The sequence below is a fragment of the Equus caballus genome, unplaced genomic scaffold (genome assembly GCF_041296265.1).
Source record: "Equus caballus isolate H_3958 breed thoroughbred unplaced genomic scaffold, TB-T2T haplotype2-0001077, whole genome shotgun sequence".
NCBI classification, from domain to species: Eukaryota; Metazoa; Chordata; class Mammalia; order Perissodactyla; family Equidae; genus Equus; species Equus caballus.
Genome location: NW_027222073.1, coordinates 1 through 204,420, shown reverse-complemented (window position 1 = coordinate 204,420; position 204,420 = coordinate 1). Strand labels below are relative to the sequence as shown.

Sequence of the window (204,420 nt, the reverse complement as noted above, 5' to 3'; positions counted from 1 at the left end):
AGCTATTTGTATGGTTGAACTTGGGATGGCACACCCTAACTATGGAGAAAGTCTAGTGGCTGCCCAGATCAAACAGTAATGTAATGCTTGTAGTGAAAGCTGCTGTTGGAGCAGAGTGACAATGGAGAGCAGCAGAGTTCCAGGAGGAATGTCAACTGTTCATCCAGCAGGTGTTTCATTTTCATTTACAAAGCAATAACCAAAAATAATTTTTGTCAACCTAATATAATGGTTCATGTCAATGTCTGCTTCTGAGAACGACCAGAAATAATATTTCAAGAATTCCTAAACATTTCATTTCAAAGTTTTATGTTTAGAGTAATTCCTTGGAACAATTTTTAGGTATTATCATTTTTTTTTTGATGAGGAAGATTGGCCCTGAGATAAATCTGTTGTCAATCTTCCTCTTTCTGCTTGAGGAATATGTCTTTGAACCAACCTCTGTGCCAGTTTTCTTCTTTTTTTTGTATGTGGGATGCTTCCACAGCATGGCTTGATGAGCAGTGTGTAGGTCATGCCTGGGATCTGAACCCATGAACCCTGGGCCGCTGAAATGCAGTGTGCAAACTTAACCATTATGTGACCAAGCTGGTCCCTATAAAATATTTTTCAAAGATAGTTGTGTTTACCTATGCTCAAAAGAGGGAAAATATCATTAAAATGAGTAGGCCTGCATAAATATGTAGAGGTAGGTAATCTTTGTAGATGCTTTTACTGTGTAACCTAGATCCTAAAATCTAAGGAAGAGATGTAGAGAAAATAAAAAGTGCAAGGGAGATATATGAGTAATGAATTGTCTTAACTTTTATTTGATTATTTTCATTTACAGTTCTGGCACTGACACTTTTTTTAAAAAAAGATTTTCATTTTATGTAAAGATTGAACTTCAATAAAATAACTTAAAAAACATTTACATATACATCACTAAATCTCCATAAAATATACAATACTTTTGATACAGCTATAGGCTAGAATGACTTTGAAGGAAATGATAAATATTCATTATTTTTAAGAGATATCCCATATGTCACGTGTAGGAATAAATATTTATATTGAATTTGCCAAGACATGTGAAGTGTTAAACACTATGTAACATGCACCTAGAAATTAAAATATATATTTTGAAAACATTTTAAAAGCATAAAACTGTGTTTTGATTTAATGTAGATGTACATTAGCACTTCTAAATAGAAATTTGAACATTTATTACAAATAAGAGATACTATAACATCAAGTGAGATATAGTCCAAAAGCCGCTAGGAACCAGTTTGGACATGTAGAATGTAAATTTCTACTTTGGCTAGAGTTAAATCTCATCTTTTTTAACCTTCAAATAAGATGGAATGATGTTAAATTTGCTAACATTTTAAAACTTTACAAAATACTGGTTTTTATTTTTGAGTACTTGTAAGCTGTATTTCTTTTTCTCATTTATACTGATGTGACAAAATCAAACACATGAACTTAACTGTCTAAAAAAAAAATCTGAATATTACTGCTAAATAAAAGTAAGTATTTAACATTCCAAAGACCAAATCACTCAAGTGCAACAGACTGTTTTATACATACAAAGTAAAGTTTTATAGGAATTAAATTGTTTTACACTCACAAGCAAATTATGAGGATAAAATTCATGTACTTCTGAACGTCATTAATACTCTTAGGAACCATCTTTCTGATGTATATAGGCAGACAAAAATTTCCTTCTCTAGGAGACAATATATAAGAGAGTTGGTAGCAGTTAGCTGTTTGGCATTTTAAAATGATTACCCTTTCTAGAAAATAGTAGCAATACTGCTCACCCAGAAGAACAGAATGTACTGATAATTGATACGCTGCTACAACCTAAATCACTTCATCAAATTAGCTTAACATTACTGTACATGAGGCTAAGACAACTGATAGAAAAGGACAGAAAATAGGATATTAGTGTTAATCCAGAGAACACCTCTGAGTCTTTTATAGGCAGCAGCTACACATGAGCTGTAAATTTTATCCACAATTTAATATGTTTTGCTATAAAGCACAAATTATGAATTCTCTGCTTCTGACCTGTTATGTCATTCTTTTATTCATAGTTAGTGCAAAGGTCTGAAATTGGTAATTTAAAACTTGTCCCAATAACTGTATAAATCTGAGTTGTTATGTGCTTAGTATAATTTAAGATTTTATAACTAGGAGAATGGTAAAAAAAAAAAAATCTGATTATAACAAAACATCTCATTAATTTTATTGTTCTTAATTACTATGCCAATGAAATAAAATCAAAAGAATCCTCCCACTCCCCTCACTGTATTACAGTATTTAATGACACTGATAAAGTTTATAAATTGAGACTCTCTTAGATAACATATGGATAGTATTTTCTAGACTGTCCTCCCCCAGGATCTGAGGATTATTAGAATACATTTCAATTTTACTTTCTGTGTAAAAGCAAAAGGGTAAGTTGTCAACTTACATTTTTCCTCTTCATTCTTCCTCTGGATAACTGATTTTGAAATTATAGTAAACAATTTATAAATTCTTTGCTTTAATGGATTTACCATTTTAGAGTGAATAACTTAAAAAATAATGTTTAGACATATACTAAAATCTGGTTCAGTGGTAAAATAAAATTATGAAAAAGCACTTGATAGCATTACTCTCATAGCATTTTCCATCAGGGAACTAACTACCGCATATGACTGGGAACAAAATTCAAATGGAAATACTACATTTTAAGTCTAATTTTAATTTAGATCTTTAGATACATATTAAAAATCATGTCTTGGATAATTATTGACTAAGGTGCAACAATCAAAATTATTAGGAATGTTTATATTGAAGAAAAATATTAATACCAAATGTGTAAAACCTATCTGACATCACATTCAGCCTTATGTGTTCAGATGCAGATGAAATGTTATATTCTCTTAAGTCTAGTGCAGATCTCATCAGCCATCCAGGCTAAGCCTCAATAGGGGTGATGACCTCCTGCACTAAATTTCCCTAAAACATAATATACCTCTGTTGAATCTGCAGCATGTTTAGAAGGAAACCTATAATTTCACTTAAAAGCATGATGCTTAATGTGCTTTAATATGGTAAGTCAAATATAACACATATAAACAAATCGTCCTATAAAATATGTATTTCATGATGTTTCGGAATGAAAACGGAATGTTTTCAAGTTGATAGTGGTAGCCAAAGACTCTGAGAACTTAAAAGGTGCGTAATATAAAAAAGCCTGCAAAATTCAAACATTCAATTTTTACTATACTATAAATGTTCACTGAATCTAAAAATAATACCCTAATTTTATAAGGTTCCTTTTCAAGTAGTTATTTGTTTTTAAAAAATTATAAATAATTCTTATAACTATGCCTCTCTGTCTTGTACTTCAAAGATATGGAATATTATCTATCTTTATCATTATATAAATAACAAATAGTCCTTTAAAGAAGTTGAGGAGAATAGGGGAGGAGAACTGGGGCTGATTTTCCCTGTTATGTGCATTTATGGATGGAAAGTTGCAAACACCATTTGCTTATGTCGGGGAGAACAGGCCATGTTCTGCTTTAGGAAATAATAAGAGTCGAGTTGCTCCTTTAATAAAGTTACTGTGCATCCAGCCCAGCTGAGTATATAAGCATATAGTTAAGGCTATATATACAATAAAGAGAAGAATTGAGGCAATTACTTGGATAAATCAGAAACATAAATTTTTAAAGAGGGCACTTTATTGGTCTAAATATTTTTTCTCCCCATCATATTCTGATTTTACCACACAGTAGCTTGTTTTCCACTTCACTTGATCTGTGAGAAATATTACACAGATAAGAAATTTCTTACGGGGTAAGAAATATCAATAGAATAATAATTTTCTCCATTAAATCTCATCTGCTTTTCTGGGAAAAATTAATATTACTATCCCCTTATAAATCAATTGTCAAAGCACCTAATTGAAGGAAAAAAATAATATTTTTTATTACATGACATGACCAAAGGGAGAAAACTTTTTTGGCTGAAGGATTTTTAGGCCAGTAAAGTGACTGTTTAAACACGTATCATACCCCTGGATGCTGAGAGAATGAACCTTCTTGGCTACATTCTCAGCTTTGATAACTGTGATAGGAACAAGCCAGACTTTAAGAGAAGAACAAAACATCTTGGAGACTGGCAGAAACACATTGAATTTAGAGACAGCCACCTTTTCATTCCAAAAAGTACCTTATTTAATGTTTAGAGCCATGTTAACATGCACCAAACTTATGTGTTCCTAACTGGCCACAGGTGAGTCGTTCATATTTTCACTGGAACTAATAAGTAATTTATGAATAATTTTGTACATACTATATAATTATTAATATAAGAGCAAAAATTAGAGTTCCTTGATGAATGAGCATAAAAACCAACGAACACTTTGAAAAGACATTGTAGGCATGTGGTAAGTCAACATTTCTTAAAGTTATGTGCTGTATGAGAACCAGCAATCTGTTCCAATAGATAATCCCAATTTTTAGACAAGAAGGAAAACATCCAAGCCAACCATGAGAAAAAAGGAAACACTCTCAGACAAATCTATGTATCTTTTTTTCTTTTTGGTAAATTGTCAGGGAAAATAAGACAGGGTGTGCAAAAATAAAAACTAGTTTATGTTCTTAGAGTAAAAAAAGACAAAGTACTATTAGGTAATAAAATGTGACAATTCCATTAGGAAGAGTTAATGTTAAGAAAAAAATAAGTCCCACTCTTTAATTGAACAAACATCAATAACAGCAGGATTATTTCTGTCACTGATTTTCTTCCTTTTTTGTTTGAGAAATTTGATTAAAAGAGGGGGGAAAAATAGTCTGCTAGCAGCTATTTAACACAAATGAAGGCACAAATAGGACTCCAGAGTTGACGATTGCAGGTGTGGTGCATATCAGGTGATTCTGGCATGAACAAAAACTGACCCTGAAATACAGTTGAAGATGTAGCTCTATTTTGTGTTTCAGTTGCATACCTAAGTGACTAACTCGATCAGGGGTCCAGAAAAATCTTCTCTTTCTTACTTTCTAGTAATAAAATATACTTATCAAAACTTGTTAGCTTATCTGTGCAAATGTATACTTATCACTGCTGCAAAAAAATATGTATGAAAATAAACCCTAAAAGACCTGCTTTTCATAATGTTCAAAATAGCCTGTACATAGTCAGTTTCTGAAGAACTCTCAAGAGCTGAATTGGAGAGAGAAACCAAATATGGAATCCAAAGGAGATAAGGACAGCTGTGCCCTTGTAGGAGGCACTTTCGAATCTGTTGATGAAAGCTTAAAGGGAATTTACTTTCTAATAGCTGATCACAGATAAGCTACTTGTCCTTAGGAAAATTTAGGGCCAATAGGCCATGTTTTGACAGAAAACACCCTTGGATCATATCCCAGAATCCTTCTTTATAAGTATATCATACATATTATGATTTGGCTAAATCAGCACTGACTCAACTGCCACTAATAATTATATATGGTCTTAGGAAAAAAGGATACCACTGAAGTCACTGGATACAGTATTCATTTTAGACTACCTCAGGAAGGAATTGCACATATTTGCTCAATAATTATTAGTTTAAAATCTCCGTAAATATTTTTTTACATTTCTGCTTGTGAAAAAAACAATGTCATCATGGTTGTATCTTCCTCCTAATCAAATATTCTAGAATATGAAGTCATTCCAAACTAGACTGTGGAAAGAACCAGATTAGAAGCAGGGGAGTGAGGTCATCCATTGTTGCTCTTCTCCCCCAAGTTTGTTTAAATGACTAAATATATCAGCAGCTGAAATTTATTCCACATCAGAAGCATCGTTGTCAGAAAGATGATAGTTACTTCCCTTCACCCGAATACATTCAATATATCTCCCTTCATCAGAATCTGAAGCGCCACACGTACATAGCCTGTTGTCAAAGAGTGATTCAATTTCCTCTAATTTTTTCCCTTTGGTCTCAGGAAGACAGCCATAGATGAAAAGGAGTCCCACGGCAGCGAATCCAGCATAAAGGAAGAAGGCTCCTGCAATGGAAAATAATATGTGTGTATAAATACACATAGATATACTTGGTCTATATAAATATGGTCTATATATAGAGAGAGAGGGGCCTAGGTTAGAAACAGTCCTTGATTTTGACTTGACTTTCTGGTCAGTCATGCATAACTGTGGTATGAAATGGAACCAAAAATTACTGCCAGCCTGGTTTACTCTAATTGTTCTAATCCTGTGAATATAATGTAATTTGCCTTTCTAAACTTGTAAGGCCCAACTCAAGAAGAATGATAGACCAGGTTCAGATGTAACTTCTGCTTTGCAGTCTTTTCTCATGTGGCTGGATAGAGATAACTTTTCTCTATGTGCTTTCACAGCACTTTGCTGAGGCCTCCTATCATAACAACCAAGAAATATTATAATTATGTGCATGTATTATTTGTCTTGTCTACTAGACTGGAGGCACTTTGAGGGAGAAATTTCTTTCTCATTTGTCTAGTATTTCCAGAACCCACATACAATGATGACACTGCTGAACTCATGACTCACTGGAGTACATGGCAACTCTATCCTTCTGGTCTCTCATTCCAAAAGTCTGATAGTCAACCTTGACTTTTCTCTCACTCTCCTGCACAGTATCCAATCTGCTGGTTAGTCCTGTTGGATCTGCCTTCAAATATAATCTGAAGATGACCACTTCTCCTCATTCCGCTGATGTCTGTGATCTGACAGCCATCCTCCCTCATCTGCACTGCTGCAGGAGTCTCCTAACTAGTCTCCTTGTTCCTTTTCTTAGATCCTTATAGACGTCCGCTTTTTCTTATGGTGCAGAGCACTTATCACCATCTGACATACTATAAAGCTTACTAATTTGTTTTATTTTCCTCCTCTAGAATGTAAGCTCCATGAGGTCAGAGAATTTTGTTTTGCTGTAAGACTATGCATGTCAATGCAGCACAACCACAAAGACATAATTACTACCTGGTTGTGTTTTCCAAGTGTCAATTCAGCAAGCCAAGATGGATGAGATATATGAGTATGTGACTTGAGCATGTTCTTACATATTTCCAAGATGGCCTTTCCTTTTATAGTCCAATTCCCAATTTAAATATAAGAACCTATGCTTTCACTTTCGATGGTTGGAAACAACTAACTATAATGGAGTCCTTGCCTAATTTTAGGCCTTTGGTCCAGACCATCCTGTATATGAGATGGGGGAAGGAAGATGACAAACTAATGGGACAAAGGCTGGAGAAAGGATATCAGATTGGGAGTTGGAAAATCTGGATTTCAGTCTTGCTATGTGACTTCTAAATAGTCATTTAACCTCTTCTCTGGCCCTCAGTTTCCAGATTCAGCAAAATAAGATGGTTTCTCAGCTATGATTTAAGTTTATAATTCTATAAATTTTACAACCCAAATCAGGACCAGGTTTTGGAGAGATGGTTAGGAGATGCTTGAGAGAGAGACATCCTCTTCTGTTTCAGTAGCAAAAGTGGTCTTAAGGGCAGAGTCTATGGCTTGTTTGTCTGTGGGCTCCCTAGTACAGAGCCTGACACACTGGAGCGTCTAGAGAATGAATGTGCTCTTGTTGACTGCCAGATGGAATATATTGAGTAACAGATCTGAAATAAAGGGCTAAACTAGACAACATAAAGCTTGACTTTCAAATATGTCTTTAAGATGAATAGCATAGCAATTAAAGAACTGAATTAACATTTCTCAGTTCTGCTGAATCATTACAGAATAGGAAAGACATTATTAAGACTACATTCTTAAAGACATACGTATAAATAACCATTTCAGGAATATACACAGAAACATTTCTTGGGAAGGCTCAAGGAAAACTACAGAGGAAAAATGCTGCTCAATTGGCCACCCAAAAGAATCTGCTCTCTGGAATGAGGAGCCGTGAGAAAACAGAAGGGAAATAGAGGTAAATTATGAGAAATTAGAAAAAATATTAAAGAGTTGGCTAAATCAAGACATAGTTTGTTAGATTAAGTCATCAGAAGCCATACAATCTTAAGGAGCTGGACTTGTATAAATCAAATTCTCTTTAATAAAAACACAACTCTATTTACAAATATAGGGCTCATTTATTTCATTTGTTTGGTTCACATTGAATACTTACTACAAACATACATTTTTTTATGTCTTATACTTGGTAAATAACCAAAAAATAATGCTAGGTAATCTGGGATGCGTGGCTGAGTGTTACAGTGAAAGGAAGGCACCATGGCTCTGTAGAGTCTGACAATCACAAAGCAACCCAGGCTGAATCCTTGGGCAGTTTCTTAAATTCTCTTGACCTTAGTTTCCTGATTTAATGGAGAAAATAATTCCTGCCTTGCCAAACTGCAAGAATAAAATAATGTATGTTACATGCCTATTAGAATTTGGATGTTAGCTGCTCAAAAAAGTGACAGAATAATCAAATTCTACTAAATGAGTAGGGAACACAACAGATGCTTTCAGAGATAGAGTGGAACAAGGTTGGTATGACCAATAAATTGGGAATGTTTTCATCAAAAAGGTGATACTGACAAGCTAGCTTTTGGAGAATGTGGGAGTTTTGAGAAAAAAATGAAAGGAGATGAAGTCCTGTGATCTGTTTACAGATAAGCAAAGTTGTGGAGGTAAGAACAGAATTGGAATCTTTAGCAGACAGGAACAAAGAAAGGATCATAATCATGATGATGAGAAACAGAAGAAAAAAAAAGTGCAACTGTTATAACATTTTAGACTAAACCTGGCTGCTAAACTCCAAAATCTCTAACAGAGCAAACCTAGTTTGGCTTTATAAAATGTCGTATTGAGGAAATATTCATAACAATTCACAATTTAGGAAGAGAGGCATGATCAGAAGTAACAAATCAAATCTGTTAGTGCTAAACTCATACAGTTAAAACCAACTAGATGGGTTAGGAAGATTCTTGAATGCCGTGCAGCTTCTTGCTTGTGACCCAGATTCCCAAGCCAAATAACATCAGGGAAATTCTATTAAAATACAAGACCCTTTTATTAAATCTGAGGAATCTAAAGCAAGCAAACGCCAAAGCTAAGTGGGCTTCTCTGGTAAGACCTGTGGTTAAGCCACAGAGGTGTGGGCAGGCCCGGAGGCTGTGACCTGCTGCATGTAAAGGGCAGGTCAATTATGTAACTCACTTTCTTAATTATTCCCCCCTCGGAATGAAAATGAAAAAAATGTCTGTCAGGATTGTTAAACAGTGCAGATACTCCTCAGCTTTATTCGGAAGGAAATAAATCTTATTAGAGTCCTACATTAAGTTTCAGATTAAGACAGGTATTTAATTGAATTATGCAAAATGAGGAATCAAAGACCATGTTTGATTGAATTTCAGTACCTCAACCCAGGAACTTTGATCTAATGCTCTCCAAGGGATCACTTCAGTCACACATGCTATACATAAAATGGTATACTGGTGACAGTTTAATGATAATTTTTAGTAATATTACAAAACATTACTGGATGGGGTCCAAGGCAGACCTGTCTAAGCAGTATAGTTTACGAAGGAATCAAAATCTGAGGTCTTACAAAACAAAGAAAGAAGGAAATAGAAAGACATGGATATTTCCAGAGGAAATACATCATTATGGTGTATATTCATAAATTAGGAATAGAAACATATACCTTACATAAATCAGTAACATGTAGATTGAAATGTACATCAAAAAAAACAGGGAAAAAATGAACCTGAACTGAAATATTGTTCCAGTACTACAAAGCAGTAGACCTAATGGACTGACCGGTGCACTGACATGATAGAAGCTTGGCTTAGTAACAAAGCAAAAAGCTGCTTCTAATGGGATATTTTTGAAAGAAGTCTGGCTAGGCCCTCTTTAAATTTTACTTCTGTTGCCTCATGTTTTTCTGGCAGTATAAATTCAAGAAAGAGGAGCTTTGCTATCAGAAGTCTTACCAGGTAGACTATTATTTGGTCTATGAATTTCTATAAAAAATGCTTCCTCAGGATGTTAGTCTATATTTAGGTCTTAAATGTGTTCTCAGGAATCAGCAAATATGGGTAAATATTTATTGTGCTCATACTCATGGTGTCAGGAAGATAACTTTATGAATTTATGTAAAAATTTTAATTGCCAAGTGGGATAAAGCTGAACATACTGAATATATATCCAGTTTAAAATGCCAGTGCATTTCCTTTCCAAGAAAATAAGTATTTCTAAATGTTCTAAATGGTGGTTGGGAGAGAGAAGAGTTTATAAAGATAATACTCAGTAGATAAATAGTATTAAATAAAAGTAAATACCAATTCAGCATGTTCAGAAGAGAGGAGGAATAAATTTTTATAATGTTTCCTTTATTCATCACTCATCTACAAAATTCATCTGCATGTGTATTCATTTGACAAACACTTCTGAGTGCCTATCAAGTGAATGGCACACCCTGGAAGGCACTGGGAATTTAATGGTGAACAAGGTGTAGTACTTGCCTGAGCTCATGGGACTTATGGTCCAGCAGTAAGGGGAGAGGGGCTGACAAACGAACCTGTTATTGCAAAAAGGAATAATGAATGCTTAGATCATGGGGTGGGGTGAGATGAAGGGAGGTGAGTGATAGGGGAGGGGATCAGAGGATGGCCTAAGCAGCAGGCATTCCATATACAGCATAGAGGCTTAGGGGGTTAGAGTGAAAACCTCATATTTCATCAATTTAGAATCCAATCACAATCTATAAACTTATACAGACAATGAAGAAATCATCTTGCTAAAAAAAGAAAGACATTTCATTTTGGTAAAAATGGACTTGAAGTACCTTCCCAAAGTTTTTTCCTAACTCAGCCACTTCCCAATATTGTTTTCTTTGAGTTATGGCCTCCACACCTTTTCACTTGAACCCTTCTGTTATGTTTACAGTTTTGGCAGTGGTAAGTGCCATTCTCAGTGGACACTGAAATGCACATGCCGTGGCCTGAATGGCGTAGATGATACAGTGGAAGGCATAACTCCCAGCACGACATTTGGGGGAGCTACTTTCAGCCCTACCCTGATTCTGCTCTTGGACACGACTCCATCCCTGTCGTGGGACATCTTCAAGCATTAGCCCTAGACTTCCTGCCTACCTCTTTCTACCATTCTCTGTTGTTTGTGTTTCTTCATTAAACTAACAGCTCTGCTGTGAAGATTTCCAACTGGGGAGATAGCTGGGAATGTTTGGGTTGGGAGAGTGGGTGGGTGGGTGAAGGCTATGAAGCACTGAGGGACAAGAAGCAATGCTGCTCAGGAAGGGAGAATTCCTCTTCTTTTTTTCCAGGTCCATTTCCAAGGACTTTGGGGAACAAGAAAGCCACACAGAGATATTTATAACAGCAAAAATATAACCATCTAGTCTTTTCAATCACAAATGATAGCATATCTAAAAACAGTAGGAAAAATAAAAATGAAACTATAGCTGGAAAAAATATTCTCTTACCGTAGTATGTGAGATACTCTGCTGTGTGTAAAAATGTCAATGAAACCAGAACGTTGAAAATCCAGTTTATTCCAGATGAACATGCGTTTCCTGTACTTCTTGCCCAAAGGGGATATATTTCAGAATTCACAGTCCAAGGCATTGGTCACATTCCTGAGAAATACAAAATTAAAAATTTCAGTAAAGTAGTATGTAAGGAATTTTAAAAAGAGTAGCTTGTCTCCTCTAAAAAGAGACAATTTAATTAACACAACAATAGCCTTTGGTTTACCAGGTGTGAAGAAAACAAGATATAAAATAAGGCCCAGAAGTGCAGTCCAGGAGTACGGAGTAGGGCAGAAATTGTAAGCCCAGAATACTTCTTCTGTTTTGAATTTGGTTTCATTTTCACACCTGAAAAATAATGCAATATAAATATTAACTTAGTGTTTTAGGGTATAGTTGCAGAAATTCAATGTGATCATTTAGGATGTATTTGGAAGTTCCTTAATATCATTAAGGAAAAGGGTCCAAGATGTTTTTCTTGAAAAAGAAAGTTAAGATTTAAATATACAGTATTAAATATGCAAGCTCACACAGAACTTTTTAGAGCTGAATATAATTCAAGAGCAACACAAAGAAATACATTGTACATACAACTCAATAGAAAAAAACCTGATTAAAAAATGGGCAGAGGCTCTGAATAGATTTTTTTTTTTTAAAGATTGGCACCTGAGTTAACATTTGTTGCCAATCTTCTTTTTTTTCTTCTTCTTCTTCTCCCCGAAGCCCTCCCAGTACATAGCTCTATATTCTAGTTGTTGAATGGACATTTTTCAAAAGAAGACACACAGATTGCCAATAGGCACATGAAAAAGTGCTCCACATCACTAATCATCAGGGAAATGCAAATCAAAACCACAATGAGAAATCACTTCACATATGTTAGACTGGCTAGCATCAAAAAGAGAAGAGATAAGTGTTGAGAAGGATGTGGAGAAAAGGGAACCCTTGTGCACTGTTGGTGGAAATGAAAATTGGTTCAGCCTCTGTGGAAAACAGAATGGAGGTTCCTCAAAAAATTAACAATAGAACTACCATCTGATCCAGCAATTTTGCTTATATTTACCCAAAGAAAACAAGAACACTAACTTAAAAAGATATCTACTCTCATGTTCATTGTGGCATTATTTACAATAGTGAAGACAGGGAATCAACCTAACTGTCCATCAGTGGATGAATGGATAAAGAAAAATGTATATATACACAATGGAATATTATTCAGCCTTAAAAAAGGAAATCTTGCCATTTGAGACAACAGAGACAGACCTTGAGGGTGTTATGCTAAGCGAAATAAGTCTGGCCAAGAAAGATAAATAAGGTATGATCTCACTTGAATGTGTGATTTTGTTTAAAATAACAAAACAAGCTTACAGATACAGAGAACAGGTTGTTCATTATGGGAAGGGGGTTGGGGGGGGTGGTGGGGTGAAATGGGTCAAAAGGCCCAAACTTCCAGTTATAGAAGAAATAAGTCCTGAGGATTTAATATACAGCATGGTGACTATAGTTAATAATATTGTATTGCATATTTGAAAGTTGCTAAGAGAGTAAATCTTAAAAGTTCCCATCGTAAGAAAAAAAAATCTGTATATATGGTGACAGATGTTAGCTAGACTTATTGTGGTGATCATTTCACAATATATCCAAATATTAAATCATGTTGTACACCTGAAACTAATATCATGTTATACGCCAATTCTACCTCAAAAAAAAATATATTGTGTTTCATAGCATTTTTCATACAAGTCCGACACGATTTCCAGTTAGTCCTTGAAAGCTGCAGTAACACTTTTAGACCACTGAGAGTCAGTATGTTGTAGAAAGACTAGATTTTGCAGTCAGGACAAGACTCAAATTTCAGAACCAGCTTTTTCTTATCTGTAAAATAGGGATAATGCCTTACAAGTAATGTTAAGGATTAGAAGGGTCCTGTAAAGAGGTGATAGGGTAGATGAGGGCAGAGAACAATGCTTATATCTTATTCTAGCCAACCCTTTCCTTTTCTGCTGTGCATCCCTGCTTACTTCTCTATCAGTCACTCCTTGCTGTTTGCCTCCTAGTTCAACGGTGGAACAAAGTCTTCTATGGTCTTAGATGGATTGTCAGGTTGAACTTCCAATTCTTTACCTTAATTGAAATCTGAATTGCACCTCAAGATACACTCAGCCTCAAAAACATTCTTATCCCTTCTTGTTATTTTAGACTGTTGTTCTGCCTCCATCAAACTCTGTTTTTGAACCTTGACATCCAAGCCCTATCCTTATTGCTGTGTCTATGACCTCCATCACAACACCCTACCTGTCTTGATGATTTGGGTGCCTGGTCAGTCATCTTCTCCACCCGCTCTCATCCTTTGCCACATTCATTGATTTTTACTTCTAGCCCATCTAATACCGTGGCTTGATACTTCCTCATTTAACCTCTGAAAATGCAGACAGGGCACTTCATAATTTGCTTGATCTGAAACTATTTTACTTTAAGTTCTCAAACACAGAGTATTCCTTTTCTGATTACAAGCACTTTATTTCCTCATTTCTGATAACTTGCTCCACACCCAAATCACAGTGTTTAGATTCTAAACTCCTCTCAGTATTCATTCACCTCATCGCTCAGCTTAGTCCATGCCAATACTGTCTTCTCTCGCCTCTAGAATCCATCTTTCTTTCCTCCATCCTTGTCTGCCATTCTCACCATTTCAGTTCCTAACCCTGTGCAGCACCATTAACTTCCTTCAATAACCACTTTTCAGAAGCTGGGTAAAACTGTGAAACCATGCTGCTGGGTTCTATGAAAAGTTCATGCTATTTCTTCTCAGTTGGGTCCCTAATTATGCTTCTTTATTTTTATCCCTTATGGTCTTCTCTACTGAATTCTTGGCTTATAGCAGAGTAGGCATTCAATAAATTTTGTCAACTATTGCCTCAATTAATTAAAATATTTCTTACTGTCCTCTAGCCTTGAATCTTTCCCTCTGCTTTCTAGGTACTAAGACCTTGGCTCCTTTCAATTTGAATGACCTCACTTTTTCTCTACTGAACCTTTACTTTTCTATATTTTCTTTCAGCTTTTCTCCTACCTCCAATGGTAACATGTCTCTTGCCCTTTCTAAGGACTGCCATTCCTGCATCTCATTCTCCTGCATCTCATTCTCCTGCTGTCTCCTCTGGGGTCATGTTCTATCAGTAGTCTGTTCTCTTTCTGCCATCTTTAGTTCCTTCCTACTAGACCCTTCTTTTTACAACACAAAAGATCACTTCTACTCGAATGTTCAACCCCTCTCATATTACTACTACTAGCTTGTTTGAAATTGCAGACAAATTTATCCTAGTGAGCTCTACATCCTTACTACCCACTCTTTCCTTCACAGCCCTGCTCCCCTATCCACCCAGATGCCAGCTGACTCTTACTCAGGCTGTTTTCCGAATCTGCTCACCCAAAAGTCCTCAATGACCTCCTGATCCCCAAATTCATTTATCTTGCCTTAATTTTGAGGCTCTGATGACTCTGTGGTGGTTGATCTTGCTGACAACCCTCCTTCTCCTTCCCCTTTACTTTTAGATCTATAGCTTCACCTTATCTCACTGACATATATGTCTTCATTGCCTTTTTAAAACGCCTCTTCCTCCCCTCAACTCTAAATATAGCTGTTCTCTAAGGCTCTATTCCGGGGTTTATACCCTCTCTCTTAATCATCTCATCTAATTTTAGAGCTTTTCAATCTCCACGTGGATGCTGAAAGGTTATTCTAGCCTCGACCTTTTTCTCAAGCTCCATTGCTGGAACTTAGGTATCTGCTGTGCATCCACAGCTAGATATCCTGCTGTGGCCTGAGCACAGTATGGCTGCAAGGGAATGCCATGTCTTCTCCAGGAGGTGGGAGTTGGGCTGTTCTGGGTTCAAATCATGACTCTATCCCTTATTAGCTGTGCTCATTCATTCAAAGATTTAGATAATGAGTGCTTTTTATGTGTCAGACATTAGTGATATAGCTCTGAACAAAATAACCACCGTCTGCATTTGTGCAAACTAGAGTTTAGGGGCACAGGTGCAGTCCTGTTTCCTGATCTGTAACATAGGGCAAAAGACCATTATCACAGGCTGTTGGGAAATTAAATGTGAAAATGCATACTGAGTGCTTAGCACACTGCCTGGCATGTAGTGAGTATATGCACAGTAAGTATTACTTTACTAGTGCCTCTCATGACATTTCTGTTTGAGTTAACACCTCCATTCCTTGACTTGAAATTGATTAAAATCTTGGAGTTATCTTCAATCTTTTCTTATCCATCTCTTTTTTTAAAGTTTATTTTCTTTATTGAGCTAAGATTGGTTTATAACATTATGTACATTTCAGGTGTACATCATTATATTTTAAATTCTGTTTAGACTACATCATGTTCACCACCCAAAGTCTAATTACCATCCATCACTGTACACATGTGCCCTTTTACTCCTTTGCCCTTCCCCCTCCCCTCTTTGCCCTCTAGTAACTACCAATCTAATCTCTGTATCTATGTCTATGTTTCTTCTTGTTGTTTTTACCTTCCACTTATGAGTGAAATCATATGGTATTTGTATTTCTCCCTCTGACTTATTTCGCTTAGCATAATACCCTCAAGGTCCATCCATGTTGTCACAAATGCCAAGGTTTCATCATTTTTTATGGCTGAGTAGTATTCCATTGTGTGTATATATCCCCCTCATCTTCTTTATCCATTTATCCATTGATGGAAACTTGCGTTGTTTCCATGTCTTGGCTATTGTGAATAATGCTGCAATCTTTTTGACTTAGTGTTTTCATGTTCTTTGGATAAATACCCAGAAGTGGGATAGTTGGATCATATGGTAGTTATATTATTAATTTTTTGAGGAATCTCTATACTGTTTTCCATAGTGGCTGCACAAGTTTACACTCCCACCAGCAGTGTCTGAGGGTTCTCTTTTCTCCACATCCTCTCCAACACTTATTTCCTGTCTTAATGATTATAGCCATTCTGAATGGCGTCAGGTGACAATAGCTCATTGTAGTTTTGATTTGCATTTTCATGTGCCTGTTGGCCATGTGTATATCTTTGGAAAAATGTTCAGATCCTTTGTCCATTTTCTAATTGGGTTATTTTTGTTGTTATTGTTGAGTTGTATGAGTTCTTTATGTATTTCGGATATTAACCCCTTAACAGATATATGATTTCCAAGTATCTTCTCCCAATTGTTAGGTTGTTTTTTCTTTTTCTTTCTTTCTTTTTTTTTTTTTGAGGAAGATTAGCCCTGAGCTAACTTCTGCTGTTAATCCTCCTCTTTTTGCTGAGGAAGACTGGCCCTAGGCTAACATCCATGCCCATCTTCCTCTACCTAGCATGGCTTGCTAAGTGGTGCCTTGTCTGCACGCAGGATCCAAACCGGCGAACCCCTGGCTGCTGAAGTGGAACGTGTGAACTTAACCACTGCACCAGTGGGCCAGCCCCTGGTTTTTCATTTTGTTGGTGGTTTCCTTTGCTGTGGTGAAGCTTTTTAGTTTGGTGTAGTCCTACTTGTTTATTTTTACATTCATTTCCCTTGCCTCGGGGGAGTCATTGTATTCAAAAAGATACTGCTAAGACCAATGTTGAAGAGTTTATTGCCTATGTTTTCTTCTAGGAGTTTTATGGTTTCAGAATTTACATTCAAGTCTTTAATCTATTTTGAGTTAATTTTTGTGTACAGTGTAAGATAATGATTTTTTCTTTTGCATGTGACTGTCTAGTTTTCCCAACACCATTTATTGAACAGACTTTACCTTCTCCATTGTAAGTTCTTGGCTCCTTTGTTGAAAATTAGCTGTCCATAGATGTGTGGGTTTATTTCTGGGCTCTTGATTCTATTCCATTGAGCTGTGTGTCTGTTTTTGTGCCAGTGCCATGCTGTTTTGATTACAATAGCTTTGTAGTATATTTTGAAATCAGGGAGTGTAATACTTCCAGCTTTGTTCTTTTTTCTCAGGATTGCTTTGGCTATTCAGGGTCTTTTGTTGTTCTATATCATATAATTTGGGGATTCCTTGTTCTATTTCTGTGAAAAATGTCATTGGGAAATTTTGATAGGGATTGAACTGAATCTGTAGATTGCTTTAGGTACATTTTAACTATGTTAATTCTTCCCATCCATGAACATGGAATATCTTTCCATTTATTTGTGTGTCTTCTTTGAACAATGTTTTATAGTTTTCAGTGTATAGGTCTTTCACCTTTTGGGTTAAGTTTATTCCTAGGTATTTTATATTTTTGCCATTGTAAATGGGATTGTATTCTTAATTTCTCCTTCTCCTATTTCATTGTGTTACAGAAAGGCAAGTGATTCTTGTATGTAGATTTTGTATCCTGCATCTTTACTGTATTCGTTTATTATTTATAATAGTTTTTTTGTTGGATTCTTTAGAGTTTTCCATACATAAAATCCATCTGCAAATAGTGACAGTTTTACTTCTTCCTTTTCAATTTGAATCTCTTTATTTCTTTTTCTTTCCTGACTCCTCTGGCAAGGACTTTCAATACTGTGTTAAATAAGAGTGGTGAAAATGGGCATCCTTGTCTTGTTCCTGTTCTTAGAGGGAAAGATTTCAGTTTTTCACCATTGAGTATGATGTTAGCTGTGGGTTTGCTATATATGGCGTTTATTATATTGAGATACTTTCCTTCTATGCCCATTTTATTCAGTTTTTAAAAATTATAAATGGATGCTCTGTCTTGTTGAATGCTTTCTCTGAATCTGAGATGATCATGTGATTTTTATTCTTCATTTTGTTAATGTGGTGTATCACACTGATTGATTTGCAGATGTTGCACCATCCATGCACCCCTGGAATAAATCCCAATTGATCATGGTGTATGATCCTTTTAATGTATTGTTGTATTTGATTTGCTAGTATTTTGTTGAGGATTTTTGCATCTATGTTCATCAGTGATATTGGCTTATAATTTTCTTTTTTTGTGTGTTGTCCCTGTCTGGTTTTGGTGTCAGTGTAATGTTGGCCTCATAGAATGAGTTAGGAAGCGTCCCCTCCTCTTCAATTTTCTGGAAGAGTTTGAGAAGGATAGGTATTGAGTCTTCTTTAAATGTTTGGTAGAATTCACTGGGGAAGCCATCTGGTCCTGGGCTTTTGTTTTTTAGGCGATTTTTCATTACTGTTTTGATCTCCTTACTAGTGATTGGTCTATTCAGATTATCTATTTCTTCTTGATTCAGTTTTGGAAGGTTGTATGATTCTAGGAATTTATCTATTTCTTCTAGATTATCCAATTTGTTGGTGTATAGCCTTTCTTAGTATTCTCTTATAGTCCTTTGTATTTCTGTGGTGTCCATTGTAATCTGTCCTCTTTCATTTCTGATTTTATTTATTTGAGCCTTCTCTCTTTTTTTCTTGGTGAGTCTAGCTACAGGTTTGTCAATTTTGTTTATCTTTTCAGAGAACCAGCTCTTAGTTTAATTGATTTTTTCCACTATTTTTTTAGTCTCTATTGTATTTATTTCTGCTTTAATTTTTATTATTTCCTTCCTCCTGCTGATTTTTGGCTTCATTTGTTCTCCTTTTTCTAGTTCCTTGAAGCACACTGATAGATTGTTTGAGAAAAATCTTGTTTTTTGAGGTAGGCCTGTATTGCTGTAAACTTCCTTCTTAGTACTGCTTTTACCATATCCCATAAATTTTGGTATGTCATATTTTCATTTTCATTTGTCTCCAGGTATTTTTTGATTTCTCCTTTAATTTCTTCATTGATCAATAGTTGTTCATTAGCATTGTGTTTAATCTCCACATATCTCTGGCTTTTCCAGTTTTCTTCTTGTAGTTGTTTTCTAGTTTCATACCATTATGGTCAGAAAAGTTGTTTGGTATTATTTGAATCTTCTTAAATTTTTTGAGACTTGTTTTGTGGCCTAAGATGTGATCTACTCTGGAGAATGTCCCATGTGCATCTGAAAGGAATGTGTATTCTGGAGGCTGGCCCAGTGGCATAGTGGTTAAGTTCGTGTGCTCTGCTTCAGTGGCCCAGGGTTTGCCAGTTCAGATGCTCAGTGCAGACCTACACACTGCCCATCAAGTCATGCTGTGGCGGTATTCCACATAGAAGCACTAGAAGGACTTACAACTAGGATATACAACTACGTACTGGGACTTTGGGGAGAAAAAAAAGAAGAGGAAGATTGGCAACAGATGTTAGCTCAGCGCCAATCTTCCTCACCAAAAAAAAGAATGTGTATTCTGCAGTTCTTGGATGGAATGTTCTGTATATATCTACTAAGTCCCTCTGGTCTAATGTGTCACTTAAGGCCAATGTTTCCTTATTTATCTTCTGTTTGGATGATCTATTCATTGATGTAAGTGGAATGTTAAACTTCCCTATTATTATTTTGTTGCTGTCATTTTCTCCTTTTATGTCTGTTAAAGATTGCTTTATGTATATAGGTGCTCCCATGTTGGGTAAATAGATATTTACAAGTTTTATGTCCTCTTGTTGGAATTGCTTCCTTTATCATTATGTTATGCCCTTTGTCTCTTGTTCTCGTTTTAAAATCTATTATGTCTGATATAAGTATTGCCACTCCAGCTTTCTTTTTGTTTCCATTTGCTTGGAGTATCATTTTCCCTCCCTTTACTTTCAGTTTGTGAGTGTCTTTAGATCCAAAGTGTGTGTCTTGCATGCAGCATGTATAGGGGTCTTCTTTTTTTTTATCGATTTAGCCACCCTTAGTCTTGTTATTGGAGCACTTAGTCCACTGACATTTAAAGTAGCTATTGATAAGTATGTACTTATTGCCCTTTTGTTACTTTTTTCTGGATGTTTTTGTAGTTCTTCTCTGTTCCTTTCTTCTTCTCTTGTTCTCTCATGGTTTGATGGCCTTCTTTAGTGTTATGTTTGGGTTCCTTTCTCTTTATTTTTGTACGTATTATTATAGGTTTTTGGTTTGTGATTGTCACAAGGTTCGTATATAATAATCTATGTAAATAATAATCTATATTGTTTATGGTCTCTTAGTTTGACTTCTTACTAAAAGCCCTACACTTTTATCCTCCCCTGACATTTCATGTTTTTTATATCCTATTTTACTTATTTTATTTTTGTGGATCCCCTATCTTCTTATCATGGAATTAGATAATTTTAGTACTTCTGTCTTTTGACCTTCATACTAGCTTTATAGGTGGTTGATCCACTACCTTTACTGTATATTTGCCTTTACCAGTGATTTTTTTTCTTTGATAACTTTCTTATTCCTATTTGTGGTCTTTTCTATTCCATTTAAATAAGTCCCTTTGACATTTCTTGTAAGGCCAGTTTAGTGGTGATAAACTCTTGTAGTTTTTTCTTGTCTGGAAAACTCTTTCTTTCTCCTTCCATGATATGAATGATAGCCTTGACAGGTAAAGTATTCTTGGCTGTAGGTTTTTTCCTTTCAGCACTTTGACTATATCATGCCACTCCCTTCTAGCCTGTAAGGTTTCTGCTGAGAAGTCAGCTGATAGCCTTATGGGGTTTCCTTTGTATGTAACTCGTTGCCTTTCTCTTACAGCTTTTAGGATTCTCTCTTTAATTCCTGACATTTTAATTATAATGCGTCTTGGCGTGGACGTCTTTGGCTTCACCTTGTGTGGTGCTCTTTGCACTTCCTGTACCTGGATGTCTATTTCCTTCCTTATGTTAGGGAAGTTTTCAACTATTATTTCTTCAACTGGGTTCTCTGCCCCTTGTGTCTCTCTTCTCCTTCTGTGAAACCTATAATATGGATGTTAGTATGCTTGATGTTGTCCCAGAGGTCCCTTAGACTGTCCTCATTCTTTTAAATTCTTTTGTCTGTTCAGCTTGGGTGATTTTCTCTACTCTTTCATCCAGATCGCGGATCCTTCTTCTGTGTCATCTACTCTGCTATTGATTCTCTCTACTGAATTTCTCATTTCCATTATTGTATTCTTCTGTTCTCAATGGTTCTTTTTTATATTTTCCAATTCTTTGTCAAAGTTCTGTGTTCATCTCTTCTTTTCCCAAGATCAGGGAGTATCCTTATGACTACTAGATTGTACTCTTTGTGAGGTAGATTGTTTCTGTTTTCTTTAATTCTTTTTCTGAGGGTTTGTCCTATTCCCTTATTTGGAACATATTTCTTTGTCTCCTCATTTTGCCTACTTCTCTGTAGTTATATCTATGTATTAAGTAGCTCAGCTGCATCTCCTGATCTTGGAAATGTGGCCTTATGTAAGAGATGCTTTATGGGGCCTGGCAATGTGCTCCTCTCTCATCACCTGTGCCAGATGTTTCCTTGTGTGGGCTATGTGTGCCCTTCTGTTGTGGTGGAGTTGCTACTGCTACAGGCGCATGGGTAGGTTAGGCTGGCCCCCAAGCTGGCTGGTTGTAAGGCTCAGCTGGGTGTGGCTCCTGCAGTGACTTTATAGCATGGGGCAAGCCCTGGCATGGCTGGCTGTAAAGTCTAATAGCATACAACCACTGCTATTTTGCTGTTAAGTGAGTCAGGCCCCCACTGTGGCTGGTTGCTAGGCTCAGGGGTTCACAATTGCTATAGGCTTTCAGTGTGGCTCCCTGTAGTGCGCGGCCATTGTCAGCTCTCTCAGGAGTGTAGATGGGTACAGCTGGCTCCAGGTGTGGCAGTGTACAATCATTTCAGGTGTTGGAATGTGGGGCAGATCCTCTATGTGGCTGTTTGCAATGGCCAGCAGCACAAGTCTGCCGTGGGCCCATGTGCCCCACCAACACAGGCCTGCACACACACCTTGTCAATGTGGACCCACAAGTTTGCTGCGGGCTTGCTGTGGGCAGGGCCAGTCCCTGGGGCAGGCTGCCTGCTGCCTGGCTGTGCTTGATTGCCACGGGTGCTCTATTGGGTAGGACAGATTCCTGCACTAACAGGCTAAAGGAGGAAATCCAACGGCAGCTGCCAATGTCTGTGTCAACACAACTGAACTAGGTCACAGTAAGGGTTGCTACCAGTGTCTCAGTCACGGGGGTGGGGTGGGGGGTGGGCTCAGCTGCCTCCTGCCTCTCTGAGATGTGCTCCAACCTTAGTGAGTGAGTCAGTTTTACTAATGAACTATGCACTTTTCTTTCTGGTGTTTTTGTGTTGGTTTCCAGATCGGGTGAATCTGTGTGTGGGCCCTTTAAGATCAGGTTTTCCTTTCTCTGAAATTCTGTGGTTTTTCCGGGCGTATTCCCTATTGGTTTTCAAAGCCAGCAAAGCCAGGTATTATGGGATCTCATCTTGGTTGTGCTGAATCCAAGGCCTGGGATGCCTATTGTGGCATAAAATCCCTGGCTCCTCTGGGAAAAGCTCTGTACCTTTGAGATTGCTCCTGGCCATGAAGCGCCATGGCTAGGATGTGGTTTTTTCCTCAGCAGAGTTGTATTTCTGCCTCTTCCACCTGTCAGTGTTGTCCCTTGTGGGGGTTATTTTTATCCAGTTTCCAGATCTCTCTCAGAGGAAACTGTTCCACAAGTAGTTGTAGATTTGTTGTGTCCATGGGAAGAAATGAGTTCAGAGTCCTCCTACACTGCCATCTTCCAAACTCTCTACCTCTCTTTCAATGCTCCATACCTTTAAGTCTAAGTAAAGAAGACTGACTAAGACTATAAGCTCTGGAACTGACATCCCATGTTCAAATCTAGGCTGGGACACCCAGGTTTGAAGCTAGTCACTTAACTTTTCAAAACCTGTGTGAAATAAGGATTTTTTTTTATTGAGGTCATAATAGTTTATAACACTGTGAAATTTCAGTTGTACATTATTATTTGTCAGTCACCATATAAATGTGCCCCTTCACCCCTTGTACCCATTTCCCAACCCCCTTCCCCTGTGATAACCACTAAACTGTTGTCTTTGTCCGTGAGTTTCTCCAACATATGAGTGAAATCATACGGTATTTGTCTTTCTCTGTCTAGCTTATTTTGCTTAACATAATACCCTCCAGGTCTATCCATGTTGTTGTGAATGGGACGATTTTGTCTTTTTTCTGGCTGAGTAGTACTCCATTGTATATATATACCACACCTTCTTTATCCAGTCATCGGTCGATGGGCACGTGGGTTGCTTCCACTTCTTGGCTATTGTGAATAATGCTGCAATGTAATTCCCTTTGAATTGCTGATCTCAAATTCTTTGGATAAATAACCAGTAGTGGGATAGCTGGGTCATATGGTAGTTCTATTTTTAATATTTAGAGAAATCTCTATACTGTTTTCCATAGTGGCCGCACCAGTTTGCATTCCCACCAGCAGTGGATGATGGTTCCCTTTTCTCCACATCCTCTCCAACATTTGTTATTTTTTTGTCTTGGTGTTTATAGCTATTCTAATGGGTGTAAGGTGATATCTCAGTGTAGTTTTAATTTACATTTCCCTTTCCCTGATGATTAGTGATGCTGAACATCTTTTCATGTGTCTACTGGCCATCTGTATATTTTCTTTGGAAAAATGTCCGTTTAGCTCCTCTGCTCATTTATTGATCAGGTTGATTGATTTTTTGTTGTTGAGTTGTGTGAGTTCTTTATATATTTTGGAGATTAACCCCTTGTGGGATATATGATTTGTAAATATTTTCTCCCAGTTGGTGGATGGTCTTTTCACTTTGTTCCTTGTTTCCTTTGCCTTGCAGAAGCTCTTTAGTCTGATGAAGTCCCACTTGTTTATGCAAAAAGGATTTTTGTGCCATCTGTCTCAAAGAGCTATTTTGAGGTTTACATGAGATAATGTATGCAAAGAACTTCACAAGGTATGGGTAAGAAATCATATTTCCTGGAGATATTTTCTTGAACCTGACTCTTCTTAGTTGCATTAATAGCATCCTAATTCAGACTCTTTGAGTGTTTGTGTCATCAACTGCATCTGTCTCTGTGGCAGACTCGATAGTGTCACCCCTCTATAATCTGTGTTTCCTGATGTTCCTGCTCTTGTTTAACCCTCTCCCTTTGAGTGTGGAGGTGACCTGTGACTTGCTTCTAACCAACAAAATGTGGCAAAAGTGACAGGACATGTGATTAAGTAAGATTACAGTGCTCTCCAGCTGAAGTCTCTCACTCCCTTGCTGGCTTTGAAAAAGCAAACTGCCCTGTTGTGTGATGCCAATGGAGGGATGCTCATTGAAGGAAGTGAGAGAAGTCTTTAGGAGCTGAGGGTAGCCTTTGGTTGACAGCTAGCAAGAAACTGAAGTCCTTGGTGCAAAAGTTACGCAGCAATAGAAAATGAGTAATAATTATTTTTCCTTCTTTCAGCATTCCTTTCTTCAAACTACTACCCCACCAAGTTGAGCTCTAGAGCATTGCTTTTGCCACCTCACGGCTGAAAAACCTTCATCCCACTTGTCCCAACTATGAAATGGGGCTTGCAAACTTTGGGTGCAGCCTACCTTATCCTATACTCCTATACAAAATCCTTTTCTCCAAATAGACTAGACTACTTCTTTTCTGAACCTGCTTTCCAGACCCAGCATCTTCTATTCATGCCATTTCCTACAAGTGAAGGCAAACTCTCAGTCCTCATCTCCACCATCAAAATCTACCTCAGCCCTTAAGGCTAGTACAGATGCCACCCACTCGCCTTTCTGCAGTATTCTCACTCTCCTCTCAATGCTTTTCATTGTCCTCATTTATATCATCATCACATAGTGCTCTGTGTTATCCTATTTGAATATACTCCCTCTTCTACTGCTCTGGGCACTCATCCCAGGCAGCAGAGCACAAGGGTTAAGGGCATAGAGTCTAGAGTAGACTGCAGGATTTTGTATGTTGGTTCTGCTACTAACCAGCTGCATAACTTTGGGCAAGTTACTTAACCTCTTTGTACCTTGGTGTTTTTTTTTTTTGAGGAAGATTAGCCCTGAGCTAACATCTGTTGCCAATCCTCCTCTTTTTGCTGAGGAAGACTGGCCCTGAGCTAACATCCATGCCCATCTTCCTCCACTTTATATGTGGGACGTCTACCACAGCGTGGGCTTGCCAAGCGGTGCCATGTCCGCACCTGGGATCTGAACCAGTGAACCCTGGGCCACTGAAGCAGAACGTGCGCACTTAACTGCTGTGCCACCAGGCCGGCCCCTGTACCTTGGTTTTCTAATCTGTAAAATAAGAGTCCCTAATAGACTTCCTACAAAGATTAAATACAGTGATAATTGCTTGGCAGAAAGAAAGCAATTTATTGTGTTTGCCAAAAGAAACAGTCATTTTTGTATCCTCCCCCTTTTTAAAATCTCAACCTCTAGCCCATAATAGTACTCTCTATAGAGACAAATAGTCATTAAATGATGAATGAAGGCTTGACATTTGCATTTGTTTAACTGTGAGTAGGAAACAGCATTAGAAATCTCCTGATCAATAACTTTCCACCTTCATTTCCCACCAATCAAATAGCCTTTTGAGTCATGAAGATCTTAAAATGGGAAAATAAGAAAGGGGGTAGGGAGAGGGAGGGGGAGGAAAGGAAACAAACCTGGAGAGGGGAATGTTTACAAATACATCACTAAAATTCACTGAAAAATTCTATTTACTATTTTCATTTATTATTATCAAAGTTCCTTGCATGATCTCTTGCTGAAACCATGGAAAGTAGCATATTTTCCGGTAGGCTCTGTGCTTGCTCTGATGTACCTTTTCAGCATCTGGCCAGGCACATTTATATACGTAAAAGCCCAAGTAACTTCTTGTCATCCTCGTGCTGATTTTAAGGACAGCACTGCAGGCACTGACTTGGCAGAGTTACTCACTCAGCAATACGTAGACAGCTTAAGGACTAAGAAAGTGACATCACACCTGACCTTCAAAATATAAACACCAGAAATCCCAACTAAAAAAATAAAAACGTATATTCCAAATGTTATTGCAAAATACCCTCCTGTTTTCCTGGCTTAGTGACTGCTGGTAGAAGAACACAATGCTCGGGAGAAAGAACGAAAATACTTTGACATCAGTGTGTGGGTTGGGATTAGAAAAAGTCATGCTCTCTGATGGGACACCTTCTCCCCACATCCTAGAGCAAAAACAGAAAATGACTACAATAATGGGAGCTGCACGGAGGATGCTGCAGTGGACAAAGCAACAGAATCGTACCCAGGCAGGCAAAATATGTTTCATTTTGGCAGAGTGAGAGATCTAATCTTTACCAGCAGCATGACTAGACTGACAACCTGATGGTAAAGCAAATAAACGATCAGTTCCCTGTTCCAGCCACAGAACCCACAGTGCTTCCTTTAATAACATATCTAGAAATGCACAGCTCTCTTTGAAGGTGAAACAATTCTCCCTTGCCTACTCAACACCCACCTAAAACCAGTTTATATGTAGAGCTATTTCTGCCTGTTTTTTGTGTTACTTCTCCATCAGATAGCTAAAGAGTTTTAAACCAAGAAATAACCACAGGAACTAAGTGATGCAACTGCTCTTGCCACAATTAACCACAAGGAATTTATTCCTTGCTTCCTACACAGCACATGCTTTTTGTATTGCTCCTTTATTCACCTTGAGGCAATTATTTAACTGCTTCATGTTCACAGATGGGAGATGGGAGAAAATACAACCAAGAAAATACACAAAACTTCAAATTTTATCTATTCAATCCTAATCAATGACAAACCTATAGAATTTGCCCTCTTCCCAAAAGAGTTGATAAAAGATCTAGGATTTTGGACAAGGGAAGGGAGGTTTACTACGGTTTGTGTGACACATCTGCTGATCTTCTACCGGGTTTACTGCCTGTGCTTTCCTTGCCAGTTCATGACTGAGAAGTGTGAGTGAAGCGGCACTTCATCTCAGTTCCTGATGTGGGACTGTCATTTCTTTGAACAAGATCATTAAGCTATCACCTCAAAACAAAATGGATACCCCTAAGGGTTAACTTGAATCATTCTCTATCTATAGAAATTTATGATCTGCTTACACAGTTATAGTCTGAGGGTGGTGGTGGAGAGGTACCTAGAGAAGGATAGAGTGTCCCTCCAGGCAAGGACACCTTCATTCTTCTCTGAGGAGAAATGAACACAATGCCAACCAGTCAGAACTAGGATGATGTAAATGTACAAGCAACTCAAGCCATGAGAAATTCCAACTTTTGGGCATCCCATCCAAAGCAACCAGGAAAAGTTACTGTTACAAACTTGACCCCTTACTACTCACACACGTTAAGTTCTGTTCACTAGCATAATTCCTATATGAACTAACATGAACTAAATTTATGTCAAGGGTGGCAACATAGCATTTAAACTCTAACATGTCTGTTGTTAAATAATTTTGGCAAAGTATGGCTCCCTAGCTTGCAGTGTGCAGACCATGCTGAAGATCTTGGCCTTGGATGATTTTCTATTGTCTAGCCTTTTTTCCCCTGTTTTTATGTTTTACAGTTTTCCTGCAGAGGACTGTCACATGAAGACAAGGTGGAAAAAAGTCATCTGTTACCTTTTGTTAATTACCATTATTTTCTGGTAAAAAGAAAACCTTTAGAATTATTGAGACAATTAAATCATAGATATGGGTAAATTTCAAAAGCATTAGAAATTTGGAGCTAAAGGCTATTTTTTTTAAATGAATTAATAAAGTTTTATTTATATATAAATCGCTGTACCTAAACCACTTACCAATATGTTGGCTAGCTTGTTATATACCCTAAGTGTGGGAAATAGATGGACAGAATATGAGTGGGCAAGCAAATGAAAATAATAATATTTAAAGCCGTAGGAGATACAGTAATATTGGCATAGTCTTTAATTCTGGTAAGAATTTAAATTGGTATAATTTCCTCTTGGAATGAAATCTGACAATTTTTACATAAGAATATTCATACCCAAACATTCATGACCCAAAGTCTTGTTTCTAAAATTTATCCTTAAGAAATAATTTAAATGGGAAATACTTCCACTCTAGTTTTATTTATCACAAGCTTAACATAGATAAATAATTAGAAACAATAAAGATATACTACAATGCAGGGTAGTTAAGTCAATTAAGGTACAACAAATGAATAGAATAAAGCAGCCACTAAAATAATATTTATAAAGTAAGCTGGGCCAAACCACAAAGGTTGGTCTGGGTTTGAAGACTGGTCAAAATGTCTTAGACTCAACTTAGGTTACTTTCATTTTGGTACCAAACTGGCAAATAGTACAACAGATGTATGCACAATCAACAACACGTAAGTGGACTTGGTCCTCGGTTCCCTCTCCGGTTCCTCCCACACTTGTGGTCAATGCAGAGTGAAGAATATGCCAGGTCAGCGGAGCCCTGAACTCTGCCTTGGCGAGAGTCCACATTAGCAGTGGAGCTTCCACCCCATTTCCGAATAAGAAAAATTTTCCACTGTATTACTTTATAAGAAAACACCTCATCATTCTTTCTCCTACTATGTCATCACACCTACAGCAAGCTTGGTCATGGTCTACTTCGTGAAGATTACCTGGAAACATGGAAAAGGCCTGGAAGTTGGCAGTGCAGGAGATACCAAACTGTAAAACATTCTCTAGGATATAAGGTTGTACGGATAAGAGAAAAATGGAAACATGGAAAATAGGAGGGAAAAGGAAATCTATTGAGATGATTATTTTTACTTTTGAATTTACAGTTGTGATAACATCACTTTGACAAGATGGGAGAAACTTTAGTGGCTCACAAACAACTAATCTTGGGCCTCTTCTTCCATTTCTTTTTGTTTCGCCCTAAAATTTTTCCCCTTGTAAAGGTAGGCATTAAATTTATTAGCCATTCCCATGCTTCCACTGGCACTGAAAGGAAGGGAAATCTTGCCTTTGAAGTACATTACCTTCTCCATCATGCTGTTTCTTAATATTGCCCCAAAGTCCTCAAAGCACTGGTTTCCATATTTATACTCCATAGTCACTATACTGCTTCCCGTCCTACAGGGCCTGCCTTTGCCCACAGCTCCAGGGTTCCCCACGAGCAAGTGGCAATGCTTTGCCCCACAAACTGCCTGCCTGGCTGCAACTATGTTTCACACCAAGGCCGTCAACACCCGTGGTATAGAGAGAGTGGATGCTTTATAGCAGAGAATGACTTGACAGTTTATATTCTCTCTCTCAGAAGTCAGAATAGGAAATATCTGAAGAGGATAGAGCCATACAGAAGTGGAAAGACTGAGAGAGAGTAAGTAGAGGTCGTAAGAAGGGTCAGGTAATTGACAGTGACAGAGGAAGTGCAGAAGAGGGAGGCCAAGAGCAGCCTGCTGCCAGTCCGATGGACAGTATTCCCGACCTCCATGAGGCAGCGCTGAGCGGAAGCTGAGACTTTGCTTTCTTTCCTATTTTTTCCCCTTACTTTTCTATGTAACTTTACCATGAAACTTCTGTTAACAGAGAAAATCAAGGGTGTCTCTGTTCCTGTCAATGTGAAAAGTTCTAACAAAATAATAGCTAAGTTCTTAGAGCACCGATCCTGATTCTGAAACTATAAAATCCCACAGGTTCTCAAAAAAGTGTATCACAATCACCATAGAGCTCCATTCCTGCACCAAGATTTTTTCAAACACTGAAAATACAGTATAAAAAATTAAAGTAACTTTCCCCATGTAGTCACTGTGGGAGGGGCTACCCTGATTCCAACTATGCTGTACTACAGTGGTCATATCTTCTGGAATTCCTTTTTGAATCATATTCAGAATCGCTGCTTTGTCACTCAAGAAAACCAACCATATTTTTTCACTTTCTACTTCGGGCTCTCTTCCTCTCCTTCCCTTTTCCTTTTGTTTCTTGCCATCATGAGCCAATCATACGAGGAGCTGTGTTAAGTACTGGGTGAAATGAGTGACTGAACCAAATGGAGTAGAGGTGGGGAAACAGTATAACTGAAATAATAGCAGCAAACACAGGATAATAAGTTCATTTGTGTGTTATGGCTCTAGCGCCATAAGAAATAAGATGGATGTTGCTGAAGGGGGTTGTGTTGCAGCCACACTGCTCCATCATTGGTATTTCAGTTGATAGCCACTTGCTGTGATATCCTAAATGATGCCCCATATCTGGCACAATGTATACATTTGTGAAATCACTGAGTAAATAAATGAATGAAGGAAAGGCTTAATGGCTTCAATAGAGTCTATTTTGCTGGTTACTACTAATTTACTAATTTAATAACTTTAATAATTAAAAACAACTTTTTCAAATAAAAATAACACTACAGTAAATGAAATTAATAATATAATTTATAATGGGACCAAAGTTATTTCTTTGGAACAGGGTTATGATTGGCCCTCATGTGACTGTGCTGTGACAAGGATCTCGTGATGGTAAGTTATACCATCCCTCTCAAGTTCCAAATCAGATACCTAAGCCTTTTCCACACTTACGGGTTCACTCTGCTGCCTGACTTCTTTTATTCCCTTGCAATACTTGGGGACCTTTCTCCAGTGAGGACACAACACCTCTATCTTCCCTCTTCCCTCCCCAGGCTTCAGAGGCCAGTTCTTAACACATCTTACAGATAACCAATGCTCAATAAATGTTTTTAAAATAAAACAATAAAAATACTTGTACAATTCCCATTAAGATCTGACACAAATTTCTCCACTATATATTGTAAGCATTAGAGAAGATGTGTATTTGTTGTCAAAAGTTTTTAAATTCTAAGAAATTTATCTCTACTTAATTTAAAAACTTACTGCCTGTGGCAGTATGGGAAAGACACATTTCCTTACCATACGCATTGTGAAATCCATCTGTATCATCTCAAGCTTTAAGAATTTCAAGCCACACCAGAACTCTGATTTAATTTTCTTTCCACCGCAAGAGTGCCTGCACAGTATCCGTCACTCATGTTTATTTGCAGGTGCATGGGAATGAATGTGGCTGATTTATTGCTGTAGGCTATCTTGATGCAAACAATGGTATAATTTGTTTCTTGGATTCTTTTCAATCCATTCTACAGCTGCCTTCCCTCAAGTGTGAGTTCTATAGCTTCTTTATGAAAGCTGTGCTCCCAACAGAAATGTCCTTGAGTAGCTGTAAATCTTCACGTGATGAAATTGACTAATATTTGTATAAAGTTTTACCATACACAAAACACCTTAATATACATTGACACATTTAATTCTCATAATAATCCAAAGCAATAGCATCGTTATTCCCATTCTGCATATGAGACAAGTCTTTTTAAATTACAGCGACTTTCCTAAGATTATGTAGCAGTGGTAACATTGAAACCCAGACTTCTCTGTTTCCTTCTCCTTCAACATAATCATCCTAGCAGTTCATATGTATATGAAAACTTCCTTTTCTTGAGGTTTCTTACTTTTTATGGAATTTAAATGGAAAAAGCACTGAGATGAAAACTCTGCTTGAAATCTCCCCTAAGTCAGTGTTGTTCTTTAAAGTCAGTAGTAAAGTCAGTCAGTAAAATTCTAACCAAAATGAGTAGAATAAAACGCTTCCCAAAGAGCATTAGGAATTAAAACAAGCAGCATCTTGGCCTCTGTGTCTTTATATTCTCTTTTGACTCAGTATCCATTTTGCCCCAAAGCACAAAACAATAATTGGAAAAGAAAGGATACTTATATGAGCTGGAAGTTAAAATATCATGTGACAATCTCGATAAGTAGCTAATTCATTTGAACGCAGTGGTGCCAAAAGTATGAATGGATGACAAAGAGAACAGTCATTCTGATGCAATAAGATGGCAGTGTTAAGCAGTCTTTAAATAATACATATTCTAAAACACAGAGCTACATCATGAGTTTGATACAGTCACCTCAGTAAGGAATTAAACATGAAAAAATGTTTCCTCTGAAGTTGCTTAGAAGATGAAAATACATATGGAATGTCTTACTGATTACTTAAAAAAGAAATTGTGCCATTAGTTATTGATGTTAGAATTTTATAAATGATGAGGAGATAGAAAGTCATTATCATAAAAGTATAAACTGCAAGGCAGTTTCACATTATCTCAAATTTCTGCTAAAGTGAAAATGCACTAGCTTCACAAATTAAGCATTTTCACTACAAACTGCCTTTTTTCTCACCTCCTGATTTATACAGAAACTTCTGAAACACCTTACTCGTTATCAGCAATGAAACAAAACTATGAAACAGACAAGATGTGTGTCAGTCCTTCCAAATCAAAGATGGTTTCTCTTTGGGTGAATGTGTAGCTTTACAGGTCCATTAAAATCTACTCGAACCTTCCTTCTACTCTATTCCTGGTACTGAGCAAAGCAAATTATGTCACACCTACCATGGCACTCCTCTTCCTAGAAACAGCCCTGGCTTCACATGGGTGGGGGGCTGGGGAGGAGAGGCCCCTGCATGGTCTGCCTCCTCCTCCAGCCTTACCTAGTACCTCCTCCACCTCACTCACTACCATCACCCTGCGTCTCAGAGGCCAGCGCAGTGGCAGGCACACAGCTGGGGCCCAATAAATATTTGTTAAATGAATCATTTTTACCATTTGACAATGTAACAATAAAACATTGCCTCACAATTTTGAAATTTGTTTATTTCCAAAACAATTTTATGTAAGGAGAGAATGAATTAGTAATGTAATGAGTCCTTTATTCTTTGTATGAATTTTTATGTATTTTGAAAGTTTACAGTAGGTAAACTTACATATATTTTAACTCCAAGTAATTACTGCTTTGATTGATTAATTATTTCAACAAATAAACGTCTTGTATTCTAGGCACAAGAATAAGCATTAGAGAAGATGAATTTAAATATTCATTTATCCTATCATTCAACAATCATTTACTACAAGCTAAGTGTCACTTAAAATTGTTAGATACACAGCCAAAATCTATTGGCAGGTGAGATGGGAGTTTTTATATTTCCCAACACACACACACACACACACACACACACAAGCACTATAGGAGATATTAGTGGAAATCTGTGGTTTTTTTCTTTAGAAAGAGAGAAAAGGGTCTTGTAGCAATGGACAAAAGTGGATGGGTGGCTTGTGCAGGACCCTGACATAGCCTGAAGGAGGGGACTTGACACATTTGCCTGTCTAGGAGAGCAGCTCTAAAGCCTGGTAATGAGGAATATTCTGAGCAAGTGAATAAGCAATGGGCAATCTTAGATTATGGATGTCTCGTGAATATATGAACTGGGAACTACTCAAGGTCTGGGCTCTCTCTTGGATCCTAAATGGACTTGTACACTGTGGGTTTATGGTAACCACCGTCATGAAACTATGCCTAGAAATAAGGCCAACATATTAGGAGATAGAGAGTCTTAGAGGAAAAGCACATATTCTACAACTTAAGAAAGGCTTGCTATACTTTTATTATGAAGTAAAGGGCAGTCTCCTATTGAGAATATTTTGTGTTTATCTTGGGTAGAAGTTTTCCCAAAAGGGTCCCTGGGGCTGATAGTATGTCTCAAAGTTCTATCCCATAAGGAAAAGGGGGGTCCCCAAGCGTCTGAAATGCACATTCTAAGCAGACACTAGCATATACAGAACACAAAATTCAGAGATGGGTCTTCAGGGACTCTTAGATCAGTCTGGCTGCCCTAACCACAAGAGAGAAAACTCAGAGTCAGAAAATTTTAGGAGTTGGGGAAATTTCAGACACAGAATATTAAATCTGGGCTCAACCTTGGTGAGTAAATAATTCTTTGTGTTTCTGTACCCTGTGTGGAGCGTGGGAGATAGCTCAAGGGGTTAAATACTTTATCTAAATCCTCTCTCCTGTAACAGGTACAAAGACTATTTTCCCTGGAAGAAAGGGCTGATCAAATTTAAGATTTCAGCAAATGGCCTACTTTGAGCTCTTTTTTTGTCCCATTTGCCTTTGTTCTTGGTGTAGTGCCTATAAGAGCTTCAACATTTTTATATGAATCAAATCATAGTCACAATTAAGTTTTCTGTAAATGTTTTTTTCCTTAAAAAAATTAAAATTGGAGCCCTGTAATGTAGTAAAACAATGTAATCAACCTAGATGTTAAGGTAAGCCTCTGATCCACGTATCAGAAGTAACTCAACTGGTTGAAAGCGACAGAGGAAGTGGAGATGGAGTTGGGTATATGGCCAGTTTGTACAGAGGTTAACGCCACAAGCTTTGTAGTGGAACAGACTTTGGTTTGAATTCTGGCTTAACTGCTTACTAGCTTCCACTAATGACCTTAAGCTAGTTATTTAACCTACCTGAGGTTCACTATCTTCATTTAAAAATGCTTAGCATGGGGGCCGGCCCAGTGGTGCAGCAGTTAAGTGTGCACGTTCCACTTTGGCGGCCTGGGGTTCACCGGTTTGAATTCTGGGTGTGGACATGGCACCAGTTGGCAAGCCATGCTGTGGCAGGCGTCCCACATATAAAATAGAGGAAGATGGGCATGGATGTTAGCTCAGGGCCAGTCTTCCTCAGCAAAAAGAGGAGGATTGACAGATGTTAGCTCAGGGCTAGTCTTGCTGAAAAATTAAAAACAAATGCTTAGCATGAAATTATTATTACAAAAACAACAGCAGTTATTGTTGCTATTAATAAAAATGCATGTATTCTGAGGGCCTGGGCCCCAAAGACAAAAAGGAATATTTTTTCTTCTATAAAGTTCTATACATTACAACATTCCCTTGTAGATATGATCTGTTTCCTAAAGGAGAAGGAAATAACATCATCTGGGTTCCTAGGACATTATTTTTTCCTTCAGCTCATTTTATTTATTTATCCCAGTCACAATCTTTTTGTTAATCTTTTTGTAACATTTTGGTATACTTCCTTGGCTTTCTCTTTATGCAATCATGAGTAAACTTATTCTTATTTCTATTCAGTAATGTAAACACTGTCTTTTAAAACATTATGATAGGGGCTGGCCCCATGGCCGAGTGGTTAAGGTCATGTGCTCTGCTTCAGCAGCCCAGGGTTTCGCTGGTTTGGATCCTGGGCGCGGACATGGCACCACTCATCAAGCCATGCTGAGGGGGCATCCCACATGCCACAACTAGAAGGACCCACAACTAAAAATATACAACTATGTACTAGGAGGCTTTGGGGAGAAAAAGGAAAAATAAAATCTTTAAAAAAAAACCCAAAACATGATACATTTTAGGATGAAAATGAATAAATAGCAAGAGACAAGAGAAGGTGGCCTGTGAATAAATAAATAAATGATGATGCAAAGTTAATGGAAACACTCAGGAGCCTCAGCTTATGATTCCTCATAATCTAAAAATCCAAAGGGCAAATACACCACGTTTATTGATGATAAACTGCTATTTGTTAGACATGAACCCTTCCAGGGAGGAGGGGTATTATCATTTACTAAATGCACAGTTCAAGTTTTACTGGTGCTAAGATAATACATGTGATGCCGTTAATTCCATCATAGAAATGTGACCCAAGTATGAGAATGTATCCTAAGAGCAATTACATAGTAATAATACTCTGTTTTTTTTGGTAAAGATTGGCACCTGAGCTAACAAGTGTTGCCGATCTTCATTTTATTTTCCTGCTTTTTTCTCTCCAAATCCCCCCAGCACATAGTTGTGTATTTCTAGTTGTAGGTCCTTCTAGGTGTGGCATGTGGGATGCCGCCTCAACGTGGCCTGACGAGTGGTGCCATGTCCGCGCCCAGAATCTGAACCAGTGAAACCCTGGGCCGCGGGAAGTGGAGCACGCGAACTTAACCACTTGGCCACGGGGCTGACCCCAAATAATACTCTATTAAACATACTTGCTGCTGTATATATACAAAAAGTATTCCACTTCTAGGAGATTTATGCACATTGAAATGACTAATCATGACTCTCTACATGTGCAGAAGAATTAGGAACCATCTAAAACTTCCCTAAAAATACTCGAACTTGCCTGTTTAGGTCTCTAGTGATATAATCCTGCTTATATCTTTGATAAGCATAATTAACAGAATGCTGACTCTATTAGAAAGTAGCTCAACGCTCAAAGCTGCCCTGCACCCTCAATTTCCAAACTCCAACCACTTATCCACATGGATCCCATCATCATGAAATAAAGATTTTGGTGTACTTAGAGTTATTTTCCCATACATATTTAACAATCTAGTTTTTGTGTGTGTGTGCAAATAAAATTAGGTTCATATTATAGTTGTCTTACAGCCTGTGTTAATTTGTTAAAATTTATCATACAAAGAGTTTTAGAAAATATTTATGTACACTTTAAAGAACAATAAGATAATCACCGATTTACTCACCAACCAGGTTAAGAATGACATCATTATCAGACTTTAGAAGCTGTCTGTGGGCCACTTCCTGATTGTATCCCCTCCCTTGGCCCCACAGATAATCACCATCGTTAATTTTGTGTTAATTATGCCCTTGTCTTTCTCTATTATGATACTATTTATACACGTACTCCTAAAAAATCAGTAGCTTGATTGTGCCTGATTTTGAATTTAATATAATGGAATATTGTACGCTTTCTTTTCTGACTTGCTTCATTCTTTAATGTGCTTTTGGGATTCATTCACAGTGATGCCTTAGCTGTAGTTCATTTTCAGCTGAAAAAGGTATATACTTTGTATATACTTGTATGAATATACCAGTTTAGCCATTCGTTTCCAGTTTCTAAAAATTACATATAATGCTGCTATGAACAAATTTTTAACATGTCTCCTGGTGCATGTATAGAAGAGTTCCTCTATTAAATATAGGGAAGTAGAAGTGTTGGATGGTAGGTATGTGCAGTCAGCTTTACAGACAACACAAACTGTGTCCTAAGTAGCGGTACCAATTTAGATTCTCAGCACCAGTGGGTGGGAGAGGACTGTGCACTGCAGCCTAGCCAGTTTTTTTTTTTTTTAATATCTGCTAATCTGGTAGATAAAGATGGTACTCTATTATAGTTTAAATTGGCACTTTCTTGATTAAGAGTGTGAGCCCCTTTTTCATATATTTATCAGCCATTTGAGTATCTGCTTTTATGTGAGACATATATAATTAAAAATTTTCTAGCAGCCACATTAAAAAAGTGAAAGGAAACAAATGAAATCAATTTTAGTCATGTATTTCAATTTAACTGAAAATATTTTGATTTCAACATGTTTTCAATATAAAAATTCTTAAGAAGATATTGTACGTTCTTTTTTTTTTGGTACTAAGTCTTTGAAATATGGTGTGTATTTTACATTTACAGTACATCTCAATTGAGACAAGCCACATTTCAAGTGCTCAAAGCCACAGTGGCTTGTGGCTATCCTACTGGGCAGCGCAATTTAGATACTAAGCCTTTGCCAGGTAGATTTACTGTAAATATCTTCTATCAGTGTGGGGCTTCTTTTTTAACTTCTTTATCTTTTCATGAATCAAAATTATGAAATTTAACTTGTCAAATATATTTATAATTTCCTTTATGGTCTGCATTTTCTTTAACTGGTTTAAAAAAACCCTTCACTTTCCTTGGGTCATAAAGATATACAACTATATTGTCTATTAAAAGTTTTGCAGTTGGCAAATAACATGGTTATGTATGTAGAAAATCCAAAGGAATCAACAACAAAAAAAGTTACTAAAATAAATGAATTTAGCAAGGTTGCCTTTTTTGAGATCAGTATATGAAAATATATTGCATTTCTACATACTAAAACAAACCACCGGAAATTAAGAAAAATTCCATTAACAAATAGCAACAAAAATATAAAATATTTAGGAATAAATTTGACAGAAGATGTGCAAGATCTGTACACTAAAAACTACAAAACAGTGCAGAGAAATATTAGACTAAATAATGCAGAGATATACCGTGTTTATGGGTTTATTGCTAAAGATATCAATTTTTCCCAAATTGATCTGTAGAGTCAACACAAACCCAATTAAAATCCCAGTAGACTTTTTTGTAATTGACGAGCTAATTCTAAAATTCATAGGGAATTGTAAGGACCTAAATAGCCAAGACAACTTTGCCTCCGTCTTAGCATCCCACTGGGGGTTCGTGTACAGTCCTTAGAGATGACTGCTGCATGTACATCCCCTCAGAACCTTTCTGATGTGAAGCCAACCAAACTATCTTCTGCGTGGACTAGCTGGTCCTGACTTCTGGGATGGACTCTGCCGTGGGTGGAGGGGGCTGGGGCTGCTGCTTCTGGATATTCCTGACAGAAACCCAGTCTTGGCTCTGAACAATCCTCCAAAGGTTGTTCATTCATCTGCTCTGCCTCTTGGTAGGAATCCCTCTCATTAAATGTATCCCCCTTAGCCACAGGTGATCCCTTCCAAGACCCCCAGTGGATGCCTGAAACCGTGGATAGTACCGAACCCTGTATATACTGTTTCTTCCTGTAAATGCATACCTATGATAAAGTTTAATTTATAAATTAGGCACAGAAAGAGGTTAACAACAATAACTAATAATAAAATAGAACAATTATAACAATATACTGGTAATAGAAGTTACTGTAGATCTTAGCAACCTCAGCATATGATTCTTTTTCTTTCCTTATTAAGTTGAGAACTTTCACCTTTTCACTTAGAGGAAGCACTTTATGGCTTCTCTTTGGCATATCCGAATTGCCGGCATCACCACTCTTGCATTTTGGGACCATTATGAAGTAAAATAAGGGTTACTTGAACACAAGCACTGTGATACCACGACAGTCGTTCTGATAACCAAGACAACTACTAAGTGGCTATCAGGCAGGCAGTGTACACAGAATGGATAGGCTAGACAAAGGGATGATTCATGTCCTGGACAGGATGGAGCAGGGTGGTGTGAGATTTTATCACGTTACTCAGAACAGCACACGCTTTAAAACTTATGAATTGTTTATTTCTAGAATTTTCCATGTAATATTTTTGGATCACAGTTGATTGCAGGTAACTGAAACCATGGAAACTGAAACCATTTTGGACCACAGTTGATCACAGGTAACTGAAACCATGGATGAGGGGGGGACTACTGTAATTTCTTAGGGTCATTCAGCTAAGCAGCAACATACTTTCAAAACAAATGATCTCAGAACATTATCTCAGAACAGAAGCAAAGAGAAACTTTAACCCTAAAATCGACCCCCATTCTAATAACTTTCCTTTTATCTCAATGGGCCCATTCAGGTTGGCAGGTATGGGACTCTTGTGTGCTTTGTTCAAGAGGAGGGACTGTGGAGAACCGTAAACACTTTCTGCTCTGAACTTACACCTACTCCCTTGTTCTCTGGTACTGAGAAACTAACCCACTCCCTCTAAATTCCTCCTTTGAGCCAACAACTCCTAGAAAAGGAGGTAATGGCCTGCAACAGCCAAACTGCAAGGAAAAAACTCATTTCTGCAAGATTGCAACACCTGTCTGACCAACACCCACCAACCCTGCAGCTGGCGCTTGGCCACTTTTGTCTCTTTTCCTCTGTAAAATCCTCTCTTCATTTTCAGAGAGAGACTTCCTTTGAGTATGCTCTCTGTTGCAACTACTTGAACAAAGTAGCTTTTCTGTTGCATTGTGAGATTCAGAGAAGTTTTGAGCAACTGACAGAATTTTACTCTCATTCTTGAAAGATATTTTCTCTGGGTATAGAATTATAAATTGATGTGTATTTTCTCTCAGCATATTGAGGATATAATTCAATTCTCTTCTGGATTCTGTTGAGAAATAAGCTGTAGGTCTAATTGCTCTTGCCTTGAAGATGATTTCTTCTTCCACCCTTTTAAACTGCTTCTATGATTTTCTCCCTCTCTTTGTTGTTACGCAATTTCACACCAATGTGTTTAGGGTGGATATCGTCTTACTTATACTGCTTGGGACGCTTAGGGCTTCTTAAAGCTGTGGATTCAAATATTCTAGAATATTTTCAATTATCAGATCTTCAAATACTGCCTCTTCCCCATTCCCTCTATTTTCTCCTTATAGAGCTCTGATTTGAAGTATATAAAACTTCTTATCCTAACCTCTCTTATATCCTGATCTCTCATATTCTTTGTCTTTGTGTTTCTTTAGACTTTGTTCAGGATAACATGCTCATATCTGTCCTCCAGTACATTAACTGTAAGTCAAATCTGCTGATAAATCTATAGAACTAAATTTTAAACTTAATTTATCATATATTTCTTTTCTAGAATTTGATAATTATTTAAAAAATCTGCTACTCCTTGCTTGTATTTTCAAAATCCTCTTTTATTTTTAAAATGTATCAACCACGGTTATTCTATATTTGTCTAACAAACCCCACACCTGAAATCTCTGCAGGGCCATTACTGCTATCTTGTGTTTTATTGACTTGATTTTTGTTCATGGTGCCCTAGTACCTTTGTATTTTTTGTGATTTGGACAGTGAACTGCTCGTTTTCCTGGAATTTTAGACACCTGGGGGCTGCTGTAGAACTGGAACCACTTTAGAAAAAGTCTTCAGCTGGAGATTTTTACAGACACAGGTGGCATGAATTCAGGCTGAAGCCCATGTAAGGGCTGACTTCTGGTTTTAAATTCCTGGGGTAGGGCACTTCCCCTCTGTCCATGCAAGGGTTGTGAAAGGAAAGTTTCCTTGTTGTCCTTTTTTGCACTGGAACATTTTTTTCTTTAATAACAGCTTTACTGAAATATAATTCTCATGCCATAAAATTCATCATTTTAAAGTATATAATTCAGTGATTTTTAGTACATTCACAGAGTTGTGCAACCACTACCACTATCTAATTTTAGAACATTTTCATCACTCCAAAAAGAAACTCCATCCCCGTTAGCAGTCACTTCCCAGTCCTTCCTTCCCCTAGCCCCTGGCAACCACTAATCCACTTTCTGTGTCTATGGATTTGCTTATTATGGACACTTTATAGAAATGGAATCATATTGTATGTAGCCTTTTAAAAGTGGCTTCTTTCACTTAAGATAATATTTAAAGGTTATATATGGCCACTTTCATATTTCATTAACTCTCACAATTCAGGGTATAGCCCTTGATGTCCTAACTTTACCTGAGTGTGACCTTGTGATTAAGTTTTGGCCATTAGAATGTGAGCAGAAATAAGGTATTTCACTTCTAGGTCATTTTCTTAAACGAAAGCTGCTTGCCTTCTTTTTCCTTTTTCCCCATTTCCATAGTCTGGCACAAGGTCTTGGTGATGGTGAGTTGGCTGAAACTACGTAAAGAGTATAGTCTTCAAATTAACAGAGAAAGAGAGTGGAGACCTAGCTCCCTGATCATCTTCTGGTGCACAGCCACAGGGTTAGTACCTCTGAAATACTGAAATTTATTGAAATAAACTCTGTTGAGGTTGGTCTTTCAGTTATATCAGTTTAGCCTGTGTGCTAACGTAATGAGAACACAGTGTCATTTATTTTGTCATTTGCCTACTGATTATTATTCCAATATTTTTAATAATACTACTGCTGCCATGAACATATATATCTTCGACTTCCTCTCCAATTATCTCCTTATAACACAATTCTAGAAGTAGGGTTGCTCGTTACCTATAATGTGTGGACATTATTAAGCCTCTTGACACATGTCTACAAATTTCCATTTAGAAAGATATCTTGTTTTACTCTCAACATCAGTGCAGAAGAGTGCTTTGTTTGCTCACTTAAAAAAACTTAAAAGATAATAACCTAAAAAGTGCTATTTGGTAACCTGCCTAGGGTAAATAATAGTAAGTAATGAATAGTGAAAACTATTCATTTTATTATTTGTATAAGTTCTGATGCTAACAAAACAACAACACGCATCTCTTCTAGTGACTTAAAGTAAGCATCCCTAAGCCTTTCAACTGGGAAACAATGGTAAAAATTGTATTATGTTTGCAATATAATTATCTTTAAATACACTGAAAATGCTAACATTTTCAGCATACGCTGAACTTATTTTGGATTTCTGACTTGCATTTCCTGAGCTATATTTATAATGCTATTTTCCCATTTCAGCTCAATATTTTCTCATTTATATTGTGGTTCTGTAGCAGAAAATGGTTTTCTCTTTTCATAAGCAACAGCAATTGTGAAAAATATTGTAAGTGGTGATTCGACACAAAACGAGGAGCTAATCCAATAACCCATCTCTTCTAAAGTAGCTAAATATTTCAGTGGGTTTCACAAAGATGATGAAGACAACAGCAACCCTAATTTTTGTTGTCTCATGTTGGTAGCTTTTATTCTGTAAGAATGATAAATACCATCAGATAATCTAATCATAGTCCAAGATACAAGTGTGCTTTAAAATAGAAGTTAATGAATACATGTTATAGGCCAGTTACAGTAAACACAGATATACACAAACACTGAAAACCGGTCATGAGTCAACCTACACATCCCATCCGTATGAATATAAAAGCTATCGTTTTCATTAAAATCTACCTCAAACATGATTTTTATTCAGGGCTGTGGGAGGCAGCCTGCAGGATGTCCCTCAATGATCCAACCTCATGGTACTCATGCCCTTGTGTAGCTCCCACTGAATAACCTATGTAACTATTATTGTGGAATGATGGAGTAGGACTTCTGAAGCTAGTTAATAAAAGATATTATGACTTCTGCCTGCCTCTCCCACATCACTCGCTCTGGAAACCAGCTGCCATGTCATGAGGACACTCAAGCAGCTTAATAGGGAGCTCCACAGGAAGAGAAAATACAGCCTGACTGACAACCAGCATTGACTGGCCAGCTGCAGTCAAGCCTTCAAATGACAGCAATCTCTGAGTGACACTGAACCAGAACGTCTCAGCTAAGTTGTTTCTGGGTTCCTGATCCATAGAAACTGTATGGCACAATAAGTGTTTATTGTTTGAAGCTGTAAAGGTTTAGGGTTATTTGTTACATAACCTGAAGAAGAAACTGAAAACAAAAGGTGACACCTTGATACTAAATTAAAATCTATATTCCCAAGCAACTTTTGATTCATCAAAAATTTATAACATCCCTATCATATATAAGAAGAGTCCTTTAACTTCTAACTGTAAAGCTGGTGCTTCTCTCCTGCGTAGACCCTCCAGCCTTCTGTGTTCAGCCTCCTTGCAAGGCACATACATACACCTCCCAGGACCCCCCACCCCAGGCTAGCGCGAAGGCAGAGGAGAGACTCACGAGATACATCAGCTCCATTCTGGGCTTTCCTGAGCTCTCAGTACATTTCCCATAACACCTCTGTATAACCATAAAAACCTCTCATACTCCTTTAGCACTAAATGAAGCTTAAAATACTTTATAAATGGTCCCCAAAATAAATCAGGGTAATGAAACAAAGGTAGTGCCTGTCTTCAAATTATATGCAATCGCACCATCCCTACTCCCTATTCCCACCTCAGGAAAGGCACAACCACCTGGAGAATTGCAATGATGTTTTTAAATTTCACAATTAACTTTAATTTCAAAATTCAAGAAAATTAACCTTCTTTAATTTTGAACATTAGCACCCCCACGGTACACTTTTATAGGGACTGATCCAGAGTCATCTCTAAAATTACAGTAAAAATAAGCTTCACTTCCACTGCCGCTGGCAAAGTAAACCAAAGAAAGGAAACAAGTATGACAGCTCAAAAAAAATCTGAAGTTTAGCTAGCAGCTGGGTCAAAAAGATTGGAAAAATCAAGGCTACAAATTGGTCTGTACAACTAATAGCAATTCAAAAGGTGGAAAATGCATCTCAGTGAAATGCAGCAACTGAGTGATTTTAAAGTAAGGCCTATTATACAAAAACATGCTCAGAGACCAAGACAGATACTATCTTCACAGCACTCAAGTCTGACAACTGAGGCGGGTTGGTTGAATCATGTGTTCACATGACTCAGAATGAAACTTGGTAGAACTTTCAGCTCATTGGTCCAGAGAGAATCAAATTTATAACAGCATAATTTGTAAACTGTCAGAATCCTTAGAGTATGAATTTGTTCCCAATCTGCAGTGGAGCAGCTGATACATACAAAATACATAATGAAGATTGATGCCCAGCTTTTTCTGTGGTTCCATGAAAAACAGATCCTTGCTGAGAAAACTTATATACAGTATTTATTGTAATATTTAGTTGGACCTATTCCAATCTTCTTAGGACATGGCAAAAATCAGGGCAACTCTAAAACTGCCATTGAGCTTCCCTACCCAGGCATCCATCTTCAAATCCTTGGCATTTTTGCAGAAAGGTAGTTGGTACTGACATGCTTTGAATGAAATCTGTAAACAGAAGAAATATTCGTGGCTAAAATCTCTTCTGGGAATGGTATAAATTGGAATGCAAAGTATGCTGAGTAAGATTTCGCAGGGCTATTTCCAAGGGGGGCAGGCTTGGAAGAACTGGGGCTGCCGTGGGTAGCAGAGTCAGAAACAAACAGAGAAGCGCCCCCAGAGATGATGACAATCTACTTGAGAGGGCCAACTTGGTGGCCTAGCCTAATTTCCCCTGGCACAAAGATAAGACTCAAAATTGGTAATAGTCCATTTTAAGATTATTTAAAAGGCAGCTGAATAAAAAGATTACTAGAGCAGAAAAATTCACCAAAGGTACCAGTGCTGGGAGCAAGAGGATTTAATTGGGAGTCAGCTGACTTATTTTCTTGTCCCAGCTCAGCCATTAATTAATTGGTCTTGTAAGCTTTAGCAAATCATTTAAAATGTCTGGGATTTGGTTTCCTCATCTGTATAATGAGAGGACAGGACAAGAATCTAGGACTTACTAGTTTGTACAAAATCAATATTGTGTTGAGGAAGATTCTCAGGCTGCTTGGAAACCCATTAGGAAAGGAGACGGTAATCAATTAGTAATGTCTGCCAGGACAAGGTGTGGTGGAAGAATGGCTGGAGAAGTGCACAGCCATTAGACTCAATCATCTTTAAGGGCACTTACAACTAGAACATTCTATCATTTATTCATTGAACACAACTAGCCAGAAGACCCATTGATAGGTTATTTCAACAAAACTACACCTTTAGGAAATATAAAGAGCTGAGTAACAAACAGAAAGAAAATTCTTTATTGTTAAAGCCTGTTAATTCAAAGAGGTAACAATGACTGTATCAAAGCAATGGATGTTCAATTAAAAAAAAATAAACAATTTAAAAAAATGGTAAGTACTAGGTTACACAGATACACAGATAAAACTCCAAGATCATGATCAGAAGATGGCTTTGCATTTCACAGGCCTGAGGCAATATTAACTGTCACAGGTATAAGAGCTGTCATAGGTATAATAGCAAGTACTTCATTAAAGCCCCTATACTTGGCCTGTTACATCATTGTAAAATTCTAAACAGCTAGAGCAGCATTTTAAAACTGATGTAAGCTTTACATCGTAAATTTGAAAAGAAAATGCAATAAGAAATAGAGCGGGCAATGGACTGCCACATTTTTAATCAGTAGCATTGCCGCTGTTATTAATCTATTTCTCAAGTGCTATCAGTTAACAAAAGCTTAGTTAAAAATGTAGATTAATCAAACAACAAATCAGAAATGATTTAAAGTAATTTTAGGCCAGACAATTTACACATTCATAAAAAATACTTTAAAGTACTTTTTGATGAAGTTGTAAAAAAATAGAAGTATAGGGAAACCACACTGAAATGAATTCAAATGCATTTCTTTATGAGACTTAGCACTAAGTTATCTGACCATAGTGGATGGCCTGTCCTTGGATCAAGGGTATGTGAAACCCAGTGGCAAGAGAATATGTTAATCATAAATATCAATATCACTGACTTTTTCAAGGTAATAAAACCTGCTTAAGTCCATATGATAGTTTGAGCTTTACTTGAACACTGAGAATAAAATAAAATTGGTATTCAAAAAAATAAGCAAAATCTGTCTTCATAAATTCTTGGAAACCTAGATTACGCTAATATATTTTTTCTAATAAACATCACCAAATATCATTTTGTAATAGAATGAACAAAACTATAAACATTTAAGGTCTTTTTTTTTCTTTTGGTCCCAGAATCCATCTTTAAGCATCTGAATGGGAAGAATATTTTTCTTAGTTCCAAGCTAATCTTTTAAAACTCCGATTTTGGGTTTACTTTTAAATCTATTAAATACATATGTTGTTTGAGATTTTCTGGCTCTAGGGATAGTGTTAAGTTATTCTGACATATCTTTGGCCTTAAAATAGGTTGCTATTTGTAACACTGGAAACAATGGACTAAATTATTTACCCATTGAAACAAAATATTTTTTGAGCCAGGTACCATTCTAGGTGCTAGAGCAGTGAACAATACAGAAGTTTCTGTCTGCACGGTTTATATTCTAGCAGTTGAAGATAGCTAGTAAATAAGGAAGCAAATAAATAATTTCAGGTAGTGGTAGTTGACATGAAGAAAAAAATACCAGAGTGATAAGACAGAGAAAAATTAAGTGGAATCAGGCATTTGACTAGCTAGTCAGGGAAAGGAGAGCCAGCTTCATAAGGATGTGACACGTATGACTGCACAGAACCCCACACTTAGAAGAGCTGACACATGGTTTAATGCTCTGCTGTCACTTCCTGAAACTTTTAATAAGAGGCCTTGCACGTTCCTTTTACACTGAGCCCTATGTAGCCAGGTCTTGCAGAGTACGATTGTGTTTTTTTTAAAACATTTTATTCAAGCACCCAGTAAACATCAAACCTCCAGTGCTCCCCCACCCTCTGTGAATTCTTCTCATGTAGGCATGGGTCTACCGGAAGGAAGTTGTGTCTGCTGACGGCTCCGATGGTGAAGAATGACGACACAGTGGCCTCAAAGGTACAGAGAGTTTTGTATCTGACATCCTTAAAACCAAGACACGGGGTATTTTACTTCCAAAGTGAAGAGTGCGTGTTCCGGCCTAGCTGTCAATCCAGAAAGTATGCACTACGGAAGGATCCATGTGGACTCGGCACAGTTGTTCTCATACACGATCTCCCTTGAGTGAGGGGGGAGTCTAACTACAAAACGTGCCATTTTCAAAGCACTCATTTAAAGCATTATTATTATTATTTCAAAGCATTATTTAAAGTGTGTAAGGATGAAAAGTAGAACTCTGCCACTTATCTTAAAAGAAAGCGCAAGTTCCAGGAGTTTTTGTTGTCTGACTAACAGAACATGCAAATTCAGGCAGTGAGGTCCTCAAGGAATGACATGCATCTTTCCCTGTTGTCTGCCCTGTGGTCCTGTATCTCCTAAGCACTTATTATATTTCCTTTAAAGATATAAGACACTTACTTTGCTTACAAAGGCAATCCAAGTGTGAATAAATAAATGTATTATCTCTTAACACCCCCCTTCCATGTTCCTTTAAATAGAAAAATGTGCTAAATGTCCCTTCATATCCTGTTGGGCAACAGCTGTCCCACCTATGGTTTTAAAAACAGACTGTAACTCGATCTTCTGAAATCCTTTCTTGAACTGGATTCTGTTGAAGAAGTCCTGGGAAAAAAGTCCTATTGATATTGTTGGTAGTCTCCAAAAGGTGAGGATGGTAATTGGGCTGAAGGCAACTGGGAGGGGTTTTCAGCAAACTGAGGACCACTGGGAAATTGTGCAGAGGCAAATCTTGTCAACAAGATACCAGCTCCTTCAGTTAAAGCTAGGAGAATGCCACCCATCGCGGCTGACCCGACCATGGCCACTGGTCCATTTCTCCTGGCCAGGATGGCTCCTGTTAAGGCACCACTTGTGATGGAGTTCCAGGGGGTCTTCCTTCCCTCTGACCTGAACCATACTGGAGTCAATCATGGAAAGCTCCCCAAACTGCAAAGCTCCCTCCCAGCTGCGGAGCCCTGGTTTTAGCAGCTGTCAAATTCGTGTGCAGTCTGTGGTTTACTCCCACTGGAGAATTGCGAAAGCCTTTGATTGCTTGAAAGATACCACCACCTATAGTACCTATCGTAAAGCCCCCCCCCCACAGTCATCCACAATTTGCCAGGGGCATGGCTCCCATGCATACTCCTCCATCTTGGCTCCGGCAGCCGAGAAGTAAGGTCTGAATGACAAAAAGGGGCTAGATCTATGCGACAACAGTGGAAGGACATTCTTTGAGAGGGAACAGCGATATTCTGTTGCTGCAAAACAGCAGGGTTTCTCAATCTTGACATATTTGAGAAACAGAAAGAAGACTAAGTCGATTGATGCATGGAAGTAAGAGAAATGCAGTGGTAGCAGATGAGGCCAGAGAAGTACTTAAGGGCCAGTTCATATAGTCTTGTAGGAGACTGGATTTTTATGTACGCACAAGGATAGTGTACCTGATGATAAGGTGTATGAAAAGAAAAATCAACCCACTGGCAGAGAGACACGAGAAAACGTGTCTGTTTTGGTGTAAACTGAGGTTGAAACACTATATATTATGTGCTTGTGTGTGTGTATGTCTTGTGAATATATATACACACATATCTATATACTATATATATTTAACTATCTTGAGCATTTATATCCATAGGCCAAATATCATATCCGATTGAGGTTTCTTAGCGTACGATGAATAATCTAGGAATGTCCAATTAGAGGCGTTAACACAAAAATATGTCCTAGGACAGTTAACCCAGTAGAAGGGCAACTCAACCAGTGTGGAGTTAACCAAGATCATTACATATGAAAAGAGGCCTCACTGTCGTTATCTTCCATGGGCCCCCTGGGATACTAGGAAGACAGAAATTTCTAAATTTATTTGTAATAACGTTTGGAAAAGAGGAGGAATGTACCGCCACCCCACGGGCCCCCACCTAAAGTACAGGGCACAGGGCAACCACTCTAGGTGCCCTTTTACGGGACCAGCCTGCAGGCTGGTGACAGTCCTGCAGTATCTAACAGAAGCAAATGCAAAAACATCTCTGGAACGACAAGCTCTTAACTCAGGCTATACAGGGCTGCCACAGATAAAACTGTGCTGAAAATGAACTTACGTTACAATTACACAGAACACATAAGGAAACAGTCTACTGGGATCAATTGCCAGTAGATGATAACAGCAGACAACAACAAATAGAATCAGAGTTGCAAAAACTTTAGACTGTCAAACTATCACCTAGAAGCAAAAAATTAAGCATGATTCAATGATTTAAATGAGATATCTAAAATATGCAAAAATAAAACACTATAAAAATATTCAGATTTGAAAAAGAATCAAATATAACATCAAAAAAATATATATAGTCATAGAAAAAAACCCTTCATAGATGTGCTAATCAGCAGATTAGACCTCGTGAAGAAACTTAGAGAACTGGAGGAAGGATCTGATAAAATTCCCCAGAACATGACACTAAGAAAGATGACGTAAGAGACAGAGAGGGCAGAGGTCACCAGGCACGTCACTGGAATGCCAGCAAGACAGAAGCCGGAGAGCTTGAGGAGGGACAATATTAGAAGACACAGTGTCTGGGAGTTTTTCATAACTGATGAAAAACAACACTCTCCATATTTAGAAAGAACATTTATTCCTTAGCAGGATAAATAAAATTAAATTTGCATCAAGGGATGTCACTGTGAAACTACAGAATCCTAAAGAAAAGGACCAGAGCTTAAAGCATCCAAAGATGGCAAAGACCACTTCAAAAGGAAAGAACCCCCCTGGTGGCAGACCATTCAGAAGACCCTGGAATAATACTATGAAAGTGCGGGGACAAAAGAAGCGTCAGTCTAGATTTTTATGTCTAGGTTACCATGATTTAAGAGTGACAGAAAAATAAAGTAAATTTTCAGATAAAGCTTGGGAGACTCTACTACGAATACTCTTGCAGAAAAGCTTCTAAGGATACAGAATATGTATATTGCTTCTTACATATTCGTATATCTATGAACATGAGCTCAGAAAATAGAAAAAGATGAAACAAGAAATTATGAACAAAAAACTAGTGTGAATGTGCATAAATGTAAACAAGCTGTGACTTGAAGAGACAGCTGGTTAGAATGGTGGGAAAAAACACCATATATGCTCTTGAGAAGACACATAAACATATGGATGCAGACAGTTGCAATATTTATGAAGAAAAAAGATATAACAAACAAATATTAACAAAAAGAAAACTGGTGAAACGACACAATAATAGACATAATGGATTTTAAGGCAAAGATAGTTATTAAGGATTAAGGGTACTTAATAATAAAGGGTTCATTTCATCACAAAAATATAATAGTTCTAATCTTGTAAATGCCTGATTGAATATACTTCAAGCTATGGAAGGCAACACTGCAGGATGTCAAAGAAAAACTGACAACTTCATAATCATAATGATAGAGTTTAACATTCATTCTCAGAAACTGTTAGATTAATAATAATAATAATCTGTCAAAACCAATTTATTTCCAAACTAATGTAACGCTTATTAAATAGCTTTAGTATTCCCTGATTCCTCTGCTCTTAGCTTATTCTGCCACTTGTGGTAATGCAAGATAAAATAAAGGTGATACAGATTGGGTAATTAACTAATTTACCCAAGAAATATTTACTACAGGACCTCGAGGCTCCAGGCACTGTTCTAGTCTATGGTGTCACAGCACTAACAGAAAAGGTCACTGCTCTCCTGGAGCTTACATTCTAGATGGGCACACAGAAAACTAACAGATAACCATATAAAACGTTAAATGTGTATATTTAGACATTAAATGTCAACATAGTAATATAAATACTAAAAAGAAAATTAAAGCAGAGTGAGTAGTGCAGGAGTTGGGTGCATAGTTTGTTACCTTACAGGGCTCTCAACTAAGCACCCGATGCTCAGGTGATGAGGGAGCAGAGAAGCAAGAGGGTGCTCCCTGCAGGTCTCTGAAGGGACAGCTGTCCAGGCAGGTAGGAAACCAAAGATGGAAGCCTGCTCTGCCTCTGCAAGAACAGCCAGAACTGAGGCTGCAGTGGAGGGAGCGAGAGAGACAGCGTTGGGAGGGCAGCTCAGAGAGGTGTGTGTCAGGGTGCTCAGAGGGTGCAGCACTTTCTAGGGTGCGGTTTTTATTCTCAGTGACGTGGGAAGCCATTGCAGAGTGAATGGAAGAGCAGTGTGATCTGGCTTCCAGTTTTAAAGGGTCACTGTGGCTGTTTTGTGGAGAACACGGTGGTGGGGAGGGTGCGGGGGCCAGGGCTGAAGCAGGGAGCCGGGCAGGAGGCTTCTGTAGTAATCCAGAGGCAAGACAACAGTGGCCGAGACCAGGGCGCAAGCAGGAGAAGGGACAGGAGGAGAGGGATTCTGGGTCTATCGTGAAGATGGATAAAGGATGAGTCTTTCCAGGCAGCAGCAGCCACCCATGTTATACTCTCTCAGGTTCTTAATGCCTCGGATTTGTTTTTCTTTTCAGTGTCTCCACTCCCATAGGCTATTGGGTCTGAAACAACTGTATTTAAAAACTGATCAACTGCAACATGCTTTTAAAAAAAAAGCTTTGAAGAAGTTGTAAATACCGCTGAGAGCTCTCTTTGAAAATCCATTCCGCATAAATAACCTGCTCATTAAAAGGCAAAGGGAGTGAAGGGCGTTGGGGGGTGGCACCGCCTCAGTAACTCAGGCACCGAGGAAACTGGATCTGAGCGGGCAAGTCAGAGGCAAGGTCTTAGACAAATGGCAGAGAAAGAGGAGTTTCCTGGCCCTTTCTCCACTGTTTGCTGAACGGAAAAAGGAAAGATAGCTGAATGGTTGTTTTGGAGACACAGGCAGACAGCAGAAAGCTGTGCACAGAATCTGCCTAGTTCCACAGGTAACTGGACAAACCAGCAAGAGACAACTGAAGTCTAGTGTATTCATTAAACACTTGCCTCAGTAATAGCAGCTTTCCTGCAATTTTTACAGCCTTCTTTCTGATGCTGACTGCTGTATGAGAAAGCTTACAGTGACAAAATCTTAGCTGCGGCAGAAGAGAGGATTTAAAAATCACAAAACCAATCAGTAGATGAATGTATAATACAGTTTCACAAGGGCTCCTGAGAATGAGATTTCACGAACTAAAAATTAAGAAAAAGACTGCTGACAAATTTACATTTCAGAATTGACTCGTCTGATCTTGCCTGGAACCTCTGAAGCTGAAAAATTAGACCAAAAGCTCTCAGTCTGCTTGCAAAGGGAATGAAGAACCAAACTTTTGCCCAACAAATTGTAAGGCGCTCTTAAGGTGAATATCTAACTGATGGGTGGTGCCCGAGGAATCGCCCTTTTCCAGGATAAAATGGTGTTCTGTCCCTTTCTCCTAAATGCTACTGGATGCATTTTCCCCTGGACTCTAATTAGAAGCTACACAGGATGCTGATTGCATTTATCATTACCTGCAAACTATAAAATGTCCATCAAAAGTCAGGTTCTCAGTTGTGAGCAAATCTAACCCAAGATAGACCTCAGTGCTACATAAGTGAAACTCCACTGTACTTGAAAAGATAGAACTTCCTCAAGCAAACGTCCTTATGGTTAAACAGACTAAGGAAAAAGATCTGAAAGTACTTCAGACAGTATACAAAGAGGTAATATTGCAAAATTTGAGAATTCTCTAAAGTGCTTAAATTTTGGGGGGAAACGTAATTTAGTTGTTAGAAGTTTTGTCATGTAATGATGAAATCAAGCTATTTGAAAATAACTTTCTAGAAGTTAAAACTGCAAACAACCCAGATGGCCTTCAATGGGTGAACAGTTAAACAAACAATGGTACATCCAGTACCACGCAATACTAGTCAGCAGTAAAAAGGAACAAACTATTGTTACGTCACCATGAATCTCCAGGGAATTATGCTGAGAAAAAAGCCAATCCCCAAAGGTTACACACTGTACAATCCATTTATTAAACATTCTTGAAATGATGAAATTATTGAAATGGAAAAGATATTAGTGGCTGTCAGCGGTTGAGGACAGGGGTGGAGAGGTTTGTGGGGAGGGGAGCAGGAGGAAAGTGGGTGTGGTTATAACAGAGCAATACCAGGGATCCTTGTGGTGATGGCATTGTATCTTGACTGTGCTGGTGGATACAAACCTACACATGTGACAGCACACACACGTGTGATAGAACACAAACTGGGGAAGTCGCTAAATAAGATCGGTGGACTGCAACAATGTCAGTATCCAGGTTGTGCTACTGTGGTATAGTCACATGCAAGATGTTATCATTGAGGGAAACTGGGCAAAGAGTACATGGGATCTCTTTCTATTATTTCTTAAAACTATATGTAAATCTAGAATTATTTAAAAGTAAAAAGTTTAATTTGAAAAAAGTAAAGAGTGGCTGGAAGACTTGATAAACATATCAGTTTGACTACTGATTCACTGTCAAAGGTAAACTGATAAAGTTTTTCAGAATTTGGCTTTTAATAACAATATCAGGAGAATCTTGCAGTGGCTAATGGTGTCACCAAATGCTGCTTACTAAATGTAGAATTATTCTGCCCTTTGAAAATAGCTAGAAAAATACAGTTTTGTATGTTAGGGCAACTCTTAGAAGCCAAGTAATCCAGGAATTCAATCGCCTATTGATGTATAACATACATAACATAAACTCATTTTAAGTGTGTAAATCAATGAGTTTTGAGAATGTATAGACCGGTGTAACCACCATCACCACAAAGAAGATACTGAGCATTTCCATAGCTCCACAAAGTTCCCTCATGTCCAGTCCTAGTGAATAACTTATCTGCCTTTGGTCACTAGAGACTAGTTTTGCTTTTCGAGAATTTCATAGAAAGACAACTATATAGTACATATTGTTTTGTGTCTAGATTCTTCTGTCTAGCATAATGTTTTGAAATTCTACCAGGTTACTGGACATAGCAGTCATTCATTTTGATTATATCTGGGTGGTATTTAACTGTACAGATGTACCATAATCTGTTTATCCATTCACTTATTGAAGTAACATTTGGGGTAGTTTTCAGTTTTGTCAATTATGAATAAGGCTGATATGAACAAGAGCATATAAACCTTTGTTGGGCATGTTTTATTTCACTTGAGTGAATATGTAGTAGCTAAATTACTGGATTGCACAGAAAATTACGATAAACTTTATAAGAAACTTCCAAAATGATTTCCAAAGTGTTTGTACCAGTTTACACTCCCACCAGCAGCATGCTTCACAACCTCACCAACACTTAGTATTGTCCATCTTTTCCTTTTAGCTATTCTGGTGGGTGTGCTGTGTTATCAGACTGTTTTAATTTTGATGAACTCCAACATATCATCTTTTTCTTTTTTCTTGTTTGTGCTTTTTGAATCCTATCTAAAAATTATCTGCCTCCTCTGAAGTCACAAAGATTTCCTCCTATGTCTTCTTATACAAGATTTATGATTTTAGCTTTTAAATTTAGGTCTATGATCCATTTTAAATTATTTATTGTTTATGGTGTGAGGTAAGGATTGAGGTCCATTTCCCCCTGATACTGACAGACAACTGTTCTAGCACTATTTGTTGAAAAGACTATCCTTTCCTCACTGAACCAACTTTCTATCTTTGTGGAAAATCGATTGGCCATACATGTATGGATCTATTTCTGGACTCTATTCTGTTTCATTCATGTATACATCTGTTCTACCAATTCTATGTTGTCTTGATTACTGTAACTTTATAGTAAGTTTTGAAATCGTTTAAGCCAAATCCTCTTGTTGTCCTTTTTCAAAAATGCTTTGGCCACTCCAGTTCTTTTGCATTTCCAAATAAATCTTAGAATGAACTTGCCATTTTTTACAGAATAGCCTGTTAGGATTTTAATTGGGATTATTTGAATGTATAAATCAATTTGGAGAAGACTGATAACTCAACAACATTGAGTCTTCTAATTCAAGAGCCTGGTATATTTCTCTAGTTAGTTCTTCTTCAATTTCATTCAGCAATATTTTGTAATGTTCAGTGTAGTGATCTTGATATTTCTTGTTAAATTTATCTTTAAGAATTTATATGTTTTGATGCTAGTATAATTAGCCTTGCTTTAAAACCATTTCATTTGCCAGTTGTTAATAAATAAAATCTATTTTTGTACATTGACATTTTTCTGAGATCTTGATAACTTCACTTATTTGTTCTAGTAGTTTTTTTTTTTTTTTGCTGGGGAGGATTCCCCATGAGCTAACATTTGTTGCCAATCTTCCTCCTTTTGCTTGAGGAAGATTTGCCCTGAGCTAACATCCACGCCAATCTTCCTCTATTCTGTGTGTGGGTCACTGCCACAGCATGGCTGCCAACGAGCAGTGTAGGTCTGCGCCCAGGAACTGGACCTGGGCTACTGAAGCAGGGTGTGCCAAACTTAACCACTAGGCCCTGGGGCTGGCCCCTGTTCTGGTAGCTTTTATGTAAAAATAACGTCAACTGAAAATAGAGTACATCTTCCTTTCCAACCTGTATGCCTTGTCTCGCCTTATTACACTGGCCAGGACCTCCAGTAAAATGTTGCACAGAAGTGGTAAACTGGACATGTTTACATTGTTACTAATCTTAGAGGGAAATATTCAGTTTTTCACCATTAAGTATGAAGCTGGTAGTAGGTTTTTCACAAATGTCCTTTAAAAGGTTGAGGACATTTCCCTCCAATCCTAGCCTTCTGAGAGGTTTTATCATAAATGGATGTTGAACTTCATCAAATTCTTTTTTCTGCATTTATTGAGATGGTATCCTTTATTCTTTACATACGATGAATTATATCAATTGGTTTCAAATGTTAAATCACCCTTGCATTCCTTTATATTGCTAGATTCAATTTGAGAATTTCTATGTGTATACATATAAGGAATATTGGGATGTTGGTCTGTAATTTTTCCCTTCTTGTAGTTTTTGTATGGTTTTGGTACCAAGATGATATCAGCCTTATGAGTTGGGAAGTTGTTCCTCCCACCTCCCCCAGCTATTTTCTAAAAGAGTTTATGTAGGATTAATATTATTTCTTCCTTAAATATCTGTTATTCACCAATAAAGCCATCTGGGTCTGGGGTTCTCTTTTTGGGAAGGTTATTAATTATAAACTTGATTTTAAAAATAGATATAAGAAGACTTAGGTTTTCTATTTTTTATGTGTCAGTTTTGGAAATTTGTGTCTTCAAAAATTTTGCTGGGGGCTAGCCTGGTGGCGCAGTCATTAGGTCCACACGTCTGCTTCAGTGGCCCAGGGTTCTCTGGTTCGGATCCCAGGTGTGGACCTATACACCGCTTGTCAGGCCATGCTGTGGCAGGCGTCCCCACATATAAAGTAGAGGAAGATGGGCCCGGATGTTAGCTCAGGGTTAGTCTTCCTCAGCAAAAAGAGGATTGGCAGCAGATGTTAGCTCAGGGCTAATCTTCCTCAAAAAAAAAATTTTGTTCATTTCATCTAAGTCCTCTCTCTTAATTCTAATAGTGGTGAGTTATGACGTCTTCTGTCTCTTTTTCCCCCCTTGATGAGTCTAGGCATAACTTAGTCAACTTTACTGACCTCTTAAAAAATAGCTTTCGATTTCACTTACTTTATTTACTGAGTTCCCATTTTCTATTTTATTGATTTCTGCTCTGTATTATTTCTTTTCTTCTACTTTGGGTTTTATTAGTTATTCATTTTCTAGCTTCATAATTGGAAGTTTAGATCATTGATGATTTTAGACTTTTCTTATTTTCTAATATAATTATTTTAAACTATACATTTGTCCTGAGCATTGCTTTATGCTGCAACACAACATTTTTTATATATTTTCACTGGGTTCAAAATATTTCCTAATTTATCTTTTGATTTCTTCTTTATACCATGGATTACTTGGAAGTGTGCTTGTTTAATTTCCAAATATTTGGGAATTTTTGCAAAAGCTTTTTTTTTTTTTTTTTTACTGATTTCTAAGTTAATTTTATTGTGGTCAGAGAATGTACTTTGCATGAATTCAATTACAGGATATTTTTCAGACTTGTCTTATAGCCCAGAATACTGTAGATCTTAGTAATGTTCCATATTCATTTGAAAAAACTATGGATTCTGCTGTTGTTGGGTGGAATGTCCTGTAAATGTCCAGCTGGTTGACAGTATTGTTCAAGCCTTCTGTGTCTTTACTATTTTTATCTATTTGTTCTATCAATTACTGAGAGAGAGTAGTGAAAAACTCTCCAATTAATTGTGGATTCAGTTTTTGCTTTATGCATTTTTTGAAGCCCTACTATTACAGAAATATACATTTAAGATTCTTATGTCTTCTTGATGAACTGGCCCCTTTGCAGCCTTCTTTGTCTAATATTAACAAAACCACTCCAGTTTTCATATGAGTAGTGTTTGCATGGTATGTCTGTTTCTATCCCTTTACTTCTAACCCATATATGTCTTTATATTTAAATTACTGTCCCCTCCCCCAGACAGCAAATAGTTAAGTCTTGCTTTTTTAAATCCACTTGGGCAATTTCTGCTTTTTATTTGGAGTTTCTAGACCATTTACATTGAACGTAATTTATCAATATAGTTGGTTTAAATCTACTATCTGTTTCTTTTATATTTATCCCATCTGTCCTTTGTTACTCTTTCTCTTCTTTAAGATTTCTGTTGCCTTAATTGCATAAATTTTCACAATCCATTTTATGTTATTTCTCCTGTTTGCTTCTTAACTACCATTTTTTGTTTTAATTTTTAGTCATTGATCTAGGCCAGCATTTATTTTGATATAACCTGTTCCTTTATTATAGATTCAAATATATTCAAAAGACTACCAGTATAATTCATATACACATTTGATACTGATATATCCATAATGAACTTTCAACAACTGTAAATACATTGCCAGTTCTTTTCATCTAAACCCGCACTAACTCTCACCTCTTCTAGATTATTCTGAGGCAAATGACAGATAACATATTATTTCATCTGTAACTATTTCTGTATGTATCTCTGCAAGGACTTTTTAAAAATATGAAAACAATAGAATTTTTCCATTGAAAAAATTAACAATAATTTCTTGATAGCATTAAGGAGCCTGTCACTGTTCAGATTTCCCTGATTGTCTTTTAAAAAGATTTTTTTCACAATTTGTTTGAATCAAGATTTAAATAAGGTCATTCCTTGCAAATGTTTTTTTTTAACTGGGGGGGGGGTGAAAAAGATTCAGTAAGATTTAAAAACACTGCTGCTGCCACTACCATCCCTGAATCCAAGTAGGCCTGCTGTTTGAGTTAAAATTTTAAATAATAATTAAAAAGATTTAATTTGCAATATTAATTAAACAGAGCTCCTATACTACACACATTTTAAATTGGAGTTTCCATTTTACATTGAAGAATATCATTCTTGGGAATTCTCTGAAGCCTACAATGCCATATCTTAGGTAACACTCCATCTTTTGAAAGCTTCAATTTTGGACCATTTCCAATATGAGTGATTTCCTATTACTTCATCAATATTATATTGCCAAATTCTGTAAGGCCATAATAACATCTTCCAAGAGGAGGAAAACTGATCAGGAATACTCTCTTAAATTTTGCCTGCACTGTTTTATTTATGACAATTAAGAGTTAAAGTGACTTAAAAATGTGAAGACTAGGGACTTCAAAAAATTAATCAACCATTCTGACGTAGATTCTATTTCTGGAGTTTTAATGACATTGCTTTACCTCCCAAGGAAATGAGCTACAGATGTAGAGACAGCAATTGATAGGTTATGAGGACTAAGCTAATCAAAGACATTTAATAAATTATTCATAATTTCCTCATTGGACCTTTTTTTATTAGCCTAAACTTTTTAAAAATCAAAGGTAAATTGGAAAACTCTATTACTTTAGGAAAAACACAAGAGGGCTTGAGAGCTGATTTTATTATGTCAAATAACATACTGACTCTCTAAAGAAATTTAATTAAGATTCTGATAATATTAAGCATTGTCATAATTGTATAAGATTTAATGAAAATGAGTTGAACATTTTTACAAACTTAAGAATGAATGCGTTTGTACTTAAGTGCATGAGGATTATTAGCTTTGAAAAGTATCTCAGTATATGCTAGCCACAATGAAAGTCACTTCTTACATTTCCAGTCTGGGAAAAATAGTTAACTGTTATTTTAGTTAAATTATATCACGTCCACCATTCTATAAAAGAGAGCCAAATGTCAAATAAATATAGCCAAAAAAGCTGCAGAAGTAGAATAACCTGTTCATGTTCATGTTTCAGAGTCCATTAGTGATATTATGGAGCCATAGATTTCTGAAATACTTTCCCTTCTGTTCTGAGCATTTTTTTCTAATTCCAGAAATTCAATTAGATATTCAAGTCTTATTTAATTATCTATACTGTAGACTCTACAGTGTTCGAAAAATCCTAACTGTAACATGAGGCCTACAATGCGTCTTAGACTGATACTGAACTGGTGTGAAACAGTTTCACAAGAATTTGCCTAGTTCTTTTTAATTTGTGTGAACTATGGGTTTGTTTCTTGGTTGGGTCCATGCTTTATTGTCATGCTTCTCAAATTACATATGTTCTGATGTGCCACAGGATAAAATAGCACATTTTCTAGGAATGAAAGTTTTCCTTTTCTCACTGAAGAAAAATCGATGCATAAGTAATAAAAATTGTAATCTTAAACTGAATATGGCTATATTTTAGAATATAAAAGAAAATTCATATGCATTAAAAAAATAAAATACTGGATTAAAAGACAAACCTACCCTTTCATGGGTCTCTTTGGGCTCTGCTGCCAGAATCTCTATCCATTTGCCTTTATTTTACTTAGAGAAGTTGGCGAAAAGTAATGCTCTACTGAATTCACAAGAATTCTGAACATTACTATTTTTAAGAGTTTGAAAGAGTTTAATAAAAAGTGCTTAGAGGATCAGATGCTTTAAATTTGTTTTATATCTAATACACTAGGCATGCTTGATTGTTTATTTTATCTTGGGCTAGTATATTATTATTCCATTGTGGTTTGGCCCATTTCCAATTTCAGAATGCCTTGAGCCACAAATGTAGGTAGTGAGTGACTTTATCCTTCTCTTCTGAAAACGGCAGCACACACAGAAACATCTCATTCCATCTTTGACCTGGAAGATGAAAGAGGAATGAAGGGTATTGGGAGAACATTAAGTTCTCTGAACATCTCACTAAGGAGTGCTCAGCACAAACTCACCAGGGCTACAAAGTCTCTTTTTAAAGAATCAGACTAAATCACAACAAGACGGTTGTGTGTTGCTCATTTTGGGGGTGGTGTATGTGTGTGCTGGGGTGGGGTGCAGGAGGTCACCAGTCAAAGTTACACTGCTGCCACAAGTCACAGGTAGATCCACAGGATGATCAACTCCACTCCCGTGTCAATTAGGACAGGCTCTGTCAGCTTCTACTTGGGGATGATCTGCCACAGATTTAGGCTTCGGATCATTTATATTCTCTCAGCCACTCACATGATGCAGAAAACAGCGCCTTGTCTGAAATGAAACTGCTGCACTACAGGACATGAGACATTTATAGAAGCCAGTCGAGAAAAGCAACTGATGGCTGCTGAGGGGTTTAATGAAACAAAGATAGAGTGCCCTTCATCCGCATTCATAAAATAGTTATTTGTACACAGTAGATCATAAAATTTAAGGCTACACATACTATTCTGTCCTCATCATTTAATATATTTGAAATACATGTTTTAAAAATATCAAAATCCACTGTATACAGATATTTAAAAATATATCCACTGTATTTCAATACTAAATCTCTAAGACAAACTCAAAGCAGTGAGTCTTCTCAGCACTCTGTCAATAATATATCTGGGGGAGTTCTGCTTACTTCAAAGGCAGCTCCTTGCCCAGCCAAGAAAGATCTACAAATGAGAAAGCTCCTCCAGACAAGGCTGACTATGTTCTCAGAGTGCTTCCTGAGCCAGCTCCAAGATATACATTCCTTGAACTTGTATAGGCTTGCCTTGCTTTATCTTCATTCTATTTCTCCAGTTTCTTCTCTTCCTTGTCCTTCCAATTTGGATAGCTTTATGATAGCATTTTCCAGCTCTTTGTCCTCTACCCATGCTTCCTAATCTATTTCGTGCATTCCTACGCCAAATTCCTCTTTTGAGCTTCCTTGGGTCACTCCTCTGACCCAAGTGACGTCCCTAGGTGTGTGATCCCCCTTCCTAGTTTTGCCAAATGAAGGGAACCAGAAGACATTATGCCAAAATAAGCCTTTTTGACATTTTGAGCTGAAGGCAATTAAGCAGTAGCAAATGCAGGAAAAGCTCTCTGCCCTCTCCCTATTTGCCTAAAAGCAGGATATAAATTTACAAAGGTGTCCCTTCTTCCCTCTCTAACAGGAAGGACAAAAGTTAATCACAGAGCAACTTTAGACCCTACCAGCCTGTAGATGGCACAGAGGAATCTACATAACGAACTTTACTAAACAGCCTTTATCTCCCACTCCTTTCCCATATATTTGCCTTCCTACAATATGCCACCTCTAGAGACTCAAGGTCCTTTTCCTTTGTCTTGTCATTTCTCTAAAAATGTATTGTTCTTTGTTTAAGATGCTATATAAGCCTGAATTCTAAGCCACCTCTTTGGGTTACTCCTCTCTGAGTTTCTCTCCCGTATATATGAGATATACATGCTAATAAACTTCTGTTTGTTTTTTCTTGTTAATTTTTCTTTTGTTACAGAGCACAGTCCAGAACCTAAGATGGGTAGGGGAAAAATTTCCTCCCCTACACTAACGTGGTTTCCCAGAACTTGCCTCCCTCCTGGCTTAGGGCAGACAGAAATAATGCCATAAAAATCCTCAGACTTAGCTGGGCAGCAGTACTAAACACGTTTCCTGGTTTAATTGTAAAAGACATGAAATATTTCTGTGTACCTTCTTAATTTCTATTTAAAGGAGAAAAGTTGTTATAATAGATCAAAAATTATTTGCTAAAATGTTCACTGCTCCCAAGACATCAGGTATCTTATGAATCCATGAAGAACTTACAATGATAGCTCCGTTAACAGGGAAGAGGATGTTCTGGCCAAACATCCTTTGTTTACCTCTGATGTTCCTAAAAGTAGCTTCTGTGGCAGCGCCCAGGGCAAGGACATTTCTCCGCTTTATGATACCTTGGAAATTCTCTTTCAAGTGTGTCTCACTGTCCTAGTTGATCTCCCCCAAATTTTTACCAATACCAAGCTCTGCAATTCTATTTTGGGTTATAAGCAAAGTTATTAGTCACAGTTTGTTGAATAATTAAATAGGCATAATAAACGCAGATAAGACGTTTCATACACACTTTCCTCCAGATGAAAACTAGAGTTTGAATGCACAGATGTAGAAAAGCTTCAGACATTACTGAAATAGAAAACGTTGACTCAACACTGCTCTGCCCCTTTCCTTCGTCCCTTGATTCTCCTGAGCAGAATTCTGAATGCCTGTTTCCTCAGCCAAATAATTAAAAAGTAACAATAGGTCTATACAATCAAGTACTTCCTAAAAGCTCAATGTTAAAACAAATGAGATGATTTCCCATTGTCAATCGGTTTTCAGTCAACTAGCCTGCACTCACAGAAAACAAAACAGTATAGTTATATGAACAATAGTTTCCCATCCCCGAAGCTTCAGAAGTTTGATGGCTCGAATGCCTTAATAAATGCGTTTCCACGTATTACACATCAATCTCATTTTTAAGCTTTCAATGAAATTTTCATTAAGAATAAAAAACGTTACTGCAGCATTATTCACAAGAGCCAAGATATGGAAACAACCTGTGCCCATCCACAGACGAATGGATAAAGAAAACGTGGTATACATATGCAATGGAATATTATTCAACCATAAAAAGGAAATCTTCCCATTCGAGAGGACATGGATGAACCAGGAGAGCATAATGCTAAGTGAAATAAGTCAGATGCAGAAACACAAATGCTGTATGATCTCACTTATATGTGGAACCTAAAAAAGGCAAGCTCATAGAATGAGAAAGTGGGACGGCAGTTGCCAGTGGCAATATTGGTCAAAGGGCCAGACTTTCACTTAGAAGATGGATAAGATCTAGGGATTTAATGTCCAGCATGGTGAGTAGAGTTAATAGGATTGTATTACGTACTTGAAATCTGCCGAGAGTACATCTTAAAAGCTCTCAACACAAACACACACACAAAAGGTAACTGTGTGAGGTGCTGGACGTGTTAACTTGATTGTGGTAAGCATTTCACAATGTATACACACTGTACTAAATTACCATGTTGTACACCTTAAAAAATCATGTGGTACAACCTAAATATATACAATTTTTGTCAATCATACCTCAATGAAGCTGGAAAAGAGAATAAAGAATAATATACGATATATTTTCATGAACCTTAAAAGCTGAGAAGAAATTAATGATTTATAAATGGTTTTATAGTTTGGAAATTTTTTACCTCAGTTATGTCATAAAAAGTTCACGTAAGGCATTGTGATGGGGGAATTCCCTTATTTAAAAGTATTTTTTAGGGTTGGAACACCCAATTTTGTAAACATTTACAATCCATGTTTTGTATCTGAAATACTCTGTCCCATAGTTTGCCGTAAACTTTTATTCCTCAAGCCTTCCATTATTTGAAATTCCTAAAAGCCGAGTTGACTTATAAAACTCATTCCATATTTTCACATTCTACGACATATTTTCACACGTTCTCTTGCAATGTCCTTGACCCTAAGCAGTGTACATGGTAAATACTTTTCTTTCTTTATGTATTTGTAAAAGGAACATTCATTTCTTTACAATAATTTTTAAGTAGGCTTGTATAAAGGTTGCTATCTATCTGTCCTAGATTATCAATCTTGAGGTAATGTCTGTGTCTTTTTAATACATTTTTAATAGCATGTAGCACAATATCAAATTCCAATGTTACAAAATGACTTTAGAAAAAACTCTTCATACTTCCAGCTACAAATACCTTACCAATGTGAATAAGATTTAAATTCTGTTATAAAATCCAACTATCAATAATTAAACATAAGAATATTAACATTTATGGGTTTGTCCATACAGAATAGGTCTATATCCAATCTTTTCCCTGTAACTCATATATCAAATAAACAACAACAATAAGGAAAAATAAATTTTTATCTATTTTATTTTTTAGAGGGTTCCAGGGCACATGTGTCTCTGGAATCAAAATGAAGTTGGCAAATACTTGGAAATATTTATTTTAAAAATAAAATTCTTAGACGGAAAAAACAGCACTTGTCACAATAAAAGACCAGTCATGATACAGTGAAGGGCATTATAATGAGCTCTTCCTAGAAATCATGGGGACAAAGTAATGTGTTCTGATAGTTTCCACTTGCCATTCGTGCATCATTTTGAAGCCATAGGGGTTCTGACTGATACCAGTTCATGAATGTCTATGCAAATTCCAAGTGATAAAACACGCAGTCATTGCTGTACAAACAGTAAGAACCTGTAAACCAAGATCATACATAATGGAAAAACTATTTTGTTTATTTTTTTAAAGCTGGCACTGAAACCATGAGAGTAGGAAGGACTTGAATACTAAATGATGTGTATTGAGGCAGCAGCTCTTTAATCTGAAAAACTGGGTTTAGTTCACACATGCAGTCTAGCGAGAAACTTTTTTTTTTTTTGGAGGAAGATTAGCCCTGAGCTAACATCTGCTGCCAATCCTCCTCTTTTTGCTGAGGAAGACTAGCCCTGAGCTAACATCCATGCCCATATTCCTCTACTTTATATGTGGGACGCATGCCACAGCATGGCTTTTGCCAAGCGGTGCCATGTCGGCACCCAGGATCCAAACCGGCGAACCCTGGGCAGCAGAAGCAGCACGTGCAAACTTAACCCCTGTGCCACCGGGCTGACCCCTAGCAAGAAACTTTCTGAGAGTATTTGGATTTCCAACGCTGTTCTTCTTTCTGTATCATAGCAAGATGATCTTCCTTTTATGTGTCTGTATTAAAAAATATATATTTTATAATTTTAATTATAATATAATAATGTATTTATATAAAATAGTTTATCATTTTTAAAATATTAATTTTTAAAAATAAATTTAAATACATACAAATATATTTTAAAATGCAGATGGTACCCCTCCACATCCCTTATATTAATAAATTTCAAATGCCCTGCCTTACCATCTACCTGTTCTTTTAAAAATTCTTCCTTTTTCTATCAGAATTTTAACTTCTAAACCCAAAGCCATTCACGTTAGCCCCGACTTAAAAGCCTTAACAGCTCCCTACCACCTAGAGCAGTGTTCCCCAAACTTAAGGCACTTGGTAACTCCTTTTGTGATTATTTACCATATTTTTCTTCTCCTTGTACTATTATTTGTTTAATAGTTTGAAAAAAATGAGCTTCCTTTTATAACTTCAATTAAAAATTTTTCTGCCATTTCCACAGTGGAATACAGTTCATCTTGCTTTACCAGTCAGAAGAGAATAGGTTATGCAGAGGTAACAACAGAGCCCCAAATCCCAGTCCACAAACTGAGTTAGTTTCTTGCTCACATTACAGGTCCATCTGAGGTCACTGGTGGGTCTGCTCCACATTTCTGTACTCTGTGACCATAGCTAAAGGAACATCTATTCTGGGACATTGCCAACTTTACTCCAAAGGGAAAAGAGGACACGGCAAATCCTTGCTCTTAAAGTTTCAGCTCGGAAGTGATACAGCTTGGTTCCACACTCATTTCCTTGGCCAGAGCAAGTCATGTGAACAGGACTGAATGGGCGAGGGAAATCTAATCTTTCCCCAGCGAGTGCAGCAGATAATTTGAACAATAATACAACCAAACACAGTTGCCAAGAACAGAAGATAGTTATAATAAAAATGGAATGAAAACACATTATCAATTTCTAGTTAGATAATGTTTCCTGCCAACTGTTAAAATCCTGATAGTGCCAACCAATTTTCTCCTTAATATATTTAGTATATCTGGAAGAGAACTATATCTCACTATGTCATATCCACATCTGGGTATCACATAAAGTCATTCACCTAAAATCTTTGCCAGTATGATTTCCACACCTATGAAAATGTACCTATAAAAATCAAATTAAATTCGGGGGCTGGCCCCGTGGCTGAGTGGTTAAGTTCGCGCGCTCTGCTGCAGGCGGCCCAGTGTTTCGTTGGTTCGAATCCTGGGAGCAGACATGGCACTGCTCATCAAACCACACTGAGGCAGCGTCCCACATGCCACAACTAGAAGGACCCACAACGAAGAATATACAACTATGTACTGGGGGGCTTTGGGGAGAAAAAGGAAAGAAATAAAATCTTAAAAAAAAAAAATCAAATGAAATTCCTAAATAAGGCTCTCTGACACTGATCCAAACTCACATTTCCAGGATCAACTCCAGTCTTGCATTTTCCTTCCTCTTGTCCCTATTGCTCCCTATGTCCCCTCTTTGACAAATCCCAAGCTCCCCAGACTTCAGCTCTGCAGTACCAGATCCTCGTTGCTAAGTTGCAGCAATATTTGATGAACCAAGACTCGCCATTGTTATTTGATATTCATCAAACACATGCAATTCTAGTCTCAGCCTTTATCATTATACTAAAAGTCTTACAGTGTTCTTTAGTGAGAAATAACTCACAGACTACTTTTCAGATGAAGTATGAACTGAAGAATAGTTTAAAAAATGTAAAAGGGACTAACTAAAAATGTAAGGTTTTGGCCTAAAATGAAGGGTAGTCAAATATATTATGAGTGTTACTACTTGGATAAAACTATTAAAATGTGTTTATTATTATAATTAAATGTCAGCTAAGAAACTGGACAATGAACATGGAGGAGGCAGATAAATTATTCATAAATATTTTGCTTTTCTTATTTGTATACTTTGCATCATAAATAGCATCAGATTTCACAAGAGACAATCTCTAAATCCAAGAAAGTCTAAGTTTCTGCACGTGAAAAAAGAAGACCCCAGCGGGATGTGGTCTCTGAAATTATTTATGTATAGATGAAACTTACAAATGCAAAGCACACAGCTACAGATCTTAAAGGGGGTAATCTAGCATAATGACTTCTATTCCGGCAAAAACACAAAGGAAAGTTTAGTTCAAAAAGCAAAATGGATTAAAATATTTTATATTAGATTCTCTCTCTACTTCTCTCTCTCTATAAAATGTATGCTGGCAAAATTAATTTTAAACTATACTTTATTTTAAGTCCCCAATATAAATAACTGATAACAACAGCAATCCTGTATATGAATACATTAAGACACTGATATAGTTTGTTAATGATAAATTTCTTTTTCTAAACACCAACTGATGCATATCTTTAAAAATTAAATTAAAAAAAGAGAGGTGATGAAGGAAAATTCCTGTTTTTGCTATTTGGCCTAATTTCATAATACACCTCACACTGTCACTACAGATATATTGCTTCCCTGATATACCAGTGAATGTTTTGAGGAAATGTGCTGAATATTCCTTTCAATAATTTTTAAAAAGTATTTGTCATGTAGTATGACTACAAGCAATATGTAGTATGCATTCCTAAGTAGATGGTTAAGTTTTATTTTTTAAACTTTTTCAGTGTTTTAATCAGTACCAAGTAAACATTTAACATTGTTAATTAAAATCGTTATCACTCTCATTTTTCTTTTAGAGGTTTCCTTTCCTGGAAATAAGTATGAATGCAGGAGATAAAACTAAAATGAAATGATAGGAACACCACATCCTCTCATTTGGAACTGTGGTACTTTCAAACTCCTATATATAAATTTTCCACTGATGGCAGCCTTTTCCATTTCTCATTAAACAATTATTGATTGAATGCTTGATATGTACAAGGCATCAAGGGATTAAAAATAGTGCAGGATACAGACACCGGTATCTATAATCCAGAAGAGAAGATACATCCAAACCCAAATTACTAGCATGTAAGACAGTATAATTATCATATAAATTATATAAGGAAGTGCTAGAGGACAGTAGGGGATATAATCAGCATTGTGTTCTGGGGCCAACCAGAGACTGTAAGGAAAAAGTGACACCTGATCTGGGCAAAAAATAATGGTTAAAAGTCAGGCAGAGATCACAAAGAGGGAGAAGGAGGGTAAATTCTAGGCAGAAAGGACAGCCTGTGGAAAGGCATCCAGGCAGGAAATCATAATGGATATGGGATATTTCTCATAAGGGGTTTAGATTGACTAGAATTCCGTGTGGGAGAGGGGTGGGATGCGGGGAAAAAAGGCTGGTTGTTGTATCAGAGTGCAGCTTTCAGAAAAACTTCTCTGCTGAATGAACACAATAAACCAGGCATTCAGTGCGAGCTAGAACAATGAATTGCCAAATAGGGAATTTATCTAGCTATTTTAGTGTGTATAATTACAGGGCGAAAATGATGTATTATAGGAAGCAAATACTGAATCAGCACATTAAGAAAGTATCCATCATTAGCAATACTTTTCAAGAGTCAGGGTGTTTAAATTTCCAGAATAGATTATTCATGGTTTTGTATGTAGAGAGAGTCAGGAGATATGGAGGTGGATGCACAGACACAGATAAATAAATAGAAAGTATCCTAATGCACTTATCTGTTAGGAAGTGCTTATTCTAATCTAGAAAATGTGTTACTGACAAATCTAAGAAAAAAATAAAAATTAGTAAACGATATTACTACTTACATTTGCACAGGGCATTCTAATTTGACAAGTGTCTTCAGATAGACCCTTATTTAATCTTCATAAAAACCAGACTGTTAAACAGCAATTATATGACTCCCATTTTACTCAGAGAGGCCCAGCCTGTCCAAGGGCCACTTATGAGGTAAATGATAAAAGCTCAAATTTGAAACTGTCTGACTCTAAAATGTGCATCTTTCCACTACCCAAATGTTGTTCCCCTAAAAATGGTGGACTTACTGGCTTTTTAACTTCGAGAAAGTCATTCAGACCCTCTAAGCATCACTGTTCTTCTGTCTAATGGGAATAAAAATCTCACTTCACAGAGGTGTCCAATTGGTTTTGGAAAATTATATTTTTTCTAGAAAACTGTTTTACCTGTTTTCAAATGCATTGGACAATTTTATTCGTAGTGTTCTCTTATGAGGTTTAAAATCTTTACTATCTATTATGTGCCCTTTTGTCATTCTAAATACTGTTTATCTGTGCCTTCTTTCTCTTCTTAACCAGTATTACCAGAGGTTTCTTCATTACATTGATCTCTAAGAAACAACTTACTTTTGTTTTTTGATCCTTTAGTATTTCTTTGCTTTGCCTTATTTTTTTTCTCTTATCTTTTAATTTCAATCATCTGCTCACTCTACAGGCTAACTCTGTTCTAGTTCTAACTTCCTGTGGATCTTTTCAGTTGCTAATTTTAATGTCCTATTTTTCAGTAAGATTTCTTCTTCCCCCTTTAATTAATTTGAAGTATTTTTTTAACCTCCCAAACTAAAGTAGAAGTGGTGATAAATATCTTTCTATTGCTTGCAGTGTTATTGCATTTTGGTTAGAAAATATGTTTTGCGTAATATTGGTTATCTAGATTTACTTAAAATTTACTGAAATATATATACATTTATAAAAATTTATTGAATTTGGGGCTGGCCCCGTGGCCGAGTGGTTAAGTTCGTGCGCTCCGCTGCAGGCGGCCCAGTGTTTTGTTGGTTTGAATCCTGGGCGCGGACATGGCACTGCTCATCAAACCACGCTGAGGCAGCGTCCCACATGCCACAACTAGAAGGACCCAGAACAAACAATATACAACTATGTACCAGGGGGCTTTGGGGAGAAAAAAGGAAAAAAATAAAATCTTAAAAAAAAAATTTCTTGAATTTATTGTTCTTGAATATGGTAAATTGTCATAAGTGCTCTATGTCTGCCTGAAAAGAATGAAATTCTCTATGTGTTAGGTTGATTATTTAACTCTTACACCAAGCTTGTTATTAAGTTTTCCCAATTCTCTAATCTGTTATTTTTTTTGTCTTCTTGATTTAGCACTTATCTAATTTTTTTCACTCCTTTATTTCCAACCTTTCTATGATTGTCTCTCGTAAATAGCATACAACTGCATTAAAAAAAATCCAGTTTGAGGATCTTTATTAGGTATGTTTAATTGGTTTATCTTTACTATAATAACAAGCATATATTTATACTTAATTTTGCTGGGCTTTTTGGTGATTCCTCCTAACCATGTTTCTTTTCCCCTGTAAATTCCCTCTTTTCCTGTTTTATTCGTTTGATTGATTCTCTTGGTTTTTTCCCCGTCTATTAGTACATATTTTTAAGAAATGACACTCATATTTTTAACATGTATATTTAGCAAGTTTCAAAACTAATTATAGTCTCCATTTGTTTCTGAAAAAAAACAAAGGAATATAGAGGGCTTTTTTCTAGAAGTTCCCATACCACCTTCTATGTTATTTATCTTTTATTTTATGTTATTTTAGTTTTCCAAGGTTTTTTTTTAATTTACTTAAGTATATACTTAGGTATATACATGTACGGATACTTACATACACATATACACATACAATGCACAACTCATGAGTGTACAGCTTTCAATATAATTGAAACAATTATACTACCTTCTTTATTTCTTTTACACATATTATTTAAAAATCTCTTTCAAAATTTTATTTGTAATACAAGGTTCTTTAGGTATTCATTTTTCCATTTGTCACACTTGGTGGCTTTCTTTCCTTCATTAATTGATGTAGTCTGTAATTTTTGACTGTCATCTCATATTTACTGAGTTGCTTTCCAAGCAAGTCTCATGTGTCCTGGGTTCTGACAACGGCATGTTTATGTTTGAAGTGGCTCTGTGGATATCTCCAGTTTGGGACCCACTTTTTCTCAGTGTTCATGTTTTTCAACACGTTCATGCTTCACAAAGGCAGTGTGAAATTAGAACCCGTGCTTCCCCATAGTGAAGGCTCCTGGTTCTGCTTTCTCATGTGTGACACTGCTTCTATTCAGGGCCCCAAGTGGGCAGCAGAACTTAGCAGCTTGCCCAGTCCAGCCCAGCCCAGTTTTTCTTGCCCCTATTTCAGAGCCTAAATAGCACTTCACAGTTCCAGAGGCAAGGCTGGGAGCTTTATCTCTCAGCAACTAAAACACTAACTTCTCACCCTGAAGCCCTGCTTCGCTTCTGATATTCCCATGGGCTGTTGGGTCTCTATATGGGCTTGCTGCTCTCCCTCTCATTTGTGGCAGCTGGGGATTTCTCTCCAGTTCAGCTGTGCATTAAACCAGTGTTCGCACGTGTGTGGGATGCGTGTGGGAGGGGCAGGGGGTGATGGGCAAGAGGAGGTTTTCCCTCAGCTTGGTGCACTGTATTTTCTAGAAGTATGCTAAATGATTTTTAAATGGGCTTTCCTTTTTTATTTTTAATTGTGGTAAACTACACATAACATAAAATTTACCATCTTAACCACTTTAAATGTTAACCATTTTTAATTGTACAGTTCAGGAGTGTTAAATATATTCACACTGTTGTGCAAACAATTTTCAAAACTAGTTTCATTTTGCAAAACTGAAACTCCATATCTGTTAAACAACAACTCCCTTTTCCCCCTTTCCCCCGACCCGTGGCAACCAACACTCTTCTTTCTGTCTCTATAATATGACTGCTCTAGGTATCTCATATTAGTGGAGTCATACGACATTTGTCTTTTTGTGACTGGCTCATTTCACTTAACATTACGTCTTCAAGGTTTATCCATGCTGTAGTATGTACCAGAATTTCTTTCCTTTAAGTCTGAATAATCCATCATTGTATATATATACACCATATTTTGTTTATCCACCCATTTGTCAATTGATACTTGGCTCGCTTCCATCTTTTGGCTATTGTGAATAATGTTGCTACAAACATGGGTTTCAAATACCTCTTCAAGATGTTGTTTTCAATTCTTTTGGATATACCAAAAATGTAATTGTTAGATGATATGTATTCTTTTTTAAAATTCTGTGAAACCACTGTACTGTTTTCCATAGTGGCTGCATCACTTTACATTCCTATCAACAGTGCACATTGTTTCCACTTTCTCCACCTCCTCCACAACAATTGTTTTTTTGATAGTAGCCATCCTAATGGATATGAAGTGGCATCTCATTGTAGTTTTGATTTGCATTTCCCTAGTGATTAGTAACATAGAGCAGTTTTTCATGTGTTTACTGGCCATTTGCAGATAGATCTTCTTTGGAGAACTAAATGATTTTTTAAAAATATTTTTTATTGAAATTTACCAACATATAGAAAGGCATGCTGATTGACTCAAAGTTTTGTTTCAGTAAATTATGGTTGATTATACAAACGGTTTTCCTTAGTTGAGACAATTCAGAGTTCATCAAAATCATCATATGAAGTCCATCATCAATGGTATTACCATTCCATCCCGTGTCCCTTCGGGAAATAGCTACAGTTAGAGATCAGGATATATGGCCATGAACTGCCTCAGTACTGGCCCCTGAAATATCTATAAATAGTATATCTCAGATGTGAATCCAAGTAATGGTAGATTTTGCCCTGAGAATTCCATTCGAGGTAATCGTATAAAACCTATCAATCAACCAACAAACAAAAATACAGTGAATGCTATTTTACCTACAAATAGAAAATCTGTTGTAGGACTTTTTCATGGTGAACATATCCTGTCTTTTTTGCATTCTTTCTATCACAGATTGAGGCACCCAACCGCAGTGGCCAAGCTGAGGTGAGAGCTGCTGCTCTGCACAGAGAACAGTGACACTCGCCTCTCACCAGCCCCGAGGCCCACGCCCCCAGGTACCTCTCCCAGATGGAATCATCTTCGCAGGCGCCCCGGTCGTCCGTGTCCGGCGAGCAGGAAGAGCGGGAGCTGAAGGACGGCCTCCTCAGGCTAGCGGCCGTGGCTGTGGAGGGCCCGGGCTGCTGTGCCCAGCGGGGACACGGAGCGGCGTCCACGGACGCCGGGGGAACGGACGAGCCCGGCCCGGGAGAGAGCAGCACAGCGCGGCCGGACTCCGCCGGGCTCGGCTCTGGGCAGGCAGGCGCGGCTCGCCCACGCCTCCCACGCCTCCCAGGACGGCGGCCCAGCAGCCGCGCGCTCCTCTCCTCGCGCGCACGCATGCGCCGCCGCCCAGACGCTGCCCGGCCGTTGCCCCGCCCCCACTCTGGCGGTGGACTGCGGACAGCGACGGGGACACCCTCCTGGCAGAACTCCTGCGGCCCCGCCCACACGCTGCTTAGGACCTCCGCGGAGCGGCAAGGTGCGCTGACAGGGACGCAGGGTCCCCGCTACGCTCTCTCTCGGGGAACTGCAGCCTCCTCGGGTTTGACTTGAATGTCACACCCGAAACCACGCAACGCCTACAAGAAAACATAGGCAGTATGCTCTTTGACATCAGTCTTAGCAGCCTATTTTCAAGTACCACGTCTGACTGGGCAATGCAAACAAAACACAAAAGGAACAAATGGGACGGCATCAAAGTAAAAGAAATCTTCTGCACGGCAAAGGAAACCATCCACAAAACCAAAACACAACCTAACAACCGGGAGAACATACTTGCAAACCATAAATCGGATAAGGGGTTTATATCCAAAATACAGACAGAACTCACACAGCTCAACAACAACAAAAAGCAACAACCCACATAAGAAGACGGGCTAAAGATCTGAGCAGTGATCTCTCCAAAGAAGACATACGGATGGCCAACCGGCCTATGGAAAGGGGCTCCACGTCTTTAGCCATCAGAGAAAGGCAAATCAAAACTACAAGGAGAGGTCACCTTACTCTGCTCAGAATGGCTCTAATTAACGAGACAAGACACAGTGTGGGAGAGGATGTGGAGAGAAGGGAACTCTCCTACACTGCTGGTGGGAGTGCAGACTGGTGCAGCCACTATGGAAAGCAGTATGGAGTAGCCTCGGAAAACTAAGAATACATCTACCATATATATGATCCAACGAGCCCACTGCTGGGTATTCATCCAAAGAACTTGAAAACACCAATGCAGAAAGACACATGCACCCCTAGGTTCACTGCAGCATTATTCACAACAGCCAAAACTTGGAAGCAACCTAGGTGCCCATCAAGGGAAGAACGGATAAAGAAGACGTGGTATGTATACACAATGGAATGCTACTCGGCCCTAAGAACTGATGAGATCCGGCCATTTGTGACAACGTGGATGGACCTTGAGGGGCAGCCACCCCTTGGACCCTGTTTGTTAGTACCATTGGAAATTTCTCCTGAGTCCCTACTCAAAAAGGAAGTGGGTGGGGGGTAGAATAAGAAGGCCATATATTTGAAGGAAATAGGAGAAAATATTTCATTGTGAAAGTAATAAATGTTCCTTTTCAGAAGTCATGTGTATGTTGACAGTCTATGTCTTAAGGTACCATAATGAAACAACGTACACCTCATCTTCTCCCTCTTTTATCTGAGCATTAGGTTAAAATTCATGAAATTCCTAAGCTTAAAAAAACACACAAAAATCAGAAGGAAAGTTTTGGAGGTCATGGATGTGTTCAGCACTTGGTTGTGGGGATGATATGATGGGTGTATGCATATGTCCAAACTAATCAATACACATATAGAAAACGTGTGCATTTTTTGTCTATTACTCATACCTCAACAGAGCTAAAAATTCAAATAAATTCCTAAGTTTACTTTTTGAGGGTATATAAAAGTCAAAATTTCTAATAAAATTCAGATTCTTAATTTCTGAACATAAATAGCATTCCTGCTTTGATGGGTGACCCCACGACTCTCAAAAAAATTAAGAGCAATTGCTACTGTCAATCTCAGTGGAAGTTATTTTCAACACCTCACCCCCTCCTTTACACCTCATTATTTAAAAACCAAGGAAATAGTCTTCAGCTTTTAAAATGAAGGAGTAAATGAGTCAGCTTGACATTATACTTTATTCAAGATTTAATGTTAAGTAAAGGAAATAGCTGAGCATGAGCAGAATCCCTTCCATAACTCATCTTTTCTCCTATGCTGATAATAAAAATGACACTCTACTTAAACATAGTTTGCATGATATATTCTCAAGTAAATATACTTAACTGCTGGACATTTTATTTTGAGATTCTTATTCAATTTCTTCATATTTATCTATAAAACTTATTTGGCATCTTTCATCTTTTTACCATTTTCATCTTTTTAACTTTCGAAGGTTTAACTTTCCAAGAGACTATTTTTTAATGACGAGCTAACTGATGAATTTGTGCACCAACTGTTTTTTTGAGACTGAATATACAAATGGACAAAGGCCAGATCATATATGACAGTATAACTCTGACCCCCAACGTGGGAAGCAAACATCCCAAGAAGCCAAATCACAGCCCCTGCAGCATTCAGCACAGAACAGTCAGCACTTGGTCAGTAACTGCCAGTTTCCAAAACTCTCGTTCTGCTTTCAACACAGGACTGCCAGAGAAAGTCACATATGCTCCCTAAACCAGCACATAGGATGCCTGCCTTCTACTTAGTGAGCTCCAGCTTCCCCGTGTCAACAACTTCCAATCAGGCCACCCCTCCCCCAATCCCCTGACCTCTGCCACCCTCTCCCCTCCCTTTCCCTTCTCTCCTCTTCTTGTGCATGCAACAATCCTCTCCTGTCGCATTACAGTCTCTGCAATATTTTTAACGTGTGATAGAGCAGCTCCTCCCTCAGAGTTCTTCCTGGTCCATATTTTCCTAGCTTAGCTTATGCGTTTATTTTTTCCATGTAGGATCATTTATCTAACTCAACATAAAAGCTCGTTAAAATTTTTATTGGCATTGTATTCAATTTATAAAGTAATGTGACTGACCATTTAATGAAACTTCCTAACTTAAAACATAGACTGACTTTCCATTTGCCAACTATTTTTAATTGAAATTTATAGTGTGATCGTTGTAGATTCTACACTGCTGTAAGGAATAACTCCAAAAGTTCCGGTGTACACTTTACCCAGTTCCTTACAATGATAACATTCTGCAAAACTATAGGACGATACCACAGCCAGCTTGTTGGCATTGATGCAATCCACTATCTTATTCAGATTTCTCCAGTTTTACTTGTACTAATTTGTTCCTGTGTATTTAGTTCTGTACAATTTTATCAGATGTGCAAGTTTCTGTATCCATCACAGCTAAAATAATGATCAGTTTTATCACTACAAGGTATTCTTGTATTGCCTATTAAAAAATCAATGGATGTTATTTTTTAGAGCAGTTTTACGTTTACAGCAAAATTTAATGAAATACACAGTGTTCTCATATAGTCCTTGCCGCCACATGTGCATAACCTTTCTGTTGTCAATATCCCTCATCAGAGTAGTATACTTTTCACAATTGATGAACATACATAGGCACATCATTATCACTCAAAGTCCATAATTTACATTAAGGTTCACTCTTGGTGTCAGAGATCACTAGGGTATAACTCTGTGGTCCATTTCTGGATTCTCTACTCTGTTCCATTGATTTATGTAGCTGTCCTACAATGAAAATGATGATGCTGTGATTACAGTATGTACAAGGCAATACTAAATATTGTTAAAGTGTTTACTGCCGCATTATTCTTCCTGTCATGATTGTTTTAGCTACTCTCAGCTATGTGCCTTTCTATATAAATTTTAGAAAAAGGTGTCTCTGTCTACAAACTGTGGTGGAATTTTTATTAGAATAATATTAGACCTATAGATCAATTTGGGGATAATTGAGACCTGTACTCATTATTCTATCCAGTAACATGGTGAGGACTGCAGAATTCTCAGCATATAACAACTCCTTCCAAACCCCCACACCAGGAGGAGACTCAACCAAACTCTGGCATGGCTTCTAGCTGCATGAGTCTGTGTAACCGGAATGACTCCAGCCCACCATTAAAATGCCTTCCTGAGAGCTCAAAGCTGACAGAAAAATTTGCTATTTATTTTAGTCAACACCCAATTATAGGCCTCTGATCCCCCTTCTTAGAGTATTTACTAAAGAGGGCTTACAACTGTAGATATGTATCTCTCACAATTCTCTAAAGGACCTAAGAGCCACTCCTTTGAAATACGATCATTAAGACAGATAGAGCCTCTTTTTCTCAACTTCTGAGTGAGGATAGAATCCTAACTTTGATAACTGCAAAGTAACGAACACGGTGGGTCTAATCACAGTTATGGTAACCAACCTTTGTCCTTTTTCACTTCTTTGACTCCACTGAGCCCCTGAACCCTGCTCCTTCATTCCCTCTTTAAAATTCTAGATTCACCTCCGTACAAATCTGAGCGCAGCTCAGCTTCTGTCAGCTGTTACTGAATAAAATCTGCTTTCACCACTTGAACTAATTTCTGCTGCATTTGTCTTTGACAATAGTAAGGCTCTCAATTTATTTGCATCTTCTTTAATCACTGTAATCGGTATTTTATAATTTTCAGCATCAGATCCTGTACACATGTTCTTGAATTTATGCCTGAATATTTCATGTTCTTCAGAGTGCTTTTAAATAATACAGCATTTTCAAGTTTATCATCTGCAGGTTCATCATTAGTTGTAGAAATAAAATTGTCTTTTGTGTGTTGATCTTGTACTTTGTACTTGGTGAACTTTTTGTACTCACGTATTAGTTCTGATTTTTTTTTTTTTTTTTGTAGATTCCCAGAGTTTTTTTACACAGACAACAATGAAACTAGGAATGGTTACATTTTTTCCTTTCTAAACTCTATGGCTTTTATTTCCTTTACTTCTGTTATTGCCAGAAGCTTCAGTATTTTGTTGAATAAGAGTAGTGAAAGTGGTATTCCTTTTCTTGTTCCTTATTGTGGGGAGAATCATTTAGTCTTTCCCTGTTAAGCATGAAGTCAACTGTGCATTTTCTGTAGATGACCTTCAACAAGTGAAAGTAGTTTCCATCTATTTCAAACTTGCTAGAAAATTTTATGACAAACAGGAGTTGGATTGTATCAAATGTTTTCTCTACATCTCTTGCTTATTCACAAGTCTTGCCCTTAAACAAATAGACAGCCAGTTATTTCTCTGGCAAAAATTGGTTTATCTGGGATTAGCAAAGAATAGCCATTTGGAGTGTGCAACCATGGCAAGCCATGCAGGAGCACCCAGCAAGGAAGAGAGGAGAAGCTCTTTTATCTCAGAGTGGGGAAAACTGTGGGGGCTATTGGACACAGTCTTGAGGGCAGTGGCTTTTCATCGGCAGAGTTGTGACAGTCTCTCCTTGGGTTAGTTTCTGACTGGTCAGGAAGAGAAAGTCTTTATTCTTCCTGTTGCACTGCGCCTTTGACATAGGGCATGAGAACTCCCTCTATTAGCCTTCCAACACTATTTCAACTACGTTTCCGTTTATTAACTTTCACATGTCCCCATTTTGATTGCGATCTTTCTCTGAAAGCACTGTTGATCTGCAGTCAGATTTTTCCACTTTCAGTAGCCTCTCGTCCCTCGATGCCAGGAAGGAGCGTCTCTGGGAGTCATGTCCCAGGTTGGAGGAAAAACACACAGATTGGAAACCTATTGTGGCCACATTTGAGGAACACGGAGTGAGAGGAGGGAGAACTCTCTGGCACTTTTTACCTGAAGTTTGCACGCTATCAAGATCAGAGGCATTGGAGATGATCTGAAGTGTCATGTCATCCTCAAAGGTTTGGCAGACAAACTTCCAACAGACCTGGTCCAGACACCTTGGAAACCTTCGCATCAGATACTGTCTGCTTCCATTTGGAGAAATCTTTATTTTTAAGTCACCAAATGATGTGCAGTCCCCCCAAGAGTTTGTGCTTTCTTCAGGTGTGTCGCATGAATCCAAGTCTTGAGTTTTGTGGCAAAAAGCTTGGCTAGCAGCGCCCGATTGAGGAAAATACTATCATCTTGGTTGAGTTTTGTTAGTTTGAAATTTTTGGTAAGTTGTTCCTTGTTTTCAAGTTGTGAAATTATGAGAATGGAACTGTTCATATTATTTTCAATGGCTGAAGAACCTGCAGTGATCTATCCCTCTAGTGTGTCTCAGGCCTTTGAGGGTGAAGAGGCTTCCCCAAAGCTTCTTGAGGCAGAACGCTGTTTGCTGTTGGCCCCTAACAGCTTGAGTGCATCTGGGTTGGGGAGGAGACAGAGACTTCCAAGAACAAGTTGTTTCTTCTTGAAGGAATGCTGAAGATGCCCAAAGTATGGTACTTTGACATACAAATTATTTCGAGCCAAAAGCAATCGAGAGCCAGCAGATGCAGGAAAAACTCTTGATCTCCACCTTGACTGCTTTAAATGAAGGATAGACTTCCTCTTTGGAAAGGAAATTTATGTTTCTAAAGGAAATTTCCATTAGTAAAAGCATCTGCACCAGAAAGAGAATGACTCTTAGAGAATTTTTTTTTGAGGAAGATTAGCCCTGAGCTAACATTCCCCACCAACCCTCCTCTTTTTGCTTAAAAAGATAGGCCCTGAGCTAACATCCATGCTCATCCTCCTCTACTTTATACGTGGGATGCCTGCCACAGCATGGCTTGATAAGTGGTGTGTAGGTCCGCACCTGGGATGTGAACTGGTGAACCCCAGGCCATCAAAGCAGAATGTGTGAATTTAACCCGTGTACCAGCAGGCCAGCCCCTACAGAATTTTTTTTTTTTTGAGGAAGATTAGCCCTGAGCTAACTGCTGCCAATCCTCCTCTTTTTGCTGAGGAAGACTGGCCCTGAGCTAGCATCCACGCCCATCTTCCTCTGCTTTATGTGTGGGACACCTGCCACAGCCTGGCGTGCCAAGTAGTGCCATGTCTGCACCTGGGATCAGAACCGGCAAACCCCAGGCCACCAAAGTGGAACGTGCGCACTTAACCAGTGAACCATCAGGCCAACCCCTAGAGAATTTTTTTAACTGAGAGATTTATCTGCATAACAAGGCAAGCTTTATTTATTATACATTTTCTCCCCTCATCTTCCCATAATTTTCCTTCAGCCACTTCCTGCTGCTGCTCACCCAGATGGCTTCCTGCTTCCAAGCTCCCCCATGTGCACCCAGTGTGGACTGGACTTGCAACTGGCAGCTGGTGTGGAGCTGCCTGCTCGAGGGCTGCAGAGCACCATCCTAAGTCTCATCCCCAGCATGACCTACCTGGCCAGCAATACTCAGGATCTGCCACCACTGCACAGGATTGGGGCAGCTGCACTGATGGTTCAGATTGTGGGCAGTACCCAGCCCAATTCCCACTCACTTTTGTTGACCACATGCCTGTGCTGTTTGCAGATGGTACAGATTTAAAAGAGAAGTCATATCCTGCTATTAAAGTGGAACTGTTGGACTGACTTGAGGGATTTTTCAACACCTGCAAAACTAAAGAGAAGCTGGGAGAATTATCAGAAGAGTTCTACAAAAATGAACTACTATCGATTGAAATGTTGAATATACATGTCCCTGCAGTTGCTAAATTGAGACGTCTTTTAGACAGTTCTCCTAGGGAAGATTTACTAGACATTCTGACATCACTTATCCAAACAAGCAACAGAAATGCTCCAAATTTTAGATACTGTGACTCTGGAGGAACTGTCCAAGATGATGATACCACTGCTGGTGAAACAAATGCAAGAATTGAAATTGCTTTAAAAAAAACAGAAAACTTGGGGCTGGCCTGGTGGCACAGTGGTTAGGTTTACATGTTCTCCCTCAGTGGCCTGGAGTTTGCCAGTTCAGATCCTGGGTGCAGACCTATGCACCACTCATGAAGACATTTTGTGGCAGGAGTCCCACATATAATGTAGAGGAAGGTGGGCATGGATGTTAGCACAGGGCCAGTCTTCCTCAGCAAAAAGAGGAGGATTGGTGGTAGATGTTAGTCAGGGCTAATCTTCCTCAAAAAAAAAAAAATTATAACAATAAAACAGAAAAAGCGAGAAAGATGATAATAAATGCATTATATGAATATGCCTCAATAGGATTTCACACATCCTAGGTACTTTATTTTCTGGCACATTGTTATGGGATATCATGCAGGTGATTTCGACATATCCTGTGTGTTTTCCATGCGTGTCCGACACCTGATTCTGGCGTGTCCGGCAGGTAGTTTCAGTGAATCAGGCACCTGTTCCGGCGTATCCAACAGGTGGTCCCGGCATGTCGGGTAGGCGATTCCAGCACATGTGACATGTGGTTCCGGCGTATGCGGCAGGGGATTTCGACGTGTCCGGCAGGTGGTTCCAGCATGTCCAGCACCTGGTTCTGGCATGTTTTGCAGGTGGTTCCGTCATGTCGGCACCTGGTTTTGGCATGTGCAACACCTGTGTCTGGTGTATCTGGCAGGTGGTACTCACAAGACTGGCAGGTGGTTCAGATGTGTCTGGCACCTGGTTTTGGCATGTGCGACACCTGCGTCTGGTGTATCCGGCAAGTGGTTCTCACAAGACTGACAGGTGGTTCAGCTGTGTCAAGCAGGTGGTTCTGGCATTTCAGGCACCTGGTTCTGGCCTCTGCTGTACCTGTTTCTGGTGTATCCATCACATGGTTCCAGCGTGGCTGGCACATGGTTCTGGCATATTCGGCAGGTTGCTTCAGCGTACTGGGTGCCTGGTTCTGGCGTATCTGACAGTGGGTTCCATGGTTTCTGGCAGGTGGTTCCTGCGTGTCTGGCATGTGTTTCCGGTACGCTCTGAATGTGGTTCCAGCGTGTCCGTCAGGTGGCTACCATGTGTCCAGGACCTGATTCCATCGTGCGCGGTTGGTACTTTCAGAGTGTCCAGGTGTTGGTTCCAGCATGTCTGGCCGTTGGTTCCCACATGTCCAGGGGTGATTCCGGTGTGTCCGGCAGGTTGTTCCGGCCTTTTCCAGAAATTGCTTCTGGTGTACCCAGGACCTGGTTCTGGTGTATCCGGCAGGTGATTTTGGCGTGTCCAGCAGGTTGTTCCAATGTGTTACACTGGTGGTTCTGGCCTCCGTGGCAGGTGTTTGTGGCATGTCTGGCACCTGATTCTGGCGTATACGGCAGGTGGTTTCAGGGTATCTGGTACCTGGGTGCGGCACATCCAACAGATGGTTCCGAGTGTCTGGCAGGTGGTTCCGAAGTGTCTAGCATGTGGTTCTAGTACGTTCGGAAGATGGCTCAGGCGTGACCGTTGGGTGCTTCAGGCATGTGCGGGAGTTGGTTCTGGCGTGTCAGAGTCATGGTCCCAGCATGTCCGTCATTTGGTTCCAGGTGGTTCTGGCTTGTCTGGTGGGTGCTTCCAGTGTGTCTGGCGGGTCGTTCTGGCATGTCTGTGTGGTGGTTCCAGAGTGTGTGGCGGGTGGTTACGGCATGTCTACCAGGTTTTTCCAGCATCCAAGGTGCCTGGTTCCAGCGTATCAGGCAGGTGATTTTCGTGTGTCCAGCAGGTGGTTCAGGTCTGTCCGGGAGATGGTTCCGGCGTGTCCAACATGTGGTTCTGGCATATCTGAGAGGTGGCTCCGGTGTGTCCGGCAAGTGGTCCCGTTCTGTCTGGCACATGGTTACGGGGTATCATGCAGGTGATTTCAACGTGCCCAGTCGGTTGTCGAGGCCTGTCTGACACCTGGTTCTTGTGTGCCCGGCAGGTAGTTTCAGTGAATCAGGCACCTGGTTCTGGCATATCCAACAGGTGGTCCCGGCATGTCTGGTACGTGATTCCCGCCTGTGCAGCACATGGTTCCGGCGTATCCGGCAGGTGATTTCGACGTGAGCGGCAGGTGGTTCCAGCATGTCAGGCACCTGGTTCTGGCATGTCTTGCAGGTGACTCACTCGTGTCTGGGACTTGGTTCTGGCATTTCTTTAAGGTGGTTCATTCATGTCCAGCACCTGGTTTTGGCGTGTGCAACACCTGTTTCTGGAGTTCTTGGCAGGTGGTTCTCACAAGACTGGCAGGTGCTTCAGGCGTGTCCAGCAGGTGGTTCTGGCATGTCGGGCACCTGATTCTGGTGTGCCCAGCATGTGGTTCCAGACTGTCTGTCAAGTGGTTCAAGCTGGTCTAGCAGGTGTTTCAGGTGTGTCCAGCAGCTGTTTCAGGCGTGTCCGGCACCTGGTTCTGGCCTGTGCTGGACCTGTTTCTGGTGTATCCGTCACATGGTTCCAGCGTGTCTGGCACATGGTTCTGGCATATTCGGTAGGTGGCTTCAGCATACTGGGAGCCTGGTTCCGGTGTATCTGACAGTTGGTTCCATGGTGTCTGGCAGGTGGTTCCTGTGTGTCTGGCATATGGTTCTGGTACATTCGAAAGGTGGTTCCGGCATGTCCAGCAGGTTGCAACAGTGTGTCTGGGACCTGATTCCATCCTGTCCGGTTGATGCTTTCAGAGTGTCCTGGCTTTGGTTCCGGCCTGTCTTGCAATTAGTTCCCACATGTCCGGTGGGTGATTCTGGCGTGTCTGGCAGATTTTCCAGCCTTTTCCAGAAATTGGTACTGGCGTATCCAGGACCTGGTTCCGGTGTATCTGGCAGGTGATTTTGGCGTATCCAGCTGGTTGTTCTGGCGTGGTAGGATGGTGGTTCCAGCTTGTGTGGCAGGTGTTTGTGGCGTGTCTGGCACCTGGTTCTGGCATATTTGGGAGGTGGTTTCAGTGTATCTGTTACTTGGTTCTGGGATATCCAACAGGTGGTTCCGAAGTGTGTGGCATGTGGTTCTGGTAGGTTCAGAAGACGGTTCCAGCCTGTCCGTTAGGTGCTTCCAGCATGTCTGGAAGTTGGTTCTGGTGTGTCAGACTCATGTTTCCAGTGTGTCCAGTGGGTAGTTCCAGGTGGATCTGGTGTGTCCGGTGAGTGCTTCCGGTGAGTCTGCTGGGTCGTTATGGGATGTCTGTGTGGTGGTTCCAGAGTGTTCGGCAGGTGCTTTCGGCATGCCTGTCGGGTTTTTCCAGCATCTAAGGTGCCTGGTTCAAGCATATCCAGCAGGTGAGTTCTTTCTCAGCTTCCTAAAGAGCTGGAAGCAAGACAGTTTGTGGCTTGTCTCCGCTTGAGGGACGGAGGCAGTGCTTTGTGCCGTCCACCTCTCGAGCAATATAGGGCATGGTTGAGAGCAAATGGGCCTTTCTGACATAGGAGTTTTCTGACACTCTCTCCACGAATGCACAAGGACAGTTGGTTAAAAGCCTCTTGTCTCTATCCTCCTAAGCTTGTGGAATCACAATCATTTGGGCCTTGGCCCCATTGCTTAAGGGGAAGATGTAGCCATTACCCCTGAGCCGGCTTGGCAAGAGGGAAATGTGGCAGAAGCAGAAGTTCTAAAGCAGCGAGTTAAGTGCTGGGAGGAAATGGCGTTCAGCTGCCTGTGTATGAGAGGTTCCCAATATGCTGTAAGAGCACTGTGGAAAGCGACTTCTTTCTCAGCTTCCTAAAGAGCTGGAAGCAAGATGGTTTGTGTCTTGTCTCCCCTGGAGGGATGGAGGCAGTGCTTTGTGCCTTCCACCTCTAGAGCAATGTAGGGCACGGCTGAGAGCAAAGGGGCCTTTCTTCCATAGGTGCTTTCTGACACTCTCTCCTCCAGTGCACAAAAGCGGTTGGTTAAAAGCCTATTGTCTCTCTCCTCCTAAGCATGTGGATGCACAATCATTCGGGCCTCAGCCTCCTTGCTTAAGGAGAAGATGTAGGCATTTTGTCTGAGCCGGGCTGGCAAGATGGAAATGCCCCAAAAGCAGAAGTTCTAAAGCAATGAGTTAAGGGCTCCAAATAAACAGCATTTCAGGTGTCTTTGTATGAGATGTTCAAGGTACACTATAAGAACAGTGTGGCAAGTGAGTTCTTTCTCAGCTTCCCAAAGAGCTGGAAGCAAGATGGATTATTGCTCATCTCCCCTTGAGGGTTGGAGGCAGTGTTTTGTGCCTTGCAATTTTAGGGCAATGTAGGACTCTGCTGAGCAAACTTGGCCTTTCTTCCATAGCTGCTTTGTGAACACTCTCTCCACCCATGCACAAGGGCGGCATGAGAGGTTGCCAGTATGCTGTAAGAGCACTGTGGGAAGCAAGTTTTTCTTAACTTCCAAAGAGTGGTTGGTTAAAATCCTATTGTCTCTCTCCTCCTAAGCATGTGGAAGGACAATCATTCGTGCCTCGGCCGAATGATTCAGGCAGGACTTGTGTGACCCACCTGCCTTAAATGCTGGAACCAACTGTTGGACACTTCAGAAGCATCATCTGGAAACGGTGGAACCACCCACCGCAGATGTGAGAATCAGGTCCAAAACGTGCCAGAAGCACCTGCAGGACACACCAGAACCATCTGACTCTAACGCCAAAATCACCTGCCGGATACACAAGAACCACTTGATGGACGCTCCAGAATCACATGACGGGCATGAAAGAACCATCTCTCAGAGTGCCAGAACCATGTGCTGGAAATGCCGGAACCACATCACTGACAGACATGAACCACCTGCTGGACACGCCTGAACCACCTGCTTCACTCGCCGGAACCACCTTCTGGACAAGCCAAAATCACCTGCCGGATAACCTGGAACCAGGCCCCTTAGAAGCCAGAAAAAGCCAACAGACATGCCAGAAGCACCTGCCGCACACTCTGGAACCACCATACAGACATGCCTGAATGACCCTCCATACACACCAGAAGCACCCACCAGACACGCCAGAACCACCTGGAACCACCCGCCGGACACACTGGAACCATGACACTGACACGCCAGAACCACCTTGCAGACATGCCAGAAGCACCCAAAGGACATGCTGGAACCATCTTCCGAACGTACCAGAACCACATGCCAGACACACAGGAACCACCTGTCACACACTTCGCAACCACCTGTTGGATATGCCGAGACCATGTGCCAGATACACTGAAACCACCTCCCGAATACGCCAGAACCAGGTGCTGGCCATGCCACAAACACCTGCCAGACAAGCCGGAACCACCAGCCTAACACGCCAGCACAACCTGCCGGACATGCCAAAATCACCTGCTGGATAAACCGGAACCAGGTCCTGGATATGCCAGAACCAATTTCCAGAAAAGGCCAGAGCAACCTGCCAGACAGCCTGGAATCCCCCGCCAGGCATGCGGGAACCAACTGTCAAACACGCCGGAACCAACACCTGGACACACTGAATGCACCAACCACACACGAAGGAATCAGGTTCCGGACGCATGGTAGCCACCAGTCGGACACGCCGGAACCACCTTCAGAACATACTGGAACCATATGCGAGACACACGGGAACTACCTGCCAGACACCACGGAACCAGGCGCCCAGTACGCTGAAGCCACCTGCTGAACACGCCCAAACACTGTGCTGGACATGCCAGATCCATATGATGGATACACCAGAAACAGGTCCAGCACAGGCCAGAACCAGGTTCCAGAAACAGCTGAAACAGCGGCTGGATACACCTGAACCACCTGTTAGACCAGCCTGAACCACTAGATGGAGAATCCTGAACCACATGCCAGGCACACTGTAACCAGGTGCCCGACACACCAGAACCACCTTCTGGACACGTCTGAACCACCTACAAGTCTTGTGAGAACCACCTGCCGGATACACCAGATACAGGTGTCGCACACACCGAAACCAGGTGATGGACATGACTGACCACCTGCAAGACATGCCAGAACCAGACATGCCAGATGGGGAAGAGGTGATTTTGGGGTAGAGGAGCTTTGTAGATTTCTCACTTGGGCACTTACCTGTTTTGTTCTCCATCCAGGTTTTTTCTGGGAGCAAGTTCTTGAGAAACCTATAATGAAAAGTATGAGCTATCTACATAGGGAGAACTCAGACTTCGTTCAGCAATTCCCTGGGCGTCTGGAGACTCGATAGAATACTTTTTTCTTTTTCCATTGCCAACACCCATGCCCATTCAGGCCTATGTGAGTTTTTACAATGCTCCTCCAACTGGTCTCCAAGCCTCCAGCGTGCCTCATTTCTCTTCATCGTAGAGGACAATAGCAGATCAATGTCTCTGAGGCATGGCTCCACCAGTGCCCTCTCGGATGCGGAAACCTTCCCCTCACTGCCTACCTGATAGACTCCAACTCTCTGCCTTAGCACTCAAGGGCCCCTCCGCCTTTCATGTATCCCACAGTCCTGCCAAACCGAACAGTACCCACTACCCAAAAACACACATTGCATTCTTCTCTTTCACCTCTGCCTGATCAGATGATGGACTTGAAACAAAGCCATCATTTGCTAGTTAAGTGACTTTTGCACAGGTCATTTCACCTCCCTGACCCTCAGTTTCTGCATATATAAGTGATGAATAGTAAGATTCACCTCATATTGTTCTTATAAAGAATTAAAATTGACTTAGAGAGCATATGCAAAAGCAGCTGGCTCCCTGCCTGACATGCTGCAGTCACCAATAATTATTCGGATCTAAATATTGGCTCATGCCATGCCCTGCTTCTTTTCCTATTAAAACCTTATCCTTCAAAAATCGGTGTGTACCCTTTCTTGAAAACCAGCCCAAGGTGTAAACTGAAGTTCATTTTCCTAAGCTGCTCAGTAACATTTATAACGCAAAGTCTAATGCGTTAGACCTTTTTTTTTTTTTAAGCAAAAGAAGCTAACTCTGGCTAACTTCAGTTTTCTTATTAAAGAAATTGACTAGAAGGATTTACGGTAACTCACATAACTGAAGGGAATTTTTGAAAAAATCAACAAACAAAAAGCAAAAATAAGCTTTGGAAGACACAATAGAGCACAGTGTATAGTTATTATTACTGCCGTTCACCAAATATTGTCGGCTCTTCTCTGGCACACAGAAGGGATGTATCTTCTTGGCCCCTTAAAGTCAAATGTGACTTTGTGAGCCTTTGGCAAATGAAACTTGAGCAAAAATGAGGCTGTCTCTTCCAGACAAACCTTTGGCAAACAGTAGGAGTGTGTTTTTCCTGCCTGGCAGTTGTGCAAGAAGTTGGATCGAGCATCTTTTAGCTGCCATCTACTCAATCCTCCAGACTGAGCAAGGATAATACAGAGCCAGCCCCTGATGACATGGAGCATGTTCGAGAAATAAACCTTGGTTATTTTTAGCTGAGACTTAGGAGTTTGTTGTGAATACAGCACAACATGGACTATCTGACTGATGAAAACATATGTAGGGGAGGAAGACATTTCCTCTTCCCAAGTGTGGGTTCGTCTGGCTGGAGAACGAATTAAATTCACATGAGACAGAAAAGCAAGAGAAAATTAAACAAAGCTTTATGAGGAACCGTGGCCCGGTGCCTTTCTTCCTGAAGGAAGAAAGGGCACCAAAGAAGTGGGGTGCACATAGTGGTTATATACCGCCAAATGGGGTGTTTCACATGTGATTGAAATGTCCCTCCCACAATAGTCACAAGATTGCCCTGTCGGCACTTGATGGACACAGCAGGTAGTGGGTCTGCTATCTCAGTGGGCATAGCAGGACTCAAGTCGATTGTCTGGAGCTGGGCGGTCACAGGTGAGCTCAGCAATCAGTTCCTAGCCTAAGGAAAGATGCTTAATCCTTAAGAAATGCCAACGTTGGGAGGGGGAGGAAAGTCAGTTACAGGAGGTTACCAGACTAGCACAATAAAATGCAGATTTAAGTCCTTGCGCCTTTGGTATTAAGAGTTTTTAGAGAGAAGGTCATCTCCTTTCTTCTTCCTGGTACAGAGAGGGAGGCAACTTTTACAGATAGAGATTTACCTTACAAATGTAAATGTGCCCTAACAAAGGGCAAGTTCCATTCCTCCTTCCCTGTCCCAGTTTATCAAAAGCAATCAGCCTCAAATAATCCTGATGCCAAAGAGACATATCTTGGGGAGGCCATTTCCAGGTCCCCACACATACATATTACCAATTTCCTGTGCTGTTGACCAAAATGACTTCAGTGAGCCAATATTAGAATTCCTTTTCACAAAGGTGGATAAGTGACAGATTAGAAGTCTACACTGTCCCAGGAGTGTAGACAGATACCATGCTTATATATAGCAAAAATATTTCCTCATTTTGTCCTTTACCTCTCAATAAAAAAGTATATCTATAGAAATCTGGAGGTAAAGCTCCAGACAAAACCAACATGGTGACAAGGAGGAACATTACATACTTGTAAAAGGAGCGACAGATGAGAAAATAATAATAATGGCTGGGAACTTATAGAACCTTGCATTGAAAGGGATCTCATATGGAACTCAGGAAATATTTATAGCTGAAAGCACTACATGGCAAAATCTGGTGGATGGAATTAAACAATACTTAGAAGAAAGATACCTTCAACATACGTATCTAAAAAGAAAAATTAGAAACCAATGAGCTGCTTGTTCAAGAAGCTAGACAAAGAGCAAGACAGTAAAGTCAGGAAGAAAGGAAATGAGAAAGAGAAATGCCAAACCTTTGTTTCTATTTATTTGCTCTTTATTTATTGCTATGGACTGAATTCTCTCTCCCCACCATTCATATATGGAAGCCCTGACCCCGCCTTGTGACAATGTGCAGACACAAGGTCTTTAGGAAGTAATTATGGTGAAAATGAAGTCATAATGGTGGAACCTAAATCAGATAGGACTGTGGCCTCATCAAAAGTGGAAGAGATCTCTCTTTCTGTTTCTTCACATGCATACACACACCCTGCCATCTGAGGACTCAGTGAGAAGGGGACCTTATGCAAGCTGAGGAGAGAGCCCTCTCCAGAACCTGACCATGCTGGCATCCTGATCTCAGGCTTCCAGCCCCCAGAATGGTGAGAAAATAAATTTCTGTTGTTTAAGTCACCCACGCTATGGCATTTTGTTATAGGAACCCAAGCTAAGATGCTTATCTTTCACAGTTTGTTCCTAGGTTCTGGTACCAATTCCAATGTGTGTGGGGTTGTGGGTCAGGGGAGTCCCCCCCACCAACAAGCAATTCTTGGGACACCAGCTGGGTGTCCTACAATTCAACTCGATTCTGACACTATGTACCCAGAGACAGCATCACATCCCACAGGTTAAGGGTTCAGCCCCACAAGACTGCCCCCACTGCAGGTGCCAAGAGCAAGTCTAGGTTGTCACCTATGCTTCTGAGCAACTGGCTGTCAGTAGGAGGTTCCCAAGACTCTCTACTCCGGTTCGACGAATTTGCTAGGGCGGCTCACAGAACTCAGAGAAACCTCTTACTTACTAGATTACCTGTTTATTAGGAAAGGATATAACTTGGGAATACCTCAATGGAACAGACGCACAGGGCAAGACATGGGGAAAGGGCACTGAGCTTCCACGCCCTCTCCAGGTAACCACTCTCCCAGAACCTGCACATGGTCACCAACCTGGATGCTCTTGGAAATCTGTCCTTTTGGGTTTTTATGCATAAGCCGTTTATTTATTCTCTTACCCTCAGCTGCTGTTTTTCCTTCCCCATTTATAGCCCAAAGCCAATCAAAGAAGGACATGTACAGTGTGATGCTGTTCCTGTACATTTTTTAAGTGCATAACAATGTAAGAATTTGTTAACGGAGACATACACATGTATGTCTTGACTATGCATAAAAATGTAATCTTTTGTTAATGGAGCCATGCACATGGATATTCTTGGAATCATAAAGAATGTAATTAATTTTAGGATATTGATACCTATGATGAGGGAGGGAGGAGAACGGGATGGAAATGTGAATTTTAGGTGTGACGGCAACATTTTGCTTCTTAAAAACAGAGATATCGTTGTGGGCTGAATCATGTCCCTGAAAATTCATATGTTGAAGTCCTAACTCCAGGACCTCAAAATAGGGCTGTATTTGGAGAGAGGGCCTCTAAAGAGGTAATTAAGGTAAAGTGAGGTCACATGGGTAGGCTCCAATCCAATGTGACTGATAGTCACGTAAGAAGAGAAGATTAGAACTCAGACACACACAGAGGGAAGACCGTGTGAGGACACAGGGAGAAGCGGCCGGGGAGAGAGGCCTCAGAAGAGACTATACCGGCCAACGCCTTGATCTTGAACTTCAGCCTCCAGAACCGTGAGAAAATAAATTTCTATTGTTTAAGCCACTCTACGTGTGGTATTTTGTCATGGCAGCCCCAGCAAATGAATGCAACATAGGAAGCAAATAGGGCAGAATTGAACGTCTGTTCTTTCTGGGTATTGGGGCCGGAGATAGAGGTCATACTATGTACTCTTCTGCATATTTGAAATATTTCCATAATAGTTAAGAAAATAACAAGCAGATCCCGAAAAAGAATAACCAGAGAGTAGAAATTTATGTGTGATTGCCTTACAGGCCAAGGTGGGTTTCGTGTTGGGCAGGTGGTTCTCTTCCACAGGGTGTGTCAGTCACACATGAATTCCCGTCTCTTGGCTCTGCCATTCCTGATGCCCGTATCATTGTCTGCAACCAATCTGCACAAGGAGAAAGAAGGAACACGGAGAAGACACACCTGCTTTCAAAAGTTCCAACCTGGAAATGGCACACACCACTTCCACTCCCATTGCATTGGCTGAAACATAGTCACACGCCACACCTCACTGCAAGTTGCTGGGTGACTGCCTTCCTGGGCACCCAGGACAAGGATGTGGACAAACAGCCAGTAGTCCCACCCACAATGTCATCAGGTTGACCCTGGTCTTCATGCTGCTGCTCAGTCTACAGCGTGTCTGCCAGGTCTATGGTTAGGGTTTAGATATTTTACAAAGGCGCGGGGTTGGGGGTCATGGTTTGGGACTTCAAAGAGGAGGAAGCCAATTCACAAGGAGACAGAAAACCAAATGTTTGCTGGGCCATCTCTAAACAAATGAGAGAGAACTTGTGTAAAATGGGCCCGGCTAGGTACCTTCTTCTCTACCACATCTAGAGTTCCCTACGTTGACAGCTCCTTCCTGGAACAGGCCTTCTGTCTTAAATTCTTTTAGGCAGTTAGGGGCGAGGCCAAAGTTTCTTTTATATATAAATTTTATGTGTATATATGTAATTTATAGAACTAAATAAATGAATTTAAATATAGATACAATGGATTATATATTCTATTATATATCAATATTAATATATATTATATATATATAGATAATCTCCTTGGTTCTCCAGAGAACCCTGACAAATACAGGAGGAGTTAATATTCTTTTATCGATGGCATTTACATTTAATCATTTGAAATTCTTAGTTATGACATTGTTATGGCTTGCAAGGAAGTGTCCTTTCCAGTGTTTCATTTAGAGGCCTCAAGATACCAATTTTAAAAAGTTTCCCATTTTATTTGTTTGGGTTGATAGGCTTTTTCCAATTGAGTGCACAGATAAACCAATTTAGGAATTTCAAAGGAGCCCCATTTAGGCCAGTGAAGCTTTAAATCACCCTGAGTAATCTGAGCCCAGTGGGACAAAAATCTACATGTAGAAGGTCTGTATTCTTTAAAGACAAAACCAGCAGGAGTCCCAGAGTGGGCTGTTCTTTGGTGGTCCTCTTAGAAAATGGATTTCTCATTTGTATGAACTTACCAAAGGATCAAAGGCCCAAAAAAGGAGTGAAAGAAACAGAAGCTTCTAACAAAGCTGACCATGGAAGGATGGCCAGAACCACTATCAAAGGACGCCTACATAAAGAGTCTGGACCTCTACCAAAAATGGGAGGTCCAGGCCCAGGAGGACTTACCACCAGGAACCAGAGCCACCAGGAGGAGACGACAGAGCACAAAAGATTCTTTGCAGGCACCTTGCTTGTGTCTGTGAAGTGGCACCAGAATTGAAGGTCAGTAGCTAGGGATCCCACTTCTGTCACCATGTAAAGTCGGCAAATAAGAGGCATAAACTGCAAAAGAACCAAAAAGTTTATTTGGGGTCTCAAGAATTGCAATTCAGGAGATGTAGATTCGAGTAGAAGCTCAAATGCGCTCCTAGGAAGACAAAGGAGGCAGGGGTAGATAAAAGGAAAGGACACAGGCTTACAAAGGTCTACAGTGAACAGTTAATGACTGGTTCTGGCATGGGGTGAGCTGACTTGCCAGAACATAGTTGGTCCTAGGCAGACTGCCCCTTCTTGGAATGAGGAAACACTTCAAGATGTGACCTCTGCTGTCAGGTAAAGCTCAAAAGTTCAGTTAACATCTGGTGGTGGATGTGGTGTACAAGCATAAGCCCCACTTCCTTAATCGCCTCCCAGCTCCATTTTAGAAGCCTTGAAAATGGTACTCCATTTTGTCATTGTCATCCACCACAGTCACGCACCATGTAACAATATTAACGATGTTTCGGTCACTAATGGACCACATATATGACAGTGGTCCCATACGGGTAGCACCACATAGCCTGGGTGTGTAGTAGGCTCTACCACTTAGGTTTGCGTAAGTACAGTGTGATGTTCACACAACAGTGAAAGTGCCTAATGATGCATTTCTCAAAACATGTCCCTTTCATTAAGTGAGGTATGCCCGTACTGATTTTAGTCTTGTGAATGTTGAATAATGAATTATTCATTTCAATTATTTGAGTCAGCCCCACTGGCTGAAGACGGTAAAGGCTGACTGAAGCAAAAAACTAAAATTTGTTATTCAACATTCACAAAACCAAATGAGTAAAGAACTTTAAGTTCTATATCAGGGTTCATGTAAGGCAAAAACATTCTAAAGGAAAGATGGATTTGAGGACATATATGATTCTGAGTGTAAATGTCTGGGTACTAGCAAAAATTCCAGGGAGCATTTCAGACTTTCGAGGCAGTGGAATTGGTGAAACCAAAGTCAAGCTCTCCAAACAGTAAAGGGGGCCCAGGTAATATCTGGAGTACAGGTGGAACAGGCAGAAAATTCCATTAATGTAATTGTATGATATGATGAACGGACAGAGTTGGAAAATAGGATGGCAGGGTAGGGCAGAGGGACCTGGAGGGCCCAGGATGGATGGAGAGATCAGCTGGGCTGGTGGGGGGAAGGGGCCATGGGCACACCCTCTTCATGTCCCCTCCCCCACCCTCTGAAACCCTTTGTGACTCTTCAGTGCTCTGTGATGCAGGCCTGGGATTATAGGCAAGTGTGGACACTCTCAGAGCTCAGTTGCCTCAGGCAGCCTTGCGATTCAGAAAATGGAGTTCAGTCAATGGAATGTTCTCTCATTTCTGAATAGCCATATTGAGTTGTTTTTGAGCATCTGCTCAACATTCTTAGATAGTGACCACAACCTCACCATCGTGTGTGGGTTGTGGTTGCTTCTTCTGTTCCTGTGCTTCCTGGTGGGGATTCCATCTTTACCAACCTTCTGGAAAACCAAAATCTACCAAAAGGTAAGGATCCCTGGGCAAGCCACCAACAGGGATTTTTTATTGTTGTTTCCATTTCTAGTCCCACATTTTTAAATGAGTTGGTCCAGAGAGACTCCTAAGATGGCAAGTCTGAATAGAGGATAGAACATCATCCTTCTAGGGGACTAGGCCAGGCAGGACTAGGGGTTCAGCTGGGACTGTTTCCCATTTAAAACTCACAGACCATCTGGGTGTGGTGGAGGATTCCTGGATAAAATCCCATCACTGATTTCACGGCCCTGCATTAGGTTATTTAGAGAGTTTGGGATCTGTGTAGGAGAACACTGTTCCCAACACTGGATCATGAGTCACATTCCCATGTCGGGCGTCATTCGACCAAACCGTCCTTGGTATTGGGCAGATCAGGAGAGCAGGGCTGAGCCTCTGAGCAGACACTGGAGTGTGAGCTCTGTCCCAGGATACAGGGTCCCATCTGAGGAAGCACAGATGTGACTGTGGGCCTCAGAGTCTATGCCCTCCTTGAGCAGAGGACTTCTGACTGAGAACATCAAGCGTGGACTCTAGCCAAAAATCCTCCTTCGAGTTTTTCAAAGAAGGAAAAATTGAAAGTATCTTATCACCTTTAGAAATTCAGAAAGGGAAAGAACACAAAGTGCTAGTAATAAAAATAGAGAGTGACATTAATCTTGGATGAATATCTGAGTTTCCTAGAGAGAGGAGCAAGCCAACTAAGTCCTCGCTCCTCATTCTTTTCTTTTTGTTCTCAGCGTCAGGGCAGAGCCAAGAGGAGAAGAAGAGGTGGAACATCAAGTGGTAAGGTTCCACCTATCCCACCTGAGCTCTCCAAGGGTGACCCTTCCTGTCCTCTCCATGAGGTCCCAGGTCCATGGTCTCTGAGGATGTCAGTCGTTAGATAGAGTCCCTCTCAGAAGATAGAGGCCTCAGAGGAAAGGCTCATGGGAAGGTAGTCAGAACCCGAGACATTTCTCAGATTCCTGCTCTGCCCAGCTCTGGGCATGAAGCAGTGATGGGCCTGGACAATGGGTGTTGCCCAGTGGGTGGCCGTGGGAGACGTCGAGTCAGAACTTCTGTCTCCTGACCTTGTGAAACTACGTTGACTTCCTGGATGATCAGACTCCTTGAGGTAACCATTGACCTATGTTCCTCACATGGTGGTTTTGAACATCCCATGGGATAATGTATGTGACAGTACTTTATAAATGAAGCAACAAACACATGTGAACCTTATTAATATTATCATTGACCGTTTGACCACATCTACTGATTCTTGGGGCTTTCAGAGTTAATATCCCAAGGGTCTCCCATAAAGGGACTCCTGTGTAACACCTACACTTCTACCTTTGTTACATGTAATTCACTCTTCTGGTTTCCCAGGTTGGAGAAATTACCAGAGGGAAACAGAGGAGAAAAGGAGGCTAATTTCTATTCTGAAAAGGTGACTAGTCTTTTCTTTCCTGATCCCTCTTTAACATGTTCTCTGCAATTCCAGGGATTCAGTACAGCCTGCAGTAGTCATGGGAGGGGTTTGCCATAGGAACGGGTATGTGAATGAAGGCCTTGGGGTGAGGGCTGCTGAGTGTATGGTGAAGTCATAGACGTGGGGCATTGTGAAGGGGCAGCAGGCTTCAGGTGGCCCCTCCCCTGACAGGCCAGCAGGTCCTCCTTTCCTTGTTCTGGTCCTGGCTACAGTTTTCTACTTCCTGTCTCCCGCAGGCCCCTAGGCCGGCCTCTCGATACCACCCGCTTTCGTCAACTATTATGCCCAGACCCCTCCTGTGAGGTGTGTAATAGCACAACTGCTGAGATCAATCGGCTCCTGGAGGACCTGGAAGATGATACCGCCTCTGTGTCCTCTATGGCTTCCACAGCTTCTGGGACTGAGTCATCATTCACTCTGTCCTCCGCCTTCTCAGAAGTCCCTCCAGGAGACCTAACACCATCCCCTCCACCTGACCCTTCCCCACCGCACCCCTCCGTCCTCTCACCTAACCCAATGACACCCTTAGCTGACTTTCTTTCACCCTCACCACCGGGTCACTCTATGCCACCAGAGCCTTTTCCTCCCTTGGAGTCCAAATTCCCAGCAGACCGTCCCCCACCCCAACCCCTTGCCCTTCCCCCTCTCCCACCACATGACACCCAGGCAACGGGGCCTATTCTCCAACCAGAGGCCACTCTGTCTCTGAATACGATCTTCTCTCTTGACCGCACCCTTTCCCAAGATATTAACGCCTTACCAAATTTGTCCCAGATAATCAATCCCACTGATTCACTGGCTTGTCATCACACACCACCAAGCCTGTCTGTCTCACCACCGACAGACCACCCTTTAACTGTGACTCAATCTAAATCGGTTTCCATCTTATTGAAGTCTGTTCCAGAGAACTCATCTCCAGATAGCCCTGGTGGGTTGTCCACTTATGTCCCAACAATCAGAGGCACTGACCATTCAAGCCTGTCAATTTCAGAATTATCCTGGTGGCAAGCTTGTGCCAAAGGCTTGTTCTTAGCACCTTCCACCTTGGCACCATGTGATTTTAATCAAGAGTTTCTTGCCCTCCATTCTTCAGAGTCCTCTCTGGAGAGACACCCTACAGCTAACCTTATAGAGCCTGGTAACCTCTCATTTCTTAGCCCTCATGTCCTGGCACTCCTGGAGAGACAAGTCCGAAAGAGGAGTGATTTCCTGATGTGGAAGGAAAAGGAGAAGGAGAAGGGTTCTTTTCCAAAAAAACTTAGGCCAGGCCACCAACTAAATCCTTCGGGGAAAATGTCAGAGTCAAATGCTGATGAGTGTGACTCAGCATTCTCCCTTCCTTTTTGGAGCAGTGCAGGGAAACCAAAGGAGCTGCACATGCATGAGCAGCCCCCATATCCTAAAATCTTGGAGGACCATTTACAGGAAAAATGTATGCAGCTCTTCTGGGGTCTCCCATCTCTGCACAGCGAGTCCTTGCCCTCTGCTATCCGTGACTCAAGTGACTGCACCACAATCTTCCTTTTCAATACCATCTCAAATGCCTCCACGGGCCAAGAATCCCCAGTACCTCTCCATCGCCCACCTCCATCCTTGCCTGAGATCCAGCCCCAACCCTTGCCTCAAACCCTGCCCCAATCCCAGCCCCTACCTCTCACTCAGGTCAAGTCCCAGGCCCACCTTAAATCCCCACTCCCAATCCTACCATCTGGTCCTCTACCCCAGATAAGGATCTGTGGAGTGTGTCACCATAGACCCCAGGATGAATCAGAGTCTCTCACCTCATCTGAAATTCAACAACTGGAATGGAAAGTGTTGCAGAAGCAACAGGAAAGTTTGTGGGGTTCCCCCTCTGTAGTCCAAAGATCTCAGGAAGAATTTTGTTCTTCAGCTCCCAACTTTCCTTACCATCAGGCCTCCCAGGCCCATGCCTCCATCTCCACCCTTCCCGTAGAGTTTCCTCTCAGTGATGAGCTGAGGAAGAAACTGGAACATCACCTTCGAAAGAGGCTCATCCAACACCGGTGGGGCCTGCCCCGCAGGATCTGTGAGTGTCTGTCACTGATGATGCCTCCAAGAGATTTCTCAGAGATAGCTAAGTCAGAGAGCAATCGTGGACTCTCACGGATCTCGGTGAACAAAGATCTAAATGTTGGATTGAGCCAATCCAAAAGCTTCCATGAGAGGGGTTCAGAACTGCTTGAGGTAGAGAAGGAGATGGGGAAGGATCAGGGGCATAGCCCAGAGAACGGCCCAAAAGCTCATCTGTTGAGTGACCCAGAGAGCTCTTCAGATAAGGATCCGGCATATGACTCTGAGAAAGACCTAAATAGTCACGTGGCAAGTCTGTCAGGGAAAAATTCAAGGGCCTTGGAGGAAAGTCTAGATCAGAAACAACTTGAAAATGTCCTGAAAGCACATTTGAGCAAGAAGTTTGAGGAAATCAGTGAGGCTCGGCTCCCTGGGACGGTGCGCAGTTCATGGCATGCCAGCAAGCAGACATTGCTGCTTTCTGACAAATCCCGCACCCAAATAACACAGAGGAGTTTGCCACCTTCAGTGGGTGGGGACTCCTCCCTGAATACCTTCCAGGAGCTTTGCTTCATTGATTCCAGCGCACAACAGATGATGGAAACCCATATTAAAAGCTTTCGTATGAGAATGGAGTGGGGCCTTCCCTGCAGGGTCCTTGAATCCATACAGGCGTTTAAATTGGAAGATGCTGCATCCCAGTCCTTGACCTATTTCTACTGTCCCCCCTCAAATAACCCAACTTTGGAAGTGGACTCCAAATCCGAGGGCTTCGAGCCCCATAGAGGAAGCTCTAAATCTGCTCTTCAAGAAAAAGCGGAAACAACAAATTCAGCCCTGGTCCTGGATCGTCTTTGCCCTGCTACTTCACCTATGGGCAGGCAAGGACAAGGGGTGCCGAGACAATCACCCTCTGGTATCAACCAAGAGATTGCAGAGGTTGTTCAGAGGAGTAAGGGTGCCAGGCAGACTCATCTGCCTGTCACATGTGGCATCACAGGCAAAGCGAGTCAGAAATTTACTCAGCTAGGCAACAGATGCCCCCCAGAGCTGCCTGCAAGGCAAGCTGGTGCCAAACATGAGACAAAGGATGAGAGAGTGAGTCCCAGTGATAGAAGAGAAGGGCGACAGGACAAAAAGATGAAGTCGGAACCCTTTTCCGTGCACAGCACGGCCAGGGACATATTCAGGGCCAAGGAGCTCAACGCTCTGCAGTCAAAAACTGGTAATGTGTTGACAACCAGCAAGCCAGGAAGCTCCCAAAGGATACGTGAGAATCACAGTAAAATAGAAATTATTGGGACCATTGAAAGCCCTGCACCAAAAAGACAAGTTCCCCAAGACCCGAAGTCATCGGATCTTAAGGAACATCTGTTTAGGGAATTAAAGTCGAAACTAGAGAAGAGGAATCAGAGCCAGGTCCAAGGCCAACACACTGACAGGTCCCCTGCCTCAGAGAGCTTGACGTACAAGGCCTCACTGACTCATGCCCGCGGTGTCTCCAGTGGGGACATGGGAGCTTCCCAGGTGCTGCATGTCCATCTGGAGGACACTGGGATCAGCAGGAAGCAGCGGCAGGAGCCTTGGGTCCCTAAGAAAGACCGAAAGAGGTACGAGGATAAGAAATTCCCACCAGCTACAATGAGAGTGAGCCCTCCGGGCACCAACAAAGAAGAGCTTGGTGGAGGGGATGCAGGGTTGGGGACATCCCAACCTACAAGAAAGAGTTTCCCTACTCAGATCACAGCATCAGAGGAGACGCGTGGGAGCAAGTCTTCCCAGACCTCATCACAGAAGGCACAGCCTCCTCCTGAAAGTCTGTTCAGAAAAAAGATGAACCACATTTTTCAATGGCTTCGTCCTGGGACAAAAGGCAAAAACCAAGAACATCCCCAGGAAAAGGGCAGCCCCATATCATCTGCACAGAGCAGAGGCCTGGTTAAAGGGAGAGCTGCCGTTACTGGGACCACCACGGCTCAGAAGACCAGGAGGGTCCCTGGGAAGTTCCCAGTGGAGAAACTGGGGCAGCAGTGTGCAGCAGAGGTCACCCGCCCTCAAGAGCCCCTTCCTTCCCTGAGGAAGTTTGTGAAAACTGACCAGAAGGCAGAAGAGCAGGCCCAGGCAGAGCCCGTCCAGGGGCATCCTTCCAACTACAGGGCTCCCTCCTGTAAAGTGCCAAGCACCAAGTCCTGCCACCAAGAAGTTGTCTTTGCTGGCCAGAATTATCCTACATGTTCTAGACGGATCAGAGACCAGAACAGACACCCTCAGAAAGTCATGGCGTTTAAAGATCAGCTATTGGATCAGAAGCGTCCCTTATCTGTGCCCCGCAGGGAGCATGTGCCCCATCCGAGCTCCACCTGCAGGCATCAAGCCGGCCCAGGGGCCTCCAGCTGTTCTCACCACTGCTAAAGGCACTATGTTTAGGGATCTGTCTCTATGTCAACAGAAAACGCTTTTCCAGCGTTTCGAGAGCGGAAAATTTCCCACCACAAAATAATTCCTTCTTGTGGAGAATATTAATTCTCCCCAATAAATGATTCTCTAATAATAGTGATGTCTTTTCTGTGTCCTGTGTTGGGGGCATGGGTTTCAGGTAACTCAGGGCTTGTGCTTAGGGAAAAGGAGGAGTGAGTTCAGCTCTTACTGATTGCTTCCTCTGGCTTCTAAAAGGTCACCAGTGCTCTGGAGCTCTTGTTGACAAAGAGATATCACGTGCCCCCAAAAGCCCATTTCCTCCCTGTTGAAGTTTGAGGAGGTGGGCTCTGCCTCCTGCCTCTTCGCTTAGCCTTAACGAAAGTGTAGAGCAGCCCACACCTTCCGCTCACTGAATGTTTTACATCCTTCAGAGAGTAGGGAAGACAGGTGTTCTCTATCCGAAGAGGGTCAAGAATAGGTATGCAATTCATAAAACAACAATGAAGAAAAAACAGTGGCTTCATCATGATTTAGAGGTCAGTGACCAGAGGACCCCACAGGTGGGTGAACCCTGAATGGGATTTGGGGGGTGGGGGAGGGTATTGCTGCAGTGGATCCTGGGCTGGTGGGGGAGGGGCTAGGAACAGCACAGACGCGCCTTAAGAATCTGTCATGCGAGTCATATTAATGTGTTAGGCAAGAATACTTTAAACTTTACATTGAGGTTTCCCTACTGGAAAGGCACCTGGGGGAAGTGGTTCCCCTCTAGGTATTTCTTCAGACTGCCAAATGATATTTTGTTGCAGAGCAAAAGCATCACTCAGCTGCCAGTAGTAACAATGTTGACCAGGTAGCCACCTACCTCCCAGGATAAAATAAAGCTGAGAGTAAGGAAAAGATGACTTGGAGTAAGCGAGGAGGGAAGAAAAAATGAAGAGGGGAAAGAAGGACCTTGCTGGTAGAACAAAGCTTTATGCCTCATCATCCATATGGTGACCCTGTCCTGTTCCCCCCCCCGCCCCCTCCTCAATCTGATCCAGGCATCACCACCTTGAGGCTGATCCAGGCACTGCACAGCACACTGATGCCTTATTCCAAAAAGGCACTGGGCTGTTCTTTGAATACTAAACAATATCTGCAGGGAGGTCATCAGGCATGGCATCCCCCTCTTTGGGGAAGGTGATCTTGCTGCCTTCCTTCCATCTATGCTTAATAGGAATATACAAGATCTTGCCCTTACTGTGTACAGTTCACCTATCGGGATGGAAGTGCCGCCTCTGATATTCACGGCCTTGGTGGAGCCATGGTTGGTCTCCCCCAGAACACCTGCAGCTCATGAACCAGAGGTGAGTCCCAGACTATGCACCAGGTTACAGATATATGGGGGTCTCACCATGGACTGCACACATACCCACCCTTACAATAGGGGTTTGGAGGAAAGGCAACTCCACTTAGACAGACTGGGACTCAAAAATTGGCTGAGTGTCAACTGGGGCAAAATTCAAAAAGCATTATGATGGTGAGCATTAAATACATTAAGTTGTAGACGTCTAAGTAAAATAAAGATGGCTACAAGGGTGGAAAAATAAAATACCAATTTTGTTTTCTAAAAACAACATGATTTTAAAAATGGAAGGGAGGAGAAAAAGGGAAAAATAGAATAAAATGATTGTTCTATAAGTAATAAGAGGGGGTCAAGATATAGGTGACAAACGAAATAAGACTCCGAGTAAGGGAAAGGAATTTGAGGACATTAGAAAAGATACAAGTATAATGGTAACTATTGTAACAAAACCAAACACGCACGCGTGCACACACACACACACACTACACAAATGGGGTGAGTATCCCAGAGGGCACTGGAGGTAGTTTTCCCAGAAAGGCTTGTGAATGCTAGGTGTTAAAACAAAAACCAAAAACAAAACCGGTGTCCACTACAGCCTCTCTCACTCCACACTTGTATCTTCTTGTCCAGAGTTATGCCATTGAACCCACAATGTCTGAAACTTGAGGTCAAAGAAAGAATGCAGATTCTGTGGAGGTCCTGGGAGGGGGATGGGGCCCAGGGCGGGAGACTTGAAGAGGTGAGGAGGCCATGGAGGGCTCTACCATCGATGTGGATAGACCAGCCAAAGACCAGCCTCTCAGTTTCTACATCATCTCATCTTAGGGTCCTTTACTTCCATTCCAGTGTAGTTACTGCCACACTCCAGAGCTTATCACCAGGAACACTTCAGCCATCCAGATTATTACAGTCGGACATTCCACCCCTTGGCCTCGTCTCTCATTCTTCTGATTCATATGCCCCTTGTTAACTTTTCAACTCCAGGCCCTTCATTTTTCCACTTACTCCTTGTCTGTCGGTCAAGCTCTTGTTTACATTTCCTCCCTCTCCGGGGTAGACTCGATGGTCTGTCAGCTAACCAACATTTAAAAAGCTCCGCTACTAATGGGCCCCATCCAATCCCTTTTAATCCTGCCTGTCTGGCAAAATCCCATCTCTCTGCCTTTCCCAGAAATGCCTTCCTATAACTAATTGATCACTATTGGATTAAATCTCACAATGGAGTCTACCGATGCCACAGTAAATTCAGCCCCAGCACTAGCTGGAAATCACTCACTCATTCCACAAAGAATTATCCCATGCTTACTAACATGAGAACAAGACAAATGGAGCTTAGGTCGCTGTTTCCTTATTCCATTCTCTCTCCAGGGACACTCAAATGTATTTCAAATCTCCTCCACTTTCCTCAAATTTAGGCTGTCTCCATTTGCTCAGTAGATGTGCTGGACCACTGATCACAGAGGAACTAGAAGTCATGAGACAGGAACTTTGCGTCAATAAACCTTCACAAAAACCTTTTCCCGTTCCTCCTTTCCTTCTTTCCTGTTATATGAAAAGAGGTTTCCTTCCTAACCTCAATGATTACACTTCCTGAAATGTCCTTATTGAGAGAGCTAAACCCTCGTCTTGACGGGCTGAGCCCCCTTGCCAGGTATCCTCTCGTCCCCTCCCTCTCTTTAGGAGGCACCCAGCTTCTTTCATTATTTTAAGCTTCTATTACAGAAATGTTTAAACAAGCACGAGAGCAGTGGAACTTCCCATGTACCCCTACCCCACTTTCACAGTCATCATCTGGCACGTGTGATACGGCCCGTCTCCTACACTACGGTTAAGGGGCAAAAGCCCATGGGAACATCCTGACATCCGTCTCTCAGGTGTATGCTTTGTGCCCATGTCACAGCTCTCACGTTTCTTTGACATTTACTACCTGTGGAGCTCACTGACCCAAAACAGATGGACAGAGCCATGGGGAGGAAACGCACTGAGCTTCAGATGCTCTGGCCATCAGTTCTGCTCAGCCCTGTAGTCAAGCCTGAGAAGTCACTGAGTTAACTCCTCCCTCCACCCCACGCAGAAAGGAATCTTCCTAAGCAAATGCAGTGCACGGTGTTGCAGTCCCTCAGTCACACAGTGACTGCAGCACGTAGAGAGCACAGAAGGAGAAAACTGTACATGTGATAAGGACTTCACATCACCATGCAAGTGTTTTCAAAGATTTAGAAGAAAGTTTCTTTCCTGTAATACATTTAAAACGAGCTACTGTATGATGAGTTAAACACAGGAGATCAAACACTTTTCTATCTCCTCTCCTTCCCCAAAAGTAAAATATTACATGAAAAGATGCTTCACATCATTAATCACCAGGGAAATGCAAATCAAAACCACTGTGAGATAGCACTTCACACACAGGATGGCTAGAATCAAAAAGTTAGAATAATAGCAAGTGTTAGAAGGCCGAGAAACTGAAACCCTTCTATGCTGCTGGTGGGTATGAAAAATGGGGCAGCTGTTTTGGAAAACCGTCTGGCAGTTCCTCAAAAGTTAAACACAGAATTACCATATTACCTAGAAACTCCACTTCTAGCTATACACTCAAGAGAAATGAAAACATATGTCCACACAAGAACTTGTACACAAATGTCCACAGCAGTATTATTCATAACGGTCAAAAGACGGAAACAACCTAAACGTCCATCAACTGACGAATGGGTAAATAAATTATGGTATATCCACACAACGTAATATTTTTTGGCAATAAAAACTACTGATACATGCTACAATATGCACAAACCCTGACAACATTATGCAGAAGTGAAAGAGGCCAGTCACAAATAACCTCATATGATTCCATTCATACGAAATGTCCAGAACAGGGAAATCTAGAGAGAGAGGAAGACTAGTGGTTGCTTAGGGCTGGGGGGATGAGAGGACAGGGGCATGACAGCTAAAGGTTATGAAGTTTCTTTTTGAAGTCATGAAAATGCTTTAAAATTGACTGTGGTGATGGTCACCCATCTGTGAATATACTAAAAATCATGGAATTATACACTTTAAATGGGTAAGTTGTATAGTATGTGAACTATATTTCAATAAAGCTGCTAAAACAAGTAAAGGATTTAAAAAGAATAAGGCCCTTGAGGATGACAAGAAGGGGAGAAGATATGACAAAAGATGTCAACACATTTTTTGAAGACGGAAATCCGGTGCAGGAGTGGTAACTGACTAGCAGAGCAGAGGAAGTGCCGGCAAACCAACTCACACCACAAAACTCCAGAAGACGGACGACCCGGTGGCACCAGATAAGGAAGAAATTAAGGGTTTCATGCTGTACACATGTTGAATATTTTGTTCTTTCCTTTGGTTCTTGTTTTATATTATGTATAATTTTTTAAAAAAAAATTTTGGGGGGGATGCTCTTTTCCAGTATTTTGCGAAACCCTGTTGAAATGTTAGCACACTTTAAATGTGCAAAGAGGATCCAGGGTTTCTTGCCTGGGACAGAACCTGCGACAACTGTTTTAAAGTCACCATTGCACACTTCTGGGGTCTGGGTAGGCTAGCGATGGCAGGTGCGGGAATAAAAGCCCGAAATTTCAAGGGTTAGGCAAAATTTGGGACAACAGTCAACAGTCCATTTTTAAAATGTATTTATTTAAAGATAAACTTGTGGAAAAGTTGGATGGATGGTAAACAACCTTCCCCCCCCTTATCCAGGTGTACCCATTAGTATTTTGACCCATTTTCGATATCTCTCCATTTTGTCTCTGTCTCCGCTCCCTCCCTCCCCTTTCTCTCTATATCAGCACACACACACACACACACACACACACACACACACACACACACACACACACACATGGATGTCCATGAATGTGCCATGTTCGCGCCCGGGATCCAAACTGGCGAAACGCTGGGCCACCAAAGCGGAGTGTGCAAACTTAACCACTCGACCACGGGGCCGGCCCCACCTGAAACTATTGTTGGTGGAGCTTATCTTGCTCAGACTTTAAAGGATGACTTTACAATCATGAGTCCTGGGGACCTTAGGGGCAGTCAGGACCAGACTTGCTATAAAAAAAACAATGCCAGAGAAGCAAAGATACATAGAGGGATTTGTCTGAACAGAGACCTCCTGCAGTCGACGGAGGGTACATGAGAGGGGTGGGCTTGAAGTGTACCTTCCTTTTGGGTAGAGACGATGGTGAAGCTGTGGATGAGGGAGAAGACAGGGAAAGAAAGGAGCTGTCATTACTGGTAAACCCTCTCACATGGGAGGGAAAGGATTGGGTGTCTGCGGCCAAGATAGATTCATCAGACTCAGCGAGGGAATGCGGGCAGGCAAAGGGAGGACATGACACAGGGCTTCATTCCAGCAGTTTAGCACTAAACAATGAAGCTGTAAAAGTTATACCTATTAAATGACTAGCTAGCGTGGGGAGAGATGAAATAAATATATATACACCATCAACAAAAATGACACTATTGTTTAAAAAGGTACAGAGATGTCAATGGGAATTTTGGGGAAAAGATAGAAATAGATGGGGAAAAAAATCATAAAACCTTTCATGGAAGAAGTAACCATAGGTGTGATTCAAAAAAAATCTAAAGGTACTGTCAAATATGATTACAACTGTGCTCACTAGAAGTTATGCTAAAGAGAAGCCTAGTCCCTAAATCAAGATGAGTTTGACCCTGCAGGTCATGGTCCAGCACAATTGCTCTGTAAAATAATGGAAAAGTTTAAAATTTTGCTGGGAGGAGGGGATTTGGCAGAGAAAAAGAGGGAGCAGCAGGGTGAGACACCGTATGGGTGGAGGGGGCCAGATTTGAGAACCTTTAGAGGCTGACTAGCCTAAGAGGGATTCGGGGAAAAGAAGAACTACCAAACATTTTCAAGTTGTTTGCCCTGGGTCCACGGATGCGCCACGCCCTTGTGGCCCTCTTTCTCATGCTTTCTGTTGGTTGATACAGGCTACTCTGTTCTCTCATGCTTTTTGGTGATAGTGGATTCTTTTGAGGAGATAAGGGGAGGTGGGGCTGCTGCTGAGTGCATTTCTGGTTTCATACAGGTAAAAACACATTATGTATGAGGGGAAGTTTTAGTTGAAGGCCGAGTAGATCTTGGGGATGTAAATCCCTGGGCACAGGACCGACTTTCAAAGATGACGTGGGGGTCCAAAAGGAGATCACCAAGCAATAAAAGGCTCTTAGGTAATAGCTGGGTAACAGAATAAATAGAAAATTTCACCAAGGTGAAATATATGCTATGGTGAATATGTGGAGTTGGAAGGTAAGTTGGAAGGATCTAAAGGGCCTCAGAGGGGTGGACTGATTTGCTGGCCTGGATGGTGGGGGAAGGGTTGTGGGTTCATCACTTCTGTGTTTTCCCCTCCCCGACCTTCAAGAACCTTTGGTGTCTATGCTAAAGCTCTGTGACGTGGGCCTGGAACTCTAGTCTAGAATGTGCACTCTTAACGCCCAGCTGCCTGAGGTGGCAGTGCACTTCTGGTGATGCAGATCACCCTCTTTGTCTGAGGAATGTTAATGCACCACGGCTGAGCTCCAGCTTGAGTTCCTAGGTATTCCCATCCCTGCCTTCCTGTGTGGGGTGGGGCTCCTTCTTCTGTCACTCTGCTACCTAAAGAGGAGTCCATGTTTCCCAAAATTTCGGAAAGAGAGAGACATCAATCAGGTAAGTAAATCAGGTCCCTCAGAAATATCAAATCTTTCTTTTCAAATAGATGCATTCAATGCTATCAATTTCTCCCTAAGTACTGCTTTTGCTATACCTTATAAATTTTAATATGTTCTATTTTAATTTTCATTTAGCTTAAAATACTTTGAGACTTCTTCCTTGACCAATGTGTTTAGTAGCATGTTGTTTAATCTCCAGACATTTTAGGATTTCCAGCTATCCTTCTGTAATTGATTCCTAGTTTAATTCCATTATGGTCTGAAAACATACTTTGTCCAATCTCTATTTATTTTATTATTATTATTATTTTATTTATTATTAAAGTGTGTTTTGTGGCCAAGAACGTGGTCTATCTTGGTGAATGTTCCATGAGAGTTTGAGAAGAATGTGTATTATCGGATGAAGTACTCTACAAAATGTCAATTAGATCACGTTGACTGATGGTGCTGTTCAGGTCGACTGCATCTATACTGATTTTCTGCCTGCTGAATCTGTCCATTTCTGAGAGAGAGGGTGAAATCTCCAAACATAACAATGGATTCAACTATTTCTCTTTGCAGTTCTACCAGTTTTTGCCTCATATTTTGACACTATGTTGTTCGATGTATACATGTTGAGGACTGTGTGTCTTGTTGGAGCATGGACCCTTTATGGTTATGTAATACCCCTCTTTATCCCTGATAGTTTTCCTTGTTATGAAGTCTGCTTTGTCTGAAATTAATATAGTTACTCCTGTTTTCTTTTGGTTAGTGTTAGCAGGGTACATTTTTCTCTGTCTTTATTTGTAATCTACCTGTATCTTTATTTTTAAAGTGGGCATTTTGTATACAACATTTAATTGGGTCTTGTTTTTTTATCCACTGACAGTCTCTGTTTTTTAATTGGTGAATTTACACGATTTATATTTAGCGATTTTTTTAAAATACGGTAGGACTCATACCTACAATGTCTATAACTGTTTACTATTCATTATATCTATTCTTTTTTCTTCTCTTTTTCTGCGTTTTCTGGTTTTAGACAAGCATTTTCTATGATTCCATTTTCTCTCATCTCTTACTATATCAATTGTTCTTTAAAAAAATTTCAGTGGTTGCTGTAGAGTTTGTAATATACGTTTATAAGTAATGTAAGTCCTCTGTAACATTGTTTTCATTCCTTTCACTTATCCATATACTATAATCACCCAATACATTGTTACTATTATTATTAGCTCAATTGAGAATAAGAAAAATAAAAGTTTCATTTTACCTTAATTTATTCCTTCTCTTCCTCTTTTTAATCAAGATCCAAGTTATCATTTTCCTTCTCCCTGAGGAACTTTTAAAAAATATTTATTGCAGAGCAGGTCTGCTGCTGATGAATTCCCTCAGTTTTTGTTTGTCTGAGAAAGGTTTTATTTCTCCTTCACTTTTGAATGATAATCTCACTAGATATAAAATTCTAGGTGGGTGGTGTTTTTTCTTCTTTCAACACTTTAAATATTTCACTCTCTTCTTGCTTGCATGGTTTATGATGAGAATCCCACAATTCTCATCCTTGTTCTTCTAGATGTAGGGTGTTTATTTTCCTCTGGATTCTTTCAAGATTTATCTTTTGGTTTCCTACAGTTTGAAGACGATATGTCCAAGTATAGACTTTTTTAGTATTTATCTTGTTGGGGTCTTTTCTGAGCTTCTACAATCTATCGTTAACCTGTCATTAATTTTGGAACATCCTTGGCCATTATTACTTCAAATATTTTTCTACTCTGTTCTTTCTCTTTTCTCCTCCTGGTATGCCAATTACACATGCTACATATTTTGAAACTGTCTCACAGTTCTTGGATAGTCTGGGCTTTAAATTTTTTTTTCTTTTTCTCTGTGCATTTCAGTTTGCAAAGTTTCTATTGACATATATTCAAACTCACATATTCCTTCCTTGGCCGTATGCAATCTACAGATGAGCCAATCACAGGCCTTCTCCATTTCTTGTAGTGTTTTTGGTTTCTAACATTCCTTTTTGATTCTTTCTTAGAATTTCCCTCTGTCTGTTGACATTCCTCATCTGTTCTTGTGTGCCATCTATTTTTTCCATCAGAGCCCTTAACATACTAATCATGGTTATTTTGGATTCTATGTGTGATACTTCCAAAACCTGTGTCAATGTGAATGTGCATCTGATACTTGCTTTGTCTGTTTAGACTGTTTTTTCTTGCCTTTTAGCATGCCTTGTAATTTTTGGTTGAAAGCCAGACATGCTGTATTAGGAAATAGGAACTGAAATAAATAAACCTTTAGTGTGAAGTTTTATGCTCATCTGGCTAGGTGTTGGGCTGTGTTTAATATTTACCGTAGCTGTGCATGTCAGAGGCTTCAATTTCCTCTAGTGTCCTTGTTTTTGTGTTTCTTGTGTCTTTAGGTTCCCCTAAATCTCCTCCTTAAACAGAGCCTATGCCTTGCAACTCTTTCAGCTATGATCCCATCACTATACTGCAGCCCTGGGGACGCGGTGGGAAGGTGTTAAGGGAGGGGATATAATTAAATCTTTTAGTGGGCCTGTGTCCCTGGGTTGTGACCTTCACAAGTGTTTCCAAGCTTTTTTTTCTTTTCTTTGAACTCTTTAGATGAGACAGGAAGGCTACAGAGGGCTGCAGTTGGGTAATTGCCCTTCACCCACGTGGGATAAGGCTTGGTACTCTTTTCCCCTGCTGAGGAGGCTTCTATTACGGAGCACACTCAGGGGATATTTCAAAGTCCTTTCAAAATGGTAACCTTTCTCCCCCACCCTCCCATGCCAGAAACATCAGAGTTTCTTCATGGTTCTTCACTGTGAAAACTTAGTAGGGTTCCTGGAAGTAAAACTCACGAGTAGGTGGGGCCTCCCCTTAAATGGTCCTCCAGGAGTTTCTCACTTTCATGCTAGCCCACATGCATCCTCAGCAGTTTGTCAGTGTCTTTTACGTGTTTCTACCAGTTTATGGCTCTAGTGGCTTCTGCTCCAGGTAAGCTGATCTTAACTGTGATTCTCTGCATTCACCCTCTCTGAAGATTTGGGGTAGTAGTTTGCCCTGCAACCTCAATTCTCTGGTGACTTCAAGAAAAGCCATTGATTTTCAGTTTGCTCAGCTTTTGCTTCTCCTAAGGACCGTAGTAAAGACTCCCAAGATCTTTAAGTGTTGGAGCTGGAACCAAAAGTCGCTCCTCAAAGGATAATTCTTTATTTTCCTGTTCCCTTTCTCACATTTTTAAATGAGTTTGGCTGGGCCAGAGAGACACCTAAAATGGGAAGTCTGAGGAGAGGACAGACCATTGCTCTTTTAGGGGAAGAGAACAGGCAGAACTAGGGCTTCAGGGAGGACTAAGGATTCCATTTAAAGCTCACAGACCATCTGGGTGTGCTGGTAGGTTCCCAAATAAAATCCCAAACAGTGATTCTGTAGTCCTTGATTCAGTTATTTAGCGTTTCAGATCTGTGTAGGAGAACACCGTTCCCAGCACTTGATCATGAGTCATCTTGCCATGTCAGGCGCCACTTGCCAAGCCTTCCTTCGTGTTGGGCAGATCAGGAGAACAGAGCTGAGTCTCTGAGCAGACACTGGAGTGTGAGCTCTGTCCCAGGATACAAGGGCCTATCTGAGGAAGCACAGATGTGACTTTGGGCCTCAGAGTCTATGCCCTCCTTGAGCAGAGGACTTCTGACTGAGAACATCAAGTGTGGACTCTAGCCAAAAATCCTCCTTCAAGGTTTTCAAAGCAGGAAAAACTGAAAGTATTTTATCACCTTTAAAAATTAATAAAAGGAAGGAATGCAAAATTATAGGAATTAAAATAGAGAGTCATATTATTCTTGGATAACAAATATCTGACTTTCCTAAACAGAGAAGTGAGACCAATGAGTCCCAGCCCTTCCTTCTTTTCTTTTCGTTCTCAGTGTCAGGGCAGAGCCAAGAGGAGAAGAAAAGGTGGAACACCAAGTGGTAAGGTTCTACCTATCCCACCTGAGCTCTCCAAGGGTGACCCTTCCTGTCCTCTCCATAAGGTCCCAGGTCCATGGTCTCTGAGGATGTCAGTCACTAGATACAGTCCCTCTCAGAAAACAGAGCCCTCAGAGGAGAGGATCATGGGAAAGCAGTCAGAATCTGAAACACTTCTCAGATTCCTGCTCTGCCCACATCTGGGCATGAAGCAGTGATGGACCTGGGCAATGGGCGTTTCCCAATAAGTGGCCGTATGAGATGTCAAGAGTCAGAACTTCTGTCTCCTGACCTTGTGAAAGTACTTTGACTTCCTGGATGATCAGATTCTTCCTTGAAGTAACCAGTGACCTATGTTCCTCACATGGTGTTTTTGAGCCTCACATAGGATGACATACATATATGAATGAAAGCCCTTTGTGAATGATAAAGCAACATACATACGTGAGCTTTATTATTATCATTAACCGTGTGATCTTGAATCCCAATTCTTGGAGCTCTCCAAGTCCAATCTACCAAGGGTACCATACAGGACATTCTACTCTGCCTCCTAAAATATCTCTTTGCTTCTGTCTTCATCACTTTCCTGGTTTCCCAGGTTGGAGAGCTTGCCAGAGTGAAGCAGAGGAGGCAAGGAAGGTGCTTTCTCTGCTGCAAAGGTGACTAAATACAATCCTTCTTTCCTGTATCCCGCTTCTTAGCAGGGTCTAAGAATTTCTAGGGCCTCAGTGAAACGTGAGATTGATAAGGGAGGCAAAATCCTCAGATTTTGAAATCCAGATTGTGAAAGTCTTAGGGAGAAGGAAATAACATAGATTGTGAGCTCAAGGAAGTGGGGGGATGTGAAAGGACAGTATGCAATGGGTGCCCCTAACTCTGTCAGACCTGCCAGGGCCCCATATATTTGTTCTGGTCCTGGCTGCAGCTATGTATATCCTGTCTCCTTCAGTCCCCGGGGCCAGTATCACGATACCACCTGCTTTCGTCAACTGCTATGTCCAGACCCCTCCTGTGAGGTGTGTAATAACACAACCATGGAGGTCAATCGGCTGCTGTTCCTGGAGGACCTGGAAGATGATACTGCCTCTGTGTCCTCTCTGGCTTCCACAGCTTCTGGGACTGAGTCATCATTCACTCTGTCCTCTGCCTTCTCAGAAGTCCCTCCAGGAGACCTAACACCATCCCCTCCACCTGACCCTTCCCTACCGCACCCCTCCGTCCTCTCACCTAACCCAACGACACCCTTAGCTGACTTTCTTTCACCCTCACCACCGGGTCACTCTATGCCACCAGAGCCTTTTCCTCCCTTGGAGTCCAACTTCCCAGCAGACCGTTCCCCACCCCAACCCCTTGCCCTTCCCCCTCTGCCACCACATGACACCCAGGCAACAGGGCCTATTCTCCAACCAGAGGCCACTCTGTCTCTGAATACGATCTTCTCTCTTGACCGCACCCTTTCCCAAGATATTAACGCCTTACCAAATTTGTCCCAGATAATCAATCCCAATGATTCACTGGTTTGTCATCACACAGCACCAAGCCTGTCTGTCTCACCACCGACAGACCACCCTTTAACTGTGACTCAATCTAAATCGGTTTCCATCTTATTGAAGTCTGTTCCAGAGAACTCATCTCCAGATAGCCCTGGTGGGTTGTCCACTTATGTCCCAACAGTCAGAGGCACTGACCATTCAAGTCTGTCAATTTCAGAATTCTCTTGTTGTCAGGCTCCTGCCAAGAACATGTTCCTCCCCACATTATCACACTCTGATTTTCAACGAGAGCAAGTTTCCCTCCGTCTACCAGAGACCTGTCTCTGGGGAGACTCTGCTACCAATCACATGGAGGCCAGCAGCCATTCTTTCCTTGGCCTTAACGGCCAGGCATTCTTGGCAAGACAAATAAAAAAGAGAATGGATTTCCAGATATTAGAGAAGAAAGAAAAGGAGGAAGGACTATTTTCAAAACAAATGTGCTCAGAAAACCAACGGATGTCTTCAGGGAATTCATTGCAGCCACTTGACGTACAAGACACCACAGCCCCCTAAACTGGCTGGGACATCACAGGCAAACCAGAGCAGCTGAGCATTTGTCAACAGCTACTGTATGTCAAGACTTTGGGAGAAAACTTGCAGCAGAAATATACCCAGCTCTTTTGGGGTCTTCCCTCTCTGCACAGTGAGTCCCTGCTGGCCACTCTCCTGGTTTCTAGTAGTAGTGCCCCACTAGGGTCTCATTTTGTCTTATTCAATGGAATCTGTAATGCTTCTGCAGTCAAGATGTGGGATCAAGAATCTCCACCACTTCCCCATTCTCACCCTCCTCCCCTCCCCGATGTACATCTGCAACCCTTCTCTCAGACCAACCCCCAATCCCAGCCCCCACCTTTCACTCAGGTCCAGCCCCATGCCCACCTTCAATCCCCACTCTCAATCCTACCATCTTCTTCTCCATCCCAGATTAGGGACCATGGAGTGTCTTTCCATAGATCCCAGATTGAGTCAGACTCTCATATCTCAACTGAAAATCAACACCTGAAATGGCACATGTTGCAGAAGCAACAAGAAAGTCTGTGGGGTTTAGTCCCTGCATTCCAAAAATCTCAAGAAGCCACTTGTCCTCAAGCTCTCACCCCTCCTTTGGTCAGCCAGTCCTCCCATGCCTATGTACCAGTCTCTGTCCTTCCTGGCCATTTTCATATCACCAGTGAACGCCAGGATAAAATGGAGCTCCACATTCCAAGGAGGCTATTCTCACACTGCTGCCTCTATGCCAGTAGGAATCTAGAGTCTCTGTGTAAATGCACAGAAACATCTCAGCAAAAAGGCAGACATGCTCACTCACAGCTCCGTCAGCTTCAGGGCCAGAGTAGCAAGGATCGAGCAGAGACTGAATTGAGTTTCCCAGGAAGCTTCCATGAGACGATCTCAACAAAGTTTCAACTAAGGCAGGACATGAAGAGGAATCTTGGATATATCCTAGAGAAGAGCCCAGAAGATAGTCCTCCAAGGGTCTCAGAATGCTACCTACTGAAGAGTCTGAGGGCTGCCTCAGAGACAAAAAGTAGCTGTGTGTGTCACTCAAGGAATTACTCAGGGAATGAACTCTTAAATGTCTCAAGGAAGGACACAGACCAGAATGAAATGAAAACCATTCTTAGATTACATCTAAGCCAGAAGTTTTGGCAGATCACTGCGGGGAGGAGCCCCCTTGGGGTGTGTCATTCATGGCTGGCTGAGGACAACCCATCCCCTCCTTCTGGGAGTTCCCAGAACAATATGGAAAACAGAAATTTGAAAAACATAACAGTAGGTGGGGTCCACCCCCAGATGACCACTCCAGAGCTTTCTTTTCTGGATCCCAACACCCGACAGGTGCTAGAAGCCCATATTATAAGGTTTCGTGTGAGTCAGAGGTGGGGCCTACCCCTCAAAGTTCTTGAATCCATAAAATCCTATAAGTTGAGAGAAGCCAAAACATGGCCTTTTCCCCAATTTGACTTTCTCTCCTCAGCCACCTATATTTCTGAGGTGGATTCCAAAGCTGAGGTTTCCAAGCCCCCTGAGGGAAGCTCTAAAAGTTTTCAGGGAAATAAGGTGCAAACAACGAATTCAGTCCCCATCCTGGATCTTCCACTCCCTGCTACCTCATCTGTGGGCAACGAAGGACAGGGGTCCCTAAAACCATCCCACTCTGATATCGACCGGGAGCTTGCCAAGGACATCCAGGCAATCGAGCATGGCAGACAGACTTCAGAGATCCTCACACACAGCTTTATAGACAAAGTGAGTCACAGTAAGACTGCACTAGACAATAACAGATGCAGCTGAGAGGTGCCCACAAGGCAAGCTGGGGCTGGACATGTGCCAAGGGATGAGAATGTGAGTTCCAGTGATAGAGAGGACATGATTCAGGGCCAAAAGATAGTGGAGAAGAATTGAAAACATTTTTCCACGTCCACCATGAACTTCAGGGAGATATTCAAGGCTGAGGAGCTGTGCGTTCTTACATCACAATCTTGTGACATCTTGACAACCAACAAGTTGGGAAGCTCCCAAATGGTAAATATCAATGTGAGCAAAGTAGAAACTACCCTGACCAGTGAATGTCCCTCACCAAAAATAGCAGTTCCCCAAGATTCCAAACCATCAGACATTAAAAAACAGCTCCCTACCGAGTTGAAGTTTCAATTGAAGAGCAAGGAACATAGCCAGCCTAAAGGCTCTCCCGCTGACATATCCCTTACTTCAGATAGCTTGCCTTCGACTCCTCACTGACTCAGTCCGAGAGCGTCTCCAGTGGGGACATGGGAGCTTCCCAGGTGCTGCAAGTCCACTTGGAGGACAATGGAGATTAGCGGGAACCCTGGGCCTCTAAGCATGTCTCATGGAAATGCCAGGATAGGAATTTCCCACCAGCTGCAAAGAGAGTGAGACCTCTGGACTCCAGAGCAGGAGAATGTGGAAGCGAGGATTCAGGAGTTGGGACGTCTAAAGCCAGAAAGAAGAGCCACTCTATTGAGGACAGAGAATTACAGGGCACTTCCCAGTATCTGTCACAGAATGAACAGTTTCCTCCTGAAAGTTACTTCAGAAAAATAATGAGGCAGTTTTTTCAGTGGATTAATTCCAAGGAAAAAATCACAGGGCAGGAAAGTCCCCAGCAAAAAGCCAAGTTCACGTCAACCTTTGCACCGCTCTGAGACCCAGCTCAAAGTGAAGCTCTCGTGAGCTGTGGGCCTCCTGAAGCTCATGAGCTCATGGCAGCCATCGGGAAGATCCTAGAGGAGAAACTGGCATGTAGATACGAACCTGAGGCTGCAGAGTTAAGTCAGCAGAAGGGGGAACTGCAGGCCCAGGTAGAGCCTGACGAGGGGCATCCCTCCAACTACGGGGCTCTCTGACCCACAGCCAGGGGAATGGGCAAGGACCACATCCTGCAGCCAAGATGCTGTCCCTCCTGACAAGAGTTTTTGTACAAGGGTTAGACAGAAAAGAGACAGGATCAGACATCCCTGGAAAGTTGTGGCCTTCAAGGACCAGCATTTATGCCAGAGTCAACCCCCTTCCCCACCCTACAGGGAGTCTGTGCCCCATCCAAGACCCACCTGCATGCATGATGTATGCCACGTCCCTCCAGCCACCCTCACCTCTAATGAAAGCACTGTGTTCAGAGATCTGACTCTTCTATTCAAACAGGAAATGCTTCTCCAACACTTCCAGGGAGGAAAAATGTCCCCAAAGAAATCATTCAGTCCTTGTTGAGAAAGCATTGCAGTTTTCACGAGAACACATCCTCTGATGAGAACCATGGTTAACACAACCAAGGATACTGATCGTCCTCAATAAATGTTTCTGCTAGGAGAGAGTAGTGTTCTCTGTGTGGTGCTTTGGGGGAGCGGATTTGGGGTTCCCAGCGCTTATGCTCAGGGAAAGGAAGGAGGGAAGTCAGCTCTGACTGATTTCCTCTTTCGGTTTCTGCAAGATGACCAGTCCCTTGTAGGGGGCCTGACAGTGGCTTTCTCAGTTTTATCTTGGGTCCTGTATTTGACCTTATTCAGATGTCCTGTACTTAAAACACTTTACTTTTTCATAAAAAGTACAAAAAGTTTACTCTAAAAACTTCCGGGTCTTTTCAAAATGAGAAAAACCCTTCAAGTCCAGAACTTGGCTCAACTTGTCTTTCCATCTGCTCCCTCACTATCCTGAACTATACACAGCTTCAGGGTGGGATGCGTTCCTCTGGAAGGATACAGCCAGAATTTCCCCTTGTTGCCTCAGAAAGTTTTGGAATTGGAAGTGTGGGGGTGTTTAGGCCCTGAGGTGAGTGGCAGGGGGAAATGTTGCTCTTGGATCTCTTGGTGAGGAATGAATGTCACCTGCTCCTAAGAGCCTTTCTCTCCCTCAGGAGGTCTGGGTGGTGGGCCACGTCCCCACGCCTCAGCTGACCCTAACGGAAATGGGGAGCAGTTCACCCTTCCCCTTCCTCTACCCTTCCTGGAGCAGAAGGGAGGAGAGAACTCGCAGCTCTGAAAAGGACCAGAGATATGAATCTTTTCCTGAAAACGGCAGCTTACCTTCATTTAGAAAAAGTTGCTGATTCCTGAGTATCTCACAGGTGAGCAGTCAGTGCAGATGTGCGTATGGGTGGGTTTTGCGATTGTGGACACTGGAGTGGCCAGGGCAGGGTCCAGGAACTGGGTGGGTCCCGCTGAAGAATCTATTATATGTGGGGTGTTAATCTGTCTGGAAGGCACATTCTGAGCTCAACAATGAGGTCTCCCTGCATGTGAGGACACCTCAAGGAATGGGAGGAGCCGCTCCCGAGGGAAACTTCCTCAGGAGGCCCAGCTTGGTAGAATTATTGCAAGACCAAGAGATCACCTGGCTATCATTTGTAGGAATGGTCGTCGGGCAGCCACCCAGAATTTGGGGCAAAAGGAGAAAACAAGTAGGGAAAAAGGAATGGTGGAGTGAGTGGAAAAGGAAGGAAAAAATGAGGAGGGGAAGAATGACCTTATCATCACTCCTCATGATCCCTGAGGGTCACTTCGAGCTCACAATGTCCCTTCCAGACAGATTAACACCCCACATCCTGGCCATCCATTCCACCCAGCACTACCTTACCTAGGCCTCACCTCCTGGAGATTAATCAGGGCTGGGGGGAGCACAATGATACCACTGCAGCTAAGAGAATTGGGGATAGTCTTCGAGATTGAAGACAGTATCTCCAGGAATGTTGTCAAGGAGGTCGTCCTCTCATTTGGTGCCTGCCTTCCCAGCCATGCTGCATCTTACACCAAGGTTACAGTAATTTAGGGGTGTGTTAGTTACTATATAACAAATACCCCAAAAGTTAGTGACTTAAAAAACCAAATATTTATTAATTCATAGTTTCTGTTGGTGAGGAATCTAGGCAAGGCCTACCTGGGTTCTCTGCTCCAAGGTCTCTCACAAGGCTGCAATTAAGGTGTCAGCTGGGGCTGGGGTCTCAGCTGAAGGCTTGACTGGGGAAATACACACTTCTTCGCTCACTTCTATAGCTGCTGGCTGGATGCAGTTCCTCAAGGCCTGTTGGACTGAGAGCCTCAATTCCTGGATGGCTGTTGGCTGGAGTTGGCCGGAGGCAACCTTCAGTTCCTTGTCATGTAGGCCTCTCCAACATGGCAGCTTGCTTCATCAAAGCCAGGAGAGAGTCTGCTAGCAGGACAGAAGTCACAATCTTGTAAACTAATGAGGGAAATGATATCCCATCACCTTTCCCTTATCCTATTAGTCAGAAGCAAATCATGAGGTCCAGCTTACACTCAAGGGGAGCAGTTTATACAAGGGTGTGACTAGCAAAAGAAGGGATCTTTGGAACCTTCTTAGAACTCTTCCTAACACAAGGGTTTCTTCTTGGACATCCCACTGAGTTCACTGAAGCAAAAGTGACCAAAGGGACCAAGTGGATCCTTGTGCTCATCCATATCCACGTCATCAAAGTTAAAGCTGCTTAATGGCTAAGCGGAGTAACGTCTGGTAAGAAAAACATCAAAGAGATTGAAGCATCCAAAGAAGGAGGGAAAGGTGGCATGGAGGTAAAGGCGGTGTGGGGTCATCATGAACGGTAAAGTGAAAGGAGCCCTTAGAACCACCTGCCTCACCACTGCCAGTATTCAGACTTAGAGGGGAGGAAAAATTAGGTGCAAGACGGCTCATCCTCACTCCGCCACCGTATCTCCACTCTGCTCTAGCTCCCCGACTACAGGCCTAAAGAAGCAACCTTCAGTTCCCATAGAGATAGCCAGGCTTATAGAGGAAGCAAACCCTACAGCTTGCAAGGTTTAACTTCTGCTCTTATTGATATATTTAATATAGCACATCCATCATTTCAAATTTGCTTCTCACAGCTTGAACATCCGAGAGGATGAATCACACAATCTATGGCAAAGCCAGTACTAGGGAATTCAGCATGTAGCTCCCATTCTGGGATGTTTTCCATGAACCCATTGCCAAAGAGCTTCTAACCAAGGGAGAGGTGGTGGCTCAAAAGGGCTGACTTACTGGCTGGGGTCACAAAACAAGTCATACCTGGTGCCCAGATATTTGCTTCTATTCAGAGAAACACTGGATGAGGCAACGAGACAGAATTTGCACACTCAGCACATCTAGGCAGTGAACTGTCCAAATGAGGTGACAGTACCACCCAGGAGTGATCCCACACTCTTGTTCTGCTTCTAGTACTGTTTTCCTTTTTCCCAGATTCCAGTTCCTATGGGAATGCAGGACTCTTACCAAAAGAAGGAAAACGTATTAGCTGAACAGTGACTGGAGAGATGAGGATGAATTTCTCTACAAACAGATTTCATGGGCTTGCTGCTTATACCCAGAGATCAGTGCTGTGCAGCTTGGGGGACGTGGGGGGTGGGGGTGGGGGTGGGTGTCTCATTTACACGATATTCTGTGGCGCCTGAAGAATTTTCAGTGACATAGAATGTGATGGGAATGGGTTACCTGAATTTTTATACCCTCAAGCCCACACTCCAAACCTAATGTCAGGGCCAATAAAATGCATGAATTGACTGCTAACTTGATGTGGCTTGGGTATGGGAACCCCAGATCCCAGCTTCAGGTACTGTGAATTTCTCTGGTACCAGGTGCTGCCTAAGGGAATCAGCTTTCTTGAGGCAGCCTTCACATGGATTAACACTCAGAACTGTGCCCTAATCTGCAGCCACAATGAAGGGGCCAAGGCTATGAGAAGGGGCTCTTCTCTCTCTCTCTCTTTTTTTTTTAAAGATTGGCACCTGAGCTAACAACTGTTGCCAATCTTCTTCTTCTTTTTTTCTCTTTTTTCTCCCCAAATCCCCTCAGTACATAGTTGTATATTTCAGTTGTGGGTCCCTCTAGTTGTGGCATGTGGGACGCCGCCTCAACGTGGCCTGATGAGCAGTGCCGTGTCCACACCCAGAATCCGAACCAGTGAAACCCTGGGCCGCCAATGCGGAGCATGCGAACTTAACCACTTGGCCACGGGGCTGGCCCAGGGGCTCCTCTTGAGGCCTTTCCTCTGGAACTTCCACTGGCCCTGGATCAGAGCCTAAATTAGGCTATTTTCCTGGGGTCACAAGGACACGTTTGGTCTTCCTTAGGGAGGCCAAGTGGAAGCTCAGAGATTTGTGGAGGCTGCCTCCCTATCTCTCCCAGGAGACTCAGGGTCTGTTCCTTCCTTCAGTGGGGCCCAGGAGGTAGAGAAGGAACTGAGTATTATGCAAGTTTAGCAATGCTTCACTGTGGGAGGGGGTTGGGCTGACAAGAGTAGGTAATTTTCCTTTGCAGGGATTCTTGCCCAGCTTGAGGCAACCTTCATTTGAAGCAGGATAATGCTGTTTCTACCCTCCACCTGAGGGGACTCCAGAAGGAATAAAAGTTACCTTTCCTCATTTGTCTTACAGGAAGGTCTGGGCTTCTGGGTTCAGGAGTTATTAATGGCTTTCATGTTTCCTGAACCCAAGGAGAAGTTGTGAGACACCTGTTGTACAGTCCTGTCCAGACCCTCATGTGGGAGGAGACTTTAGCTGGCTGCTCCAAGGAGAGAGGAGATAGGGGTTGACACAAGTGCTGGGGTGAGAGAAGGAGAGTTGCCTAAAGGTAGCAGTGGCTCCAAGACCCTGAGAATCAGGATGTAGACACGAGTCCCTTAGGTGGACGGGTTCTGTGTGGAAGTCCTCTAGCAGACAGCACAATGTTTTAAGGGATGAAGTGATGATGCTGAGATGACTAATCATCAAGCCCCATCATCTTGAGAGCTGTCGCAAGACACGGCATTGCTCACACTTAGCACAGAGGCTGTGCAGCCACTGGCCTTTCAATGGGCCTGAAGGGCTTGGGCAATGAAAATCCCAGGGGCAACCGAGATGGACTCAAGATCACAGGCTCTTACCTACATATTTGATGGTGAATACTTAACTAAATAGGCAAAAAGCTCCCATTAATGACTACTATTGTATATCTTCCTATCCTTTAAAATGGGGTCTTTGAGCCAGATTTAATTTAGAAAAATTAAGTACTGCTTATTGTACTTCAATCTTGTGAAACAAATTTATGCTTTTTATGTATATTATCCCATTTAAACTTTACAATGCTTTGAAGTAGGTTTCTTTACCCTCTTTTATAGAAGGGCACGACCTGAAGGACAGAGAAGGTAATATATATTCAGAGTGCTAGCACAGAAGAGGGAGCCAGGGATGGAGAGCCCCCTTACGCTGTGAGGGATTCTTTGGATGTAAATGATGGCAAGTACAATTCAACTGACTTTAAAAACAGGATCTGTTGACTCAGGCACCTGAAAAAGGTCTGGGAGTAAGGCTGCCCTCAGGCAGGAGGATTCATATTGGGGCTCAGCTGATGTCATCAAGTTTCAGTTTCTATCCATTTCTCTGCTCTAGATTCTGGACTGGCTACCTTGTAAGTCTGTCTGGCAAGTTCGTAGCTACATCTTCCAAACTAAAAGCACAGCCAAAAATGGGTTGTTTCTCCCACTAGTCCCTTCAAAAGTCCCACTGTGCCTTATTGTCTCCAGTTGGGTCACATGCCCATCCCTGACCAAACGCTGTTGCCAAAAGCATGGACCAATCTTTTTGGCCAAGCCTGACTTCAATGCCCTCCTTTAAAGTAAGAGCGTTAGTGATAAACAACTCCACTTGACATGGACTGAAACTGACAACGGGGTTAGATCCCCAGAGGGCAAAAGAAGGACTATTTTTAGAAGGTGAGTGAATGCTGAGTGTCAAAATAAAAACAAAAACAAAACGGATGTCTACTTCAGCCCTCTCTCTCACCACCCCATTTCTGCCTTCTTGTCCAGAGTCATGCCATGGACTGAAGGTTAGAGTTAGAGGAAATGCCAATTCTGTGGAGGACAGGAAAGGAACTCAAAGTGGAAGGAATCAATCAGAGGCCCCAACATCCATGCGGATAGACCATCCAATGATCTGATCTCTCACTGTCTGCTCCTTCTCATCTTAGAGTCCTTTACTTTCATTCCAGTTCAGTTACGGCCATATCCTAGAACTTATCACCAGCAACACTTGTGTGTTCTGAAAAAATACAGTCTGACATTCCACCCTTTATCCTCTCAGCTTATGCCCTCAGCATGTTAATTCCTCAACCTATTCAGGAACTACAAGCCACTCTATACTTTCCCCTGCTCACCTGACAACCTTTGTCTTCATTTCCTCCCTCTCCAAGGAAAACTTCATGGGGCATCACTTAATCCTAAACCTAAATATACTGCTCTGCTCTAAACAGCCTACCCCCTTCTTTCATTCGTCCTGTCTAGCAAAATCCAACTCTGCCTTTTTTAGAACTGCCTTCAAATAAGGGCCTGCTTCCTCTTGGATAAAATCACACAAGTGTGTTTGTGCCCCATAAACTTCTGTTCTACATTTGTTGCTCAGCTCCACCACTGCCTCAGAATCCAGTCATTCCTCCTGTGTTACCATGTGCCAGATGCTCTTCCAAGCACTTGGGACACCCAGTGGAGGCAACAAACAGAGGCCCTGTCTCGGGGGAGCTTCTGTGATTGTTTTCTCAGTCAACTCGCTTGCCTAAGTTCTCAAAACAATTCCACTTTCCTACACCTTGTCCACACTCCCCGCTCATTGATCATATGTGCTGGACCACCAGAGGGAAACAGAGAAGTCATCAGATGGGAACTTTTCTTCATAAAAACTTCAAAACAAAACAAAACCAAAACCAAAATGAGATCCTCCATCTCTTCTTTCCTCCTTCCTTCCCACCATACTGAAAGGTTTCCCTCAATGCTTTCCTTAATCCTCCCAACCTGGGATCTGCCCGCCCTTTCCAAGTCACAACACTTTGACATGTGTGGACTATCTGCCTTAATTATCTACTTTTCCAGAGGACCAAGACTACATTTACCTCATCACAGCTGGAAACACCAAGCAGAGCTCAGAATCCTCTGGAGGAATACATTGGCAATAGGAGGGATCGATGGGGAGGTCCTGCCCAGCATGCTCTGGGGCGGGGCCACGTCTGGGGACAGGGCCTGAGAGACTCAGAGCCTGTTTGGCTTCTTGAGGGCGACGGCACCAGCAACATGGCCAGACATCTCACCTCAGGCTTCTGGAAGATATGAGTTGAGATTTAATTCAAAGACAGGTTCTGAGGAAGGTTTCTGGATGCCTGAGTGACCTTCCCCACTGCCCAGCCTGAAGGATCCTTTCCTCCATCTGCCATTTCCATTACGGTGGGCAGGCCCTCACAGCCCCTGGGCCCCCAAACTCTCACTCCAGGCCCAGCCTTAGAAGGCACTCAGAGGCCTGGGGGCAGGGCTCTGCCTGCCCAACACCACCCCCTTTGACGATGGCACTCTTAGGAACTCCACCAAGGTGAGAATAGTAATAAATAGAGTAACAATATTGACAACTGTTAAGGCTTCACCTTACACTGGCTGCCTGGCCTTGCACAAGTAGCCTGAGTCTCAGATCTCATCTATTATGCGCAGATACTGATGTGTACTGATAGGGTTGGTCCTCGGAACTGGAATGAATGAGTAAAGAGTTTTGAACAGTGTTTACCTAACACTAGAAGTTTAATATGTGCTACCCATTATTATCACTCATTTAAAATGCTAGGCCTCCTCTTTATTATTTTAGAAGTATCAATTTACCACTCATTCATTCTTCCTTCCTTCAGAATGAATTTATTTAGTACCTAACATGTGCCAGACACTATGCCAGGCTCTGGAATACAATGGTAAGCAAAAAGGTAGAGTCCCTGCCTTCATGGATCTTACAGTCTAGAGGGGAGATCAGGCAGAAATTAATTATACAAGATTGTGTAAATGTCCCATGTTACATTCTATGAAGGGTTCATGAGCTGGTTGTCGGTGCCAAGGAAGTTTAAAACATGGGGATTTGGCCTAACCAAGGAGAAGAGGGTCTTCCTCACCCACCCCTCAGGAGCTGATAAGGCTTAAGAGGTAAAAGGTGAGTAGGAGACAACTTGGCAAAGCAGGGAGGGAGAAGTGTTCCAGGCAGAGGAATCTGGGTGATGAGAGCAGAGAGAGTGAGGAGGGAGGAATGTGATGCAACAAGAAGAGGGAAAAGCGTGGGAGGCACAGATTAAGCAGAGTTCTCTGGGCCAAATCAACTAGTTAAGTCTTTGGAGCAATGGGGAGCCAGGGGAAATTTTTAAGTTAGGATTTATTTATATGTGTAGGGTATTCAGATTTTAGTTGTATTATTTGAGTTTCCAAAAGATTACTGTGAATTAATACTGTGAATTAATGAATTGCAGTGATTTAATGTGAAGAATGCTTTGGATGGGGTAAACAGGATGTGAGAGACCAGTGAGAAGGCCACTGCAGTAATCTACGAAAGAAATGATGTCAGCATGGACCACAATGGTGGTGACCAAAGTGGAGTAACGTGGACGGATGTGAGTGGCATGACTTCATTAATTCTAATAAGATGGAACATTTTTCCTTTTCTTTCGCTCCAGTGCCCAAGAGGTACAGGTTGGTGCAAGATGTGGGGTCTTTTATAGAGTTGGACAAGTCAGCAGACACGAAACATTTGAAAAGGCTGCTTGAACTGCTGACTAGCCAAAATCAAAGAGGAAGTTGACCTTCAACCCTTTGTTTCATTCCAGCTGCAGAAGTCATTTTCAGTTACTCTCTGACTCAAGTAAACACCACTCCCTGTCACCTTATCCCTTTGAGGGTTGGTTCACTTCTACATTTTCACTGGGACATGATTCTCACTGACAATAGAAAGTTCGGCACCCAGACCTGCAGATGTGAAGACACTTGCTCCTCTCTCGAACTATTAGTACTGCTGGGAAACACGTCCCAGTGCCAAACTGTCCTGGTCCTGAAATGACCCCATTATTTGGGGAAGTAGTAAAGGAAATTACATGTTTTAAACCCCGAGCGGCACTCTCTTTGGACATCGAAAGGTGTAAATGATAAAATACTTACTAGACTTAAAGACCAGGGAGTAAACGGGGGGCTGGACGCTGCCCAGACTCTGTGTGTCAGCAAAACATATCTGAGCTCAGCGAAGGACCAAGACCAGGACCAAGTGTTTTCCTCAGTGGAATAGTTAGACAACAGAGGTGGGCAATTTAGGAAAGATAACTTCTTCTGTCCCTGCTTTAGAATTTCTATTACAAACAAAACCCAATCCTTAGCAAGATTTAAGAGCATGGGACAAAGACTGCTAGATGTTGAACTGCTGGGAGTGGGCCCACGTTTTATTTATCTTTGTTTCCAAGCACATCCGCAGTGCTTGCCACGAGGCAGATACTCAGTGAATGCTGGGTGGAACAAGGATTCCTCTGTGTTTTCATGGGGTATTTATATGGTATGGGAATTCAGTCATTTTTTGCCCCACTAGGTAGAGATGGATGCTTTCTGTTCTCCATGTTTACTTTGAACACCATTTAGCTACAGGGATGTTCTAAAATGAAATAATAAGGAAACCAGCTTTAATACGATTTTATATATACAGACAGATACACTTTCTGACCACGTGCAGATATGAATGCTCTCCCTGGAAGATGCTTTTGTAACCTAAATTGCACTAGAATGAGGTTAGAGATGGGGAAGAAAGGGAAAGTAAGGTAAAACTCACAGCTTAATTTCTAGACAGGATTGCTGCTTTAAAAATGAATTTCAGGTGCTTCTTGGCATACTTGGCCCAAGCACTGGAGATTTAACAGTGATTTGTGATTTGGTGTGACCCAGAACATGGCCCAATGGTCCTCTATCCTTTGAAGCAGTCAGTCTGTTCTCTTGATTGCTGTTCTGGACTTTCTCACCGTCACTCCCCATCAGGGCCCCATTCCTTCTGCTCTGTCCTAGTGGAACTGTACCTTGACCTTCATTCTCCCACTACTCTAGTCTCGACTTCTCCTTGTTGCTAGATTACTCTATTATTGCTTCTCACATTGTGGTTCCCAGACCAGCAGCATTAGCATTGCCTGGGAACTTATTAGAAATGCAGATTCTCGGGCCTCACTCTGGACCTACTCAAGAAGAAACTTTGATGTGGGGCCCAGCAATTTTAACAAGCAAGGTAATCTCCAAGGTGAGAACCACTGCTGCACGTAAAGCTCAGTTCTGAGCATATCACCCCTTTGCCCAATACCCTTTATTGCTTTCCTGCCGACAACCACATGAGTGTGTGTGTGTGTCTGTGCACGCCCTTCTATCCAAGGCCTTCTGCAATCAAGCACCAGCTCATGTGTCCCCACGCAGGGAGGTGTCTTCCACAGTCATCCTAATGGGTTACCTGCTTTTCCCTCTGCTCTCCTGCCGCCTCTCTCTGTTAATGTTGGGTCCTCTGCTAGAAATACCCACCTCCTCCCTCTCCTTGGAGAAACCTTGCTCATTCTTTAAGGCTCACTGAAAAATTAATATTTATCTAAGGAATCCATACCTGTGCCTTTAAAACCAAATAGTACTGAAGGCTTTCTAAAGAACCACGGCAGGCCCTCCCCCACCTCACAACCCCAATCCTTCCTATCCCCCCAGTTCCATTCCCCATGGAAACCACTTGAGCCATTTCTATCATAGTTGTTCTGGTGTTTACCTCTATTTATATAACTAATACGCAAATACTTGTATTTAAAAGTAATTTTAAAATATTAGATACTAACTTCTTGCCGTGGTAGATAAAATTTGAGTAGGTAAAATTGCAGGTGGATGAAATTTGGTCGACACCCCATTCCCCTCTTCACTCTTCTCAATCTGTCCTCACTTAAATCTTTATTCATGCAAAGTTCATCTTGGCATGGAAGGTGACCCCTTTCCTGGAACGTGTTCAGAGACTGCTCCTCCCCTGCTCCCACAGAGCTGTGTATCTCTCTTAGTGCACTGTCCCCCTTGCCCTTTCACGTTTGTATGTATGTGTCTCCCATTCCCACCAGCTTGTAAGAGCCAGGAAAGTCTAATCCGTCTTTTACTTTCACTGAATCCTCCCAGGGCAAAGCACAGGGCCTGGGATATAGTACACACTGAGCAAACGTGGCCAATTTAACCGTAAAGTAAAATATCTGCCTGACCTTTGAAGCTTGCTGGTGTGACAGCAGTACTTGGAATGAGTCTTCCCGTTCCAATGTGGTTTTCCAACATTATTGTGGGGAATAGTAAACTGGAGTCAGGAGACTTGAGCCACACCACCTTCTTGGTGACTTCTTTTAAGACCTTGGGGAAGGCACTTAATGGTTTTGCTTCCGTTTTTTCACCTATAAAGTGGCAACAATAATATCTATGGACAGAGTTGTAGGGAGGACCAAATACAACAGCACAGGTTATCAGGTATAAGGCATTACATTGATTCCTTATGTTTAAAACAAAAAGGCAAACCATTTTCTGGTAGCACATAGGGCTATAACGAGCATTAAAACCAACCTTTAAATAGAAAACTTTATTTTTAGATGATCCAGGGGGTCTTTCTTCCAAGATCAGCCTAAGATTTTTTTGGAGGAAACTGTATTCTCATTGTCCTGAAATTTGAAGCAAGAAAATTCAATCATTTAAGACCATTTGCCTATTCTGACTTGTTGATGAGAAATCACCACTACTGCCACCCTTTTAGCCTCTGAAGGGATTGTAAGCTTTGTCTTGATTTGATGGCTCAAAAATAAAATCTACCAAAGGCACGTTTTCTAAGCCTTGTCTGGCTCTACCCATTAGAAAAGTGTGAGCTACTGTTCTATCAAAACTAATTCTATTTTAAATCTACAACCAAGTCTCAATTACCAAGGTTAATGGGACTACATGCATACATAATTCTCTCTTACATTTATACAGTGCTTTTAACTTCTTCAAAGCACTTTTCACTGTACTGCATATATAAAACAGAGGCATTTTTTTAAATCCACAAATAAGGTAAAAAATAAATCTTAAGATCAATAATTTCAACTTTGTACCTGTCAAAAGCTATTAGAACTTGCAAAATTGTCTAATAGGACTTTCATTGCCCTACTCTCCTCTCGACCCCTCTCAACTAAGGCCAGAAAAGACCGAAAGATCTGGAGGAATCTCCAGAGGAGAGGAAGCCAGAGAGGGAAGGAAGCCAAGGACCTGGGCCATCCACAGCCTGGATCATTAGCTCCAGCGTAATTGAGAATAACTGACTGTATGTGTGACTATGGCCAGAAAATCCAGAAAGAGATGAAAAGGCAAAGAAAATGACGTGTGAGTAACAGTATTTACAGGGTCTGTCTCTGTCATTCTCTCAACAAGCATTATTGAGTGCCTACTGTAATGACAGGTGCTTTCAACAAAGAGGATGGACACAGCAATGAACAACCCAGGCAAGACTGCTATTTTCATAGTGATGACCTTCCTGAATGGTGCAGACAGACAACAAACACAAAGACACACAACTTCACATAAACAGATAACTTCAGGTGGCACTAAGCTCTGTGGAGTCCATAAACACAGGAATGTGATAGAGCCTTGGGGAGGGGATGCTGTTGTAGATAAGGTCACCAGGGAAGGCCTCAGGGTATCTGAGCTGCAATCTGCGAGAAGAGCCCACTCTGTGCAGGTCTGCAAACCAGATGATGGAATGAGTGAACTCGCCAAATATGCTAGAGGGAGAGGGGTCCAGGCCAGTTTCAAGAGGTTCCAGGAAAGTCACTGTTCTGTGGTTATTCACTTTGTGTCCTTTTGGGGATATTACTAAAACCTCTCCAGGACCCCGGATTTATTGCCTCTACAATGTGAGTTGCTAACACTGATCACCTGGACAGGGGAGCGCTGAGAAATAATGGGTAAACAATTGTGAGGAGCCACATAAGTGCTAAATAATGCTCACGGTAATAAGCTTTTATTAAAGTCAGCACCTTGACAGGCAGCTCACAATCGGATACCTTGGCAAATGTGTGAATTGACGTGGCTGCTCCCTGTGCACACCAGCACCATCCTTTAAAACAGAAAAAAATAAATGAGCCTATGGTCATGATATTCGAAGTAGTTAGTGATCAAACAACTGTCTGGAGAGAAAGCTGGTGTGTGAAGTGTACAATGGGAGCAGGAAGATAACGGCACATCACAGCCCAGCTCACGCAGAGGACAACTCATGAATTGACTGGATGCTTGCTGGTGCACACACCATCCACTCCAGGGTGGTATTCTAACCCCATCAGGACTAGGTGCTGCCACCAAAAGCCCCAGCAGACAGGAAGGGGAGTGAGAAGGAGCCAGAACAGAAGCATCTCTGGCAGCAGCCCTCTCTGGCCCTCTTGGCCTTGGAAAGCCACCCCTGGGGGAGGACTGAGCAGCCACCACCAAGGGCCCTACCTTGGAAGGGCACCAAGGAAGTGGTGGGGGGGGTGTGAGGGAGGAGGGATGAGCATTGCATTTCTCCCTATGAGAATGAAATATCCCAACGCCAGGAGAGACTTCAGTTGTCGTTATAACTGAGCCTCCCCACACAGAGATATGAGTCCACCCCTTAGAAGCAAATCTTCCTCCCCCAAAACCTCCCCCCAAAATATAACATTAACATCACAAAAAATGAATTCTTTTTTGTGGGTCCTACCATCTCTTTGATATAAATACACAAGTGCCTAAACATTCTTTCCCATCTCCCATCCCACATCGGCAATCAGATTGTGACACACACACACACACACACACACACAAGCACATGCTCACACAAATACCACACACACCCAATTCCTTTGTTAAGCCCTGCCTCAGCTATTATAAGGTACCTGTGGAGTGTAGGTCACATAGCAGAAAAGTTTAAATTACTGTTGCTTCTACTCTGAAAAGCAGACAGGAAGAAAAGACAATAAAAAAGAAAACACTTATTTTAATGCTGAGACTAAACACTCTACTCCACGTTGACTGAGGTCACTTTCCCACTGTGGGATGGGGAGAATCGAGATGATCTCTGAGGTGCTATGAACCCACAGTGCAGACTTCATGTTTTGAGGCTTGACTAGAAACGACGGGGACGTGAAAAAGAACATGGCGAGATAATCCTAGTCTTCAGGAAATTATGGTTTAAACTGGGCTGGAGAAAGACCAAGATCCTCAAAAAAATCTAATTGATTTTAACCAAATGGAGTAATTTTAAAATGTTAAATACACTGGGATATCATATTAAAAGTATTCTGGGAGAGCATGCCGCATGGGACGTGGTAAGTGCTAAATTTTCTGCTGCTAAGGGAGGCATTCCTATCTGCCAGTGTCTCATGCTGCTCAGACCTGAATCATTCATTTAGGTAGACCATTTGTCCAAGTGCGTCATTTCCCAAAACAGCCAATGAAGGAATCCAGGGAGAACTGTCCTACGGAGATGTGGTCATCCTCAAGGCCAAATCAGTCTAGACTAAGATGGTTTTTAGCAAGACTGCCCAAAGGGCTTCTAGACTTTGTTTGGTAAGTGTTGTTAATGCCTTGGTAACAATGGACTGTTGATAAGGTGGGAGATAATGTCAGAAGGAAGGAAGGTACCCGCTCACATCTTTTGCTTTTAACTTAAGCTAACCCATAAAATCCATTATCAAACCCCAAGGAATGCTCCCAATTATTGTCTTGGACCCTTCATTTTGCTTTGCTTTGTTTTTTTTTTTTTTCAACTCTCTATTTCTGTTTTTACCTGGCACTGACTTGCTTGACTCCTCTTCTCCTCTCAGCTTCTGGCTCTGTGCTCCCCCTTTAGACTTGATGAGTAATTTTGGTTTTCCTGCTTTTCACCTTTGGCACCCCTTCAAAAATGGGTTAGGTTTATCTTCTGGCTCTTTTTACTTCTGACTGCTTGGAAGTTTGGATCATACTTAGCCAAGTTTTGATCCCAGGACCTTTCCCTGGCTTTGACCTGTCTCAGTGGCATCTGTGCTGGGCTTGACTCCTCCAGGTGAGGGCGTCGGCAAGAGGGAGGATCAAGCAAAGATCAAGCAAGGAAACAGGAAGAATACCTGGCTCGGCTTAAACTGTGCAGGGCACTGAGGCCTTGCTGGCCGTCCAGTCTCTGCCTCCTTCTTCCTCTGCTGCTTTCATTCCCTCCCGTCTCTGACTTCCAATTTTTATTAAGTTTCCACCTTCTGACTGGTCAATCCTCTTCTAGCATCCCTGTGTAAGACTGAAATGGGAGTGGGAGTGATATCCATTAGCCAAAATAAGTTCGAAAGCTGGGAGAAACTGCTGAATCTCTGGTGTCTTTATAGCACTTATCAAATCCCAATTAACCATATTAGTTGGCAAACTGCTCTGGCTTCCCAGGGAGTCAGCTGGTAGGTGAGTCAATAAATATCTGTCAGATGAATGGATGCACACACACTAGTTGTGTAGCATGGCATCAGGTACTTTAAATAATACAAAGTATAAGACTTCATCCTTGGCTGAAGAAGGACATCTTCTCACGGCCATTCACAAAAGGACTGTTTGGAAATATCACCAAGCGCTAGACCAGCTTCGCTATTTCTTCTAGAAAACAAGAAGAAATCTCTTGTTTCAAGACATGTTTGTGTCATCTCTTAATGCACAACTGGCTTCATGTGGGCAAAAGGGAACGTGAGCAAAGCCCTGGTTAAAGCATAACAGACACCCTTGGGCTAATGAACTGTCGAAGGTATTAGTGTCAGCGGATTTTCTACATACTGCTTTGTAAAGAGCAACACGCATAAACCATAAACAAGGAGAATGAAGTGAGCACCCACAGACACACCACTCATGTCAAATCATACAATGTTGATATCACCCCAGAAGCCTCCACTCTCCTGTCTGATAATCTTTCACTTACTTTTCTTTATAATTTCATCACCTTTATAGACTCCCATAAAACATTTAGTTATATCCAGTTTGGGGATCAAAATAGATTAAAAACCAACAATTGCAGGTGCATTCAACATTGGACATGAAAAAGAAAACTGGTTTTTTAATAAGATACTTGAAGTGTACACTTTCCGTAGGTGATCAAGACATTTACTCTTTCGTCCATTTTTATGTTTGCTGACTGCCAATCACTCTACTCCTTAATACATCAAAGGTATTTTTCCCAAAGCTGCCTTTTGTCTTACACTAATGCTTTCCCGGACTCAAGTGAATTTTGAAGGAGATTGAGCTCATCATGATGAAATGGATGTTGACATTCCATAACCATCATTGTAATTATTCCTAATTTGTACTTTGCTTCAAAAACTCTCTTCCCTTGCCCCCTAAAGTCTGTACTTTCAGAATAGCATCTACAGCTTTAATTATACCTGACAATAAACTACTCTCACCACAAAATCTTGTTAATCACGGTGTATGTTACTATCTTCAAATATCCTGTTTTTTAAAACTGCATTTATATGAGGTTCCCAAAGAGTTACAATATTAGCAATGAATGTTTTAACTGTTTCTGTAATTACTGTCTGTAATTACTACAAATCAAAGTTATACAAACTTTGGATTGGAGGCTGGTTGAATTATCTACCAAACTGGGGTGAATGGTCCTTTAATCAACCGTATACTGAACAAATCTACAGAGTAAAAACTGAGATGGAATTTGAATGACTTGGTGTCCATCGAGAATCAAATCTGATGCTGTAGTGTTAACAAGGGACTTCAGGTCCAGAATAATTCTGTTAATCACATTTCTTCCAAATTAGTCAGTTAATATTGTGGGTCCTGACGAGACAGGATTTAGGAAGGCAGAGAGCGGCGGGTAATGCTCCTGGTGATAGGATCCTTAGAGCAAAGGACAGAAGACAAAAGGAGAAGGCTGTATTCGTGAGAAGTGAGCTGGACCATAGCCGCTATAATTATAAGCTTATAATGTCACCACACTGCTTTCTGTAATGTAATATTTTTGTGTCTGTTATTTTCCTTGATTCAGGTTTTGTATTTTTCATGATGTAATAGTGAGATCTAGTCTCATTTTTCTGTGTATTTGGATACATTGAGTAGAGTGCTCTGGCTGAGTAAAGAGTTTCACATATGGGAGACTTGAGAAACAAGAGTGGCAAGAAAAGTTAGGTCAGATTATGAAAATTCTTAAAATGTTTATATTGGACTTAATCCTTCAGAAGTCATTTAGTGTTCTCTTTTCTTTTTTTGTAATTGAGAGCACCAGGAGGAAAGGAGTGTTTTTGATGATCTATTTTATTTCTTTCTCTTTTCTTGGAGGAAGATTGGCCCTGAGCTAACACCCGTGCCCATCTTCCTCCATTTCATCCGTGGCTCACCTGCCACAGCATGGCCTGATAAGCAGTGTATAGGTCTGTGCCAGAATGGGAACCTACAAACCCCAGGCCGCCAAAGAGGAGCACACAAACTTAACCTCTACACCACTGGGCTGGCCCCATTTTTGGTGATTTCTAAGGGGTAAAAACTAGGCAGGGAGATTAGGTAAGATGATATAGCAAAAATTCAGGCATTAAGAAATAAGGTTAGACTAGGCTGGCGATGGCGGCTATGGATTGGAAAGGAAGGAAGGATGGATGCAGCATCATAAGGGAAAAATTTGCTTCTTTCCCTTTGTCTTTTCAGCCATTTGGGCTTAACGGTGTTCAGTGCTCCTGATTTATTTCCCTTCCCATTTATATTTTCCTTCTTCCCTTGATAATCTACTTTTGCTTTCCCATTTTTCCCTCTCTTCTCTCCTTTGCTTGCGTTCTTATCACCTTCCCTGATAGGACGATGACTGAATCAGGCAGGTAGACATCAAATGGGAGATCTGAGTAGAAACTAACTATAAGATTTACTAATTAGAGTATGTTGCTGCTTAAAACATTCTTTTAACCTTTCACCTGCAGTTAAAAAGAAGAAAAGAAAGGAGAGGAGGCAAAAAAGGAGTAGAGAGGAAAAGGGAGAGACTCATTTATCCATCCATTCAAGAAGTGCTGTGTTTCCAGAGAAAGAGAGGGTGCCAAAGAGATCGAGAAACACCACACAATAATTTGTGTTATTGTAGTTGTATCACCTATTTCCCCTTCTAACTCAGTTGGGTAAAGTAGAGATGCCAGATGGGAGGCTAAAGACTAAGGTGACATGGGCAGTCTCCCTCCCTCCCTTATTGCCTGCCGCTTCTCATATCAAAAGATGGAGTCTACATCCCTCCCCCTAGGCCTCAGTGACTGGCTCAACCAATAGGATGCTGTGGAGGTGACTTTCTGGGACTTCTGAGGCTAGGCTGTAAGAAGCCTGGTCTTTTGGAATATTTCCTCTTGGGATGCTTTCTTTTGGAACCCAGCCACCACTCTGAGAGATGCCCAAGTCACATGAAGAGGCCACATGCAGGCCCTCCAGTTGGCAGCCCCGAATAAGATAACAGCCAGCATCCTCAGCAAACACAGAAATGAACCATCTTGACATCCAGCACAATAGAGGCAAAGAGGATTTCAGCCCAAGACGACATCTGACTGTACTTCCTAGGAAACCCCAAGCAAGAACTGCCCAGCGAATCCCAGCCAATCCACAGAACAATAAGAGACAAGAATAAGTTACTGTTTCAAGCTACTCCACTTTGTTGTGGTTTGTTATACAGCAATAGATAACTTTTTTCATCCTTACATGAGACACAAAGAATCTCGAAAGTCTGAAGATTCATCATGCCACCCGGAATGCATGTATATGTTTTACGTATTTTTTTCCTTTTAAAGGTCACTTTCTTATTCATTAGCCTTGAAATTGGAATTTGAATTGGCCTTGATCAGAAATCCTAAGAAATGCTTAAGCAAATAGTTTAAGCACTATCATATTTTGAGTACTAGCTCAGGATAAAGTGGTATTGATGTGACAAGAATAATGGATGTGTAATCAGAAGATGGAGTTTAAGTCCTAGTTCTGTCATTTATTACTGTGTGGCCTACAACAAGTTATTTAACATTTCTGCTTCCTAGTTTCCAATGCTATAATGTAATCGAAGGTATTTAGTGATGCATGACAAAACACAGACATTCTTTCCATTTCTTTCCTTCCTATGAAAGTCCTGTACTCATAAGTGCAACCATATCAGAGCCTATCATACTGCTTCCTAAAACTAAATATTTTTATTATGTATCAAGTATTTCCCTTGATAACTATTTCATAAGCTTCCATAGTGTTGCCTTTACTAGTGTGATCTGCCTCACTTTTCCTGTGGGATAGTTTACTCAATAGATTTTGGGGACTCATTCTGTTGCTGGATTCTTACAAAGACTCTTTTGTGATAACCTTCTTTGGTTTTCAAGGACATGACCCTGTTTCTCGAGTGTGGTTCCCTACTGTAGCATAAATGTTAACAAGTTAAATGCATATCACATAAGAATTTTAATTGTTCATCATATATCTATGTATTGAAATATAGAGTCGAATTGATATAATTGGTAACATTACCCATTTGCTTTGATTTGAGATGTCAAGTGATTGAAAAAATTTTTAATTCAGAATTGAATTACCTTGCTTATTTGAATTTATCATTTTTGCATAATTAGGATGAACTAATTTAATTTGCAGTTATCCTTAAATGACTTAACTGATGTCAGCTGAGGTTCTCAAGGCCACAGGATTATGGAGTCATGCTGAACATCACTCTGTCTCTTAGGGTTGGAAGTACAAGTGCACCTTGTGAAGCCTGGAGACAGCAGTTACAAGCTTGATTTTTTCTCCATTAAAGTTTTTTTTTCTGTTTTGTACCCCTCACCTCACTCTAGGCTGCTTCATGTTTCCCAGAAGGACCACATATTGCATTTGGAGGTGGTCCTCCTTTTCCAACTTTGTTCTGATTTTATGTCATTTTTACTTGGTGTTGAGCTCACATCTCAGTTCTGCAAAGGAAAGCTGGTTATTTATCTGGTAACTTATGGATGGAATCCCCAAGACAGTGCTCTTTATAGAGACTGAGGGTCCTTTAGCAAATATTGCTTTTTGATGATGCATTTTAATAAGCCTTTTAAAAATCTGGATACCAGACTACTGGCTAGGGTACTTGGAAGCAATAATTTTAAAATAGTGTTTTTCAAACTGCAGGTCCTGACCCATTAGTGGATTATGAAATAATTCTAGAGGGTGTGACAAGCACTTAAAAAACAATGAAACAAAATGGAATAGATAACATTAGAGTGTATTACACGTAAAAAGGTAAGAACAGTTTCATAAAATTTTTATATTCTTTTGGTGTGTGTGCGTATATACTGATTTACGATAAAAAGTAATTTATAGATTTATTTTGTGAGTTGCCATCAAAAGAATTTGAAAGTCACTGCCATGGATTTAAAGTTATGTGAAACAGTTTTGTAATATAGCATTTTGAAATGAAGCCCCAACAATATATGTAACAAATAAAAGTGTAGATAGGTTTTAGTTGCAAATTTAAAAGGGACTGGCAAGTTACTTTTCCTGAGAAGTCTAGCCCTGGGATGACTGGGTATTTTCCAAAGGGCCAGGAACCAGTTATCCCAATAAATGGTAGCGGCCTAAATGCTCTCTCCCTGGGAGACTCTGAGGCAACGTTCCTCATCTCACTTGTAATGCTGCTGTTACCCTGCTGCAGTGGCTGTTGGAAATACTGCGTCTTCCCTAACCAGATCAGAAGGACCCAGTTTTCCCAAAGTCTTGGTCTGCCAGAAAGATGGCATTGCACTTCTCCACGATTTGTGGGACCTGCACCCAGCTTGGAGAGCTGGAAAACTCCAGCCCTTAACTCCCCTCTTTGCTAGGGAACCACATTTTCCTTCCCACTGGGTCCTTGGAAGATGGGAAGCGGCAGTAAGGTTACTTGTGTTTTATCCACACCATGTGAGTCTGTGTTTTTGTGTGAAGGCTGACTCATGTGGAGGAAAGTTCTCTGCCTAGAATTATAAAATTAATGCTAATCAGAGTAATGCAGCATCCCACTTCCAATCTGCTAATGAGCTTTGGGGAGAGATGGCACATCTTCCTGCAGCTGATGGATGCCTCTTTTAGAGGATCTACAACATCCTCCCCAGGTCTTCACTCAGCTGGGCTAACACACTTCAGAGCAAAAGAATCCTCAGGGCAGGATGGGACCCCTTGCTTTTCTGGTTCTTGTCCCTTGAATTTTCCAAACTTCTCCTCACTTTTCAGTCTACTCTCTCTGACACTAAAATGGCTGCCTATTAAACTCATCAGTGGAATCTGCCATACTGTGTCACTTAAACTTTTTCCATCTGCTTATGGTTTTTACTTGTTTTTCATAGAAAGCCCTGACCTAAATCTCTACTCTTCTTTTATAATGCTTTCATTTTGACCTTACTACTGCTGAAAGTCAACCAAACTCATTCATCACTGTCCCTCCCCCAATCTCCATTAACATTATCCTGTTATCCAGGTTTTTAACATACACTCAAGAGATTGTCAACAAAAATGGACTAAACCTTTGCATGGAACTTCTCTACCTCCACATGGGACATTTTCAAGAATAGGAGCTTTCAGATGAATTAACAATGTAGATAAATTTGTTACCAACACTAGAATCTCATTCTAAAATATTTTCTACAGCTCAAAACATGGCATAAGGCAGATTCCTATTTAAGAGAAAGGGCCTTCTTTTAAGTTGTCTTGAAGATTCTGAGACTGTCCTTAAGAGCAGTGCTATGAGAGGATATGAGGCACAATCTCAGTCACCCCAAGAGTTAATTTAAATGGAGAAAGTGAGATGGTTTCCCAAAGCACTGGAATTGATTTTTCCCTGAGTCTCTCCATAGTTGTAGATTCTGATAATCACAGAAGAAAGAGAAGGAAGAAACTTGGTGTTCCTTCTAACTGCCTCATTTCACAAACCAAGAAATTGAGGATCAGAGACATGAGGTCATTAAAGTCATCCAGTTACTTAGTTGCTTACTTCGACTAGGGTGGTTTCAGAAAGGATGCAAAAAAGTACAAGTATTTGAGAGCTACTTAGGGACTGTATTAATCAACACTGTAATAATCAGCTCTGTGTCCTTGGGTGCTGCAACAGCTGGGGGTCCACTGCTGCAGCTGAGAAATAAAGTGTGAGGAACAAACAAAAACTGAGGGAGTCCATCGCCACTAGACCTGCCTTATAAGAAATGTCAAAAAGAGCTCTCCTGTCTGAAATGAAAAGGCAAAGGATACAAAGCTTTAAACAAGTTGATAAATAGATAAAATCAGAAAACTGCAACTCTGTATCAGAACATGTTAGTAAACAATTGTGATGCAAATGTTAAAGGGAAAGAAAGCATTAAAAATAACATTAACCATTCCAATTTGGTAACAAATTCGCAATAAAGAAAGAAATAATTTTGACAACAAAAATAGCAAGGGAAGAAGAAAAGGACAGAACTTGCCTAGTCAAATGAAGGAAAAATGCTATCAGCAGAAAAAGAACTATCTCATCTGTGAGACCTTTTATACAAACCTCATGGTAACCACAAAACAAAAATTAAGGCAGAGTCACGAAACATAAAAAAAGAGGAAACTGAAAAACACATCACCAAAAACCGTCAAGCTGAAATTGTAGTGAGAAACACAAGGAAAAAGAAACAAAGGAAACATAGAGCAACCATAAAACAAAAGATAAAATGGCAATAGTAAGTCCCTATATATCCATAATCATCCTAAATGTAAATGGATTGAATGCACCAATGAAAAGACAGAGAGGCTGGACAGGTTAAGAAAAAGACCCAAAACCAGCCAGACTTACAAAGAAAAAAGGGAGAAAGCTCAAATAAACAAAATCAGAAATGAGCGAGGAGAAATAACAACAGACTCTGCAGAAATACAACAGGTTATAAGAGAATACTACAAAAAACTATATGCCAACAGAATGGGTAACCTAGAGGAAATGGATAAATTCTTGGACTCCTACAATCTCCCAAAGCTCACTCAAGAAGAGGCAGACAATTTGAACAGACCAATCACAAGGAAAAAGATTGAAACAGCAATCAAAAATATCCCAAAGAATAAAACCCCAGGACCAGATGGCTTTCCTGGGGAATTCTACCAAACTTTCAGAGAGGATTTAATACCTGTCCTTTTCAAGCTATTCCAAAAAATTAGGGAAGATGGAACACTTCCTAACACATTCTATGAGGCCAACATCACACTGACACCAAAACCTGACAAGGACACCACGAAAAAAGAGAACTACAGGCCAATATCACCGATGAACATAGATGCAAAAATTCTAAACAAAATTTTGGCAACCAGAATTCAGCAATTCATCAAAAGAATCATACATCAGGATCAGGTGGGATTCATACCAGGGACACAGGGATGGTTCAACATCCACAAATCAATCAACGTGATACACCACATCAACAAACTGAGGAATAAAAACCACATGATCATCTCAATAGATGCAGAGAAGGCATTTGACAAGATCCAACAGCCATTTATGATAAAAAACTCTGAACAAAATGGGCATAGAAGGAAACTACCTCAACATAATAAAGGCCATATACGACAAACCCATAGCCAACATCATACTCAATGGGCAAAAACTGAACGCCATCCCCATGAAAACAGGAACGAGACAAGGATGCCCTCTATCACCACTCTTATTCAACATAGTACTGGAGGTCCTGGCCAGAGCAATCAGGCAAGAAAAAGGAATAAAAGGAATAAAAGGAATCCAAATAGGGAGGGAAGAAGTGAAACTCTCGGTGTTTGCAGACGACATGATCTTATATATAGAAAAACCCAAAGAATCCATTGGAAAACTGTTAGAAGTAATCAACAACTACAGCAAAGTTGCAGGGTATAAAATCAATTTGCATAAATCAGTAGCATTTCTATACTCCAGTAATGAACCAACAGAAAAAGAACTCAAGAATACAATACCATTCACAATCGCAACAAAAAGAATAAAATACCTTGGGGTAAATTTAACTAAGGAAGTGAAGGACCTATATAATGAAAATTACAAGGCCTTTCTGAGAGAATTGGATGACGACAAAAGGAGATGGAAAGACATTCCATGTACATGGATTGGAAGAATAAACATAGTTAAAATGTCCATTCTACCTAAAGCAATCTACAGATTCAACGCCATCCCAATCAGAATCCCAATGACATTCTTTACAGAATTAAAACAAAGAATCCTAAAATTCATAGGGGGCAACAAAAGACCCCGAATTGCTAAAGAAATCCTGAGAAAAAAGAACAAAACGGGAGGCATCACAATCCCTGACTTCAAAACATACTACAAAGCTACAGTAATCAAAGCAGCATGGTACTGGTACAAAAACAGGTGCACAGATCAATGGAACAGAATTGAAAGCCCAGAAATAAAGCCACACATCTATGGACAGCTTATCTTTGACAAAGGAGCTGAGGACATACAATGGAGAAAAGAAAGTCTTTTCAACAAATGGTGCTGGGAAAACTGGAAAGCCATATGTAAAAGAATGAAAATTGACCATTCTTTTTCACCATTCACCAAAATAAACTCAAAATGGATTAAAGACCTAAAGGTGAGACCTGAAACCATAAGGCTTCTGGAAGAAAACGTAGGCAGTACACTCTTTGACATCAGTATTAAAAGGATAGTTTCGGACACCATGCCTTCTCAAAGAAGGGAAACAATAGAAAGCATAAACAAATGGGACTTCATCAGATTAAAGAGCTTCTTCAAGGCAAATGAAAACAGGATTGAAACAAAAAAACAACCCACTAACTGGGAAAAAAATATCTGCAAGTCATATATCTGACAAAGGCTTAATATCCCTAATATATAAAGAACTCTCGCAACTCAACCACAAAACATCAAACAACCCAATCAAAAAATGGGCTGGAGACATGAACAGACATCTCTCCAAAGAAGATATACTGATGGCCAATAGGCACATGAAAAGATGCTCATCATCGCTGATCATCAGGGAAGTGCAAATCAAAACTACACTAAGATATCACCTTACACCCGTTAGAACGACAAAAATATCTAAAACTAATAGCAACAAATGTTGGAGAGGTTGCAGAGAAAAAGGAACCCTCATACACTGCTGGTGAGAATGCAAACTGGTGCCGCCACTATGGAAAACAGTATGGAGATTCCTCAAAAATCTCAAAATACAACTACCATATGACCCAGCCATCCCACTACTGGGTATTTATCCAAAGAGCCTGAAGTCAGCAATCCCAAAAGTCCTGTGCACCCCAATGTTTATTGCAGCACTGTTTACAATAGTCAAGACGTGGAAGCAACCTAAGTGCCCATCAACAGACGAATGGATAAAGAAGATGTGGTACATATTTACAATGGAATACTACTCAGCTGCAAAACAGAACAAAATCATTCCATTTGCAATAACATGGATGGACCTTGAGAGAATTATGTTAAGTGAAATAAGCCAGCGAGAGAAAGATAATCTGTGTATGATTCCACTCATATGAGGAATTTAAAACTATGGACCAAGAACAGTTTAGTGGATGCCAGGGGAAAGGTGGGGTAGGGGCTGGGCACAAAGGGTGAAGTGGTGCACCTACAACATGACTGACAATCATTAATGTACAATTGAAATTTCACCAGATTGTAACTAATCAATAACTCAATTAAAAAAAAGGGGGGGAAGGCCCCTTAAAAAAATAAAATAAAAAATAAAGATGAAGACAAACACAAAAAATAACCAAAAAAAAAACAAAAGAAGAAAAAGACCCAAAAATGTGCTGCCTCCAAGAGACCCATCTCAGCTCTAAAGAAAAACATAGGCTCAGAGTGAAGGGGTGGAAGACGATACTCCAACCAAACGACAACCAAAAGAAAGTGAATGTAGCCATAATTCTATCAGACAAAATAGACTTCAAGCCAAAAAAGACAAGAGACAGAGATGGGCATTATATAATGATAAAGGGGATGATCCATCAAGAAGACATAACATTTATTAATATATATGCACCTAACGTAGAAGCACCAAAGTCTATAAAACAACTATTAACAGATCTAAAGGGAGAAACTGACAGCAACACCATACGAGTAGGGAACTTTAATACCCCACTTACATCAATGGATAGGTCTTCTAGAGAGAAAAATCAACAGAGAAACGTTGACCTTAAATGAAACACTAGACCAGATGAATTGAATAGATACATATATAATATTCAATCCAAAAGCAGCAGGATATACATTTTCTCTCAAGTACACATGAAACATTCTCAAAGATACACTGTTTGTTGGGAAACAAAACAACTCCCAATAAACTTAAGGAGACTGAAAAGATATCAAGCATCTTTTCCAACCACAATGGTATGAAACTAGAAATCAACCACAAGGAGAAAGCTGGAAAAGTCACAAATATGTGGAGCCTAAACAACGTGCTATTCATTAACTATTGGAACAACAACAAAATTAAAGGAGAAATGGAAAAATATCTGGAGACAAATGAAAAGGAAAATACAGTGTACCAAAATCTATTGGATACAGCAAAAGCAGTACTAAGAGGGAAGTTCCTAGCAACACAGGCCTACCTTGAGAAACAGGAAAAATCTCAAATAAACAATCTAACAATACATCCAAAAGAATCAGAAAAGAAGAAAAATGAAGTGACCAAAGTCAGGAGAACAAAGGAACTACTAGAAATCAGAGCTGAAATAAATGACATGGAGAGTAAAAAGAAAATAGAAAAGATCAGCAAAACTAAGAGCTAGTTCTTTGAAAATATAAACAAAATTGACAAACCTTTAGGTAGAATAAGACAAAAAGAGAGAAGCCTCAAATAAATAAAATCAGAAAGAGAAGAAATCACAAACAATATAACAGAAATACAAAGGATTACAACAGTATTCTTTATCAATGTTATAAACTACATTAACAAAATGAAGAATAAAAATCACATGATCATCTCAACAGATGCAGAGAAAGCATTTGACAAGATTCACCACATATTTATGATAATAACTCTGAATAAAATAATTATAGAAGGAAAGCACCTCAACATAATAAAGGCCATATATGACAAACCAACAGCTAACATTATACTCAATGGTATAAACTGATAGCTATCCCTCTAAGAGCAGGAACAAGACAAGGATGCCCACGCTCACCCTTCTTAGTCCTAGCCAGAGCAATCAAGTAAGAAAAATAAATAAAACATATTCAAACTGGAAAGGAAGAAATAAAACTCACTACTTGTGGATGATGAGATTTTACATATAGAAAACGCTAAAGAATCCATCAAAAAACTAAAAACAAACTAGCAGAAATAAAAAATCAAGAATATAATCCTATTTACAATCACAACAAAAAGAATTAAGTGGGTAGGAATAAATTTAACCAATGAGGTGAAAGACCTATACACTGAAGACTATAAGACATTGTTGAAAGAAATTATAGAAGACATAAAGAAATAGAAGGATATTCTGTGCTCATGGATTAGAAGAATTAACATAGTGAAAAAGTCCATATTACCTAAAGCCATCTACAGATTCAATGCAATCCCTATCAAAACCCCAATGACATTTTTCACAGAAATAGAAAGAAGAATTCTAAAATTTATTGGAAACAACAAAAGTCCCCAAAGAGCCACAGCACTCCAGAGAAAAAAGAGCAAAGCTGGAGGCATCACATTCCCTAATTTCAAAGTATACTACAAAGCTGTATTAATCAAAACAGCACGATACTGGCAGAAAAGCAGACACAGATCAATGGATAGCCAAGAAATAAACCCATACATTTAGGAACAGCCAATTTTCAACAAAGGAGCTAAGAACATACAATGGAGAAGGGAAAGTCTCTTCAATAAACACTTTTGGGAAAACGGACAGCCACACACAAAAGAATGAAAGTAGACCATTATCTTACACCATGCACAAAAATTAACTCAAAATGGATTAAAGACTTGAATGTAAGACCTGAAACCATAAAACTCCAAAGAAGAAAACGTAGGCAGTAAGCTCTTTGCTATCATTCTTACCAGTATCTTTTTGAATATGTCTCCTCAGGAAAGGTAAACAAAAGAAAAAATAAGCTAATGGGACTACATCAAACTAAAAAGCATCTGTATGGCAAAGGAAACATCAATAAAATGAAAAGACAACCTAGCAATTGGAAGAAGATATCTGCAAATCATTTATCCAATAAGCGGTTGCTATCCAAAATATATGAAGAACTCAACAACAAAAGAACAAACTTTGTCAAGAAATGGGCAGAGGATTTCAACAGACATTTTCCCAAAGATATACAGATGGCCAACAGGCACATGAAAAGATGTTCAACATCACTAATTATTAGAGAAATACAAATCAAAACCACAATGAGATATCACCTCATGCCCATCAGAATGGCTATTATTAAAAAGACAAGAAATAAGAAGTGTTGGAGAGGGGCCAGTGCCATGGCCGAGTGGTTAAGTTCGTGTGCACTACTTCAGCAGCCCAGGGTTTTGCCGGTTTGGATCCTGGGCCTGGACATGGCACCTCTCATCAAGCCATGCTGAGGTGGCATCCCACACAGCACAGACAGAAGGACATACAACTAGAATATACAACTATGTACTGGGAGGGTTTTGGGAGAACAAGAAGTAAAAAAAGATAGACAACAGATGTTAGCTCAGGTGCCAGTCTTTACAAAGAAAACAGAAGTGTTGGAGAGGATGTGGAGTAAAGGGAGCCCTCATACACTGCTGGTGGGAATGTAAATTGGTGCAGCCACTGTGGAAAACATTACAGAGATTCCTCAAAAACTTAAAAATAGAATGTCCAGGCATGACATCAGCATCACGGCGGAGTGAGCTCTTCCCTTAGACTCTCCTCCCTAAGAAACAATGAAAAGAACATTCATAAACCAACAGAGGACAGGCACACAACACAAAAGACATCTGAGAGACCCATGCAGCCATATGTCTGAAGGTGGAGGTGCTGGACCCCCCAGGAGGAAGAAGGAGGAAGTAAGGGGATCTCCTCTCCCTCCCCAGCAATGACCTAGGGCACAGGACCATGCACAGCTCTGAGAAAAGAGGGGCCTGGGGGGAGACTCTGTGGGAATGCCTTCGCTCTCCAAGTTCCCTCACATCCCATAGGAAAGCTCCACAGAGGAGGCTAAGCTATTGTGGGGTTGTCTTCATGAAGCCAGCACGCCAGGAGGACAGACAGTGAGGGCAAAGAGAGAACACCCACGGGCTGGCACATGCAAAAGAAGTGCCCCTCCCCCTGCTGGGCTCACAAGCTCAGCCAGTCAGCCAGAGCAAGGGACCCCGTCTAGAGTGCCCGTGCATACATTAGCAAAGCAGCAGCTACAAGCAGGCAATCGCAGATGGGTCCTCTCAGCATAGATTCCAAAGGACAAGCACAGACACCAGGGATCACAGCAGGCTCAGAATACACAGCTGCTGAACCTCCTCCAGTGGTGGCAGGTGGAATCTGAAACCAGATACTATCTATGTGAAGGCACAAACCAACCCCATCAAATAGTATGAAGAAATATATTAATAGTCCAGACCAGAAGGAAAATGAAAAGCACCTAGAAATCAATCCTGAAGGCACACAAATTTACAATGTAAACGACAGAGAATTCAAAATAGCTAACATTAAAAAACTCAACGAGTTACAAGAAAATTCAGATAGTTCAATTAAATCAGGAATAAAATTAATAAACAGAGGGAATACTTCACAAAAGAGATTGACCCTATAAAGAGAAACCAATCAGAAAAGTTGGAGATGAAAAACACAGTGAGATAAAGAAAAATCTGGATACCCTGAATTACAGAGCTGACATTATGGAAGACGGAATTAGCAATCTGGAGGACCGAAATATAGAAAGGCTTCAGATGGAGGAGGAGAGAGAATTAAGACTAAAAAGAAACGAAGAAATTCTCTGAGAAATATCTGATTAAATTAGGAAATGCAACATAAAAACTATGGGTATTATAGAGGGAGAAGGGAGGGAGAAAGGAGCAGAAAGTCTGTTCAAACCTGGGAAAGGAGCTGGAATTACAAGTAAAAGACGCTAACAGAACTTCTGATTACATCAATGTAAAAAGACCTACTCCAAGGCATAGAGTAGTAAAACTGGCAAAAGTCAGTGACAAAGAAGAAATATTTTTAAAGGCAGCAAGGCAGAAGAAAATAACTTACAAAGACCATATCAAACTTTCAGGAGATTTCTCAGCAGAATCTTTACAGGATATGAGAAGGTAGAATGAGATATTCAAAATTCTGAAAGACAAAAACCTTCAGCCGAGAATACTCTATCCAGGGAAAAATATCCTACCTATATGGTGGAGAAATAAAAACTTTCCCACATAAACAAAAGCTGAGGTAGTTCATCGCCACAAGACACCCCAAACAGGAAATGCTCAAGAAGAACTTCATACCTGAAAAAGAAAAAAAAGAGTTCACAAAGCCTTGAGCAAGGAGATAAATAGGCAGCCAAAGTCAGAAAATTGCAGCTCTCTACCAGAACAGGTTAGCAAAAACTTAATTATGACATTAAAGATAAAGGGAAGGAAAACATCAAAAATAACTATAATCTTGTGATTTTAACCACAAAATCACAACACAAAACAGAATATGTTATGACCAACAAATCAGAGGAAGAGGAAAGGGATGGAACTGGCTTAGACCAAGGAAATAAGAGGCTATCAGAAAATGGTATATCTCATCTATGAGATTTTTTATACAAACCTGATGGTAACCACTAAACAAATAATCAGAACAGAGACACAAATGATACAAAAAAAAGAAAACTGAGGGGCTGTCCCAGTGGCATAATGGTTAAGTTCGCATGCTCTGCTTCAGCCACCCAGGGTTTGCAGCTTCAGGTCCCAGGCACAGACCTATGCATCTCTCATCAAGCCCTGCTGTGCTGGCATCCCACATACAAAAAACAGAGGAAGATTGCCACAGATGTTAGCTCAGCAACAATCTTCCTCAAGCTAAAAGAGAGGAAGATTGCTTACAGATGTCAGCTCAGGGCCAGTCTTCCTCACACACAAAAAAGAGAAAACTGAGAAAACCATCATAGAGAACTACCAAACTGAACTGGCAGTCCAAAATACACAAGACGAGAAACAAGGGAAATACAGAACTGGAAAACAAGTGATAAAATGGCAGCATTAAGCCCTTATATATAAATCATCACTTTAAATGTAAATGGATTGAATTCTCCAATCAAAAGACAGAGTGGTGGGATGGATTGAAAAACAAGACTCATCAATATGCTGCCTCCAGGAAACACTCTTAGCTCTAAAGACAAACACAGGCTCAGAGTGAAGGGACAGAAGATGATACTCTAAGCCAATGGCAAACAAAAGAAAGCAGTTATTGCAATACTTACGTCAGACACAGTAGACCTCAAGATAAAAACGGCAATGAGAGACAAAGAGGGGCAGTATATAATGATAAAAGGGACACTCCAACAAGAAGACGTAACACTTATAAATATACGTGTACCCAACAAAGGAGTACCAAAGTACATAAAGCAACTATTAACAGACCTAAAAAGAGATATTAACAACAACATAATAATAGTAGGGGGCCCCAACACTCTACTTACATCGATGGATAGATCATCCAAACAGAAAGTTAACAAGGAAATAGTGGAATTAAATGAAAAACTAGACGAGATGGACTTAATAGATATATATGGAACATTCTATCCAAAAATAGCAGAATACACATTCTTCCCAAGTGCACATGGAGCATTCAAAGGACAGACCATATGCTTTGAAACAAGACAGGCCTCAATAAATTTAAGAAGATTGAAATCACATCAAGCACCTTTTCTGACCAAAATGCTATGAGACTAGAAATCAGCTACAGGAAAAAAGCTGGGAAAGTGACAAATATGTGGAGACTACACAACATGCTACTGAACAACCAATGGATCACTGAAGAAATTAAAAGAGAAATCAAAAAATATCTGGAGACAAATGAAAATGAAAATACACCACACCAACTCATATGGGATGCAGAAAAAGTGGTCCTATGAGGGAAATTCCTAGCAATACAGGCCCAGCTTAAAAAACAAGAAAGATCTCACATAAGCAATCTTAAAATAGAGTTAGAAAATGAAGAACCAACAAAGCCCAAAGTCAGCCGAAGGAGGGAAATAATAAAAATCAGAGCAGAAATAAATGAAATTGAAACCAAAAAAGAAAAAAGAATAGTAGAAAAGATCAGTGAAACAAAGAACTGGTTCTTTGAGAACATATGCAAAATTGACAAACCCTTAGCCTGACTCTCTAAGAAAAAAAGAGAGAAGGCTCAAATAAATAAAATTAGAAATGAAAGAGGAGAAATTACAACAGATACCACAGAAATATAAAGGATTATAAGAGAATACAATGAAAAACTATATAGCAACCAACTGGACAATCTAGAAGAAACAGATAAATTCTAAGACTCATACAACTTCCCAAAACTGAATCAAGAAGAAACAGAGAATCTGAATAGCCCAATCACAAGTAAAGAGATTGAAACAGGTAGCTTAGTGGGAAACTACTTACCCTGACAAAGTTACCCACTCAAAGCTAACAGCCAACATCACAATTAATAGTAAAACATGGTATATTTTTCCTCAAGACTGACTTGATTTCTACTATTTCTACTTCTCCTTTTCCTTTAATGCATGGATCCTGCTAAACCTTATAAATCCATTACAATATAAAGTGGGGAATGAATAAAGAGCTCACCTGAGGGATGTGCACTCTCTGTGGCTCCTGGGCGAGTACAGAGGACTGTGGTTCAGCTGAGGGGACAGAAAGAAGACAGGGGTCCTGAGATTTAGCTGTCTTACAGCTCTTAGATTCACCTCCTCAAATCTCAGCACCCCAGTTGGGGATCATCCTCCCCATAGGCACAGGGCCCTCTGGGCCTTGAAAAGGCACAAGAAGGATCATAGACAGGCAGCAACACCTGTCTTTGTGTGATTCTGAAATGACCATGGAGCTGAAATCTGCAGTTTTTTACTGAGTGAACACAAACTTTACTCGATTGATTTAACAATAACGCATGCGTCCTTCTGAATAACAGAAAGAAATAAAAACAACCGATTAGTTGAATTAAAGTACGCCAAACGACAAGACACTATTCCTTCATTAAAGTTAACTTAGCAGAAAAATACTCAGTATGCATCATTTACCTATTTTTGTCAGTAATATTATTTAACCCCTGGTATACACAATCCAGGGAAAGCCTAGTAAAAGAGATGGGAGGATTCAAGACAGGAATTTTTAATTGTTCATTTCAGATGGGAAGTATTTCTCAAAAGGCCCTTTTGATAGATGCTTTTGGTAACTTACCTGTGAGAGAGTGAACTGTCACAAACTGCGTTTCCCTGGACAAGTCACTGATATTTTCAGGCCCAATGTCTTTAAATCTTTCAAAAGAGTTAGAAGTAGGTGACCTCGGAAAACTCTTCACAGATCATCATTCTTGGATCCTGTGACATCAGGATAACGTCACTAATGTCACATGTGGTGGTGGACATGTATGACAGCAGCGCATCTGTAAACAGCGGGGGCCATTTAAGGGGACTGGAGACAGAAATTCCTTCCTCTGCCTGGTTGTCCCTTACCCCCAGACCTTGCCCTCACGGCTCTCCAACAAAGCAGCCTTTCCTGAGCAGCCTGCCCGTGGGCCACCCCAGCTCATCTGTACTTCCCAGGGACGGCCCAAATGCCCCACTGTCACACAGTGTGGTGGCTCCTGAAGGTGGCATCATCATCAAGTCTGGTTCATTCTGGGCAGGGGGATCAAGACCTGCTTCTGATCTTGCAAATCTAGCATCTGCTCCTTTCTGGGCTCTTGTCTCTGCTCTGAAGCTCTGGAGAGAGGTCTAAGGTCAGAGGGGCGCTCTCTTCCAGGTAAGACTCCCTCACAGAGGCCCCCTGCTTCCTGCCTCACAAGGGCTAGTTTTTTCAAGGCAACTGGGACATGGATCTGAGAAATAAATTCATTTTAGGGGCCAAAAGCCTGACTCTTGGAATTCATTATAACGTTAGACTTCAAGGACAGAAAGCCTGACAATGCAGAGGGGGCCAGGCACCTCTGTCTGACCCAAGGGACCTGAAGAGACACTAGAAATCCCAGGATACATGTGACACACGGTGGGATTCCATCCACATCCTTTCCTTTACATCCCTGGGGACGCAGGGACAGGCCATGTTCCTAAATGCTGTGAAGGCTGTAATGCCAGTCTTGGGCAGGTGTGACATCAGACAAAGCCTGAGACTGAAGCGAAGCACACCTGCCCTCGAATCCAAATTCCCTGGCTGGGAGCTCCTCACTCGAGCACATCGGGCCACCGACCCGAGCCTCGGTTTCTGGTGAAGTGGTTGTCAGGGTACACTAAACTATCCAGTAAAAAAAACAAAGCATCCTCTAACTATAACAGCAGTTGTCACTTACTTAAGGCTTCCTACCTGGCACTTGTCTAAAATAGTGATCTATGTTTCCAAACGCCGCCGTGAAACAATCATTATTAATATTTATAGATGAGAACCCTGACTCTCGCCCCGGTTCCTTCTGTCGCCCCTGCTTACAGGTGACAGAGCTGGCACTGACCGGGCCTGTAGTGCTCCAGAGCTCGGGCTCCACCGCAGACCAACGGTCACCGTCCGCCTGATAAACGCACTCCTCCCTCCCGCACCCACCGCCGCCGACACGGGCTTCTCTCCGGTCGGGCTGCAGGCGGGCTGGTCACACGATCCTCGGGCACCCCGGACCGCCCCGAACATCTGCGCCCCGGGAGCCCGAGGGCCGGGGTCTCCCCCATCGGCCTTACCCGCTCTGACGGCCCGCCCGGGTTTATACACCGCCGCGGGGGGCGACGAGGTCCCAGACACGTCCTGCTCCCATCCCCAAGCACAGGCACACCCTTCCCAGCTAGTCCCTCGCCCTAGGTGCGCACCCTGCATTTTCCGAGCACACCCCAAAGTTCCCCAACGGTTCTCTGGAGTCCTGAGAAGACAAACGAGGCGGCTACGGCTGCACCTGCGCAGAAGGAGCGTGGCGTCCCCTTCCCAGAGTCCAGGCGGTGAACCTCACCTATTTAAAACTACATTTCCCATAGGCCTCCGCGTGTACATTTCAAGTCTCTCTTGGCCTTTCCACGAAAGCGGGAGGACGGTGTTCTTAAATCTCTCCTGCCCAGGGTCCTCCGAGCCTGAAGAGGTTAAGGGTTAAGCCTGAACTCTGCTGTCAAATGCAAAGGGTAATCCGCTATTGGCTCCCGATTAAAATAGCATTTTTTTTCATAAGTCATTTGGAGGTAATTGGGGAAATTTGAATACGGATTGGGTATGGAAAATATTAAAATATTACTTAGATGGTGTGAAAAAAATTTGGAGTTATGTAGGAAAATTGACTTTGTAAAAAGAAAAAGACATGATGACTGAAGTAGTTAAATTATACAGCTGTAAAATTATAATTTTACAATTTTTCAACCTGGGACCTCCACCCTGTTCCTTTACAGCCGCCAGACCCACCAACCCCTGAGCCCCATCCTGGCGCGCCTGGGGCCCAGTGTGCAGATTCTACTGAGGGTCTGCACAGGTGCTCCATGTCACCACAAAAGATGGCTGCACATGAGAAACACTCTAAGAGTTTTAAAAAACATTTGTCAGTATCCCATTAGAGGAAATACATATTTCATTGCTTTGAAATGCAACATGGGCTGCTCCTGAGTCCACAGGGAGTATACTCATATTGATTAATTTGAGCCTATCCAAACATAATTCATCCTTCCTAATCTAATATGGTAAGGATCCACCCCCTTATGTGCTACCTAGTTTCTGCTTTATTGGGCAAGATCTTGAGTTCCTTTTGTGTTTTTGGTTTTTTAATTTCTGGATTTCTTGCAATTTTACTCTGAACATAGCTGGTTTTTTATTCCCATTATGGGCCTGGAGCCAGTAAGGAAGTTTGGACAGGGCCTGAGGATAGTGTGTATCTCCTTCAGGGGTAACTTATACTAGGATCACCCCTTAGGATTTGGAGAGAGAGAGAGAAGTGAGAGAGAGACTGTCAGAATTCAGTTACTCTTCACTTCTTTTTCTAAGCTCCTCAAAGCAGTGACTTTTAGTATACCTTAAAGGCCTTAAAATTGCAGAGAGTGTGGCAGGTACAACAAACTTGAACTGTCTAATAAGCCTCAAAGCTGTGCAGAGGCAAGTGTACACCTGCCAGGCAAAGTGCACAGAGTATAGAATATCTGTTCTGACCAAGTAGTAGTATATGTTTGACCATATCCTTCTCCTCTGATAATAACTTTGGGCTTCCTAGATGCTCGGTAAATCCATGTAAGTGAAGGAATACAATTTATTCACCTTAATCTTGACCTCACACTGAGTCCATTCTAGCAGTAATTGGGGGAGGTGTACTTACCTGGCATTCACCCTCATATGGGTAGTGATCATTTTATGAAATATTGAGGAACTTAATGTCCCTCTTGAAGATATTCTTGTATTCAAGCCTTATCTGAGTGAGTAATTGAGGCAATCTATTGAGAGCCCCAGTATATTGGATCACTTTTCAAAGTGTTCAGACACCTCCATCTGGGAACTGTTTCTCTCTATGCCTGTCAATATTAGATTAGTTTTATCTTTTTAGGGTTTCATGCAAAAGGAATCATACAGTGTATTTTTGTGTGGCTTTTTTTTCACTCAGGATAATGATTTTGAGATTCATCCTATAGTTGAATACCAGCAATGAAGGAACAGCCTCACACAGGGAGAAACAACTGCTTATGAAATCAAGGGAGACTCATTGTGCCCAATGAGTTCAGCTATATCTGAATCCAAATACATGTAATCATTCCAATTTCCAGGTTCCTAGACTTTCCCAGTAAATGTCCCAAATCTCATCTAATACACCTCCTCAAATTGTGGATCTAATAGCTATTGTAATTTTTTGAAGAAATAATGTCCAAAACTTCCCAAAGTTGATGAAACAATGTTAATTTACACATCCAAGAAGCTTACTGAACTCCAAGTAGGATAAATACAAAGATATAGTTTTACCTAGACACATCATAGTCAAACTGTTGGAAGCCACACACAAAGAGAAAACCTTAAAAGAAGAAAGAGAAAAACAACTGAACATGTACAGGAGAGCATCAACATAAATAATATCTAATTGCTCATCAGAGAAGATAGACCCTAGAAGGCAGAGAAATGGCATATTCAAAATACTGAAAGAAAAAATGGTAACGAAGAAATTTTTTATCCAGCAAGACTATCCACTAATTATAAAGGTGAAATAAGGACATTCTTAAATTTAAAAAGACTGGAAGAATTTCTTGATATCAGAACTGAATTGTGAGAAATACTAAAGGAAATTCTTTGGGCTGGAAGAAAATGACATCAGACAGTACCTCGAATCAGCTGGAAGAAATTAAGAGAGCCTTAAGTAATAAATTTCTGGGTTTTAAAAAAAAGAATCTATAAATATATTTTCTCATTTCTTCTGTTAAATTCTTTAAAAGACATGAGATTGTACAAAGAAATAATTGTAACATTGTAGTATTGGTTTGGTAACATATATAGATATAATATATATAAAAATAATAGCACAAGAGGGGAAAGTAATAGAGTTACATTGGAGGAAACATTCTATATTTCATAGGAATTAAGTTAATATTCGTTTGAAATAGACCATAGTCAGTTAAAATGCATATTGGAATCCCTAGCACAGACACTAGGAAAATAGCTCAAAAACAGTAAAAAATATTCAATAGACGAATTAAAATGATATACTGAAAGATTTATTTAGCACAAAAGAAGTTAATAAAGGAAGGACAAAGAACAAAAAAGACTGAAGACATAGAAAACAAATAGCAAAATGGCAAATGTAACTCTGATCCTATCAATAACTGCACTAAATGTGAATGGTCTAAAAATCAATAAGAAGACAGAGATTGGGAAATTGAATAATAAAGCAAGATCCAACTACATGTGATCTACAAAAGACACATCTTAGATTCAAAGACAAACAGAAGTTGAAACCAGAAGGATGGAAAAGACACATCATACAAATAGTTACCAAAAGATTGCTAGAGGGTTGTATTAATACTGGACAATGCAGACTTTAAAACAAGACATATTATTAGAAGCAAAGAGGGACATATCCAAATGACAAAATGTCAATACATCAGAAAGATATAAAAATTATCAATGCTTACAAATGTAACAACAGAGCTTCAAGATACGTGAAGTAAAATTTGACAGAAATGAAAGGAGAAAGAGACAATTCAACAACAATACTTGGAAATTTCAACTGCCTCCTGTCCATAATGGATTAAAAAGAGGAAAGACAATCAGCAAGGTTATAAAAGACTTGAACAGCACTATCAACCAAATTAAATTAAGTGACGTGTATAGATCACTGCACTCAATGACTACAAAACACACATTCTTTTCAATAGCACATGGAACATGCTCCAGGATAGACCGTGTACTCAGCCATAAAATAAATTCAACAGATTTAGCAAGAATGAAATAATATAAAATATGTTCTCCAACCACAATGGAATGTGAGCTATCAAGAATGGAATATATTTGGGATATCCACAAACATTTGGAACTTAAATGACATCCATCTGAATAACACATGAGTCTGAAGTGATTGAAAATTTAAAAAATAGAATATCAAAGTCTATGGGATGTGCCTAAAGCAGTACTTAGAGAGAAATTTATAGTATTAAACACCTATAGTGGAAGAGAGGAAAGTCTCAAATCAATAATTTAAGTTCCCACCCTAAGAAAGGAAAGAAAGGAAAATAAACCAAACTGAAAACAAGAAAAAGAAAGGAAATACAAAAGATTAGAACACATGTCTGTGAAATACAAAACACAAAAATCAATAAAACCAGAAATTGGCTGTTTACCAGATAAAGTTGACTATCCCTTAGCTAGCATCCCCAAGGAAGAGAGAAGATAGAATTTACCAATATCAGAAATTATAAAGGGCCACCCACAGAGAAATTAAAGGATTATAAGAGAATATTATGAACAACTTTATGCCACAAATTAGACAATTTATAAGATATTGGCAAATTCTTAGATCCAAATTTCCAAAACTGACTCAAAGAGAAATAGAAAATCTCCATAGATCTGTAACAAACAAGAAAATTAAATTAGTAATTAAAACCCTTTCAGGGAAGAAAAGCCCAGATTCGGATGACTCAACTGGTGAATTCCATTGACTATTAATGGAGCAAATAATCCCAATCTCCCACCATCTATTTCAGAAAATATCGAAGGAGAGAGCTGGTCTCACATCATTCTATTAGGCCAGAGTTACCTTGATTTCAATGGCAAGTGAAGACATCACATGCAAAGACAAGACCACTATCCCTCATGAATATAAATGAAAAATCCTTAACGATGTGTTAGTGAGTGATGTCACCAAGATGGGGGAGTAGGAGATGTTAGCCTCTGTCCTCCCAGAAAGATCAACAATTAGACTGCTACCTACCCATGATCAAAAAGAGTTCTGGGAGAGCTCTAAAGCCCTCTTAAGAAACTTTAGCAACATAGCAGAACAAAAAATGTGAGGATAACCACACATAAAGAGAAAGAACAGCAGCTTCATTTTGCCTGCATCACCCCGTCCTTTAAGCTGGCATTACTCAGTGCTAAGAGGGAACTCCTCAGCTAGAAAGCGCTCTCCATTCAGGGGAAGAGAGAGCAGAGTGAACGACCAGCGTCCCAGCCTTTCAGGGCACACATGAAGTACCCACTTTGGTTTCCCCCCACCCAGAGTCTGGCAAAGCAGAGAGATATAGAGATGGCTAGGGACAGGGAAGAAGAGCAGGGTTTACCAATATCGGGCACACAGCAGTAAAGACCACAGTTGTGTGACCTGTTCTATAGATAACCCCAACATGGAAGGGCAAGGGGAACAGTGCACTAAGAGAGATACACAGCTCTGTGGGAGCAGGGGAGGAGCAGTCTCTGAACACGTTCCAGGAAAGGGGTCACCTTCCATGCCAAGATGAACTTTGCATGAATAAAGATTTAAGTGAGGACAGACTGAGAAGAGTGAAGAGGGGAATGGGGTGTCGACCAAATTTCATCCACCTGCAATTTTACCTACTCAAATTTTATCTACCACGGCAAGAAGTTAGTATCTAATATTTTAAAATAACTTGTAAATACAAGTATTCGTACTAGTTATATAAATGGAGGTAAACACAAGAACAGCTATGATAGAAATGGCTAAAGTGGTTTCCATGGGGAATGGAACTGGGGGGATAGAAAGGACTGGGGTTGTGAGGTTGGGGAGGGCCTGTCACGGTTCTTTATAAAGCCTTTAGTACTATTTGATTTTAAAGGCACAAGTATGGATTCCTTAGATAAATATTAATTTTTAAGTGAGGTTTAAAGAATGAGTAAGGTTTCTACAAGGAGAAACTTGTAGTTTCTCAGTTTACTTTTCCTGCCACTCTAGTGCCTACGACCACAGCGCGTGGGAAAGCCCTGGCCCCGGCTTCAGAGTGGCTGTGGCTTCACGGGAACATGGATGATCTGTCCCTGTGGTACCACAGCATCACGTCTGCCTGCGATCCTGCTCTAAACCAGCAGCCTCTGTTACTGCCAGAATCCGAGCATCATCCCCCCTGGCAGTTCTTCATGCCAGGCCCCACCCCCTGGACCAGACTCCTGAAATGCTGAAATGGACCTGAATCCCTACTTTCTCCATCCCTAGTTCAGCCTCCTCTTTTTATACGTGGCCCACGTCAGCCTCTGGACAGCATCCACGAAGCACTGATGGTCTCCCACCAGAACTCATTTGTACATTTCTGCCTGTTCCTCCTTCACCCGCTCTCTTCCTGCAGAATGGCTTGGCTGCTCCTTGGAGCTCCTGCAGGATCGATGTATCAGTTAGAGCAGCTCTAAGGAAACATCTGGTGAGGGGGAAACAGGACTCACTCGAGGCAATTACCAGACGTAGGAGGTACTGCTGATTTCCACAACCAAATAATGCACTGCACCAAGCTCCAAGGTAGGAAAGGGCAGAGATCCTAGAGCCAGGCTGCTGAGGTTGGAATCCCTATAACACCACTTACTAGCTATGTGATTTGGGGCTCTTGATTGAACCTCTCTCTGTCTCAATTTTCTAATCTGTAAAATGGGGCTACTAATGGATCATGGAGGATCCAAGCCGAAGATACTGAAAGTGGTTAAGAGGTTCTTGCATTAATCCAGACAAAAGACAATAAGGGTCTGAACTGAGGCAGTGACAGGGAGGATGAAGCTGAGGACACCAAATTAGAAAGTTATTTCGGAGGCTGAATGGCACAATTTGGTACCAAGTGACCATGGGGGATCAGGCACGAGAAGAAGGGGACAGGTAGGAGGAGAGAGAAACCATTTAAGTGTAGCTCCTAATTTTTTTATGAGGGTAGCTGAGTAAATGTGGAAGCTATTAACATTGACAGTTCACAAAAGAGACTCATATTTGCTGTGTGTGTGGCAGGGAGGGGCATATTCCAGAGTTCTGTTGTAATGATGACATGTCTCCTTTCATTTTCATCACCACACTGTGGTTCCGATCCTCAGATGATGAAAGTGTGTCTGCAGCCTGACATTTGTTACCTCACTTAATCCTCACACGAGTCCCATGAGGTAAACGTGCTGCTATTATCTCTGTGACGTAACAGGGTACTTGAGTCTCAGAGAGGTAAAGCAACTTGCCCAAGATCACACAGCACCCTGGCTGGGATTTAAATCCAAGAGGATTGGACTCCTTGAGCTATCAGCCTTCCAGTATTGCACAGTGCCTCTCAAATACACTCTTCCAGAGAGGCGTCCTAGATATTTTCATCTGTGCAGTCCTCCTGCATGAAATAGTTCAGATTCTTCTTCCTAATTTTCATTTGAAACTCTCCTTGTATACTCTAGAATTTGTCCCAGCTAGTGAAAAGGTGTTTTACCATATTATATATTTGTCACAGCTGCTCTATAAACCTGCATGTGTGCACTGTGTTGGCACGGTGTGGTTTCTGTGTCTAATTACAGTGTTGAAAGCTACTACATGCACAGATAGATATGTATATAGAGATTAGGAACACAGAGCGGTTCTCCTTTCACATAAAAGTGCATGTGCTGTAGAGGAAGAATAGCATATTTTTAACTCTTGAGCACTATTTGCTTAGCTGATAGGTAAGTGAAATGAGGGGGTGTTAGAAAGCTGTGAATAATGTTCAATATGAATATTATAGGTTACCTGGGAAAAAGGGGTTTTACAGTATAAAATGATACTGCCAAAATCCAGCAAAAGGCTTAAAAGTCCAAACCACTCTAAACATTGATTTGACTCAATCGTGCAAGTTAGAACATTCCATTTCCCCAGAAAGAAGTCATTCCTGAGAAAAACTGTGCAAATGAAATGTAAGAAGGAGAGAGAAGAAAAAGTAAGATTGCAGATCCACAATGAACAGCGTCCACTTGCATCTTTTGGGAAATTTATTTCTACCCCTCAAAAAAAGAGAGCCACAAACAATGGTTTTCCCGATGAAACCACCCCAGCTGGATCATGCTAAAAAGCTTTCAGGAGGGAAGCAGTAAGTAAATTCAACTGTTCAGAGGCATTTGGATGTCATCCTAAAGCAGCAGCCCCAGTAATCGCTGCGCCATCAACAACTAAAAGGATCCAGACTATTAGATATGGACAACAGAGAAATAATGGATGCTAAAGAGGTCGGAAACAGAAATGATGGCATTCACCCACTACATAGCTTCAAAGCGGATGAGGGGGAAATGGAGGCTCCATTTTCTAACTACTGAACTATTAAAACACACACACACACACACACACACACACACACACAGACTGATAAATGCCAGTATCAGTTTTATCACGTAGGTGGTTAAACAGTCACTTTCTTCTTCAATATTTTGAAATATACAAGGACTTTGGTATTCTACTAATTTCAGAGTTGAAGAGGCAGGACGGCTTCCTTCTCTGCCAATGTGCAGACTGGGAAGATTTGATGCTGGGGCACCAAAGGTTCCAGAACCTTGGAGGCAGGATGCTGGAACATAAGGCAGGCAGGGATGCACAAAATCTCTATCCGTGAGCTTAAAGAATTTTTGGATAAGAAACAGTTCTGCTTCTCCAGCCAAGCTTTCACTACTTGCCAAGAACATTATGCTTCGGTAGCCCAGTGATTCTTGCAGTAAGGACCCACGAAGTCTGCTTACATCAGAATCAGCTGCATCCCTTGTTGAAATGCAGACGCCCAGGCCCCAACCTACTGAAGCAGAATCTCTTGAGGTGGGGCAAGGATTCTCATGCCACTGTCCTTGAGACTTAGCAAGGTAATTAATGTGACCAGATGTCGTGGTTTGACTGGGACAATCCGAAATTCCAAGATCTTCGAAGTATTATGATATAGACTAGGGGTCCACAAACTACAGCCCATGGACCGAATTTGGCTGCCATTTGTTTTTGTAAATGGGTTTTAATTGGAACACAGTCATGTTCGTTCATTTTTGTCTTTGGCTGTTTTGACCCTACAACAGCAAAGGTGGATAGTTGCCACAGACACTGTATGGCAGGCAAAGTCTAAAATATTTACTATCTGGCACTTTACAAAACAAGCTGGTTCACTCCCAATGTAGACCAAAGGTTTTCAACCATTTCTGCACATCAAAATCATGTAGGGATTTTTATAACACTACTTCCCCAGACCTAGTCCCAGAGTTTCTGAATCAATTGGCCTGGGGTAGGACTGGATATAGCTATCATTTAAAAGCCTGTTCAGGTGATTCTAATGCGTGGCCAGGAAGAGGCCAATTGCTCTAAGGGAGACTGCACATACTTTGGAACCAGGCTGAAAAGACTCTGCTCCATAATCCCTCCCTTCATAATCCGGCTGAGTGTCCTTGGGCAGCCTGTGTAACTTGCGTGAGTCTCAACTGCTTTATCTGTAAAACAGAGCTACCAATAGTCACTTTGTTGGGTGAGGTATTAGGAAGATGAGAGACAATATACGCACACCTCCCGAGACAGGGCTTAGCATCCTGTGAGACTAAATAAATGGTACTGGCAGTGATGAGGAGGACGATAATGATGATAACCATGATAGAGGGTAATGCCTATGGCTTCAATAATGCAATTGGATATACATTCATTAAGCACTGTCTGTGTGCTCTGGAAGGGGAAACCTTGATAAATAAGATGTGATGACCACCTGAAGGAGCTCACAGTCAAGTAAAACAAACAGACACGTAAGATAGCGACAGCAAGAGAAAAGAAAAACGGGCCAAGAAGATGGAAAAACGAGTCACAAAAGAGAAACTAAATTCTAATAAATATAGACAAACATGTAAACTTCAGCAATAATCAGGGAAATGAAAAACAAAACTCGAATGAGACATTTTCTCCCAGCAAATAGGCAAATATTAAAAATATCCCACCTTCACAGAAGCATAATTTTTACAGGCTTTTTAAAGGGTGAATTGGCAGGTTAAAATCTGCACACTTTTCAAATCCTCTATTTCCCTTCTAGGTATGTAGTCTGGAGAAACACATATGCTCTAACAGACCTGTGTAGGAACTTTCACTGTGGCATGGCTGCAGCAATGTGAACCATCTAAATACCCATAAGATGGGGAATGGCCAACTAAATCTTCTTGCCTCCATTCTATCTAATTCAATGTTAAAGTATTTTTTAAAGTGATTTAAATGCATACAGGTACAAAACGGACAATCACACAAAGTACTCTGTGTCAAAGATGCAAATCATAGAAAATGCCAGAACATAGGTATAATAAAGCACACACATGCACACTCAAAACAAAACTTTACTTTTTTACCCATGTATGTGTATGTAAATTCCCAGACAAGATTACTTCTGGAAAGGAAAGGTAGATTTTGAGAGTAGCCTAGAGGAGATCTTTCACTTACTATATTGTTTGAATATTTAATAAAGTGAATGTATTGATGTACTGCTTATGTACATCTTTTAAAAGAAAAAAAAAAACACCAGACAATAATTGAATGTAGTGAGTATTATTAGAGAAGTATGTGTAAAGTATGATGGGGGAACCAAAAACAATGCTGCTGGGGTGGGATGGAGAGGAGGAGGTGCCGCAGAGATAGGGTAATGCTGAGCTAGGCCTTGAAGGAGAAGATGTTGGTGGCATCCCAGAAAGAGAGGGGACCATATGCAGGGGCTCAGGGGCATGGCATGTATGCTTTCATTCATTCATCCCATTATTCACTCAACAAACATTTGTGGAGTGTCACCTCTGAGCTCAGGAGTGTTTCAGGTGCTGGAGAGACAGCAGGGAACAGACAGACAAAGGTCCCTGCCCGCACGTTGCTTCTCTTCTAGTCTGTCTAGATAGATAACATGCAAGAAACAATCAAGACGCATAGTGTGACGGGGAGTGCTGTGCGGAGAATAATGCAGGGAAAGGAGGTGGGAGATGCTGCGGTGGGAACGGGGTCCCCTACTTTAGTTGGGGTCACCAGAGAAGATTGTGCTAGGAAGTAGCATAAACAGAGAGCTGAAGGAGCTGAAAGAGCTAGCCATGGGGACAACCAAGGGAAGAATGTTCCAGCCACAAGGACAGCAGGTGCAGAGGACCCCATGCAGGGCTGAGCTTGACGTGTCCCAGCGACCACCAGAAGGACAGCATGGCTGGAGTGGGTCAGCAAGAGGACAGAGAGACGGTGGATGGAGGCTGGGAGGTGTCGTGCAAAGCTTTGTGAAATGTGGAAAGGATTTTGACTTTTCCTCTGGGCGGGGTAGGTGGGGGTGGGGAGCGGTCACCGTAGGCTTTTAAACTGGGAAGTGGCTTGATTCATTATATGTTTCAAAGATACCTCTGGATGCTTGACTGAGAAGACTCCAGGGGGCTAACGTGGAGGCAGGGAGACAGTTGGGAGCCTCCGGCATTTGCAGGGTCTGCTCAGGGCCTGGGCAGCTGAGTCCCGGGGCGCTGGGTCACTACATACAGGGGTGGGAACACGGAATCTCAACAGCACGTGGACATCACTGGCATCTTCCTCGGGTAGCAGCATCCTGATGCTCTTTGACCGACCTGCCTATACCCTTGCAGGACCCAGAGGAAGAGTACAAATGAAGGGCCATATACCACATGCCCAGGGATTTGAAAGTTATAAAGCAATCTATTAAAGTGTCATTTAAAATATGTACTATCCTCCTATCTTCATAATGACTCGGAAGGCCAAGTTCAAATTTGGAATCCTCTGACTTCTCAGGTTTTCTTGCCAGAATATAGCAGCATGGGGAGAGCTGGCTCCTGGCTTATGGCTCCCGGATCCCTACCCTCAGCCTGTTCCCCACTTCTCTTCCTACTCCCAGCTCTGCCCATCACTGTAGTGGCTTTTTGTACGTGTGTGAGTATATCATAACCTGCACAGTGAAAATGGGTGGACAGCAGTCTTTACATCCCCTCTGGCTTTCATGTGCCATGTGCCCTCGGGAGGACAGATCCAGGGAAGAGCCAACTTGGGCAGGGAAGTCCAGGGTCTCTGTGACCAAGAGAATGGTCCAGAAGGGAGGGTGCAGGTTGAGGTGGGCAAGTGCCCTTGGCCTGTGGCCTCCTTCTCCCCTGGGAAGATGTGATGGGAGAAGGACTAGAGTGGAGACTTCTAGGGTGGATGACTCAGTGCAGGGATGTTTTCTGCATGGGCTTAAGAATGGCGCTGCCCTCCTCAGTCAAGCTGGCTGAGCTTAGGTCACTGCTGCTTACCCAAGGGACATGGGACACCTTGGTTGGTATTTCCTCTAAGAAGCCACACAATGGTGGTGGGAGGCGGTTCTTAGGAATTTAAATCATGAACGGAGGGGCTGAGGGAAATGTCTTGGAGCTGGTTTGTACCAGCCACAGGGTCTTGAAGAGACTGTCGCTTAAGTCCTATTCTCTGGATTATTGGAGGTCTCCTGGTTCCAGTCCTTTCTTAGGCTTCTTTGATCAGCTATGCCTTCCATTCCATGAGCTTTCTAAGGCTTGCACCATTCAGAGATAGTTACTGTGCCTGTAACCAAGAAACCCCACAAGATGCAGGCTGTGTTACAAAGAATTCCATGTGCCACATTAGAGTGGTTGAACTTTAGTCTGCAGAAAATTGGAGGCTTTTAAACAGAGAGCTGGCTTTTTTTTTTTTAATGTCTCTAGAGGGACACAAAAGATGGGCTGAAAGGGAAGAAACTCTGTCTGGCCTTCCTTGCTCCTCCAGCACTTCAAACGGTGGATTAAACAGAGGCACCTATTATGAAATATAAGTTCAACTTCAAGAAGGAAAGAAGAAATCTTCAGGGTAGGTAGGTGAGAGAGACACCGGGAGACTGGCGATGAGCAATTGAGCTCATTTTCAGGCAAGAACAAAGATTCAAGGCCGACTCCCAGGAATTAGAGATCGGGCAGTACAACATCAAATCCCAGTTCAATTCTAGAAGACATTATAGAACAGATGGTTTCTGAGCAGGGAGAAGCCAACGGAGGTTCAGTATGACCAAGTCATGCCAGACTCCTGTCAGCCCCAGCCTGCTCCTGTATAGCTCCATGAACTGGAAGTCTTCAGCAGTCAGATGCATATTAGGTGCCTTGGCCTCACCACTAGTGTGGTCTTACTAACACTGCCCTAAACTTGATATACGTGCCCTGATTCCACTCAGTCAGCTTTTCCCTAAGCCTATAAGGTCTCTTAGTCTCTTGCTGAAACCATTATCTCAGCCCACCTGTACAGGGTCTTGAAATCCTGTTAATCCCTTGCAAAGTTCTTCCTTGAGAAAACTCTCCCTTGAGAGACTGCCCTTGGGTGGATGTCTGCTGTCTCTCCATGACCAGCATCCACTTCCCCTTGTGTAACAGCTTCATATCTGGCCTTGATAAAGGACCCTTCCTCCACTCCCACTTCCGTGCTCAGCTCGGGGGAGCTCACTTTGTCTCCAGCTCTAGAGCCTATCTTTATCATATGAGCAAGGAGCCGCCACTGAAGAGTTTTACTATGTCCCTATGAGGACAGACTCAATGGCAGGGTGATGTGATCAGAGATGCATCTGGGTAGAATCCCTCTGGGTGCAGGGTGAGGAAGAAACTGCATGCAAGAAGATCAGCTGGAAGACTGAGGGGAATTTTGAGGAAAGAAATGGCAGTTTGGACTAGCATATTGGCAGGAGGTGGAAGAGAAGTAGATCGACTCAAGTGACTTTTAGGAATTAAAGTCAACAGGCTGGTGATGAATTGGATATGGGGGATGGAGGGAGAAAGAGATGTCACAAATGATTCCTAAGTTTGCGCTTTGTGCAAGTGAATGGATCACGGTGACTTCACCGATAGAGGGAAATCAGAAAGAGAAGCAGACTCGAGGAAGGGAGTCATGAAGAGCATGGCTTCAGTTTGGAGTATTTTGCAACACCTAAGAGAAAGTGTTAAGAGGCAATTGGATATACAAATATGGAACACTGAGGATGTATCTGAGTTGGAGATATTAACTTGCCAGTCCACGTAGAAAGCCAAAGACGTGCATTATATCAGTGAGGGGAGAAGAGCGAGCCAGAGACCAACCTCATAACTGTCCCCTCTGTGTTCCCTCTGACAACTCTCTCTTTCCATCTTACATCTATGCTCTTGGTTTTTCTACCTCTCAAAATGCACGCACCCATGACTTGTTCCTACTTAAACCCAATATTCCCCCCCTGCTAATTTCTGCAGATGGTATTTTGACTTTGTTAAATATTTTTCATGGCAGAATAATAGCAATGCCTTGCATAGAGATGGCAAAAGAGATCTGGGCAGACGATGAGGCTAATTCTATTTTGTCTTTTATTGGTTCTTGAAATGGAGACACCAGGCATCTGGAATCTGAAACCCTGTACTCTATGCGTCCAGACCTCCTATTCCATACTTCATGAAGCATCTCCAGTTTGGGAGATTACACAGTAGGACAGGAATGGATGAACTAGTTTATGTCCTGTGGACAAGGGTCCGGCACAGAGAGCAGGCTGGAAGCCATGCAGGATGGGGAGCAAGGTAACTTGGGGATATTATCTGACTTATTCCATGTGGTCCCAAGAATAAGGGCAGGATCCATGACTTACACCTCTTGTGTTCTTGGGCCAGGACAGGCCTGTTACAAAGCGGGCTTCCATAAATGTGTGTTAATAACTCTGCAGATGATGAATATACGGAGCAGTGATGAGGCCTGGCTGAGGATGCTGAAGATGTCATTCAGACATCCTGGCATATATTACCCTTAAGTGCTGCCTCAGTGGATGGGCATCTGCACTTACAACCCAGCAGAGTCTTGCCCCTGATATCAAGATATCCATGGGCCTGCCTCCCGCCGTCCCTCCCTCACCCTACCATCCTCCCAAGAACCTGTGGAATTCAGACACCAGAGACTCCAGGAAGGTCCTAGAGAAGAGGCGATCAGGGGTGAGACTCTCTCAATCATTTATTGCAGCTCTCATTGGCTTTCCTAGAATCAGCCAGAGCTGAAATCTGATTGTGGAACCGGGGATTCTGGATTGCGGGGGTATGGACCCAGGGAACATTTATTAAGCAAGACTATATGTAATGTCCACTTAATTCTCACTGCACACTGGCGTTCTTATTACTTTTGCTTAGGGAACTGAGGCTCAGAGAGGCTGAGATTGTCCAGCCTGCAAGCAGTGGAGCATGCATCAAATCGAGACCAGCCCAATTCCACAGCCTGTGTTCATTCCACTCAACTTCACAGCCTCTCTTCAAGGTCTTGATGAGGGGGTCTCACCTCATACACACTCTCCAGTGAGTGTAAAGAGAACACCTGAGCTAGAGCCACTTTCTCCTAATGTATTATGAGGATACTCTGGCTTAGAGTCGAAATCAGAACTCAAACCACACCTTACTCTCCGCTGGGCCATGCTGCCGGTGAATCAGGCCAGCGCCCCTTGTTGACACGCTTTCTAAATGATCATTCTTCTCTTTCATTTTTTAAATTTGGAACCAATTTGCTCCTCTCTGCTTGATTAGGATCTAACACTTGCCTAATCAAAACAAATGGAGTGATAATCAGAGCTTGCTTTTGTGCAGCGTGTTGCAGTGGGTGCCAGCCTTCCCCAGCCCCTCCCTGGCTGGAATACAAACACCTTCCTCAGGTAAGCTAAGCTCTACCACGATTCTAAGCTTACTCTGATAGAAAAGAGTGAGATGAGAGCCTCATCTCTGCCTGAGGGAGTCGGGGGGCATTCTTCCTGCTGCTGCGTAAGTGGAAACTGCCACGTGACCTACAGCCATCTCCTTCCCCTCGTTCTGCTGGAGAGGTCCATGCACCTGGTTTTCACTTCAGCAACTCTGCTCATCCTTGCTGTGGCAGATCCCTCTTCTCAATCCCAGCAGCACGCCTGGGCAGGAGCAGGGACAGGCAGTCCTGCTCCAAATGGAGCCCTTGGCTAGACCCACAGTGTTCCCACCCACATGACTTGAAAATATCCACAGCCATTGCTTTCCTGAGCGTCTGCTATGTAGGGGCCTGTCTCCATGCTAGGTACTTTACATAAATCATGCTATTTAATTCTCTCAACAATCTCTTCCTTCAAATATTTATTTTGCATTTCCTGAGTGCTAGGCACTGTCCGAGGGATGCAGCAAAGAACAAAGCAAGCAAACCCCTCTCCTTGTGGAACTCGTGTTCTTTTGTGGAGGAGCACCTCTCTAAATGATACTGCTACCCCCATTTTTAAACAGAAAAATAAGGTTCTGGGAGTTTTCATAACTTGGAATTTCACACAGCTGATAAAGAGAAGAGATGAAATGTAAGCGCTGGCTTCTAAGACCCGAACCTATGCTCCTTCCCTTACATCCTAGCTCTTGCAGCTGATCGCAGGTCTTACTCCCAGAATTCCTATGATTGGAGGGGTAAGATCAAGATATAACAGCTTGTGCCTGGGTTCGCACAGCTAGCAAGTTCCCAGGGGCAGCTGAAAACTGGTTCTTACTAATTCTAAAGGTCTTTCAGTTAATCAGGTCACAGAGCGTGGAAAAACCTCATAATTCTAGCTTATGGACAAGCGTACCCACTCTGCAAAGGCATGGCTCCAGCTGCTGTGTCTGCATGGGTTCATCTGCTCCTCCTAGCTGACCTATGAATGTAGGTAATTTTAGTATTATTTCCTTCTTATAGATGAGGAGACTGAAGGATTGAGTGTTTATGAAACTCCCCCAAAGTCATGGAGCTAGGAAGGGGCAGAGCTGGGATGTGAACCCAGGCTGGCTGATGCCGGGTCCAATTCCTCCCCACTATGTCTACTCACTCCTCAAAGATGAGATACAAATTGATCTTGCATTAAAGGAAGCCTAGATTCCCAAACGTCCCCAGGGTTATACTATCATGCCACTTGCTCGCAAGTTTGAAAGGTCTTTTCTCATAAAGAGCAAAAGATGTGGAGGACTAAGAGTTCAGTCTTGACAGGCATGCAGGGGAAAAGTGTTACTGGCAAGAGGAAAGGGTGTGCAAAGGTCCAGGGGTAAGGAAGAGCACATCCTGGTTCCCCAAATCATGGGCCAGATGATCACTCAATCCTTTTGACACCAGATGTGGAAACGGTGCTCTCCCAACCAGGAAGAGCCCCTCCCTGGCCAGCTCCTTCTGGGGAGCATCTTTTTCCTCCTGGGACTGGTGCTGTAACATGTCCAGGGGATCTCCAGGCAGAGCAGCTACAGACTTCGTGGGGCCCAGTGCAAAATGAAAACGTGAGGACCCCTACTCAGAAATTATTAAGAATTTCAAGATGGCGACAGTAGATCATTAAACCAAGCGTGGAGCTCTCCTAAGCACAGGGCCCTGTGAAACTGCACAGGCCACATGCCCACAAAGCCAGGCCTGCCCCTGGTCTCCCTGAGCTACAACGTCACCTCCCTTATCTCATTTTTTCTTCATGACAATTCTGGGCACTGAGTATTGTCACGCCCAAGTTCCAGCTGAGGAAACTAAATCTGTAAGGCCAAGAATGACTTGATCAAGTTCTCGGAATTAGTAACCATATCAAGATCAGAATAATAATGAAATGACAACTAATGCATAACATTTGTGGAGTCCCGGGGCTCAAAGCTGAGATCCTCTGACGCCAAAGCCCATGTTCTTACACAGTCTGCTACTGTGCCTCCTGCCCACAGCTCAGGGCTTCTGTGTCTAATCCCGACTTCAGACGGTTTTGTGCCTGGATTGTAAAAAGGGCCTGGACCAGTTAGGCTTTGCCGAGAGATGGAATCAACACATGTCAACAACCATCCAGTGCCATGAACATCTTCCCAAAGCCTAGAGAGGAAACCCAAGTGGAGACGCCGGGTAGCCTGAACTTCTTAACAAACTGTTGTTGCTGCCGAGGCCACCTCATCCCTGGGCTATCCCAGGGACCAGGCCTCCACGCTGCACTCAACAAGCAGATCGAGAAGCTTGTCTCCTTGATAACCAAACACATCCATTCAAGGCATCAGAGTTTTCTATTCAATTATCACAATTTTTAAGGGGGTTTAAAAACAGAACCCCAAGTTCACACCCACTCACTCTTTTACCCTATTTAGTCCATTTAGACCAAAATTAAGAAGACTCTGTTATCCAGGTCATTTCTTTCCCATGTGATGGAGCATAATCCAACCACATCCTTAGATGTGCAAAGTGCTTAAGACCGTGGAGTCAGGCATAACTGAGTTTAGGCCCAGCCCCTCGTGTTACCAGATGTGTCAACTCGAGCAAGTATCAAACCTCTCCTAAGCCTCAGTTTCTTCATCATGTAATAAAGTAATGCCCAGTTCACAAGGTTGCGACTCTTAAGCGCCCAGCACATTGGTAACGTGCTTCATGGGTGTTAACCATTAGTAGTGGCGTGATTGGCAGTAATGTTATTAAGTTGTTCTCAGCTAACTCCTCTGCTGGTTCAGTCATGTATTCATTCATTTATCAACATATAGAAATATTGCTGCATACTTCCTATGTCCAGCTCTGCACCACAGTTTGCAGAAACAGAATGAGATTGAGGCCCAGATCCAGAGGAGCTCACAGACTAGTCAGTAAGGAAGAGGTAAATGTGGACCTAAATAACTAGACTACAGAGAAGACAATGTTCACAGAGAACTGGAAACAGGACCTCAGACTGGGTGAACTAAGGAAGTCTTCTTGGAAGAGGAAATATTAAGCTGGGCTGTTAGACTGAACAGTAAGCACTCAGTAGGTAGTGTTTCAATTACCGGCCAATGAAAGCCACACTACTTCTTAAGAATGGACCTCTCTATAGTTCCCTGACGGCATGGCTGCATGCAAATATTCTCCAGCTCAGAGTTTGACTTTCAGTTTTGAAAACGTAAAACAGATTTTACTTCTGAAATTAAAAAGGGTATTTTTTCATATTCCAAAGGTCTATAGTTGGGACTCAGGCAGTAGGAATTTATAAACAGGGGCCCTTTGAACGAGGAGGGAAGACAATGACTTAGGAGTAAGGATTCTATCATGTGTCGCAGGATATTTTGCAAATGCTTAGCCCACAGATGTATGCACATAAAAAGGTTTGTCATTTATCATTTAAGTGACCCATAAAGACATCTACTCTCCCCTTTGCCCTGTGGCAGCAGGTTCTCATGGCTCCTTCTTTGATGGCTTGAGCACCAGTGTCCATTTCCCCATCTGCCTTAGAGGACACATCTGATTAATCCAAAACAATTATGATGATCCCATTTCTCTTGCCAGTGATTCATGCAGGGGAGCTATGTGACCCAATTCTGGAGAACAGACTTGAGCAGAAATCAGCTGGGTGGCTTCCAAGAAAGGTTTCCTCTCTGACAAAAAAAAAAAAAAAAAAAATGGCACCAGAAATGTGGTGTCATATCTTGTTTTTCACGTTCTTGTTCTTTTGGATGGTGTTGATTCTGGGTGTGATGCCTAATATTGCTGAATCTACTTCACGACCATGAAGAAAAGCTAGCTTGTACAGAAAACTGACCTATCACAACAGGAGAGGAGAAAGCCAAGAATAACCAGATCACCCGTGACATCATTGAGCTGCTGAATTATCCAACCTTGGTGCCACCCTACCTTCCAACTTCTCCTTATGTGCAGTAATGAACTGTTCTTATTGTGTAACCTGAAAGAATCAAAGCTCTTTGTTACAGGTGGCTAAAAGCACGCTTTCTGATGAAGCTCTAATATAGCGGCTTTTGAAATCAAAGAATTGGTCCTGGCTGTAAACGTAAGGAGAGATAAGGAAGTTTATCAACAAAAACTGTTGTTTCTAAGCCTTTCATTACTTAGGAAACTTGATTCCCTGTGATTGCCCATCCTGCATGTGACATCCATCCATACTACAGAGGCAGTAGTAGTCAATCCTAGCCTTAAACTCTTGCTAAAGAGTTGACTTCACCACCCTCTCTTTGCTAGCTAACAGTTGAAGACCCAATGGCACATCGCCAGGTGACCAAAGACCACTTTGAGTCCTGGGGAGCATTTTGGATATTAGATGTGGAACTCGGGGTGAGAATGAAATAGTAACAGGTAGTGAGACAATCAGAGAAACCTGGTGACCAACCACACCCACAAGTGGGGTCGATCTGAACACCAGGTGATAGGGTAGTACTTTCCTGTTGGAAAAATTTGACCTTTTTGTTAAAAAGCAACACTATACGTAGCTTCTTATATCAGAGGTGGCTTAGGAGTGTCACTTTTATTCTCTGCAAATCTATAAAAGAGCAACATGAACCCCACGGTCTGGAATGGATAGGATGGAATTAAGTAAAAAAATAAAATTAGAATCTTACCCATTAGCAACTTTACTACTAATGGAAGGGGAAAGGAGGGGTCCATAAAATCAAGATAAGTCATATCCTACAGATAAGCTCCTAGCTGGCCACACAACTCTAAGCAGGTCACTAAGATAATCTGGACTTTGGTTTACCCACAAAAATGGGAATGCTGCACTTGACTTGCGGCCTGTGCTAGATTATATTCTGTCAATTGGCTAAGGCTAGGATTATACGAAGATCAATTAAAGAGGTATTGAGAGTGTTTTATAAACCATGAAGCGCTATGTGAAACAAGACTTGTTTTAAAAAAACAAAAACAGACAAAATACTTCTAGGGCGCTCTTCTTACATGTGACTGTGTCATAGTTCTAAAGGGAAGATGGACCATTAAATTGGGTCATGATATAACACTGAGTGACCTATGATAATACTCAGAGATCTCATTTATAGACACCTTCTGGATACCATGCACTGAGCCAAGTGTTTTCGATACACTGCCTCTAATACTAAGAATGACCTTGCAGGAAAAGCATTTTCAGATGAAGACATGGAGACTCAGGTTGAACAACTGGCTGAGATCACACGACTTGTAAGTGACAAAGCCAGGGTGCAGACTTTTACATGTCCGGCTGCAAACCTCATGTTCATTCTGCTCTATTGAGCCATATCAACTAGGAAGTCCGATGGCTCCTTCGTTACGCATATTAGACTTTCAATGCAATCACAATTGTTTTTTAGGGGCTGGAACCGTGGCCGAGTGGTTAAGTTCACGCACTCCGCTGCAGGCAGCCCAGTGTTTCGTTGGCTTGAATCCTGGGCACGGACATGCCACTGCTCATCAAACCAGGCTGAGGCAGCGTCCCACATGACACAACTAGAAGGACCCACAACGAAGAATATACAACTATGTACTGTAGGGCTTTGGGGAGAAAAAGGAAAAAAAATAAAATCTTAAAAAAAATTGTTTTTTAAAATTCTGTCCTTCTGTTCATTTAAATACCTTTCCTCTTATCAAAACAGCTGTGCCAATGTTTGAGGCAGGAGAAAAACCCACATATATATATCTGGTCCGCATACATATGACCCATGGATATACATTGTCTTTATAGGGAAGCACGTGGCACAAATCTTACATCAATATGATATAATCTGTAGCCATAAACCATGAAAATCATTAAGATGTTTTAAAAACATAGGAAAATGTTTGAGAAATAAAGTGAGATAACGAAAAAGAAAAAATACCAAGAGGTATGTGCACTGAAATGACCACAGTGATTTAGAAAGCATTTTCATAGACTAGAAAGGACTCTGCAAACAGGGCCTTCTTATCGACTTAGAGCGGATGAACAAACTGAGATCCACAGGCCAGGTCTGACGTGCTGCCTGTTTCGTAGAGCGTGTGAATGCAGCCACGCGCCTTCCTTTACGTATACTCTGTCACTGCCTTCATGCTACAAAGTTTAGAGCATGAGGCCTCTTAGCCCCTAAAGCCTAAAAATATTTACTATCTGTGCTTTCCAGAAAACGTGTGCTGACCCCAGACTTAGAGGGCTGCAATTATAAACATGTCCCCTTGCCCATTGCTCAGTATTAGTCCTGTGGGAACAGTAGATAAAGAGTAGAAATCAGTACCGTTAGAAATCACCTCCCACTAACACATTTAGATTTGGCTTTCTTGAATCCAGCCGAGATTCACCCGTCAGGTGTGTATTCCCAGTTTTACTGAGATGAGAACCTCCATGGGTTGTGTTCAGAGGCCTCGAGCACTGCCTTGCAGCTCTGTGGGTTTCTGCTGCAGACTCAGGAATGGCCACTTTATATCACTGTCAGTGAAACTCATATAATAAAGTGCAGGCACTGCTAACTCAAAAGCCTATAGGAGCTAGACACATCATGCAAATGAGGAAAGTGGGCTGCTTGTAAGACAACAGGCAGTGACAGACACAGAGGCGAATGGGAAAAAATGCCCATCCCATCCGTCTAATGACGGAGGCTGCTGCCCACCCCCGGCTGGTCACTGCTCGGTGGGAATGAAGAGCCAGAGTGGCCAGATATTTTAATGTTTCTAAGGAAGCTGAAAATCCAGATATTAGGCGAAATAAAATCTCCCCATATTCAAAAGTTGGCAACTATTTTTTTAAATCACCACATGGAACAATAGAAATTTGCCAGACCAGTTTGGTCCGTAGGCTGAAAAGTTGTCCAAGTCTGCTAAAATTAAATTCACAAATGTGTGAGTTTGCAACGGTCTCAGACGTATACCTGACAGACATAGACTTGAATACCTGATGGATATTCACGTCCTTACGCAAGGTCTACTTCAAAGTATTAAAGCTCCAGACACTCAGATAAATATTAACAACTACGTTTAATGAGTGCTTGTCACATGCTGGGCACTGTTGTAAGAGCTTTACATATGTGAACACATCTATTCCTTTATGAGGCAAGGGCCATCTTCACCAACACCATTGTACAGACATGGAAACTGATGCATAGACAGGTTAAGTAATTCACCAAAGATAACAAAACCCATAAGTGTAGAGATAGGGTGTGAACCCAGGCAACGTGGGTCCAGACTTTGTGTTCTTAGCGGAAACTCTCCCCCTTTAATGTGGACATGGATCATTTGAAGATCTAGTTAAGGGCAGATTCCGCTCCCTGGGAGCCCCTTAGAAATGCAATTCATCAGGTCCCACCCCAGACCTGAAGTTTTGGGGTGGGGCCCAGCAATCTGTTTGCCACGCCCTCCAGATGGTTCTGATGCAAGCTGGAGTGCTTAGAAATGCAAAGCCTCAGTCATAGGGCTCCCACAGCCCCACCCTTTCAGATGAGCCCAGCTTGCCTGTGGAAGTAACCCGTGTCAGATCTCCCTCTCTTAGGACCTTGACTCTCGCCTGGGTAGCGCAGACACAGCAGAGAGTGCCAATAGCTCTTAGTATCTATAATTCCTGACGCCTCATGAAGAGCAGCACTTCTTTAAATAGAAGCAGGGGCTGTGGCCTTAGAATGTCTCTGTTTTGCACATTTACCCTCCACTCAGGCCAAGATCAAGCGAGAGGAAGTTATCCTGGTTTGACTCAAGTCACCTGTTTGTTTCCACTACCACCTGTCAAAGGTGACTGCCACCGTGTGCTCTGGGCTTGACACCCCCTCTCAGAAGCCCCCATGCCCTGGCTTCAGATGTCCATAGCCTTTGGAAGGGAAGATTGGTGGGAGCTGGGTGTAATTGGAGGCGGGGTGTCGGGGGACCACAGAAACCACACAGCTGTTATCTGGAGCACCAGAAGTGTTTTGACAGTTTTCAAGATGGACATTAAATCACTTGCTGGAGAGAAAGTGAAGTGGGTGTCAGTCAGACTGGGGATGGCGGGGGGAGGGTGCAGCTGGCAAGTAGCAATTGCAGTGACTGTGTGATGGGAGTCAGAATGAGATTCATAAATCTTGATTATTCTCTGTCTCAGCTGATTTGAACCAAACGCCTTGGACAGAGATAGAGTTCACATCTCACTGAAAACTGCAAAAAAAAAACCTGATTAAATGTACAAACTGATATAAATAACCCTCGATCCATGTTAATGTTCAAACTGTCACCACTGAGGAAAAGATTTTGCAGATCCAGGATCTGTTTTGATAAGAAATGGCATACTGGATCCCCAGGAACCAGAGGGATCCACCTCCCTCCTTGTGTGTTTTCACTCTGGTCCCAGGAACATTATCGCTCTGGTGCCTGAATGCTAGCTGCTCTTATATTGAAGGCAATTAGTACAGCCAGCCCTCCTGATTCTGGGTGCCCTCCTGGTAAAATCAGGCACTCTATAGAAAATGGAAATGGAAAGTCACTACTATAAAGCAATAATAAAGCAAACCATTCAATTACGGATGAAAAAACGGCACTTGCTTTAATAATATTTATGCTTAAGAGCATTAAAGTACCAGCATATTACCATTTTTGCATACATAATGAATGAACTTAGAGACCAGAAGGATTAGGATATAAAAATGATGGTGCCCTATGATAGGATAGATGATGGCGTCCTTCCTCACACACCAACACCGTGCCTCGGGATCTGGGGATGGAGGGATGCGTGAAGACCACAGGACCCCTGGACATTCCTATCACTGTTTAGAAGTCAGGCTTGATTTATGCAAATTGATTTTATACCCTGCAACTTTGCTGTAGTTGTTGATTACTTCTAACAGTTTTCCAGTGGATTCTTTGGGGTTTTCTATATATAAAATCATGTCGTCTGCAAATAGTGAGAGTTTCACTTCTTCCCTCCCTATTTGGATTCCTTTTATTCCTTTTTCTTGCCTGATTGCTCTGGCCAGGACCTCTAGTACTATATCGAATAAGAGTGGTGATAGAGGGCATCCTTGTCTCGTTCCTCTTGTCAGGGGGATGGGGTTCAGTTTTTGCCCATTGAGTATGATGTTGGCTGTGGGTTTGTCATATATGGCCTTTATTATGTTGAGGTAATTTCCTTCTATGCCCATTTTGTTCAGTTTTTATCATAAATGGCTGTTGGATCTTGTCAAATGCCTTCTCTACATCTATTGAGATGATCATGTGGTTTTTATTCCTCAGTTTGTTGACGTGGTATATCACATTGATTGATTTGCGGATGTTGAACCATCCCTGTGTCCCTGGTATGAATCCCACCTGATCATGACGTATGATTCTTTTGATGAATTGCTGAATGCTGGTTGCCAAAATTTTGTTTAGAATTTTTGCATCTATGTTCATCAGTGATATTTGGCCTGTAGTTCTCTTTTTTCGTGGTGACCTTGTCAGGTTTTGGTATCAGCGTGATGTTGGCCTCATCGAATGTGTTAGGAAGTGTTCCATCTTCCCTAATTTTTTGGAATAGCTTGAAAAGGATAGGTATTAAATCCTCTCTGAAAGTTTGGTCGAATTCCCCAGGAAAGCCATCTGGTCCTGGGGTTTTATTCTTTGGGATGTTTTTGATTGCTGTTTCAATCTTTTTCCTTGTGATTGATCTGTTCAAATTGTCTGCCTCTTCTTGAGTGAGCTTTGGGAGATTGTAGGAGTCCAAGAATTTATCCATTTCCTCTAGGTTATCCATTCTGTTGGCATATAGTTTTTTTGTAGCATTCTCTTATAATCTGTTGTATTTCTGCAGAGTCTGTTGTTATTTCTCCTCGCTCATTTCTGAATTTGTTTATTTGAGCTTTCTCCCTTTTTTTCTTTGTAAGTCTGGCTAGTGGTTTGTCAATTTTATTTATCTTCTCAAAAGACCAGCTCTTTGTCTCATTGATCCTTTCTACTGCCTTTTTCGTTTCAGTAGTATTTATTTCTGCTCTGATTTTTATTATTTCTCTCCTTTTGCTGACTTTGGGCTTCATTTGTTCTTTTTTCTCTAGTTCAGTTAGGTGTGCTTTAAGGTTGCTTATTTGGGATTTTTCTTGTTTGTTAAGATGTGCCTGTATTGCAATGAATTTTCCTCTTAACACAGCTTTTGTTGTATCCCATATGAGTTGGTATGGCATGCTATCATTTTCATTTGTTTCCAGGTATTTTTTTATTTCTTCTTTAATTTCTTCAATGATGCATTGCTTGTTCAGTAGTGTGTTGTTTAGTCTCCACATCTTTGTGCCTTTCTCAGCTTTTTTCTTGTAATTAATTTCTAGCCTTACAGCACTATGATCTGAGAAGATGCTTGTTATTATTTCAATTTTTTTAAATTTGTAGAGGCTTGCCTTGTTTCCCAACATATGGTCTATCCTAGAGAACGTTCCATGTGCACTTGAGAAGAATGTGTATTCAGCTCTTTCAGGGTGGAGTGATCTATATATGTCTATTAAGTCCAATTGTTTTAGTTTTTCATTCAGCTCCACTATTTCCCTGTTGATTTTCTGTCTGGATGATCTGTCCATTGATGTGAGTGGGGTGTTGAGGTCTCCTACTATTATTGTGTTGTTTTTAACATCTTCCTTTAGGTCTGTTAATAGTTGCTTTATGAATCTTGGTGCTCCTGTGTTGGGCGCAAAGATATTTATAAGCGTTATTTCTTCTTGATGAAGTGTCCCTTTGATCATTATATATTGTCCCTCTGTGTCTCTCTTTACCTGTCTTATTTTGAAATCCACTTGGTCTGATACGAGAATTGCAACACCTGCCTTTTTTTCCTTGCTATTTGCTTGAAGTATTGTCCTCCACCCCTTCACCCTGAGTCTGTGTTTGTGCTTGGGGCTGAAGTGTGTTTCCTGGAGGCAACAGATTGTTGGATCATGTTCTTTAATCCATTTTGCCACTCTGTGTCTTTTTATTGGAGAGTTCAATCCGTTCACATTGAGAGTGATTACTGATGCATGTGGACTTAATGCTGTTAATCTGTCACTCATTATCTTGTTTTCCTGTGTTTCTTTTCCTGTTTGCTTTAGACTACCCATTTAATACTGCAATTTCTTATGCTGGGTTTCTTACATTTTTCCTTATGTATGATTTGTGACTCTGTTCTGTACTTTATTTTAGTGTCTACCTTGAAGTTTGTATTTAGAATCTCGTGTATAATATAGTCTATTCTCTGGTGGTCTCTTACCTACTTGACCAATACTGATTTAGACCCTTTGCTCTTCCCCTCCTAAATAATTATTTTCATTTTTTATTCCAACTCGTCTTACTAATTGGTAGTTCGAGTGCTAAGATCATCTCTGCTTTGGTAGTTTCCTTACCTTTACCCTAATGCTATAATTGAATATTTGCTATCTTGTTCTGGTTCTATCCATCGGTCTCCCTAGTCTGTGGATTGTGTCCCCTCTCTCCCTTTTTTCTTTTTTCAGGTATGAGAGCCTTCTTGAGGATTTCTTGTAATGGAGGGCTTTTACTTACAAATTCCCTTAACTTTTGTTTGTCTGGAAAAGATTTAATTTCTCCCTCATATCTGAAGGAAATTCTTGCTGGATAGAGTATTCTTGGCTGAAGAGTTTTATCCTTTAAAGCTTTGAATATGTCACTCCATTCTCTCCTAGCTTGTAGGTTTTCTGTAGAGAAATCCACTGACAGTCTGATAGGGGTTCCTTTATAGGTTATTCTCTTTTTTTCCTTTACTTCCCTGAGTATTCTCTACTTATCTTTCCTATTTGCCAACTTTACTACTATGTGCCTTGCAGTAGGTCTTTTTACATTGACAAATCTAGGAGAGCTAAAACCCTCCTCTACACACATTTCTCCATTGATCCCTAGACTTGGGAAGTTCTCTTCAATAATTTCGTTAAGCACACTTTCTGCTCCATTTTCCTTTTCCATACTCTCGGGAATTCCTATGATCCTTATGTTCTTACTCCTCATTGAATCCATTATCTCTCGGAGATTTTCCTCATTTTAATTCTTAGTTCTCTTTCTTCCTCTGTCTGGCGCCATTCAGACTATCTTCGATTATGCTAATTTTCTCCTCTATATTGTCTACACGGGCATTCAGGGAATCCGTATTCTGTTTTATCTGGTCCATTGTGTTTTTCATCTCAAGTAATTCTGTTTGATTCTTCTTTGTGATTTCAATCTCTTTTGTAAAGTAACTCCAGAACTCGGCTTGTTTCTCTATCTTTCTCTCTACCTCATTGAGTTTTTTGATTATAGCTGCTCTGAATTCATTATCATTTAGTTTACCTAATTCCAAGTCCTCAGGACTTAATTCTGTGTTTTTATTGTTTTCCTTCTGGTCTGGGGCTTTTATAAATTGCTGGATGGTAGAGGAGCGGTTTTTTCTCATGGTGGTAGAATTCAGTTGCAGTTACAGCCTGTCACCACTAGATGGGGGTCGAGAGCGGCATGTTAGCTCTCCGCCTTGGGGCAAGATGGCTGCGCCCACTGGCTTCGCTGGGGGGGAGGGGCTGTTACTCACACGCACTGGTCTGGGTTCAGATCAGTTCTGTTCTCTGGTCTCCCAAGGCCCTTGATTTGTGGGGTCCCCGTGGACGGAAGCTTTCCCCCCGTCAGCGGGTCTCCACTGAATCACTGGCAGGAGTCCTGGATGATCCCCCGGTCGTGTGGCCCCTCCCCCGCTCCTTCCCGACCTGCGCTGCAGCGACCGCAGACTCTAGGGGAGGGAGCGATGTTCTCTCTACCGTTCCAGCGCCTCCGAAGGTGTAAGCAAGATTTATGATCTCCACCTTCTTGGTACTGTAGGTCTCTAACGAGCTGGCATTATGTTTATTCTCTGAAATTCAGTTCTTTCAATCTTTTGTTGTATATTGGAGGGGAGAGAATCCCAGGTCAGCTCACCCCGCCATTTTGCTCCTATGCCCGAGTAGAAGTCAGGCTTGAGAGGCAAGATGGAGGGGAGATCGGATGAGAAAGAAAAGTTGAGTAGCTGGCAGCTTCTGCTTGCAGGATAAGAATGTGATGTTTGCCACCCTTTGTTAGACGGCTGGAAGAATCGTTAGCACCAAGATGTGGAAATTAAAGATAGTGTGGAGCAGGGGTTGCAAAGTCACATGACTACGGGAGACAGGTGGCACCACAAAGGGAATGGAGATGGGGTGACTGTGTTGAAAGTAAACACCTGCTTGCTATTCAGCTCCTGTCAGTTTTTTGCCACGAGGAAGCATGGGCCCAGCATTGCCAGATCTTCTGATTTTCAAGAGAAAGTCGAAAACTTGATGTATGTCTAAATTTCCCAATTTTCCAAACACTATGTGAGCCAAATACAATGTTTTTGAGGACCAGGTATGGCTCCTGGGGCACTAGTTACGGTGTTTGGTGTAGTTTCTAATACTTAAAAGCAGAGGTCAGGATATTGTGTCCTTTCCTGACCTTGTCAACAGCTGGCTGTATTACCCTTCCCTCTCTAGGACTCAGTTTCCTCATTTGTAAAATAGAGTCTTTTAGGCTGTGAACACTTTGAGGGCAATTATTATGTCTCTTTTGCTCACCAGGATCCCTCCAGAGCACAGCAACATGCTGGGAGCATAGCTAGTGCACAGGAAATGTTTGTTGAATGACTGAATAAATGAAAGAATGAGTGAGGGTCCTAACATCCAGTCTTCTGGTTCCTTACTGTCAGTTCTGACCAGTCTTCTCTCTGCAACTCCTCGTCCTGTTGACCAAGACATAAACCCTGGTCCCCAACTCTGCTGCTTGCTCAATTTATATTTCCCTTTATCCACTTTCACTCATTTAGTCATTCATCTATGAAATCTTAACGTAGTCCCACTCTCCTAGGTTAGGTCCCGTGCTGGGCACTGGGCATAGAGACAACGACCTTAGCTCTGCTCTCAAGCAGCACCCAAACTAGAGAGGTTGAATAACAAGTGAGCCTCGAAGAAGAATGCCATGTGATCAACTCTCTAGTGGAGATGTGTGCAAGGAGCCATTTTGGTGTATCTTTTTGACTCAGCTGTCTAACTCACCCATAATCCTACCTTAGAAAACACATTCTAGAATCCTGGTGCTGCTCCCTGACTTCTGAAAATTCATGTCAGAAGTCCCTCTCTGCTCCCTCCTGACAGTCCTTCTCAGCATAATCCTGGCTGTCCCAATCTCCCTTGGGTACCATCCATGGAGTCTGCCTTTCGTTCCAAATTGTGTTATCTTCTCAAGGCTCTTGCCTCCCTCAGCCCTTCAGCATTAAATATCCTAAACCTATATCTTAGCCTTATTCATCAAGGGAGTTCCTTGAAGACTCTTTCCAACTTGAAGAACCCTAGTTCTGATTTCACATGAACTCCATGATTCTGCTGATGACTGATCCTGGAGACGTGCCCTCCTGACACAGGGGACTTCATTTAAACAGTAACTCCTCAACAGAAAGAGTCAGCTCCGGACAGCACTGCCATAAAGGGTGTCCATTTTTGCCAGAACTACATACCTCCTGTTCTATGACTATGATTATGCAAACAATTGCTGGAATCTCTTTATGCATTTATTTTTTATTTCTGACTACAAACTGAGAAATTTTTTCCTAGCTCATTGCTTTCACAAAATATATTGTCACATGCAGCCAACACACACTCCTAGTATCTTATTTTCCAACTCTTTCTTAGAGCCATCAGTCAATCAGGTACATGGTCTGCCTCCCAAGTTATCACAAGGGACAGTGTGACCAAATGTTTGCTGCTGCCCACCAGGGAGAACCATGCCAGTGGCCTCTGACAGCAGTTTCCAGGCGCCTCATCTTCCAACTGCTAAGCTAACGCTGCATATTTTCAGTTGTTGTTATAAAATCACCCTACTCCTGGTACTAATTTCTGTGTTGCAAAGAGAGCTAGGCTATGTTGTAATAACAAACGAATCCTCAGGTGTCAATTGTCTAATGCAGACAATGCCTACTTCTTGCTCATGCCACGTGCCCTGTGTTGGCTGGCAGGAGCTGTGCTCTGCCCCCACCTCAGGGAGGCTCCACCAGAAAGTGCTTACGGTCCTCTCAGCACATGGCTTCTGGGTGGATGGTGGCTGAGTGACAGTGGGGAGATCACGCGGGCTACTCCCTGCCTCAGCCTGCCTCTGAGCCAGGACTAATGTCCCGGCCCTGTTTACCTGCAGGAAAACGGGACAGAGTCCCCTTGGATGCCCAAAGGGAGGACCAGATATGAGTGAGTACCACAAGTTTCTACCACATTTACTTAATATCGTCTTTCAATTGAATGACTTTTACATAAAAAGCTCTCATTTAAATTAGAACTTGTACTTCTTGAGAGAAATTATATGTGAAAGGAAACTTAACATAACTGGTATCATTTGCCAAAAATAGATGGTAAGCACAAATATATCAGAAACAGAAACGAAGTACACTTTAAAATTTTACGTAGATATTGTCGATAAAGGGTCCAAGTCGAAAACCACTCTTTCTTTATAAAAAACAAGGAGGTAAGCTAACGATAGAGAGGTGTTAAAGGTACACTAGCCCCAAACTCAGACACTCTCCTTGGCAAAATCAGACAGAAAGAGAAGTAAAATGTGAGTAACATCCTAATTATCCTAATTATGTGACTCGGTGTTATTTAATGCCCTGTCCACGTAGCTTCTAGAATGATGTAGTATATACCAGCCGTACTCACACCTGTGAGCTACTCTGACCTAGAGCATGTCTAGGTGAACAGAATCAGATATTTGGGGCCTGGTCTGACCGCCACATTTGTAGGCAGATTCCTATATCCTTACCTATAAGGACGGCCTCATCAGAGTTGCTGTGTTCGCAGGAGCAAGACAGCGTGTGAGAGGGCAAAATCAGTCTGTTCATATTTTGGTAACAGTCGCACCACCTCCCACCACAGTTGTGACAACCAAAAACATCTCTCCTACCTGACAATGTCCCTGGGTGGGATTCTAAGAACTCTTAGCTGAGAAATGTTGGTTTAACTTAAATCCAAAAAATTGGAGAGGCAGCTTGAGGAGTAAGGAATTTGGCCTCTAGAGAGAGGTCTGACCTTTGTCCTCGCTCTTGGGAGAATTTCCTGAGTGACTGGAATGTCTCTGTTATTCATGAGGGGCCACACCCGAATAGTTTATGCTAATGAAGTTCCTCAAAGGGGGCCCAGAGATAGTTTATAAACTGTTACCCAACTGCCTGAGAGGGGGCTGGCCCTGCCCGGACCACAAAGACCAACGCTGTGCTCAGAGGCTTTGAGCTTCACAGCAGCAGCCTGACGTGGGTGGAGGGGAGGAGGGCTGGAGATGGAGCTCAACCACATGGGCAATCATTCAATCAGTCATGCCGAAGTCATGGAGCCTCAATGAAAACTCTGGACAACAAAGCTTGGAGGAACGTCCTGCCTTGGCAATACCACATGGAAAGGCCACACTTGATGTCCGGAGGATGAGGCATCTCTGAGGAGGACAGAAGCTCTGCATTTGGAACTGCCTGCCTGATTCTGCCCTAGACGCCTCTTCCTTTGGCTGGTTCTGATGTGTATCTTTTTGCTTTAATAAAGCACAATCATAAGTATAGCACTTTCCTGAGCTCTGAGAGTCATTCTAGTGAAATACTGCACCCGAGGGTAGTTGTGGGAACCCCAAAATTTGTAATCAGCTGGTCTGAAGTGAGAGTGGCCCTGAGGATCCCTGAACTTGTGGCTGGAGTCAGAAATCTTGGGCAGACTGGGCATCTAGAAGACTATATCCTTAACCTCCCGTTAAGCTAACTCCAAGTACAGGTGTAATAGGGTCATCTATTTTTAACCATCAATTTTATTAATTTTGTCTTAAAAATCTTTTCTCTGGTGGCTCAGCATAGCTCCTTTGGGGGAAGGGCTGTGTTCAAGAGCTTTAGCTCACTGTAACAGCCAGGAGTAGTTTCCAACACATTAAGTCACATAGGTGTGGTGGAAATAGCCCGGACCTTGGAATCATGACTATAAATCCTAATTCTGTCCCTTTGCTTATATATAGTGGGCAAGCGACTTCACCTTTTTGAGACATGCTGTCCTCATGTGTAAAATGGTGATGACAGAATTTTCATTCGTCCATTCACTAAGTATTCAGGGAGTGCCCACCATGTGCCAGGCACTGAACTGGCCCCCAGGGTACAGCAGCGAACAACACGAGGTCCCTGCCCTCAGGGAGTTCACATTCCAGTAGGAGAGATGGACCACAAATGAACAACTTCAGATGATGAAAAGCGCCACCAAGGAAATGAAGCAGGTAAGGAAGAGAAAGGGACAGTAGGAGTGGGTGTTCTTTTCAACAGAGCCCTTCGAGAACACCTGAGGAGAATCATTTGTGCAAAGGTCCTGAGGTAGGAACAAGTTTGGCATATTTGAAGTACAGAAAAACACAGTCATCAAGGATTAAAGAAAATTAAGCCTACAAAATTAATGAACTCAGTACCTGGCACTTAAATGAAAATTCAAGGATCTTTTAGGTATCTGCATAAATGTGTGTTGAATGTTACCAGAAAACACCCCAGGAATAATACTGATTGAATTCTATTGTGTGCTTCCCATAGATTTAATATCAACTCATGTATGTGATGCTCACAACAACCTCCTGAGGGAGATAACGTTCTCTTCACCATTTTGATAGAAGAGGAAACTGAGGCAAGTGTCTTAAGTGAATTGCCCAAATTCACACAGCTTTTAAGTGGTAAAACTAGGAATAGGAACTGGGTAGTTGGCTCTCGATGACCGTGCCCCCGACCACTCTGCTGAACTGCACGTTTTAACAATAGCTCCAATCTAAGATCTGGTCTCTTTGTTGCGACCTCTCCAAACACACTTGGGCTTTTACTGTGAATTTCTTATTTAATAAATTTATTTATTCAACAAGCATTGATCAAACACCTGCCAGGTTCCCGGCCCTCGAACAGGCACAGGGAATATAAAGAATGTGGCCCAGCCTCTATACCTCCTGGAGTGCAGGGGTAGAGACAAGGGCAAAATTATAATGTACTATTTCAAGCCTCGAAATGCCATTTAACTGTCTCATGCTTTTCAGCTTGTCTTCCCAACTGGGACATGTCAGCCGAGGCTGTGATGTACAAAATTTATTGCTAGGGTACCTGGACATTTTCATAAACAATGGAAAAAATATTAGTGGCTTCTGAGAAACAAAAAGCTATGGTAGTGTAATTACAAATTTCAGGAAGTCTTCAATAGCGCTTAGAAAAGATTCCTCTAACCAGGTTTTCTCAGCTGCCTGAATCTTGATTTTCTTCTCCCTGGAGCTTTCTTTATTAGATTTGGCTCATTGGATGAGGAAAAAACCTTCCATTCTTTTTAGTGTTCTTGCATATCATTTCTCCTCTCCCTGCTCCTCAAACTCATACACTTTGACAGGAAAATGCTGAGTCCTTTCCGCAGATGCCACGTGAGAGGAGGTAAGATGTGAATCTGTGTCTTCCTGTTTGACGGTAAAATGGGCTTGTCTGCAAGCCACTCTCTGCTGGCTTATCTGCTGAGACACAGGCCCTGTTGCCTTGGTTAATTAATCCTTGAGATTGACTTGGAACTTGTACATATCTCCTTCACAATCATTAAAAAGGCATTAACTGATTATTCAGGTCTAGAATCTACTCTGTTCTCCAACTTTACAGCCCTCTCAATCTCTTCCAGAAACTCCAAAGGCTCTTTGACCCTGGCCCGGCTTTCATTAATTTTGGTTTGAATAACACATGGGAAGGGAAGCCTGGAATCTATAGATTTCATATCCTCACTTCTGTAACTCAGATCTCAACCTCATATAGTCCTTGTAATTTTGCCTCCCTTTCTATTATAATCCCTCACATTGTCTCCATTCCAAACCCGTTTTCTGCATGCACACGCACACAAGCACACACACTCATGACCACACACATACCTGTTATCAGGCTGTTATTGGCAGTCCACCAGCCAAACCCAGCCTGAAGTCATGATTTATTGTACCTGCTCGTGTGTTTTAAACAGTTAAATTTCAATGTTTTCAGGCAACAGGTGGGCTCTCCAGTTTGCCATAGTCTCCACCCATCTTTATTCTCTGGTTTCACTTGTTGATCTTACCTGCCTGGCCCCTGGAGGAATTTGAGTTAGCAATCCATAGCTCTAGTCACATTAAACTACTTCCACTTTCCTAACCATGCCAAGCTGTGTCTTAGCTTTCTGCCACTGCACACGTACCTCCATACTTGGACTCTTTTTTCCTTCTCAAGCTGGTAATGATAGCTGTGAATGTGGTATGTGTGCTAACCGTTCTCACAACAGGGAGTGTTGTCACGTCCATTCTTACAGAAGAGAAACCCAGGTTTAGAGAGATTAAGAGAATTGTTTAATATCATGTAGCTGATCAATGGCAAATCCCAGACTAGGAATCAGCTATCAGCTCCAAAACATACTCTCTCTTCTAACAAGTTATCTAGTCATTCTGCCTTCTTCTTCAATACCCAGTTCAGACAATCTCTCCTCTGTGAAGGCTTCTTTCACTTCCCACAGGCAGAATCAGTCATTCCCTCTTGAGTATTCCCTCAGCACTGTACATAATGTGTCTTTGTGAAGTCATCAGACTTTGTTGCATTTATTTGATTCCATGTAAATATCCCCCTAGACGAACACTTCTCAGACTTGACAGTGACAGACATCCAAGAATATATCCAGAGATTGCCGGGTTTCCTTGAACCTCAATTTAAAAGCCCTACCTTAACAAACAAAACTATATTTAAAAATTACACTTTCCACACTGTAAAGCCACTTAGACTATAAACACATTAAAAACTCCCACCCATACTAGTCTATAGACCTCTTGAAGGCAGGGACCACGCCTTACTCATCTTTGGCCTCATTGCTCACCTTGGGCCTGGCCCAGAATGCAGTTTCTGAAAATGTTAGTTGAAGGAATGGAAGAATGGATGCTAATGTGGGCTTCCTAAGAACAAGGGAGATGTGGCCCACGCTGCCAGGATAAATTAAGCTAAAATGAAAGGCTGACTTGGCAGAGTTGATTCCCCAAGGTCAGTGGCTGTAGTTCACACAGGTCTTATAGCCAAGATGGTTAAACTGGTTTTTACACAGGAGCATTGCACTTCCCACCCCACTGAGGTTAGGCAAGAACATGTGACCTGCTTTAGCCCATACAATGTGAGTAGAAGTGAAATATGTCACTTCTGGGTGGAAGGCTATTTAAGAGCTGGTGCACATTTGGCCACACTGACCATGCAACAGTCCAGATGGCAGAGGCTGCCTCTGCCTACAGATCTGAACAAGGATGACACGTGGCAGAGGCTGGAGCCTACTGCTCTGGACAAGAAGCATGCCTGAAGGGGAAAGACCCCTTTGCTGTGTTAAGCCACTGGAATCTGGAGATTGCTACTCCAGGAAAACCTATTCTCTCATTCACTTGACAAATATTTATTGAGCACCTAATATGTTCTAGGCACTATGCTGGGAGCTAAGGATATAAAAGTGTGCCAAATCAGATATGGCCTTTGACCTGAGAGAAGTGCAAGTCTATTGGGGAAGACAAATACTTATTAAAGAGACTACAGCATAACAATGACAGATGCTTTGAGAGGAGGAGCATGAGGCCATGAAACAAACTAACAGAATCAGGTGATCAGAAGACATTTCCCTGAGGAATTCACAATTGAGCAGAGAGCTGAAGGAAGGGAACAAGTAACTAGATAAAGGGTTTGGGGGAGAGGAGAGGCACACGTGAGACAGAGGGAGCAGCATGTGCAAAGACTCCAGGACAAGACCCCACAGTTTAAGGAGCTGCGTAAAGGCCACTGAAGCACCAGCGAAACTAACTCAGAACGTCCCACTTTCTCTGACCACCAGCAGGATGGAAGCTGCCAAGTGAGACAGTACAGGAGAAATTACTCAGGACCTCAAGGTCCTAGGAGCTAATTCACAGACGCCAGCTGAGTCCGAATCCGTGCTGCATGTCCTGAATGCCTGACTTCCTGCTTGATTTGTGTGTGTGTGTGTGTGTGTGTGTGTGTGTGTAACGGGGGCACCGTATCTAACTGCCTTGGTCCCCAGACGTTTGTCCTTGAAGGGAAAGAGAGAAAAGTAGTATTGAAGCGGCTTCCCTTGATATTGCCTCATAAACCCCCATTTCCCCTCATAGTTCATAAAAACAAAGTGTGGCGGCCCTGACGGCCATTGTCAGCTGATGGATAGAGGCTCCAGTCGCCAGGGCCGGAAAAGATGCAAATGAGAAAGGGAGGAAATGGCCTAATCTTATGAGTCTGCGCACCTTTGGAACAGAAGCCCAGGGGCATTTGAAAAAATGAAACAGGGGAGCAACATTTATTAAGTTCTAGGGCTTTCAGATATGGTCCCTTTTAAGTCTCTAACTTCTCTAAATTGAATATGTTAACATTCCCATTTTGCAGATGCTCCTGAGGCTAAACCATACAACAGATAAGGAAACTGAGACAGAGAGAAGTCTCAAAAGCGGTAATGGTCAAGCCAAGACCTAAGTTCAGTTCCATCTGATCCCAAATCCTCCTGGCGTGAAGGGATAAGCCTCTGACAGTGCAAAAGGTAAAGCAGGAGTTAGAAAAGCAAATGCCTCCAGGAGCCAGTGCAGGCAAATGAGAGAAGCAGCCTGGGAGAGACACAGCAGAGGGGGGCCTGGACAGCATGTGTCTTTTTGAAAAGAGACAGCTACTAACCACCTCCTGTTGGTAATTACCATGTGGCACTGAGGAAAGATCTCCTCATATTTAAGGAGAACCCCAAAATGCAGATAATTACGTGAAATCTCCAAACTATTAAAATTCTAGCATCTAATAGAAATACATACACACATACATACATGCCTACCTCTGCAAGGACCAAAGCTATATCTGAGCCTCATTTAAGCCAGTGGTCCTCAATCCAGTGTGATGCTGGCTCCCAGGAGATAGTCGGCAATGTCTGGAGACACTTGTTTGTCAAAACTTGGGGCAGGAGTGCTACTCTCCTCTGCTGGAAGGAGGCCAGGGATGCTTCTAAACATCCCCCCCATGCACAGGATAACCCCCACCAAAGAATTATCCAGCCCCAAGCGGCAATAGTGCTGAATTTGAGAAATCCTGGTTTCGCATGTGGTCCCTCGAGCTCTGATGACTGATTTAAAGTTTTCTTCACCCAGCTAAGTCTTCTCCAGCTCTTATTACCCCTCACAGCTGTCCTATGCCAGGGATGGCATGATACTTGCTTTTCATTTGGTTTGCCTTGTTCCAGACCTGGGCTAATTCTTGAGTTACACTTGCAAATCCAGCTTAACATTCAAGTGTATAAGAAACAGGAGCAATTCAACTCCAGTCAATAACGTAAACAAAGCCTGGTTTAGATAAAGCCCATTACCAGGCCTGAAGTGGCCCAGGGCACCTCTGCTACTGCTGATTAGCATAAATGCTAAACACAAACCAATTAACACACTCTAAGGCTGCTTATCTCCTGTCACTTACTGTAGAAATAAAGCCCTAGGCTAAATACACATATTGATTTAGCCATTAAATCCAGCATCACTCAAAATAAAACTCATTATATTATTGAGTAAAAACAAAGTCACCTTAGTTTTCAGGATGGGGTATTATTAAGAAATTCCACTTTTACACTTTCCCATTGATTTCCCAAACTGGCCTGAGCACTTCCTTCTACCTGCCACCTTCTGGGTCTTAACCAGCACCAAGGCTAACTTAGAGAGTGGAGTTTTTGTATTCACCTTAAGAAGATCTTTGCTTTTAGCCCTAAAACTACACACTCATATGGGAACCCTTCTTCTTGAAAATGCTATTTCAGCATAGGCGGGGAAATTTTATGCTTGAAAGAAAAGACATTAAATGGGAAGATGAGCTCGGATATTAAGTAACAACAACAAATACAAAAACCACAGGCATTATAATAAAAATGGGTTAACTCTGAACATTAACCATAGGCACTGAGCTGATGCTTATGAACAAAAAAACAGAAATACCTTCCCAGTTCAGGTGGAAACCACTGACTCAAGAGTCTGAAAAAACGTAATCAGGAAATCACTTTGACCAGGTAGTTTAATTTATTCTGTATAACATGCTATATGTCATATCCCACAGTGGGCATTTTACTATTTTGGCAGCCATCACATTTTACCAAAATATTTTAGTCCTTCTAAAGGGAAACAAAGCCCCCGTGGATGGTCTGTTTTATTCACCTTCATATCCCACATGCTGGCCCAAGGTGTTGGCACCTAGAAACACTGTTGCATATGTAACGCAGAGACATTGGCCATGAAATGGATGCTTCCAGAAGTGCCCACAGAAGGTAAGCATCTGCTTCTTGTGTTGAATTTCCCCACAGATCTCATTTAAGGGCTCTTTTACCTTTATTTATGATTAATAAGACTAGACACATGATCTTAACCATTGTACCATCTCTCTACCAAATGCTGTCCTTAGCAGAGCATCTTTAAGGCCACTTCCCCTGAACCGGCCTGAGCTTCAGGCCCACAACAGGCTTCGTGAAAACCCCAATGGAAAGTAGCCTCGAAAAGAGGGAGACCCGCACTCCTCAGAACGCCTCGAGACCAGTGTCCTTATCGACTTCGCGTCTGTCCTTCCAAGAAGCCAAGACCACGGTTGGCGATTCAGCGCCCGACTCCCGGGCACCGCATGCCCAGGCTGGCCCCGTGCCCGGCACACACCGCCCGTTCCACGAACGCCTGAAGCGCACGAAGAGACCCCCTCGCTCCCCGCGCCGCACAGCTGTCCCGCGACCTGACGGGCACCTCTGGGCGCACAAGCCTATTCCTCAGGGACACCCTCCTGGGAGAACTCCTGCGGCCCCGCCCACATGCTTGGGACCTTCGCGGAGCGGGAAGGTGCGCTGACAGGGACGCAGGGTCCCCGCTACGCTCGCTCTCGGGGAACTGCAGCCTCCTCCCTCGGCTTTCACTTGAATGTCACACCCGAAACCATGCAACGTCTACAAGCAAACATAGGCAGTGTGCTCTTTGACATCAGTCTTAGCAGCCTATTTTCAAGTACCACGTCTGACTGGGCAAGGGAAACAAAATACAAAATGAACAAACGGGACTACATCAAAGTCAAAAAACATCCTCTGCACCGCAAAGGAAACCATCCACAAAACCAAAACACAACCTAACAACTGGGAGAAGATTCTTGCAAACCGTATATCGGATAAGGGGTTAATATCCAAAACACAGAAAGAACTCATACATCTCAACAGCAAAAAACATCAACAACCCAATTGAAAAGGCGGGCAAAAGATCTGAGCAGTGATTTCTCCAAAGAAGGTATACGGATGGCCAACAGGCATATGGAAAGGGACTCAACATCCTTAGCGATCAGAGAAATGCAAATCACAACTACAAGGAGATGTCCCCTTACTCTGCTCAGAATGGCTCTAATTAACAAGACAAGAGACAAGTGTCGGAGAGGATGTGCAGAGAAGGGAACTCTCCTGCACTGCTGGTGGGAGGGCAGACTGGTGCAGCCACTACGGAAAGCAGGATGGAGTATCCTCAGAAAACTAAGAACACATCTACCATATGTATGATCCAGCTAGCCCACTGCTGGCTATTCATCCAAAGAACTTGAAAACACCAATGCAGAGGGACACATGCACCCCTAGGCTCACTGCAGCATTATTCACAACAGCCAAAACTTGGAAGCAACCTAGGTGCCCATCAAGGGAAGAATGGATAAAGAAGATGTGGTATGTATACACAATGGAATGCCACTCGGCCCTAAGAAATGATGAGATCCGCCCATTTGTGACAACGTCGATGGACCTTGAGGGTATTATGTGAAGTGAAATAAATCAGAGGGACAAAGTCAAACACCGTGTGATCTCACTCATAAGGAGAAGATAAAAACAACGACAAATGCACACAGAGCAAAGGAGATTGCATTGGTGGTTACCATAGGGGGAGGGGGGAGGGGAGAGAGCCAAAGGGGTGATGAGGCTCACATGTGAGGTGACGGACTATCATTAGTTTTCGGGTGGTGAACACGATGTAATCTACACAGAATTCAAAATATATTACAACGTACATCTGAAAGCCATATCATCTTAGGATCCACTGTTACTGCAATAAAATAAAATAAAATAAAATAAAATAAAAAAGTGTAGGAGCCTCAAGAGGCTAACAGGCTTTTGAAAAGTTATTCCAGGGATTTTTATGGCTTAGCTCAGGGCGGCAGACACCAGCCTGAGACACAGCTGTGGCACAGCTACTAACTTCAACTAAACTGTATTCCGACTGGAGGGAAATCAAAACTACTGCAATCATAATTGATTGAAGGCTTCACTTTGTGCCAGATCCTGTGCCGACTGCTTTGCACCAACTGTCTCATTTAATCCTCACATCCAAAAGGCAGGTTACCGTTATTCTCCCCATTGTCAAGGTGAGGAGGCGGAAGCAGAAAGATGGCAATCTGCCTGGAATTCACAGAAGGATTCTCTAGGTCATGACATGACTTTTGGACAAGATTTCAAGGTTTAACACATTACAGCGCAGATGCAGATCCCAGTATCACAGAACGTGAAAAACACTGAGTCCTGCCAAATGTCTTAAAACACTAATTATGGATCCTCACAATCTCTTGGCCTGTTTTCTCAGATGAGGGAAAACCCAGCGTGAAAAACCGTTGATGAGATGTCTGCAGAGGAGGACTACGTCTGGTCTTTAAAGCCGGGACCTATCCCAGTAGATTCTGAGTCAGTGGGTCCAGAGTAGGCCTTGAGCGTCTCTGTTCTTTTCCAAAGCCCCACAGGCTACACTTCCGTGCCCTTGGAGTTGGGAAGTCCAGTCATGCCCTACATCGGGACGTTTCAGTCAACAACGGGGGTCCCATCAGATTAGTCCCATATGGCCTAGGTGTGTAGGAGGCTCTGCCATCCAGGTTTAGGAACTCCGTGGTGTTTGCACAGTCTCGAGATTGCCTGACCATGACACACTCCTCAGAACTCATCCCCACTGTTAAGCAAAGCATGACTATACCGCCTTGGATTCTCCACGGTCCCAGACCTGAACTGTTTAGATGACTGCACACGCAGAGGGCACCGTGTCTGAGGCAGAGAGCAGCTGGAATCACAAAAGCTCTCGACAGAGAGTCAAGGAAAGGCGTGCTCTGCTTACACGACTCTCTACTTTTCTCTGGGTCTGAACCATTTCCTAGCTAATCTGCTTTTTTTAACCGAGCAGCTTTGCCAAAAAAAAAAAGAAAGAAAAAACACAAAGTTACCAACAAACACTAAACAAACCAATATAAACAATACATATTAAATAAGCCTAACCCTACTATGCTACTGAAAAGGCTTTTATTTCCCTGGGATAATTTGGACAGCATTAGATTGTTTTACCAAGAGCAGCCAAGTCCAGGGAGATTATTTCTAATTCCACAGTGCTGCAGATGCGGTCAGTAGCAACTGCAAGCCGGAAAGGAAACAAAACAAAACAAAGTTGGGTGTAATCCATTCAAGTTCACACGTTTCACCAGGGACAGCCTCCAAGCCTTGAATAGTTAGGTATGCATTTAGCCATTTCTTTAATCAACCACTACTAACGCCTGCTAAAGGCCAGACACTGCTCTAAGTACTTTACGGATATGAAATATCCTCTCACCTTTACACTCACCTATGGAGTGTGTATGATAATCATCCCCGTTTTACAGATCAGGAAACTGACACACAGAATGGTACAGTAACTTGCCCGAGTTCACACAGCCCGTAGGTGGCAGAGCCAGGACCCATGTGACAGAGTCTGGCTCCAGAGTCCACGTTCTGAATCACCACGCTTAGTCCCCAAAAACCTAGAGAAAGCGCCAGCCTCAATCGAAAAGTTTTCTTTTCCCCACCCTACAGTCCCTACGCGGCGGCCCCAGTCTCCAGGGCATGCTTTCAGCTCCTCTGACAGGCCCTACTCCTCCCTTGCCCTGTCCCAACACTCTCCCGCCCAGGTCCTCCTTTTCTTTTAGGCATCTGCTCTCAGCTTCAACATCACTGCCTAAGTCACCAAGTCTAACAGGAAATGCCGTCTTTCTCAACACTCAACACAAAATTGCTTTTACGTATCTCCTAGGTAATTGGTGGCTGCCTGTCTGTCCTTTCCAACCAGGCTGTGAGGGCCAGTACGTCAAACAGCCTGTCAGTCTTGCTCACCAAGTGTCCAGACCACTGAACACGCACCGACCAGAGGAAAGGAAGGACTTGTCCCAAAGTCAACTCTCCAGACTTTCTGTGCAAGGAGGGAACGAACGGAGCACCCTCCAGCCTCACGCTTTCTCTTCCATGCTTTCAAGTGTGGGGCACATACCTCTGCTCACAACGCTCCCCGGACAGCCCCCACTGCACCCCTAACAGGTAGACTTCTGCACAGTCAAGGGCTTTGGAAAGCACTGGCTCTGCACACAAATCTTACGTGGCCCTCGACAGGCCACTGCCCCTGAACCGGCCTGAGCTTCAGGCCCACAACAGGCTTCGTGAAAACCCCAACGGAACGTAGCCTCGAAAAGAGGGAGACCCGCACTCCTCAGAACGCCTCGAGACCAGTGTCCTTATCGACTTCGCGTCTGTCCTTCCAAGAAGCCAAGACCACGGCTGGCGCTTCAGCGCCCGACTCCCGGGCACCGCATGCCCAGGCTGGCCCCTGGGCAGGTGCCCGGCACACACCGCCCGTTCCACGAACGCCTCAAGCGCACGAAGAGACCCCCTCGCTCCCCGCGCCGCACAGCTGTCCCGCGACCTGACGGGCACCTCTCGGCGCACAAGCCTATTCCTCAGGGACACGCTCGCCTCCCACCAGCCCCCAGGCCCACGCCCCCCAGGTACCTCTCTCAGATGGAATCCTCTTCGCAGGCGCCCTGGTCGTCCGTGTCCGGCGAGCAGGAAGAGCGGGAGCTGAAGGACGGCCTCCTCAGGCTAGCGGCCGTGGCTGTGCACGGCCCGGGCTGCTGTGCCCAGCGGGGACGCGGAGCGCCGTCCACGGACGCCGGGGGAACGGACGAGCCCGGCCCGGGAGAGAGCAGCACAGCGCGGCCGGACTCCGCCGGGCTCGGCTCTGGGCAGGCAGGCGCGGCTCGCCGACGCCTCCCACGCCTCCCAGGACGGCGGCCCAGCAGCCGCGCGCTCCTCTCCTCTCCTCGCGCGCGCGCGCGCGCGCCGCCGCCCAGACGCTGCCCGGCCGTTGCCCCGCCCCCCCCCCCTCCGGCGGTGGACTGCGGACAGCGACGGGGACACCCTCCTGGGAGAACTCCTGCGGCCCCGCCCACATGCTTGGGACCTTCGCGGAGCGGGAAGGTGCGCTGACAGGGACGCAGGGGCCCCGCTACGCTCGCTCTCGGGGAACTGCAGCCTCCTCCCTCGGCTTTCACTTGAATGTCACACCCGAAACCATGCAACGTCTACAAGCAAACATAGGCAGTGTGCTCTTTGACATCAGTCTTAGCAGCCTATTTTCAAGTACCACGTCTGACTGGGCAAGGGAAACAAAATACAAAATGAACAAACGGGACTACATCAAAGTCAAAAAACATCCTCTGCACCGCAAAGGAAACCATCCACAAAACCAAAACACAACCTAACAACTGGGAGAAGATTCTTGCAAACCGTATATCGGATAAGGGGTTAATATCCAAAACACAGAAAGAACTCATACATCTCAACAGCAAAAAACATCAACAACCCAATTGAAAAGGCGGGCAAAAGATCTGAGCAGTGATTTCTCCAAAGAAGGTATACGGATGGCCAACAGGCATATGGAAAGGGACTCAACATCCTTAGCGATCAGAGAAATGCAAATCACAACTACAAGGAGATGTCCCCTTACTCTGCTCAGAATGGCTCTAATTAACAAGACAAGAGACAAGTGTCGGAGAGGATGTGCAGAGAAGGGAACTCTCCTGCACTGCTGGTGGGAGGGCAGACTGGTGCAGCCACTACGGAAAGCAGGATGGAGTATCCTCAGAAAACTAAGAACACATCTACCATATGTATGATCCAGCTAGCCCACTGCTGGCTATTCATCCAAAGAACTTGAAAACACCAATGCAGAGGGACACATGCACCCCTAGGCTCACTGCAGCATTATTCACAACAGCCAAAACTTGGAAGCAACCTAGGTGCCCATCAAGGGAAGAATGGATAAAGAAGATGTGGTATGTATACACAATGGAATGCCACTCGGCCCTAAGAAATGATGAGATCCGCCCATTTGTGACAACGTCGATGGACCTTGAGGGTATTATGTGAAGTGAAATAAATCAGAGGGACAAAGTCAAACACCGTGTGATCTCACTCATAAGGAGAAGATAAAAACAACGACAAACGCACACAGAGCAAAGGAGATTGCATTGGTGGTTACCATAGGGGGAGGGGGGAGGGGAGAGAGCCAAAGGGGTGATGAGGCTCACATGTGAGGTGACGGACTATCATTAGTTTTCGGGTGGTGAACACGATGTAATCTACACAGAATTCAAAATATATTACAACGTACATCTGAAAGCCATATCATCTTAGGATCCACTGTTACTGCAATAAAATAAAATAAAATAAAATAAAATAAAAAAGTGTAGGAGCCTCAAGAGGCTAACAGGCTTTTGAAAAGTTATTCCAGGGATTTTTATGGCTTAGCTCAGGGCGGCAGACACCAGCCTGAGACACAGCTGTGGCACAGCTACTAACTTCAACTAAACTGTATTCCGACTGGAGGGAAATCAAAACTACTGCAATCATAATTGATTGAAGGCTTCACTTTGTGCCAGATCCTGTGCCGACTGCTTTGCACCAACTGTCTCATTTAATCCTCACATCCAAAAGGCAGGTTACCGTTATTCTCCCCATTGTCAAGGTGAGGAGGCGGAAGCAGAAAGATGGCAATCTGCCTGGAATTCACAGAAGGATTCTCTAGGTCATGACATGACTTTTGGACAAGATTTCAAGGTTTAACACATTACAGCGCAGATGCAGATCCCAGTATCACAGAACGTGAAAAACACTGAGTCCTGCCAAATGTCTTAAAACACTAATTATGGATCCTCACAATCTCTTGGCCTGTTTTCTCAGATGAGGGAAAACCCAGCGTGAAAAACCGTTGATGAGATGTCTGCAGAGGAGGACTACGTCTGGTCTTTAAAGCCGGGACCTATCCCAGTAGATTCTGAGTCAGTGGGTCCAGAGTAGGCCTTGAGCGTCTCTGTTCTTTTCCAAAGCCCCACAGGCTACACTTCCGTGCCCTTGGAGTTGGGAAGTACAGTCATGCCCTACATCGGGACGTTTCAGTCAACAACGGGGGTCCCATCAGATTAGTCCCATATGGCCTAGGTGTGTAGGAGGCTCTGCCATCCAGGTTTAGGAACTCCGTGGTGTTTGCACAGTCTCGAGATTGCCTGACCATGACACACTCCTCAGAACTCATCCCCACTGTTAAGCAAAGCATGACTATACCGCCTTGGATTCTCCACGGTCCCAGACCTGAACTGTTTAGATGACTGCACACGCAGAGGGCACCGTGTCTGAGGCAGAGAGCAGCTGGAATCACAAAAGCTCTCGACAGAGAGTCAAGGAAAGGCGTGCTCTGCTTACACGACTCTCTACTTTTCTCTGGGTCTGAACCATTTCCTAGCTAATCTGCTTTTTTTAACCGAGCAGCTTTGCCAAAAAAAAAAAGAAAGAAAAAACACAAAGTTACCAACAAACACTAAACAAACCAATATAAACAATACATATTAAATAAGCCTAACCCTACTATGCTACTGAAAAGGCTTTTATTTCCCTGGGATAATTTGGACAGCATTAGATTGTTTTACCAAGAGCAGCCAAGTCCAGGGAGATTATTTCTAATTCCACAGTGCTGCAGATGCGGTCAGTAGCAACTGCAAGCCGGAAAGGAAACAAAACAAAACAAAGTTGGGTGTAATCCATTCAAGTTCACACGTTTCACCAGGGACAGCCTCCAAGCCTTGAATAGTTAGGTATGCATTTAGCCATTTCTTTAATCAACCACTACTAACGCCTGCTAAAGGCCAGACACTGCTCTAAGTACTTTACGGATATGAAATATCCTCTCACCTTTACACTCACCTATGGAGTGTGTATGATAATCATCCCCGTTTTACAGATCAGGAAACTGACACACAGAATGGTACAGTAACTTGCCCGAGTTCACACAGCCCGTAGGTGGCAGAGCCAGGACCCATGTGACAGAGTCTGGCTCCAGAGTCCACGTTCTGAATCACCACGCTTAGTCCCCAAAAACCTAGAGAAAGCGCCAGCCTCAATCGAAAAGTTTTCTTTTCCCCACCCTACAGTCCCTACGCGGCGGCCCCAGTCTCCAGGGCATGCTTTCAGCTCCTCTGACAGGCCCTACTCCTCCCTTGCCCTGTCCCAACACTCTCCCGCCCAGGTCCTCCTTTTCTTTTAGGCATCTGCTCTCAGCTTCAACATCACTGCCTAAGTCACCAAGTCTAACAGGAAATGCCGTCTTTCTCAACACTCAACACAAAATTGCTTTTACGTATCTCCTAGGTAATTGGTGGCTGCCTGTCTGTCCTTTCCAACCAGGCTGTGAGGGCCAGTACGTCAAACAGCCTGTCAGTCTTGCTCACCAAGTGTCCAGACCACTGAACACGCACCGACCAGAGGAAAGGAAGGACTTGTCCCAAAGTCAACTCTCCAGACTTTCTGTGCAAGGAGGGAACGAACGGAGCACCCTCCAGCCTCACGCTTTCTCTTCCATGCTTTCAAGTGTGGGGCACATACCTCTGCTCACAACGCTCCCCGGACAGCCCCCACTGCACCCCTAACAGGTAGACTTCTGCACAGTCAAGGGCTTTGGAAAGCACTGGCTCTGCACACAAATCTTACGTGGCCCTCGACAGGCCACTGCCCCTGAACCGGCCTGAGCTTCAGGCCCACAACAGGCTTCGTGAAAACCCCAACGGAACGTAGCCTCGAAAAGAGGGAGACCCGCACTCCTCAGAACGCCTCGAGACCAGTGTCCTTATCGACTTCGCGTCTGTCCTTCCAAGAAGCCAAGACCACGGCTGGCGCTTCAGCGCCCGACTCCCGGGCACCGCATGCCCAGGCTGGCCCCTGGGCAGGTGCCCGGCACACACCGCCCGTTCCACGAACGCCTCAAGCGCACGAAGAGACCCCCTCGCTCCCCGCGCCGCACAGCTGTCCCGCGACCTGACGGGCACCTCTCGGCGCACAAGCCTATTCCTCAGGGACACGCTCGCCTCCCACCAGCCCCCAGGCCCACGCCCCCCAGGTACCTCTCTCAGATGGAATCCTCTTCGCAGGCGCCCTGGTCGTCCGTGTCCGGCGAGCAGGAAGAGCGGGAGCTGAAGGACGGCCTCCTCAGGCTAGCGGCCGTGGCTGTGCACGGCCCGGGCTGCTGTGCCCAGCGGGGACGCGGAGCGCCGTCCACGGACGCCGGGGGAACGGACGAGCCCGGCCCGGGAGAGAGCAGCACAGCGCGGCCGGACTCCGCCGGGCTCGGCTCTGGGCAGGCAGGCGCGGCTCGCCGACGCCTCCCACGCCTCCCAGGACGGCGGCCCAGCAGCCGCGCGCTCCTCTCCTCTCCTCGCGCGCGCGCGCGCGCGCCGCCGCCCAGACGCTGCCCGGCCGTTGCCCCGCCCCCCCCCCCTCCGGCGGTGGACTGCGGACAGCGACGGGGACACCCTCCTGGGAGAACTCCTGCGGCCCCGCCCACATGCTTGGGACCTTCGCGGAGCGGGAAGGTGCGCTGACAGGGACGCAGGGTCCCCGCTACGCTCGCTCTCGGGGAACTGCAGCCTCCTCCCTCGGCTTTCACTTGAATGTCACACCCGAAACCATGCAACGTCTACAAGCAAACATAGGCAGTGTGCTCTTTGACATCAGTCTTAGCAGCCTATTTTCAAGTACCACGTCTGACTGGGCAAGGGAAACAAAATACAAAATGAACAAACGGGACTACATCAAAGTCAAAAAACATCCTCTGCACCGCAAAGGAAACCATCCACAAAACCAAAACACAACCTAACAACTGGGAGAAGATTCTTGCAAACCGTATATCGGATAAGGGGTTAATATCCAAAACACAGAAAGAACTCATACATCTCAACAGCAAAAAACATCAACAACCCAATTGAAAAGGCGGGCAAAAGATCTGAGCAGTGATTTCTCCAAAGAAGGTATACGGATGGCCAACAGGCATATGGAAAGGGACTCAACATCCTTAGCGATCAGAGAAATGCAAATCACAACTACAAGGAGATGTCCCCTTACTCTGGTCAGAATGGCTCTAATTAACAAGACAAGAGACAAGTGTCGGAGAGGATGTGCAGAGAAGGGAACTCTCCTGCACTGCTGGTGGGAGGGCAGACTGGTGCAGCCACTACGGAAAGCAGGATGGAGTATCCTCAGAAAACTAAGAACACATCTACCATATGTATGATCCAGCTAGCCCACTGCTGGCTATTCATCCAAAGAACTTGAAAACACCAATGCAGAGGGACACATGCACCCCTAGGCTCACTGCAGCATTATTCACAACAGCCAAAACTTGGAAGCAACCTAGGTGCCCATCAAGGGAAGAATGGATAAAGAAGATGTGGTATGTATACACAATGGAATGCCACTCGGCCCTAAGAAATGATGAGATCCGCCCATTTGTGACAACGTCGATGGACCTTGAGGGTATTATGTGAAGTGAAATAAATCAGAGGGACAAAGTCAAACACCGTGTGATCTCACTCATAAGGAGAAGATAAAAACAACGACAAACGCACACAGAGCAAAGGAGATTGCATTGGTGGTTACCATAGGGGGAGGGGGGAGGGGAGAGAGCCAAAGGGGTGATGAGGCTCACATGTGAGGTGACGGACTATCATTAGTTTTCGGGTGGTGAACACGATGTAATCTACACAGAATTCAAAATATATTACAACGTACATCTGAAAGCCATATCATCTTAGGATCCACTGTTACTGCAATAAAATAAAATAAAATAAAATAAAATAAAAAAGTGTAGGAGCCTCAAGAGGCTAACAGGCTTTTGAAAAGTTATTCCAGGGATTTTTATGGCTTAGCTCAGGGCGGCAGACACCAGCCTGAGACACAGCTGTGGCACAGCTACTAACTTCAACTAAACTGTATTCCGACTGGAGGGAAATCAAAACTACTGCAATCATAATTGATTGAAGGCTTCACTTTGTGCCAGATCCTGTGCCGACTGCTTTGCACCAACTGTCTCATTTAATCCTCACATCCAAAAGGCAGGTTACCGTTATTCTCCCCATTGTCAAGGTGAGGAGGCGGAAGCAGAAAGATGGCAATCTGCCTGGAATTCACAGAAGGATTCTCTAGGTCATGACATGACTTTTGGACAAGATTTCAAGGTTTAACACATTACAGCGCAGATGCAGATCCCAGTATCACAGAACGTGAAAAACACTGAGTCCTGCCAAATGTCTTAAAACACTAATTATGGATCCTCACAATCTCTTGGCCTGTTTTCTCAGATGAGGGAAAACCCAGCGTGAAAAACCGTTGATGAGATGTCTGCAGAGGAGGACTACGTCTGGTCTTTAAAGCCGGGACCTATCCCAGTAGATTCTGAGTCAGTGGGTCCAGAGTAGGCCTTGAGCGTCTCTGTTCTTTTCCAAAGCCCCACAGGCTACACTTCCGTGCCCTTGGAGTTGGGAAGTACAGTCATGCCCTACATCGGGACGTTTCAGTCAACAACGGGGGTCCCATCAGATTAGTCCCATATGGCCTAGGTGTGTAGGAGGCTCTGCCATCCAGGTTTAGGAACTCCGTGGTGTTTGCACAGTCTCGAGATTGCCTGACCATGACACACTCCTCAGAACTCATCCCCACTGTTAAGCAAAGCATGACTATACCGCCTTGGATTCTCCACGGTCCCAGACCTGAACTGTTTAGATGACTGCACACGCAGAGGGCACCGTGTCTGAGGCAGAGAGCAGCTGGAATCACAAAAGCTCTCGACAGAGAGTCAAGGAAAGGCGTGCTCTGCTTACACGACTCTCTACTTTTCTCTGGGTCTGAACCATTTCCTAGCTAATCTGCTTTTTTTAACCGAGCAGCTTTGCCAAAAAAAAAAAGAAAGAAAAAACACAAAGTTACCAACAAACACTAAACAAACCAATATAAACAATACATATTAAATAAGCCTAACCCTACTATGCTACTGAAAAGGCTTTTATTTCCCTGGGATAATTTGGACAGCATTAGATTGTTTTAACAAGAGCAGCCAAGTCCAGGGAGATTATTTCTAATTCCACAGTGCTGCAGATGCGGTCAGTAGCAACTGCAAGCCGGAAAGGAAACAAAACAAAACAAAGTTGGGTGTAATCCATTCAAGTTCACCACGTTTCACCAGGGACAGCCTCCAAGCCTTGAAATAGTTAGGTATGCATTTAGCCATTTCTTTAATCAACCACTACTAACGCCTGCTAAAGGCCAGACACTGCTCTAAGTACTTTACGGATATGAAATATCCTCTCACCTTTACACTCACCTATGGAGTGTGTATGATAATCATCCCCCGTTTTACAGATCAGGAAACTGACACACAGAATGGTACAGTAACTTGCCCGAGTTCACACAGCCCGTAGGTGCAGAGCCAGGACCCATGTGACAGAGTCTGGCTCCAGAGTCCACGTTCTGAATCACCACGCTTAGTCCCCAAAAACCTAGAGAAAGCGCCAGCCTCAATCGAAAAGTTTTCTTTTCCCCACCCTACAGTCCCTACGCGGCGGCCCCAGTCTCCAGGGCATGCTTTCAGCTCCTCTGACAGGCCCTACTCCTCCTTGCCCTGTCCCAACACTCTCCCGCCCAGGTCCTCCTTTTCTTTTAGGCATCTGCTCTCAGCTTCAACATCACTGCCTAAGTCACCAAGTCTAACAGGAAATGCCGTCTTTCTCAACACTCAACACAAAATTGCTTTTACGTATCTCCTAGGTAATTGGTGGCTGCCTGTCTGTCCTTTCCAACCAGGCTGTGAGGGCCAGTACCGTCAAACAGCCTGTCAGTCTTGCTCACCAAGTGTCCAGGACCACTGAACACGCACCGACCAGAGGAAAGGAAGGACTTGTCCCAAAGTCAACTCTCCAGACTTTCTGTGCAAGGAGGGACGAACGGAGCACCCTCCAGCCTCACGCTTTCTCTTCCATGCTTTCAAGTGTGGGGCACATACCTCTGCTCACAACGCTCCCCGGACAGCCCCCACTGCACCCCTAACAGGTAGACTTCTGCACAGTCAAGGGCTTTGGAAAGCACTGGCTCTGCACACAAATCTTACGTGGCCCCTCGACAGGCCACTGCCCCTGAACCGGCCTGAGCTTCAGGCCCACAACAGGCTTCGTGAAAACCCCAACGGAACGTAGCCTCGAAAAGAGGGAGACCCGCACTCCTCAGAACGCCTCGAGACCAGTGTCCCTTATCGACTTCGCGTCTGTCCTTCCAAGAAGCCAAGACCACGGCTGGCGCTTCAGCGCCCGACTCCCGGGCACCGCATGCCCAGGCTGGCCCCTGGGCAGGTGCCCGGCACACACCGCCCGTTCCACGAACGCCTCAAGCGCAACGAAGAGACCCCCTCGCTCCCCCGCGCCGCAACAGCTGTCCCGCGACACTGACGGGCACCCTCTCGGCGCACAAGCCTATTCCTCAGGGACACGCTCGCCTCCCACCAGCCCCCAGGCCCACGCCCCCCCAGGTACCTCTCTCAGATGGAATCCTCTTCGCAGGCGCCCTGGTCGTCCCGTGTCCGGCGAGCAGGAAGAGCGGGAGCTGAAGGGACGGCCTCCTCAGGCTAGCGGCCGTGGCTGTGCACGGCCCGGGCTGCTGTGCCCAGCGGGGACGCGGAGCGCCGTCCACGGACGCCGGGGGAACGGACGAGCCCGGCCCGGGAGAGAGCAGCACAGCGCGGCCGGACTCCGCCGGGCTCGGCTCTGGGCAGGCAGGCGCGGCTCGCCGACGCCTCCCACGCCTCCCAGGACGGCGGCCCAGCAGCCGCGCGCTCCTCTCCTCTCCTCGCGCGCGCACGCAGCTGCGCGCGCCCGCCGCCCAGACGCTGCCCGGCCGTTGCCCCGCCCCCCCCCCCCCTCCGGCGGTGGACTGCGGACAGCGACGGGACACCCTCCTGGGAGAACTCCTGCGGCCCCGCCCACATGCTTGGGACCTTCGCGGAGCGGGAAGGTGCGCTGACAGGGACGCAGGGGCCCCGCTACGCTCGCTCTCGGGGAACTGCAGCCTCCCTCCCTCGGCTTTCACTTGAATGTCACCACCCGAAACCCATGCAACGTCTACAAGCAAACATAGGCAGTGTGCTCTTTGACATCAGTCTTAGCAGCCTATTTTCAAGTACCACGTCTGACTGGGCAAGGGAACAAAAATACAAATGAACAAACGGGACTACATCAAAGTCAAAAAAACATCCTCTGCACCGCAAAGGAACCATCCACAAAACCAAAACACAACCTAACAACTGGGAGAAGATTCTTGCAAACCGTATATCGGATAAGGGGTTAATATCCAAAACACAGAAAGAACTCATACATCTCAACAGCAAAAAACATCAACAACCCAATTGAAAAGGCGGGCAAAAGATCTGAGCAGTGATTTCTCCAAAGAAGGTATACGATGGCCAACAGGCATATGGAAAGGGACTCAACATCCTTAGCGATCAGAGAAATGCAAATCACAACTACAAGGAGATGTCCCCTTACTCTGGTCAGAATGGCTCTAATTAACAAGACAAGAGGACAAGTGTCGGAGAGGATGTGCCAGAGAAGGGAACTCTCCTGCACTGCTGGTGGGAGGGCAGACTGGTGCAGCCACTACGGAAAGCAGGATGGAGTATCCTCAGAAAACTAAGAACACATCTACCATATGTATGATCCAGCTAGCCCCACTGCTGGCTATTCATCCAAAGAACTTGAAAACACCAATGCAGAGGGACACATGCACCCTAGGCTCACTGCAGCATTATTCACAACAGCCAAAACTTGGAAGCAACCTAGGTGCCCATCAAGGGAAGAATGGATAAAGAAGATGTGGTATGTATACACAATGGAATGCCACTCGGCCCTAAGAAATGATGAGATCCGCCCTTTGTGACAACGTCGATGGACCTTGAGGGTATTATGTGAAGTGAAATAAATCAGAGGGACAAAGTCAAACACCGTGTGATCTCACTCATAAGGAGAAGATAAAAACAACGACAAACGCACACAAGAGCAAAGGAGATTGCATTGGTGGTTACCATAGGGGGAGGGGGGAGGGGAGAGAGCCAAAGGGGTGATGAGGCTCACATGTGAGGTGACAGGACTATCAT

At 42.1% G+C, this 204,420-nt stretch overlaps 2 protein-coding genes and 1 pseudogene across 47 annotated transcripts; 1 reads left to right on the top strand and 2 right to left on the bottom strand.

The window, feature by feature from the left end:
• Positions 1 to 782: 782 nt before the first annotated feature.
• On the bottom strand, positions 783 to 151,010 carry LOC138922534 (uncharacterized). 46 transcript variants are annotated; one of them, XR_011435637.1, is made up of 14 exons: positions 150,878 to 150,991; positions 149,268 to 149,472; positions 148,659 to 148,714; positions 127,540 to 127,634; positions 127,191 to 127,373; positions 123,042 to 123,245; positions 119,190 to 119,388; positions 118,044 to 118,313; positions 92,577 to 92,732; positions 91,210 to 91,330; positions 86,683 to 86,732; positions 11,730 to 11,851; positions 11,459 to 11,611; positions 783 to 6,032 (listed from the first exon to the last, which is right to left on the bottom strand). XR_011435637.1 is itself a non-coding variant. In XM_070259110.1 (4 exons), exons 1-3 carry the CDS (start codon positions 73,190 to 73,192, stop codon positions 11,604 to 11,606), a joined length of 450 nt encoding a protein of 149 aa, XP_070115211.1. In that variant the 5' UTR covers positions 73,193 to 73,408; the 3' UTR covers positions 783 to 6,032; positions 11,459 to 11,603. The 46 variants fall into 46 exon arrangements, 1 of the variants encoding a protein (XP_070115211.1); XR_011435647.1 differs by lacking the exon at positions 119,190 to 119,388 and adding an exon at positions 130,748 to 131,220 and having other exon boundaries at positions 150,878 to 150,984; XR_011435635.1 differs by lacking the exons at positions 86,683 to 86,732; positions 119,190 to 119,388 and adding an exon at positions 129,009 to 129,061 and having other exon boundaries at positions 118,044 to 118,316; positions 123,042 to 125,584; positions 149,268 to 149,407; positions 150,878 to 151,010.
• Positions 47,627 to 48,464, bottom strand: LOC138922536 (mitochondrial import inner membrane translocase subunit Tim17-A pseudogene; annotated as a pseudogene).
• LOC106781163 (spermatogenesis-associated protein 31D4) lies at positions 93,933 to 100,258 on the top strand. The gene is made up of 4 exons (XM_070259109.1): positions 93,933 to 94,199; positions 94,946 to 94,991; positions 95,574 to 95,634; positions 95,913 to 100,258. Exons 1-4 carry the CDS (start codon positions 94,002 to 94,004, stop codon positions 100,117 to 100,119), a joined length of 4,512 nt encoding a protein of 1,503 aa, XP_070115210.1. The 5' UTR covers positions 93,933 to 94,001; the 3' UTR covers positions 100,120 to 100,258.
• Positions 151,011 to 204,420: the final 53,410 nt, after the last annotated feature.

Excerpts from the sequence above, each read along its gene's own strand:
- LOC138922534 (XM_070259110.1), bottom strand. The coding sequence starts at position 73,192 with ATGCGTGCGCGCGAGGAGAGGAGCGCGCGGCTGCTGGGCCGCCGTCCT. Across the intron at positions 11,852-72,872 it reads GATGATTCCATCTGGGAGAG|GTGTGAAAATGAAACCAAAT; the intron begins GTACCTGGGGGC and ends ATTATTTTTCAG.
- LOC106781163 (XM_070259109.1), top strand. The coding sequence starts at position 94,002 with ATGGAGTTCAGTCAATGGAATGTTCTCTCATTTCTGAATAGCCATATT. Across the intron at positions 94,200-94,945 it reads AAACCAAAATCTACCAAAAG|CGTCAGGGCAGAGCCAAGAG; the intron begins GTAAGGATCCCT and ends TTTTGTTCTCAG. Across the intron at positions 95,635-95,912 it reads CTAATTTCTATTCTGAAAAG|GCCCCTAGGCCGGCCTCTCG; the intron begins GTGACTAGTCTT and ends TGTCTCCCGCAG.